Consider the following 274,022-nt stretch of genomic DNA (forward strand, 5'->3'; position numbering starts at 1 on the left):
CCCTCGCCTAAACAGTCTAGGCACATCGTTTCACCCAGACTCTTATCGCTGTTCCACCTACCCCTGACTCTACATCCCCGGGCAGAGCAGCTCCAAGCCAAACACACCCATGCGCAGAACCTCGCCACGTGGAACGCTACCAACGAGGCGATTCAAAGAGAGAAAAAACTCTCAGCAAAAAGAATGACCCCCGGACGGGAGGTGCCGTCGGGCAAGACGACCTACGGGGCCGCCACCGTGAGGCCAGGAGGCTCTACGGCAGATCCCCAGGAGAGGAGTCGAACGTAACACCCCATTACAAGATGGCACTGTCAAAACCCAGATGACGGATGTGCCAGAAGCCTGGCGTCAAGACCTAAGGACGTCAGGATGCGGGGAAGAAGTCCCAGTCCGAGAAAATGGACGGCTAGAGAGCGGGGCTGCCGACGCAGCCCGGAAGAACGCCGCAAAAGAGGACCGACCGGAACCCGCCGAGACCAATCCACGCTTTAGAGCTCCGAACGCAAGAAAAGAAGCACCCGATTAGCACCGGGCCGATGAGTACGGGCATTCGAGACCCTAGGGACGGCGACCGAAGCGCATGCCACGCTCCTCCGGCGCAAAGCGCGACGAGGACATCGAGACCTGAGGAAGGTCAAAGGCACAGAAGACAGACTACGCAAACTACACACCACTGCAGATACAGGCTGGACCTGCCCTGCCCGGCACACGCAGGTCTCGCGCTGAAAAGCAACCCGCTCCCTTTGCCTGCCTAAAGGGGACTGCTTTGGGACAGCCCTCTCTCCTGCTCTAACTTTAAAACCCCTCCCTGCAATTCCCAGCTTCGTCCCTTCCTCCCAGCCTCTCCCCAGCCCTGGTCCCTCAACGTAGCTTTCAGAGGGCCGAGGGGCTGAGTCCATCCTCCACAAAAACCACACAGGCTAACTGGGATGTTCCTCAAGGTAACGCATTGGTCTTCAACATCTGCAATAGAACAAGCACAGAAAAAAAATAAACCAGAAAAGGGAGTAAGCATCCCGCCAGCCAATGCCAACTACTTCCCCAACTCCCCCCTCCTCACAAGCGCCACCGTGTTCACTTCCCCGCTCATTCCAGAATCAGACCCTGCAGCCATCGTCACTCGTGGTACCTAAGGTACCAAGACACACCAAATTAGCATGGCACTCGTGAGAAGTCATCGGCCCCACGCTCCTCCTCGCTAATCCACAGCTCTCCTCAAACGCTCATCCAATTCAAAGATAGCCCACACAGCGCCTCCAAAACAGAAGGTAAATGCTTAACCGAGCAGCCACATAATACTTTGCTGTTCAACACTGACCCGACCGACAACTGCCTCACCTTCTCGGACCGCTCACTGGCATGCAGCTTTGCAGGAGACCTTATAGCAGACTTCGTGGTATGTAAAGGGTGCCTCTAAGAAACCTGCAGAGGCTCTTTTTACAAGGGTGTACAGCAATAGGACAAGGTGGTAACAACTTTAGTCCTAAAGAGGGTACATTTAGTTTAGGTGTTAGGAAGAAGTTTCTCACTATGGGTGGCGAGGCACTGGAACGGGTTGCCCAGAGAACCTGCGGATGCACCCTCCCTGGAAGCATTCGAGACCAGGTCAGATGGGGCTTTGAGCAACCTGGTCTTGCAGAAGGTGTCCCTACCCATTGCTGGGGGGGTTGGAACCAGAGGATCTTTATGGTCCCTTCCAACCCAAACCATTCTATGACATCCAAATTCAACTGCAAAACTCATCTGAGAAAGGCTGGTGAACCCTCCTCCCTTTCCCCATCAGTCCCAAAACTTTAGAAACCCCTTTTCTTCTTCTCAACTGTCAGGAAAGCAACCCCACTGCTTCCTGACACCTCCTGCCCTCCATTTGCACCCCTGAACCCCCTTCAGTGGCTGCTCCTCAGGAGCCGCTCTTCTGAGCCACATCCCAAATTCTGGGGGCACCTCCTAACCTAGAACTTCCCAGAGACTCTGAGCTCTGCCACACGTCCACAAAATAAAGTTAAGTCCTAAGGCTTATAATCCACGAGGGGCCTGCCACAAGCTGCAAAGGTTCTAGGGACAACATGGCATTCTGTGGGCAATGAGGAAAGGCGACGAGGCATCCCAGGGCCTGAAAGGCACTGTGCCTCCTGGCCCTTCTGCTTTCTTCAGAAATACTAAAACTCCATATACAGATGCATATAAGATGTTCACTCTAACCCCTGCTAAACAACGTCATCATCGGTCCCGTTAAGAGAGATATCAGCAACTTACACAGCATACAGCAGAACTGGTGAAAAAAACAAGGTTCCGTTTTCAATAAAGTTGGGAATTCCAGGAAAACACAATGCATGAAGAATTAAAAAAAAAAAAAAGCATACTATTAAACCCTCTTTCTACCCCTGAACACTCAAAACAAAATTACTGACCTGAAAAAAAGAGAGGAAAAAAAAAAGCTGCATACAAGTGTTACTTTCTACTACACATGCTGCTGAACCTTGACTGGTCCTGAAGCTCTTACCTCAGGCAGACACCTCTTCCCAAAGGGCTGAGCCAGCTCAAAAGCTGCAAAGGACTCAAGGAAGAGCTGAGCACCAACACCAGAGAAACCCAGGAGCACAATGAACTCCCTCAGCAGAGGCTGTGGCTCAAATACCCTAACCCTCCGCCCACCACCCTTAGCACAATCACCTGGGAAAGGGGAAGGGCAAACCACCAGAGGTTATGAAGTCAGCTGGAGAAGCAGCAGCACTGTTCTCACCTGCCTTAAATTTACAGCAAGCAAAGCCCTGAACAGAGAAAGTAACCCCTGCAGGAAATGACACTACTTGCTCCTGTACTACAGCTACACCTATTGCATCAGCAATGTGACCGGGTAGAGAATTAAACTTAATTTTTCTGGGGTGTAGATAGAAAACAATAGATGTCCTTCTAAATTATGTAAGAAACTAGCTCATTAAATGCAATGACAATGTTGTTATCAAAATTGATGTGCTTTAGTTTCCTATAAAAAAGCCAAAACACTCTGGGGTTATGCTTCATTTCTAGCAAGACTGTGCATACCACCTAACTTCTACCAGAACTACCTTCTGGATAGGGACGAATCAAAAAGCAGAATTAGATCCCTTAAGAATTCCATCTCCAAAATATCTCTGGTTGCAAAATAAATTATTTACTGTGAATAGCCAATGATTCAGAGTCCCCCTGAGCGTGTCTCCAACTGACTCCCTTAACAGAGGTACAAGAGTCCCAAAGCGCAAAAGACACCAAAAAAACATGGAAATACACGGGGGGGACCAGGCAGCAGCCATGCCCCAAAGGGACAGGCTGGGGGGGTGGGGCAACAACGCCCCCTGCAGTCATGCAGCAAAGGGTCGGCAGCAGCCACGCCCCCCGCAGTTTACGTGGGGACAGCAGCCGCAAATGACACCGAGAAAACATGGAACTTCAGGGATACACGGTGGGTGGGGGGAAGGGGGTGACGCCCCCACCAATCGGCATGGGAAAAAACTCGCGTGGAAGGTGGGTTAGATGGATAGTTTGGGGTGGAAAGATATGTGCGCAAGAACATGCACAGGCTGGGGGGGGCATGCATGAGGTTTACCTTCACCAGGGGCTCCACCCACGTAATCCACAGTAGGTAAACTCGTCTGGGATAATCTGCAACAGCAATTCCACTCTGGGTTCTTGACCCAACGCCAGATAATCCACACTGCCTGCCCCATGGAGGGGGTGCTTCCCACAGGATGGGGCATCTGCTGAGCATCACCACACCCTTACGACAACACATCTGAAAAATTAAAATCACAAATTGTATTTCAGCATATTAAAAAAGTAACACCAAATGAGTAGAAGAATTCCAGCAAAGGGAGAGGCTAGCAGGTGCCCTAATTAGGACTCGAGCTAAACAGGTCAGCTCACAATACAACACATCCTTTAGAAGGTAGACTGATGAAAACTGGTTTGCTGCTAGATAACTGTATAAGTGAGATTTGATAAATGATCATATATTAACATTATGGTTGAAACAGTAGACAACGGGTAGCTGGGGACATAATTACAAAAGTGTAGTCAAGTGATTAACTAGTAATTATTCATAAGTTTTGCAGTTCTTTGCTCTTATGACTAGATGGTCCTGTACACTAGATGAGAACAATGCTGAAACTGACCACGTGTGATTGAAACTGCATTAAGCTTCAAGATCAAAGAACAAGGACAAGAATAAAGACTTCAAGGACAGCCAACAGGAACTTCAAATGGGTCGGTGGTCGTAAAAGCAGCCCTTTGCCTCAAATGGATCCTTCATTGCGTATGATAGGATGTAGGCAGTACTAAGATAATCAGTTGCAATCATTTTTATGTATATGTATACTAATCTGATTAATATGCAATTAGTTATTCTATATAACCTGTTTGTGCTAAAGCTGTGGTATGCACACTAGGTAGAAATATCCCCCGTGCATCCAGCGCTGCAATAAAGAATGCCTGCTTTCTAAAACTCCAAAACAAGTCTTAGAGAGTTTCTTTGACCGGCTTTTCAGTATCAGAGAGGTGCAACTGCAACAAAATGAGTCCAAAGGGGGCTTACAGGGCTAAAAGTGTGCTGCAGGGAAAATCTAAGACCTCGGGAGACATTGTGACAGTAGCAGAGGGCTTCTGAGAGGGACAGGCAAAAGAAGGCTCGAGGCCATGATGAAGTCGTCCAGAAGGGATTTGAACAGACTACAGATGTCCTCAGGGGACTAGGGACTGAACAGAGGTATGCTAGCTAGCATAGAGGACAACATGAGCATTCTGGAGATGAAAGATGGCATCAGGAAAGGTTCTCAGGGAGGGAGAAGGGTGCAAAGTGCACAACAGAGCCAAAAGAGGGCTGTGGGGCACAAGGATGGCCTCAGGAGGCATGATGATGGGAGAAGAAGGGTGCTGAGAGTGAAAGACAGAAGGCAGCTCTGGGACACAATGCAAAACTCAAGAAGGTGTCCCAGCAATGTACAGATGTCCTCAGGGGATGAGCGACAGAATGGAGACATCCAAGATGGCAGTGAATAAGGTAAGAGTGCTCTGGGGCACAATGAAAGCCTCGGGAAGAATTGTCTCTGAATACGAAAGAAACAAAGCCTGCTACAGAACTCAAGGATAGCGATGGAACAGAAGGATGCTCGCAGGAAGCATTGTGACAGAAATAGAGGGGTGCTGAGGTAGACAGAGACACAGAAGAAGGCTCGAGGGCACAAAGATACTCGGGAGGAGATCTGAACACGGTACAGGTATCATGAGGGAGACTGACCCACTGGAGGCAAGCGAGATGGAAGAGAGGACAAAAAGACTGCTCTGAGGAAGAGGCAACGTTCTGACAAACCAAGGGGGGTGCAAATTACACCCAGAGATAAAAGCATGCCGAGGAGACCCTCTAAAGACTGAGGATGAACCAAGAAAAGAGCCCCCCAAAAAATAAAAGTAGACATAGAAAGAAAATTTAAAAAAAATAAAAGGGTACAAGGCACAGGAGAAAAATTTAAAAATAGGGACAGAAAACTACATAAAAGTAGACATAGAAAAGAAATTCAAGAAGGCAGGCATTAAAGGAGGAAAAAAATTTAAAAATAGGGACAACAAACTAAGTAAATGGAGACATAAAGAAAATTCTAAAATTGACAACCTACCCAACTGTTGCGGTTTAACCCCAGCCAGCAACTAAGCAGCCGCTCGCTCACTCCCACCACCACCCAGTGGGTTAGGGGAGAGAATCGAGGGGAAAAAAAAAAAAGTAAAACTTGTGGGTTGATATAAAGACAGTTTAATAGGACAGAAATGAAGATAATAAAATAATTGGAGATAATAATATACAAAACATAATACTTGGAGATAATATACAAAACAAGTGATGTGCAATGCAATTGCTCACCGCTCACCTACCGATGCCCAGTTAGTTCCCAAGCAGCGATCTGGGGCCCCTGCTCCCCACCCCCAGCCAACTCCCCCCAGTTTATATACTGTGCATGACATCATAAGGTACGGAATATCCCTTTGGCCAGTTTAGGTCAGCTGTCCTGGCTGTGTCCCCTCCCAACTTCTTGTGCCCCTCCAGCCTTCTTGCTGGCTGGGCATGAGAAGCTGAAAAATACTTGACTTGTTTTAAATACTACTTAGCAACAACTGAAAACACCAGTGTGTTATTGTCGTGGTTTCAGCCCAGCCGGTAACAAAGGACCACGCAGCCGCTCGCTCACTCCTCCCACCCCCTCCGGTGGGATAGGGAGGAGACGGAGGAGAGAAAAGAAAAAAAAACTGGAACCTCGAGGGTTGAGATAAGGGCAGTTTACTGGGACAAACAACAACGGTACTAATGAAAGAATATACAAAAAGCGTGATGCACAGTGCAACTGCTCACCACCCGGAACGCGACGCTCCACCACTTCCCCCACCGAAAGTCCAGAGCGCTCCCCCCGGCCCGCTCCCCATTTATATACCAAGCATGATGTCACATGGTATGGAATAGCTCCTTGGCTAGTTCAGGTCAGCTGCCCCGGCTATGCCCCCCCACCTCCCAGGTTCCTGTAAAAATTAACTCTATCCCAGCTGAATCCAGGACAGTTATCAACATTCTTCTCAAAATAAATCCAAACCATAACACTATACCAGCTACTAGAAAGAAAATTAACTCTGTCCCAGCCAAAATCAGGACACCAACAGACAAGAAAGAATTAAAAAGTAGGGACAGGAGGTAGATAAAAGCAGATGTAGAGAAAAAAAAAATTAAAGCGCAACAAGATTAAGAAAATAAAGGAAAAAAAAAAATGGGAACATCAAACTAAAACAAAATTTTAAAAGTGACAGCATTTTTAAATTACACAGCACAGACTAGAATAAAATATAAAGACAGTGAACTGGATAAAAGTAGATAAAAAAATAAAAGCAACAGGACACAGGAAATAAAAAAATAGGGTTAGACATCTTGATAAAAGTAGACATAGAAAATTTTAAAAGTCATAACACAGAGAACAGATAGGAAAAAAGGAAACAATAGAGACAGAAAAATACATAAAAGTGAACAAAGAAACAAAATTCAAAAGTGAAGGCATTAAGAGAGGAAAAAATTTTAAAATAGCAAAAACCCCTAAATAGACGGTGTGAGAGGCTGAAAGAGTTAATGTCTCAAACATCATGGTGGGGCAAGTTCTGCTTAACAACAAACTCCGCATAACAAGGAACCCTGCATAGCAAGGAACCACAGGTGAAAAGAAGCGGATCAGCACCCATCAGCAACAGAAGGGGAAGGGCATGCCAGAGGGTGCACAGCTCCCTGTTCTGATAATGCTGTTCTGATATGCTGAGCAGGACAGCTCACCATGCATGACAAAAGATCACATCTGCAGGGAAGGGGAAGTTACCCCCCAAACGACCCCCAAGTCCCAAAGGCTCACACACCACTCACTCATGACACCTAATTAACCTAACAAGTTTGAGTGCCTGCCCGAAGGAGGGGCAAGGACAATAAAAGCACACAAACTGAAGCCCCAGGTGTGCAAGTCCAGCAGGACTGGACCCCTCAGTTGACTGAACCAATGCTGCACCCAGGACTGGTGAAATCTTTCTCTTCTCTCTCTCTCTGTCTTGTTTCTCTCTTTCTTTTTCCTTTTCTATAATCCCTACATTTTACCCCTGTAAACATAAACCGTTGACCAAGTCTGGGACTAGGTGTGAATCCAGCTGCCCCAGGCTCCTCTGTGAGAAGGAGTCTAGAAAGCAAAGGGGTCTGCTCTGAACCTCGTGACTCGACCGGAGGGCTCTCCTTCTTGTCTTCCCTGAACTGATCCCAAAATAAGCAAGGCCTGTAGTATATGTTTGGTGATGTAGGGTTAGCACAGGTTACACAGTTTACTGATGTAGTTTCATGCCAATTTTTGTGGTGAGCGAATAAAGTTGAGTTTTGTGAGTTAAAGGATCCCTAGTGTCGTTTCACTTTAATCCTGACCTGGGAATCAGCAAACCCGAGTTGTCATCCTGAGAAAGTGAGATGTGACAGACGAAGGCATAGAAAGAAAATTTTAAAAGCAACTGGGTATGGGACATACTAGAATGGATTAAAAAATAAAGACAGCAAACTGGCTAAAAATAGACGAGGAAAGAAAATTTAAAAGAGATGGGGTACAGGACAGACAGGAAAATTTAAAAAAAGGGAGTGACATCTTGATAAAAGTAGACATAGAACAGAAATTTTAAAAGTGACAAGATACAGTAAACAGGAAAAAATTAAAAATAGGGACAGAAAACAAGATAAAAGTACACCTAGAAAAAAGATTTGAAAAGTAAAAGAATTATGAGAGAAAAAATTGAAAAATAGGGACAGTGAACTACATAAAAGTAGACATAGAAAATTTTAAAAGCAATGCAGTTCATGACAGACAGGAAAGAATTAAAAAATAGAAACAGTTACTGGATAAAAGTAGATAGAAAGACCATTTTAAAAGCACAGCATTAAGGAATTAAAGGGAAAAAATAGGGACAGCGAACTAAAACAGAGACAGGAAATTTTAAAAGCAATGGAGTCTAAGACAAAGGAAAAAATTTTAAAATATTGATAGGCTGAAAAAGAGAGAGATACATAGAAAGTAAATTTTAAAAGTGATGCGGTATAGGACAGACAGGAAAGAATTAAAAACCAGTAATATGCAGCATCATAAAAGTAGACATAGAAGGAAAATTTAAAAAGTGATGGGGTACAGGACAGGAAAGAATTAAAAAATAGGGACAGAACTGGTTAACAGAGATAGAAAATTTTAAAAAGTGATGGGAATAAGGAAAAATGGAAAAGAATGAAAAATAGGGACAGCAAACTAAAGAAATAAAGATGTAGAACCAAAATCTAAAAAGCAACGGGCTACAGGACAGACAAGAAAGTATTAAACAATAGTGACAGCACACTAAATAGAGAAATAGAAAGGAAATGTAAAAGTGATGGAGTGCAAGACAGCGGAAAAATTAAAAAACAAAGTGAACTGGATAAAAGGTGACACAGAAAGAAAATTTTAACAGTGACAGCATTAAAGAAAGGCTAGGAAAAAAAAAAAAATAAGGATAGGGTGAATAATAGAGAGACACAGAGAAAGAAAATGTAAGAAGTGACAGGGTACACGACAGCCAGGAAAGAATCAAAAAGCTGTGATACACTGCTTGATAAAAGTAGACGTAGAAGGAAAATTTAAAAAATTATGGCATACAGGACAGGAAAGATATTTAAAAATAGGGAGAGAAAAATAGATAAATAGAGATATGGAAAGAAAATTTTTAAAACAATGAGGTGCAAGACAGAGATGAAAAAACTAAAAATATATAGACAGTGAACTGTATAAAACTAGCCATAGAAAGAAAATTTAAAAAGCAACTGCTTACAGGACATACAGGAAAGAATTAAAAAATAGGGACAGCAAACAAACAGACACAGAAAGAAAATGTTAAAAGTGAGATGGTACAGGACAGAGGATAAAATTAAAAAACAAAGACAGTGAATAGGTTAAAGTAGGCATAGAGAGCAAATTGGAAAAAAGTGACAGGTGTCATGGTTTAACCCCAGCTGGCAACTAAGCACCACCCAGCCGCTTGCTCGCTGCCCCCCTGCAGTGGGATGGGGGAGAAAAACCAGAAAAAAAGTAAAACTCACAGGTTGAGATAAAGCCAGTTTAATAGGTAAAGCAGAAGCCACGCGCACGAGCAAAGCAAGACAAGGAATTCATTCCTTGAAGCGTCCCGTCAGCAGGCGGGTGTTCAGCCATCTCCAGGAAAGCAGGGCTCCATCATGCGTAACGGTTATGTGGGAAGACAAATGCCATCGCTCTGAATGTCCCCCCTTCCTTCTCCTTCCCCCAGCTTTATATGCTGAGCATGACATCGTATGGTCTGGAACAGCCCTTGGGTCAGTTGGGGTCAGCTGTCCCAGCTGTGTCCCCTCCCAGCTCCTTGTTCAGCCCCAGCCTGCTCACTGGTGGAGCAGGGTGGGAAGCAGAACAGCCCTTGACTCTGTGCAAGCACTGCTCAGCAATAACGAAAACATCCCTGTGTTATCAACACTGTTTTCAGCACAACTCCAAAACGTAGCCCCATACTAGCTACTGGGAGGAAAATCAACTCTATCCCAGCCCAAACCAGCACAACAGGGTACATGACAGAGACAAAAGAATTAAAAAATAGGGACAGCTAACTAAACAAACAGACATAGGAAGAAAATTTAAAAGGTGATGGGCTACATGTCAGACAGGAATAACTTAAAGACAGTGAATAGGTTAAAGTAGACATAGAAAGAAAAAGTAAAAAGCAACAGGGTACACAATAGTGAGGAAAGAATTAAAAAACAGTGATACACAGCTCGATAGAAGTAGACATAGAAGGAAAATTTAAGAAGTGATTGGGTACAGGACAGAAAAAAATTTTAAAAATAGCCACAGTGAACTAAAACTGAGAAATATAAAGGAAATTTAAAAGTATCACAGGGGCACAGGACAGAGAGATAAAAAAATAAAGACAGTAAACTGGATAAAAGTAGACATAGAAAGCAAATTTTCAAAGCAACAGGGTACACAACAGACAGGAAATAATTAAAAAATAGCAATAGGCAGCTTCATAAATGTAGATGTAGCATCGTGGTTTAACCCTGGCTGGCAACTAAGTACCATACAGCTGCTCACTTACTCCCTCCTACAGTGGGATAGGGGAAGAATCAGGAGGGTAAATGTGAGAAACTCATGGGTTGATATAAAAAGTTTAATAATTAAAAAGACTTTTTTTTAAAAGTTGTAACAGAAAAAAAAAACCAGCAAATGAAAACATTTGCTTACCACCAACTGACCGATGCCCAGCCAGTCTCAAGCAACTGGGTACAAGACAAAGAGGGAAGAATTAAAATATAGGGTCAGGGAGACAGAGAGGGGAAAACATAGAAATTAAATTTTAAAAGTAATGGGGTACAAGGCGGTGCAGAAAAAATAAAAAACAGGGAGAAGCAGCTGGTTAGAGAGAGGCATATTAAACATTTAAAAGGCAACAGGGTACTGGGCAGAGTTGACAGAAGAATAACAAGTTTTGAGGAGCCATACACATAGGTGGGCAGGCAGAGAGGGATACGGAGGAAGGGAGGCAGAGGTGGGCCAGGATGTAGAGGAGAGGATGTGCGACTCACCACAGCTCTTGGTGCCGGCAGGAGACCTTCACTGCCCCAACGTTTCTCTCTCTGCCTCTGCCCCTTCCTCCTCCCCAGTGCTGGCTGCCTGACCCTCACCCACTCGGCAGCACGCAGCGGACGCCTCAATGCTCCTCATCCACAAGGCTTCCTTGATACGTGGCAGCTCACGCATGTAGCCAACAGAGACCAGGAACAGCTCAGAGGGATCCTTCCTTGCCACGGGGACTGGCCATTCCTTGGTGCAGGCACCTACCAGCCAGACCCCCTTGCACTCCCTCCTCAGCCAGTTCCCCTGCCCAGGCAGCCCCCTTTACAGCTGGAGCCCCTTCACACAGCAGGGCCAGCCCCATCCTCAACCTCACTGGCCACACCTGGGGCCATCCCAGCCCCAGCTGGAGCCCATCAGGAACAGGGGCCATTGCCAAAGCCCCACAGCATATTATCCCTGCCCCTGCACCTACCCACATCCAGGGACACAGAGGAGGCAGGAAAAATTTATTCATTAATGCATATAAGAAATCCTAGCAATGAGTTGGCTACAAGGCTCAGTGCCCAAAGGCAGCAGGATGGGGTGATAAAAGAGTAAAGCAGGAGGAAGGACAGAGGGACACAGAGGTGCAAGACAGGGAGCCAGAAAATGGGATGCTGGGAACAAGAGAGTGACAAGAAGCAGGAAAACAGTGTAGAGAGAGAAGCGCAGAGAGACTGAGCAAAACAACAGGGATGGAGATGGAGGAATAAATAATAGGAAGTGGGGGAGAGAAGGTGAAGGGACTGGCAGGACAACAAGATAAAGACAGGACAAGGGACAGGGAAACATTCTCAAGTGATACAGAAGAAACAGCAAGAACTAGAAAACAGAAACAGGGAGCCAGGTAGAGAGAAAATTTTCAAAAAGCAACAGCATACGAGAAACATAGGCAAGAACTAACAAATAGGCACAGGGAGATAGAAAGAGGGAGACGTAGAAAGAAAATCTAAGAAGTGACAGGGTACAGGACAGAGAAGGAAGAGTTAAGAACTAGAGACAGGGAGATGGATAGAAGGAAACATAGAAAATTTTGAAACCAACAGGGTACAAGAATCAAAAAGTAGGTACATGGAGCTGCATAGAGGGAGACATAAGAACAAAATTTGAAAAGCAACAGGGTACAAGAAACACAGGTGAGAAATTAAAATAAGGTCAGGGAGACAAAGAGAAGGAAAAGTAGCAAGAAAATTTAAAAAGCAACTGGGTTTAAGAAACATGCAAGAATTTAAATAAGGATGGAGAGGTAGAAAGTTTCAAAAGTGACAAAATACAAGAAACATAGGCCAGATTTTAAAAATAGGGACAGGGAGCCTGAGAGAAGGAAACTGTGGTGGGTTGACCTTGACTGGCTGACGAGCGTCCACCAAGCCACTCTACCATTCCCCCTCCTCAACAAGACCGGAGGGTAGAAAATACAACAAAAAAGCTTGTGGGTCAAGATAAGGACAGAGCAATCACTCACCAATTACTGTCACAGGCAAAACAGACTCGACTTGGGGAAATTAATTTATTGTCAGTCAAAATCAGAGTACAATAATGAGAAATACGAACAAATCTGAAAAACACCTTCCCCCCACCCCTCTCTCTCTTTTTCCTGGGCTCATCTTCACTCCTGACTTCTCTACCTCCTACCGAGCAGCACAGGGGGAGAAGGAGCAGGGGGTTGCAGTCAGTTCATCACAAGTTGTCTCTGCTGCTCCTTCCTTCTTTGTGCTCTTCTTCTGTTCCAGTGTGGTGTCACTCCCATGGGGCTGCAGGTCCTGCCAGAAAACCTGCTCCAGTGTGGGCTCCTCTCCACAGCGTCACAGCCTCCTTCGGGTGAATCTGCCTGCTCTGGCGAGGGGTCCTCCATCGGCTGCAGGGTGCATATCTGCTCCGCCATGGACCTCCGTGGGCTGCAGGGGGACAGCCTGTGTCACCATGGTCTTCACTGCAGGCTGCAGGGGAATCTCTGCTTTAGGACCTGGATCACCACCTCCTTTTTCTTCTTCACTGACCTTGGTGTCTGCAGGACTGACAGCTTCTGCACAGCTTTTTTTTAGCCCTTCTTAAATATCACAGAGGTGCTACCAGCGTTGCTGGTTGGCTCAGCTTTGACCAGTAGCAGCTCCATCTTGGAGCTGGAACTGGCTGTGCCCAACATGGGGGCAAGTCCTGGTGTCTTCTCACAGAACCCACCCCTGCAGCCCCTATCCACTCCCCTGCCCCAGATTGCCACACAAACTCACTACAACAGTGATCGGCTACAGGGCAGAGAGGGGGAATTGAAAAGTAAGGAAAGGGAGACAGAGAGAGACAGGGTGGGGAAATAGCAATGGGCTACAGGACAGAGAGGAGGAACTAATAAAAAAGAAGAGGGTACCAGACAGAGAGATGGATAAAAACAAATATTAGTGATGAGCCACAGGGCAAAATGAAGAATTAAAAAACGGGACAGTGAGGTAGATGAGAGAGACTGAGAAATATCAAAAACACTGATGATCTAAAGGGGAGAGAGAGGGGAAATAAAGAATAGGGACAGGGAACAAGACAGAGAGAGAATAATAAAGACAAAAATGGGCTATGGGACAGTGAGGGAAGAAGTTAAAACATAGGGACAGGGACCTGGAACAAGAGAATCTAAGAAAGTAAAAGTGTATCCAGAATACAGGGCAGAGAAAGGAATTTAAAAATAGAGACACAGCATCAGACAGGTGAGAGCGGTGGGAATTGTGAAGGGCTAAAGGGCAGACAGGGAGGAATTAACAAGATTGGGATAAGACGACAGACGGATAGATGGAGAAAGACAAAGTAGTGATGAGCTGCAAGGCAGAGACAGAGGATAAAAAAAAGAGGGATGGGACAGGTCAGAAGTGCAGAGAGAAAAAGAAAACAGAGGCAGAACAACAGAGAAAGAGGGGGACTCAGAGAACAAGAAAGGGAGAGGTACAGAAAAAAAAAAAAACAAAAAAATTAAAGCAGTGAGAGAAAGAGAAGGTGGGGGCAGGGAGGGACTGGGATGCAGAAGAGGGGTGACACAGCCCCAGGGGTCCAGGACTCACTGTACCTCCCGCTGTTGGAGCTGCTGGGAGAATTTGACAGTTCAGACATGTCTGTCTCTCTCTCCCTCTCCCTTCCTCCTCTGTAGCTGCACTCACTTGACTGTCATCCACCTAAGAGAATAGATTGGTGTCTTCCAGCTCTTACAATATGAGGCTTCCTAGAAACACAGCCTCACATGCACACACACTACATGCCTGTACTGTGGTTTCGGTTACGCATACAGACCCTGCTGTGCACACTGGTGATAGGACCTGCTGAGGACTACACTAGGAAGGATCCATCCTCACCTGGAGAGGCAGGCTATCTCCTGTCTGCAGCTGGTGGCTGGATCCTCTTTATTTTATTCTTCAGCAGCTTTACCATTCTGTGGCCTCTCCAGCTTCCGCAGCTCCTGCCCACAGCCAGTAAGCGCTCCGCCTGTCCCTCTGCGCTCCCGCGCCGCGAGGAGAGGGAGGCCAGGCAGAGACAGCCCACGCAAGCCTGAGGCTGCTGCAGTCAACGGCATCCCCAGGGGACGAACGGACAACCGCACCCACAGCGTGGCCTCTGGGAGAGGGAAAGAGGCAGCAGTGACCGTTATTACCGCAGCTCGACCCTGGCCGGAGCCCCTCCTTCCGCAGGGGCTTCCGCAGACGCCGCTCGTTCCCCGCGCCGCTGTTAACGGCACCCCTGTTAAGGGAGACTCGAGACCACCGCAGGGCCAGCTTGCTGCCCTCGCGACAGGGCTCGGGGGCTGCCTGTGGCTACAGCGCAGGCTTCAGGGGAGGGGCTGGAGCTGGGGGCAGCCGCACGGGCCGAGCGGGGCCGGGGGAGCTCTGGCGACTCGGGCAGGCGCCCGCTGGCCGCGCCTGGGGGTGCCCGCCTCCGTCCCCTCTTCCCTTCTACCGGCTCTCTCTCGGGGAACTCCCCGGCGCTGCCCTGGCCCGGCTCGCCTCCGGCGGACCGGCAGCCTGCCGCGGCGGCCGCTTCGCAGCTTCCCGTCCTGCCAGCCCCGGGCGGCCAGCGGGCAGGAGGCACCCCTCGCCCTCGCCCCCGCCCCCGCCGGAGGGGATCGCTCGCCTCACCCGCGGTCCCGGCGCTCGCCCGCGGTCCCGGCGCTCGCCCGCTGCCGCCGAGACCCGCGCGCCGCCACGCTGCTCCCGGGGACCGCGCATGCGCCGGAGGGGCCGGAGCCGGCGCGCGAACGCCGGGCTGCCCCACGCGCAGGACGGCGCATGCGCCCGGGAGGGCTGGTCGGGGAGCGGGCGCAGCGGGAAGGCCGCGGAAAACCACGCGAAACCGGCAGCGCTCCTGAGTCTGACCTGGTCGCACTCCGGGGGCCGCGGCGGCGGCAGCAGCGAGGACTACGCCGCGCCCGAGAGCCACGCGGCTGCCCGGCCGCCGAGTCCGCGGAAACTACAGCTCCCGGCATGCCCCGAGGGGACGCCGCTTCCGTTTCCGCCCACCCCCACGCCGGCGCAGCCGCAGTCCCCGCCGAGCCCCCAGCGCCGCTCCGGGCAGCTCCGGCGCGCTCCCGCCGCCGGCTCCAGACGGTCCCCGCCGCCGGCTCCGGCACGGCGCGGCACCCCCGCCCGGCTCCGGCTCCGGTCAGTCCCCGCCGCCGCCGCTCCGGCACGGCGCGGCACCCCCCGCCCGGCTCCGGGCAGCGCCCGCCGCCGCCGCTCCGGCACGACGCGGCACCCCCCGCCCGGCTCCGGGCAGCGCCCGCCGCCGCCGCTCCGGCACGACGCGGCACCCCCCGCCCGGCTCCGGGCAGCGCCCGCCGCCGCCGCTCCGGCACGGCGCGGCACCCCCCGCCCGGCTCCGGGCAGCGCCCGCCGCCGCCGCTCCGGCACGGCACGGCGCGGCACCCCCCGCCCGGCTCCGGGCAGCGCCCGCCGCCGCCGCTCCGGCACGGCACGGCGCGGCACCCCCCGCCCGGCTCCGGGCAGCGCCCGCCGCCGCCGCTCCGGCACGGCGCGGCCCCGCCCCGCTGCCGCTCCGCGCGTCCGGCACGGACCCCGCCGTCCTCCTCGGGGCTTTCCCCGGGACCCGCCGGGCGATTGCGCAAGCCCCGCCACGGGGCCCGGGCCCACCCCGGCCCACGTGCTCCCGGCCCCCCGCGAGCCCCCAGGGCCGCGAGCCCCCAGGGCCCCGGCCCCCCCCCCCGGCCTCGGCACAGGCGGCCCCCACCTCCCCCGGGCCACCCCCGCCTGGGACGTTCGCGGTCCGAGGGGCACCCGGCCCCGCTCACCTTCTCCCGAGGGGCAGCTGCAGCCCGGCCACCGCTCTGCTCTGCTCCGCTCCTGCCTGGGCTCCCACCGGCCCCGCCGCGGCCCCTCCCCCGGCAGCCCCCCCTTTCCAGGGAGGGGCCGTCGCTATCAGCCTCACTGCCCGCACCTGGGGCTCCTCCAGCCCCGGCCCGCAGCTGTGGTACCGAAATCCGGAATAAAACTCCACAACACCCATGGGAAGTTCAGAAGCAGGCGCTTCGTTTATGGAATGAAAGATGTCAAAGTAAGATGACTCTTGACGAGCTGTTCACTGGGGTAAAAATACAGATTTTAATACCCATCTTATTTTAGTTCTAAGACTTGGCAATTGCCAGGTATCATCCTTTCGATTTACCCAGGTCCACCGTCGAGGCCACAAGGGAGATTTCTTCCAGAGAGAGGATAGAGTTATTAAGTCTAAAGTCCATTATTTGCTTTTGTCCTTCAGGAAGAGGTGAGTGGATCGTGTATCATCACTAGTCACCCAAACAGTTAACCCTAAACTTTTCACCTGTCCTTTAATACAGTCAATTCCAAGCTAATTTTTTTCCATTATTAAGAGGGGACCCAGGATCATTTAAAATATTATTCTACTTTCTACAAATACATGCCCCATCTTAGAGCTTTAGCTACTAGAGAAAGTCTTTGGATTTTGGGGTCAGAGGAGTTGCAAATCTAAACTTTCATACCCTTCTCTTTAGGGTGTGTGATTTTTCTCTCTTTGTCTAAACCAATCTAAATTTCCATAGATGGTCCTGACTCTGGGTGGATCTAACAAGGATCCTGGAACTCCAGTAAATTCCAAACATCGTTTTATATTTTAAATAGGATCCCAAGTTCCTTTTCGCACTTGTGTCTACGGTTTTGGCAGCTGACAGCCCCAAGGGGTGTGTGTACAAGTCTCTCCCGAAGGGCGATAAATTAATTCTTTTGTCCGTGAGGTGGATGCTTTGGTAATGTTATAATTCAAAATGCTATAATTCCTTCTTTCAAATTTAAAAAAATAATTGCCTTTTAAATCCATCCAATTTAATTTGCTAAAATGATTCTCATTGTTCTACGTCTTTTCTCAAGTTTTGGTTAAATTCAATGTCAGGATTCTCCACGGAACTAGATTTTCATCTGACTTTGGAATCGGAAGGCAGGCTGTTATCGAGGTTAAATTTTGTGTCTTTACAAAACTTTGAATCAATTCCAAAACTAGAATTTTTTTTTTTTTAATCAAAATTACAGAAACAGTTAACGTCAAGATTAATAGCTCAAACAATAATTGTTTCATTTTGTTTATCTTGTGTTTAGAACCCCTCAAAAAAAATACTTAAACCCTATAACACACAAAAAGATTACTGCCCTTGACAATATTCCTAATAGCAACCCCAATATTATAAACTTTACACAATTGTTTTCCCAAATAGATAACGTGAAACTTACAGGTTTTCAGTTTCAAAGGGCCAGTTTCTTTAGACTTCCAATTTCCTGTTGGTGCTTTCTTTAGTCTTGAATAATGAAGCCAAGGTTCTTCTCCCAGACCTTTACTGCTGTAAGTGTTGTTAAAATGACTCGATACGGTCCTTTCCACTTCTCAGTGATTTTATATATATTCAATCTCCTGGTCGGAAGGGATGCGCTGCTACGTCCAATTCTAAGGGTCCAGCTGCGGAGACATACTGACAAAGTTCTTGAAAAGAATTTCTTAAAGAAATCATAACACCTTTTAAAAACATATCTCCAAAGCCACTCAAGATACTCAGAACATAGGTCTCTTGATACGGTCTTTCATATAACATTGCATAATGGCTTAAATTTTCTTTCTCTTCTGGCTATACTCTGATCCTTAATAGAGCCATGGGTAAGGCTTTAACCCATGTGAGTGAGGTTTCCTGACAAATTTTACTCAACCGTTGCTTAAGGGTATACTTCATTCTCTTTCTTCCCCCCCCCCTTGCTTGTGGTCTATATGGGGTGTGATAGTCTCAATCTATAGATAATACTTTGCTCAACTTGTCTCATCATCTTTGCTATAAAATGAGGGCCATTGTCAGATGACATTCTTACAGGCACCCCATATTTTGGTATTATCTCTTTGAGCAAGACTTTAACTACTTCTTTTGCTTTGTTGGTGCGACAAGGGAAAGCCTCGGGCCACCCAGTAAAGATATCAACTAAAACTAGGATAGATCCTTCTTTTCAAGGCAATTCTATAAAATCAATTTGCTAGTATTCCCCTAAAAAATTTCCTTATTTAATAATTCCAAAGATAATCTTATTACTGATTTGGGGATCATTTTACGTATAAATTTCACATCCGCTTATAAATGTTTAAACAATCTTTGTCATATTTTACTTTCTGTTCCCCGATAGCCTTTGTTATGCTCAGCTCGGGCAGTTTCTCTTATTATTGTGGGCGGGACTATTATTTGACCTGTCGGTGTTACAGCCTGTCCTGTTTCATTTTGTTAGCCTGCAATCTAACAATTAATTCTTCCATCTTTTTCATTATAATTTGGAGTTTCTTTAGGCAATTTTATACTTTTCTCTGGAACTAGCGCTAGGATGCCTTTTTCTGCAGCCTCTTTAGCAGCTTTATCAGCCAGTCGGTTACCTGCGTTAGGAACAGTCTTACCTAACTGATGCGCTTTACAGCGCGTTATCGTGACTGCTGTTGGTTTTTGAACGGTTTCTAACAATTTCGGTATTTGTTCTGCATGCTGAATGGTGGTTCCTTGTGCAGATAACAGTCCTCTCTCTCTCCATATCGCTCCACGCGCACGTACTACTCCAAAAGCGTACTTTGAGTCTGTCCAAATGTTGACTCGCTTTCCTTGACTTAGTTCCAGAGCTCGAATAAGAGCTCTCAATTCAGCCTTTTGGGCAGATATCATCGAAGGCAAAGTTCGCAAAGCAATTATCTCCTCGGTTGTTATTGTCTATCTCGATAAACGTTTTCCTTCACAGATGAAACCGCTTCCGTCGGTATACAGTTCCCAGTCTGCTGCTTCTAGCGGCACATCTCAGAGATCCAGTCAGCTGGGGTAAACTCTTTCGATTGTCTGTGAGCAGTCACGTTCCAGTTCTCCTTTAACTTGATCAGTTGTTGAAAACGCAACAGGGTTAACGGTGGTAGTAGTTCTTAAGTAAACATCATCTTGTTCCAGCAACACCACTCGGTATTTCAGCATTCTGCTAGGGGATAACCAATGCCCCCCTTTCTGTTTTAGCGCAACAGTTATCATATGGGAAACGTACAGCAATCCTTTGTCCTCAGGTGAACTTACGAGCTTCCTGGATCAGTAGCGCAGTTGCAGCGACGGCTCTCAGACGACCAGAGCATCCCAGACTCACCTGATCTAATCGCTTCGAGAAGTAGGCCACAGCTCGCCCACTTGGCCCTAAATATTGGGCCAGGATGCCCAGAGCTATACCTCTTCTTTCGCGAGTGAAAAGTTCAAATGTCTTTGTGAGATCTGGCAGGCCTAGGGCTGGCACCCCTATTACAGCCTGTTTCAATTCTTTGAAAGTAGCTTTCTCGGCATCAGTGACGTGCGGAAAACAGACTCCACAGTCAGTGAGATTGTAAAGTAGGTATGTTCATTCAGCGCTGGGCAGCACGGGGGGTAGTCCCACCAAAGTCGTGCGCACCCGACTCGGCAGTTTGTCTCAAGTTTATACAGTCAAGTGTTACATATTCACAATACGCCTATACATATGCATGACCTATCCCCGCTTCATATGAAAATTAGCTCCGAGAGGTCATTTCCATAGTCTCCTCTCAACTGCGCTTGCGCAGTGCCTCTTTATGGTGGTCATCTGGTGGTCGCAGAGATGAAGAGAGATGACTCCTCTTCGTCACCGCTAGTAACCTTTTTTCTTGCGCAGGCTCAGTGATTTCTTGGTATTCACCCAAGCCGCAAGACCGGTCTTAGCTGGCTCTTGGGGCCTGCTCCTGCTTCTTATCAGGAGCTGTCTCTACCTCATTGGCTGGTCCTTGGGACCAGCTCTTCTTATCAAAGACTGTCTTTGCCTCAGCTAATTTCAACAATGTAAGCGCTAAACATCATCTCTCATCCCCCTTTATTATGTCTACTGAGATTCTTTTGACTCCCCTTGTCTTATCAGTCCAATCCATTGTTTGAGGTTTTGAGCTGCTCCTATAAAGGTCGGACCAGCAAGCCACAACTGATAATCTACAGGTGACACCACGCAACCATTCCCGGAAATGCTCGTCATTACTTTGTTATTCTTAGGTTCGGGGAGACGACAAATTGCCTCTTTGCTCTCAGTTCCTAATTGTCTCTGTCCTTTTAGGATTTTAAAACTCAAATAAGTTTCTTCTTTCTGGGTTATTTGGGTTTTTTCTTTTGACACTCGCTATCCACTGATTCCCAAAGAGTTCAAAAAGTTAATAGTTAACTTTGTGCATTGTTCTTCCATCTCAGCTACAATTAACAGATCATCCATACATTTCAACAAGATTTCTTGATTATTTTCTTTCTTCCAAATCTCTAATTCTCGTGCCAATGGATTTCCAAAAATGGTAAGACTATTCTTAAAGCCTTGAGGCAAGACTGTCCGTGTATATTGTCTTTTTCTCCCAGTCTCAGGATTTTCCCATTCAAAAGCAAAAAGCTCTTGACTGTTGGGATCCAAGGGAATACAGAAAAAGGCATCTTTTCAGTCTAACACTGTGAACCGTTCTCGTTTCTCTGTTAGGGTTGTTAACAAAGTATAAGGATTTGCTACTACCGGATGAATATCTTGTACTATTTGATTTATTGCTCTGAGGTGTTGAACTAATCTATAATCTTTTTCATTAGCCTTTTAACAGGCAAGGTCGGGGTGTTATATTTGGATTCACATTCTGTTAACAATTTATATCTTAAAAATTTTTGTATTATCAATACTAACCCTTTCCGGCTTTCCAGTTTTAGGGGGTATGGCTTAATTCTTAGCGGATTCGATCCTGGCTTTACATCCAGTCTCACAGGTTCTGCTTTTTGGATTTACCGGGAACTTCCCAGTCCAGACGATTGGAATTACAGCATTATACTTTGACTGGTATGATCTTCTGCTTTCGGTAACCATCCTGTAACAACAAAGCCACTGCTTCCATACGTTTAGTTTCTGGAATTAAAATTTTAATCTCTCCATTTTTTAATTTAATTTCTGCCTCTAAGTTCTCCAGTAGATCTCCCCTTAACAGGAGTTTAGGAGAATTTGGCACATACAAAAACTGCTGAGTGACCCTTTGCTTTCCTAATTTCATTGTTAAAGATTTAAAGAAGGGTCTAGTTTCTCGTTCACTTGTTGCACCAACACCACCAATTTCTTCAAAACTTAACTCTCCCTCTAAGGTATTTAAAACTGAAAAGGTGACTCTAGCGTCAATTCATATTCAATTTTCTGTTCTCCCAGTTTAGCTGTAACCAGAGCTTCTGCTGGGAGACTCCCCTCCGGTCCCCGTCAGCTACGTTCACTTAAAAAGAACAAATCTACCTATGGCACTTCATTCCATTTACTCTCTCTCCTACAAAACAACAGTAATTGCAATATAGTATTATAACTCAAAGTTCTGTTTGTTTCCCATTTTTCCTGCAATTCACCCCAGTGTGCCAATAAACATCCCAACGGTGATGTTTTTGGTATCTTTTCATCAGCAGTTCTATTTCCTGCACTCTTATTGTTAAACAATTTTGCTAATGCCATTATACTTACATACATTCAAATCCCAAATACCAAACAAACGCAAATGACAGTTGTCCCAAATAATACACAAAGTCCAACCCAGCAATAGCTTTCGCTTACGACTTAGGGGCAGACGCCTAGGCTTCCACTGCAAACGGGTACCCTCCAAGCCCCAACCCTGCGAAGCTTTCGCCGCGCCTCACGGGCAGGCTTTCCAAACAAATTCCAAAGCAGCAGCGCCTTACCTTTTTTCCAGGGAACGCCGCGAGGAGCTTTGTGAGTCGAGGGCGATGGTTCTCCCCGAGAATACCTCGGCGCCGGCCGGAGTTTGATCGACACTCGATCTCGTCCGGTCTCACTCGCAAGGTCCCGTCTGGGTCGCCAAAACCGTTACCGAAATCCGGAATCGAACTCCTTAACACCAACGTGAAGTTAAGAAGCGGGCACTTCGTTTATCGCAGCGCTGGGGACACGGGGGATCGCTCCTCCAAAGGCGTGTCCCACTTAGTATCAAAATCCGTCAGTTTTTACAGACTTTTTCTGTCAGGTCATTGTTACGTAAGCTCTTTCCATAAAAAGGCATACTATGCTCGTTCTTAAATTTAACCTTTCTAAGGATTGGTCCTTTGATTATATAACCTTATCAATATTCTTATTTAAAAACAATCATTGGTCAGTTACACTTAGCTCTACTGACTGGAATCTTCGATACTCAAATCAAGATGGGAAGGGTAAGGGGGTTTCCAAGCAGCAAACTGGCGTCCACGACGGTTTCCTTCGTTTCTTGAAACGGAACATAGAAAAACCTGTAACTTCCTGGTGAGGTTTCTAGGGTTAGCTATTTCCAACCTTAACAATATTAAGGTTCCGATAGTCACACGTAACGCAGTTCCTAAAGTTTCTATGGCTACGTTTCAAACGTAACAATCCTATACGTTACGCTTCACAATTTTACTTCTTAATCAAACCTAACTCTTCTATGTGATTAAATTTTGATTTCTTTACCAGAATATTTGCAACAGCTGGAGCCCAGCAGGAACAGGGGGGGCATGGCCCGACCCCCCCCAGCGCCTCACCTCCTCCTCCCCTGGGCTCCCTCACGGCCCCTCGCCCCGTGCAAAGGGAGCGCAAACACAGCCCGGAGGGCAACGGGGCCGGCCGGCCGGCGTCCGTTCGGTCAGTCGCGCGCCTAACGAGTCCTGCCAGCGAGTCCGCTCCGGGGCTCGGGGCCCCCCCGACGCTCCCCCTGCCCCTGGGACACCTCTGATAGCATATTTCCATACATTCTGTATGGCACGTCTAAATATTTTTGGATGGTTTTAATATTTTGTACCAGCCGTGGAAACTGGTTTGCTGCTGGGTGACTGTAAAAGTGAGATTTAGTAAATAATTATTAGAAATCTTACACTAACACGATGATTGAAACAATAGACAAAAGTATAGCCAAGCAATTAACTAGCAGAGGTAGGTACTCCTAAGTTTTGCAGTTCTTTGCTCTTATGACTAGATGAGAACAATGCTGAAACTGACCGCATGCGATTGAAACTGCGTTAAGCTTCAAGATCAAAGAACCAAGGACAAGAATAAAGACTTCAAGGACAGCCAGCAAGAACTTCAAATGGGCCGGTGGTCGCAAAAGCAGCCCTTCGTCTCAAATGGATCCTTCATTGCGCGTGATCGGATGTAGGCAGTGCTATGATAATCAGTTGCCATCATTTTTATGTATACATATACTAATCTGATTCATATGCAATTAGTTAGTCTATATGACCTGTTTGTGCTAAAGCTGTGGCACGCACGCTAGGTGGAACTATCCCCCGTGCATCCAGCGCTGCAATGAAGAATGCCTGCTTTCTAAAACTCCAAAACGAGCCTTCGAGAGTTTCTTGGACCGGCTTTTCAGTATCAGAGGTACAAGGGAGGAAAGGAAAAAGAAAAAAAAGCAGCGGTGTGGGAAAGAGAGGGGGCCAGGGGAGGGGCAGGGAGGGACCAGAACGCAGAAGAGGGGAGAGAGAGACAGGGCCCCGAGGGCCCGGGGCTCACCACAGCTCTGTTTCTTGGCGCTGCCAGCAGACTTTGCCAGTTCAGACGCTTCTTTCGGCTCCTCTCCCGCTCCCCTCCTCTTCCGTAACTCCGGCTGCACAGCCGTCCTCCCCCGAGAACACGCGTCTCACAGGTCTTGCAACACGAGGCTTCCTAGGCACGGAGCCTCGCTCGCCCGCACGCCACGCGGCCGTACCGCACCGTTGGTGCTGCACACGGACCCTGCGGTGCACCCTGGCGGTCTGACCTGCTGTGGACTACGAAGAGGGATCCTTCCAGACGCGGAGAGGCAGGCTCTCTCTTGCCTGCAGCGGGAGGCAGCTGCCGGCCGGGCGGCTGGCCAGCCTTCCATTTCTTCTTCTCTACCTTTCTCTGGCCTCTCCAGCTTCAGCCGCAGCAGCTCCTGCCCACAGCCGGTAAGTGCCCTGCCTGTCCCTTTGTGCTCCCACGCCACGCCGCGCGGAGAGGGAGGCCAGGCAGAGACAGCCCATGCAAGCTTTCCTTCCCGGCGGCGTTTCCTTACCGGGAGGAAGCAACGAGCGCGGCGGCACCTCCCGCCGGCGCCGCATTGCCGGTACCGTCGGACGGCACGTGCGGGACGGGGGCAGCCCCGCGCACTCGCAGCCTCCGAGCTGCAGTACCGAACATTGGTCGCAGGGTGGCAGCGGCGAGCGCTTGGCACGAGGCGCCAGCGCGGCTCCCCAGCGGCAGTACCGAACATTGGTCACGAGGTGGCGGAAGAGAGCGGCGGCGAAAGGCGCCGCCAGCGCGCATGCGCGGATCCCGAGCTCTTGTGCCGCGTTCTGGTTGCCAGGCAACAGCAGGAGGGCGGCAAAACGCGCCACCGCGCATGCGCGGCTCCCGAACGCCAGGACCGCCTTCTGGTTGCTAGGCAACAGCAGGAGCGCCGTAAACCGCCCCACCGCGCATGCGCGGTTGCAGAGGCGTCGTGTCGCGCTACGGTTGCTAGGCAACAGCGGCGAGCGCCGTAAAAGGCGCACCGCGCATGCGCGCCTCCGAGCTGCCGTACAGCGTCTCGGTTGCTAGGCAACAGCACGAGCACCGTAAACCGCGCCACGGCGCATGCGCGGTTGCAGAGGCGTCGTGTCGCGCCACGGTTGCTAGGCAACAGCGGCGAGCGCTGTAAAAGGCGCGTGCGCGCCTCCCCAGCTGCCGTACAGCGTCTCGGTTGCTAGGCAACAGCACGAGCGCCGTAAACCGCGCCATCGCGCATGCGCGGTTGCCGAGGCGTCGTGTCGCGCTACGGTTGCTAGGCAACAGCGGCGAGCGCCGTAAAAGGCGCACCGCGCATGCGCGCCTCCGAGCTGCCGTACAGCGTCTCGGTTGCTAGGCAACAGCACGAGCGCCGTAAACCGCGCCACCGCGCATGCGCGGTTGCAGAGGCGTCGTGTCGCGCTACGGTTGCTAGGCAACAGCGGCGAGCGCCGTAAAAGGCGCACCGCGCATGCGCGCCTCCGAGCTGCCGTACAGCGTCTCGGTTGCTAGGCAACAGCACGAGCGCCGTAAACCGCGCCACCGCGCATGCGCGGTTGCAGAGGCGTCGTGTCGCTCCACGGTTGCTAGGCAACAGCGGCGAGCGCCGTAAAAGGCGCACCGCGCATGCGCGCCTCCGAACTGCCATACAGCGTCTCGGTTGCTAGGCAACAGCACGAGCGCCGTAAACCGCGCCACCGCGCATGCGCGGTTGCCGAGGCGTCGTGTCGCTCCACGGTTGCTAGGCAACAGCGGCGAGCGCCGTAAAAGGCGCACCGCGCATGCGCGCCTCCGAGCTGCCGTACAGCGTCTCGATTGCTAGGCAACAGCACGAGCGCCGTAAACCGCGCCATCGCGCATGCGCGGTTGCAGAGGCGTCGTGTCCCGCTACGGTTGCTAGGCAACAGAGGCGAGCGCTGTAAAAGGCGCGTGCGCGCCTCCCCAGCTGCCGTAAAGCGTCTCCGTTGCTAGGCAACAGCACGAGCGCCGTAAACCGCGCCATCGCGCATGCGCGGTTGCAGAGGCGTCGAGTCGCGCTACGGTTGCTAGGCAACAGCGGCGAGCGCCGTAAAAGGCGCACCGCGCATGCGCGCCTCCGAGCTGCCGTACAGCGTCTCGGTTGCTAGGCAACAGCACGAGCGCCGTAAACCGCGCCACCGCGCATGCGCGGTTGCAGAGGCGTCGTGTCGCGCTACGGTTGCTAGGCAACAGCGGCGAGCGCCGTAAAAGGCGCACCGCGCATGCGCGCCTCCGAGCTGCCGTACAGCGTCTCGGTTGCTAGGCAACAGCACGAGCGCCGTAAACCGCGCCACCGCGCATGCGCGGTTGCAGAGGCGTCGTGTCGCGCTACGGTTGCTAGGCAACAGAGGCGAGCGCTGTAAAAGGCGCGTGCGCGCCTCCCCAGCTGCCGTAAAGCGTCTCCGTTGCTAGGCAACAGCACGAGCGCCGTAAACCGCGCCATCGCGCATGCGCGGTTGCAGAGGCGTCGAGTCGCGCTACGGTTGCTAGGCAACAGCGGCGAGCGCCGTAAAAGGCGCACCGCGCATGCGCGCCTCCGAGCTGCCGTACAGCGTCTCGGTTGCTAGGCAACAGCACGAGCGCCGTAAACCGCGCCACGGCGCATGCGCGGCTGCCGAGGCGTCGTGTCGCGCTACGGTTGCTAGGCAGCAGCGGCGAGCGCCGTAAAAGGCGCAGCGCGCACGCGCGCCTCCCCAGCTGCCGTACAGCCTCTCCGTTACCAGGCAACAGCGGGGGCCCCAGCCACACGCGCCACCGCGCATGCGCACCTCCCGAACGCCAGTTCCCACCTTCGCTCGCCGGGCAGCAGCACCTCCGCAACGATCCTCTTCTGAGCATCAGCTGGATGAGACACCACTGACAGCTCAGCCCAGTAGAGACCAGCCACAACTACTTACTGGGGGCACAGGGCTTACGTTTCCCTGCCCTTTCCCCACTCGCAGCCCGGGCAGTCCTCTTCATTGCCTCCGTTCCAAAAAGCACCCGAGTGGCTGGAGCCTTTACAGCAGTCAAGCGCAAACAACAGACAATGCGGGCGGTCGCTTCTGTCCCTGCCCCCCCCCCCATTATCTACAGAGGAGAAGCAGCACAGGGAACCTGCAAACGGCAGGGGGCAGGGGGGGTTGCCCTGGACCAAGCCCCAGGGACTGCTGTATCCGTCTGCACGTGGCATCTGGGTTGTGGGAGGGACAGCAGCCAGTCAACAGATGCTGGCGAGAGATTTAAAAAAAAAAAAACAAACACGCCTGGTTCAGGTGACAGCCTGAAGGCAGGCCACGAGAGACCCAAAGCTGCTTCGTGCCAGAGCGGCAGCTCTGTTCAGCAGGAAACGGCGCGTCCCAGCGGACCAGATGCGAGCGGCCGACCTGCAAGTGAGCGATACCCTGGCGATCCTGGGGCTCTGTTGGGGTGGGCGCACCTTTCCTCACCTCTGTGCTATCACAACTCTGCTCTCCTAATCCTGCACGCACGCAAGGCTTCTTGTGCGGGGCTCGTCTCTTATCGAAGAGACGCTGCACGGTGTTACTTACCGCCCTGCCCTCCGGCGTGCAAAGTAATTAGACGGGAAGCAGGGAAAGCAAAAGAGGTGCGTCGGGATATTAGATGTCCTCAGCAGATGACCGTAGAGCCCTCGAGGTTCCATCTTTGCTCCCTACTGGAGCGTGGCTCCGCACTCCTTGCCGCTCCCGCCAGCAAGCGTCACAATTGCCCTTTGCTGCCTGCAACGCGCAGTACCTGCACGGCCCGAGTACTGCTGCTTACAGAGCAAGAGGCGCTCGCTATAAAGCGGCAATGAAGAACAAGGACGGCCCGTCAAGACGGCAGGAGGAACACAGAGAGCCTCCAGCATTAGCCAGGCAGGGCTTCCAACTCACCTCGTGTCGTGGTTTAACGCCAGCCAGCAACGAAGCCCCACGCGACCGCTCGCTCGCTCCCCCGCCCCCAGTGGGACGGGGAGACAATCGGAAGGGCGGAAGTGGGAAAACTCGTGGCTTGAAACAAAAACAGTTGAATCATTAAAAAGAAACAACAACAACAACTTGTAAGGAAAAGAAGAAAAAAAATGACAGAGAATGGGGTGCAGGCAGCATGCCAGGGGTCTGAAGCCTGACGGATGATGGGGGGGGGGGGGGGGGTGTGGAATACGGAGGAGGGAAGGGGGGGGGGGGGCCAGGAGATAGGAGAGCAGGGGATGCGGGGGGAAACAACTCGCATGGGTTAAAAACTCGCGTGGGTGAAGGGGGCGGGCCGGAGCAACAGGGGGGCATATGGGGGAGAAACACACACAGCGGGAGGGTAGGGGAGGGTACAAAGGTGCACGGGGGGGGGGGATGACCTACCCCAGGGAGTCCACCCGGGATGATCCACAGCAGGTAACTCACCTGGGATAACCCGCAACAGAGAATCCACACCGGGAGGACCCCCAGCAATGCCCCTCAAACTGCCTGTGCTTCACCCCCAATCTTCCCCAAACTGGGGAGTTTTCTGCTTTTTCAAAATACTCAGTTTGGGGTGTGTTTCAGTGCTTTTCCACAACATAAAAAGGGGAGATCTTTTGGTTGTGGTTTTGTGCATGAAAATGGGGTGGGTTTTTTTGCTTTCCAGCTGCACAAATCCAGGCGGATTTGGCTTTCCCAGGAGTCCCAAATTCGTTCGGTTTTTTCCGTTGCAGACCCAGAATCAGGGGCTTTGGGGTTGTCCTGGTTTCACCTGGAATAAAGTTAATTTTCTTCTGAGTAGCTGGTACGGGGCCATTTTGGATTTAGGATGAGAATAATGTTGACAACACACCGACGCTTTAGTTGTTGCTAAGCAGTGTTTATACTAAGTCAAGGACCTTCCAGCTTCTCATACCGCCCTGCCAGCGGAGGCTGGGGGTGCACAAGAAGAGTCGCTGAGCTAAAGGAGGATTCCAGGTAAACAGGTCAGCTCGAAATACAACACCTCCTTTAAAAGTTAAGAGCGATTTGAACGCTTAAAATCAGCATTTAGGCTAATCGATACCATTTTGAACACCTTCTTAGCATACAAGTAAACACTCTTGCCGGTGTTGGAAAACGTCTCCTCCCTTCCTTACAGCACTGCTGCAGGGAGATAACCCTGGGAGGCTGCGGGACGAGGTCGTACACAATCAGAATCTACGCTTACGGATCCACCGCAACAGCTACAGCCCTTGCGCTGCTGCTGCTGCTTTGCATCTGGCTTGGTTGGTGAATAAAGCTGAAAGTGAAGTGGAAAGCTTCGAAGAGTAAAATGAAAAATAAAGAATGAATCTCAATAATTCACTTTACACTAAAAAGGTGTGCCCACGTTTATATACATCCAATAAAAATACTTATACTATAAAAGTATTTGATTTTCCTTTTGCATTACCTTAACTTGCACAGCTGTGAATTCATACCATTAAATTATCTATCTCCAAAGTACACAGTTATAATTTGACTAGGGTTTTTGTGTGTGTTACGTAATGAGGAGGGACACCTGGCCAGCTGCGCTGCCCAAGAGAGGTGTTACTGAACTGCCAGGGAAACACACCATTGAAAGCCAGACAGAAAGAAAGTACTTCAGAGCACTCCGCCAAAACATCAGGAAAAAAAACCCCATAACATTCAGTTGCCTCTCTTTTTAAACATTTAGAAAAATACCTAACTGCTTACATACACCTAATAAATTATATACTACAGCTATTTGGCAGTTACAGTTTAAACAATGCAAGTCAATTTGTAAAATCCCCAGTGCTGCAATACCTCAGACTACCAAAAAGGACCGGCAGATTTCCTAATGCTTTTGGCTATACTGAAGCATGCAGAGCAACACATTTTCATGTTATCTCGACAGTTACAACTGAGAAACCAAAGACCAGCGATGCCATCAACTTTAGGAAGATGGGCTGTGCTTGGGTCTTTGGAAGGAAATTGACTTTTTTTTTTTTCTTTTTTTAAAGAGAGTGAAAAGTCTTGTTACTGATGACTTCTACTGTCAAGTCGATCACCTCTGAAGATCCACTCTGATGGGAAGTTCATAAAACAAAACTTCTTTTGAGTGAGAAAGACTTCCATTTTGGAAAATCTCTTTCCAACTGAAGTCAAAATGACACACTGTAGGTTAAAGGAAAAAATACATTACTGAAGCAGTAACTCATCAAAAACACTCAGGACTCACTGTCACTAGTTACAAGGTTGCTAGTGCTTCCTGGGAAAGCCTGGAAAACACACAGATGCCGCCAATTTGTCCTGTTTTGCCCACATCTCTTCTTTGACCTTGATTGCTTTTAGCACAGATGCTAATTATCTCAGTAAGGTTTTTGAGTACTCCTATAAGATATTTTCAAAAACTCATTGACTGCAAAAGCATAAAGCTTTTATCATGCAAAGTCTGTTTCTTCTGAACAGCTGAACTCTTATGAACAGTTTCTTCCCTCTTTTAGTAAAAAACTGTTTTCACTGTATCATTTACTAGCAAGTGCACAGAAACAGAAGATTATGCTTTCAGGAAGAGAAAATAAACGGGGGGAAGTAAACTTTGCATAGGTGTAACATGCTCCAGAACACAACTTATTTTTAGTATTTGTGTTAAAATATTTCATGTAAAAAAAAATGTAGAAGGAGAGTTCGCACACTCTTAATGTTCAAGTCCATACTGCAAGTACCTTTGGAAAAATGCAGACACACATCGTAGGTGTACCTTGTACTTGCAGACCACTACGGAATCTTTCCATCTGTCTCCTACCGTCATGGCAGAAGAAAGGGCAACCACGGCGAAATGGTGCCAGCTGACATCCAGCTGAGAGAAGAAAAAAAACCATTAGCACAAAGCTGGGTAGGAATCCAAAGCTGCCTTTTTTTGTGAAGGTTTGTGAAGACAGTACGACTGAGCAGAGCAAAAAGTATTTTTGCATCATCTTCGGTACAGCTGTTGACACAGGCCACTAAAGCTTTTGCATTTTTCAGACAACCATGCCCTTTTTTTTTTTTTTTTTTTTTTGACTCATTGGTAACTTTAGTTTCACTAGAACTCACTTTCCTAGATACACGCAGGTGACAGACAGAGACCTACATACATTTTCTCAAGCCTTAGTATAGCCAAGACTTCATCACCCTATACGTCCCAAGTTGAGTATTTTTGCTAAAGAGCACAGCAACACATCTGTCCTTGCGAACTACCTCGTTGCAAAAAAAGGAATGATTTTTTCCAGGCCGTTGCTCCAAACGGTCAAGATCTTTTAAAACCGCAGTTGTGCCACCAAACCCGCTCAGGGTCCCTCCTAGCTTTTGACTGCCCTGAGATTTAACAGGCACACGCTCCATTCCATCTTCCAACAGCAAAAATACGTTAACGCTCTCGGACCCAGAGCGCAACCCTACGGATGTCCACACACACACCCCTTGCCGTTTTGATGAGGAGCCACCGAGCATCCCTGCGAGCACAGCTGCACGCGCCAGATCGGTTTCACCTACGCCGCCAGTTACCGGTTTCGGTGAATGTAGTTTCTGACGCTTTAAACCGAAAACCGTATCTCGATGCTTCGCCACAGTAGAAACGACCCATCGCTAGAATGCTACAAAAACGCAGTAACACAAATTGCAAACCCACAGCAGCAACAGCTCCAGAAATATTTAGACCAGGAACAAGGGAGAAAAATAAAACAGCTTCATCTCACGCACAGGGGAGCGGCAGGCAGAGAAAAGGGTCGGCATTCTGAGCCCTTACAGAAAACGGGCATTCTCCTTCCATTCCTCAGCCCGTCCGTTAAGGTCTCAATACCGCAACGCTACTACGGCAACGTCGAGAGTAGGGAACAACAGCCCTGCCGCTGGACTTGCCATTGACCCATGCTATTTACGTAGCAGGATGCGTATGCAGAGGGACGCGTTTTGCCACACACAACCCTGAACTTCCTGAAAATTTACGTTTACCAAAAAGCAGCCATTTGGAACATATTGCCAAACAACGTTTGGCAATAAAGCTTTGATGCGTTTGACACACGCAAATTTTTGGTCACTTGCTATTTGCTTCCTGTTGCTGCTGCTGTTCTTCCTTCAGAAATTCTACTTGTAGCCAAGTTATTCACTACTGGTTCAAGCATTTGCCTTCCTGGTGTTACCAGCACATTCACAGAGGCAAGGAACTTAATTGCTCTTCTACAATTATCCACATGACAATTACAGCCATGAAAGAGAAGGAGAGGTCAGGCAGCAGAAGAGCTCTGCAGGCTGGCACCAGTCAATAATGCACTCTTTAAAAACAAACAACAACAAAATAAAACTGTGACCCTGTATCCTTTTTTTTTTTTTTTCTTTCAGAGCTCATCCCTGCCTCAGCATTTTGTCCCGTCAGAGCATGAAGCGCAGGTGACCCGTACCCTGACGACTTTTGCGTGTGATGAATGCCTGTTCAGAAATAGTCCAGATCTGCAGGACTGGTGTCATTTTTATGGTTTTAATCATCATAACTCAGATTTTATTTACTCACGCATTTGTGAGGAAACTAACTAACTTTTAGACACTGCCTCTCCTTTTTTTTGGGGGGGGGGGGGGGGGGGGGGGTGGAAATGTGTTAGAGACTGAAAAAAATTACGATTCAGAGCTCCCAACCATGACAGAGCGGTGGAGAAAGCAATGAAAGCAAAGACCAACAGCAGCAACATTAACTGAAAGTTGGCTTTAATTCCGATCACGTACTTAAGCGACTCTCCAAGTCTACGCCTCGGTCCGATGAACGACTAGTCCTTTTTTGGAAGGACAAACTTTTTTACTTAAAAGGCCTAGACTGAAGACTCCGCTGAACGGAATGGGGATTGTGCCACGGGACAACATGCCATCAACACTCTTAATGGGGAAGGGGAAAAAAAAAAAATCAAATAAAATTCAAGTTTAAGTACCAGTTTCCATCATGTTTCACCCATTACATTTCTACTGGCATCTAGGTGCTCAAAAGTGAACTACAGGGACACCACATATTCCTAAAAATTCAGTTATACATAAAAAAATAAAAGGCTATCTCCAACTTGCCCATAAAATCCATATGAACAGAGAGAAGAGAAACACTCGACCCTAAAGAAGCTAACAGGCAGCTCTGAATTTACCAGACATGAAATTTCGTTCTTTCACCTGAAACACAAACATATCAAGGGACCAGTTCAGGAACAGGGCACGATCTGTTAACAGCAATTTTTCCATCAGCTCTTCTGCACTAGCAGCAAATTTGCCTTTTCTGTGGGTTTAACGTGGAGCATCTGTAGTGCCCTCGAACTCGCAAGTGTTTTTCTCCGCTCCCCCAGCCCGATACGTGCGATTACCTGAGCAGCAAGCGGAATTAACCACGCAGGATTTTCTTCGTGTGACGCGGAAGGTGACACTGGGAAAAGAGGAGACAAAGAAATGAACCTGCTTGTCACACCCAGCCAACGGTGAAAAGACAGGGGAGGATTCTGCTGGAAGGGCTCTGCACCCCAGGAGCTCCCGCCGGCCGGTTTCTCTCCCCTTTGCCCGGTACCGAGGGGACGACGACACCTCGCCCGTGCCCCCTCGCAGGGGGGGGCTGCCCCAGGAGAGCCGGGGGACCCCCACCTCGCTTCTGCCCGCGGGAACGGACCGGGCGAGACCCTCCACGCAGAGAGAGGAGCGTGGCGTGGATCACATCCCCGAGGGAAGAGGCCAGGCTCCCCGCTGGCAGAAGGACAACTCACCTCCCTGCTGCTCGGAGCTGCTCGCTGCGGACAGCCCTGCCTGCGCCCGGCCGCTCTTCGGCCGTGCCGGGAGCGCGGTCCGGCCGACGGATGCTCCAGCGAAAAGACGCTCCAGCTCATCGCGGCTCCTGCTCGTTACAGCCGCAGGTACTTTTGCCTCTGGCTAACGCACGCTCCAGACAGCAGACACCCTGCCTCGTTCCAGCTCCCGCTTGCTACAGTTCTGGCTCACTGAAGCCCCAGCTCCGCACTGAAGCTCCGGCTGATTTCAGCTGCTTCTCCTTACAAGCTCCAGCTATGTGCAACGGCCTGGGCTTTCCCAACTGCTGTCAAAACCGGAGCATTAGGATTAAAGATCGGAGTTACACGCCGTATAAATATTCGTTAGTTTGGGCGATTAATTACTGAACAACTATTCTGAGCAGCGCAGAAAGAAGAGCTGCACTCAAAGAGGGCACGTGGGGTCTGAAAAGCGCCTTTCCCCCCACAGACCATCGCAGATGTTGAGTTCGGCCTGCTGCGTGCTGGCCTCCCAAACTTCGGCGTCTGACACAACCAGACCCCCGCCTCCGGCGAGGGTCCACGCACCCTGCCCACCCCCTGCTTCCCCCCACAGCTCCCCACACCCTCCCATCCGCCTGCCAAACCAGCCAAGCCGGCTCCCGCTTTTGGCCCCCACGCCGGCTGACTCGGGGCCCACTTGGGAGCCAAAAAACCCGGCTGCCGAGCCTGTTCTCAAGGCCCAAAAACGCAGGGCCGGACCTCTGTTTCTGGGCCCAAAGCCGCGCAGCAGCTCGGTCTGTTTCCGAGCCCCAAAATCAGCCAGGCGAGCCTGTTGTCAAGCCCCAGGAACAGAAAACTTGTTCTCCATTTCTGACCCTGCAGCGCCCACGGGCGACGCCGAGCGTAGCCACCCCACAGCCCTGCACCCCCGGGGCCCCACGCGCAGTTTTGGGGAGTGCTCGGGACCAGCGGAGGGCCTGGCCCCACGCCTCTGCGGGGCAGCCCCAGCACAGGCAGGCCGTCGCTTCACGATTGTCGTTTCAGGCTTTATTTCCCCGCCATGGCCGGCACGGCCAGGCCCCCACCCCAAACCCCCGAGCCGAAGCACCCCCGCGGGTAGCCGGGCCCAGCCACCCGGAAAACAAGAAAACCAAAGAGGGAACAAGACAGAGAACGTGGGGAAAGGCAAGGAGAAGGACACAGAAACAGAGAGAGCATGAGAGGGATAGGGAGCAGGACAGAGAGATGGAGCAAGAAAGGAAAAAGGGACAGGAGGCAGAACCAAGGGAAAGAGACACAAGGACGGGGAGCAGAACAAAGGGACGGAAGAGAAAAAAAAAACAGCGACGGGCTGCAGGACAGAGATGAAGGGATTAAATAGACACAGGGAGCACGACAGGAGGACAGAGAGAGACAAAAGGGACAAAGAGCAGGCCAGCATCGGAGGGGAAAAAACCAACTGCGATGGGCAGTGGGAGAGAGATACAGAAAAAGAAAAAAATACTGAGGAACAGAAAAAAGAAAGAAGAGACAGCTAGCTGCACAGGGGGACACAGTTAGAAAGGACGGGAGAGGGAACGGGGCAGAGAGAGACAGACAGAAAAGGTAGCGAAAGAAAGCAAGGCAGAGGGACAGCAAGGCGGGGCGGGGGGGAAGGGACAGGGGTCTGGACAGAGATGGAGAAATAAGCAGCAGGGACAGAGGAAAAGAGACAGAAAGAGGGACAGGGAACATGGCAGAGAAGGACAAATCAGGACAGCGGCAGGACGGAGATAAAAAACTGGGACGGTCCTCAGGACAGAGAGGAATACAATTACGAGCAGGGAGCAGGACAAAGGGATACAGCGAGAAACGACGGGACAGGAAGCAAGACAGAGCGACAGACAAGAACAATGACAACGAGGGAGGGAGAGAGAGAGAGAGAAAGAAAGACAGAGACCGTGAGAAGCACAGGGGGTTGGGGAATTTAGAAAGAGAAGTATCAGGAGCCCTGCAGAGAGAGGGAGGGTGAATAAAAAAGGGGCAGGAAGCAGCACAAAGGGTCAGAGAGAGTAAGAGATGAACAGGAAGGAGGACGGGGACAGTGAGATCCAGAATGACAAAAATAAACAGCAACAGCAAGCAAGACAAAGGGATAGAGAGAGAAAGAGAAAGTAGGAAGAAGAGAGATAGGAAGGCAGGGACACAGAGCGGCACGTACAGGCGCAGAGAGGAAAAGAACACCAGGGAACAGGCCAGAGACATTGGGAGGCGGGGAAAGAGGTGGATGCAGATCAGGACAAGGAGATGCAAAAGGAAAAAACAGCGACTGGCTACAGGACAAAGACGGGGGGCGGCGGGGGGGGGGGAAGAGGGAGAGGGAGCAGGACAAGAACGCAGAGAGAAAAAGGAAGGGGGGCAGTCGAACAAGAGAGAGAAAGGGGGAGAGGAAGAGGGAGCAGGACAAGAGAATAGACAGAAGAGGAGAGGTACAGGGAAGAAAAAAAAAAAAAAAACCACAAACACCACCCAAAAAACCCCAAACGTCACAGCAGCATGGGAAAGCGAGGGGGCCAGGAGAGGGGGAGGGAGGGACCAGGACGCACAAGAGGAGCGACAGGGCCTCGAGGGCCCAGGACTCACCACAGCTCTCGCTCTTGGAGCTGCCAGGAGACCTTGCCAGCTCAGACGCTTCTTTCTCCTTCTCTCCTCCCTTCCTCTTCTGGAACTCCCGTCGCTTGGCTGTCCTCCACATAACGGAACACGCGAGCGTCTCACAGCTCTTACGAGATGAGGCCTCCTAGACACGTAGCCTCGCTCGCTACGTGGCCGTACCCCGCTGCTGGTCGTGCGTACAGACCCTGGCGGTCTGACCTGCTGCGGACTACGAGGAGGGATGCTCCCACACCCAGAGAGGCAGGCTCTCTCTTGCCTGCAGCGGGAGGCAGCTGCCAGCCAGACGGCCTTCCGCTTCTTCTTCTTTACCTTTCTGTGGCCTCTCCAGCTTCCGCAGCTCCTGCCCACAGCCAGTAAGCGCTCCGCCTGTCCCTCTGCGCTCCCGCGCCGCGAGGAGAGGGAGGCCAGGCAGAGACAGCCCACGCAAGCCTGAGGCTGCTGCAGTCAACGGCATCCCCAGGGGACGAACGGACAACCGCACCCACAGCGTGGCCTCTGGGAGAGGGAAAGAGGCAGCAGTGACCGTTATTACCGCAGCTCGACCCTGGCCGGAGCCCCTCCTTCCGCAGGGGCTTCCGCAGACGCCGCTCGTTCCCCGCGCCGCTGTTAACGGCACCCCTGTTAAGGGAGACTCGAGACCACCGCAGGGCCAGCTTGCTGCCCTCGCGACAGGGCTCGGGGGCTGCCTGCGGCTACAGCGCAGGCTTCAGGGGAGGGGCTGGAGCTGGGGGCAGCCGCACGGGCCGAGCGGGGCCGGGGGAGCTCTGGCGACTCGGGCAGGCGCCCGCTGGCCGCGCCTGGGGGTGCCCGCCTCCGTCCCCTCTTCCCTTCTACCGGCTCTCTCTCGGGGAACTCCCCGGCGCTGCCCTGGCCCGGCTCGCCTCCGGCGGACCGGCAGCCTGCCGCGGCGGCCGCTTCGCAGCTTCCCGTCCTGCCAGCCCCGGGCGGCCAGCGGGCAGGAGGCACCCCTCGCCCTCGCCCCCGCCCCCGCCCCCGCCGGAGGGGATCGCTCGCCTCACCCGCGGTCCCGGCGCTCGCCCGCGGTCCCGGCGCTCGCCCGCTGCCGCCGAGACCCGCGCGCCGCCACGCTGCTCCCGGGGACCGCGCATGCGCCGGAGGGGCCGGAGCCGGCGCGCGAACGCCGGGCTGCCCCACGCGCAGGACGGCGCATGCGCCCGGGAGGGCTGCTCGGGGAGCGGGCGCAGCGGGAAGGCCGCGGAAAACCACGCGAAACCGGCAACGCTCCTGAGTCTGATCTGGTCGCACTCCGGGGGCCGCGGCGGCGGCAGCAGCGAGGACTACGCCGCGCCCGAGAGCCACGCGGCTGCCCGGCCGCCGAGTCCGCGGAAACTACAGCTCCCGGCATGCCCCGAGGGGACGCCGCTTCCGTTTCCGCCCACCCCCACGCCGGCGCAGCCGCAGTCCCCAGCGCCGCTCCGGGCAGCTCCGGCGCGGCACCCCCCGCCCGGCTCCGGGCAGCGCCCGCCGCCGCCGCCCCGGCACGGCGCGGCCCCGCCCCGCGCGTCCGACACGGACCCCGCCGTCCTCTTCGGGGCTTTCCCCGGGACCCGCCGGGCGATTGCGCAGCTCCGCCACGGGGCCCGGGCCCCCCCCGGCCCACGTGCTCCCAGCCCCCCTGTGAGCCCCCAGGGCCTCCCCCCCGGCCTCGGCACAGGCGGCCCCCACCTCCCCCGGGCCACCCCCGCCTGGGACGTTCGCGGTCCGAGGGGCGCCCGGCCCCGCTCACCTTCTCCCGAGGGGCAGCCGCAGCCCGGCCACCGCTCCGCTCCTGCCTGGGCTCCCACCGGCCCCGCCGCGGCCCCTCCCCCGGCAGCCCCCCCTTTACAGGGAGGGGCGGTCTCCATCAGCCTCACTGCCCGCACCCGGGCTCCTCCAGCCCCGGTCCTCAGCTGGAGCCCAGCAGGAACAGGGGGGGCATGGCCCGACCCCCCCAGCGCCTCACCTCCTCCCCTGGGCTCCCTCACGGCCCCTCGCCCCGTGCAAAGGGAGCGCAAACGCAGCCCGGAGGGCAAAGGGGACGGACGGCGAGTGTTTATTCAGCCGAGCGCCTACCGAGTCCTGGAGTCCTGCGAGAGAGTCTGCTCCGGGGCTCGAGGACCCCCCGACGCTCCCCCTGCCCCTGGGACACCTCGGCAGTCGGTCCCAGAGCCACGCTTGTCGGTCCGTCAGGGAACGCACGGTCGGTCGGCTGGCTCCTGGAGCGATGGGCTGCTGGGCAGGGGCGAAGGCTGCCAAAACTGAGGAGCAGAGAAGAGAGGAGAAAAGCCACAGCTGGCTGGACAGCAGGGGTGTAGCAAGAAAGCACGAGGCAGGGAACGGGACCCAGAGAGAAGGACGGGGACAGGGAGCCCAACAGGGAGGGAGAAAGAGAGGCAGCACAAAGAGGCAGGGGGAGCAGGATGGAGATGCAGGAAAAAACTGGGATGGGCAGCATGACAGAGAGGGAGGACAGAACAGGGGCAGGGAGCCAGAGCAAGCGAGATGGAGAAAGAAAAAATAGCAGCAGGTTATTGGGCAGAGGAAAGTTTAAGGGGGAGGAACGAAGAAAGATGGACAGGGAGCCAGACAAACAGAGACGGGGAAAGAAAAAAAAAATAGCGATGGGCTACAGGGCAGAGAGGGAAGACCTAAAAAAACAGGGACAAGGAGCAAGACAGAATGAGATGGAGAAAGGAAAAAAATAGCAACAGGTGACAGGACAGAGAGGGAGAAATTTGAAATGAGGGACAGGGAGCAGGATAAAGAGAGACAGAGCAAAAAATAGACTTGCAACCTGCAAAACAAAGCACTTCTGTTTCCTTTGCAGTACACCCAGCATGGTGGAGGACCGGGCCCTGCTGCTCCACCGTACCTTGGACCCCTCTGCACAGTGCCCTGGGTGCACATTCCCATCCCAAAGCAGCAGGGCTGAGCACCCGGCAGGGTTTGCCACAAGCAACATGATTTACCACACCCTTAGCTCCAGCAGTGGGTCCAGACCCACCAGGAATCCCCATCCTTTGGCCATACCCATCATTGCAGCTCCCACCCCAGGTAGCCCCAGCTCTCCCCTGAGGGGCTGCAGGACACCCAATGCTGCCACTGTCCCCCTCCCATCTGCCCAAGCCCTTCCTCGGTGGAGCAGGGACACTGCCGCCATGCATGGCCCCACTCCACTCCTCTAACGCAGGTGGGATGAGGCAGGATGTTGGGGCGTGACAGCACAGTGTCCCCCAGCTGTACCCACAGGGCTGCTGTCCTCAGGCACACAGCTGCTGGCCATGAGGGACTGCATCGACACACTGCACCCTGCCTTCAGCACAGGGAGGGGGATGTGGCCCCCCAGGAGAGGATGGGTCCCTCCTTCTCCTTCTGGGGTGTCCCCATGGTCATGATGCAGCAGCATCACCCCAAGTGTCCCCGATAGTCCCCATCGTGGTGGCATCAGTGGTCCCCCTGTCCCTGGTGGTCACTGTGACCCTGGTGCAGGGTGGGGAGGTCACCCTGCCCCACCACCACCCAGACACCTCCGTTCCTTAGGGCAGCACTGCACCTGCAGTTCCCCACCCCCGGGGGGTGGGGGGGAGTTTTAGAGTGCTGGGGAGGAATGAGGACCCTGGGAAAGGGGGTGACTGGGGGGGGGTTGGTGGCCCTAAGGGGGAACAGTCCCCTTGCCCCCCCTTCCCAGACACGTCGGTCCCCTAGGACAACTGTGAGTGCTGCTCCCCATCCCAGGGGGTATTTGGGGTGCTGGGTGGGCAGAAACTGGGGTCCTGGGGTGGTCCCCAGAGAGGGGTTTGGAGTCCTGGGGGGGGGATCCCCATGGGGGATTTTGGGTCCTGGGAGGTGCTTGAGGTCCCTGGCTGCACTCACAGGAGGCTTTTGGGGTACTTGTGGGGGGTGGGGTTCCCTATAGTGCCTTGGGAAGGGGCATGGGGTCCCTGGGGGCTCCCTATAGGGATTTGGGGTACCTAGGGGGGTTCCCCAAATCCAGGAAGGGCCACAACAGCCTCACCCAACCCCTAAATCTAGGGGTGATGGGGGGACCTGGGGGGTGCATGGGTGTGGGGGTCCCCCCAGACACCTGGGTTCCCCCAGATACCTGGCTGCCTCCTACATGGCCTCCCTGGTGCCGGTCTTCTCGAGTCATGCAAGAAGAATCATTCTGGCAAATCCTGAGTTGCCTGGGACTGGGATTACGGAGGATCCAGCTCTGACTCCAGCAGACTTTGGGGGTGGCATTACCCCTTTTACATGCCCCAGGGGTTTTCCAGTACAGCTTCGGCCTCCTGCCCATCTGCTGGCCCATCCACACGCCCGGGCTGTGTGCAGCAGGGAGATGGCTGGTGCTCTCCGTGTCATCCCACTGACATCTCCTCCCTCCCTCACCCATACGCTTGCTCTCCCCATGCAGGCGGCCTCCGAGCACAGAGGCGACGCGCAGCAATCCTCCGGCCCCAGCGACGTGCCCGAGGATGACTCAGGTACGTTCCCGAGTCGAGTGCCGCCCCAGCCGACGGCAGCACTACGCACACGGGGGCTGGCCGTGCCCCGGCCACCCCTCCCTGCGGAAAGCCCTCGGTGGCAGGGGGCAGGCAGGAGCTTCCCCGTCAGCCACCCAGCCTCTCGCCTACAGTTCTCCTTTCCTTTCCCCGCAGGCATCGCCACCCTCCCGCACGCCCCAGCTCGACGGCGATGGCCCTCCCTCTTCAGGAGGGTGCTGAGGGCTCTGCGCAGGGCGTTCCACTCTGCCTGCGTGGCGGGACAGCAAAAGCAGTAGTGTCCCGCTGCCAGTGCCAGGCAGGTCCCCAGAGAAGGCAGCTGGCCCTGAGCCTGCATAGCGTCCAGAGGGAGTGGCACGGGGAGGCTCGCAAGGGATGGGGGTGTGGACGGCACCCCAGGCGGCACAGAGAAACCCCTTCCCTGCGGTGCCCCCTGTGCCTCTCCTGGCACAGCCCCGGCTTTGGGACTGTCCTTGCTGCCCAGGCTCACTGCCCACGCAACCCCTGCCCACCTTGGCCTCCACGGCTACTGCTGCTCTCCAGCCACCCAGCCCCGGCCCTGGCACAACCTCCTGTGGGGCATCAGTCCGTCCCCGGACCAGTGCTTGGCACTTGCCTTTGCCAGACTCCCTGGGGACCCCAGCACCCCAATTCCTCTGCTCCAGCCAAGTCCCTCCCAAGAGAGCTGCCCAGCCTCCAGCACTGCCACTGCCACCCCCACTGTTGCAGTCTCCCCCATCCTGGCTGTCAGTGTGATCCCTCACACACTCCACCTCTGCGGGGAAGGCACTGAGGAAGAGCAGCCTGTGAGGGACCTCCTCAGCAAGCAGCCGGGCTCAGGGATGCCGAGCGCCACCCGCCTCGGAGCCCAGCCGACCGGCCAATGCACCCCCCACCCCTGGCGCTGGCCACCGAAGTCTCCCCTCTCTGCTCAGTCCCACGGTCAGGGGCATTCCCGGAGGGCCTTAAGCCTGTCTGGCACCACTGTCCCTGGGGAGAGCCCAGATGGCTCTTCCCACTCCCCTGCTCCTCCAGCATGTTACTGGGAATGACGTCCAGGAGCGCGTGTGCCAACACTTTCTTGGGGATGGAGCAGCCTGGAGGTTCTCCCCACTGTTCCTCCTTGCCTTTCTGGGAGATGGCTCTGGCAGTTGCTCAGCTCCCTCATCAGCAGGCCCTTCTGGAGAGCAGAGCATGCCTTCGCACTGGTACAGCACAGCTCCCTCCAGCCCTGGGATGCTTCCCAGCCAGTCACACAGCCATTTGGGAAACGGTTTAATTAATAGACTGAAAGGACCACTGCCGGCCCGAGCCGGAGTTCACCCGCTGCTCTGCTTGGCTGCCAGTCTCTTGTCTCTCTCTTCAGCAATGGTCAGGCGGATGCCCTTTCCACGGGGCAGGGAGATCCACGGCTTGTTACCCTGCAGCAAAGGAGAAGCAGCTACCTCGCATCAGGAAATCTGGACAGGGGCAGAGCTCTCCCTCATGGGGGGAAAAGCAGCAGAAGCCAGCCCCTACCCAGCGCTGGGCCATGTACACAGGGTTGCGGCAGCACTGGCCCAGCAGAAGCCCCTTAGGAAGGCGCCAAAGGTGTACCAGCCCTACAGCTGCCTCTTTCGGTCACGTCCATGAAGAATGCACTTCAGCCAAAACACCACCCCTTTCCAACTTGGACAAAAGAGCCCATTGGGGATGGCGAGACAGCAGAGGCATTGGGCGGGGAGGGCACTCTCAGTCAGAGCAGCTGCCCAGGGCACATCAAGACCTGAGCACGGCTCAGCTCCCAACTCTCAGGTTTAGAAAACCACAGGGCTGCTTCTCGAAAATGTCGCCATTGCTAAATTTACGGTTGCTTCCCCTTCCCCAGTCAGCCCATAGCAGACAGAACCACAGGGAGCAGAGCCAGAACTGATGCTGGCACTGGAGCTTCACCGTGTGGGAAGGCAGCTGCCTACAGAAGACACCAACGCCTCTTTGCTTCAGCCAGCAGTGCCCAACAACATGGGGGAACCCACCCGCCTCGTGTCCGCGCAGGCTTACTTTGCCAATAACAAAGATGTTGGAGAGCCTGGTGGCAAAGCTATTGCCATTGGCGTCCTTCACGTGAACCACGTCAAACGAGCCAGGGTGTCTCTCCCGGTTGGTGATCACCCCAATACGACCCAAGTTGGCACCGCCGGTCACCATGCACAGGTTACCTGGGGTGAAGGAAGACAGGTGTGACAAGAGCTGGCACCAGGTGCCGTGGTGAAGCCCACCCTTCCGCTTGGGCTCTCTGAGGAGCACTGCTGAAGAAGGGAAGGGACAGAGCCGCAACGGCCCACAGAGCAGCCACCGGACCACCTGGTGACACCTACATCCCACAGGAACCCTGGCACACTTTGAGGAGCCAAACAGCTCTCTGGCCCCCAAGGCCCATACCTTTCCCATACCCCATTCCCCACCACCTTCTCAGTTGTGTCAGCACCCAGGAGGCATTCCTGTACCACTTGTCCTGGCACTCACTGCTCATGGCTCTGCAACTGAAATCTTCTCCCACAGCAGACAGCCAGCAACCTCCCTACAGCTGCCCAGAGCTTTCTGCTCACACCTCTGTGAGAGCCAGGCTCAAACAGCCACTCCATCAGCTCGCTGCTTCTACCTGGTGCCTGCTTGCTCTCCGAATTGTTCCAAGACCCTACGCCAAACGCCTTCCACTGCCAGCACATGGGAGGAATCCCTGCTCTGGCTCCAGGTGGAGATGCCCCAGGGAAACAACCCCTTTCCCAAGGCTACCACCACTGCCTCTCTACTTTAGAGCAAAGATGTCTGACATTTGTATTTAACTTCCACACTGCTCTCCACAGTGGGGAAGAGTACAGTGTTTACACGGGATGCAAGACCTACCTGTGTCAAACTTGATGAAATCTGTGATCTTGCCTGTCTCCAGGTCAATTTGGACCGTATCATTCACCTTGATGAGGGGGTCTGGATAGCGGATGGTACGAGCATCGTGGGTGACCAGATGAGGGATTCCTTTGGTGCCCACAAAGATCTTCCTCACCTTGCACAGCTTGTACTGCAAACAAAACCCAACACTGCTTAGCTGAGGCAGTGAGTGGCGCCATGGACCACGGGACTCGGTCCCCAGAGAGCCCTCAGACCCCAAGCAAAACACCCAGACACTCCAGGGCTCGCTACAGGAGCCTGGGCAGTGACTTGCCCAGCTCACTGCCCCAGCAATGCCTCTCGCAGGGCTGCCATGCAGCTGTGCTACAGCCCCACCAGAAAACACCTGCGCTTCGGGAACAGCTGGCCACCCTGGGCTTTGGCCTTGCCACAAACACTGGCTGCGTCTTCCTAGGAAAGCCTGTGCCAGGGTAGTTTCCTCATTTTGCCCTGAAGCCCGTGGTCACACAGTGGAGGCACAGGCTGCCTTTCTTCAGGACCCAAGAGAGATCTGTATCCCTCCTGCCTTTCACTCCTGACTCCTTCACAGCCACTCTGAGACTCACAGGTCAATACAGAGTGGTAGCCAGAGGTAAAAGCCAAACACGGGGGAGCAGAGAGGCCCCAAACGCCCACCACAGCTGGCTGTGGCACAGCCATCTCTCCCCTCAGCATCACTGCATGCCTGCACAGCCTGCCCTTAGTAAGAACATGCGAAGTAGCCCGCAGACCTGCAGCTCAGGCATGCCATCATGCTTGGGTTAAAAAAACACGTGCAGGAGTCACTCCCCGACACCTAGGGCCAGAGGGCAGTTTTGTAAACACTTCCATAACAGACCCGGGAAGGAGTTCAAAGCTTTTGCACCGCAAGCAGTACCATGTTTCTGATCACTGTTAGCTTGTGGAGCCCTACGCTAAGGCTCACCACACCACAGCAGAGCCATCCCCACCCCAAAGCTCCCTGTGAAGGTAACCCAGCCCATGCCAACAGTGGTCATTTCAAGCACCAGACAATGCACCTACAGTCATCTAGGAGCTGCTCTCATGTCACCACAAGACTTCCCCCCTGCTAAAGGCTTCGCACCCCAACACTGAAGGCCCTGATGGCCAAGGGCGGCATGGACTCAGCTCTCAGGGAAGAGAGCCAGCAGCTCCTGTTCAGGAGATGCCAAAGAGGAAACACCACCCCGACCAAACCCAACTGGTCCCACGCTTAACCCACGTTGAAGCCCTCACCTTGGCCTCTTCAGCTGTGATGCGGTGAACAGCAAACCGGCCCTTGGTATCGTACACCAAGCGGAAATGCTCACCTGTCTTCTCGATGCTGATGACATCTGATTTCAGAGAGGGGAAATGAAACAGCAGCTGTTATCAGCTACATTACCCAACATTGTAACTCAGCACAAAGCTCAGGTTTAAAAAGAACTAGTGACTGCGGAACACTTCAGGCATGAATGATGGGGTGGGTATCTCCTCTTGACCACAGACTCACGTCTTTTACTGCAATACAGTGCAAATTAGCAAAAACTGCAAAAGGCTGAAGTCTGAACAGCAATTTACGCATATGCAAGCAGGCAGTTATAGGCTACAGATATCTGGCTTTGGTATTCATTGCAGTGCACAACTCCAAACTAAATAACAACTGCTTATACTTATCTTTTCTTCAACCCCACCAGGAAAGCATCTTTCCCCCCAAATCGTGCCAGCCTCACAAAACATCCCCCCATCAGTGCAGCAGAGCTGCCTGAGGTACCTGCCCCAGCCCTCCGTGCTCACCCATGAAGCCTGCAGGGTAGGTGATGTCTGTACGGACTTTGCCATCTATCTTGATGAACCTCTGCATGCAGATCTTCTTGACCTCATCTCCTGTCAGGGCATACTTCAGCCTGTTCCGCAGGAAGATGATGAGCGGAAGGCATTCCCTCAGTTTGTGAGGGCCTGTCGATGGACGGGGTGCCTGCAAACACAAGCTTTCTGCTGGGTGCTCAAGCACAACATCAGCATTGACTGTCCCCAGAGGATGAATGCTACCAGCCCGGCAGCTCTCACAGCAGCACCCAAGGACAGCTGTGTGGAGCCTAACTGCTAAGGAGGCAGTGATAGGCTGCAGATATCTTTTCCTGGTATTCACAGCACCCTTCCCCCAAGCCTTGCCAGCCTCACAGAACACTGCCCCCAACACCATGCAACGATCTACTCACCCACCCCAGTGAAGGAAAAACACAACAAGCAGGTTCAAAGAGAGCAGCCAACTACCCCACTGGCAAATGGGGGAAACAGAAAAGCTGCTTGCAAAGACCCTAACAGGAAGCACCCCTTCTCCCGGGCGCTGCCCAACGGCCCCAGCTCACCACCAGCGCCTGAACAGTGCACCTGAGCACCCCCTTGGTGAGACTGCGAAGCCGCCTGGGCCCGCAGAGAGCGGGGACGGCCGCTGTCGCGGGCGGCCCGGGCCCGGCCCCATCCCCAACCCCATCCCGCACTCACGAAGACGCCCGTCAGTTTGTCCAGCATCCAGTGCTTGGGCGCAGCCACGCGCTTCAGGTGCTTCTTGGGGCCACGGGCCTACGGGACGGGATGGGACGGGACGCGTTACGGGCCGCCGCCAGGCTCAGCCCCCCCCCAGCCGTCCCTCCCCGGCCCCCCCGGGCTCCCGCCCCACCCCGGCCCTGGCGGCGGGCTCCCTCCCACGCCCCGCGACGCGGCGGGGGGGGCGGCAGCCCCCATCGAGCAGTGGATGGCAGCGGATGGCAGCAGGCAGCAGCCGCGCCGCGCTCTCACCATGGCTGCGCTCCGCCGGGAAAGGGCTGCCGCTTCCGGTCTGCGGTTGATACCCAGGGGCGCGGCGGCCGCGCGGCGGAGCGCCCCCTGCTGGCCCGGAGGTCCAGCGCCGCCCGGTGCCAGGGCAGCCGGGGTGCGTGTTCCGCCCCCCGCGGGACAGGCTCGGCCCTCCCCGCGGTGACCTGCTGACGTGCTGCCCACGGGAGGTGAGGGAGGAGGGGTCTGGGCAGCCCCCACCAGCGAGGTGGGGTGCCCCGTCCCCTCCCCGCTGCAAGCGGCCTTGACGGGGGCACCCCGCTCCCGGCAGCGGGCGGCTGAGTCCGTGCCGGGGGGGCACGGGGGGAAGTCGTCGGAGGGTGACCGGATCCCTCCCGGCTCTTGCCGGTGCCGTGGGACGGCCCCCCACGTTGTGCCCCTGCGGCTCGGGAGAGGGTGTGCGGGTTTCGGGGGTGGTACAGCCCCCCTCTCCCCCCCACCTCCGGGACGGGGCGCTCGGAGACTCCGGGTACCCCGGCTGCCCCGGGAGCCGAGCCGGGAGGAACACGCGTGCCGGGCCACCGCCCTCCCCTCGCCCACGGCCCCTGCCGGGTTGGAGCTGGGACCCCACGCAGCCCTCCGGGCCTGAGTGCCCGTTCCCGAAAGCAGCTCGGGGGCCAGCGGTCCCCAGCTGGGCCCCCCGGGATACCCCCAGGCCCCCGCGCCCCGCCAGGCAGCCGAGCGGAGCGGCCCCGCACCGGGCGGCCCCCGGCGGGTCCCCGCAGCATCGCTCCCACAGCGGGGCGCGGGCGGGACAGAGGTCCCGTCCTCGGGGGTGACACGATGGGGACACCGCGCAGGTGGCACCCCTGGCGCCACCGTAAAGCCGGGAGGAGGCTCGGGAGCTGCGGGGGGCACACCCTCCTCCCACCCCGGGCCGCTTCCTACGGGGTCCCCCGCGGAGACGGACCTCCTTGTCGTCCCCCCCAGCCCCAGCGCTGAGCTGGACAGGGAAAGGGGCACAGCCGGGGGGATAAGGGTCCTTCCAGATTTTATTAGACAGCACCTTGAGACCTCCGCCTCCCTGGCCCAGCGAGGCGACTCCGCGTTGGGGGCGGGCAGCGCGGCCCCACCCCTCCTCCAGCCCCGAGGGCGGCCCCTTCCCACCCTCGGCCGGGCTCCGAGCGCTCCCTGCGCCCCCACCCCGCCCGCAGCGCCGGCCCTCGCCCCCCCGTGGGGCAGCCGGGGCGCTCTCCGCGCTCAGCGGCACCGGACGGCGGGTCCCCAGTGGGGCGACGCGGGAAGCCCCGGCCCCAGCCGCCCTCCAGCCTCAGCAGCCGGCCGGCAGGTCCGCGGGGAAGTCGAACTCGTGGTGGCCGAGCCAGAGCTCCGGCAGCTCGTCCGCCCTGTCGAGGCCAAGCTCCAGCACCAGCGCCCTGAGCACCTCCTCGTCCACCGGGTCCGAGTCGATGATGCCGGGGCCGGCGGCCGGGGGGGAGCGGCTGCCCGCGCCCCGCGTCCCCAAGCCCCAGCCGGGCGGCGAGCGGGGCTCCTGGGAGCGCCGGACTCCCCCCGCGGTGCGGTGCTGGCTGTTGAGCTTCTGGAGGTGCATGCTGGCCAGGAGGTGGGGAGCCGTCTGCAGGGCCAAAGGGGCGGCGGGGGGCGGCGGAGCGCCCCCCGCGGCGGCCGGCAGCTCCCCGGCCCCGGTGCCGGAGCGGCAGCGCAGGGTCGCCGCCACCTCGCGGTCCTTCGTGCCCCGGGAGGGGCACCGTAGAGAGCTCATCTCCTCCGGCGCCTGCGGGGACACGGCAGCGCTCAGCGAGGCGCGGGCTGCCCGCCCCCGCCGCCCCGGGCAGATGGGGTCCGGCGGGGTACCCAGCCGGGGGAGGGGGGGCGGGGAGCGGCGCCCGGCTCCCCCCGCGCTTACCTGGGCGGCCCTGCTCCCCGCTCGGCTCCGCTCCCTGCACAGCCCGGGCAGCCGCCGCCGCCGCCGCCGGATTTATAGCGGCCCCGGCGCGGCCGGGCCGCGGGGAAAGTCGAAGCGGAGCGGGGCCGGCGGGCGGAGGAGGCTGGGAGGGACGGGGCAGGACGGCCCCCGGGGGCGGTGCCGGCACCTCCGGCCCCCGGCCGGCCCCCGTGCCCCCCCCCCCCCCCCCAGGCTGGGCCCCTCCGTGTCCTCCCCGTTCAGGCTGGGACCCGCCATGTCACCCCATCCAGGCTGGTGCCTCCCACACTTTCCCACCCAGCCTGGACACACCCAACCACCCCCTGTTCTCCCACCTGCCTCACAACCTCTTGGGTGGGAACCCCCATGCCTCCCCCCATCCAGGCTGGGACACCCTTGTAACACCTATCCAGGGTGGGGGGCAAGAAGGGGGCTCAGTTGGTGCCAGGGCTGGCGAGGTTGATGTGGGCTGGTGCCCTCAGCTGGCTGGAGGGGGATTTGGGTGTGAGGGGGTCATCTGAGGGGGCACTGGGGGTACCCCTGAGCCTTTGTCCCTCCTTTTGCACTTTTCTTGCTTTGCACCAAGCTAAGCTCCAGTTGTCTCTCCGCATTTAGGGCTGTGGACAGAGATGGCGGAGGAGGTGCTTTACCCTGTGCTTCAGTCTCCCCAGCTGTCTGTGGGTGGGCGACCTGCCTGGTTTAGGGTGCCATATCCCTACAGTCCCATCACCGGGTGCAGCTCTCCCTGCACCTCACCTAAACCCCATTTAGTGCCACAACGTTTGATACTTGGGGGCGTTCCTATTGTTTGTTTTCCCAGTGGTGTTCCTGAAGCAGGTCCCACGGCTTGCAGGGCTGTCTGTGCCTGGTGCGGGGTCAGAGCACATGGGGGCCCCAATGTGGGTCGGAGGGGGCAGCCAGCCAGCTTCTCTGCTCTCTCATATCTCACTCTTCTGGCTGAACGATCCCCAGGGCTGACATCTCCCCTGGGCACTGAGAGCCTTTGCTGTGCCAGTGGCAGTGCCAGCCTTCTGCCAGTGGTCACCACGCAACGCCGGTCTCCCCCCACCCCACTGCAGCAGGCGCCAGGGGGACACGGCGGGAAGCAGGGAGGGGGTCAGGAGTCACTCCGGGGGACATGGGAGCCATGTCCAGCTGAACTCCCTCCACACTGGATTTCCTGTTGTTTGGATCGGCAGTGAAAAACAAGAGATCACAACAAAGCCAGGCCAGGCTGGGAGTCCCTTCGTCTTGCTATTTATTCCAGCATAATCTAATTAAAGCAACAGGAAATATGCTTTCCCACAGCAACTGGACATCTTTAAAAAGAAACAGCACAAATAAAAGCTCCGTGGGCCAGGTGAAGGAGCGGACAAGGGCAGCAGGGGCCAGGCTCCACAGCCCGAGGCACCAGGATGGATCTGCCCCAGATACCTGTGTACCTGTCCCCTTGCTGAGATGCCTCGCTGAGATGCTGAGTGGCAGCTTTTATAGGGCGCTAGGGCATCTGGAGGTTCATCTGAGATCTTTCAGGTCAGGAGTAGCCACCCTGCCCTGCATCTCCCTCAACACTCTGGAGAGCATCCCCAGGGTCTGGCCCCTCAGCACAGGATTTCAGGAGCCCACCCATTGCTCTGGGGGGGGAGGTATCTGTGCTGCCTTACGTGATGGGGCTGGAAGGGACACTCACAAATACAACTGCAGATCTTTGCTTTCCAGTGCTGGCGGGACCTCTGCTGAACATGTGAAGTGCTGTGGAAAAGAGCACTGGCAAGGCAGGGTGGGCGCAGGAAGAAAGGCAAGGGCTGGAGGAGTATTTCAAATACTTTATTTAAAAAAAATTCCCCGTTAAAAAAACAACAGCTGTGCCTTTCTGTGGGTAAGAGGCACAGCCCGTGGCCCAGGCTGTCGCTGGCCCTCGGTACCACTCCCCGGGTGGGCAGATCAGAGGCCGTGCTCCTGCCAGCTGGGGAGGGTTCACAGGTCTGAGGAGCCCCTCTCTTACAAAACATTTAAAACCAGTTGTGAGAATAAACTCCGTGGTGTTAAAACAGGAAAGAGAAAGGAGCAAGGGAGGCTCTGCCAGCACTGGAAGGCTGTGGCTGGAGGGCCCACACTCCTGCCTGGGGACAGCCACAGTGCTCATGGTGTGCAGCAGCTTTTCTTCTTTAAAGAGAAAAAAATCAACCAACCAACAGTAATTTCTTCCAAATTTCCCCCACAGCCACAAATTTCACCAGCTGCTCACATAAACACGCCGTCTTCCCCACGGGAAATGCTCTTGTGGAAACTTGAGCCTTCCTTCTCCGCTAAACAACATGCTTCAGATTCCCTGCAAATAAAAGGAGGCAGAAAAGGGTATTTCCACTGATATTTCAGCCTGATAGAGTGGCCTGGCCAGGGGCAGGGGTGCCACCCCTACACCTGACAGACTGGGCAGTGATACAGGAAACCCAGGCTCAGCGCAGACCCCGGTCCCTGCTGGCCTCTCACTCCCTTCACAGAGGCTGCTGCCCTCCTTCGAGCCAGACTTCGGGAACTACCAAAGATCCTGCCACTGCTTCTGCTATGAGTTTCTCCTGCAGGCTGATCGCTGGTTCAGGATTCATGGGCCAGCACCAGAGGGGCACATGCTCACTCCCTGCTGCCTTGTCCTTGCTCCAGGCTGGATGCATTGCCAAGAGTGCGCAGCATAGATCCCTCCCTTCCAGCTCTGAAGCAATGCTGTTCCTCCTTCCCTCCTGGACAGGTCAGAGGGGATATCCCCTCCCTAGGATTGGCCTGTGCTTGGGAATGGACACCCCAGGGCATCCATGGCCATTGCATCTCCCACCCACCTCCTCCTACTCTGCTTCTAACACCAACACATCACAACATGCACAGAGAGTGAAAAGGACTTACAAGCCCTGTCTTGCTGCCCCCAGCTTCTCCTGGGGACAGGGACAAGACAGATGGGCAAGGGCATTGAACAAGGCTGGCAGGAGCTGGCAGGACCCAGCCACCTGCCCTGGACTCCAACAGCTTTCAGTCTCCTGCCTGGCTAGAGGACTGTCCCAGCTCCTGAGGAAATGCATGGAGATCAGGTGGGGAACCACCTTCCTTTGCCCTCAGGCAAGGCCCAGCCCTGCAGGCAGCTCTGAGAAGAGCACAGCAGCTCTGGCTCAGCCCCAAGGGCCAATGGAGGGAGGCCAGTGCTGCGGGAGATAGTCCCAAGGACAGTACACATGCTCCTGCCAAAGGCAGACCAGGGTCTCTCGTTAGGCCTGAAATAAAAAGAGTAGCTGGGGCTTTGTGGGACCCTGGGCAAAGCAGTTGGCAGCCGACCCTCAATTCTGGAGCAGTTAAGTGTGCTAAAGAGAGCCTGCAGGCTGGGCTGGCAGTCCCTGTCCTCTCCCTGCCACTTCCTCACCCACAATTTCCATTTAGACATGGTGGTTCACATCCCAAGCAGATGATAAAGACTTTTCCTGCGTGCCGGGGGACTGGACGCTCTGCACTCACACTAACTGCTCTGCATGGTAGCTGGGGCCACAGTTGCTGGAGCAGGAGGGGATGGAAAGCCCAGCAGCTGCCAGCACAGCCAAGCAGGCAGCAAAGCAATGCTGGGAGGCAACAGTTAGGACCAGGAGCCGTGGCTCTACTGCTGTCAGTCCATCCAGCACCCAGCCCTGCGCCCAGCAGGCCCATTCCCCCAGGGCTGGCAGTGCCACATCCCCCTGTACAGCCTGGAGTAGGGGCTACAGTTCTGCCTTGCTCTATCCATCACTGTTTCACTGCCGAGGGGAATGGACCCTCCTTACCCCACTCGCTCCTGCTTCCTCTGGTACTGCCACTATAAGTGCAGTGGAAAACTCACCGCAGGGAAAACCAGTCCTGGAAAGCACTGGGCTCTTGGACCAGCCTCTCTGTGATGGCTGGGGAGGGAGGAACGGGGTTTCTCCACTCTCCCGTCTGCCACAGGCAGAGTTTTCCTCTCAGCGGGTGGAATGACAGAGGGAATCCCACTATCCAGTACCCAAGCTTTCTGCCCCATTTCAGCCACATGTGACGCTGGCTGGGAAGCCTTTGGGTGCTCACCCACAGGTCTGGATCTACATGGGAGGCAACCTGGCCACCGCAGGGGAAAACGCAGCATGGCCTGGAACTAGTTGAGCACTGAGCGCAGGGCTGACCAAGCTTGAGGTCTCAGACCCCTTCCCAAACAGATGAGCAGCCCGTCTGGGGCACAGACCATGCTCGTGCCAGCTGGTCCCCAAGCACATATCTGGCTCCTTTGAGAGGTACTATCAGGGATGACAAAAATGTCTGGGATCCACCTTTCTCCCTCCCCTACAAATCCACGGCTACTAAATCCCATTTCCTTCCACAAGCACAGAAGCCTTCATAGGCACAAAACACACATTCCCATCAGATCCAGTGCTTGCAGTGGCCGTGGCATTGCAGCTCCTTCAGGAATGCGCTCAGTTCCCAGGGGAAGTGGCTGTGAGCTGAGCTGGAAGTGTCACTCGAGGGTGAGGAGGTGCCATCCAGGCAGAGCACAGCCTGCAGTGCCCTGCTCACTCTCTCCTCCCTGCTCCCAGTGCTTGGGGGCCCTGGTCCTTCTCCTAGGTCTGCTGTTGAAGAAGGGACACCGAGGAGGGCATGAATTTCCAAGCCTTCCTGCTCCTGAGAGTCTGACGAGGTCTGACAGCAGAAGAGAGGGGTTCTAGTTAAGCTGCAACTGCCTTGGGAGCCCATAAGTCAAGTATCTGTTGGGAACAGGGTTTGTAACTGCCTCATGCCCCAGACAGCACTTTGACAGATGACAATAAAGAGAAAGACTGCTATTTTGCAACACGACAAAAAAGAAAACAAAAATCATCATGCATAGGAGAGAAAAGGAGTGGGGGAGCTGTATGTAACAAAGCACAAGCAGTTGTGATCAGGTGGTGGACCAAACGTTCCCAAAGAAGTGTTTCAACAGACCCGCACTGAAGTCGCCCATCTCCAAAGGATGGGCACAGACCAGTCCTGCAGGTTTCCACCTCCTCCCAGGCAGCGGTCCCTCACACAGGCTTGGGGACAACTGCCTGAACGTGATCCAGGTGAGGTGGTAGTGTGCCATGTTACAAGCCCACTTCAGCAAGCGTAGAGTCTTGCCTTTTATTCATCTCTCTGTAAGACACTAGAAGACATGGCTGTTTTCTGAGTTACTTCCACCAAATCGGAGCACTCCTGCTGTCTTGGGAGCAAAGGATGGGAACTTTGCTCCAGGGCAAAGCACTGCCTCAGAGAAAAGACTTGTGCCAGGGCCATTTTTGTGTTGCAGGGTTCACTCTCTAACTGACAAGCTCCAACCAAACTTGCATGCAGGATGAGGACCTGAGCTCACAGCATAAAAATACAGAACTTGGGCTTTTGATGCAACAAATGGTGATTTAAACCACAGAGGCAGAAGAAGGTAAAATACCCTATGTCAGTCTTGTAACTCAGGTGATGAGTGTACACGTGGGAAGTGGTAGTTCACCAAGCTGTGATAACGGGACTGTCAGCAACTGGGAAGGAAGTCTAGGAGTCAAAACTGGGCTGGGGACTGGAGAGGCTGGGGAAAAACTAGGCTGGGGAACTGAAAAGCTAGCCATGGTGCAGGGGAAGGGCTAAATATGCGAGCTCTCCTCTCTCGAATTCAGACACTGTGGTACGAAGGGGAATGAAAACCATGTATCAGAAGCAGCTGGAACATATCCTCTTTGAAAGCATCTGCTTCTCATTCAGCCCTACATAGCCTCCAGGTTGTCCTACATCCAAACATTAACCCCCAGCTCCAGGCAGTCCACTACGGGGTTTCTCTCTTACTGACAGGGTAATCCCAGCCATGGTACCTTCCTTGCATCCAGGCTGAGACCTGGGCTCACAGCCCTAGCTTTTTCTGTCTAGCTGTAATTAGCTGCCCTCTTCTGTAGGAAGCCTCTGTAGGCACATATGTCTGAGGTTGATGACACCCACAACCACATCCAGCAAGTGTTTAATCTCATCGAATGAATCATAGCATCACAGAAGGTGCTCCAGCCCTCTGATCATCTTCATGACCCTCCTCTGGACTTGCTCCAACATGTCCATGTCCTTCTTTTATGTTGGGGGCCACAGAGCTGAATGTAGTACTCCGGAGGGGGGTCTCATGAGAGCGGAGTAGAGAGGGAGAATCACCTCCCTCGACCTGCTGGTCATGCTGCTTTTGATGCAGCCCAGAATACAGTTGGCTTTCTGGGCTGCAAACTCACATTGCTGGGTCATGTTGAGCTTCTTGTCAACCAACAACCCCAAATTCTTCTCCTCAGGGCTGCTCTCAATCCACTCATCGCCCAGCCTGTATTTGCGCTTGGGATTGTCCCGACCCATGTGCAAGACCTTGCACTTGGTCTTGTTGAACTTCATGAGGTTCACACGAGCCCACCTCTCAAGCCTGCCAAGGTCCCTCTGAGTGGCAAAACATCAAGTTAACACAAGAAGAATGGGTTCTTCAGATATGTGAGCAGTAAGCAGAAGCCCAGGGAAGACATAGGCCCATTGCTAACAAGGGCAGAGAAACCAATTACTAATAATGTTGACATGACAGAGGTTCTCAATACCTTCTCTACCTCTGTCTTTACCTGCATAGCTGGACAATGCAAGTGTCCACCCACCAGCAGGGATGGGTGGTCTGTGACCTATTGCAAAAGGTTCCAGCCACATAAATCTATGTTAAGAGAAGTGGCTGACATTCTTGCAAGGCCACTGTCTATAATATTTGAAAAGTAATGGAGATCAGGGGATACCCCTGATTACTGGCAGAGGGCAACTGTCACACCCATCTACAAGGAGGGCCCAAAAAAGGACCCAGAAAACTGCAGGCACATTAGTCATACTTCAATCCCTGGGAAAGTCATGGAACGAGTTCTCTTAGAAACTATTACAAACCAAATTAAGCAGGTGACTGGGAAAAGCCAGCATGGATTTACCAAGGACAAATCATGCCAGGCTGATCTGGTCATCTTCTACATCAAAATACCATCTTCTGTCAACGTGGGGAGAGCAATGGATGTTGTTTACTTGGATTTCAGCAAAGTGTTTGACACTGTTTCCCACAGCCTCCTCCTGGACAAACTGGCGAGACACAGATTGGATGGGCGGTGTCTGCAAAGCAGGTAGGGAGGGAATTGGCTCACAGGCAGCACGCAGAAGGTGGTGATCAATGGTTTTTACTCAGGCCGGCAGCCTGTCACAAGTGGGGTCCCCCAGGGATTGATACTGGGCCCCACACTGTTCAACATCTTCATAAATGATCTGGATAATGGGATTGAAAGCAACCTCACCAAGTCTGCTGATGACACCAAACTGGGTGCTGAGGTGGACACATCAGAAGGGAGAGCCATCTTACAGAGACCTGGACAAGCCGGAAGAGTGGGCTAACAAGAACAGCATGAAGTTTAACAATGACACGGGCAAGGTCCTGCACCTGGGACAGAATAACCAAAGATCCCAGTTCAGGCTAGGGTCTGTGTGGCTGGGGAGCAGCCTTGCTGAAAGGAACCTGGGGGTCCTGGGGGAAAGCAAGCTGAACATGATCCAGCAGTGTGCCGCTGCAGCAACGAAGGCAAACTGGATGCCGGGCAGCATCTGCAGGGGCGTTACTAGCAGAGATACAGATGGGATCATCCCACTCTACTCAGCGCTTGTTAGCTGTACCTGGAGTACTATGTCCAGTTCTGGTCCCCACAAATCAAAAAAGACATGGACAGACTGCAGACAGTCCAAAGGAGGGCCATGAAGATGATCAAACGGATGGAGAACCTGCCCTATGAGGAAAGGCTGAGGGAGTTGTGTCTCTTCTCCCTGGAGAAGAGAAGGCTTGGTATCCAGTATTCCCATACTTGAAGGGCAGCTACAGAGAGGACAGAGGCTCTCTCTTCACAAGGAGCCACATGGAGAGGACAAGGGGCAACAGGTATGAGCTGCACCAGGAGAGGTTTCACCTCGTTACAAGAAAGAAATTTCTTACAGTGAGAACAATCAGTCACTGGAACAACCTCCCCAGGGACGTGGTAGAGTCCCCATTGCTAGAGTTTTTCAAGATGCAACTGGACAGGGTGCTAGATAATCTCATCTAGGCTCCCTTTCCCAATAAAGGTTGGACCAGATGATCTTTGAGGTCCCTTACAACCTGGGCTGTTCTATGATTCTAATAAGGATGAGGCCCCATGCTCCTCTGCCCAGCCAGAGGAAAGGTAATGGCAACTTTCGCTAACAGGGACCCGCAGCTCTGAGCTGATGTGCTACTAAGACTGAGAATCCCAAGTGAAGCAGGAGACAAATGACATTGTACACAATGAGCAGTCAAGTGAATGTGGTTCATCTTTCTAGTCAGTGAGAAAGACTCCAATGAGCTTTCCTGAAGTCCTCTCTAAAAAGACCTGTAAGCCTGAAGCAGGAGTGCTGGCTTGGACAACTCACCTTTGATAGAGTTAAGAATTTCTTGAATTCTCTGTGGCTCATTGCGGTCTGGTCTGCAGCTCGGTGTGATCTCCAGCACGTAATCAGGACCGTACTCTGTGAAGAACTGCAGGGAAGAGGAGAGAAGAGTCAGAAGAGAGGTCTCTGGCTGGCTGAGGCTGGAGGGAGGGCATCCCACGGGTACCTGTTTGTAAAAAGGCAAAAACATTTTCTCCATCTGAGGGCACATGTAGCTTAACTACATTAAAGAGGTGCTTCTGCAGTGTCTGTGTCCACCTGAAGTATGCAACCACTACCAATTTAAGGGCTTGGGAAGCAGAGCTCAGTTGTGCAGCCAAAAGCAGTCAAATGTCTATCCCAATGCTTTATTTGAGAAAGCTGTTGACACTCATTTTACACATGGTTACCTTCAAACCTGATTTTTTTATGAACAAAATTCAAGTGCTGCCTATCAGGTATCCTTCCTCTCAGCTCCCTGCCCCACCTTGCAGAGTGCTGCATTGACATGACTGTGAGACACCCAGAAGGAGAAAAATCAGTGTGTTTCAAGGTTAATAATGTGTCTTTCCTGGCTGAGTACTACAATAGCGTGCAGCCAAGCCTGAATGGGAATATCTGCAGCATGTGGGCTCTTCACAATAATGTAGAATCACAAATTATTGCCAGCAGTTTTATTTCACAAGCACGCAGCACTGACAAAAGAAGTAGACACACCAGGATTAAAAATTCAGCAGTGAAGGTGCGATTGGTCCTGTTGCTAGCCCTGGAGAGCTTTACTCCATGGAGAGTCCAGACTTTGTAACAAAGATAGGGAAATTCACAGCATTATAGTCTCCCCAGTGATTAATAATGCACAGGGCTGGGGTTTTCTTTAAGGGTGAGATTGGAGGTGGCAGATCTGGCAACCCAAGACCGACATCTCTGCACTAGCAGGGGCAATGAGGGCTTCTCCAAGCAGACCTCAACATGCCAGTACTGACGAGGAAAATGAAGTGTCTCCTGAATGCTGCAGGTTACAGTTCAGCATTTGAAAGCAAACCTGAAATCATGCTGGGCTTACTAGCCTGTGAATCGCAGTGTTAAGGAGCTGCCTGCTCTGTAAGTACATGAGCAATTCACACAGAATGGACAAGGCAGCTGGGTCAGGGCAGGCAACATGCTGCCTCCCCAACTTTTTTGTGGGCCAACACAATATTCCACTGTAAAGGGAGTAAAAGGCAGATTTTGACAGCTGCACCAGCTCATTTGTGCAGTGCTTGGTCACTGCAGACCCAGCCAGCTGATTGAAAAATCTTTCCTTTTTAGTCAGGGTTTTGATCTATGCTTTCAATGCTGTGCAAATGAGATCCCATCTGTCCCCCAAACCACCGCGGGGCAGCAGGAAACTGCAGTACATTGTGGCTGCTCTTAGCTCATTAAAACATTACCATGACTGTTCAGATCAGAGATGGACCCAGGGCTAGCCTGAATGGGACCCTTCCCAGCTGTATCGTGCAGCATGGGAGCACATGCTTAGCTAACTAGCAGGCTAGCCCTCCTTCTTCCAAGCTTCTCCATGGTCAGCCCAAGGACCGATGTATATTTTTCAAGCAGACTATTTTCACAGTTTTCTTAAGTAATCTCCTTTATAGCTAAACATTTTCCTTTCTTCACCTCTGCCCAGAGATCGTTTTGGAAAGCCCCTGCTGAAATACTGACACAAGAGGAGAACACTGACATTTCTCCTGCTTAGAAAGACTGAAAATAGCTACGGCAGAAGAAGCCAACATGTTTTGCGAAGTCCTCACTGACAACTGGTGTCTCTAGTCTGGTTTGAGTTTGCTCTTGTAGTCTGAACAGGAGACAGCTACTCCCAGAGCACACAGGCTCCACTGGCAAGGCCCACTGACTCCACAAATCAAGTAAGCTGGCTCATTTGCAGGAAAAAAGGAAATACACAGAAAATCTTGACTGCAGCATCCATGGAAGAGCACATGGAAAATGCACACCTCTCAGTAACTGGTCTTGGCTGCACAACCTGATGGTTACACAGGCAGTGGCACAGCAGACTTTGTACTGGGCCTAGCACATCCAACCCGGGACACAAGGCACAGTTAATCCTGATGAAGGCATGATTTTGCACTTCCTCATGTTCTCATTTCTGTGGCATCAAGTGAAACAGCACACCAATACAGTTTCATGCAACTGCTTTTCAAAGTCTACATTAAAGGGCAAAAATACCTCAACTTTTGCACTGATATGGTTTATGGCAGTTGAGAAGCTTTTGGTATTAACTAACTAATAACCTGTAGAGCAGCTCCATGTGCTGAGCCACTCAGTATGGGTTGCAGAGTGCAGCCACGCAGAAGAGCTTGGGGCCAGCTGTGTTTTACACCATCCACCAGAAAGCAGGTCAGCAGGGCAAGCCTGGTAAATCTTGAACTGGCTTATCCAAGAGTTCTGATGCAGGTGCTCTGAAGCAAACAGCCGCAGCTGTTCAAAACATTCCTACCCCTCTACCGCAGGTTCCTGTGCAGGTGGCAGAAGAAAATACATGTCCAGTCACCCCAGGTCACAGACTGAGACAGAAGGGCTGAGACACAAACCGGCATGGCACAGGGGCAGTGGCAGGAGCCCCTGCCCACTTCTGCTGCCTTGCACTGGCAGCAGGACAGCCAGGCAGGTAAGGACGGGACCACCTCTCATTGCTGCAGCTACAGGTGCTTCTTGTCTCTGAGGAAACACTAACAAAAGAAATTCTTTCAACCACTCATCAGTTGACAAAAACAACAAGCAGCACCTGAGAATCCACTGAGGTTTGACCACTGCAGGGACCCAGAGAGGCAAATCCACCAAAACAAACCAGTAACTTCCATTTTCTCTTTGAGGTGAGAGGCTTAAACCCTAATATTTCCAAAGATAGTACAAAAGAACCATTTGTACAAGCACCTTGTATCCGCTCTCTTGCAGTCTGGAGGGGATTCAAGAGGAGGTTTTCAGTGCTGCAGAAAAGACTCATTCTGTTTCCTCACCTCAGAACAAGAAGGATGTTGCAAGCAAGCAAGCTCATGCTTCAGCAACAACAAAATGCCTGCACTACTCACTCATCCATTTTTTTGTAGCAGGGGAAAATATATCTTTTTTATCTCTGAAAAAAACCTGTCATTTTCAGGGATGAAAAAAATCGTGTTCAGAACCAAGACTCACAAGGAAAGCTAAAAATCCTCCCCTTAATCAGCAGCTCACCCAGAAACTCACAACTGCTCCCTTTTAAAACTCAGGCATGCCAAAACTGAGAATCACAAATGTCCGATGTACAATGCTAAAGCCCTGAGCAGGCCAAAAGGAGCTGAAGTTTAAACCAGAGGGAGGCATACCTGGGACTGCTAATGTCTGCCCTCCCATCAGTGGGGTGTCCCAGAGAAAGGAGCAGTGCCAAGTGTAGTAGCATGACTGCCGAGTGTTTTGGTGGTCTGAAAGAGGGTGGGAGTAATGGTTCAGGAGATGGGAATGTGGAATGACTACAGGGAAAGAAGTGTTGGAGGAAGAAAAGAGTAGGCATGGAGGCCAGGAAAAAGGATGAGAAATAGAGAAAGAAAAAGGCAGAGGAGAGGAAAAAAAAGGCTAAAACAATAATGTTCTTAAAGGGGAAGGATATTTTCTACTGAATAATGCCGGATCTGACAAGTACTACACCAACACCAAAAAAATTAGGCATCTTATAAAAGTCTAAATTCTGTCCCTGACTTTAGTAGAAACAGTTCATTGGTGGACACTGCTGCAGGGGGACCATGACCCACTGCACCATCAGCACTGGATGTTCAAAGAAATTCTATGTTGGTCCTTCCAGACATCCTAAGACTATTTAAACACCATTACACTGCTGCTCAGTCAAATGCTTTTTGGATCTCAAGACCATAGCTGTCTTGTTTTCAAGTCCTTCTCTACAAACTCTAGAACAAAAAAAAACAACCAAAAGACCTCCATGTTTCTGAATACTGACTTTCTTTCACAGTAACTTGATTCCAAGACCTGGAGATGTAAAGAACATTCCCAAACCCCTCAATGCTGGAAGAGAAGCAAAATGCTGAATATAACTGGGTAGAATTTGGCCCGTCATCACTGAAAAAGCATGCCAAACCTGGCTGATGGAGAGAAATACATCCAGAGCAGCACAACCTAGCCACTTCACAGCAAGGTGCTTCAGCAGTGATCTGCCCTGGGTCACGCACTGTCACGAGTTTCCTTCAGGAGGCGTGCAGAGCCCTGGGGTTGTACAGCAGGAAAACAGTGCCTGGACTGCCTTCAAGCTGCTCACAGTCAGGAATTCTGCACTGATCTCAAAAAGCTGACTGGTCTGACAGCTCAGTTTCCAGGTTTCATGTTAATCAGAATGGGAATTCCTATTTAAAGCAAAGAAAACACAAAATCAGGAAGTACCAACCTTTGTTTCTGTGTACAGGCGCTGATAAGCTATTAAACCATTAGTGGTTCTTTGCCAGAAGCAGCAGAAAAAACCCTGGGAATCTGACAAAAAGACAACAGCCCTGTGTGTGCACAAATACATACGTACACATACACAGAAAGCACATGCTGTTTCCCCTTCAGATTATCTCATAGCTGTGTAAATATTTCATACTCACTAGCCTCCAAACCAATTCTCCTCCTTCATGACTTTTCCCCCCGCCAAATCTGCTTCCACCAGTTTACCTTAAATACGCCAACCCATCCCAACAGCACAACGCAGACAGCCTGGAGCATCTCATAGAATCATAGAATCATAGAATCATTTCGGTTGGAAAAGACCTTCAAGATCATCAAGTCCAACCATTAACCATGCCCCCTAAACCATGCCCTGGAGTACCCTGTCCACTCGCTTTTTGAATACCTCCAGGGATGGTGACTCAACCACTTCCCTGGGCAGCCCATTCCAATGTTTGACAACCCTCTCAGTAAAAAAATTTTTCCTAATATCTAACCTAAATCTCCCTTGCCTCAACTTGAGGCCATTTCCTCTTGTCCTATCTCCAGACACCTGACAGAAGAGACCAACACCCACCTCACTACAACCCCCTTTCAGGTAGTTGTAGAGAGCGATAAGGTCTCCCCTCAGCCTGCTCTTTTCTAGACTGAACAACCCCAGATCCCTCAGCCGCTCCTCATAAGACTTGTGCTCAAGGTCCCTCACCAACTTGGTTGCCTTCTCGTGGGAAGATTATAGAGGGTAAAATACACTGATGAGAAGGACTCTAAAAATACGCAAAACCAGTCAGCTGTAGCTTCTCTGGGAGTTTCTGTTAGGAATCTCTGCAGGATTAATGCAAGATGAGGACATCTCATTCTTAATCACAGAGAAACAGGCTGCCCCACAAAGTGGGGGAACTTGCAAGCCTGGAACTTGCACTAGCAGCAAGGTGAGGAACTTTGTTACCTTCCACTAGTTCCATCTAAGGGGAAAAAAAAAGCCTTCTCTAAATGCAATGACTCACGGAGTGAGAAAAGGGAATAGAAGAATTCCCATGAAAGTGAAGTGTCACATATTGAATACACAGTAAGGCACTCCTTTCTCTGAAAATCTGAGGTCCATAAGGTTTAAACTAACTTGTCAAGTCAAAAATCCAGGTGCGAACGTCACATGGGAATGTACCTTGTCCAGGCTCTGGAATAAGGCAATGGCAAATCACTGCCTGGCATCTGACTGCTCTCTGTCATGGTCTGATGCAAGATGAGCCTGCTAGAAAAGATAGAAAGTGTATTTTAAGTTCAGTAAATGGCAGAGCAAGTTGGGCTATGTCTCCCAGGAATGGTATACAAGTATTATTCCAAACCGTGTCCTCCAAAAGCTGTATTTGCCATCAACTATCTTACTGTCTTCTGCTCTGACAACTGTCACCAGCAAAGACTTGTCTCCCAGATAGCTTCGTTGCAAAGCAGAGCCATGAAGAGAAGCCAGAGAGCAAAAGGCCCTCAATGACTTTGGATGTCAACTCCCAGGCTGGCTCATACCTTCTACAGGCAGCTTGCAAAGAGCTGTTTGACTTAACAGACTCAGGTCCCCTCACAGAAAGCACAGGAGTGCAAGAGCAGCAAGTAGCTTCCCAGAGCGCTCAGTGGGCCAGCATGTGCCTTCACATCTGTACCTAAGGCAGGTGGTAGAGACACTGCACTGAACTGCACACCCTGCCTGCATCCCTCAGCAAACCTGTCCAGTGGCTGGGAACCTTTTCCCTTGGCAAAGGTGGAGAATGGAAGCGTTATCCTAACTGTGTCCAAGCCCACCACAAGGCAACAGCCCATCTTATGGATGCAGAGTGGGATAAAGCTTGCTTTTGTTAACACAAGGCTTTCCTGGTTCACTCTGTGGCTTTTAAACAGAGCGAAGTCTTGACATGCCCCTCTCCATGCTTCAGAGGAAGCCAGAGGACACGCCACCATCCCCACATCCAAGCTGAAACGCAGCTGGGCAGGAGGAGGGCCCCAGGCACACTGCACAACACATGGACACCCTTGAGGGAAGGCAGAGGACACCTGCATGCCGGGCACTGAATTGCTTGATGGAGTCTGCCTTCTCCGCATAGCCACCCACCAAACACCTGGACAAGCACTCCCGTGGCATCTCAGAGTTAAGAGCCCCAAACCAAACCTCCACCATTCTTACCTGGACGTTAAGTGTGTGGCGCCATGTGCTGCCACGCTCATATGCAGCTCTTCATCGTAAAGGGGCTAGCGAGTGGTGGTGCAAGAAGCCAGGTTTTTATGCCCTTAAACAGCATAGAGGCCTCAAGAAGCCAGGCCTGAGATTTTTCTCCCCATCAGCATCTGCACAGGGAGCTGCATCAGCACGGTCTCGCTGTGCTCTCTGCAGTGACCTCTCTCCAGACCTCAAGCACCAGCATTTCTTGTAGCTGCCTTATTAGAGAGGCATCTGCCTCTGCTAAGGACCTATGTGCACCTGCCGTTGGACACGGATATTTCGGACTGTTCTGTGTCCCAAAGGCAGGGTTCAGCAGCAGCAGGCTTCCAGGAGAGACTGGTACCTGTACGTACCTTGCAGCTTTAATCAGAACAGTGCTCCTGAGAAGCAGGAGGTTCCCAGCCCTGGAGGAACACTCTTTCCTGGGGGAGGAGCACAACATGATCCAGTACAAGCTGCCACACGCTGGCCTTAAGACAGGGCTTGCACATCCACTCAAGGGTGAGAGGCTAGTAGATCTCAAACTCCTGCTCTTGTGCATGACAAAGCCCATGCCATCCCTCACCGGAAGACAGAGCAATGTGCTGAACAGCTGAACCACAGGAAGCCCCAACATGGGGGCTACACAGGCACCTGGCAGGGACTCTCCCTTAAGTTTTGTCAACCAACTGGGATTCCCATGTCAAGGGGAATAGATTCACCAGGCATAGATTAATACACACAAAGGCTGAGACATAACAGAGGTGGAGACTGGAGTTGCTTAGACAAGAGTTGGGAAGAAGACACACACTTTGCTCTCACATGCTCAGGTTGCACAAGCCCTCTGCAAAGGAGCAAGTAACAGCGTTTTCCCAGCTGGACCCTCCTGGTCCCAAGCTCTAACCGTCACATCCAACACAAAGACCAGCCTCTTCACAGCTTCACTGGTTTATCAGCCCTGGCTATTAATTTCCCCCAACAAGGAAACAGATCCATCTGGCAATGTTTTCAGTTGACTGTTCTTACTCCATGAGCAACAAGACCTTGGAGGACCATGGACACAAGGAAGAGTTATTGGTTTGAGTAAAGCAGCCACCAGGCTGCAGCCTCAGTTGAAAGCCCACAAGAGCAGGATCAGGCAATTTGGTCAGCGTGGAGAGGAGCCAGCCTGGGGACAGCATCCAGATTAAAAGGCAACGTTAGCTGCAGTGAAGACAAGCCTACAACTGCTCAGGATCTGCCATGGCTTCTGATCTCATGGAAAACAGGACAAACAATAAGAAGGGTGTCAGCTTCACTGCAGATAGCCTGCAGCTGTCCGACTGCAGCAAGGTTCCTGCCTCCTGCCCATGGCAGTGTTGCCATGTTAAAAGGAACTGCATTTACTTAAGTACCCAAACCTAGACTGGATCAAGAGGGAATTTTGTAGCTGGGCTTCAACAGAGCTTTCCACTCTGGGAAAACGATTTTTCTCCTCTCCAAGCCAGAGTGGTCTTTAGAAACCATGTCAAAGAAGGTGTTTATTGCTGCTGTTATCTTATTACAGAGCCATTCTGTCAGACACCCTCAGCCAAACATGGGACCAAGTAACCATAAATTGTTGCATTTGTCTCTACCTCGGAGACAGCATAACAGCAACCCCAAACCCAACTTTCTTCTTTTCTGAGAGACATTCAGACAGTGACCCAAACCACTGTCAAGCAACCAAGTACAAATCAGCTGGAGAAATCACTCCTAGGTTTGCTGCACATCTGCAGTGCTGTCGTGGTTTCAGCCCAGCCGGTAACAAAGGACCACGGCAGCCGCTCGCTCACTCCTCCCGCCCCCCTCCGGTGGGATAGGGAGGAGACGGAGGAGAGAAAAGAAAAAAACCTGGAACCTCGAGGGTTGAGACAAGGGCAGTTTACTGGGACAACACAAAAAAAAAAGTTACAACAACAACAATGGTACTAATGAAAGAATATACAAAAAAAAAAAAAGTGATGCACAGTGCAACTGCTCACCACCCGGAACCCGACGCTCCGCCACCGAAAATCGAGAGAGACCTCCCCCCGACCCGCTCCCCATTTATATACTGAGCATGATGTCCCATGGTATGGAATAGCTCCTTGGCTAGTTCAGGTCGGCTGCCCCGGCTATGCCCCCCCCCCCCACCTCCCAGGTTCCTGTAAAAATTAACTCTATCCCAGCTGAACCCAGGACATTATCCACCCCTTATTCTATACCATCTACATCATGCCCAGATCTTACATTTTCCAATCAACTACTACCACTTTCCTTGTCATATATATATATATGTATATGGACATCCCACACACACACACACAAATAGTATTCCCTTAGTCGATTGGCTATCCCTCCAATGTGTCCATCAGTTTTATTTAGTCCATGACTTTGGGGCTCCATCTGTTGTAACAGTTCTTCAGGATAAGAGAGATGGTGTGAGGTGTTAGGTTGTTGTATGCTGCCTCTGGAACTTGTGGCTGGTACGTTTGGTGCAACCCACACCCTTGGCCTGCAGGTCGAAGAGGCTGATCTTGAGGAAATTGCTGGGCACCAGTTCAAGTTCTATCACTGTTGTACTTGGCTCAGTTTCAAAGTCCATCCTTCAGCCATTTGGGTAATTCTTACAGTAATACCCTTGATATGGCATATAGACACTATAGATACAATGATATACACTGGCAGGTTATTTAGCAGTTAAATATCATACAGCCTAATTCACTGGCTATTCTCTCCCAAAATCAAATCTCCCTGAGGTACACATCGAACTTCCCCACCCTTCTGCATCACCCACCAGGTGTACCCAGGTCCCTGAGCAAAAACAACCCCTTGGATGGGTTTGTCTCTGCTTGAGGGGGGACTAACCCAGACTGTCTTTCCTAACATACTTCTCATGCGCACTACAGGGACTTTATCCCCTTCTACAGTATGTGGAAGTCTTGGTTGGGCAGGGCCAGCCCGATTGGCGGATCCTCTAGTATTAACTAACCAGGTGGCTTTTGTTAAATGTGTATCCCAATGTTTGAAAGTTCCACCCCCCATTGCTCTCAATGTAGTTTTCAGCAGTCCATTGTATCGTTCGATTTTTCCGGAGGCTGGTGCGTGATAAGGGATGTGATATACCCACTCAATGCCATGTTCTTTGGCCCAGGTGTCTATGAGGTTGTTTCGGAAGTGAGTCCCGTTGTCGGACTCGATTCCTTCTGGGGTGCCGTGTCGCCATAAAACTTTCTCTTCAAGGCCCAGGATAGTGTTCTGGGCAGTGGCATGGGACACAGGATATGTTTCCGGCCATCCAGTGGTTGCTTCCACCATTGTAAGCACATGGCACTTGCCTTGGCGGGTTCGTGGGAGTGTGATATAGTCAATCTGCCAGGCCTCCCACTGTTTATATTTCAGCCATCGCCCTCCATGCGACAGGGGTTTTAGCCGCTTGGCTTGCTTAATTGCAGCACATGTTTCACATTCATGGATAACCTGTGCGATAGTGTCCATGGTCAAGTCCACCCCTCGATCACGAGCCCATCTATATGTTGCATCTCTTCCCTGATGGCCCGAGGTATCATGGGCCCACTGAGCCATAAATAGCTCACCCCTACGTTGCCAGTCCAGGTCCACCTGAGACACTTCAATCTTGGCGGCCTGATCTGCCTGCTGGTTGTTTTGATGTTCTTCAGTGGCCCGACTCTTGGGTACATGAGCATCTACGTGACATACTTTTACCACTAGCTTCTCTATCCGAACAGCAATATCTTCCCACAGTGCGGCCGCCCAGATGGGTTTACCTCTGCGCTGCCAGTTGCTCTTCTTCCATTGCTGTAGCCACCCCCAAAGGGCATTTGCCACCATCCATGAGTCAGTATAGAGATAGAGCACTGGCCACTTCTCTCTTTCAGCAATGTCTAACGCTAGCTGGATGGCTTTCACTTCTGCAAACTGACTCGATTCACCTTCTCCTTCAGCAGTTTCTGCGACTAGTCGTGTAGGATTCCATACAGCAGCCTTCCACCTCCAATGTTTTCCCACAATGCGGCAGGACCCATCAGTGAACAGGGCATATTGCCTCTCATTTTCTGGCAGTTTATTATACAGCGGGGCCTCTTCAGCCCGTGTCACCTCCTCCTCTGGCGACATTCCAAAATCTTTGCCTTCTGGCCAGTCCGTGATCACTTCCACAATTCCTGGACGACTGGGGTTTCCTATGCGAGCTCGTTGTGTGATCAGTGTGGCCCACTTACTCCACGTGGCATCAGTTGCATGATGTGTAGAGGAGACTTTCCCTTTGAACATCCAGCCCAGCACTGGCAGTCGGGGTGCTAAGAGGAGCTGTGCTTCAGTACCAATCACTTCTGAAGCGGCTCGAACTCCTTCGTATGCTGCCAATATCTCTTTTTCAGTTGGAGTATAGCAAGCCTCGGATCCTCTGTATCTCCGACTCCAAAACCCCAGGGGTCGGCCTCGGGTCTCCCCACGTGCTTTCTGCCAGAGGCTCCAGGTAGGGCCATTCTCCCCAGCTGCAGTATAGAGCACATTTTTAACATCTTGTCCTGTCCAGACCAGCCCAAGAGCTACTGCATGAACAATCTCCCGCTTAATTTGTTCAAAGGCTTGTCGTTGCTCAGGCCCCCATTTAAAATCATTCTTCTTCCGGGTAACTTGGTAGAGAGGACTTAGAATTTGACTGTAATTTGGAATATGCATTCTCCAAAAGCCCACAACACCTAAGAAAGCCGGTGTTTCCTTTTTATTAGTCGGTGGGGACATAGCTGCTATTTTGTTGATCACATCCATAGGGATGTGACGACGCCCATCTTGCCATTTTACTCCTAAGAACTGGATCTCCTGTGCAGGTCCCTTGAGCTTACTTTCTTTTATGGCAAAACCAGCCTTCAAAAGGATTTGGATTATTTTCTTCCCTTTCTCAAAAACTTCTTCTGCCGTGTTGCCCCATACAATGATGTCATCAATGTATTGCAGGTGTTCTGGAGCTTCACCTTTTTCCAGTGCAGCCTGGATCAGTACATGGCAAATAGTGGGGCTGTGTTTCCACCCATGGGGCAGTCGATTCCAGGTGTACTGGACGCCCCTCCAAGTGAAAGCAAACTGTGGCCTGCACTCCGCTGCCAAAGGAATGGAGAAAAATGCATTAGAAATGTCAATTGTGGCATACCACTTAGCTGCCTTTGATTCCAGTTCATATTGAAGCTCTAACATATCTGGCACAGCAGCGCTCAGCGGTGGCATGACTTCATTCAGCCCACGATAATCTACTGTTAGTCTCCATTCCCCATTAGATTTCCGCACGGGCCATATGGGACTATTAAAGGGTGAGTGAGTCTTGCTGATCACTCCTTGGCTCTCCAATTGGCAAATCAGCTTATGGATGGGGATCAGGGAGTCTCGGTTGGTGCGATATTGCCGCCGGTGCACCGTAGTGGTAGCAATTGGCACGTGTTGTTCTTCAACCTTCAGCAACCCCACAACCGAAGGGTCTTGAGAGAGACCAGGCAGGGTAGACAGCTGTTCAATCTCCTCCGTCTCCAATGCAGCTATACCAAAGGCCCACCGGTACCCTTTTGGGTCCTTGAAATACCCCCTCCTGAGATAATCTATACCAAGAATGCACGGGGCCTCTGGGCCAGTTGCAATGGGGTGTTTATGCCACTCATTCCTGGTTAGACTCATTTCAGCTTCCAATACGGTTAGCTCTTGGGATCCCCCTGTCACACCAGAGATACAGATGGGTTCTGCCCCCTTATAACTTGATGGCATTAGGGTGCGTTGTGCACCAGTGTCTACTAGAGCCTTATATTCCTGTGGGTCTGACATGCCAGGCCATCGAATCCACACTGTCCAGTAGACTCGGTTGTCCCTCTCCTCCACCTGGCTGGAGGCAGGGCCCCTCTAATCCTGGTTAGAATATCCGTTACTCACTTTTCGCACACGTGAATCAGAAGTCCCTTCAAGAGCATCAGAAATGGGATCAGCCCATCTACTGCGTCTGGGGGACTGCTCACGGGAAGCTGGAGCAGCAGCTTTCCAAGAAGAATCCTCTTTTCTGGTTGCTTTTTCTCGCAACTCCTGTACCCGTGCATCCAGGACTGAGGTAGGTTTTCCATCCCACTTCCTCATGTCCTCTCCATGGTCACGCAGGTAAAACCACAGGTTAGCCCGTCGTGTGTACTTTCTCTCTCCTCTCTCTTGGGCAGAGGAGTGCTTACTCCCAATAGCTGCGATGCGGGCCTGTACAGGTGGGGAGGAGGACATATCCACTTTGAATTGCTGGAACTCTCGGGACAATTCCTCTACAGCCGAGACACAGGCCCGTAGGGAGGAAGAGAGACTTCCTTTGTATTGCCGGAGTTGGACAGCCAATTCATCCACCGTTTGTCCATTGCCTTCTTTCCAGGACATTACTGCCAATGAGTTGGCGTAGGTTGGTGGTGCACTTCGTAGAAACTTCCGCCACATGGGTTGTGTGCATTGGACTTCATCTGGATCTGTGGGTGACTGCGCATTTTCTGGATCATTATAAATCACCTCCAGCACGGCTAATTCCCTCAGGTACTGGATACCTCTCTCCATGGTGGTCCGCTTGCCTTGGTGACATGTAACTTCATCCTTGAAGGGGTATCTTTCCTTTACACCTAACAGAAGTCGCCTCCAGAGGCTGAGGACTTGTGTTTTTCTCCCAATTGCCTTGTCGATGCCCCCTTCCCTAGACAGAGATCCCAACTGCTTGGCTTCCTTACCCTCTAATTCCACACTACTAGCCCCATTATCCCAGCATCGGAGCAGCCAGGTAACAATGTGCTCACCTGGGTGGCGGCTAAAATCTTTTCGCATGTCACGCAACTCACTCAGGGATAGAGATCGGGTAATTATTTCAGGTTCTGCCTCTTCCTCCTGTTCTCGCGATGACCCTGGTTCATCTTCATCTCTCACTAAGCGAACTGATTTCTTTGTGTGTTTCTTTTTCTGTACAGGGGCGACTGATACTGGCACAGGTTGGTTCTCTGGTTTAGCTGCAGTATCTGTCTCTGGGGTTGGGGTAGCCACGGTGCCTGTTGTTGGGGTTTGGGTAGCCACGGTGCCTGTTGTCGGGGTTTGGGTAGCCACGGTGCCTGTTGTCGGGGTTTGGGTTGCCACGGTGCCTGTTGTCCTGTTTTCCATCTTTTCCCCCTTTTGCCCCTGAGGGTGCTGCCTAATATCAAGTAGTGTTTGGTAGATACTGGCCAGGGCCCAGCACAGTGCAGTGACTTGTACGTCTTTGGAATAGCCGCAGCACTTTTCTTTCAAATATTCTACCACTTCATGAGGGTTCTGTAGTTGTTCGGGAGTGAACTTCAAAGCCACTGGAGGTGAGAAGTTCTCTAGATACCTGCCCATATCCTCCCACATGCCGTGCCACCCATGAATATCCAGCTTTGGGGCAGATCTCTGGGTGGTACTCTTAAAGAGCCTTTTTGTAGCCCTAAACAAGACCTGAAACATATTCAGGAGGCATAGCACTAACAGCACACTGGCTTGTGCATCCCAAGGATATTCAAAATTCTCAAAGGCTGTTGTAATTAGTCGGAAGGAGAGAAGGGAGGCAAACGGACGGGGGGAAGCATCCCCCCCTAACTTCCCCATGGACTGAGTGTAATTACCAATAAAATCCGATAGAAGGTGCCCGAAGTATGGAAATGATATCACTGCCTCATACAGATACCAGCTTAACCTCATGACCAGTGATGTAATCATTTCACAAGTCAACATTGCCCAGTACAGCAAAATGATAATCCCAATCACTCTCCCAGAGGTGAGAAACGTAACTACAGGCAATACATAGAGCACATAAGAACTTACAAAACGCCACCATGTAAACAAATGAATCAACATTGTGACTAACATCTATTTATCTAATATAAGAAATGCGTATAACAAATTTGTTTCAACACGCTCTGGCCAGATCTGTCGTTATCTCAACCCTTCCTGCCCCACGTTGGGCGCCAAAAAGGACTGTCGTGGTTTCAGCCCAGCCGGTAACAAAGGACCACGCAGCCGCTCGCTCACTCCTCCCGCCCCCCTCCGGTGGGATAGGGAGGAGACGGAGGAGAGAAAAGAAAAAAAAACCTGGAACCTCGAGGGCTGAGACAAGGGCAGTTTACTGGGACAACACAAAAAAAGGTTACAACAACAACAACGGTACTAATGAAAGAATATACAAAAAAAAAAAAAGTGATGCACAGTGCAACTGCTCACCACCCGGAACCCGACGCTCCGCCACCGAAAATCGAGAGAGACCTCCCCCCGACCCGCTCCCCATTTATATACTGAGCATGATGTCCCATGGTATGGAATAGCTCCTTGGCTAGTTCAGGTCGGCTGCCCCGGCTATGCCCCCCCCCCACCTCCCAGGTTCCTGTAGAAATTAACTCTATCCCAGCTGAACCCAGGACAACTGCTTCCCATTTTATTTCAAAGTGTGAAAAAGACTTAAACTTTAAATCCAAAGATGCAGATTCCAATGAGAATGAAAGTCAGCCTGAAAGGCTTTACCAAGGAAGAAAGGATGGGAAGAACCAAATTTTACACTGCAAGAGGAGCTGCTGGAGTCTCCAGCTGGGAGGTCTAAGCCCTGAGAGCTGGGTAAGAGCAGCCTGGTGGCACTGGGGATACTGGGAAAAAACCAAACTGAGGGAACCAACTAGAAAATCTGAGTATTTCCTGCGATGGAAATCTTTTTGAAAGTGGAAATTTTCCTAAAGGAAGTGGTGGAAACCCAACTGCTTCCATTATCTCAAACCAGATAAAGCCCTTGAACATAAACAAAAGGGAACATTCCTGTACTGGGTGCCAGTTTACTTTGAAAGGGGGATTTTGATATCTAAAAGTAATTATTTTTTTCCATGTCCAGTTTTCATGAGCCAGGCAATTTTCTAATTAATTTATTTTTTAAAATAAAAGTCCTGGTAACTGTTACTAGCCCAGCATACCTGCTCATAGGTATCTTTTAGTGTCCTCTCACACAGAAAAACCCCACCACATTTTCTCCACGCAGTAAGACTTACACACTATAATACACAGGCTAGGGGGGCAACAGGCAGGGATAACCTACCCATGACTCCCTGACTGTTGAAGAGTATCCAGAAGACAGAAAACTCAGACGATGCAAACGGAGACTGCTGCACGCACGTGAATTCTATCCATTACAGGGATACAGACCTTTGCATCACCTGAAACCCTGGTGCTACAGACACTGGACCTGTCATCCTCATTCAACGAGGTGGATGAACTTGCTCCAGGTAACTTAAGCCGAGGCGGCAGAGCGGGCTCTCAGGTGTAATGCCCCTGCCTCACTTATGGTAGGCAGGATTTTAATGAAGAACAGTGAGATTAAAGCCCCTATCTTTAGTGTTACCCCATGGAAGGTGCATATTGGATCACATTTTGGCATGAAACCAGAGGCTCAGCCAATTCAGCCCTGTCAAGTACCAGATGGAGAGCAAGGAATTACAGAAACCAAAAGGATGGCCCCAAACGCGTCACCCTGGAGAAGCAGCTACCCCCTTTCCTGCATGCACTCAGCAAGTCCCGTAAAGCATGCTGTGCACAGCCAGTCGTTAGCCTTGCACTCTTCTTTTTGCCCAGGGTCTCGCTTGACTAGGACAGGTTTGGAGCAGTGCTGAACACCCACAGCTGCCCCCAGGACCAGCTTAAACATGTAAGTATCATAATAATGCTGAATCTTCTCACAAACCAAGCCTTACATGTTACCAACAGAACAAATACAGAGACCACAGGATACTTCTTGGCCGTACATCACAGAAAACTGGAAGAGCACCCTGAGAAACTCTGTGTTCACACTGTTCTTTATACTCGTCCCCCTGCATCTGCTATCGGCTACAGTGGCAGAGAGGAGAGGAGACAGACAGATTGACAGCTTCCTGGACAATACTGCTCACTTGACATGGTGAAGGAAGTACCATCCTCCAGACTGCACATTCCCATGCTATTTAAGACCATCACAACACATCACGGGAGCAAAGCCCAGTGTCCAGGCCAAGGGAGAAAGAGAAACACTTGCAGTGGACTTAACCATGAGACAACTGTTTCTTGCAGTGCGTGGGAAAAAAATTTCAGATGCACAGTTTGGGAAGAAAGCTCTTGTGGGCTGGGAAGGGGAAACAGCTTTTGCTACAGAGGGCTCAACTCCACTTCCAATTCTCTTCAGCTCTGCAGAATAGCTCCTGCCTTTTGGGAACCATCACCTGCCGGGCCAGGAACCCAGCTCAACACCAGTTGGGCGGCCAGCAGACACTGGAACGTGCCCCAGTGCACAGGCAAGAAACAACAGAGCTTAATTTATAATCAAGGCTTTGTGACAGCTTTTCCCTGCTGCCCGCCCCCCCCCCCCCCAAAGGAAAAACTGTCCCATTCCCTGCCCCAATCACATAGAGACAGTATCTCCCTAGCTGGGTGCAAAACAGAGCAACATTTATCTCCTCCCCAGTAAATAACCTTCAGGAGAGCAGTGGGTGGCAGCCAGAAGGCCAGGGCTGAGAGCACACTGCTCTGCCTGATGAGCCAGGGCCCGTCAGGCCACCTTGCTCACACTGCACACAAGGATGCTCTGCTCCCTTGGCCTTCCTAATTTTGTAAATCCCACAAAAATCACACCTTACAAAAGGTCTCAACATCGTTTATGAGCCTGCCGTAATAATTCTCCTATAGGTGCCCAAGTGGGAACAGCAGCACTTGGTGACTGCGTCATCCAAGGCAGCCCACGTTTCTCCTCCTGCTCCAGCTGATTCCTCTTCAAGTGCTGCCCCACCGCTCCAAGAGACAGGCTGGGCTGATCTCCAGGAACAGGTTCCTCCAGGGTGAACCCTGAGCAGCTCCTCTCATCGCCGGAAACAAAACCACAAGCACCGTTTCACTGCAAGGGGAACCCAAACAGGCTGGCCACCGGCAGCACCACAACTCACAGCCAGCTCAGCCCTGCAGCCCAAGCACTGGCCAGCCCAGGATGGGATACAAATTCCTTTGAGAAGGAGTAGCCAGAGCACACAGGGCCCCACTGTGCACCTTGTGACATCCTGCGATCAACTCATTCCCACACTGCTCTTACCCTTCAGGGCACTCGGTGCAGGAATCATTAACACAACAAATAAACTATTCAGAGCAACAACAAACAGGCAAAACCTAACCACCTGCAGCAGTTAATTTCTACACAGGGACTCACCCTTTTCACTTCCCGCATATATGAAAGATTAAAACCTGCTTCTGCAGAAACCTGGTTAAAGGATCATATTTAAGCATGACACCCCTCAAAAAGCATCTTGTATCTGTAATCACCAGTTTCTATAATGATGAATTTCCAGTTTCAATACACGCAAACACTACTTCCTCGTGCATACTGGTCCGTGCGATCCTTAGACAAAGGCAAAACTGTAATTCTCCTCTGTGGTCACTCGGCTTGAACTGCTTTGCCCATGGAGTTTTGTTTCTGTAGGGTCAATAACACTGATCTGCAGTTTGAGACCTATTATGAACCTATAGTTATTCCACCCAAATTCAGTCTAGACTGTGTCCCTCCAACTAGCTGTCCAGCCCTGCTGAAGACTTTAAAAGCACCAGCACTGGAACTGAGAGCTCATACGCGATCATGAACAGCACCTCGCCTCACGGCCCACTGCAAGACTGCTGGTCAGAAAAGCTTCAAAGTTGCACCTGGTATTTTCTGTAAGTCAACGAAAGCAGGGCTAAAATTTAAAGCCTTGAGAAAGGCCTGGTTCTTTCCTGGCAAAAGTGTGCACACATCCTAAAGAGCTCTTTGAGCAAACAGGTGACTCCCCCTCCCCATCCTCTCTGTAATTATCTGAGACTGGAGCCTATTGGTGCCTGAGATCCCTTGCAAAAAGATGCGGACAGCCTCAGGTTTTGGGAACAAACACCCACTATGCTGCTAGGACAGTGCGTTATTGTTACAGGAGTGTATCAACAAAACAGTACTGAGCAGCAAGGATGCCGTTTGGATTAGGTAGAACGACTCAGCTCTCGTGCCAGGAGAAGGGAGGGTTTGTCAAAGCTTTACCTCGTGATCGGGGATCTCGGAGCACAGCGTTCTCCCAAGGATGACCCCAGTCAAGTATGTCCAGCAGCGAGCTGTGTTGGCAAGGTTGTAGCCTCCTGTCTCCAGCAAGAATTGTTATTTTGGAGGGGGAAGAGTGGGGAAAGGGAAGACAGAGGGAGAGATTTTAGTGGAAGGAACAGATCACAGAGGCAACACGCACAGTTTACATGAATTCAGCTTACTTCATCCATTCAAGCTGTGCCCCAAAACCACATTTTGCACCTGCTGGCTACACGAGGCTAGGTCCAAATGACACTGTATGCAAGGGCAGACCTCCCAAACTGAACCCCAGTTACACCCAGCGTGGCACAGGCCAGGCTCCTCCAGCCACCATCTCAGACCCAGCATAAGCCCCCAGCCCCATGCACTGGGCTCTCTCCTGGCAACAAGGAGGCCTGTTCAGAGGTAACAGAGAGAGAAGCGCAAGGGCAGCAGCAGAGACGGGGGATTCCTGATTTTTAATGCCAGCCTTCGACCCATAAAGCGTAATACACATGCTCAGCCATTCGCTGGTGAGCTCTTCAGCACTGTCATGTTTGAGAGGACAAATATGAAGCTCATTAGTACAACTTGCGACTGCTTTAGAAGTAAATGAGGTTTCACAGTCAGTATGGTAATGGTCACCTCTGTGGTAACAGTACATGAGCCCACAAGGAGAAACCTTAGCTGAAAGCAATCCTGCAAGAAACTCAGAAGACTTTTTTTCCAGCAAAGATGACTAAAATAGTAAGAGAGAAAACCACTTTAAAAAGAGAGAGAGAGACCATATTCTTCAATGTTCCCTTCTCTTTGTGTTGGTGGTTGTTTTTTTGTTGGTTTGGGTTTTCCCTCCCCGCCCCAAGTATTGACTCGTCCCCCAATTTCCACTTCAAATGCTTCCACAAGCTGCAGTGGTACAACACTCCTTTGGTAGTTTCACAAGTGACAAATAGTTGTCCCTCATTTTTTGACAGAAATTTTGGGGTTTCTTTTTGCCTGAAAGCTGCCATCCCCAGCGTACCCAGACATGCCACAGCAGGACTGAACACTCATAACCCTTCCAAATCAAAGTGCATTAGGCACATCAAATTTTAGGCTTAACATGCTATACCTGATCTCCCCCATCTCAAAAAGGACAACAGCTAGAGCTGATATGGCTCCAGGCACAGAGCTGGGGGGCTCCCCTTGGCACATAGTGGCTTTTATTGTTCTGAAATGCTCTGTTGCGTAAAGCCTGTCCTGTGTTCTCCCTACTAGACAAGTGGCTGGTTATGCAGCATGGCAGAGCTAAGTCAACCTTAGCTTTCGCTGGGTATCAGAGCCCTGTTGTACCGTGGAGGCAGCCAGTCCTTTTCCCAAGCCCCTGCTTGAACCCACACAAAATCATTCATTGCCAGATGCCCAAGGTAGGTTTGGGAACACAGCGCTCACTTTTAAAGAGAAGCGCTAAAGGGTTGATCAGCGGAGATGAGAATCAGAGGTGCCATTGAGAAGCCAGGGTCAGTTCATAGGGGTTGACAGCCTCTGCTCTTCTCCAGAGGAGCCAAGTTGCCGTTAACTCAAGATCTTAGGGTCAGGATTGAGACTTGCACCTGTCGGTATCAAGGATTTCAGTTCTATGTGAAAACAGTACTGCACCACAGAGTGCCCTCCTGACACTGCCCAGCAGTCACTCTGCTAAACTCCAGCCAGTGCTGAGCCCAAGGGCACACACTCATGGAAGGGTTGCAGGAGGACAAATCTGTTTCCTTGTGAACAGCAGGACATGAGTGCACTCACCTCCTCCCAGGATGAGAGTTGCTAGCTGCCACTGCAGGACATACTTCAGGCACTTGCCCACTCCATCAGGTGTCATGTTGAAAGAGCACATGGGATCTCCAGCGATGGTGTCTGCCCCCAGCTGCAGCACAACCGCATCTGGGTTGAAGGCGGCGTACACCTCCTTCAGCACGCTGTGGAGAGAAGCAGCGGTGGGGGTTACTGCAAATGCAGCTCAGAGGGATGCTGGTGGCATGGTCCTGGTCCCTCAGATCCACCGATGCCTCTCAAGGTTCCTGTGTTCTCTGTTCCCACCCCCTTCATACCAGTTACGCTCCCTCTGCTCCCAGTTAGCCTTCTGCCTCCGCTACTCTCCTGCAGTAAGTTTAGCTCTCAAAGTGCTCATCACAAGGCTGATAAAGGTAAAAGCATCACAGAACCCAGGGGAGGGGGATCTAGTCCTGATCAGCTTAGTGGTAGCATCAAACCACACGTTTCCACTGGCCGCCCTGAACGGAAGGCTGCAAGCCAAATCCAGCGGCTTTTCTCCCCTGTAAAAGTCAGAGTGAAGAGCAGGGTCTGGCAAAACAACAATCCTAAACTCTCAGACACCTCTCACCAGGACAGGACAGGATGAACAGAGGAAGGCTCTGTCTAGGTTCTTACTCTCCTCTCTCCCATATGGCTCTTGAGGCAGAAATACATTTCCCCTGGCTCTAGCGGATGCTGGGGTGCAGCAGGGCCAGTGTCCTGGAGATAGTTTATTAGAAGTATTGTCTCTTGCAGAAGGCAATTGGGCATGTCAGACATTTGGCTTTGCTCCAGATTTTTAGTATTACAAACACCACAAAGGGAATAATCCTGTTCCCAGCACTATGCTCCAAAGCCCCAAATACAAGGCAAATAATGGAGAAAACCATGTTCCTTTCACAACAGTGTTTTTATTTTGCTGAAGTAGAAACAGATGTGATCCCTGGAATAAATGCTTTTGCCTTGGTTAAGAGAACCTAAGAATCACCAGTTCTTATTTGATATGCAATTAGAAACCACTGCGGTGCCAAGCAAGAGAGCTACTTCCCCGTGACAAAGAGCTTGCATTTACCAACACTCACCCCAAGAAACTTAGCCAGTCACTGCACCCAGACAAGGAAACCCACTGAGCTCGGTGGGGTCTGCCAAGGCAGATGCCTGCAGAGCTGAGGCCATCAGCTCTACAAGCACCACAAATTCACTACTGGATTATAGGCACCACTGGGAAAAAACTCGACCGGTGATGAAAAAAACTCTGGGAAAAAACTCACCACCCCACCCCCCGAGACCAAATATGTGAGGATTGCCATTCAATATGCGTATTCACCGCGGGTATGGCAGCACAGCCTGAATGTGCCGAGAGCCTGGTCCCAGCACCCCAGGTGCCCAACAGGGCCAGGTAGCCAACAGCTACTCACACCACCGTCCTGGTTTCAGCTGGGATAGTTAATTGTCTTCCTAGTAGCTGGTATAGTGCTATGTTTTGAGTTCAGTATGAGAAGAATGTTGATAACACACTGGTGTTTTCAGTTGTTGCTAAGTAATGTTTAGTCTAAAGTCAAGGATGTTTCAGCTTCTCATGCCCAGCCAGCAAGAAGGCTGGAGGGGCACAAGAAGTTGGGAGGGGACACAGCCAGGACAGCTGACCCAAACTGGCCAAAGGGATATCCCATACCATGTGATGTCACGCCCAGTATATAAACTGGGGGGAGTGGGGCTGGGGGGATTCGCTGCTCCAGAACAAACTGGGCATGGGTCAGCAGGTGGTGAGCAAGTGCATTGTGCATCACTTGTTTTGTATATTCCAATCCTTTTATTATTACTATTGTCATTTTATTATTGTTATTATTATTAGTTTCTTCTTTTCTGTTCTGTTAAACTGTTCTTACCTCAACCCACAAGTTTTATTTTTTCTTTTTCCAATTCTCTCCCGCATCCCACTGGGGGCGGGGGGAGTGAGCAGCTGCATGGTGCTTAGTTGCTGGCTGGGGTTAAACCACAACACCACTCATGTTTTGACAGCTACCAGGCCATGTTGTCCACACAGTCCCACCAAGCTAAGCAAACTGAGGCAGATGATGAAAATCACAGCGCCAAGGAAAGAGCAGTCAAATTGGCATAAGCTTCCTTCCTGAAGTGGACCCAAAGTCAGCCTCTTTTCTGCAGATGTCAAGGACAGGATGGATAAGAGGGGCTTCCACCTCCACCCAAGGCCCACGTTGTACTACCCTTCCTTGGAATAAGGAGGACTAAACTGTCTTTCTTCCAACACTGTAGGGCTTCTTGACACTGCTGCTGGTGAGGGCTTTGTTTGCCTGCACTCAGACCTCTGAAAGCACATCTAGCTCCTGTGAGCTGTCTCTGGGTCCCTCTTCCCCCATCTCCCTCAGACATGGTCCTCTACTTTTGCTAGACAAGCAGCTGACACTGGCCAGTTCAAACAGCTCACTTTTTCCCTAGCAAGCTTTACATTCCTCATGGATCCACCAGAAACAGGCAGATGCATGTGAAATAACATCAACAGAGGACGGTTTACCTCTCGCTAGCAAAGACTGGGGGTCCCCTGCCCTCTCACCAATCTCACTGTGCAAGGACAGCCACTTCCATCAAAATGCAATCACTATCACGAGTCCTTCTACTATTTCCCCACTGAAACTTACTTCAGGCCAAGGCTTCCTACTACTTCTCAGCAAGGTCTCCCAGCGAGGATGGAGAAAAGTCTTTCAGCCCATCCCTGCAGGTTTTTGCTGGCTGCATGAGGAGTTTTAAACAAAGTTCACTCTCTCCCAGGGCTTTTAATTTTCAAAGCACATTGCAGACATTACCTAAATGATAAACATCTCCTTAACATGACAGCATTTGTCTGTAGCTGCTGGGATCTCTGTTAAGGCATAAGGGTAGCTTAGCCCCCTTCTTGCCCCATGCTGTGCTCAGGAACAGAGTAATTCTTTCTGCTGTTTTAGGAAATCAGCAGAAGGACTGCTCTGCAGTCTCAGCCCTGTCCACATGTTGACAGATCCTCACACGCATGCAGGCTACAAGCTTGAGCTGACGATAAAGCCAAACTGACCATACAGTAGTCCCATCCATCCATCCTTCCCAGCCCTTTCCTTTTGCTTATGATGGAGCTCCTCTGATCCCACAGTGTGCAGTTTCAGAGAGCTGAACTAGCAAAAAGTTGCTTAGCAGGGTTAGTTTTCTGCTAGGTTAACTCCCTGAACTGGTTCATGGCAAGGAAAAGAGGGGAAAGGAGTGGGCAGCCAAGGATAAGGCAGTGGGAACAGGACTTTTCTCCCCTTCTGGCAGCATCCCTCAGAGAGACCAGCTCAGTCACACCATGTTGTGGTTTAACCCCAGCTGGTAACCAAGCACCACACAGCCTCTCACTCACTCACTCCCCCCACCCAGTGGGATGGGGGAGAGAATCGGAAAAAAAAAGTAAAACTCCTGGGTTGAGGTAAGAACAGTTTAATAGAACAGAAAGGAAGAAAATAATAATGATAATAATAACAATAATAAAATGACAATAGTAATAATAAAAGGATTGGAATATACAAAACAAGTGATGCACAATGCACTTGCTCACCACCTGCTGACCCATGCCCAATTTGTTCTGGAGCAGCGAATCCCCCCAGCCCCACTCCCCCCAGTTTATATACTGGGCGTGACATCACATGGTATGGGATATCCCTTTGGCCAGTTTGGGTCAGCTGTCCTGGCTGTGTCCCCTCCCAACTTCTTGTGCCCCTCCAGCCTTCTTGCTGGCTGGGCATGAGAAGCTGAAACATCCTTGACTTTAGACTAAACATTACTTAGCAGCAACTGAAAACACCAGTGTGTTATCAACATTCTTCTCATACGGAACTCAAAACATAACACTACTCCAGCTACTACAAAGAAAACTAACTCTATCCCAGCTGAAACCAGAACACACTGTCAGAGCTGCAAGCCTGTCTGGGAACTCCTGATACACCTCCCTGCCAATGGCAAACTAATCCCAGCTAGAAAACTGACTTTGCATTGAGATGCATCATGAGCATGGCAAAGATCTCTCACTGCCTCACAGCTGCAGGTGCAGGAACCTCTGACCTGTGGCAGCTGGCTCCAGTGGGATGGTACCCCCATCACTGCAGCCAGGGCACAGCTCAGCCAGCAAGGACCATGCAATCTGGGCTGTGCACTCACTTGGCAGATGTGCAAAGGGATGTTCTGCCCCCTTTCTGTTCCTGAACTAACCAACAAGTTCAGGGAAGTCTCGGTGAGCGACGTAGGGCCACGAAGACAAGGTGACCCCAGTGGTTCTTTTCTGGCCCTGGCAGAGCAGCATGCCAAGGCAGGGCTGCACTGCCTGCCCTTGTGGCAGAGATGAACAGATGTTGCCCGTTTTCACACTTCTCCAAGCTCTTTCTTTCAGCAGTATCCAATTCACTGCCCCCCCTGCCAGCCCCCGAAGGAAGCAGCTGACAGAGAAGTCGCCTTTTGTTACCCCCAGAGAGGTCAGAACAGCTAAAGCAGTCAGCGGCTGACAGGGAGGATGGAAGAGAACAGACTTCTGCAACTGCTCAAGGAAACCCAGAAGAGCAGTCAAAATTTCACAGCCCCAGCAAGATTGCCACTGGAAGAGGACCAGTACCACATGATGTTTCCTCCCATTGGTGTCAGGAGATGGCCAGCGGCATGGGAAGGAGCTCCCCAAATTAGAGGGCTTTCCTTTACCTGGATATACAGGCAAGATTGTGACTTACACCACCGACCTCCAAAAAGCTGTATCCAAAACTCACAAATCAAGTTACATCCACTGTCACCTTAGCAGCAACACATGGGCCTACCTGCTCTTCCTTCTGCCCACGCTGCAGGCAGACAAGACCCAGTGCTGCCCAGGGCCCTGCTGCTCTCAGAGCCAGCAAATGCTCCCCGTGCCAGCTTGCCTCCTGGCTTCCATGAGCCTGCCACCCTGCTGCTGACTGCGCCACTCTGTACACGTCCCGGTGAGACCCACGAAATGCCAAGGTGACAGCTGCACCAGCAAACACCACAAGCCCTGTCCGTAAGCTGAGGAAAGCAGCCAGACTAATTTTGTCAGCTGGAAAGTAGGTTTGAGCTGGGGGTTGTGCCCAAACACAGTGTGCACATAATGCCTGCCAGCACAGGCACTCAGAAAGCTCCGTGATCCACCGGGTTAAATTGGGCCTTTTCCCCACGTTAAAACTTGGGACCCTCCAAAAGAAAGCAGGGGTCTAGAATTCCAGCCCAAGTTTCAAAATTTCATTCCAAACCATGAAAAACTCAGAACATGAGATTTCTGCAAAGTTTGTGGAACTATGGACATTTTTTAAACTTTTAGAGTCTGGAGGAACATTTAGGATTTGTGCTCTGCTGCATGACGAAAAGCAACCAATGAAGTCCAGATGGTGGGCTAGGTCTCGCATTCACCACATGCCCCGTGCTGTATTCAACCCTTACAGCAACAGGAAGTGGAAGACCAATCCCTTCCAAGCAGATTCCAAATCCAGCTGTCAGTCACATCCCTAATCTCCAGAGTCTCCCAAAAGCATGGTCACTCTGGGGTCAGTACTGTTCAGTGCCTACACCCAAGGACTAGATTCAGAACTGGCCTCGTATTATTGCAGGATTTCCAGGCCACATGGTGCTTTTCATGCCATGCGCACCCGCTCCCCAAGAGTCTCCATTTATACCTGCACAACATGAAAAAGCCCTGCTAGACGCTGACAGTCATGTAGGAATTGCTTTTTATCATGCACTCCAATTTTGACTTCATTTTCCCCCACTGCTGTCTGCTTTAGAATGGCACTCCTCTAGGAAGAGGCCACTCACCTCTCTGCCAGCCTCCTCCCCAACACTGAAATAGGGAGGAAGGATGCATCAGTAGATACCCTCGACCCATCATAGCCAGGAAGAGGCACAGCTGGATGCAATGTGAAAGCAATACTGCAGCCTCCCAAGAAACGTCAGTCTCTGCTTTTAGCCTTATTCTTGCAAGTGGGAAACTTTTGCTTCAAAAGACAAAAAAAAAACCCAAAAAATAGTCTAGTCTGGGTTTTCCCATCTGGGCCTTGTCTAAGGACTTCACAAGAGGCACCAAAAGAAAGACAGCCAACCATCAGGAGGCTGAAATTGGATCTACAGAGAGCCAGGCTGCCACCTGGGACGCTGTAGGTGCCCACATATTGACAGAGGCTGAAAGCCCTTGCTTAGAAGGATTAAAAAAAGAGTATTATTTTTCATCTTGTCAAAAGCCTGCAGAATAGGAAAAAGCAGATTAGATCAGAAAAGGGGGAACTGGCCTTGCTGCTCCTATATCGTGCCCCAGAAACTATCAGCCTCACTCTGTCTGTGCCACTGTGGGCAGCAGGATGGGACCCCAGCCTGTGGTCCCAGCACCAGGCAGTACCACACAAGGTACACCACCTATGGTGGCTGAGTCCAAAGGAACCGAGACAGCTGACTGCTGGGATGCAACACATTCACCACAGCAATCCTGTTCTCCTTTACTAAGACACTGTTAACAGAGAAATAGTATTTTCTTTCTAGATAGCAGGCAAGCCTTTGGTGCTGCAAAGGTCCCGTATGCTTTCCTTGTAAGCGACCCATGTTACTAACAGGTTTCTCCACCGGCATAATGGACACATCACAACTTCCGCATGAGCAGATCTTTGTCACACAGTCCAGCCTGCACCGGCTAAAGCAGAATTTCACTAGATCCATCCCTACACACCGCTAACACAGCTCCCCTGCATCACGTATAACGACAGGCCAAACAGCATTCAGATTTTGGGGTGGATTGGTTTGGTTTTTTAATTATTGTTTTTTTACATTCTGGACAATACTAGAGGACAAATAGCTGATTAGTTATCTCTTTCAGCTATAATTAATTTCGAGTTTATCAAGCAAACTACTGCAGCCATTTAAAATAACTCAGATTTCTCTTTGTCTTTGGAGCAAAGATAATGCTTTTGAATGTCTCTGCATTATTTCTAAGTTACTTTTCTGCACTTGCAATGTTTCTCACACATTGTATTTTTTGTAGTCTTCAAAAGGTTAATATTTAAACTCCGGATAAAGTTACTGACATCTTTTCAGAACTAATTTCATTCATTCATTTGGGCAGTTTTGGAAGACGATCAAGCAAATCAGCTATTCTGGATGCTTACAGTTAGCCAGACCCATCATAACTTTCTCTTTTGATGGTGAGACTATGTGAGCAGGTAGGGTCCCAGAGGGTTCTTAGTGCGAACATGTCTTAGACACATGTCTGCACGAGCAGAGCATACCACAGAAACTCAGCATCCAGCTCTTGGTGCTGTCACTCTCATGGCAGCTCTGAAACTTTTCATCCCTGGATGCCTTTGTCTTCAAAATTTTAAAGACATCAGACTTTCCAGAAAATAAATAAATAAATAAATAGTGTCACACTTTGGTCCCCTTTCCGTGCAACAGCTATTTGTAACAATGTACTTTAATCAGAGCCCTTGTTATTCAACTTCCAGAAACAATATGCAATTATCCGTGTGCCACACCACCTCCAAAGCAGGATAGGAATTTATCTACTAGAACAAAAGCTATCAAACACAAGCACTGTTAATTTATAGAGAGGCAAGTTCAAAGTGCACACGGTCTGAGACACCAAAGGCAAACTTCCTCCCCATTTATTTATATTGCTGTGCTGCAGCAGGCCAGCCTCCACTGAGACCGGGGAGGCAGCTGTCCCTGGCACCAAGAGAGGTGAGACTGTTTTGCACAGCGTCTCCCTGGCTTTTTGCTCTGGGGATGCCTGATCTGGCAGCACCTCAGCAAGGAGCAGAGGGCTGCCAAGGAGCAGGTCTCCTCTCACCAGCAGGAGACACAGGAGAAGAATACAACAAAATGCTCTGTGCAGGGTGTAGTCAGCCTGCAAAAACCTATGTTGGAGGGAGTCACATGCTCCAATCCCACCACGGGTTTGGGAGGCACAAGCAATCATCCTCAGACATCAGCTGGATGAGACACCCACAGTCATGCACGTGACTGTCTCCTGGCCAGGACAGAACTCTTTGTCTTTGCCCATGAGATCTCAAAATTTCTTTGTAGATACTTTGGTTATATGCAGCTTGGAACCTATGGTAGGTTTTGATGTCCTTCAACTGGGAACGTATGCAATGGGCTAGTCCTGACTGGGCTCCTAACCCCTACTCAGCCCCTAAAGCTGCCCTGCTCTTTGGAAACATGTCCCCTGGCAGGAAGAGGGCTGCTCTACCACCAGCAGCGACGAGCACCAAGAAGCTAGCAGGAGGCATGGCCACAGCATGACTGCCCTAACAGGCTAAAAGTACAGAGCAGTTTCAGCCCTCAAGTGTTAGAGATGAGAGGTGGATGTGCTACCATGTCCTGCAGCCCCACACTGAGGCTTCTCTCCCCTTGAAAAGAACAAGCCCTGCAGCCCAGTTCTGACATGGGCAATGGCTTGTGAGGTCCATCACCAACTGAGTGACAGAGGAGCCTGCTGGGAGGCAGCTCAATCACTGGCAGACGTTCAACCTTCAGCCTTTCATTATTCCAGCAGACAAAAGGTGTTTGGAAAACACTTTTAGCTCAGCCCCAAGCACATCTCCCATAGATGATCAGGGATCAGAGCATTTATTTGAAGAAAAAGCATCTAGCCCTAAGTCCACAGATAAAAAGTACTTGTGCCTTCTCAGTCTCTCCCTAAACACACAAGGCTGATGTGTGGCAGAGACCCTCCAGCCACCCACAAATGCCTCTGTATATTCAATTTGCCTAAGGATTCGGACAAGACCTCTGAGACCTCTTAAGATCTGTGTTTGTTGTAATCAAAAACTGTAACAGAGGAAGGGGCAAGCCTTAAGGAAGGACTGTAATTAAAAATAGTAAATAAACAAAATCTGTGCAGTCTCTGTTCTGTAAAATCCCATCCAAGCAAACCATACCAGAGCAAGAGGGCTTACGTTTCACAGATCTGGTAATACTTCTCATCCTGAATGCCATCTTGAATAGGTACATTCACGCTGTAATAGCGACCTTTCCCTAGGCCAACATCTGTCACATCACCAGTGCCTGAAAAACAGAAACACCCCATGGTTAATTACAAGGGAAAAGAGGTCAGCAGCAAGAGAAATGTGTGGGATGTCTCAGATGAAAGCACAGAGCCAGAACCTTTGGCACAGTTATGGAGAAGTCCACTTGTCACCACCAATAAATGAGGAGTTGGATGAACCTGGTTCTCGCCCTCTGCCCAATTCTGTCATGCAGCTTTCAAGGGCTGCGGGTGGCCGCCCAGCAGTATCTCTGCCCAGAGCTTAGCCACAACCAGAAAGGGGGAAATGCCAAGCATGTAGTTCCCCCTTCTTTCCTTCTCCTGGGTCAACAGGAGAGGCAGTGAGATACCTCTGCTGGACAGAAGGGATGGGACTTGCCTTTGCTGGGGCCTCATCAGTGATGCGTGAACCAAATTAGCACAAACCTCACAAGTTCGACTTGCCTGGGAAAAATCCTGGTGAAAACTTGTGCAGAGAAACAGTCATGACTTTCGAGGTGAAACTAAAGGCATCTTCAACTCCTATCAGAAAAGAGAAGAGAAAAAAGCTTTCATGCATCATTCACATAAATGACAGAGTCTAAACATGCAAATGAGCCACTTGATAAACATAGGACAGCAAGCAGAGCAGGAACAGAATGAACAAAGCAGAAAACCAGATGTGACTGAATAAATCCATCCTTAATCAACGGAGACCCGAATTCAACTGCAGCAAAGGTCACAACTGACATGAATTTGGCAGGTCTCATGCTAATCAGTACTGAAGGGATCTCAATACCTCAGGTCAGTGCCCACATTAGCAGCACTCGCCTGCACTGCTTGGCCTGCAAGGCTGGGGGAGGGAGCAGAGCAGGAATGCCTTGGCCAGAGCTTGGCTCTGATTAGAACCAGAGCTACTGGGCTCTCTTGCTTTTTCTCAGCACTGCTGCAGTTCAACAGACCTTTCCTTTTCCTTAAAGACATATTAAAACAGTGGGGGTGGGGAGGGAAAAAGAAGTAACAGGAAACTTAACAGAAACCAAGTGTGGAGGGAAAACGGAGCAAAATGAAACACACCATAAAATTTAGGAGAGCAGGAAATGTTAAATGGTGTTGAAATAATGTCCCTGAAGGAGAGAGCAGTTTCAGCAAGGCCAGCCCTGGCTTTAGTTTTATAGCATCAAGCCTTCTTTTAAAAGCACTGTTTACTACTGACTGCTTCCCCCTTGCACTGGTGGCATTAAACAATTAAACACTGTCAGCAGCTGTTCTGCCCAGATGGGAGACAAGGGACCAGAGGAAGTCCTTGCTGGAGAGCCACTGGCAGAGGGGATTACTGGAATGGGAACACGCCATTTGTTGCTTTAGGTATGGTACAAGACTGCCACCCAGACCCTCACAAGAGGTCTGACGAGCAGCACAGGGCAAATCCATAAAGCAGGACAAGGCAGAAATGGATTGAGGGAACTTGACTGCACTGAAAGGAGGCAAAGCCACGGCTGTTGCAGCAGGTAAAGCCCTACTGCCCTGACAGGCCTTGACTTCTCCCACTCCTCCCCCTGAGTCTGTGTGGCTGTGCTGTTTGCAGCCTGCACTGGGCCTTACCATCACCATGATGCAAATCCAAATCGATATAAAGGACACGGTCAAATTTCTGTCGCAGCCGCAGGATCCCCAAGACAGCATCATTCAGGTAACAGAAGCCAGAAGCTTCATCTCTGTGAAAACAATGTCCATGAGGTTGAACATCGCCTACCCTGCAGCATCCCAGACCACCTCACTGGGGAGACTGGGAAGGCTCCTTTGGGATTGGTAAGTACTAAATACCTTTTTTAAACAGACTGTTTGCTTCCCAGGACAGTGCTAATAGCACAGCTCAGTGGCAGCAACACTGCTAAGACTTCTTCTGTTACAGGCATTTTATAAACCATGCAATCAAGATAAAAGGGAACAGAAGATTTTTTTAAAAGCCATCCTGCCTGCAAAGAGCAAGAAGGCTCAGCTCAGCCAAGCTAATCTCTCTCCTTTCTCAGCAAGCCATAGCGGGACCCATATTCAGCAAAATGCTGACCAGGGAAAGGGTCCTGATGAGACATTGCCATTGCTGGCATTTTCACACCACTGTTACACCTCCAGTTTCTCTGCCAGGTCAGAAAAGTCACTGGAGCAAGAAGACAAACCCGCACACTCATGTACAAGTTGTTAGGGTAAGACACGTGGTTCATGCTAATTTCTGGGGCTCCTCAGGGAAACAGAACAGCACTGCAAAGGCCAGTTAGCTGGGGACAGGAAGAGTGCCGTCTTGTCTGCATTTGCAGACAGGCCTCATGTTTTGGGAGATGGGGGGCACAAGTTAAACATACTTCCATGGACAATGAGGAAGCCATGGAAACAAATTATTTTACCACTTCAGAATCACAGGATTCAGGGATGAAATTTTTACTTCCTCTCCTGTTGTTCTGGAATATTATTGACGTTACAGCTCAGAGCAAACAGCCACCCACAGAACATGGGGAAAACCAGAGGTCAGACCTGCACTGTTTCAAACCTCTTATTAAGATACCAAAAAAGACACAAAACAATTTGGACAATGTGTTGCCAGGTTCCCATTCTCTTCCAAATTGGGAGTGACACCAATCATTTGTCTCTCCACAGCCCTTCTCTATGGACTTTGCAAAACCAACTCTCACTTGAACTGCCAGAGATAACCAAGTATTAATGGATGGCAGGACACCTCTGAATATATCTGCCCCAGACCTGCACTGCAGTCCATGACAGCACCAGGACTGGGCAGTAACCAGCCTACTCTCAGGCCTCTGCCCCACTCTGCATCTTTCCTGTCTACCTCCTGCCTTCCCTCACCCCTCTCACACCTTGCTCTCTCTTCCTGCTGGATCGCTGCACCCTGAGGGTTTGCAGGCAAGCTGGGAGCTAGGAGGCAGGGTTCAGACACCAGGTGAGAAAACACAAGGGAAGAGATTGTTTCCTTACTTCTTTGCATGATGCCACCCTCCAGGCCAGTTAATCGCTACCTTGCACTTGCCGTCCAGCAGGCACTGGGCTGCAGTGATGGTGGCTCCTCCCACAGCTGCTGCATACTCAAAGATCCCTTCTGTAGCTGGACAGTCATAACCTGCGGGTAAGAGTCCGTGTGTCAGACACAACAGGCCTTTTCCTCTGGGGGAAGCATATTCTCTTTGTTTTGAGCTATCTCTCTTTAACCACTGCTCTAACTTTCTATTCAGGGCACAATGAAAAAGCCATGGCAAAAAACCCTCACAACAGGTACCAGATTTGGACTCACACAGCAGATTTAGGGGGCATAAGTAGGAAAAAAATTGTATTGGGTTTGCAGGGCAAGGTTTTCATAGCCAGGGGGCTACAGGGGTGGCTTCTGTGAGAAGACACCGGGAGCTGTACCCATGCCAGACAGAGATGGCTCCAAGACGGACCCCAATGCTGGCCAAGGCTGAGTCCATCAGCGACGGTGGTAGTACCTCTGGGGTAACATAGTTAAGAAGGGGGAAAAGTTGCTGCGCAACAGCAACTGCAGCTGGAGAGAGGAGTGAGAATATGGGAGAGAAACAACTCTGCAGACACCAAGGTCATTGAAGAAAGAGGGGGAAGAGGCGCTCCAGGTGCCAGAGCAGAGATTCCCCTGCAGCCCATGGTGAAGACCATGGTGAGGCAGGCTGTCCCTCTGCAGCCCACGGAGGTCCACGGTGGAGCAGATAGCCTCCTGCAGCCCGTGGAGAACCCCACGCTGGAGCAGGCGGATGCCCGAAGGAGGCTGTGACCCTGTGGGAAGCCTGTGCTGGAGCAGGCTCCCAGCAGGACCTGCGGATCCATGGGGAGAGAAGCCCATGGTGGAGCAGGTTTGCTGGCAGGACTTGTGACCCTGCAGGGGATCCACACTGGAGCAGTGTGCTCCTGAATGACTGCAACCCGTGGAAGGGACGCACACTGGAGCAGTTCGTGAAGAACTGCAGCCCATGGGATGGACCCACATTGGAGAAGTTCATGGAGGACTGTCTCCCGTGGGAGGGACCCCACACTGGAGCAGGAGAAGAGGCTGAGGAGGAATGAGCAGCAGAGACAACGTGCGATGAACTGGCTGCAACTCCCACTCTCCATCCCCCTGCACCACTCAGGGGGAACAGAGGTAGAATTGCTGGGAGTTAAGTTGAGCCTGGGAAGAAGGGTGGATGAGGGGGAAGGTGATTTTAGTTTTGTTTTCAATTCCCACTCTCCTAGTCTGTTATTAATTGGCAATAAATTTAATTAATTTCCCTAAGTCAAATCTGTTTTGTCCATGATGGCAAATGGTGAGTGATCTCCCTGACCTTATCTTGACCCACAATCTTTTCCACTGTATTTTGTCCCCTACCCTATTGAGGAAGGGAAGAGAGACAGCACATCTTGGTGGGCACCTGGAGGCCAGCCAAGGTTAACCCACCACATAAATCAACAATCAAAATGTTTCCTTGCACTCAGAGCATTCACAGATGGGTCTTGAACCAACTTCTGATCCGTGTGCCTGGCTAGCCCGACCTACTGGTCCCTCATAGGAATCTTGCAAAAACACTCTCAGTTCTCTGGCTACTCTATCAGGAAAGCCCTGACACGGTCACTAAAGTATCTCCCCCCAAAAACAGACAAACACAAAGGAGACAGGCCTAGGTACGCTGTAGGTCTATAGCTAGAACATGATCTTCACCTATTCCTACAGCAGTCTCCCCAGAGCCGCTCCCCAGCAAGGCACGACCTCAGGGCTGCTCCTCTGCCGGCAGACAGATTAGCTTCAGAAATGTAAAGGGCAGATCTAGGGGAGACTCACGAGATCAGCGCAGAATCTGGACCACTGCCTCAGTGCTGGATCACTCCTCCTGTTCCTGAGACTAAGACAGTACCCACAGCCACCTCGCCTGCTTTAATTACTGCATTGCTCAGGCTATCTTAAGTCCAGGCAGGCAAGAGCCCTCTGCTCAAGACGTAAGCAAGTCACCAGGCAAACAGGAGCCACTCTGGTCCCTGGCTGTAGCTTCAGGCCGTTGTTCACGTGTGCCCTGCACCACAGCAGGCCTGCAGCTGCCAGTCTCAGCTCTGTTCCAAGGGCAGGACGTCAGAGCTTTCTGTCCTGCCGGAGATCCTCAAAGCAGTAGCAAAAGGCACTGGCTCCCAGTATGCAAGGGACAGGCTGAGCTGCACGGAGCAGCAGTGTGAGGCTGACAGTACCCTCTGCTGGCAACAGTGAAAATGCCAGCCTGACAGGTGACCGCTGGCTAACAGGGTTCAGCAACACCCCATCAAAGAGTGTTTCCCTCCACAAACAGCCCCGCAGCCCACCTGAGCTTACCCCTCTGTCTAACCTCAGCTCCAGCAAAAAGCATCCTGGACCTGATACTCAGTTAATCTCTCGCTGAAGATACATGTCCTTACCCAGTCCATACTCCACGGACTCCGGATGGTCATCATCCCCCTCTTCACTGACCTTCTGCAGGTGCTGCAGGTAGGCATCCGTGTGGAAGCTTGCCATCTCCTCCATGGAGGCCACTTTTGGCTTGACTATCCTAGGCAGAGAGGAGGAAGGGAGCGCATCAGGACAAAGACTCCAGGGTTCGGCTGGAACACCCAGCTTTAACCTCCTCAGACTAGGAGCCTTCTTTTGGCTGTTACTGTTGAAAAAGCAAAAAAAAAACCCCTCCTCCTCTCGCACCAGACTGTCACTTTGAGTGAGAAAGCTGCTCAGCTGAGCTGGAGTAGGCCTTTCCCCCAGCTTGGCACTGTCTGCTGTGCCCACCCCAACGAGGAACACATGCAGATGCTGCCAGCATTAACCTTTCCACTTTGCTTCAAGTTTTTTTTCCCTTTTCTGCATGTTCTCCCAGTTTGAGCAATCCCCAGCAAATCCAACATTCTGGTTACACACAAAGGAAATAACAGTGAAAACGTCCAGGCCCAGCCCAGTGCTGCACCAGGACACCAGCCTGCTGGGTCAAGAGCTGAGCAGCACCTCTTACATGCTCTTACTTCTGCCTGCATTCAAATCAGAGACCGCCTCTGTCCTCAGCAACTCGCACATGACCTTTCCCAGGTCTGGGCACTTTGCAATCTGCCTAAATAAATCTTGCGACATGCTGAAGCCCTCTCCAAACCTCAGACTCTGGGGGCGCACGCAGGCAACGCAGCACAGCTCCATTGCTACTGGAGGAATGCAAGAAGCCCCCATCTCTAGGCTAGCCCAGGTGCTGGGCACTTCTCACCCCACGTCAAGGCAAACAGCCCTTTGGGTCTGCTTCTCTAATGGTACCGGCAGCCATTTCCCAAGCACATTCTACCAAAATGATCAGAAAGAAGAAAATCCTTTAAAAAAAAAGTCCCAATAGGACTTTCTGGCCCCGCTGAACTGGAGCGTGGGATTTTTTTTAAGAGTTTATAAGATGCTACATAAGAGAAGCTGAGCTAAGCCCTTTTTTTTTCTTCCACTTCATATCCCCCAGTGTCAAAAGCCTAATGGGGCAGGAAGCTCTCACTCTTCTGCCTCAGACCTCATCTTGTCTTCTCTCCTGAACAGCACCAAGACCTCACAAAAAGTCTCCTAAATCAATCTCAACACAGCAAAACAACATGGTCCCTCTCAGCATCAGCACTGGCCAGTGGATTTGGAGAAGCGCCAACAAGGATGGTTGTATTGGGTTTGTGTGGCAAGGTTTTGGTAGTGGGGGGGTTACAGGGATGGCTTCTGTGAGAAGCTGCTAGAAGCTTCCCCTATGTCCGACAGAGCCAATACCAGCCAGCTCTAGGACGGACCCGCTGCCGGCCAAGGCCGAGCCAATCAGCAACAGTGGTAGCGCCTCTGTGGTAACATATTTAAGACGGGAAAAAAAGTTGCAGCAGGCACAGAAACAGCAGCTGGAGAGAGGAGTGAGAACATGTAAGAGAAACAACCCTGCAGACACCAAGGTCATTGAAGAAGGAGGGGGATGAGGTGCTCCAGGCGCTGGAGCAGAGATTCCCCTGCAGCCCGTGGTGAAGACCATGGTGAGGCAGGCTGTCCCTCTGCAGCCCATGGAGGTCCATGGTGGAGCAGATAGCCTCCTGCAGCCCGTGGAGAACCCCACGCTGGAGCAGGCGGATGCCCGAAGGAGGCTGTGACCCTGTGGGAAGCCTGTACTGGAGCAGGCTCCCAGCAGGACCTGCGGATCCATGGGGAGAGAAGCCCATGGTGGAGCGGGTTTGCTGGCAGGACCTGTGACCCCGCGGGGGACCCACACTGGAGCAGTGTGCTCCTGAAGGACTGCAACCCATGGAAGGGACCTACACTGGAGCAGTTCATTGAGAACTGCAGCCCATGGGAAGGACCCACATTGGTGAAGTTTGTGGAGGACTGTCCCACATTGGTGAAGTTCGTGGAGGACTGTCTCCCGTGGCAGGGACCCCACGCTGGAGCAGGGGAAGAGTGTGATGAGTCCTGCCCCTGAAGAGGATGAAGCGGCAAAGACGTGTGATGAACTGACCGTAACCCCCATTCCCTATCCCCCTGCGCCGCTGCTGGGGGAAGGTAGAGAATCCAGGAGTGAAGCTGTGCCCAGGAAGAAGGGAGGGGTGGAGGGAAGGTGTTTTGAGATTTGGTTTTATTTCTCATTACCCTACTCTGGTTGATTGGCAATAAATCAGGTTAATTTTCCCCAAGTTCAGTCTGTTTTGCCCCTGACGGTAATTGGTTGAGTGATCTCTCCTTGTCCTTATCTTGACCCACGAGCCCTTTGTTATATTTTCTCTCCCCTGTCCAGCTGAGGTGGGGGGGGAGTGATAGAACAGCAAGACAAGGACAGTTTAATAAAGTGAAAGCAAAGGTTGCGCATGCGAAAGCAAAGGAAAACAAATGATGTTATTCTCTACTTCCCATCAGCAGGCAATGTCTGGCCACTTCCTGGAAAGCAGGGCTGCAGTATGCGTAGTGGTTGCTCCAGAAGACGAAAATGCCCCTCCTTCCATCTCCCTTTACTTAACTTTCATAGCTGAGCTGATGTCATACGGTATGGAATATCTGTTCGGTTAGTTTGGGTCAGCTGTCCTTGCTATGTCCCCTCCCAAGATCTTTGCCACCAAAACCTTGCCACACAAACCCAATACAATGGTTTCTACGCCATCACTTCTGCTCAGAGCCATGAGAGCAGTGGGCAACAGCGTGCTCTACGGAGAAAGCACCAGGCAATTTGCAGTCCATCAGACCAGAAAGGGTAATCATAAATTACACCTGCCACAATTAGCATAATCTTGTCCATTTAGCAAAACAAGCTAACCTTCCTTAGATCCTAGAAATACACACTGCGTGGGCTCCTATAATCACGCTACCAGCAGAGACAGTGTAAGACCTGCAGTTACTCAGTATCTTCCAAACCTTAGCAGAGAAGAAAATATTCTCTTCACAGAAAACAGGAGCACTTACGTCATCTGGTCAAGTAAGGAATATGCTTCGATCAACGAATGTACCATACTGGCCTAAAAAAAGAAGATTAAGACCATGAGAGCAGCTCTAGTGTAGGAGACGAGCACAGCAACCAGGGGCTACGTGATTTGCAGCGAAGGTGTAACTGTAACTTCTCCCAGCAGCACAGCTAAACTGGCACCAGCCTGAGCTGGGTCCCTGGAGAGGGTCTCCCCCACGGAGGGTGTGCAGCACAGTGGGGCCGGGGGCGAAGACTTCGTGGTGTGTCAAGAAAAGGCACAGCAGCACACAGCTTCTCAGGGCGGGGGGCCTGGGAAGTGCCACTTCTGCGTCCCAGGCACCCGCTCCCGCCCCAGGCGGTGGGAAGGGAGAGACAGCCTCTACCTCTGCCTCTGCCCCCGCACTCCTCCTGCCCCGGGCCGGCGTGCCTCCCCCCCCCCCCGCTGCCCCTTCCCCCAAGCTCCCTGCACCCTCCCGCCGTCCCAGCTGCCGGCAGCCTCCCCAAAGCCCCCGGACCTCCCAGCAGCCTCCCCGGGATCCCCTCCGTCCGCAGGCCTCACCACTGCGCTCCCAACGCCCCCACGCCGGGATCCCACAGGGCCCGTTAACCACACGCACGCACGCACACCCCCGCCCCCCCGCCCCGGCGCGGCGCTGACCCGCTTGGGCACTTTGCAGAGGGAGTCGCAGAGGGCCACGTACTCCGGGCTGTACACGTAGACCGGCGGCGCCGCCGCCATCAGAGCCGCCACGCCGGGAGGCCCGGCGCTACCGCCCCCCCGGGACGGGCAGTTCCGGCCCCGGGGCACGCCGGGAGCAGCCGCTCCGCCCCACGGCACGCCGGGAGCCGTAGTCCCCGCCCTCAGCGGCGCCGGCCGGGCAGGCCGTGCTGCCTGCAGGCCGTGCCCGGGACCCTCCCGCCCTGCCCAGCCCGACCGGGCGAGGAGAACAGCCGCAAGCTGCGTTAGAGACATTTTATTGGGGGCCCCCACCCCACGCAGCTCGGGGAGGGGGGGTGGTGATTTTTCTTTAAAAACGTAGTAACTGTCATGGAAAAAGGCCCGAGGCCTGCATGCACCCACCCGCCTGGCCGGCCCCAGCCCCGCGAGGGGAGGCCTCCTGCCAGAGAGGATGCAGCCCGGCAGCCCGCTCCCTAGAGGAGCCCCGGAAGGTGCCCAGCGCTTTCTGCTGGGGCTCCCTGTGCTCGGCCGGGGCCCTGCTGACCCCCAAACAGCAGCTTCCTCGTGATTTTCTCAGGACGGAGAGAGAAGTCAGGCTGGGGCTTACAGTCTCTCCAAGCCTCCTCTGCCTGGGTCAGGGTTTACCAAGTGTGCAACAACTACAGAATAGCTGCTACCATGAGGAAGCGGCCCTGAGAGACAACCCAGGAACTGCTCTCAAGCCCAGCTTTAAGGCCAAGCAAACCTGGACATCAGAAAACACACAGGAGAACCTCAGTTGCTGAGGGGAGCTGCTCCAGAGCCAGTCAGATCTGTAGCGGAGCGACAGATCTTTGCACACAGGGCCACGGCCACCCCCGCGCCTACGAAAATTAGCCTGGGGAGCGCTAGTGACTGGGAACGCTGCAGACAGAGCGGGCAAACAGAGCGTGGCGCTGCAGTTGGCACAGAAGGGCGCGGGGGAACAGCATCGTCACCCTGCCAGCTCAAGAGATAAGCTCATCAGCTGGTGGTCATCACCCTCTCAGAAGGAGCTTAGCGATGGCATCCACCCGGCAGAAAGCCACGTCCTTGGCACTCGCCAGAACAGATGTGGCAACCCAGATGGAGCTCCCACAAAAACACGCAGCCATCCAGGCCTCAGCGCGTGGCAGAGCCTTGCGCTGGTAAGGGACGGGAGTAGCGAGAACAGCCATGTGAGGTGTGACCAGGTGGACGATCTGCTCAGCCTCGTGGCAGAGCTACAGGAGGAAGCAGGAAGGTGAGAGTCTGAGAAAGACTGAGGGACTGAAAGACTCAGGGAGTCTGAGAAAGAGATAGACTGGTGGAACCATGCTCTGCCCTCCCTGAGACGGAAACAGGGACAGCTACCAGAAAAACCCCAAGATCAAGGGGATCCTGTATCTTCCCCCCCACCAGGCTGAAGGCAGTAGCTTAAAGGAAAGGAATGAATGGAGGCAAGTTCACACTTGGGGTGGCAGGCAAACCTCCTCCTTGCCCACCTCGCCTTCCCAGGTGCCTCAGTACAACAAGTATGAGGGTCTGGATGTGGAAGGCGAGTCAATGGATGATGGTCCATCTACACCAGAGGTGTTGCCAAGGTCAGAAAGGCCTACCCCACTGTATCACGAGCATTTCCGTGAGGAAGATAAGACGGGTTATAGTGGTAGATGACTCCCTTCTGAGGGGAACAGAGGGTCCGATATACTGGACAGACTCTCCTCTTAGGGAAGCCTGCTGCCTCCCTGGGGCCGGGTTAAAGACATAACTAGGAAACTTCCTAGCCTGGTACGGCCCTCGGACTATTACCCGTTCCATGTCGGTGGCGATGAAGCTGCAATGCGTAGTCCAAGGGCAATCAAAAGAGACTTCAGGACCCTGGCATGGTTGGTAAGGGAATCTGGAGCACAGGTTACTTTTTCCTCTCTCCTTCCAGTTGTGGGCAGCAACATTGGAAGAAATAGACAGACCCAGTCTATGAATACACGGCTCCATGGCTGGTGTCACCGCCACAGTTTTGAGTTTTTCAATAATGGGATGGCCTACATGGCACCAGGCCTGCTGGCATCCGATGGGATTCACCTTTCTCAAAGGGAGAAGAGGGTCTTTGCTCACGAGCTAGCAGGGCTCATTGACAGAGCTTCAAACTAGACTTGAAGGGGGAGGGGGATAATATCAGGCTTGCCTGTGACAAGCTGTGAGATGACACGTCAGAGGGATGGGGTGGTAGCAAAGGCCCTCAGCCTGTTGCTCTGAGACATGCTGGATGCACTGGAGCACACTTGGAAGTCTTATGGAGATGAGCCAGGGGCTCCTGAGCTAATAGGAGCCAAGAGGAAAACACCAGTGAAATACCTCAAAGGAACTAAGGTGTGTTCCTCTAAGAAGGTGACACAGCCAACAGCCCAGCTGAAGCACCTCTACACCAATGCATGCAGCATGGGCAACAAACAAGAGGAGCTGGAAGCCACCGTGCTGCTAGAAAGCTATGACCTAGTTGCCATTACTGAAACTTGGTGGGACGAGTCCCGTGGCTGGAGTGTGGCTATCGATGGCTATAGGCTGTTCAGAAGGGACAGGTGAGGAAGGAAGGGCAGAGGGGTTGCCCTCTATGTCAAGAAATGGATAGATTCAGAAGAGCTGTCCGAAAAATAGCCACGAGCAGGTTGAAAGCTTATGGGTAAGAATCAGAGACCAAGGCAACAAATGGAAACTTGTGGTTGGTGTCTACTACAGGCAGCCCTATCAAGGGGAGCCTATTGACAAAGCCTTCTTACTCCAGCTACAGGAGGCATTGCACTTGCAGGCTCTCATTCTGCTGGGGGATTTCAACCACCCTGACATCTGCTGGAAAAGTAGCATGGCAACCTGTAGGCAATTGTATTGGGTTTGCATGGCAAGGTTTTGGTAGCCAGGGGGCTACAGGGGTGGCTTCTGTGAGAAGCTGCTAGAAACCTCCCACATGTCCAATAGAGCCAGTGCCAGCCAGCTCCAAGATGGACCCCAACACTAGCCAAGGCTGAGCCCATCAGCGACGGTGGTAGTGCCTCTGGGGTAACATATTTAAGAAGGGGAAAAGCTGCTGCACAACAGCAACTGCAGCGGGAGAGAGGAGTGAGAATATGGGAGAGAAACAACTCTGCAGACACCAAGGTCAGTGAAGAAGGAGGGGGACGAGGTGCTCCAGGTGCCGGAGCAGAGATTCCCCTGCGGCCCATGGTGAAGACCATGGTGAGGCAGGCTGTCCCTCTGCAGCCCATGGAGGTCTACAGTGGAGCAGATATCCACCTGCAGCCCATTGGAGGACCCCACACCAAAGCAGGCGGATGCCTGAAGGAGGCTGTGACCCTGTGGGAAGCCCATGCTGGAGCAGAGTCCCAGCAGGACCTGCGGACCCATGGAGAGAGAAGCCCACGCTGGAGCAGGTTTGCTGGCAGGACTTGTGACCCTGCAGGGGACCCACACTGGAGCAGTGTGCTCCTGAAGGACTGCACCCCGTGGAAGGGACGCACGCTGGAGCAGTTCATTAAGAACTGCAGCCCATGGGATGGACCCACATTGAAGAAGTTCATGGAGGACTGTCTCCTGTGGGAGGGACCCAATGCTGGAGCAGGGGAAGAGTGAGGAGTCCTGCCCTTGAGGAGGAAGGAGCGTCAGAGACAACATGTGATGAACTGACCCCAACACCCATTCCCCATTCTCCTGCACCACTGGCAAGGAGTAGATAGAGAAAATTGGGACTGGAGTTGAGCCTGGGAAGGAGGGAGGGATGGGGGGAAGGGGTTTTAAGATTTGGTTTTATTTCTCATTATCCTACTCTGATGTGATTGGTAATAAATTAAACTAATTTTCCCCAAGTTGAGTCTGTTTTGTCCATGATGGTAACTGGTGAGTGATCTCCCTGTCCTTATCTTGACCATGAGCCTTCCGTTGTGTTTTCTCTCCCCTGTCCAGTTGAGGAGGGCAGTGATGGAGCGGCTTTAGCAGGCACCTGGCATCCAGCCAGGGTCAAACTGCCACAGCAATCCAGGAGACTCCCGGAATGCACTGAGGATAACTTCTTAAGCCAGGTAATAGATAGCCCTACCAGAGGGGATGCGATACTGGATCTGATGGTCACCAACACAAGCAAGCTAATTGGTGAGGTCAAGATTGGAGGCAGCCTGGGCTGCAGTAATCATGCACTGGTGGAGTTTGCAGTCCTGAGGGATATGGGTCAGGTGAAGAGTAAAGTCAGGACCCTGTATTTTAGGAAAGCAAACTTGCAGTTGTCTAAGTAGTTAGTCAACAGGACCCTTTAGGAAACTGTCCTCAGGGACAAGGGAGCAGAACAGAGCTGTCAGATCTTTAAGGATGCTTTCCATAGAGTGCAAGAGCTCTCAATACCCAGGTGTAAGAAATCAGGAAATGAAAGTGAGAGACTGCATGGATGAGTTGAGACCTGCTGATCAAACTAAAGGGCAAGAAGGAAATGCACAGGCAGTGGAAGTAGGGACAGGTATCCTGGGAAGAGTATAGGGATGCTGCCTAGTTGTGTAGGGATGGCGTCAGGAAGGCCAAGGTGCGGCTAGAGCTGAACTTGGCAAGGGATGCAAAGAATAATAAGAAGGGCTTCTATAGGTATGTCATCCAGAAAAGGAAGGTCAAAGAAAGCATACCCCCCTGATGAATGTGACTGGCAAACTGGTAAAAACACGAGCAGAAGGCTGAGGTACTCAACAACTCTTTTGCCTCTGTCTTCACTGGTAACCTCTCTTCCCACACCTCTTCAGTGGATGGACCACAAGAAGGGGACTAGGGAAGCAAAATCCATCCCACTGTAAGAGAAGATCAGGTTCATGACCACCTGAGGAACCTGAACATACATAAGTCTACAAGTCCTGAGGGAATTGGCTGATGTAGTTGCCAAGCCACTCTCCATGATATTTGAAGAGTCATGGCAGTCAGGTGAAGTCCCTGATGACTGGAAAAAGGGAAACATTACACCCATTTTTAAAAAGGGTAGAAAGGAGGACCCTGGGAACTACTGACCTGTCAGCCTCACCTCTATGCCTGTGAAGATCATGGAACAGATCCTCCTAGAAGCTATGCCAAGGCACATGGAGGACAGGGAGGTGATTCAAGACAGTATGGCTTCACCAAAGGCAAGTCTTGCCTGACCAACCTAGTGGCTTTCTAGGACAGAGTGACTACATCAGTGGACAAGGGAAGAGCTACGGATGTCATCTATCTGGACTTCTGTAAGGCCTTTCACACGGTCCCGCACAACATCCTTCTCTCTAAATTGGGGAGAGACTGATGTGATGGGCAGACTATTCAGTGGATGAGGAATTGGCTGGATTGTCACATCCAGAGGGTAGCAGTCAACAGCTAAATGTCCAGATGGAGATCGGTGACAAGTAGTGTCCCTCAGGGGTACATGCTGGGACCAGTACTGTTTAATATCTTAATCAATGACATAGACAGTGAGATTGAGTGCACCCTCAGAAAGTTTGCAGATAACACCAAGCTGAGTGGTGCAGTTGACACACCTGAGAGAAGGGATGCCATCCAGAGGGACCAGGACAAGCTCAAGAAGCAGGCCCATATGAACCTCATGAGGTTCAACAAGGCTAAGTGCAAGGTCCCACACCTGGATCAGGGCAAACCCCAGTATCAATACAGGCTGGGGGATGAAGGAATTGAGAGCAGCCCTGCAGAGAAGGACTTGGAGGGACTGGTGGATGAAAAGCTGGACACGAGCCAGCAACGTGCACTCGCAGCCCAGAAAGCCAACTGTATCCTGGGCTGCATCAAAAGAAGCGTGGCCAGCAAGTCAAGGGAGGTGATTCTCCCCCTCTACTCCACTCTGGTGAGACCCCCATCTGGAGTACTGTGTCCAGCTCTGGGGTCCCCAGTACAAGACAGACATGGACCTGTTGGATCGGGTCCAGAGGAGGGCCACAAATATGATCAGAGGGCTGGAACACCTCTCCTGTGAGGAAAGGCTGAGAGAGTTGGGGTTGTTCAGCCTGAAGAGAAGGCTGCACAGGGAGACCTTATTGCAGCCTTTCAATACTTAAAGGGGGCTTATAGGAAAGATGGGGACAAACTTTTTAGCAGGGCCTGTTGTGATAGGACAAGGGGTAATGGTTTTAAACTAGAAGAGGGTAGATTCAGACTAGACCTAAGGAAGAAATTTTTTACAATGAGGGTGGTGAAACACTGGCACAGATTGCCCAGAGAGGTGGTAGATGCCCCAATCCCTGGAAACATTCAAGGTCAGGCTGGACAGGGCTCTGAACAACCTGATCTAGTTGAAGCTGTCCCTGCTCATTGCAGAGGGGTTGGACTAGATGACCTTTAAAGGTCTCTTCCAACCCAAATTATTCTATGATTCTATGACTTTATAGCCCCACTCACCCCACCACTTTGTGGGGTGTGTATGCCTGACCCCCATCAGTCCAACTGCTCTGGGGTTTGACGTGCAGGATAGAGCAGAGCTGGGACCAAGTCTAAAGTCACCACCCCTCTCCTGTGCAAGGCTGTGGGAGCTGGGGCAGAGGCCAGAGCTGCGCATTAAGAAGACATCTGTGATGGCACAGCTAATGCTGAGCCAAGCAGGCAGCTCAGAGCTGCTTCACAGGGCATATATGAACTTGGGAACCTGAGACTTAGCCATTAGCAACACTGCCAGGGACAGAGCAGACGGCATGGAGGGGCTGCCACCAGCATCCCCCAGCCAGCCAGAAGCCCTGTCCTCACAGCTTGGTGGTAACAGGGATCTGTTACCACCTTGGGATGCTCCTGGCTCCCACAGCCTACCCAGCTCCACACACTTGAGGGGGGCATGATGGGCCACCTACCTCCAAGCAGCACAGCTGTGGCTAGGTTGGACTGTTTTGATTTTGAGTGTGCTGGGAGAGAGGCTCAGGCAGCATCCCCTATTCCTCTAAGGCTTTTCCATCAGCAGCAGGAAGAGCAAGAATGCCAGCCTACACTAGTATAAATCCTGCAAATTTGGAATGAAAAGCAGCACAGAACAGGTTAAAACCCTTGAATCTGCTGGAGGCAGGGAGAGCGTGAGCTCCCAGGGAACGCTGCAGTGCTGAGCACACGCACTTGGTGAGGGGGGGCCCTTTCCATTTCCCTCAAACACAGGCCCCTCCAGGGGTGATGGCCCAGGAGGAGCTGTGCAGGCAGACACTTCTAACAAAAGCAGGCTTCAAAGCTCAGCCTTCCCCTGCCAGCCCTTGCTCCACAGTCTGCACGCAGGCACAGGTCAGCTTAGCGTGTGCCTCCTGCACAGCTCCTCAGGAGAGCTGCTCACCCACTGAGAGGCCAGGACTGGGAGGAGAGATGGCCATGCAGGCTGCCTGCAAACTAGCCTAATGCCCATCTTTAAAAGCTGTATGAAACAACCCTCCTGTGGCATCTGCAGCCTAGGGAGAGGAGCTGCGAGAGCTACTGCATGGAGCAGCCGTCAGTAGGCAGGAAGTCGTACACGTACATGGCCGCCGACTTGGACAGGTAGGTCATGGTGCCAAACCGACCACTTGGTGCGCTGTCATACAGCAGGCTGCAGATCCCTGTCGTGGGATCCCTCTCCAGCATGTGGTCATCAGCACCCAGGGCTTTCTGGATTTTGGACAGCAAAGGAGAAAGGCAGCATTAGGAACAAGGGCAGCCCCCTCACCAGCTTCCATCCCAAGCATCTTCCTTTGCACTCACAGCATGACACATCGATGGTGAGCAGTGGGAAGAGGACACTACATCTTTGCTGCGCCCCATGAACACAATGGGGACAACAGGCAGGACCCTCCAGCTGGGTGAACCCCGTGTAGCTTTGGGGAACGCAGCCAGCAGCCCTGGGTGCAGGCTGTGGCCCCTGCATGAGGCCTGGCCCCTACCTGTTCCTCATAGAAGAGGTCGTTGGCTGTGTGCAAGATCTTTTCCACAGCTATGATGCCGCCAATGGTGTGCACCTCCATGTCCACCAGCATGGTGAGCACTAAGATAGCCTCTACCAGCAGCTGCCTGTACTCTGGCTGGGGCACACGGTTGAGGACCGACTCCACATGCACAGCAAACTTAATTTCCCCTGGGGTCATCTGTGAGGAGGGAAAAAGAAATGCACTTAGAGCGCCATATCGCCAGCACAAGTCCTGAGCTATGCTGGGCACTCGGCCAGGGCAACCCAGCATCCAGCCCCAACCCACCTGCCCTGTTTCCCCTTCACATAAACCTCCTACCTCTCTGGTTGTTGAAGAGGGGAGAACAAAGCCCTCCACAGAGAGGCCATGGCACTGCAGAACAAGAAGGACAGACCATGGTTATGACCTGGAGAAGCACTGTGCTAAGACATGTAGGTCCAGCCCACCTACTCGCTCCCACTTGAGCATTGGTACGTGCTGCCCATGCAACCCAGCTCCACCTCCTGACGCTTTGCACAGCATCACTCTGCATCAGCCAGAGCCTTCCTGCACACAGCACAAGGCTCTGCTCTCTGGCTTACCATGCTGAGGACGAGCTATGCCTGGAGCTGCTTCAGCTGTGGCTCCAGCCTGCCCCTGCCTGGCTAACGTATAAAGCACCTCAGCAGACCTAGCCCCGCTCTGCAAGGGTCAGCACAGTATGAGGTAGGTCCTGCATGCCTACAAGGAAGCTCCAGGTCTTCCCCAGCTTTCCACGGCCAGCTGCAGGCCTTGTCCATGAAACACATATCTACACAAGATGGGAGACCAGCCCCGGGTGCCTAAGTCCCCCTGGCAAGGCTGGTGCCTGGGACCACAGGCTCACATGCATGGAGAAAAGCCAGCCAGAAGTCCAGCTCACCTTCTGTAGGACCTTCCAGACATTCTGGTAGAAGCCCACAGGGACACGGTTGAGGGCCCCATCCAGCCGCCGTCTCCGCTGCCACTGGCCCTGTCGGCTGTCCTTACTGCCCTGGTCTTCCAGCATTCTTGAAAAGGAGCCCTTGCCCAGCAGCTCTGCGTGCCCAGCGGACTGGGCAGACAAAACAAGGACCACAGAGACTGCTGCAAAGTTAAATACCCCACAAGAATGTAGCCCACTGCTGCCCAAGAGTTTGTGCTCACGCAGCCTGGTTCCCAGGGCAGAGCTGCCACCCCCTACCCCTGGCAAAGCCCACCCTGCAGCCCCGGCTCCCTGCAGCACCCCCCAGAGCACAGGTCCTTTCTGCAGCCACAAACAGGACAGACCCCATGCATGCAGCCAACAAACGCAGGTTACCAGAGAGGACTTCAAGTCAGTGTCTCCAGACTGCAAACTGAGGGGCTGAAGGAGAAAGGTAGAGACAAAAATCAGACTGTGCCAGAGCAGGGCAGCCATCACGGCAAGCAGAGCAGCAGCAGCATGGACCAAGCTTAGGTCACAGGGCAGTTATCCCAGGGGCTGTGGTTAGCTGGAGACTGAGAGGTAGTTTTGAAAGGCGAGCTGCAGAAACTCTCACATTAGCACCAGAGGGGAAGGACTGTGCCAGGGCACGGAGCAGCTGCAGGGCCCCAAATACTGGTACTGCAGCAGCAGCGGGCTTGTGCAGGCTGGCACGCAGCAGCAGGGCTGCTACCGCTCTGTTGGCTGCTAGCACAGGCAGGGATTTAGTCTCAGGCAGACTGGAGGGCCAGCAGCAAGGTCACTGCCCATGGACAACCCTCCTCGCCACATACGTGGTCTCTCTGCGATGCCAGTTTTACACTGCAGCAGGCTGGCCATAAACCTGCTGCATCAGCCTGGTCCCTGCATGTCCTGTCTCTGAGGACGGGACCTCTCCTAGAGCTCAGGACTCCTCCTAGACACGTGCCAGGCACCAGAGGAGGTCCTTGTCATCTGTAGCTGGGCAGGAGCCTCTTCCCCCAGAGAAGAAACAGCTGGGGAGGCTACACACAGGATCTAGTGATCACCAGCAAACTGCCTGGCAGGGCCGCTGCTGGTCGTGGCACTGGAAACATCATGCCATCCTGCTCAGCCAGTTTTTGTGGGTATAATGGAATCTATTCAGCCATAGCAGCTACAGAGCACAGCTCCCAGCTGGCCGTAATGCTAATACACCCATGGCTTAGAGAAGCCCTCCTCCCTGCCAGTCCAAACACAGCAGGTCCCACTCAAAGGAAAGCTCCCTGAAGGCTGTAGGGCAGTGCCAGCCCTGGGCCCCCATGTTAAGCCATGCCAACCTCTTCCCAAGGAGCCAGCCTCCTTTTCCCATCCTGAACAGAGCAACCCTGAGCGTGCCGAGAGGGGAAGCCAGCTCAGTGCTGCAGCAGCTCACTCAGCAGGTCTGTTTAGGAAAGCTCATGAACTCATGCATGCTTGGAAGCTGCCCTGGTGCATGGCGTGAGGGATAAAAGCTGAGGCTGCAGGAGGACCAGGGTGGCTTCACCTTACTCCCAGTCAGAGACTGCCTACGTTTATCCAATTGCTGCAAGAGAAGAAGGAAATGAAGTTTCTGCTGCTGCAGGAGGCCCACCAGGACACCAGCCATGCCTGGGACACCGTGTGGTCCTCCCCGCCACTATACCTTCTCAAGCACCCCTGTGCTCCCCCCCGTACTGCACTGTCAGAGCAACCCCCACCCCCACTAACAGATTTACCCCAATTCTCCCCCCAGGACAGGACTGGAGCCAAAAGGAGCTCCTGGAAGCAGCTGTAAGCTCTCTGCAGCTCCAGAGTGAGCGAGCTCCTGCTCTCCTGTCAATCCTACCTGTCCTGTAGCTGCTTGTCACCCACAAAACCTGGCAGAGGCAGCCTGCACCACCTGCCCTTACCTGTTTGATCTCACTTTTCAGCCTGACGATGCCAGCACGCTCAGGCTTGGTAGCCCCAACAGCCCCCACCTCACAGATGGAGATAGTGGTGACCGACGAGTCGACTGATCGCACTGGAAGGGAATAGAGGTCTAGAGTGGGTACCATGGCTCAGGGCACAGATGCCTCATTGCTGCTCAGGTGCTGGTACCTCTGCACACCCCTGCCCTCTATCCCAACCAGCACCAGAGATCCATGAGCACAGCACAGGACTGCTTCAATTCAGGCCTGACTGGGTCAAGTGCTGAACTAAGCAAAGGCCCAATAGCCCCAGGACTCGGGCTTGATCTCCAGAAATCAGCTCAGCACCACCCTGAAGAGCATGGCTTCTCACTGGACCACTGCAGTGCAGACGCAGCTGTGCTGAACATGCAGGAGGACAGCGACATCCCCCACAGGTGGGAACACCTGGAGCTGGCCACGCTCTGCACCAGGACCCAGCTTTGCCCAGAGATTCTCTCACAGCCCTGCTGAGAGACTCACCGCTCCTTTCCACCCCAAACTCCTTGCCAGAGAGGATGTGGTAGAGGAGGTTCTTCATGTCTGACGGGCTGAGATTCATCAGGTTCTCAGTGGCTTCTCCAGCTGGAGAGAACAGAGTGGGATCTTGTACCCCGCTTCACAGCTCCCCTGGGACATTTCTACCCTGCACCCCATACTGTTAGCAGGGGAAGCACTGGTACGGGAGCTCATCCTCCAAAGACGTACACTAACTCCCGGTGTTGCCTACAACAGAGACTTCCCCATGCCAGCCCAACACATGCCTGAAGAGAGACTGCAGTGAAATCACCCGCTTGTGCTGCCCGAGAACAGTCCAGCTGCAGACCCCGGCACTTTCATGCAGGGTCTTGTCCTGGCGCTGAGCTGCCTGTTTTTAACAGTGCTTCTCCTTCCTGGCTGACAGTGCCCCAAGCACCACAACATCCACCCCAGCCAGGGTGCCGTCCCCACCGCACGTACCCGAGCAGCGCAGGGAGTGCGCCAGCTCCGTTGCCATCACCTGGATGATGAGCCCGATGCGGATGCGGAACATCTCAGCAAAGAGTGTGGGCTGTGTGCGCATGCACATGGCCAAGTACACCATGATCTCCTGGAGGGGAAGAGGCAGATCACCCCACTGTCACTCACCAGGGCAGACACCCAGCTGTGGGGTCCCCTGCTGCCCTGGCCCCTCACCTGGGTGAGGATGGACACACTGAGGTTCTTCTCACTGGCTTCATCAATGAGGCAAACAAGCTCCTCGTAGGGGATCGGGCTGGGGAGGGAACAAATGACAGAGCAGGTGAGAGGCAGCAGAGTGAGCCCTGCATATCTCCTGGTCTGTACAGCCCAGAGAAGAGAGATGCGGGCTGGACACAGCCACCCAGAGCTGTTCCTGCCCATGGACTCCAGAGCAGCAGGCTCACATCCAGCCCCAGCCCAGCACGCATGGGGAGGGAGAGGTGCCACACTCACGCAGAGATCGTCTTCTCACGTGGCTCCGGGGGCAGCCCAACTGTCAAGTGCTTCTGGTGCGACAGAAGGTCAGTGCAGGCCTGGGGACAGAAAGAGTCACCCCAGGCATCAGCAGCAGCTCAGGGTTTGGGACCTCAGCATGAGGCAGACAGAGCTGATGCAGCCACAGTTCACCTGCCCGCTCTTGCTGCCTCTTCCCCGACGGACCTCAGCCTGCTGAAGGCCGACTGCCCGGTTATTACCTCGTCCAGAGCTTCCACCTTCTTTTTGAGGATCCCAGAGATGTAGCGGATCAGGGCCCACTGGCGTGTGTCCCCCACCCGCACGTACAGCTCAGTGAGGAGCTCCTTGACGGTTGGGCCAGGCTCGCTATCAAGCCCCGTGTGCCACTCGGGCCCCCTGCAGGAGATGCCAGGTTATAGCCAGCAATTTGCCCTGCGGCAGCTCCGTGGCAGCCCCCAGGCTTTGTGGGTCAGGACATCTGCATGGCTGCGCCATCTCTCTCTGCTCAGTGAGCAAGCAGGACTTGGAACTCATCGTACTTGAGGATGTGGAGCATGTAGAGGATGTCCGCTTGCTCCTGCAGCGTGGGGCAGATGCGCAGCTGGTCCACCAGTGCCTTGCAGTCCACATTGCCATCCTCATCACGGGGCAGGTTCATCTCTGCATGGAGTGCATGGCTCTGGGGGAAGGGAGACCCATGCTCCTGGTTAGCACCGCTAGCACCCCACACCAAGTGTGGTCTGGTTACAGAGCCAAGGCCATTCACCCATAGATATTGCCCCTTGCCAAACACCAATCCTTCCCCATGCAGCCCCACAAGGACACTCTGGCTCCGGCTGAAAGGATGGCACTGCTCAGCCAGTCCGGGAGGGACAGGGCTCACCTTGCCATCCACGTCATGCTGGTGGGGTGAACTCAGCAGCTTGACTGACTGCTGGGATGCCTGGAAGATCTTGCTGGGGACATACATCCCAACATCTAAAAGAAAGCCAAGGTTGGTGCGGACACTTCTCAACCCCAGCTACCACTGCTGTGCCCCAAACCACCTCACATCTAACACTCTGCTCCCCCAGCAGCCCCTGCAGAGAAGTCAGCTGTGGGAGAAGCAGTCCCTGCCCACCCAGTTAGAGGAACACCATGGGGAGCTGCCAACCCTTATCGTTCAGCAGTTTCCACGAGGACTGCACAGGCACCAATTCCAAGATACTCCATGGCCAACAGGATAGACATAATGTGCCTTTGTCCAGGCACATTATGGGTTGCTCTGCAGTCCATGGAGGCCCCAGCATTGCACAGCTGGGAAAGCTCCCAAAGCACCTCAGCCTCACCCCTGGGCTTGAGTGAAGGTGCTGAGGGTGCTGGAGTTACTCACTCTGGACATGAAGGTCCTTGGCCTTGGATGCCAGGGACATGAGGTCACGGGTGGTGTGGACAGCAGCCCGGAAGCGGCTCAGCCCTCCCCGCTGGGCGGTGGGAGGAAGGTTCGACTGGGGAACTGTGCGCTGCAGCAGGTGGTCCAAATACTGAGCAACCTCGTCATACGTGTCCGCTGGAAGGCAAGGCAGAAGAGGGAGGGTTCAGCTGCTTTGCGCCGGGGCACTCCCAGGCCCCAGAGAGCTCCCCAGCTGTGCCTCAGCCAGGGCAAAGCTTTGCTGGCTGCACAAAGTGACAACATGAGGCTAGTGCCAGCAGCCAGGCTCACAAAGCACGGCAGCTGTGGCACCCCTGTTCCTGCACTACTCTGCTGCATGGGACACTGGCTGCCAGCTGGGGCCAAAGTGAGGCCCCTCTGAGTCCCACCTGGACTAAGGAAGCAATGGGGCTGTAGTGTGTGTCTGGTTCAAGCCTGTGCAAGGACAGCAGAGTCTGCTCAAACCCCATGGTGAAACCCTCATGCTCTTTCCCTCCAGGGAAGTAAGAGGCACAGCCAGGGACAGCCTGTCCAAGCAGAGACTGCTTAAGAGCACCCCAGCACAGCAAGGGCCTCATCCAAGCAGGAGTCCAGCATGGGAGCAAGGCAGGGTGGGTTTTGCAACAGTAATTTCTAATTAAAAAATTACCAATTATTTCTAATTAGGAGTTGGAGGAGCTACAGCTCCTGCCTTAATCTTTGCCCAGCCTCCAGCAGGAGGGGGAATGCCCTGGGGGGAGAGATGCCCCATGCCAAGGCAATGCAATACAACACAGAGCTGTCGATGCACTTCCAGCCAGTGGGCCAGGGCAAAGCCTTGCCACTCTCCAGCTGGCAGACAAGCTCTGTGGTATGTTCCCCAGGAGGTGAGCTGCAGACTGTATCCGAGGCCGACAGTATGGCATCCCTTTTCCACTCCTGCTGCGGATGCCTTGTGCCAGCGCCTGAAGGCTCAGCTGGAGGAGTCCCCCAGACATCAGGCTTGAGAACATCATCCTGCCTGGCTGCAGCACCTGACCACAGGAAAAACTTAAAATTGAGCATCTTCTAGCTGCTGTAGAGAGGCCAGGCAGGCCCTGTCTCCCATTGGGGCTGGAGGGAAGCAGACACCTTGGAGAAGCCCCAGTGCAGCCTGCAAGGAGACTGCAGGCAAAGTGAGAGGAGGGCAAGAGAAACAAGTATTTGGAGTCACAGCAGCGCAAACATTGGCTACAGGAGCAGCAGAGGCAGAGCAGACTGATGGGAAGGCTGGGAAGATGACCAACACTAGGTCACACAGGAGGAGGACGTACCCAGGCCTGCTTGCAAGGGGAGCAGCAAAACTTGCACCCCACCATGGTCTCAGGACAAGGTGGGTCCATCACACTGTGACAGGCCAAGGCCCTCTAGGGCATCCTATCCACAGCAGCAAGGCCTCAATTTGGCAGCCACTGGAGCAGCTCTGCCCAATGAGGATCAAAGGCTTCAGGAAAACAACAGAGATTGCCTGGGGACGTGGTGGCTCTGCCCCACTGTCTCGGGCACTGTATCATCACTTTCTGCACCAACACTTGTGCACCAAAGATTCTCAGCCAAATCTCCCGAGCAGAGGCAGGTTGCGGACCCTTCATCTCTTCCCCATGCAACAGCCTACAAAGGTTGCAGCAGCTCGTTCCAGAGCATCCTCCATGCTCTTCATGTCCACTTCCACCAGCCTCAGCCCTGCCTGGCTGTGAAACCCCTCTCGTGAGGGGGCTACAACAGCTGCATCAATTCACCCAGTCCCACCCCACTGATGTCACCATGAGCATCACCCAGACAAGGTTAATTGATGGAGGGTCAGATGGCAACAGACACACAGTGAAAACCCAAGTGTATGATGAACACAGTGGCGGATGCTGGCAGAGAGGTTGAGTGTTACGGGTTTACAGGTGAGTTTCGCATTTGCCACGCCACAGCAGCGACTGGCCTGTTCCCCCTTACCATCCTCTGCTATCTGCAAGCCATGCAGCCACTCCTCGGCATCTAGCTCCTCAAAGCTGTCAATGCTGAGCTCATAACTCTTGGCAAAGACCTTACCCTCTGGCCCAGGGTCCATAAAGCTGAGATGCGTTCGGCACGACGTTGTCAGGAACTCCGACAACTTACCCGTCTGGATCCTGGGCGAGAGGAGGGGAGGTCACACAGAGAGGAAGGTGGAGACAATACCCTTGGCTTTGCCTCCTGAATCCAGGGCAGGCCCTTTGGCAGGGAGACACACTTGCCCAGGAGCGTACACATGCCCCAGTGCCTGCTTTAGCTGCCTGCAACTCCTCCAGCCACAGGTGGGCATGGAAGGGCTGCCCCAAAGCTATTAGAGGGATCCTGCAGCAATGGGTTTAATGGCATGAAGAGATATCTCCTCTCTTGCATCTGCTCTGTTGGGACTGTAGCCCCAGGGTGCACTTACAGTCTAGCACACCCCAATGTATCCTCCACAGCTTGTTCCCCAACACCCAGTGCTCAGGCCTAGCAGGTACCCTCATAACCAGGCTCTTGGAGGCCACCAGCCCTCTCCCCTCCTGCACCCCAGGAAGCTGTGCTCACCTTGCGCCACCAAAATACCCGTCCTGCAGCTTCCGCAGCATTGCCAGCACCGTGGGGTGCACGCTGCTGCCCGTTTCATCTGTTGGGGACCAAGATACAGGCAGTCAGGCTCTCCCGCTCAAACAGGCTCCCAGAAGGTAACACAGGGTCAGGTGGGCATTCAAACATATAAAGCACCATGGCATCAGCCAGACCCTTTCTTTGGCATGCACAGCCAGGCTGTTGTACCAAAAGCACCACCCAAAAAGGGAAATTCAGGACTGTCCAGGCTGGATTCCATGAAAGCCAGCCCAAGACACACTTCAGGCTCCTGGGATTTCACCTTGGACTGAAGCTGACAGTACCAGACAGCAGCACCCAAACAGCCCCCTGCTCTGTCCCTGCCTTTCACACAAGGCATTGGAGGGGGTGCTGCTGTCAGGGGCAGAAGACACCACAGCAAAGGGCATGCTCAAAACACTAAGGGGATTTCAAGTACCAAGGAGAGCCAAAAAGGCCTGAAAGCAGAACAGAGTCCCTTCCCTGCACCAAGCTCACAGGGAAGCTGTGAGCTGCTCCAGAGAAGCCAGTTTTGCTCTGTGCCATTGGACAGCTCTTTGCTCCTTCTGGTTTGCTGTTTTCCCCTCCCTGTTGTCTAGGAAAGCCTTTAGTAGGTGGTTACTCTTGGCAAAGAGTCAAGATGCAGGAAAAGCCCCAAAAACACTTTTACAGGGGGATTGGTTTTTTTGGTCTTGCTCCCAAAAGGCCTCCCAACAAGCCTGGCTGCCCAGCGACTGAATACCTCCATGCCAGCAAACATCCCTTGAGCTGCAGGCACTAGTGCTTGGTAGGCAGCCCAGCTAGCTGCCAGAACAGCTGCCAACTCAGTGTGGCTCCTTTGAGCAGTAAGCTCTTTACAGGACGCTGTTGGCTATTCCAGCCTCACACTGTCCCCATTACTGAGACAGTCCCACATCTGCCCACCCCCTTCTTCCCACAGAGGCTGCTTCCCAGGGCTGCTCTAGCCAAACGCCTTGTGAGGCCAGAGGATCTATACCGAGCATGGTATGGGAGATGGGGAAGGTGATGGTCGGCCGCCCAGTCATCCTCCAGCGGCTGCAGAGGTACGAGAGGTCTGTCCTCAGCATCTCCACAATCATCTTGTTGTCGAGAGCCAGGTAGAACTGCTGCTGGTCTATGAACTGCAGGGACAGCGGAAGATGTGAGTGGCCCTTCCTGCAGCTGCCAGGTCCCTTGGTGCCACCCACATCTTCCCACAGGTGCTCAGCCAGGCCAGCCTCACAGTGCACCCAGGGGAGATGCTCCTTTGCACCGACAGCTCATCCCACCTTACCTGGTAGGTGCCAGTACAGTCTAGCAAGGGACCCTCAAGCACCAGGGCAGCTACTGGCCACTAACTATGAGGAGGTAACACCACAGCTCAGCAGCAGCATCACCCAGGCCTCATACAGATGGTCTGTGCTGTGCCTACCCCAAGTGAATATGCACTTTCCACAGTGCCAGGCTTGCAACGCTGCTTGTCCCTGCACTATGCTGGACATGGAACAGAGGGATCCCTGTCCTGCCATCAGCCTCCTCCTGGTGTCCTTGTCAGGGTGAGCAAAGAGATTTTCACCCAACACTGATCATCAGAAGGCTGAAACCATCTCCTCCTAGCACGCACACAGCCAGGACCACCAACTCTGCTGCTTCCCTCCACGGAGCTGGGGCTGCTCCACTCTCCCAGGCTGTTCAGAGGGTGTTAGGCCACCCCTGAGAACAACTCGAGTGCTCAGCCAGTGGAGAAACCTCCTGCCCAGTTCCAGATCGCATGACAGCTGGGAACGAGCCCATGCAATGCCACCTACCTGCGGGGTAAAGGTAAAGATGTTCTTCCTGATGTTGTAGAGCTTGGAGGTCCCAAGGACACCCATGTGCCGATAGGGCCGTCCTGTCAGGCACATCTGCTTGTTGCGGCCTAGCGGGGGGGCAGGAGGAGGACTTTTTAGTGCAAGTCTTCTCACAAAAGCGGATGCAGCAGCAGAGACAGGCGTCTGTGCTACCAGCCAGCAGGAAAAGGCTGGTTTGTGGTTGGGGTGCCCCAGGACCCTGTGTTGAGCTGGCACAGCTCTAAGGGATGGTGATGCTCTGTCCCCCAGCCCTGCCCATGTGGCTAGAGACACCCAGGCCATCCCCAGGGACTCTTGCTGAAACAGGGACATACAGCCTGTCCTGACCTCTGCAACAAAGACCTCCATGTCTTTGGGGATGTCAGAAGCTGGGGCAGGGCCAGGGGTACCCACCTGCACAGGGCTGGCCCCCAAAGCTGACAGCTCTATCAGCATTCTCATTGCTCCTGGATTACTCCCAGAGCCCAGGATGGTACAGCAGCAGCATCACCCCTTGGTCATGTCAGCCCTGGCAGCTGCCAGGCTGCTCCCCTGTCCCCTTTGCCCATGTCACACTTGGCCTTTTGGTGGCTTAAATTAGCCAGTGCACGCAGCCTACAGGGGATCAGGTTTCCCCTTTGGCCCAGGCTGGGTCTCCAGCTCCCGCACAAGCCCCATGCCCGAGGGGCTGCAGCATGCAGAGCTCTGAGCACACCCTCCCTTCACTCAGCCCTGACAACCCTCCAACAACAGTCATCCCACCTGAGCTACAGGCTCCCTCAGCCAAGGACTGCCAGGGGACCCTTCTCTGGGATCCAGCTTGCCACCCCAATTGACATCTGGGTAGAGGAACGAAAGCTGGCTCCTGCCCACACCAAGTCCATCCTGTATAGATCAGAGCCTCTGCCTGTCCCTGGAGTGACTGTGCAACTGCAATGCCAAAACTTTATCCCTTTCAGAATCACCCTGAATAGCACTGCCTGCCACCCCAGTTCCCCTTGGGCAGGAGTAGCTTTACCAGGCCCCGGAATGGGTGGCAGAGCCCTCATCAGCCAGGCAGAGAGCAGCAGGGCAGGACATCAGCACCTATGAGCAGGAGTGCCAGGGGATGGGATAGACCCTTCTGCACCCCCTTTGCTGCAGCAGCCGGGAGCCCAGCTCACCCAGCCGGGCGTAGATGTGGCTGAGGATGCGAGCAGGCTGCACTCTGATGGGATAGACATCTGCCACAGTCTCCACGTCGATGTCCTCCTTCCTCAGGGCTGCCTTGATCCCCTCCGTCTCTGCCAGGATGCACACTGCAGAGGAAGGACAGGCTCAGTGCGGCAGGGGCACGGGGGCGTGACAGGACTGCGCCTGGCCTTTGGGGACACATACAAGGTGCCACGACACGTAGAGGCAGCTGTCTGGGGTCCCTCTGTGAACAAGTTCCCACTGCAGAGGTCTGCCTTGCTCCTCCTAACACTCTCTACACCCAAGCCTTCCCTGCTGAGTGGCAGGAGGACAAGATAGTTTTCAACCTCTGCAGAGGAGTCTGTAGCAGGTGATATTTCCCTGGGGCAATGCAGGTGGAGTAGAAGGACTTGCAGCCCATCTTATACCCACTTTGCCCAGGCTGAGATATGGCTGCACCAGCAGCCACCCAGCAAGCAGTGCCACCCGCGTGAATTCTGCATGGGCAAAGTCCCCACGCCTGCCAGGCACAGGGGTGGGACCAGTCTCTTTCCCTCACCTTGGACCACCACATCGGGCTTGGGGACAGTCGCAAACCGGCGGTTGAGGGGATCTATTTCACCGGGAGCTAGAAACCCCTGAGGAGAAAGAGGTATGAGGAAATGAACATTTAACGGGCAGGGCAGAATGGGTGATGCCTATTGACAACCCACCTTTAAGAAGTCCTGGGGGATAGAGGTGACAACTTCCCCATGGTAGCTGGCTCAGGGTGGCAGCATTTGCCCTTTCAGAGCTCAGAGCCTGGTCCCACAGCCCTCCCCAGCACGGTGGGTGACCATACCTCGGCCATCAGGCAGCCCAGGATGTAGAGGGACTGCCCCCACATGAGCGGCAGCTTGCCCATGGGTATCCTGTCCACAGTGTGGGGGTTCCTGTACTCCTCATCCACCTGGAAGACAAGCCAGGAGGTCAGGTAGGGATCCCCAGACATGGGATGCTGAAGGAAGCATCATCATTGCATTTTGAAGTCCAGCAGTTTAAGGCTTAAAAAAAAAACCTACGAAAGCATTTGCCACAGAGGGTCCAAAACATCCTGGCTACATTCCTCCCCTCTTCTCATGATTGCCCCAGGCATCAGACAACAGATCAGCTGCTCAGACCGTGTTTGGGTTCCCAACACAGGCCATCCCACAGGAATGACTGACATGCCCCAGGAGCACCAGGGCAACACTCTCGGATGCTGGTGAAGAGAGCATCTCTCCTGTACCACCTGGGCACCAGGAGGCTGTTGCTCTCAGCTCAGGCCCACACAAACACCCTCGCCACTGAATGGGAGCTCAGCACAACCTCCTCCGCCCAGGTCTGTGTGTCCTGAGCTCTCAGAGGACTCAGACTCCAGGCTAGCAGCCTGTCAGCAAAGCACCCTTGTGTATGGGGCAAGAAACGCTTGGGGGGAAAAAAAGCAGTTTATTTATCCAACATGGTTTTATAACAGCTCCAAGCCACACTTTTTTTTACATGGGGTTTCCATGCACTACATGTGCTGCTTTACTAACAGTTTGGGTTAATAAGCAGTTAAAACCTAATTGTCTGGTAATGAGACATTCCTGCTCCCACTGTAGCTCAGGACTGCTCACCTTATCCGGTGGGACGCTGTACAGCTCTGGCACCAGGCGCAACCCATTCTTCCCCTTGATGAGAACCCCCTCAAGGGCTTCCCGGTACTCCTGCACCTGAGAAGAGAGGACAGGGGATCTGCCCCTGGCCATGGCTCCCTGCATCCTTCCCCCACACGTGTTCCTTGCTAAGGACTTCCTTCTAGCCCAGCAGGTCCTGCCTCCCTTACCTGCTCCATGTTTCCGCTGAAAATCCCATCAATGATCAAGTATGCCCAGAAGAGAGGCCACTCACACTCGATGTTCTCAAACAGCTTCAGCTCAGCAGGTTCATAGTAGAGGCGGTTAGGGTCCTGCAGGGAGGGCATGACAGCAAGGCAGGTGGTGGGTGGCAGGGTCCCCTCAAACTGACAGGGGTCCTACTCCCCCCGAGACCCCAGCTTCAAATGCCCTCCCAGTTCTCCTCTGCAGATGATGACCGAGACAGAGCTGAAAAGCAGTTTCTTCTCCAAGATGTGTCCTTCCCATCAGACAACCTCTCCCAAGCCCCTTGCACTGATGCCAAAGGGACTGAAGCCTTCCTGGGCAAAGGGAGCCTACCCAGTCCCCAGGAGAGCACCCCAGAGCCTTGTACAACAGCATAACAGCCCCCTTGCTGCTCCCAAACTCCCATTTGACTCCAGCCAGCTGCAGTGCCACTGCAGGCAACGCTGCCCTTCCCATGCCTCGCAGCTCCCCAGAAGTAATCTGTGGCTTTGCACATTGGCAAAGCTCATGAGCACTGGGAAAGTTAGACTGGAGATGCTGCTGCTCTTCTCTGGCTCTGGAGAGATGCAGCCACACATGCTGCCTATTACAGCCAGGTCTGAAGAGGCACAGCAGAGGAGGAGCATTTAGAGGCACTCTGCCCAAAGGAGCCCCACCAGCTGGTGATGATTGAAGAGCCTCCAAGTACCATTTCCTGGTTCTGTGGTTATCAAATGTGACTGTTGCTTATAAAATTTTCCTGGTTTTCCTCCCCAGAGCAGCAGAAGAAAGTCTCTACTCGCTCCGCTGAGAGCCAAGTGTGGCAGCACACAAGCTGCCTGCTGTCCCGGCAGAGGCAGAAGCAGCTTTGTGACCTCCAGTGCTATCGCAGAGCTGAGGCCATCAGGGAGGAGCACTGCATGGTCGTCTCCACAGGCCTCTGGCCCTCACTCAGGGCTTGTGCAGCCCTGGGACAGCTGGGGAAAGAGCCCACCTTGGCAGGACTCCCACACAGGGCATTGGTCCCGTCTTTCCCCAGCCTAAGAGATACACACCACCACCAGGTCCCAAGATGCAAGCAGAGCCAGCTTCTGTCCATCTGCTATGGGCATGGGTGGGATGTACCACCTCTGCAACAGGCTGTGGCATTTTGGGAAGCCTTGCCCAGACCCATAACACTGCCTGGGGCTACTCAGGGCTCTCATCTTCCCAGTGCTCCTCACCACAGCCTTTGTGCTGCAGCCAGGGGGGCTGCAAACACAGCCCAAGGTAGCTGCTGCTTGGCAGTCAAGTTCTGGCAGGTGGCAGGGCCGGGGACACTTACTTCTTTGGGGGTTCTGTATCCATCCCGGAGGAAGCGGCAGCAGCCGTAGCGCCCCTGGAAGGCAGGGAAAGAGGTGCTGAGTAGGGGGCACAGCATGAAATGCCTTCAACCTTCAATGCAGAAGCATGGCAGGGGGTTTCTTCCAGCCAAATACCCTCTCACTCACTCACCTAGTGCTCAGGCACCATGATCACAGCCTAGGGCCACAGTACACAGGACTGTTTCTTTGCACACCTCTGCCACAGGTCACAGAGACTGGGAGAAGGCATGCCCCAGTACCCCCTCCCAAAGCACATTTTTGGAGAGAAAAGGGCTACAACACTTTGGACTGCAGCTGTCTCCTGAGAAGGGCAAGACAAGGGCAGAGCCGCTTACCTGCAGCTTTGTGATGATCTCTTGCTTGGTGATTTCCACCAGCTCGCTGTCCTCCACAGCGAATGCTGGGTAGGAAATGACAGAGAGCACACTGGCGTCCACCTCCTTGGATGTGGAGGCCCTGGGCAGCATCGAGTGGAGGATGGACTAGGCGAAGGGGAAGGAGGGGTGGTTAGGTTGCCAGGCCGGGCATTGCTCACACCGCAACCCAGCAGGTCACAGTTCACCCTGCCGTGGTGTAACACCCGTGTGGGTCTCACCTGGCAGTGCTGCACCTCGTCCGACAGCACCCGTATCACCGACTGCGGGCCTCCCTTTGCTCCAAAGAGATCCAGCTCATCCAGTGCCTCCAGGGCAGCCTGCAAGCAGGGCAAGACCCAAAGCAGCAAGTCCTCCACCACGCTGCTCATCTGTAAGAGCTCTTACCCTATGCCAGCCCCTCTGTGTAACACACTGCCCAAATTTAAACAAACTTAAACCCTTCTGTGGCTGCAGAGCACCCCTGGGCAGAACATGACCACATCTCCAAAGCCAAAGGTAGCCAGACATCAGCAGGGCCCTGGACATTTCTGCCACACACTCCAATTAATTTCTCACTCCCAGTTCAGACAAAACTCAGGCAAGAGGGGCACAGTTTTATCCCAGCACACGGGGAGAAGGGTCTTCCTCCCCAGGAACCTATCACTGCATGGGCCATGGGGCATTGAGCCTCAACAGTTCAAGATGCCCAGCCTTCCCTGTAAAAAAGCAGCACGGGGCCACTGGTGCTCCCCGGCACCCACCCAGCACCTCTCCCCGGCTCACCTTGGCCATGCCGACGGAGCTAGCATTCAACTCGGTGATGCCCTGGTTCGTCTTGTCCCCGCGCTCCCATATCCCAAAGTCCTGCACAGAGGCAGCAGCACATTGGAGCAGGCAGCATTTCACTGCACACCCAGAAAGCCTTCAAATCCCACCCATTGGTGGTGCTCCCAGCAGGCTCTGTGGGACTCTGCCCGCTGCAGCTCAGGAGGGACCCACAGCTGCCCCCATACACCATCCCACCACCTGCACCCCCAGGACACGCTCCCCTTCCCCAGCACGGGCTACCCACCGCAGTTTTGTAGGCTGCTTCAATGTAGAACACAAGATTCTGGATAAAGTTGACTTCATCCAGGCTGTGAATTATGTGGAGGCCTGAAACAGGGGCAGGAATTCACATTAATCACTCCAAGCCCACAGGCTGCAGTCACCCAGGCCAGACCCCTCCTCCTCAGTGCACGTCTGCCCCACAGGAGCCACGTCCTGGCTGGCTCCCATCCCCACTCCCACCCCACTATGGCAGCTCTGGGTCTTCAGGCAAACAGGGGCTCTTAGAGAGACAACACTGAGGGGCCCAAATCCACCTCAGGTGCTGTGAGAGTGAGAAAACAGTGAGGTCGGGGAGGCCATTGCAGCAGCTTGGCACTCAGGAAGCTGTACCCAAACTGAGAACATGGAGAGCCCTGGAGATCAGCATGCTCAAAGCTGCAATAGCATCTCCCAACAGCATCACCTGAGGCCGTCATTTGTGCCAGCATGAGCAGGTAGAGCGAGGTGGCATCCATCTGTAGGTGACCCCACTCGTGGTCCCCCACCACGGTGGCACAGGTGTGGGTGTTGTACTTAGCATGCAGGCAGTCCCTGGTGCTCTGGCTGTACTTGAACGCCTCCACCTTGTCCACCTTGAGAAGGGCAAGGAGATGCAGAGGTTCATCAAACTCTCTCTCCAGAGAGGTCTGGCAGGCCCAGAGCCAAGGGCTGCCCCATGCTGTCAGGCCAGCATGTGGAGCTGTGCCCGGCAGGGCAGAAATCCTACAGCCCCTGGTCCAAGCCCTTCCACGCACCAAGGCAGTGAGTGCAGGCTCACATGCCACCCCACTGCGGGGCTGCAGCCACGGAGGGCCCACAGCCACAGTTGCACCATGTGGAGAGAAAAGGGTCCCCCCAAATGCCCTCAGGGAGAAGAGCTGTGGAGTCCCAGTGCCAGCCAGGCCACAAGACAGGGAGCAGCTGGCAAAGGCTCCACTGGCCACCAGCCCACAGCACTGGGACTTCCATCACACCGGGGACAGATGCCAAGTCAGAGCTTATTTCAAGACTTGCTGGAAGGGGACCTTCCCTCTGCTTGTCAGGGAAGGCTGGCAAGACCCAGCACAGCTGGGACTGACAGTCTTTGTGGCAGAGCTAGGCTTTGAGGAGACCACCCGACTCTCGGAGGTGCTCCCCAGCCCCTACCTGTCTCATCATGCACTGGAGCAGCCCCCGCATCAGCTTCACCACGCTCTGCAGGAACAAGGAAAACAGCCTCGTTAATCCCCATGCAGCCAGGAGAAACCCTGACTCAGGATCAGCTGGCTGCTGACCTTTGCAGGGCTCCAGTGTCTGTAACCAGAGCCCCTGGTCACATTTCCATGCCCCCTTCTCCCTAGGCAACAGCAGAAGGAAGCAAGGTTTCTTGGCCTGCCAGCAAGGCCAAGCTGCTCTGCTGTGCTGTGCAGGGGGAGGGAGGGCACGGCTGCAGGACGCAGCTCCCCAGCCCCTGGGAGAAGGGCTGCGTCTCCAGATCACTCCGGAGCCAGAGAGCTGGACCCTCCGGCTGGGCTCCAGTGTGCTCTGGGAGGAGCGGGCTCTGACATCCCTTCCTACTGCCCCCCACGCCCAGGGACAGCCCTGTCCCCATTCTCACTGCACAGCCTCCGGTGGCCTTTTGGCCCCAGAGCTGGGCCGTGCCAAAAGCAAACCAGCCAGGAGGTGACGGCCAGCTCCCGGGTACCACTGGCCAGGCCCCCCTGCCGCCGGCTCCCTCCTACCTGCTCCAGCTCGTAGGCCTTGGCCTTGTCCTCGTCGCGGTCGGCATTCTTGCGGTAGGCCAAGCCCAGCCCCCAGACGGCCAGGATGCCGTAGACGTTGTCCCGGACCCAGGCATCCCGGTGGTCGGCGCTGGCGGGGAGCAGGCCCGTCACCGCGTCCTGCGGAGGGGGGATACACCGAGGGGCCGCGGCCCCCTTTCCCAGTTAACTCCGCCTGGCCCGGCCCGCAGGGTCCGGCGACGGCTCCCCAGGCCCAGGGGCCGGCGGGACGCACCGGGATCCCGCGGCGAGGCGGATTCCGGTCCCTCCCTCTCCCCGCCACTCCGGCAGGCCCCGCACCTGGTGCCGGAGGATGGTCTGCTGCACCAGACGCCCGTAGCCGTCCAGCCGCACGCCCGAGTTGCTCCGGCTGCGCATTGCGGCGGGCACCGGCAATGAGCGGAGCGGCTCGGCTCGGCTCGGCTCGGCTCGCCCCGCCCCGCCCCGCCCCGGGTCCCGGCAGCGCCCTCGTCCCGCCCCGCCCCGCCCCGCCCCGCCCCGCGGCGCCGCCCGCTCCCTGCCGCCTGCAGCGCTGCCCCGAGCACCGCGGCGGCTCCGGATCAGCATCCACGCCGCGGTGCCCCGCGCTCTCTGGCGGCGGCGGCGGCGGCGGCAGTCCCGCCGCGCCGGGCGCTCAACACCGAGCGGGCAGGACGCACCGCCATGGCGGCCCCGTGAGGGGTCGGGGGTGAGGACGACGGGCCGCGCCCCCTGCCGGCCGGAGGCCGCGCAGAGCTGCGGGCGGACACAGGATCACGTGCGCGGGTGTACATGGGGACACGGGTACCGGCGTGCACCGATGGACAGACACACGGGCACACGGAGACGGGTACCGGCGTGCACCCATGGACAGACACACGGGCACACGGACACGGGTATTGGCATGCACCTAGGTACAGACACACGGACACGGGTAGCGGCATGCACCCATGGACAGACACACAGACACACAGACACGGGTACCAGCGTGCACCGATGGACCCACACACGGACACACGGACACGGGTACCGGCGTGCACCCATGGACAGACACACGGACACACGGACACGGGTACCAGCGTGCACCAATGGACAGACACACGGACACACGGACACAGGTACCGGCGTGCACCTAGGGACAGACACACGGGCACACGGACACGGGTACCGGCGTGCACCCATGGACAGACACACGGGCACACGGACACAGGTACCGGCGTGCACCTAGGGGCAGACACACGGACACACAGACATGGGTATCAGCATGCACCCATGGACAGACACATGGACACACGGACACACGGACACGGGTACTGGCTTGCACCTAGGGACAGACACACGGACACACAGACATGGGTATCAGCATGCACCCATGGACAGACACATGGACACACAGACACACGGACACGGGTACTGGCTTGCACCTATGGACAGACACACGGACACACAGACACGGGTATTGGCATGCACCTAGGTACAGACACACGGACACACGGACACGGGTAGCGGCATGCACCCATGGACAGACACACAGACACACGGACACGGGTACCAGCATGCACCGATGGACAGACACACGGACACACGGACACACGGACACGGGTACCGGCGTGCACCCATGGACAGACACACGGACACACGGACACGGGTACCAGCGTGCACCGATGGACAGACACACGGACACACGGACATGGGTACCGGCGTGCACCTAGGGACAGACACACGGACACACAGACATGGGTATCGGCATGCACCTATGTACAGACACATGGACACACAGACACGGGTACTGGCGTGCAACCATGGACAGACACATGGACACACGGACATGGGTACCGGCATGCACCCATGGACAGACACACAGACACATGGACACACGGACATAGGTACCGGCATGCACCCATGGACAGACACATGGACACACGGACACGGGTACCAGCATGCACCTATGGACAGACACACAGACACAGGTACTGGCTTGCACCTATGGACAGACACACAAACACACGGACACACAGACACAGGTACTGGCATGCACCCATGGACAGACACATGGACACAGGGACACATGGAGACAGGTACCAGCGTGCACCTATGGACAGACACACAGACACGGGTACTGGCGTGCAACCATGGACAGACACGGACACAGGTACCAGCATGCACCCATGTACAGACACACGGACACACAGACACAGGTACTGGCTTGCACCTATGGACAGACACACGGACACATGGACACAGAGACATGGGTACTGGCGTGCACCTAGGGACAGACACACGGACACACGGACACACAGACACAGGTACCAGCATGCACCCATTGACAGACACACGGACACATGGACACACTGACACAGATACTGGCTTGCACCTATGGATAGACACACGGACACATGGACACACAGACACGGGTACCGGCATGGACCCATGGACAGACACACGGACACACAGACACAGGTACTGGCTTGCACCTATGGACAGACACACAGACACATGGACACATGGACACAGATACTGGCGTGCACCTTTGGACAGACACATGGACACATGGACACAGGTACTGGCGTGCACATATCGACAGACACATGGACACATGGACAGAGGTACTGGCATGCAACTATGGACGGACAGGTGAACACATGGACACAGGTACCAGCATGCACCTATGGACAGACACATGGACACACAGACATGGGTACTGGTGTGCACCTATGGACAGACATACGGACACACGGACAGAGGTACTGATGTGCTCCTTATGGACGGACACACAGACACAGGTACCAGCATGCACCTTTGGATGGACACACGGACACATGGACAGATGTACTGGTGTGGGATTGTACAGACAGATACATGGACACGTGTGCCAGTGTGGGTGCCTGGACAGACACACAGACATGCATATGGCCATAGACATGGACACGTGCGTAGCTGTGGACATATGCAGACAGAGGCATGGACATACACACACTTGCACACGTACAGGTATGCCTGCATGCACACATGCACACACCTATCTGCGCGTGCACTGCACTCACATCCACGTATGCGCGCACACACATACACATACAGAGACAGGAATACATGCATATGCACACATAGGTACATCCACATGTGTACACACATTATACATACCCACATATAAACACACACACACATCTATACATGCATAGATGTACATACACACAAGCACAAACATATACTTCCCCATGCACATACATAATCATACACACACACGGGCACAGGCGCATATATATATACCTACATGCGGAGGCACAGGTAGACACGTGTGCATGCACACAAACACTCACACGCACGCAGGTGTACCAGCAGCATGCAGGTGCGGTGGGCTCCTGGGGACCCCAGCACCCCTCGCCCCAGGGACCTGTGTGGGCAGGTGGGGGCCATTGGTGAGAGGCAGGAGCCTACAGATGCCATGTGCCACCCCGGGGCGCACGTGGCCCCGGCGCCTGTGCAACCTGTCTTCACACAGGCGGTCAGGGGAAGGAAGCTGCTGGACGCAAGCAAGGGGGCAGCAAGTTTATTGCCTGCACAGAGCATCTGGGGCAGCTGAGCCACAGCGTTGCCCCCGGGGAGCTCGGGGGCACAGTCCTTCCCCAGCCCAGCTCCGCGGGGCATGCGGCTGCCAAGCAGTCCTGCCTTAGCAGTGAGCACATGGCGCACCCTGGTCTCCGGTGGTCCCAGTGCAGGGTGGACTTTCCTGGGGTTGCCGGTGGCTGTCAGCACTCATACTGTGGTGGGGCACAGCGCCCGGCCCTGTGGGGCAGAGCAGCCATGAATGCTGTGCCAGAGTCCCATCGCTGGGGTGGGAGCACCCGGGGTGGGGGGCAAAGCTGGGCTTTTCTGGGGCTTGGTCACGGGGGGGTGCCCAGGCTGGGGGCACTGAGACTGGGGGACACTAGGACTGAGGTGCACGGGAGGTCCCTGGGCTGAGGGCAGCGGGGAGTGGCGTAGGGGTGGGGGGGGGTCCCAGAGTGGAGAACTCCCAAAGCTGAGGACGCTGGTGGCGTTGGGGTACTTGTGGGGCCCCACAGCAGGGGGCATGGGGGTACATGGGGGGGTCCCAGGGCTGGAGACAGTGTGGGGATGGAGATACATGCAGTGTCCCAGGGACACAGGCTAGGCTGGGCAGGGGGTGATGCAGGGGATGGGCAGGGGTCCCTGCTCACCTGCAGGCCCTGGTGACGCACTCGAGGCTGTGCCGGCAGTGGGCGCCCAGGGGTCTACTGCCCACCATCCTCCAGAACGGCGTCATGCGGGGCAGGCGGGGGGCCGCGTGCCCCCGTGACCCCCAGGGCTCCTGCAGCACCCAGAGGGGTGGATGGGGCAGGGGGGCAGGTGCCCAGCCCCCCGGCCCCCAGCGCCCGCCCCCTGTGCCCGGACCCACCTGGAGGGAGCTGGGGAGAAGCAAGAGGAGGGAGAGGAGCAGCACCAGGCCGGTGGCAGTGCTCAGGGGGGCATGGGGGGCCCCGCTGGCCCTGCCACCTCGGCCGGTGCCCGGTGCGACTGGGGCTGAGGCTGAGGCTGAGGCTGCCATGGTGCCGTCGACTCTGCCGTCTGGTGCCTCCACTGGGCACTGCTCCTCCCCGGTCATGGCCCTGCACAAATATTTGAGTGGCCCCAGGTGGCGGGACAGCCCCTTGTCACCCCCTGCGCCCCCCTCCCCCCCCCAGCTGGGGGCTGCCAGCGCCTCTGTGGAGCATCCATGGGGCACCCACGAGGTACCTGGTGCCTGGGCATCACTGTCTGCCTCCAGCTACAGCCCCCAGCAGGGTGCCCGGGGGGCAGCTGCGCTCCGCAGCTGAGTGAACTCCACACCCGGTGCCCCAGTGCCATGCCTGGCCCAGATTTGCCCCAACACTGCTAGGGCATGTGGGGCAGGTCACCCCCTCCCTGCCCGGTGTCACCCCAGAGGATGGCGTGTGCGAGGTGGCAGTGCCCACTTGGGATGGGCAGCAGGAGGGGTAGTGAATGGGGACCCGGTAGAGACAGAGCAAAGCCCCAGTGGAGGGTTTGGGGCAGGAGAAGGGGCTGGGGGTGGTGCAGGAAGGGGCAGGGATGTGCTGGCTGGCCTGGGGGAGAGCAGGGGGCCAGTGCAGCCCCCAGCGTGGCCAGCAGCCCCGCAGGCAAGACCCCTGCCAGAGCACAGGGTGGGGGCATGTCCCCAAAGCCAGGGCTCCTGGTGCTCCCCGCAGGGCTGGTGCCAATGGGGTGCCAGGCTGTGCCCGAGGGGCTCACATGGCTGTGGGACCTGCAGGAAAAGTCGCCCCCTGAGGTGCACCATGGCACTGGGCTGGGGGCCCTGCACCCTCCACCCAGCTCTGCCCTGGCAGCCCCGGCACTGACACAGGCACAGTGCCAGGGTCAGCTGGGGACAGCAGCTCTTTCCCTGAACTGCTGCTCCTCCGTCCCTTTGGCAGCGCCTGCCCTGCCACCACTGCAGAGGAGATTACACTGCTTGGGCAGCCCCTCAGTGCTTGGGGGTGCCCTGGGAAGCGGTCCAGCCCAACAGGCACAAGAGCCCACCGGCACAGTGCGCATGAGGACACAGGGCTGGGACAGACAAACCTCAGTGGCCACCTGCCTCCAGGCACCTAGCAGGTCCGAGGGGTGCCCACAGCAGGCTGGGGCGTGGGTCCCTGCCAGGTGCAGCACCGGGCGCTGGCATCCAGTGGTGCCCAGGGCTGAGTGTGCCCAGCTCCCATACCTTTCATCATCGCTCGCCTGGATGAGTCAACACCGCACGCTTAATGATTGACAAGGGAAAAATCTTCCTGCGGGGTCAAGTCTGCGAGCTTCCAAAAAAGCAGAAGACATTCCCCTCCCCACAGCCTCCTGGCTGGAGATGGCCAGGATGCAGCCAACTGGGGACAAGGGGCAGGAGAGGAGCCTGGGGCTCTGCAGCTTCTCACTCTGCCAGGATAGGGGAGAAACTTTGGGGCTGGTGGGTAGGGGAGGGACGGGGGCTGGCAACACCCTGCCCCCACAGCAAACACCCACAAGACAGAAGGAATGCTGAAACATCCCCATGGAGCTCAGACCAGCAATAACAGATGCAGCTGGAGGCAAAAGCAAGAGATGAGACCCTAGCAAGAGCCATGAGCTGCAGAGGCAGTACCCAGCTGGCAGGTGGCAGTGCCACCAAGCATTGGGGACAAGGATTACAACTGCCACCCATGCCTCGCTGCTCAAAGAAGGGGAACTTTGCCCCAGCTTTGCAAACACAGGGCATCGTGCCCAGGAACAGGCAGGTTTGCCTGCAGACACCTTCCCAAAATAACCCTGGCAGCTGAATGCTTTGGCCATGGTGACAGACAGCCCAGGGTCCCCATGGTCCCCCAGGAGCTGCCCCATATAGAGGGATGTGGCGTATCTCTTGTCCCCAGCCCCACTGAGGCAGCTGCCTGCAGCCACATCTGGTCCCCCCTGCACCAGGGCAGGTCTACACTCCAGGGGAGCCTCTTTTCCCAGCTCCTGCTTCAACCAGCTGGGATTTACGCCCTGCACACTGCAGGGAGCAGCACCCATCCCCTCCAGTGCAGGCACAAGGGTGGCTGCACAGTGACACAGTCTATGCTAGCCTGTCTGAGGGGGCACCCATTGCACCCCAGGGACAGAGCAAGAACAGGCCCAGATGGTCTTTAGCAAAATCCATCAATTTATTTATTTACACAGCAGCAATAAATAGAGGAAAGACAGGTGGCAGGGGTGCCAGGAGTGGGACCAACCCCTCCAGGAACAGGGACAGGCCGAAAGCCCAGCAGAGCCCAAGCCCTATGGGACAGCAAAGGTGCAAGAAGGCAGAGGGACACCGCAACAGGGGTCCAACCCCTGGGATAGGATGAGACCCAAGCCCTGCTTGAGGGCAAGCCAAGGAGGTGAAGGACAGGGGTGGCAGAGGAAGCAGCAGGCAGAGCCCAGCGCAGGCAGCTGCCTGGCCCCCACTACTGGGAGCAGAGCTGGCAGCTCAGGTCCCTCCAGTTTTCACAGCCCCCCAGAGCAGAACTGCAGGGGAGGAGAGGGGCTTTTCCCCCCGCAGCCCAATTCCCAGCCGGGTGAGATGCCACTACAGCTGGGACTAGACAGGATGGGGTGCATGTGAGCTGGGAAGGAATCCCACAGGCAGGGTTGCACCAGATACTGATGGCACCAGCTTGGTGCCAAGCATGGGGACACCTGGACCACTTGCCCTTCCTGCCCTGGCTCCATCAGGAGACCCCCAGCCACCTATTAAGAGCTTCGTGCTCCAGTCCAGGGACCTAGCTCTTTTCTGGGAGCATCAGGCGAAGCCCCCCTGCCCCCCAAAAACAGGCAGCGGCCATGGGGCTGCAGGAAGGACAGATGCCACAGGGCAACTGCCCCAGCACAGGCTCCTGCCTTTAAAAACCTACAATTTACATAAAACTGCCATTGTAAAACCTTCCCACAGAGCAGCGCCATGCGAGGAGGGGGGATGAACCCACCCCAGGCAGAGCAAGACAAACCCTAAAGTCCAGATCCAGCAGGGACAGGCAGAGCCTGGGGGTGATGTGCCAGGGCAGCAGGCATTACCGGCAGGTACAGGACTCAGCGATCATGTTCTCATACTCCTTGTAGAGGATGCCGCCGTCACGCTCGATCATGAGGACACTGATGGGGCTGTAGCGGTAGGGGACACAGGAGGGCCGGGGCACATTGGCATCCACCAGCTGATGAACGAAGCTCTGCACCACGGCGTGGTTGGGCGCATGGTAGTCATAGCGGAGCAGGCGGGGACAGGCGCCCTTGCAGTAACGCGGGTTGTAGCGGTGGGGAGCAATGATCCAGTGGTCCCAGCCCAGCTGGGCAAAGCTGACAGGGAAGGGGCGCAGGGAACAGTCGCTCTTCTCCCCTCCCTGCTCCCGCAGGTAGCTGGGCAGGTCATGGGCCAGCGTCCCTGTGTCACGCCGGTGCCGGTGGGGCTCTGCCGCTGGAGGTGCCAGGCCAGCCTGGGTGTCGTTGAGGTAGAGGAGGAGGAAGGGGTGGCTGGGGGCCACTGGGGCATCACGGCCCCCTGCCCGACCGGCACGCACACAGACATGCTGCAGCACCAGGCTCGCCGCACTGCCATTCCCTGGCACCAGGTAAGGGGTGACATCCACTTCGGCCCAGCCGTGGTGGGGACGGGCAGCAGGGCTGAGCAGAGCCCCAGGTGCCTCACTGGTGGCCAGCAGCTCCAGGGCACAGAGGAGGCGACCATGGGCCAGTGGCAGGCTGGGCATGTAGACCACGGTGGCTCGGAGGAGGTGCTCGGCATCAGGCTGGCCCTCCAGGCGGTAGGTGAGGGGCTGCACGTACCAGCGACCTGCAGGGAAGCAGCAGTCAGTGCCCCCCTAGTATGGCACAGCAGGCACCATGCCAGCACAGCCTTCTCCCACGGTGCTGCTGCAGCCCCCGCACAGCGCAGCAGAGCCTGTAGCATCACCACCCCCAAAGCCCACGACAGCCAGGTGCCCCAGCGCAAGGCAGGAGCCTCGGCAAGCAGCAGCCACGTGCTGCAGCTCACCGGCAGGGTAAAGGGCAAAGAGCAGCTGGGACAATTCCCATCCTCTGCACCAACACCACTGGCCTGGCACAGCATCAGTCAGGATGAGAAGGGGAGAGGGGCATGGGGGGCTAGCGATGCCCTTGCCCATCTCACCCCTGCAGCAGGGAGAGCCCGAGCCCCCTGCCAAGGGGGATCCCATGGCCAAGGGCAGCCCTGCAGGGCACAGGACATGCCAGCCCTGGCTGTGACACTGGAAAGAGGGGGAAGGAGGAAGGCAGGGCTCAAGCCCACCCCACTGGCTCTGCTAAGTCCCCGTACTGCCCTTGGTGCCCACCTGCTCCTTACCTGCCCAGGGCTGACCCCCATGGGAACTGGCCTGGACCAGGCGGACTGTGTTGGTGCCCAGGCTGCGGCCACGGCGGGGTCGCCCTTCACGGTCAGCAGCATGCCGGTACAGGTTCAGCATGTAGCGCAGGGGCTGCCCGCTTGCTGGCCCCGCTCGCCAGCCCCAGCTGCCTGGTGCCTGCATTTGCAGGGCCTGCAGAAGGGGCAGGGGGGGGACGGCGGGCAGGGAGCCGGGGGGCAGCAGAGACCGGTTTGCAGCCCGGGAAAGGGGCACAGCGAGGAGGAGGAGGAGGCTGGTGAAGGGATGGAGCAAAGCCATGATAGATGGGGGGGGGGGGGGGGCGGTGAGCAGGGCAAGGCAGGGCTGGCAGCAGGATTAGGGGGAGCCTGCAGTCATGCTTCTTCCCCCTGGAAAGACAGGGCTGGTCTCAGGCACCAGCAAAAGGAGACCCCAGGGTGCTGCCAGCTGCTATCAAGCCAGGACAACCATGCCAGCTGCTTCAGCTTAGCACAGGAACAGAAAAGTGAGGGGTGGGGGGGGCTCTATGCAAAAAGAGGTGCAAATTCCAGACTACAACCCAGACCAGGGGCAAAGCCAGCCAGCCAGGAGCCTGGCTACAGGGGCAGTAAAGGTGCCAGGACAGGGGAGTGGGGAAGGGGAGTGAAGTGGGGTGGGTGCAGAGGACCAGCTCGCTCAGCCCACCTGCTCCTGGCCAGCCTCCTCCTGCAGGGTAAGAGGTCCTGGCCCCCGGGGCCCATTTTAAAGGCATGGCCCCAATCAGGGTTTAAAGGGCCAGGAACTCCCTGGGTCCCAGGGGAGGGGGGCTAGAGCCCGGCGGCATGCTCTGCTGCTGTGAGAGCCCCTCCAGCTCCCGCCCACCCCATGCCAACTCTCTGGCAGTGGGCTCGGCATCTTCGTGCCCATTGCTTCAAGCCGGTATGCGCTGCCCAGAGCAAGCTCGGAGCCTGGGGGACTGCCCCCAGACTGGCCCCATGGCACAGCCAGGCTGCCCAGTGCCTCACTTTCCCTGGCTGAGAGATGGGCATCAAGCCCAGGGACCGCGGCACTGGGGCACACAGCTGGGCAGAGCAACCCAGAACCCAGCGGCACTGAGTGTGGCCGGGTCAGCTGGTGGTACCCACACTGCGGGCATCACCATGCCTGCAACTTCACTGGGCTTGGCAGTCCCAGCTCAGAGGTCTTTCTGCCAGCACCTGCCCAAGGCTGAGGAGTTGCAACGGTGATGCCCACCCTCTTGCTGGCACGGGTCATTTGAGGCATTGCCCTCCCAGGGGACATTGCCCCCCAGCGCCAGTGCTGCTCAGTGGCTCCGTGGTGCTTGCCCGAGGCAGACTCCGGGGGTGCACCACAGAGCAGGGTGCAGGCAGCCGCAGCCCATCTCCCCGGCAGAGCAACTGGCGCGGTGCCCAGCCTGATAGGTCACTGCTGCTCTACTGCTGGGCTGGAGGGGGTGCACACTCTGGTTGGGAACCACTGGTGCAGGCACAGGGACACGGGGGGAGCTGAGGGTTTGTTGGTGCCTGCCTTGCCCTGGGTGCTGCCCACCCTTCCCAGTGCCAGCAGGGCACAGCAGTAAGGGCTGGGAGGGCCATATGGGGGGGTGCCAGGGTGGCAGGGGGGAATGCGGTGCTTAATAGGGTGTGGGGCCACGTGACGAGCCAGGGTGCAGAGCCCTCACGCCTGGCCAGGCAGCCCTGGTTACTCATTTGGGAAAGGGCACAGGGGCAGCCGAGCCTGGTGGAAGCTGGGAAAAGTCCAGGCATGGCAGGAACCAGCCATGAGCTGGGGGCACGGTGAGGGGGGCGGCAAGGCCACGGGGGAGAGCAGGAGAGTTGGGCCAGGGGTGGACATGTCGAGGCTGTGCAAAGGAGGCTGTGCATTGCTGCTGGGTAGGCTCCAGCTCCACAAACAGCCCAGGGACTGCCCCATCCCCATGCCCTGGGACCCCCGGTGCAGGGACAGGGCACATGTACTGGGCTGCCTGCAGCTGGGCTGGGCAAGGCGCAGGTAGAGTTCAAGGCAGGCGCTCGTGGACTGGCGGCTGCCAAGAAAAACTCACGGGACCCTGTGCAGGGGCTGAGCAACCCCGGGTGTAGCTCGCCAGCCTGGTACAGCAAGCCCACCCTCCCGGGCCGTGGCGCTGCACCGCCCAGCCTGCAGGCAGCCAGGGGGCCGCAGGCGTTGCTGGCAGGGCAGAGCTTTCCGGGCCGGCTGTGCTGTCTGGGAAGGAGATGAGTAAGAGCCGGGGCCCCGGGCGGGAAGGGGAGGAGCGGGACTCCCGGGCTCCCCGGGGAACCAGTGCTGATCCACTCCCACCACCCCCAGCTGCCGCCTGCTGCCTCCTTCCCCTGCCTCAGTTTCCCCAAAGGGGCACAGCAGCCCCTCCTGGACCCAGTGGGGGAAAGGTGGAGGTGAAGCACAGCCATACTGCCATGTGTGCGCCACAGTGCCCAGCAGGACAGGGTGGGGGCCAGAACGGGCAGGCCAGACAGGAGCCAGCAGCGTGTGCTCGCCCGCAGGCAGCGGGGCTCAGGCCGCCAGCGTGATTGCTGGGGTGGGGTGCTGCAAGGAGCCTCCTGCCCTGGGGAGCTGTGGCAGGTGCTGCATCACCCCACTGCCACCTGAGCAGGCACCCCCTCGCACTCATGTGAGCACTGGCAAACTACCGGCCACACCGCACTGCCATGCTGGGCTGAGCTGTCCTAAGCTGAGCTGTGCCTGGCTGAGCTGTGCTGAGCTGGCCCTAATGGTGCTGGTCCCTGGCGGCACCATATTGTGCTGGGCCAAACTGGGTTGTACAGTGCTGAACAGTGCCAGGCCAAGCTAAGCCAGGCCAGGCCATGCTGTACCGAACTGAACCGTGCCAGCCCCGTGTTGTGCCATGCTGAGTTGGGCCAAGCCAGAACGTGCCAACCCAGCTATGCTGCACTGAACCATGCTGCGCCAAGCCATGCTGGGCCAGCCAACCAATGCTGGCCCCATTGCCATCCTATGCTGAGCTGAGCCAAATTGTGCTGGGCTGAGCTGTGCTGTGCCGAGCCGAGCTGTGCTGTGCCGAGCTGTGCTGTGCCGTGCTGAACTGAACTGTGCCAGCCCTCCATGTCATGCCATGCTGGGCTGAGCTGCACTGAGTCGAACCATGCTGGCTGGGCCATGCCAAGCTGAGCCAAGCAGCGCCAAGCAGTGCAGTGTACGTCCCTGGGCCGAGCCATGCCGTGCCAAGCCAAGCTGAGCTGAGTAGCGTGGTGCTGTGCTGTGCCATTGTGTGCCGAGCCATGCCATGAGCTGAGCCATGCCAAGCTGTGCCATGAGCTGTGCTGAGCCGTGGCATGCCGAGCTGCGCCGAGCCGTGTCCTGCCCTGCCGAGCCGTGCCGAGCCGATCGCCGCCGTCCCCCCGCGCCTCATTGGCAGCGGCGGAGCAGCCCCGGTGCCGGGCCGGCCCCGCCCCGCCCCGCCGCTGGGCTCCGCGCCGCTCAGCCCGGGCGGGCGGGGGTGTCATTTCCTCCGCCGTGCGGGGCCGGGCCGGGCCGGGCCGGGATGGGGGGGTAGCAGCAGCGATAGCGGCCATGGAGCGGGCCGAGGGCCGGCCCGGCGCCCCCCAGTACGTGCATGTGCAGCTGCAGGGGGGCGCGCCCTGGGGCTTCACGCTGCGCGGCGGGCTGGAGCACGGCGAGCCCCTCATCGTCTCCAAGGTAGGCGCCGCCGGGCGCGGTCCCGCGTGGGCTCCGCGGCGTTCCCCCGCGAGGGGCCTCCGACCCGTAGCGGGGCGCGGGACGGGGGGGACACTCGGTGCGCGGCGGCGCGGGGAGTCCTGGCCGTGGGGTCGCGTGTCCCGGCGCGGCGGGGCGGGGTCGGGGCCGTCACCCGCATCCACGTCCCCCCGCGACCCACCACCCCGAGCCGCGAGGGAGAGTGGGAGCGGGGGCCGAGGGGGCCGAGGGGGCGGAGGGACAGCCCAGGCCCGGCGGCAGGAAGAAATTCCTCCGGCACATCCGTTGGGCTGGCGGCGGGGGCGGCCCCCACGTCCCCCCCGGTCCCGTCCCCCCGCGGCGCAGCCGGGCAGCCCCCCTTTGTGTGCCCACCCGCGGGTGCCGCGCCCACGGGCACCCCCGGGACCGGGCTCTGCGGGGACGTTGGGGGCCACGGCGGGTGGGACCGGAGTCCGCCTCGTCCCGTCCCGGCGTCCCCGAAACGCTTGGGCAGGGCCATGCCCGGGACGGGGGGGCTGGTGTCGGGGTGCGGTGCCGAGCGGGGCAGGCGCAGGGCCCGGCCGCCCGCGTCCCTTCCGCAGCCGGGAGCGGGGAGCGCGCGGGTGGGGCCCCACGGCCGCGACGTCCCGCCGCGGAGGGGGTCGCCGGTTCCCGTGGCCCCGCTGGGGCATCGCCCTCCCGGGAAGCGCGCTGGAAGCCGGGCAGCAGCCGGGGGTGCCCCAGCGCCCCGTCCCCCCGCCGTGCCCGGCCCAGCCCCTGTCACCGGGCGGTTTGGCCGCCTGCCCGCCCGGTGCCACCGTCCTGCCGGGGCCACGGTGCTGGCGGGCCGGGCTACGCCGCGGCCCCAGGGCTGCCTCACTGTCCCGAGCCGGGCTGCCTGCCCCCCCCCCGGGGCCCTCCACGCCCCGCGCCGGGACGCGGGCAGCGTGGTCTGGCTGGGGGAGCTGGAAGAGTGGCTCCGGTCCCTGCCCTGCGCCCTGGGGTGGCACCACCGGCGGGTGGGAGCCGGGGCCCTGCCGGGGGGGGGCCGCCGCCCACCCCCCGACCTGCTGCAGGGCCTCGGGGCGGTGGGTCCCGGTGGGTCCGCCGGCTCCTGGAGGAGGGGATGGGGGGGGCAGCAGGGGATAGTCCCCACCGCTGCTGAGAATGGGGGGGGGGGGAGGGTGTCCTTGTGGGCCGGGGGGTGCCGGCCCCCCCACCCCCCCGGCCGTGCCGCTGCCGCCGCGTGTGCTCTGCAGACAAAGGGGGCTTGTTCCAGCGCTCTGTGCATTCAGGGGAGGGTCCCCCGGGGCGCCCGCTCCGCCGCCGCTGCGGCCGGGCCGAGGTGTGTGCGTCCCGGCCCGTGTAGGGAGGGGGCAGCCCCCGCCTGCAGCGCGGGGGGCCCTGGGCCCCGCGCCGGAAAGGGGAAGGGGGTCTCGGCACTCGGTGACACAGTTTGGCCTCTGAGCCCACTCCAGGCGGGATCCCTTCCTGTGACAGAGTCCCACGGTGGGGCTGGTGTGGGCTCCAGGCCCTCCATGGGGCTGCTGAGGGCCCCCTGGCACAGGGCCCCCTGGGTACATCAGGGGCAAGGAGGGAGGTCTGCGTGGGGCAGGGTGGGCACAGCTCAGGCACTGCTGTTGCTGTGACTGCTTCTAAGACAAGTCTCTCCTGGGGCAGGCAGATATTCGTGTGAGCCAGCTGGTGCCCACCATTAGGGCCCAGAGTGAACACCAGGGGTGGTGTTGGGGAAGTGCCCGGGGCTGGCCTGGCCAGGCAGGGCAGCAGGCAGCGAGGTTTGGCTGCCAGTGCTGACTTCAGTGGTGGCGAAGGCAGAACAAGGGGCTGTTTGTGCCAAATTTAGCTCCTGGTGAGTGATGCCAGGGCTAAGCTGTGTCCATCCCGGCGCGTGTGGTGGCCCATACGTGGGTGCAGCCCTGGTGGTGTCCTGCACCGGGGGAGGACGTGTCACCACTGACTCAGCCCCGTGGCTGTGGCAGGCAGGACAGGGTGGGCACGTGGCTGGGCAGAAGACTGGGGTGAAGGTGCAGCCTGCCCTGCCTGCCTGCTCTGCCAGAGCTGCCCGGTGGTGGGCAGCAGCGTGGCAGGGGTTAAACCCGGGTGCTCCAGCAAGTGCATGGTGGGACTGGGAGCCCTTGCAGGCAGCTGGGGGCCAGTGCCAGGAAGGCAGCCCCACAGCCAACTCCTGGGTGGAAGGGCAGCCTGCCTGCACAGGCAGGCGCATTGGGCTGTGCCCAGCCTGGGCATGGCATTGCAATCCCCAGGTCCCCCAAAAAATGGGAGAGCTGTGGGGTGCTGGGCACAACTGAGCCATGGGGCAGTGCCGGGCTGGGCAGGAGGCCTGGCTGTCCCTGCCTGGCTCCCCCAGGTGCTGTGTCGCCCATGGGCAGCAGGATGCCCCCTGAGCCCTGCCTGGCATGTGCGTGGTGGCCAGCCTGCTGGGGAGCCGTGGCACTGGGGCCTGGCCGCCACCCAGGCTGTGCTGCGGAGCTCGCGTTGCGGGCACTGTGGGCAGAGCTCGCGTTGCGGGCACTGCGGGCAGAGCTCATTTTTCCGTCAGGCCAGGAATGGCAGGGCGGGGTGAGGAGCCCACAGGCAGGGTGGGCGCAGGAGCCCCGGCACGGGGCCAGGCCAGCTTGGCCCGTCACCCTAAGGTTGGCTGTAGGGTTTGGCCAGGTCTGGCTCCACATCCACACTGGGCATGGGGCACCCCAGGTCCTGCCCCACACACCTGCATGCCCTGTGCCACTGCCACCACGCAGCCCAGCAGCCGGGCTCACTTGCCAGCCCTGCGGTGTGAGGTGCTGGGCATGGCAATCCCCGGCCATCAGGAGCAGCAGGATGGGCAGACATCAGTGCCAGCACCAGGCGCTTTGCCTGCCCCGGCTGGGCACTGCTCATCCCAGGGCTGCCCGTGCTGTACCTACCTGCTGGGGCAGAGGGGACGGGCTGGGGCCCCTCCGTGCTGGCAGCACCATGGCCCTGTGTCCTCCAAGCTGTGGTGGTATGGGGTACTAGGCTCATTTCGGCCATGGGTGCCAGGATGGGGTAGGCATGTGCCAGGGCCAGGCACACCTCAGTGGTTCCCTTGCTGTTGGCTCCCCTGGGCGCACATGGCACGATGGCATCCTTCAGGCATCGAAATAACCGCGGATGCCCGGGCAGGGCCGATGTGGGGCTGGGACCAGTGGCGGGGGGCTGGCATCCGCGCTGGACAAAGGGCCCTTGTGCTGCCCGCGCCTGCGGGGGAATCTGCTGGGACGGGACATTTTTCTTCTCCCCCCCCCCCGATGCCCTTTCCTCGCTCAGAAATTCATGTGACCAGGACAGGGGGGGAGCCCGGCGCCGCAGATTCCTCCGTGGTGCCCAGGGCGCAGGCAGCCCCTTTCCGAAGCCTCTTTCTCCCCTGGCACCTGGCGGCAGCAGCACACCCCCCGGGGTGTTCTGGCGGGCCGTGCTCCCCCCTGACGCCCCTCTTTGTTGCCCAGGTGGAGGACGGGGGCAAGGCCGCGCTGTCCCGCCGGCTGCAGCCGGGCGATGAGCTGGTGAACATCAGCGGGACGCCGCTGTATGGGTCCCGCCAGGAGGCCCTGATCCTCATCAAGGGCTCCTACCGTACCCTGAAGATGATCGTCCGCAGGTTGGCAGCACTGCGGGTGGGGGGCGCAGAGGGGGTGGTGGTGTCAAGGGCGGGGAGGCTTCACCTGCTCGGGGGACTGGCTGGAGCCTGGTGGTGTCCCTGTCTCCAGCCCAGCCTGGAGGTGCCCTGTGCTGGGACGGGTTGGGGGCAGCCCCACCATGGCTGCCAGCACCCCATGGTGAGTGGGGGTTCCCCAACCCGGTGTGCCACCAGCAGAGCTGGGGTAGTGTGGCGGGCTCGCCACCCCCTTGCTGGGCGGTATCCTCGAGTGTGGCCGCTCCTCTCCCTTCCTGCCTGCCTGCGTGCTGCGGGCCTGGGAAAGGAAGGAGAGGCAGGGCTGGGCCCTGCAGTCGTGTCCATCACCCCCCCCCGCCCCGACCTGCATCCACTCCCTGGCTGCATCCCGACCGGGCTCCAGCTCCAGCAGCACCCAGGGGCTGGAGCAGCGCAGGGCACAGGGTGCCACGGGGCTGTGCTGGGGCTCAGCATCATCCATGGTGAGTTTGAGGGCTCGGGGGGGGGGGAGGGACCCCTGTGCTGACCCCACAGCTCATCCCTGCCACCCGCCCTGCCCACCCGGTGGATGCTGGGGCAGCACCGGATACTTGGGGGTTACAGGAGGTGGCATCTGCCCGTATGTCTGTGTGGTGGCACTGGATATCGCTGCCTGCGTGTGCGATGGCATGGGGACTGGCTGCCTGGCATGGGGAGTGGGACAGGGCCTGGCACAGGACCGCTCCCTGGGGATGCGATGTGGCCGGCGCTTGCTGCAGATGCTGAGGGACCAAGGAACAAGGGGGGAAGGTCAGGCTTGCAGTGGGGACACGGATGTGGCCCTAGGGTCCCTTGGCATGCCCACAGAGCTGGTCCAGTCCCAGCAGAGACCCTTGCCTTGCCAGGGCATTGCCCGTGGGGCTGCGCTGGGGCCATGTCCTTGGTCCCTTGTTGATGCTGGCAGCAGGGATGCCACAGACAGGGGAGCCCTGGCACCGGGGGGGAACTGTGGGATCCCCCTGCCCGGTGCCGGGTGCTGGCAGGGCTGGACCCTCCTCGCCGTCGTCCCCCTCAGGCGAGCACTGGCCTGGGGGGGACAGGAAGCCCCGTAGGAAGTGACTTCAGCCCCGGTTCCTCGGCCCGGCTTCCTCCCCATTCTTGTCCTCTCCCGCTGTTGCTCTTGGCAGGAGGAGCGTGCCCGTCCTCCGGCCCCATTCCTGGCACGTGGCCAAGCTCGCCGAAAGCCGCCCCGACGCCCCTGCCATGCACTGCCCCGCTGACGCCTTCAGCCTCTCCTGGCCCTCAGGGTGTGATGTCAGGTGAGACCCCCGACCCACCCCCGGGGGCACCCATGGGACCGAGCAAGGGGAGGGGGCGGATGGGGCACCCTCTTGGGTCAGGGAGGGGAGGGTGCAAGCTCGCTCGCTTGCCCCATGCCGCTGTCGGGCATCCCCCCGCGTCCTGCTGCCGCGCTGCCCTTTCCCCTGCCTGTTTACTAGCCGGTTCCCGGCAGGAAGGGGCGGTGGCTCCGCTGGAGCCGGCCAGGAGCTGCCGAGTCCCAGTGCCCCCCCCCCACCGCCAGAGCGGGCAGGTCCCGAGTGGCTGGAGCCACGCACGCCCTGTGTCCCTGTGCTTGCTCCTGCTGCCAGTGCCGGGGCAGCCTTCGTGCTGCCCCCAGACCCACGGCTGAAGGGCGGGTTGGGGCTGTGCCGGCCTGTGCCCCCCTGTCCCGGGGGGGGGTGTGTGTGTGGTGGTGGGGTGTTGGCTCCCCAGGATCTCACGCCCATCGGAGGGGCTGGCAGGGAGCTGGGCAGGGGGCGGCAGGCGCCCCTAACGCCGGCGTGGGGCCGGGCGGCAGCGAGCTGTCCCTGCAGTGGAACCCGCTGTCCCGGCACTGCAGCACCGACCGGAGCAGCTCCATCGGGAGCATGGAGAGCCTGGACCAGCCCGGCCAGGCCTACTATGAAGGGGACCCCTCACCCGTTGACCAGGGCATGTACCACAGCAAGCGGGACTCAGCGTACAGCTCCTTCTCTGCCAGCTCCATCGCCTCTGACTGCGCCCTCTCCCTCCGCCCCGAGGAGGCCACCTCTGTCGACTCTGCCCTCCCAGGCCCCTGCAAGCCCCCTGACGGGCGCTACCTGACCACTGGCACTGAGCCACCCGCCAGCCGGCATCCCGACGCCTGGCGAGCGCCTGTGCCCCCCCAGCCCCCTGTCAGGAGGGACAGCCTGCGGGCAGCCCCGGCTGGCGGAGGGGATAGGCGCCGGGCGTCAGCGTCGGCGGACATGCTGCATGCCAAGGGCCGGTGGATCTCCGACACCTTCCTCTGCCAGCGGGATGGGGAGATGGAGGCGGTGGGCAGGAGGACGCCGGCACCGCACCCCATGAAGGACCGTCTCTCTGCCGACCAGTATTACATGCTGAGCTCCCACCCGGACCGGTGCCCGGCCGAGCCACTCCTGGGGGAAAGCACAGAGCCTGGCGATCGGCTGTACCCGGAAGGTGGTGTGCACAGAGTGCCGGATGCCGTGGCAGCAGGTGACGACCCGTTGCTGTCCCCTCTCAAGGGCCACGCACCGCACCGGCACAGTGCTCCCGAGCAGCTGCTGGCCTCCCAGCTCCGCTCCCTCCAGGTGGGCACTGGTAGTGGGCGAGCCTCGCCGGCCCCCGATGGGCACCGCTGGACCCTCTCCCCGCTGCACCCTGAGGACAGCCGGCCGGGGGCTGCAGGGGCCACCCAGGACCCCCCCCTCTGCCCAGAGCCATGCTGCCGCCTGCTGCCTTGCCGCTGCTGCCCCGACCTGCAGCGAGCCTGTGGGCCAGACAGGCAGGGGGCCAGCCCAGCGCGCAGCACCGAGGGGCCGGTGCAGGAGGAGAGCCGGGCGGGGGGTCGGCGGGCTGGGGGTCCTCCCCACCGCTCCGCTCAGATGCGCCGCCGCAGCGACCGCTTCGCCACCAGCCTGCGCAATGAGATCCAGCGACGCAAGGCCCAGCTGCAGAAGAGCAGGGGTCCCGGCGCCCCGCCGCCTGGTGAGGAGCCGGTGGAGGAGGCGGAGGAGTCCCCCGAGGGCAGCGTGCCGGCAGAGGGACCCCGTGCCCCCGCTGAGCGTCTCAGCCCCACGCCAAGCGAGGATGGCAGGAACCCCGGCCGCTCAGGGGACCGGGGCATCCCCACCCCTGACCCGCTGCCAGTCCCCAAAGGGCCCCCATCCCCCGAGCAGGTGATGCCAACAGGCCGGGGCCGCTGGCGCTGGTCCCCGGAGCGCAAGCTGCAGCCGCAGCGTTCGCCCAGCCCCCGTGAGCTGGAGGGCTATGGCCAGGGGCCGGTGGACCCCAGCTCTCCGCCACAGGGCAGCGATGAGGCTGTCCTCCTGCCCTTCGCCGACCGCCGCCGGTTCTTCGAGGAGAGCAGCCGGCCAGCACCGCCCCGGCATGGCAAGCCCCCGGTGGGTGATCCTGGTGCTTTCCAGCCCCCCGGCCCTGAGCGCCGGGACGCTCGCCGCCTCTCCGTGGACCAGCCGTACGGCCCGCCCTCGCCTGGCCGCCCTGGCTCTGCTGGCCCCTACGCCGAGTGCTGCCGGGAGCAGCCCCCCTGCTACAAGCCGCTGGGGAGGCCAGGGGAGCTGGAGTACCTGCGGGGCTTGTCCTACCCTTACGGGGTTCCCCTGCGCCCTGAGCCCTGCCGCTACTGTGGGGGGGACCTGTGCCCCCTGCCGCTGCCCCGTGGCCACGCCTGCCGCTGCCACCCCCAGCCCTGGGCGCGCTGCCCTGACTGCTGCTGCCCGGCCCCCCGCCCTGGGCGGGAGGAGAGCGACGCCTGGCCCCCCCGGAGAGCTTTTGCCCCGGTGAGTGACCCCCTGAGACTGTGCTGGCGAGCAGCACAGGCACCACCCCGCACCCCTGGAGCATGACCCTGGGTTGGGGTGGGGGGGTACTGTGCCCACCAGGGGCCCTGCCAACCCCCTGCATGCCTGCTGCACCTGGATGGGGATGGGTCGGGTGGTGCTGGGGAGGGGGACGCTTGGCCCTGCTTTCACACTCCTCCTCCTTCCCCCACGCAGGAATTTCCTCTGGATGAGTGGGAACCACCTGCGATAACGAGGAAAGCCAGCCAGTCCATCAGGTGAGCCCACGCCAGGTGCCGGGATGTGCATGCCCCTCGGTGGGGACCTCTGCCAGTGAGGTGTGGGGACTGCTGTGGTTTTGGTTGGTGATGTACAACGTGCCTCCCTTAACGCCCCGGCCACAGCTGTGCTGTGCCCTGCGAAGTGGGGGTGCCTGCCACCTTGGGCAAGTGGGGCCTGGGGGTGTGAGGAGGTGCCCATGGTGGGGTGGGGTCCCTCCTTACCCATCCCTGGAGGGCTGGGGGCATCTGCAGGGGGCTGTGCCCAGTGCGGAGGCACCAGGAGAGCCCGGGCTTTCCCCACCAGTGGGGGTGGGTGAGTCCAGCTGGGGAAACTGAGGCAGGGGTGGACGTGAGCTGCTGGGGGGGTGACTGGGGGGGACGGGTGCCCCCTTCTCTCCCCAGCGAGCTCTCCCGCTATCAACCGGGCTTCCCAAGGCTCGGCCCCTTCCACCCCTGCTTTGAGACCGCCGAGCCGGAGTGGCCGTCCTGCTACCGGGCCACATCCACGCACGATCTCTCGTGGGATGGCGACCGCCTGGCCCGCTCCCCCGAGAGCCCCCCGGACCCCCTGCACCGCCCGCTGCGGGGCAGGGCCTTCTCCGAGAGCCACCTCAACCTGGAGCCTGTCAGCCCCCGGGGCCGCAACCAGAGGGACCTTGACCGGAGGGACCTTCTCCGTGCCAAGCTGGATCCCCCTGGCGTTCCCAAAAAGAAGGGCCCTCCACCTCCCCGCCCACCTCCCCCCAACTGGGAGAAGTACAGGCAGCGCCGCACATCCCAGCACCTACGGAATGGTTCCGGGCACGGCTCTGCCTTCACCACCGCCCCCGTGCCGACCCGCAGCATTGCTGAGGCTGTGCGCGAGCGGTCACAGAGCCTCACTGGCGAGCAGGGGGGCCGGTCCCGGGGGCATGCTGCTCGCCCCCCCGCCCCACTGGGTGCTTGGCCCCGATCCGACCCCTCCGGATCACTCCGCAGGACGTCCGAGCCTGATCCTGGCACTGCTGATATTTGCAGGCAAGTGCTGCTGCGGCATGGGGGTGGGTGGGAGCAAGGCTGTGGGCACAGCCTGGGCACGGGGTGGCTTTTGGGGCCATGTGGCCCTTTGAACCCTGCGTCGGAGCATCCTAATCCACCACTTGGGACAGGCTGTGGGGTTTTCTCGGGGTGGGGGATGTCCCTGACCTCTTTCCCTGGGGCGGGCATGGCCCTGCGTGTCCCCATCCCCCACGGGCGGGCAAGGGAGCTGACGTGGGTGCCCCTGGCTGGGTGTCAGCAGGGCAGTGGGGGCCGGGGAGGAGCGGCCGAAGGTGAAGCACCCCTGGGAGATGGAGGAGCAGCCCCAAAGGCTCGGTCGGAACCAGGAGCGGGGCTGGGCCGGCCCCCGCGGGGTGGGTGAGTGCTCCCTGCCCCTGCATGGTGGCCCTGGCCCCGCCACCCCGGAGGCACCCAAGCCCAGCCCCGGAGCAGCGGAGGGGGCAAGCTGCCAGGGGGGTCAGCCCCAGCCCTGCCGCGTGGACTCGGAGGAGCTGCTGTGGGACGTGGCGGGCAGGGACCGCTCCCTGGCCAGCATCCTGGCCCCCTTGGCCCCCTTCGGCACCACCACCGAGCTGATGGGTGAGCTGCTGGTGGTGGGGGAGCGGCAGGCCTGGCAGGAGCGTTTCCAGCAGGACTGGCGCCTGGAGGCCCTGGCGCAGGACAGGTAGGGCTGGCGCGGCACCGGGCACTGTGCCGAGGACAGGCTGCACCCCGCCGCCCCCGGCACTGAGCCCCTGTCCCCACAGGCAGGGCTTCGAGCCCATCTCGCCGCCCCCCGGGAGCACTGCCAGCTCCACCTCCTACCCAGCATATTATGGCGTGGCAGCGGGCAAAGCTGAGCCGCTTGGCAAGGTGAAGGAGCTGCCAGAGGTGGTGGAGGGGAGCTCGGAGGATGAGGAGGAGGAGGTGGACCACGAGCTGGTGGAAAAGAAGGTAAAGTGGGCGCTGCTGGGGATGATGCCCTTGGGGTTCCCCACTGCCATCGCCAGGTGCTCGCGGGGACCGGGGGCTTTGCCAGATGCCCACAGGGACTGGGGCATCATTGGTTGCTTATGGGCACCAGGGACATTGCCGGATGCTCACGGGCACCAGGGACATCGCTGGGTGCTTGCAGGGACCAAGGGCATTGCTGGATTCTCACAGGGGCTGGGACGTTGCCAGATGCCTGCAAGGAGCAGGGGCATTGTTGGGTGCTTGAGGGGCCTGGGAGTGTCGCCGGATGCTTGTGGGAACCAGGAGCGTTGCCAGATGCTCACAGGGACCAGGGGCATCACTGGGTGTCATGGGAACTGGGGGCCTTGCGGTATGCTCACAGTGTCTGAGACATTGCTAGATGCTCGCAGGGAGCGGGGGCGTTGCTGGTAGCTCATGGGAACCAGGGGCGTTGCCAGATGGTCATGGTCTGTGGGGCCCAGTGCAGCGTGGCACCCCTGCACCCATGTGCCAGTCCCCCAGTCCCAACAAGGGGTGGCCCGAGTTGCCCCTGACCCTTCCCTCCGGCAGCTGCAGCTGATCGAGAGCCTGAGCCGCAAGCTGGCGGTGCTGCGGGAGGCACAGCGGGGGCTGCAGGAGGACATCAGTGCCAACGGGGCGCTGGGTGAGGATGTGGCTGCCCGTCTGCAAGCCCTCTGCACCCCGGGGGAGTTCGACAAGTACCGCCTCTTTGTGGGTGACCTGGACAAGGTGGTCAACCTCCTGCTCTCCCTCTCGGGGCGCCTGGCCAGGGTGGAGACCGCCCTGGGCAGCCTGGGGCCGCACGCCCCCACCGAGGACAAGGTGGGCCCAGGTCAGGGGAGCACCCGCGGGCCGTCGGGGCACGGGACTCCCCACCAACACTGCCAGTCTCGCCCACAGGTGGCCCTGCGGGAGAAGCAGCGGCTGCTGGTGGCGCAGCTGGAGGACGCCAAGGAGCTGAAGGAGCACGTGGGGCGGCGGGAGGAGGCGGTGGGCGCCATGGTGGCGCGGTACCTGCCCGCCGAGCACCTCCAGGACTACCAGCACTTCGTCAAGATGAAGTCAGCCCTCATCGCTGAGCAGCGGGAGCTGGAGGAGAAGATCAAGCTGGGCCAGGAGCAGCTCCGGTGTCTGCGTGAGAGCCTTGGCCAGGTCCCCAAAGGCTGCTAGCCCCCTGCCCGGCCTCCCCTCGGGACCCTGGCCGTGGCCCAGCTTGCTGCCAAAGCGGATCCAGCCCCCTGGGGGCTCTCCCTGCGTCTGTCTGTCTGTCCAGCCCCTGCCTTTTATTTATTTTTCTGGTTTACCGAGCAGGGGAGGGGGTGCCAGCCCAGGCGCTGGCAGCAGGGGTCATGCCACAGAGCTGCGCTGGGCTCTACAGCCACCCAGCATCCAGTGGCCAAGCAGGACCAGATGGACAGATCCTGCCAGCCCCTCCCAGCCCCGGGTCTTTCTGTGCCTGTGGGAGTCCTTCCACCTTGTCCTGCACACCAGTGCCTGTCCCGCAGCTGGTGCTGCAGTGCATGCCTTAAACACCCTCCAGGGTGCCCTGAGGCATCCCTATGCAGTGCCTGGAAGGGTTAAACCATCGTTGTCCTCCATCATGTCTATTTGTCCAGCTCTGTCCATCTGTCCGGTGGGAGCTGGAGGAATTTCGGCCCCAGCATCCTCTTCCTCTGTATTGTGTCCAAAACAATGGCCCTGGCCAGCAGGTCCTTAACCCCCTCCCTGCCGGCCCAAGGCACCGAGGGGGGCCAAGACAGGTGCTGTGGACCCCTCTCCCGGGGGACACTGCAGTGGGTGCCCCGGTATAGTGCCCTGCCAGGGGATGGGGTGCTGGGAGCAGTAGACCAGGGTCTGTGGGTACCCCTTGCCACCAGCGCTGTGGGCATGGGGACCACCCAGCCTCATCCAGCCCTCGCCTCCAGCCTCTTCATCAGCACCAGGAGGGATTAATAGAGGAAAAACCACACTAAGGACAAAACGGAGTACCTGTTCCCCTCCTCTGTGCTGCAGCAGCCCTAGCTAGCACTTCAGCCTCACGCTGGGTCACCCTCCTGCTGTCTGTCTGTCCCCACGGGGTGGGCAGGCGCCTTGATGCTGATTTTGCACAGGGGTTTCATGCAACCAGCAGCAGCTTGGGGTGGGGCAGGGGGGAAGCATTTTGGGGAAGCAGGATGGTCCCCAGCACCTTTGGGGGTGGCCACAGCTAGGCAGCCCAGCCCCAGGGTGCTGGCAGCGCCCATACCTGCCCGCTTGTCACTGCAGCATCCTCCCTGCGTGACTGCTCCCAACATGGACCCTCCCAGCCTCTTGAACACTCCACTCCCCACACATACCTGGCCCTACCGTGGGATGGTGCCTGGCAGGACTGGGGTGCCCTGCATGCCCCCCCATCTCAGCCACCCCCCTGTGCCTGCCCAGGGACACTGCTAGGACCAAAGACTGCACCCTTTGGGAGCTGGGGGACATGCTGCTCTCGGGGGGGGGGCCGGCAGCCCTCAGCAGGTCACCGTGCCAGGGGAGTGTGCTGGTGCCAGTGCCTGTGCCTTGTTGCATGCCATTGTGCCTCTCTCACAGTAAAGAAGCAGCGGCAGCTGCACGACTGTCTGAGTTGTGTCTCGTGGTTTGTCCCTGCATCTCCAGCCAGTGGCATCAGAGCTGGTGGGTACCTGCTGTGGGGGAGATGCTCCAGCTGAGGTGAGCCAAACCCTGGCAAGCTCTTGGGACCCAAATGCCCCTGTGGCACTGCAGGCACCTGGAATGCAGCCGTGGGCGGGGGGGGGGGTTGTCTTCTACACCCACTGCTACCAGGCTGGGTCAGGGCTGAGGGCAGTGCCTGCACCCTTCCCCAGGGGGCACATGGAGGGGGCACAATGCCTGGGTGACGGTTGTAGCGTTGTCCCTGGCACTCACAGCCATGACATTGCTGCTGGAACTTTTGGGGTGGCACCGGGGAGGGGGCGGCCCAGTTGGGGTGGCAGTGCCCAGGGGGTTGGTGCAGTGCTGCTGCTGCCGAGCTGGCTCTGCATTGCCTGGTTCACCCCAGCACGGCAGGGTGGTGCGGGTGGGCATGGCCACCATCCCCTTGCTGGCCAAATGCCTGCCCCAGGGCCTCCGCGTGCCAGCCGGGCACCACGGAGCAGGGCCTGGCACCCTCTCCCCGTGCCAGGGCAGCGCAGGCCCCCTGTGCACCCCTGGCAGCCCCACGACCCCGGGCAGGGCTGGGAGAGCCGCGGTGCAAGGGCAGCGCCGGCCGCTGGGTGGCACAAGCACACGCGTGAGAGCACACGCAGACGGGGGTGGACGCGTGCGCACGCCTGCCCGTGGGTGCATGAGTGCAGGTATGTGTGAGCACACGCACGTGTGGGTGGGCATGGGCACGCATCGGCGGGTGCATGCACATGTGTGGGAGCATATGCACGCGCACATTGGCGCGGAAACACGGGAGGATGCTTGCAGGTGAGCCCATGCGCGTGCAGGTGAGCACATGTGCACAGGGGTGGTGTGTGTGAATGTATGTGAGCACACACCGGACTAAACACATGAGCACAGATGGGAGCATGTAGGTGCATGGCTGAAAGCATGCTGAGTGTGAGCACACAGCTGCGTGGGGGAATACAGGCACACACACATCAGTGCACACAGGTGAACAGATGCACGCACATGGGTGAATGCATCCACATGCATGTGAGTGCACATGCACAGGAAGGAGCACAGCCCCATGCCGGGGAGCACAAGCACCAGTGTGAGTGACCGCACATGCAAGTGAACACACACGTGGGTGAATGTGTCCATGCACGTGATGTGCACGTGTGAATGTATGCACACATGTGCGCACACACAGGTGAGCAAACGCACAGACAGGTAAGCACACATGGGTGAATGCGTGAGTGTGTGTGTGGGCAGGGCCACTTGTGCAAGCCCATGTGTACAGATAACCACAGGCGCACTGGGGAGGGGGACTCATGCATGCAGGTGGCTGTGCCCCATGGCCCCTTTGAGACCCACTTGTCTCTCCATGCAGCTCCCACTGCTGCCAGGCAGGACCATGGACCCAGGGCATGGGGGCACGCCCAGGCTGCTGGGTACCGGGGACCTCAGTGCCTGGTGCTGGATGCGGCCGTGGGGTGGGGCATCCTGGGGATCCCTGCATGGGACCCCAGGGGAGCTGCAGACCAGCAGGCTCGTTGTAGCTTGCGGGGCTCCTTGGTCTCCTGGAGGTGCAGACAGGACCCACACACACTGGGGTAGCCTCTGGCCCTGTTGTCTGTCTCCCCATCACTATAATCTCACCATTTTACAGATCCCTGGTCTGTCCCCCCGTATCCCACACCCCTGGTCCTGAGGGACCAGGAGCTGGGGGAGGATGAGGACGCGGGGGGTAGTGATGGTTCACTGAGAGCCAAGCCCACCGCCCCGGCCCCCTGCCCCACGTGGGAAATGGAGAGTCCCAAAATGTGGAGGTCCAAATCCCACAGCAGGTCCCCCTGCCCCCCCTACTTACTACAGCCCAAAGGGCAAAGCCCTGCACAAGGCAGGGGACAAGGGACCCCCAGGCCCCCTGCCCCTGGGCATGGCCCATCAGTGACGGGGTGAGCTGCAGTCTGGGGGGGATGTGGGACTCTTGTCTGGGCCTGGCTGGCTGCCAGCATGGGGGTCCCAGAGCAGCAGTGGGTGAGGGCTGGGCACTGGGGGCCGTGGCACCCCACACTGCAGGGCTGGGGCCACGTGCACATTGCAGGGTGGAAAGTGGGACCAGACCCTCTCTCCTGCCCAGGGAGGTGTGTTTGGGGGCACAGCCCCATGTGTGCACACATGCATGTGAGTCCCATATGCACACTCCAGAGCATACAAATACACCTTTGTGGGGGTGTGTGCACCACAGAATCACAGAAGGTTTTGGGTGGGGAGGGACCTTCAAAGACCACCTGGTCCACCCCCCGCCGTGGGCAGGGACATCTTTCACTAGATGAGATTGCTCAACCTCAACCTGGTCTTGAACACTTCCAGGGATGGGGCATCCACAGCTTCTCTGGGAAACCTGATCCAGTAGTAAAAACTCTCTCTCCGTCTTTCTCAGAAGCCCCCTTTACCTATTGAAATGCCACAATAAGGTCTCCCTGCGGAGCCTTCTCTTCTCCAGGCTGAACAACCCCAACTCTCTCAGCCTTTCTTCTAGCAGAGGGGTTCCATCCCTCAGACCATTTCTGTGGCCTCCTCAGGTCCCACTCCAACAGGTCCACGTCCTCCTTGTGCTGGGGATCCCAGCGCCAGATGCAGAGCTCCAGGGGGGTCTCACCAGAGCGGAGTAGAGGGGGAGAATCCCCCCCCCGTCGACCTGCTGGCCACACTTCTGGTGATGCACCCAGGACACGGTTGGCTTTCTGTGCCGCGAGTGCACGTTGCCGGCTCATACAGTTTGCATGCATGTGCGAGCGTGTGTACAAGTAGGTGTGTGGAGGTGTCAGTGCGTGTGCTCGCCCATGCATGTGTGGCCATATGCACATATGTGAATGGATGTGGTGCATGTGCTTTCCCATGCCTGGGATGTGCATGCTTGTGCATGTGTGCCTGTGTTCACACATATGGCCATGGCAGCTGTGCCCGTGCTTGCCCATGCCCATGCATGTGCCTGTCTGTGTTCATGTGGGAGGTGCACACGTGTGCTCATCCACGTCTGTACGTGTGCCTGTGTGAGCGGTAAACCTGTATGTGCATGGTGGCGGTGCCTGTGCGTGCCCGTGTGTGCCTGTACGCGCGTGGGAGCGTGCACACGTATGTGCATGGTGGCGGTGCCTGTGCGCGCCCATGCCGGGGCCGTGCGTGCCTGTATGCGCGTGGGAGCGTGCACACGTATGTGCGCGGCGGCGGTGCATGTGCTCTCCCATTCCACCGCATGTGCCCGCCGTGCCCGCGTGGGCGGTGCACACGCATGTGCGCGGCGGCGGTGCGGGTGCCCGCCCGTGCCCGCGTGCTCGGGGCCGTGCGTGGGCCGCCGGTGCCGCCGCGCGCGGTGCGCAGCAGCGCCCGCCGCGCCGGAGCAGGCCGGGGCTTGCGGCGCAGGGGCAGGGCCGGGGCTGCCTGCAGAGGCACATCCCGGCGGGGCCGCGCTGCGGGGCCGGGGGGGGCTGCGGGGCGGCGGGCGGGGGCCGGAGGAAGAGCGACCTTGCACAAGCGGCGGCGGCGGCTCGGGGTGTGCAAGGTGTGTGCGCGGAGGGGGGCGGGGGGGGGCGCGCCGCTCCGCCTCCCCCCTCCCGGGCGTGCTGCGGGATGCTCGGCGGAGACCCGGCAGCCCCGAGGTCGGAGGGGGGGGTGCGAGGCCCGCAGCGGGGGGGGGGGGGGCTGCGCCCAGGAGCGGGGGGGACGGCCGGCAGCGCTGCGGTGCCCTCGCTTCCCCCCCCCCCCCCTCCGAAACGCTTGTTGCTGCGCGGGGAGTCGGCACCACGTTTGCCGGCAGCCGCGGGGGGGGCGGCGGCGGACCCGGCCCGCGGGAGCCGCGTGGGGCCGGGCAGGGCGCCGTGGGGTGCCGCCCGCCACCCCCGGCCCGGGCACGGCAGCCCTGCAGCCGGCCAGGCTCGCTCGCCCAGGTAGGTGTCCCCCTTGCCCGCCCGCAGCCCCCGGGGCGGGCAGGGATGCCGTGGGGAGATGGCTTCCCCCACATGCAGGGAACCCCGCGCCCCTGCCTCCATCCCACCCGGCCCGCAGCCACCTGCTTGGGACTGGCGACCCACCGGCACGGGGTCGGGGGATGCTCCCAGCCCTTGCCGGCTACCGGCTACCGGAGCGAGGCGGATGGCGGGAGGCAGCTGCTGCTTTTCATGGAGACCCCCCACTACTCATGCCCCCCCCCTCCCTGCCCTGGCCACTGAGGGCAGCCCAGCACCCTGGGGATGGGCACCGGAGGGGGGGCTGGCGCAGGCTGCGGCAAGGGAGGTGTTCCCCAATGCCAGGGCGTGGGGTGGCCGCAGTCTCCCACAGAGGAACGAGGGACAGTGTTGGGATGCCAGGCAGGGTGAGGAAGAGTTGGGACACCGAAAAAAGGCAAGGAAGGAAAACTTTGCCTGCAAGGAAGTCACCCTGAGCGGCATTCCTGGGTGAGGAAGCACTGTCTCCCCTGATTTCCAGGATTGCACCTCCTGGCTGGCCAAGCCATAGAGGGTGAGGGGCCATGCACCCCCTTTCAGGGCTCTTCCTCCACTCCTGTGTGTCCTTGTCCTCCCAGGGCTGTCACAGGAGGCAGCGGAGCCCTGAACCAAGCCGGGGGGGGGAAGATGGCCGAGAAGCTGGTGCCTGGGGACCTGTTCCTGAGGAAGACCCGGGAATCGGTGTCATCCCTGGACTCGGACAAGCTGGCACCCATCTCACCCGAGGCGGGTGGCGAGGAGTCGTCTGACAGCGAGGGCGAGCAGGAGGACAGTTCCCACAAGCTCATCCGGAAGGTGTCCACCTCGGGGCAGATGAGGAGCAAGGTCAGGGGCACGGGGGCCTGGGGCGAGGGGCTCACTGCAGCGCGGGGTCCCTGCTGAGAATTGGGGGGGGGGGTGGTTGCCTGCTGTGGGGTGTAAATCAGTGCCAGGCACTTGCTGCTTACAGACCCAACCCAGCCAGTGCCCAGGGCAGTGCCAGGAGGGGTCTGGCCCCCTGTGGCCTGGGGAAGGGCACATGGAAAAGGTGCAAACCCTATGGTGGCAGAGTCAGCATTGGTCCCATGGGGCTGTGGAGCACGGATTTTACTCCACCGTTTGGAGACAGGGTCTTTCCCATACCTGGACCACCCCTTGCAAATGCCTTCATCCCATGTTTGTATCCCCTGGGTTACCCCCACCAGCCCCCGGGGGAAACGGGGCTCTTTTGGGAAGGCTCTGCGCCATGGACGCTCTGGGGGTGAGATTTAGGGTCATCGTGGTGCCGTAGGCTCCTGGGATCCCACACCCTGCTGTAGGCACCGTGCATGCAGGGCCTGGTGGGTGGCAAAATGGAGTCAGCATCTTTCCCGGTGCCCCAGATTAATTCGGCTGTGCCAGCTCCCCTGCGGGCCCCATTCCCGCAGCCTTCCCTAGATCCAGTCCCCCGTGGTGGTTTGCTGGGTGGATGGGGACACCTCTGAGGTTGATAGTGACACTCCTTTGCCTCCCAGCCATTGGCATGAGGGCAGCTTGCGTGTGTGTGCGCAGCTTGCTCAGAGGAAGCTATTTTGGTAGGACCTACAAAAATAGGGGGTGCAGCGCCTTCTGGCCAAACAGGAGTGGGTGGCTGTAGGTGTCCGAGGTGGGGATGGTCAAATGGCCAGGCACCTCCTGCCTGAAGTGCAGGGAGAAATAACCTGGGCTGAACGGCCAGGTGGGAAGTGGGGAGACGAGGTTTGGGGAGGGCGTTTTGGGGAGGGGGGATGTGGGCACGACATGGGGAGGATGCTCTAGGTGACGTGCCAGGTGAGCGGTCTCTTTGCATCCACCTCCTGGCTGCGGGAAGGAGGCGGTGGTGTGAGTCAAGGCGGTGCCTGCAGTGCCAGCGGGCACGCGGGGGCTGCTGCGCTGCAGGGGGGACCCTCGCCCTGGGGCTGTGCCAGAAATTCCCCCCCGCAGCCGGCTTCCGGCCCCAGCCACCCCTCGGTGGGATTTGGTGGCCGTGCAGCCCTGCAGAGGGGGAACAGCTGAGAAAACACTGCGGGGGGATGCAGTTGTAGAGCAGGGCGATGCCCCCAGGCTCTGGTGTTGGGTGCCGCAGGCACAGAGGGAGGCAGTGGTGATGGGGTGGTGTGCTGGGTCTGGGGGCAGCTCGGGGCTGCTTGGGACTGGGGCAAGTTCCCTTCCCGCTGGCCCAGGCCTGGCTGTTGTGCTAAGCCTGGCACACTGGCATGAGAGGGGCAAAGGGCATCTGCCCAGGGGTGCGGAAGTCGCACTCTCCCAACCCAGGACCGTGGGGTTTTCCCACTTGGCAGGAGACGTTTCCGGGGCAGGTGGTGCTGGGGGGGCTCTTGCTGAGTCCCTCTGGCTGCTCAAGGAGCGTGCCTCAGTTTCCCCTTCTTTGGAGCAGGCTGGCGCCTTCTCTGCCCACTCCAACCTGTCTGCCAGGTGGGTGCGTGGGCTGTGCCGGGGTGCAGGGTGCTGCACGGGAGCACGGTGGGAGGCCAGGCTGGTGGGCAGGGTCCTGGGGATGCTTAGTGCTGTGTGCGAGCCCTCAGCACCCTCCCGGAGGGGCGGCAGCAGCCACTGGAGTTTGCCACGTGGCATTTGCCACGCTGGAGGGGTTTGCTGTGCTGTGGAGCACAGGGGATATCGCAGGGAGTCGTCAATGCCAGGAAACCCAAGAGAAAAGGGCACATGGCCAGACTGTGCCCATGTCCTGCAGCAGCAGCACAGGGACACGAGTGTGCCCTGAGCCCCCAGCCCAGGCGCCAAAGCCCTTCTGTGCCATCAGCAGGTCTGGCCTCGCCAGCTGACAGGCTACGTGTGGGGAAAGGCTGAGCTGCTGGCTCCCTGCCTGCCGCGGCCGCTGCCCGCATCCTGCCCGGTGTCGGCAATTAGCCATGCAGGAGGTGATGCCGCGCAGCGTGCCGGGGGAGGCAGGCGGCATGATGGATGGGCAGACGGAAAGGACATGGCTGGGTTAATGGCCTGCAGAGCTGGGAGAGGGGAGGAGAGAGGGGTGAGAGCAGGGCAGGGCTGGTGCTGGAGGGGCCTGAGAGCAAGCTGTGCGTTTATCTCCCCCCCCCAGTCTCAGTGTTTTCAGTGTTGGGGTTCAGGTTTTTCCCCAAGGATCCCTTTGCCTTGGTCTGGATCGGCAGGACCATGCTTGCCAGCCTGGCTCCTCGCTGGATGTGGTCCTTCCTTCCCTATGGAGGTGAGGATTTTGGGATGTGATTGCTGCTGCCACTCAGGTTGGGCTGTCCCTAGCTCATAGCTGTGCCGTGGCACACATGCTGCCCATCCCTCTGGCCATGGCTACAGCTACACGGGCAGCACGTGTGCCATGACAGGCACCTTTCCGAGCTGCTTCGACATCCCTGTGCACCCATGCGGGTTTGTGGGGGGGGAGGGGGAACCATTGCCTGCACCCCAGAGACTGGGGCAGGTACCTAATTAGCACAGTTAATGAGGGAGGGAGTCTAGTGCCAGGGCTGCAGCTCCCAGAGATAACCAGGTTAGCAGCATGGGGGCAGGCTGGCCTATTTTTTGGCCATCAGTGGCGGTTGGGGTGCTCGAGGGGTTCTATAGGAGCCTGCCATGTTGGGGGGCTGGGAAGGGTTGGGACCCCTACCCCACTGCCCACCCACACTGACTGGGGGGACCCTGGTGATGGGAGCGAGCAGCTTCCCCCATGTCAGGGTGTTGTCCAGCCCCATGGGGACAGGGATGGGTGAGGATCGTTTTGGGATCTGCTGAATCCTTCCTGATCTCTGCTCCTCATTCCCAGTGCGCCCCCCCAAAATGCCTGTTCCCGCGTCTCCTCCTCAAACCTCCCCATCAATCATGTCTCCCCGCTCCACACCCCCAGCTTGGCTTTCTCTGGGCTGTAATTGCCAGGGCACCCCGCAGGGCGCTTTGTGCTGGTGTTGGCATGGAGGCGGCGAGGCCATTGTGCTCAGCGACAATGACAGCTGCCAGGCGCAGGTGCCCCTGCCAGGCTGAATGGCCCCAGGACCGATGGGGTCTTGCTGCCACCCCCTCCTTCTCCTCCTCGCCGCTGCCGGGGGCTGCCAGTTGCCTGCACCAGGTTTTGGTAGTGCAATGGCAGAGCAGGAGGGGGATGCCATGCTGCACCCCAGAGCTGGTCCCCTTAGGGCTGGGCATGAAGGGAAGAGGTGATGGCAAAGGAGGGGGCACTGGCTCTGGGGCACACCAAGACATTTGAGGTGCTGGCAAACAGGGGTGGGGGGACAGATCCTGCCCGGGTGGGCCAGGCGCTGGGCTCCCAGCACTGCCTCGGCACGGGCTCTCCCAGCAGCTGAGTGGAGGCGGGGAGTGATCCAGCAGCTCTGCTTGGTTCAGCTCCGGCTGCAAGGAGCTGCAGCAAGAGACTGGTCCTGGGGTGCTTGCACCAGAGCCGGGGGGCTGCAGGCACCAGGGGGGGACGGGGGGGGTGCATGCCAGGAACAGGAGCATTGCCGACGGGGTGGACACAATGTGCATGACCATGGGGGGCAGGGGCATGGCTTGTCTGCCATTTAGAAAGGGGGATCATGTTCTCGATTTCCTGATGCTGGGGTACGTCACAGCCACTCGGTGGGGCTGGGAGAGATCAGTGGCATTATTGGTTCCTTGAGCGCTCCTGGTCCTTGCTGGAGGCACTGGGCACCCTACAGGCTCACGGTGCCCCAGGGATGGGGCAAGCGGTGCCTGTGGAGGTAGGGGTGTTTGGCCAGTTGTGGGGGGCCTGGTAGGGCGATGCTGCAGAGACAGGCTGTGAGGATGGCTGCCCGCCGAGAGCCAGATCCTGGCCAAAAGACAAGGAAAGCAAGGTAGAACCCCTGGGGCCAGGCCTGGAAACCTCCTTCCTGCATCGGGAGGGTGGCATGTGTCTCCGGGGCAGTGCATCCTCCTGGCTTGACAGTGGTGAGGGACTGGAGCATCTCTCCTACGGGGAGAGCTGGGACTGTTCAGCCTGGAGGGGAGGCTGAGGCTGGGGGGTCCTCGGTGATGTGGATACATATTTGAAGGGCAGGGTGCAGTAAAGAGGGAACCGAGCTCTTTTCAGTGGTGTCTGCCAATGGGACAACAGGCACAGATGGAAAAATAGGAAACTGCATCTGAACACAAGAAAACACTTTTTCTACTGTGAGATTGGTCAAATGCTGGCACAGGCTGCCCAGAGAGGCTGTGGAGTCTCCATCTGTGGAGATACTCAGAACCCATGGGTTGAGTATCTCCATGATCCTGGGCAGCTCCAGGTGACCCCCCCCCCACCAGGGCTCCATCTCCAGAGCTGCCCACCAGCCACAGCCACATCGTGGCCAGCCAGTGCCAAAGCCCATCTCCACCCCAGCTGTACCCTGCATTGCTCCCAGCCTGGTGGCACACGGCCTGCCAGAGGCTAGCAAGGGGACCGGCCGGTCACTGGGTCACCCCCCGCAGTGGGACCGTACTGCAGGGCACAGTGACACTGCCTGGGACCATCCCCACTGAGGAGGCTGCAGCAGTGCAGGGGAGGCTGGGCTTGCTTTCGTTAATCAGGGCTCAGCGAGCCTGTGACTGGGGTGTAAAGATAGCCCCAGTGTCGCCAGCCGGATGTTTGTGAGGTTTCTCAGACGTGCTGCCCTCTCCCCGCTCACATTTTCCATTATGCAAGCGCTGCTCTCACCCGTCAGCAGCTGGGCAGGGTACCCGCCGGTACCGGGGCACGAGGGGTGGGGGGGGCCGGCACAGGGCAGGCTGGTGCGGGATGCCTGCCAGTGGGATGCTCGGGGACCGATGTGGCTGTAGATAGGGAAGAACAAGATCATTTCTAAAAAGCAGCTGTAGGTTGTGACTGCTGGAAGATGAGGTGTAGGGGGGATCACCCTTCTGGGGGCTTCTTCTCTCATTTCTCTCCTCCACGTTAATCCTCTGTCCCCTTTTGATGGCCTGAGTGGAGCCTCATGGCACCACATAATGGCATGTCAGGACTGGTACCGAAATCTCCTTTCAAGGATCCCCCCAGCACTGGGAAGGGGGATTTAGGATCCTGCAGTGGCAGCAGGCTACATCCTCAGGGAGTACGGATGCAGTTGAGCCTGTGGCACCCCGCAGGCACCGAGCCCCGAGCCCCCCGGCTGCCCAGTCCCGGAAGAGCTCTGCCATATCGCAAAGCCTGATAAGGTTTCCAACTGACTCCAGCCCACGGGGTGCTCAGCAGATGCTGGTGGCCCCATGGCCAGGCTGTTTGCGGGGCTGCTGCCTCTCCCCTGCTGTCCTGGCACCCGCCGGCTCGGGGTGGGGGATGAGCTCTGACCCGACCAGACCCTGGCACATGCCCAGCGGGCTGCTGTGTTTGCAGGAGGGTGGCTGCCCGGGATGATGCTGGTGCAATGCAGGTCAGTGCGTTGGCGGGTGTTCGGTCCCCTCTCCTCCTCCCTGGGGAGGCATCGCATCGCCACGGGGCCAAGCAGATCCCATCAGGAGCGGTGTAGGGCTGCAAGCCAGGTGGGCAGCCAGTGTGGTGCCCACCAGCCATATGTGCCAGCATTCCCGAGTAACAGCCTTCCTGGCTCTTCTCCAGCAGCTCCTTCGCTGTCCAAGCTGATCCCAGCAGGAACCCCCCCCCCGCCCCAGCTGTGGTCAAACCTGGCTGCACTACGGGCTCTTCCCAGGGATGGCTGTGGCAGAGCTGGGAGAGCGGGGTGGGCGTTCAAAGCAGCATCCCAGGGCTCTGCCTTAGGCCGAGGGAAGAGCTGACATTTTGGGGTGCACCCTGGCCTGGAAGAAGCCCTGCTGGAGTGTGGTCCTGGAGGGAGTCAAGCTCCCCCGGACTGCACAGCAAGCCCCCTTGCCCGTGCCAAGCAGACAGCTAGCCCATGGCACGATGGCCCCTGGGGACTAGCCCAGTCCTGGTGGGGCACATTGCCAGTGACTGGCCATACTCCCAGGGCTAATTTTAGCTGCGTCCCCTCTGAGGCCCCGGTGCTGCTTGCCCTCCACCAGCTGTGGCTGAGCCGGAGATGGCAGTTTCTCCGCAGACCCCGAGTGGTTTCGTTCTTGCCTTTGCCTCTCCACTCTGCATCTCTGGGACACACACCCCCGCGGTGGCAGGCACATACCAGCTGGTGCTGAGCCCCCCGGGCTGCAGAGAGCCAGGAGGGTCCTCGAGATGGGGCAGAGGAGGGCTGGGGCAGAGCCCCGCAGAGGCAAGCTGGCCTCGGGCTGGTGGCCAGGTAGTTTGCACATTGCTCTGGGTATCGGCATGCTGTGTCGCCGCTTCTATTGCTGGGACGGAGCCAGCGTTGGCTTCGCTGTGGCTCCCTGCAGCGCTGGCTGGGGCTCACCGGCCAGAAAAGCTGTGGTTGGGCTGAGTGGAGAGGCTAGGGCTCGGTTCGGGGTGCAGGTGGCATGCCATGCTCAGGGCTGTGCAGTGGCCAGCGAAGAGCTCCCACCCCAGTGGCCAGGGGATGTCAGTGTCCCCAAAAACTCTCTGGGAGGAAGAGGCAGCCCCTACTCTGTGCTGCAGGTGCACGGCTCCGGCTCTTGGGAGGTATAGGGTACCTAATAGCCACTTGCTATAGGGGATCGTATTATTGTGGTGACCCTGGAGCCCTGGTTGGGGTTGCAGGGAAGCCAGCACGGCGGGGACAATGCCACCCTGGCACATCCCGCCTGCCACTCACCCGAATGCTGGCCTTTGCCTTCCCCACCCCTTTCTTGTTTGTGAAGGGGAAACGACGGGCTCGCTCAACGCTGCCCGCTGCAGCATGGCTTTTCCCACCGTGTGGCCAGGTCTGCTAGTGGCCTTGGCCATCAGATGCCTCCCAGGTCTCCTCCTGTCCCTAGTGCCAAAAGCAGGGCTCCGAAACTGCTGAGCTGCTCCTGGCACAGGGCAGCACCAGGTGCTCCTGGCTGAGACCCACAGACAAAAAAAATCAGGTGTGGGTGGGTGGTTCACCCTAGTGAGACCCTGAAACAGCCCTCCAGCACCCCAGGAAGAGTAACTTGTGCACCTGCCCAGGCAGAGTGGCATGGCTGGGCTCTATGGCTCGTTTCGGACAGGGGACCTGCCTCATTTTCCCCAGGGAGGGGGGCTCGCTGGCTGGCCCCATGCTGGCAATACTGGTACCGACTGAACCTGTGCCCCATTGTGTCAGCGCTGGGGTTGAAGAAGCCTGCATGGGCAGCCGCAGGCATGTTTTGGGAAGCACCCAAGGGTGGATGTGGGGAGAGGTGCCCCCCAAGCTTCTCTGCACCAGCTTTCCCACTCCATGCTGGGATGCTGGTGATTACTTAGTCTGTATTGGGGGGGGAACTGAGGCACACTCCCCCATAGCTATGGCATTTTGGGTGTCATAAAACTCTAATGCGTGTCGTGGTGGAGGTGGTGTGTGCTTTGCCTTTTGGGCTCTGCCTTAGCCTGGCACTGGCGCGGTGCTGGCAGCCATGTCGCCGTCCCCAGAATGGCCAGGACTATGACATCCTGGGGCTGGGTGATGCCTTGTTGCTGCTGGCTGCCAGGAGAAATTGCTGCAGCGGCCGCAGCAGCGTGGCTGGGGGCATTTCAGCTCTGGCCCCCTCAAAGGAGGGGATGCCATCCCCCCGGGCAGCCTTCCTGGCTGTATCCTGCCACCCACGTGGCCCTGGAACCAGGCAGAGCTTGAGCACCCGCGCTCCGCTGCAGCGCTGGCTCCTGCCCCTGCTGTGATAGCCCTGAGCCACCTTCACAGACCTGCCTCTTCTTTCTTCTCCTTGTCATCACGTTCTCCTGCTCCTCACCATCACGGGCTCCCCCCCCGCCGCTCCTCGTCATCACATGCTGCCTGTCCTTCGCAGCAAAAGCAATGATTGCAGCAAATGCAGAGCCTGTGCCTGTGTCCGCTGCATGCAAACAGGTGTGGTGGAAGTGGCATTTGTTTCTGGATCTGACCTGGCCATGGCAGGACGCTGCCCTGTCCCCTCCTGACATGGGCAGGGAGTGCTAGGGTGCATGGTTTGTATGTGGATTTGGGGGTCGCAGCTGGACTCCCCTGAAAGGCCATGCTCCCCTTGCTGGCTGTGTCGCAGCCTAGGCTCAGGGCAGCTCTGGGCTCACCATCTCCTCTGTGTGCTCTCGCAGCTGAGAGGCTGGGGAGGGGACGCGGTGGGTCCTTGGGTGCTGGCACTGGGGACACCAGTGCTATTTGAACCTGCACCGACACTTGCAGGCAGCATGGGGACCAACCACAGCCAAACCCTGCACCAGTTCCAGGAGGGGCAAAGAGTTGATAGGGAGCGATAAAGGCTTAAAACGTCCCTCTCCAAACTCAGGGCTGCAAGCTGGAAGAGCCAGGGACATCCCGGTGCATGCCCTGGCGGGGCTTGGGGAAGGGTCAGGCATTTGGGGGAGTTGAAGCTCAGGGAGCACCCCAGGTGGGGGTTTTGGCTTCTTTGTGACCTTGGAGGCTCCTGCTACTCCTGGTGTCCTGGCCATCTCGTTTGGAGCCGTGGGGCAGTGGGTTAACACCAAGGCCAGGGGCCAGTGTGTTTTCAGGCTGTCGGGCGCCTGGGTGCCACCTCTTGCAGCACAGGGGCTGAGCACAGGAGTGCAGGGCATGGGGCTGCGGCTCTCTCGTGATGCCCTCTGCGACCAGTGCTAATTCACCGTTAAATGTGCCTTGTCGTCGTGTGCTGGGATCTGATACAACTGCTGTTGTGGCTAATTGCAGAGGAGCAGCTGAATGGGGCTGCGGGCGGTGTTTAAAGAAGATACAATCAAAGATTAGGCAGTGCCAGAGCATCTCTGCCACCCCGCTCGGCACAGGCTCGTAGCCGCGTTGCAAACACTAATTAATTGAGCCTTGTAAACACCACTGCAAGGAGGGTAAATATTGGCAGGTGCTGTGGATCAGGGAGGGCAGAGGATGATGGGTGGCCAGGCTGCAGGGATGTGCTGTGCTGCAAGGGGACCCTCTGCCTGCTGTGGGCTGCCCTCAGCTCAGGTTGTCCCCTCCGGGGGCTGGGGGGGCCGGGCAGGGCTGGCCACATCCCGTCCATCTGCTCCCCAACCCAGCAAAGAGGCTGGGGCTGCAGTGCCTGGGTAGTGCCACCTCCAAGGCGCAGTCCTGGTGGCTCTGGGGCATCCGTGTCCCCAAGGGAGCTCTCCTCGCCCCAGCTCTGCCCCCTTGGGTTCTGGGGAGCTGCAGCAGGTCAAGGCTCTCCCTGGTGCTGCTCTGGGGATGGGGAGGAAGCGACCGGCAGCGGTGGCTCTGTGCTGCTAGAGACCTCCAACTGCCAGCACTGCCGCGCCCAGTGGCACCCTCCCGAATCACATAAAGTGCCTAATGCCCAGAGTATGGTGGGCGATGGACATCATTTACTCTGCTGCATCCAGCATGGTGTGAACCTCAGAATGTCCCATCTGTGCTCTGGGCACCGCCTAGCTCCTGGGGCCCAGGGACTGGTGTCACTGGAGAGGAGGGGTGGCTTTTGGGGGTCCTGGGGACTGCGGGAACTCATGACCCTGTGGTCTCTGCAGAAGAGCGTGAAGGAGGGGCTGTTGCTGAAGCAGACGAGCTCCTTCCAGAGGTGGAAGAGGCGATACTTCAAGCTGCGGGGCAGGACGCTCTATTACGCCAAGGATGCCAAGGTAGGCTGGCGGGGGCTTCCAGCACACTCAGCTGGGGGGGCTTGAGCCTGCAAGCTCAGGGAGGAGCCCAAAATCCCTGCCGTGGTGGACTGGGACTCCTGTTTCTCCTCCGCAGTCACTGATCTTCGACGAGGTGGACCTGTCCGATGCCAGCGTGGCCGAGACCAGCACCAAGAACATCAACAACAGTTTCACGATGTTCTTGGTGCTGGTCTCGGCCACGCTGCATCGGACAGGTCCACCTCGTCGAAGATCAGTGACTGCGGAGGAGAAACAGGAGTCCCAGTCCACCACGGCAGGGAATTTTGGGCTCCTCCTGAGCTTGCAGGCTCAAGCCCCCCCAGCTGAGTGTGCTGGAAGCCCCCGCCAGCCTACCTTGGCATCCTTGGCGTAATAGAGCGTCCTGCCCCGCAGCTTGAAGTATCGCCTCTTCCACCTCTGGAAGGAGCTCGTCTGCTTCAGCAACAGCCCCCTCCTTCACGCTCTTCTGCAGAGACCACAGGGTCATGAGTTCCCGCAGTCCCCAGGACCCCCAAAAGCCACCCCTCCTCTCCAGTGACACCAGTCCCTGGGCCCCAGGAGCTAGGGGTGCCTTTGGCTGCTGCACAGGAGCTGCTGCCCTTGGCGCAGCCCTTCAGGGAGGATGGGAACCAGGAGTGGGTCTGGGGGGACTCAGGGGGACTAGGAGGGAGGGAGTGCCAGCTGGGGGTCCCAGGGGACTGACGGGACAGGGCTGTGCCTTCCAGCAGGCCACGCAGTTCAACATGGAGCACTTCTCCGGCATGCACAACTGGTACGCCTGTTCCCATGCCCGCCCCACCTTCTGCAACGTGTGCCGTGAAGCCCTGCCGGGTGTCACCTCCCATGGCCTCTCCTGCGAAGGTCAGTGCCAGGGTCCTGCTGGGGGGTGGGCTGGGGTTGGGACTGGGGTGGGTGACCCTCTCCGAGGCTGGCCTGGAGCAGGAGAGGTGCGGGGTGATGCCCACTGGCTGCCGTCACCAGCTGTGGAGGGGTTGGGGACCAGAGCTGCACATCCCGTGGGGACCATCCCTGCTCCTCACCTGCTCCCCACCATGCAGTCTGCAAGTTCAAGGCACACAAGCGCTGCGCTGTCAGAGCCACCAACAACTGCAAGTGGACGACCCTGGCCTCCATCGGCACTGAAATCATCGAGGATGAGGATGGGGTAAGCAGGGGAGTCCCCATGGGGGACCTTGGCAGAACAGAGCCACCAGCAGAGCTGGCCTTGCTATGCCGAAATCAGAGCAGGGGAGACCCTGGCACCTAGGTGTCCCCTGCACTGTGTGGCCTCTGGGCTTGGCTCTGCAGGGACATGGCCTGGGGACACCTCCTCTGCTATCCAGCATCAGGATCCCTTATTGCTCTCCAAGTGGGGCCATCCCCAGACTTTTGCTGGGGACATCTCTGCCCTGCCCCATGCGCTAGTGGCTGCAAGGGGCCAGGCAGGCAGGGATGAGAGGGCATGGGAAGGGCCCCAGGGCTGCCTTACCCTGCTGTGGGACATCATCCCCTGCCCACCTCTTCTGTGGTGCCTGGGGAAGGGGGTGGCCCGTGTCACTGTCTCTCAAGCACATGGGGGGGGTGGCAGGAGTGGTGTGCTATTGGTGACTGCCCCTCTCCGCAGGTGGCCATGCCCCACCAGTGGCTGGAGGGGAACCTGCCTGTCAGCGCACGCTGTGCCGTCTGCGACCGGACCTGCGGCAGCGTCCGGAGGCTGCAGGACTGGCGGTGTCTCTGGTGCAAGGCCATTGTAAGGATGTGTCTGTCCCTGTCCCCCCCCGCCCATGGCACAGACGGCACTGCCCCTCCTGGGTTCATCGCTGGGGAAACTGAGGCTGGGGGTTTGGTGCTGCGTCCCCTAGCTTTGCTTATGCACATGTCCCTGTGTCCCCAGGTTCACAGTGCCTGCAAGGAGCTCTTCGGCAAGAGGTGCCCCCTGGGCCAGTACAAAGTGTCCATCATCCCACCAACTGCCTTGAACAGCATCGATTCGGATGGTGAGTCAGGGAGGGACAGGGCTGGGCTACGGGTGGGTGGGACAGGCTGTTTGGGACAGGGCTCTCTGAGCTCCTCTGCAGGCTTTGACTTGTGGCACTGTGCCCTCTTTCCTGTGGGGCACCAGGAACATCACCTTCAGTAGGCTCCAGAGTCAACGCTCCTCCCTGCCACATCCTTGGTTGAAGGCTGCTTGTTGCCTTGAGCTCTGCTGCGGTGGTGCCATGCTTTGGGGTAGCACTTCTTCTCCGTGTGTGGCTTCAGTTGCTCCTGCCAGGCTGCCTCTTGCAGTGACCCTGGTCATTCACCCTCTGTGGTGGGGTCAGCAGCACCAGCCCTGAGCCCCTGATGTGAGGTGCCCTCCATTGCACCCCAATGGTTCAGCACCTTGCAGGGCAGGATGAGGCCCTTGCTTGGGTTACTTCTCAGTGTCTGAACCTCAGCTGTTTTTTTGGTAGTGCAGAGCACATCTTCCCCCAGCACAGGTGGCTGCGGGGTGCTGTGGGGAGAAGCAATGTGCGGCCCAGGGGGACCCCTCCGCCATCTCTCTTGCCCTCTCCGGAGGGGCCCAGCTGGCCTCTGCTGAGCAAAATCTGTTCTTTTCCTCCGGATATTTCTTTCCTCATTCTTTAATGATTTTCACCGCTCAGCTCAGCCGGTGGCTCATCTGCTTCTTGTTACTCATCGGGATGCTGTCAGGGTAACCATCACGCGGCTTCTCCTCCAGCTTCAGAGCTGCGGCTGCTCGTGGCTGGCTCCCCGGTAGCATCTCTGCCCTGTCCCTCTCGCGGCAGCCCAGTCAACCAAGGCCGGCACAGCTGCGGGGCCGGTGGCTGTGACTGCTGCCAAGCCCGACTGGGCTCTGCTACTGTGGGAAGCAGCCCAGTGAGGCCTCAGCCCCCCTCCTCCTGCCGTGCTGTCCCCCCCCCCCAGTGTGTGGGTGCTGCTGGCAGTGGGCTCCTCTGCGGCAGCCCACGCTCTGACTCAGCAGCCCCCAGTGTTTTGCTTTGCTGATCCGCTCCACTCAGCCAGGTTGGGAGCAGAGATCGAGCGATGCCGGGGCTGGGTGGCGGTGGGCTGTGGGGATGCTACTCCCCGTGTGGTGGAAGCACTGGGGCTCCCAGTCACACCCCATGGGGGTCTGAGTGCAATGGCTGTGGGGCCAGTGCCAGCAGCAGCGAGGGTTGATGCTTTCCCTGCCGCAGCATCGTCGGGTCTGCCAAGGGAAAGAGCCAGCGGGCACCGGCCCATGGCCTGGGGACTGGGATGGCCAAGATGTGCCTGAGGCGGGTGCGGGCTGCAGGCCAGCTATCGATCCTTCTCTGCCTCGGGCACATTTCATTTCCAATCTCATTTCTTTAAAAGCATGGTGCTGGCTGCCAAGCCTCCCGAGGCTTCTGCGTCATTTGCACCCACCCCGCTGGAGCCCTGGTAGGAGCAGGTGGCAGAGCTGGGGCTGACAGCTGGGGGTGGTCGTGCCGACTGCCAGTGCCACCCCTGGGAGCACCCCCAGGTGGGAGTGTGCCCCATTCCCATGTGGTTTTGCTGGGTCAGTCCCAGCTGGGCTGTTGGCACAGTGAGGAACTGACCCTCCTGTGCACCCACCACCGCTGCCCCTTCTGGAGTGGTGGGCCAGGGACACAAGTCAGCTTGGTGACACAATGTGCCTGCAGGGACAGTGATGGAGCAGGAGTTTAACTTGGATCTGCCCCAGTGCTAGCCTTGCCCATCCCTATCCCAATCCCACCCCACCCCATCCCCATTGCCAAGTCTTATTCTTCCTCCCACCCCTCAGCATCGCCTGGGCACCCTGATCACTGTCCCTCCTGCCTGGCCCCAGCACCCTGCGGATCGGGCACAGCAGTCAGGGTGTCCACGTGGCCTCTGCTCTCCTAAGATGTCTCCATCAGTGTCCTTGGTGGGTGGGAGCCGGGGCTGGGGGCTCACGTGCTTCGGCTCGTCGCAGGTTTCTGGAAGGCCACCTGCCCCTCGACCTGCTCCAGCCCTCTCCTGGCCTTCGTCAACTCCAAGAGTGGGGACAACCAGGGCGTCAAGTTTCTGCGCAAGTTCAAGCAGTTCCTCAACCCGGCCCAAGTCTTTGACCTCATGAACGGGGGCCCGCACCTGGGGTAAGCGCCGGCCTGGGTGCCCCAGGGTGGCCCCGGCGGGGTCGCAGTGGGTGCCTGGCACAGCCCCCAGCCCCTCTATCCTGTCCCCCCCAGACTGCGCCTCTTCCAGAAGTTCTCCACCTTCCGGATCCTGGTGTGCGGGGGGGATGGCAGCGTGGGCTGGGTGCTCTCCGAGATCGACGCCCTTGGCCTCCACAAGCAAGTGAGCGGGAGTGCCTGGCATCGCTGGCACGGGCTGGCACTGTCCCCAGCACCTGCCGCAGCTGGGAGCCTCCCTGTGCCCCGGGGTGCTGTGAGCGATGGGCATGGCGGGGTTGGGGGTGTCGCAGGTGCCCTTAGGGACTGCTCTGAGCCCCCCCTGCCCCATCCCTCTCCCACAGTGCCAGCTGGGTGTCCTGCCCCTGGGGACTGGCAATGACCTGGCACGGGTGCTGGGCTGGGGCAGCCTGTGCGATGATGACACTCAGCTGCTGCAGATCCTGGAGAAGCTGGAAAGGGCCACCACCAAGATGCTGGACCGGTGAGCATGGCGCGCCTCTCTGCTCCCCCCCCAGCCTCGGCACCTCTCAGGCAGCCCATCCTCGTCCCCTGCCCACGTGTCCCTGTGCCGGGGTGCCAGGAAGCGGCAGGCAGCCGTGGACTCTGCTTGGCAGGTGGAGTGTGCTGACCTACGAGGCCCCCAAGCAGTCCCCCCCAGCCCTGAAGGAGGAGGAGAACGGGGACTCCAACATCCAGGTGGGCACCACTGGGGACGGAGGGCTTGAGATGGGGTAGGGCCAGCTGGGGGGCAGGTTCCCATTCACCCCATCGGCTGATTTGGGGGCACGCAGGGTGGGATTGCACAGGGAGAGGTTATGCTGGAGGTCCCTGGGAACTGGGGCTGTGAGGAGGCTGGCAGCCGGCTGCATGTGATGAAATGAGTCTGGCAGGTCTCAGCCTGGCACTTGCACTTGGGAGCAGGCAGCAGGATGAGGTAGAGCTGGCCTTCTACTGGCAGGCTATTTTGGACTCTTCTGTGTGCTCCCCCTCAACTCCTTGCCTCAGTTTCCCTCCTGCTGTGGCTGAGCATCCCCTCTGCCCAGCAGCGTGGGCATGGCTGCCCTTGGGGCTGGGGCAGCAGGCTGAGGAGGGCTGTTCATCCCTGGTCCAGGCTGGCCGGGCAAGGCTGCATCCTGGAGCAGGGCACCTGGCAGGGTGTCATGGCTCCAGCTGTCCTCCCCTGTACCCCCCAGGCCCAGATCTCCCACTACGCTGACTCTGTTGCCTTCCACCTGGCCAAGATCCTGGAGTCGGACAAGCACTCGGTGGTGATCTCCTCTGCAAAGTAAGGAGGGGGCTGGTGATGGGGGTGCCAGACCCCCCCTGCTGGGCTGGGGGCATGTCCCCAGGGGTGCTGAGTTCCCCCCAGGCCAGGCTGTCTCCTCTCTGGCCACCAGCGGCTGCTGGCTGTGCTGATGCCCAGCAGATAACCCCGGCACTGACCCGCCGGTGCATGGGGGCATTATCCCAGCAGCCCCCCTGGCTGGCGTCTGTGCCCAGCTGGCCGTGCCGTGCCCCTCTCTACCCACCTGCTGCTTCCCTCGGCAGGTTCCTCTGTGGCACTGTCAATGACTTTGTGGCTGAAGTCGGTCGGGCTTACAAGAGGGCAACAGAGAACAAGCAGGAGGCTGAGCTGATGGCACGGAAGGTGGGTTGCAGGGGAGCTGGAGGGCTGGGGCATGCTGGGTGGCACAGCCCCCGGGCAGTGGAGGGGCTGCCGGGGTCTGCTCCAGCGGCCCATGCCCTTGCTGTGCATGCATCAGGGTGTGCTGTGCCTGAGGTGCCCAGACACTTGGGGTGCCGAGGCCAGCATGGAGTGTCTAGGCATACAGGGTTCCCCAACACTTAGAGTGCCCAGGGAAGCATGGGGTGCCCAGGCACTCAGGGTCCCCAGTCAAGCATGGAGTGCCTAGACAAAGATGGGGTGCCCTCACGCTTGGGATGCCCAGGTGCTATGGGTGCCCAGGCAAGCACAAGGTGCCCAGGCAAGCACAAGGTGCCCAGGGAAGCACCCAGTACTGGTCAGGGGCAGCAGCTTGTGCCAGGGTGCTGAGCATGGTGGGCGTCCCGCAGTGCGCCATGCTGAATGAGAAGCTGGACTCGCTGGTGCGGGAGCTGAACGAGGAGGCTCAGGCCATTGTGGTCCCCGAAGGAATGGCGCAGGCCACCCCTGCTGACACCAGGGACCAGGAGAAAGGTGGCAGCTTCAACCCCAGCCCCGTGCCTCGCATCTTCAAATCCAAGGAGCAGCTCATGCTGCGGGCAAACAGCCTGAAGAAAGCCCTGCGGCAAATCATTGAGCAGGCAGAGAAAGGTGAGGGGGTGGCGGGGGCTGGCAGCTCGCGTGGCACTGCAGCAGCCTGGCACGGGCTGCAGAGCCACCACAGGTTGGTGCTGGACCTGTGCCTTGGTTTCCCCGTCTGAATCCTTGGGCTGGCAGCAGTGCTGTGCAGTCCAAGGGCATCAGCCCTTCTCTGATGCTTGGCGTGGCTGAGGGAGGTCCCCAATGCAGGGCAGAGGTGCCACCCTGGGCCCTGCCTGGCATGAGCCCACAAGGCTGACCCGGGGAGAGGGCACAGGGCCATGGGGCTGCCGAGACTCACTGCCGTGCCCCTCTTTGCATCCAGCTGTGGATGAGCAGAACAAGCAGACCCAAGCCTACCGGGGCAGCGCAGGCCCCAGCAAGAAGGACAGCTCAGAGGAGCTCAACAAGGAGGAGGAGAGGCTCAGTAAGATGCCAAGGGGGCATGTGGCTTTTTGGGGGGGCATGGGGGTGAGCCGTGGGATGGGGTCAGGGTAAGAGCCAGTTCAGCAGCTGCGTCCTTTTCCCCCCCGGCCAGGCTCCCGGCGGGAGACAGTGACCTCCGCGTCTTCCTCCATCATCCTGGACCGGCCAGACACATTCGGCAGCTTGCAGTTTCCGGAAGACCCCAGCACCCTGTGAGTCTGCAGTCCTGCCCGCCCCAGGGACCCTGGCCCACCCTTGCTGCCCATCACAGAGTGGGAGCAGAGCTGGGACCACGCTGCCTCTTGGAGATGGCTGCTGGGGCATCCCTGGTGCTCAGCCCTCCCTGGCCCAGCAGTGCCCATGCTGGGGAAGACTGCATATGCCCAGTGCAGGATCTCTTGCTGCCAGCCCCTTGACCAGCACCATGCTCTTGCTGGGAGCTCAGGGCTCCCCGCAACCCCCCCCCCCCCCCCCCCCCCCCCGTGCAGGCAGGTCCTGGGTGTACCACAGGTGTCCCACCATGGGGAATGAGGGGGGGTCCACCCATCCCTGCTGGCTTGGGTCAGGCTTCCCAGTGCCAACCCCTCCAGGAGCTCACACCGCAGCTCCGGTGGGTTTTATACCTCATGCCCCAGTGTGCCAGCCCAGCGGTTGCCTGTGTGCAGCTGCCTCCCAACCCGCCTGCCCCATCTGCTGCTTTCAGCCACTTCTCGGAGAAATGTGTCATGAATAACTACTTTGGCATCGGCCTGGATGCAAAGATCTCCCTGGAGTTCAACAACAAACGGGATGAGCACCCCAAGAAGTGCAGGTTGGCTGAAACCCCCCAGATTCCCCTGGGACAAACATGTACACCCCCCCCCTCCCTGCCCCAGCTCTCCAGTGCCTGCACCAGGAGGGACCGTCAGGATGCCAGGAGCCATGGGATTGGCTTGGGGCTGCTGTGCCTGGCTGGGGACCCCTTCCTGTGGCAGGTTTTCCATTTGCACCCAATGCTGTAGTGCTGGGTTGAGCACCCCTGGGTGGGTGGCAGATTGCAAACCCCCACCCTGGGAAGGGGGAGGGCTGCCGTGAGGCTCTGGCTGCTGGTGGCCCCCCAGGTGTGTGAATGGGCACAGGAGGACTTGGTGGGATTTACACACTCTACACCTGGATAGAGGAGACATTGCCCTGCTGGTATGGAAGGGTGCACGTCTGGGTACCACATGTTGCAGCCTGCATCTCCCGGGAGGCAATGGGCAGACCCCCTGTTCTGGGAATGGGGAAACTGAGGCAGGCGCAGGGCCAGCAGTCCAGGCTGGCTGGTTCAGCCCAGTGCCCCGTGGAGGGTGCAGCCCCTCTCACCTGTCCCACTTCACCCTGCAGCAGCCGCACCAAGAACATGATGTGGTATGGGGTGCTGGGCACGAAGGAGCTCCTGCAGCGCACCTACAAGAACCTGGAGCAGCGGGTGCAGCTGGAGGTACGGGGCAACAGTGGGAACAGGGATAGGCTGGGGGGGGCGGCGCAGCGGCCCCCAGGCTCAGCCCTCTCTTGCAGTGCGATGGGGTGCCCATCTCGCTGCCCAGCCTGCAGGGCATCGCTGTCCTCAACATCCCCAGCTACGCTGGAGGCATCAACTTCTGGGGAGGCACCAAGGAGGACAATGTGAGTGCCAGCACTGCAGGGTGGGGAAGGGGGGGGGCACGATGTCCTTCCCATGGTCCCAGGGAACCTGGGAGCCCTTGGCAGGGGTCTGGCATGTCCCTGCCTTGGGCACACATGGGGGGAAAAGCTGGGTCCCAAAATGAGCCTGGTTTGGGAGTCTCACTTGTACTGATCCTCTACAGAACTTCGGGGCTCCATCCTTTGATGACAAGAAGCTGGAGGTGGTAGCCGTCTTTGGCAGCATCCAGATGGCTGTGTCACGGGTCATCAACCTCCAGCACCATCGCATCGCGCAGGTAGGGACAAGGGACCCTGTGTGGTGCCGTAAAGCTTTTGGGGCACCAGCAGAACCTGGGGCGGTGTGGCTGAGCTGAGCGCCTGGCTGGCACTGGCACAGCACTGGGAGGCTTTTCAGCCCCAGCACGGCAGCTGAAGCCAGTGGCACAGTGCCAGCCGTGATGCCAACCCTGGGCTGTCTGCCCCACAGTGCCGCGTGGTGAAGATCACCATCCGGGGGGATGAGGGCGTCCCTGTGCAGGTGGATGGAGAAGCCTGGATCCAGCCACCCGGTATCATCAAGATCCAGCACAAGAACCGAGCCCAGATGCTGACGAGGGACCGGGTGAGCTCAGGGTTGCACAGCGGGCCCGGGCTGGGGCACGGGGAGGTGTGAGAGATTGAAGGGGGCCATCTCCGTGTCCCCTGCAGGCATTCGAAAGCACCCTCAAGTCCTGGGAGGACAAGCAGAAGGGGGAGAGCTACCGAGCGACTGCCCGGCCACGGCTCAGCTCCCAGCAGTCCATGGAGTACCTGACCGAGGAGGAGAGCAGCCTCTTGCAGCAGGTCTCACGGGTTGCTGAGACCCTCATCACCAGGTCAGGGTGCAGGATGGGGATGTGGTGGGCATGGGCGGGGGGGGACTTTGCTATGGCCACCCAGAACTACAGGGGTCTCCTAGTCCCATGCTGCCCATCCAGCCCTGGCAGCTCCAGTCCCTCTCTCCTGCAGGATCCATGAGGCAGCCAAGGCTCACAAAGCCGTGGAACAGGAGCTGGCACACGCTGTCAACACCAGCTCCCTGGCACTGAGCGAAGCCCTCTCCAACAAAGCCGCTGGCACCTCGGAGGTGAGCTAGGGCTGGGGGTGCAAGGCAACCTTCACCTGGCCGCCTCAGGGCCCTGCTGCTCAAGGGGTCACCTCTCCATGCCCCCCCAGTTTCTCAGCAGGAATGCAGCTGTGGAGGTGGTGTTGAGCATCAAGGAGCTGTATGCCGAGACCAGGGCGTTCCTGGAAGGGAAGGCGGTGAGTGGGGGGCCAGGGAGCACCCCAAGCCCCCCAACGGAGGGGCCCGTGCCCTTGGCTGGCACCTCTGGGGGTGGCAGCAGGGCTGGGGATGGTCCCTGTCCCCCACAGCTGGACTCGCCGCAGGAGGAGGAGGCACTGCACGGCCCCCTGAGTGTGCTGGGCCAGGAGCTGCAGAGGCTGCTAGACATCCACTGGCTGGGGCCCATCGCCCACCCCGCTGAGGAGGTGGGTGCACAGGGACTGGGCAGGAGGGGGGAAGAACTTAGCCCACTGGGTGGCCCCATGGGGGCTGCAGCATTCGGCTCAGCCTGGCTTCTCACAGGAAAGCACCGGCAGCGCCAACAAGGGCAGCTTCAAGCTTCGCCTCAACATCCCCAAGCCCAGGAAGGAGAAGGACAAGGTGCAAAGGCTGAAGACAAACAGCGCGCTCCCAGGTAAAGCAGACAGCACACCAGGGAGGGAGACAGGCGCAGCCCACGCTAGTAGGGACCCCCACGTGCTGACCTATCTGTCGGCCTCCTGTCCTGGGCATGCTCTGGAGGGACCCTCTGGGAGGGGGACAGGGCCTATTCTGGCTGCCTGGGGATGTCACCTTTGTCACCAACAGCTCCTTAGAGCTTAATTTTTCTGCTAACGGGCATGCGGAGCTCCCCGCCCCTGTCACTCCACTACCACTGCAAGGGGAGAAGGGGGCTATGGTACAGCTCAGCCCTTCAGGTAAGTCCCTGCCCCAGGGCTGGGGGGGGTCTTGTCGATGGAAAGAGGCTCGGATGCTCCGTAAGTAAGCTGAGGAGAAACCTCTCCAGCCTGAGCCTGCTGTGGCCTCTGGCCCTGCCAGAGCTGGGGGTGGGGGATGCTGGCTGCAGCCTGCCACCACCACTGCCTGCTGCCTGCCCTGCTGCGTCTGGCTGCCTTCGCAGGGGCCCAGTCCACCTCTGTGGTTTTCCTCCCTGCTAGCAGACAAGTGGGGCTCCGAGGAGGTGGCAGCTTGGCTGGAAGCACTCGGTTTAGGGGAGTACAGAGACATTTTTGTCCGGCATGACATCCAGGGCTCTGAGTTGATCCTGCTGGAGAGGAGAGACCTGAAGGTACAACCCCCCTTGTGCCCCCTGAGGGACCCCCAGCCCTGGGGAGCACAGTGTCCTCCATCGCTCCTCTCCCCCTCCCTCAGGGCAGGGGGAAAGGCAGGTGCTGACCCTGCACCCAGCCCCAGCCCTGCAGGGCTGAGCTTGCACTGCTTGCTTAGCTTGCACACAGGGGCTGGAAGCAGGGGAGGGGGTTGGCCCTGGCCCTCCAGCTTGCAAGGCTCTGTACACCTGCCCAAAGCAGGATCAACAGCACCATGCCCTCTCCAGCACCCAGGCATGGGGACATGCTTGCAAGCAGACAGAGGGCTCCTAGCAAGGACCATGCTCTGGCAGGGAGAGCATGGGGAGCTGGGCTTTGCAGCCTCATCCTCCACCCTGCAGCTTCCCTGGCAGCGAGAACTGAGGGCTGGCTCCCCGCAAGCATGTCAGCCCCCCTCTGTCCTTCCTGCAGGACCTGGGGATCACCAAAGTGGGCCACATGAAGAGAATCCTCCAGGCCATTAAGGAGCTCAGCAACCCACCCTAGGCTGGCGGTAGGGCAGCAGTCCAGCCCATATGCTGGGTGCTGCCCCTAGGGACCAGGGATCAGGCAGGGGGGCTCCAGGTCCCTGCTGTGCCCCATGTGTGTGGAGCCCCCCTGCTTGCCTTGCTTTGTCTGTTTGTCCCTTGGTGTCTCTGGAGCCACTGCTTCTCCCTGAGCCTGTGGGGCTGGAAACACTAAAGCAGAGGTCTAGCCCCGTAGGCAACGTGGTGTGACCTCTAGTCCAGCCCACGGCAGGGTCACTACAGGAGCCTGGGCTGCCACATGTGTGCCCAAGCTGGGGCCAAAGCAAAGATCCCCCTTCCCCACATGGGTATTTAAGCTGTGTAAATATTTGGAGAAAAGATACTCATTGCTGCTGCTTGTGTAGTGCCATTATTTAGGGGAAGGCAAGGGGGGGGGGGGGGTGAGTGGGACCTGGCCCCTTCCAGCCTTCACCCCTCAGGTTCCTGCTCTCAATCATGCAAATGGCCCCTGCTCTCACCCTTTGCTCCAACACAGTAGGGGAACCACAGCTCAGGGGTTCAGCATAACCTCCACCACCATCCCCTACCCCTGTCCCAGCAGCCACCACCAGCATGTAAGACAAAGCATTTTATTGACAGCTACACGTGACTTTTTTTTTCCCCCCCCTCCCCTTCACTTAAAATTGCTATTATTTATGTACATAGTGCTCCCCTGCCAGAGAGCACCCAACTATTTACAGGCTATTTACAGATACAGGGCTAGCAGCTCTTCAGTATCTCCTCCAGCTTGAGCATGTCCATGGGGGTGACTTTAGCAACCTCAAAGAAGACCCTGAAAGGAACCGCATTGGCTTAGAGCTCAGCCACGGCCCTGACACCCATCCACCAGGGCCCCCAGCTCTCTGCAGCACCCAAGGGTATGTGCTGGTAGTGCCACCCTCCATGGAGGGGGCAGGCATGAGGCAGAGCCCCGTGATGCTCACCTGTGCGAGTACTTGGTGCGCACAGCCTTCAGCTTGTCATGGGGCTGGTATGTGAGCAGGAAATTCAGCCTCTTCACCAGGGGATGCAGGTCCTGGGAGCGGTACCCACTGTAGTACTCCAGTGTGGGGGTCTGCAAAGGGACAACAGTGCTGAGCTGGGCCCTCTCAGTGATGGTACAGCCATCGTCTTCCCTCTCCAGCCCCCCAAATCTGAGCATAGCCTCAGCGCATCACCACCGCACACCAGCTGATCCACTCCTGCACCCCCATGGTGCCTCCCAGGGTACCTCAGCAGGGACAGCAGGTTGGGCAGGTGCTTACCCAGCCACCAAGGTTCTTCATGGTGAGTGCCAGCAGCAGGCAGCTGGCAGCCAGCTTCGAGGGGCTCTCCCGGGCGTAGTCATACTCCTGCAGGGTCATCTCACAGAGGAAGCGGGCGAGCGTCAGTGTCTCCATGGTGGCACGGGCACACTACAGCCAGGCAGGCAGGGAAAGGCTTAGCCTTTTGAGAAACACTGCTCCCCTCCAACCTTTTTGGTATCTAGAGTGCTGCCCCTGGGGCACAAGACACAGATCCCACAGCCCCAGCCTGTCACAGACCAGCATCCTCACCCCTTAACCCTGTTGGGGGGGTCCTGGCTAAGCCCTCCTTGCTGCCAGCTGGGAGTCCAGGGCCCTGGGGATTCACATCGCCGCCCCAGGGAGCCAACACAAGGGCTGCTTGGAGGTACCTTGACACCAGCCCACCCTCCTGCTGCACCCACCTTGGCAAAGCGTCGCAGGAACCGGTAGGGGATGGGAATATTGATGTCAAACTTGAGGGTGCTGAGGATGCTCATCTCCATAGCAATGAGCTCTTCCCGCTTGTAGGCGTCATCGCAGATGTAGAGGAAGTCATCCACACACGGTGGGCACCGCTCCTGCCAGGGCACAACTGCTCAGCACCCTAACAGGGGCTCATCCTGGCAACACTCAGGAAATCCTATCAGTCTGCGGGCCCTGTAAGGGCTCATGCCCTACCAGACCTTGAAAGGACTGTTACAATATCCAGTGGGGCTTGTGTGTTGTCTATACTGCCCCAGCCCTTAGCTCTAATTCCAAGCCTTGCTTGCATGAGGTGAACTCAGCTGTCCTGGTGGTGTCTGCAGACCAGTGAGGAGCCAGGTCTTCAGCGACACCAGGAGACAGGATCCAGCCCGCCAGGACTGCATTCGCAGCCCTTTGGATAAGGAGTAACACAAGGACAGACAGACATGCCACCCCAGCAGCTCTCAGGGCAGTGGTCTGGCACCGTGTGGACCTGGCCTTCTCCAATAACCCACGGGGACCAGAGAGGCACAGCCCCCTCTGCCTCAGTACCCCAAGATGACATGTAAGGAGTCACCTCAAATTTGGAGGCAATGAGGATGGCAGTGGAGCCGATGAGCTGCAGCTTGTCCCTCATGCTCACCACCTCCACCAGGTAGTGGTCCACCAGCTTCACAGCCAGGTACAGCGTCTCATGGTTCAGCTCAAAGTTCTCCTGCAAGGATGTGGGCAGGGGGACAGGAGGGGGTGTCAGGCAGAAGCTCTTTCTGCCTAGCCACCCCAGGTTCCCTCACAGGGGCCAGAGGTGCCCATGGGTCCAGGTTCGGAGGGAGGGATGCAGGCTCATCCCCAGCCTGGGAAGGGGGAAGTTCAGCTCTGCACTGGGGACACTCACAGGAGCCTCTACCGGTTGAGGTCCCACACACCAAAGGCAGAGTGGGGGCTGCTCTGCAGAAGGCCATGCCCCCTTCCCCATCCCCACGTACCTGTACCTCCACCATCCAGTCCACCAGGATGGCACGCATGTCCCCACTGATGTCTGGCTGCTTTGCCATGTAGTCAGGGAGCATGAATTTCTCCTGCCAAGGTACCAGCTGTCAGGGACTCGCCAGACACTACCACCCTCAAACAAGCCCCCTCCTGCCCCATAGCAGGCCCCTGCCAGGAGCTCAGAACCTCTGGGCAAGCAGGTGGCCCTGTCCACACAGTCACCCCTTCCCCAGACAGGGCTGCCACCCCCTGGCCAGGCATCACCCACCTCTCTTTCCCTCATGTATTCAAAGATCTCCTTGGCATACTCCGCATTGGCATAGGGGTCACCCAGCTGCTCCTTGTCTATGTCCTCCACAGCTGGCAGCTGGTGGGATGAAGGAGGCAGCTGTAAGGGGGAGGCTCTGATTTCTGTGGGTGCTGGTCACCCCTTCAGGGCAAGGCTGCTGCACCTCTGTACCCCCTTCCCCATCTGCCCCCATCACCATGCAGCCCCCACCCCCACTCTTGCCCATGGGAGATCTTTTGAAGGAAGAAAGTGGGAGGGGTTTACCCCCCTCCCCAGCTTCCCATCACACTGGCCCAAGTATCTCTGAGGTCCAAAGCACTGCCTGGTGCTCCGGTATCACCAGCAGCAGCCATAGACCATGAGGATGAGACTGGGGGCCAGGCTGCAGTCCAGGGTCCCTGTCCGCTCCTCAGAGGGCTCAGTACCTGTGCAGGCACCAGCTCCTCTGGCACAGGATCCTCCTTGGGCTCTGTAGGAGCCTCTGTCGTGGGAGTTTTCTTCATTGACCTGGACAGGACAAGAGTGTAAATCATTGCTGGGAGGAGGCCACATCTGGCTGAAAGGGGTTCTCCAGAGCCCCTTGCTGCTTCAGGAAGGGCTAAACGACCCCTAAAATATCCCCATAGAGACTCTCAGAATCATTTAGGTTGGAAAAGACCTTTAAGATCATCGAGTCCAACCATAAACCTAACACTGCCAACCAAGTCCACCACTAAACCATGTCCCTAAGCACCCTGTCTACACGTCTTCTAAATACCTCCAGGGATGGTGACTCAACCACTTCCCTGGGCAGCCTTTGACAACCCTTTCAGTGAACATATTTTTCCTAATATCCAATCCAAACCTCCCATGGCGCAACCTGGGGCCATTTTATCTACTGTCTGCCCTCCCCATCTGGTTCCATTGGCCAAAGGAAGCCCCCACCACTGCTTGTTCTTCCCCATGGGACAGGTTTGCAGGTGCTGGCCCTGCAGCATCCCCCCTGCCCCCAGCACCTGTCCCCATCTCCATCTCCCCTGGCTACTCACTTTTTCAGGTTGATCTCGTTGTTCTTGGCAACCCCCCAGGGCAGCATGGGCCCTCTGTGCCTTGTGTGGTGCCACTTTCACAGCCTCCTTCTTCCCTGCCACCACCTGGTTCTTGTGAGCCTGTTTGGGTGAGAATGGGGATATACAGAGGGGTACACAGAGGGAAGCAAGGTGTACCCTGCAGGGAGACCTGTCATCCTGCTGACAGGGCATGGGACACCCCCCACTCCGTGTGCTGGAGGGGATACCCAGCCCCACTCCCATGGGGGGCTCACAGGGGGCACCAAAGCCCCTGCACCCCACAGCAGCACTTACATTGGTAATGTCGCCAAATGCCGACCTCTTCTTGGGCCCACCCTGGGGTGAGGATGGAGATCTCTTGGCCTGACAGCTCTCCTCCTGCAATAGAGGCTGTTTGAAGATGGGGGGCCAGCTGCCTCACAGGAGCCCCCCACACCCCTTGCCTGGCTTGGGACTCACCTTCTCAGGGTTGGGATTTGCTGCAGCAGGGCCCACCTTGCCCGTTCGGGACTGCTTGGTGCTCAGCATCTTGGTGTTGCGTGGCAACGGCATCTTCTCCCTCTGCCTCTATGAGCAAGCTGGGAGCAGAGCAGGGCTTGATGCAGGCAGCTGCCCTGCCCCCAGAGACACCCTCAAGGGCTAGGGGCAGAACCATGGGGCACTCATCCCTCCTGGGGGGTAGTGCAGCAGGGACGGACTCCAAGCCCCTCCCTGAGCACGGCAGGCGCATGGTGGCCTGAGTCAACGCCAGGGAGGGTGCAGGGTCTGGCTAGGGGCGTGGGGAAGGGCTGGTGTGCTCTTCCCAGGGGAGAGGGGGGACATGGAGCCCCCACGATCCCCACCAAAAGGGCCCTGCTGGGAGCAGGGGCGGGGGAGGGGGGAGAGGGGCAGTTTCCAGCTCCCTGCATCCCAGAGAAGGATGTAAGGGCCTCCCACTCCCTTACTCCTCCCCCACCGCCACAACACCCGGGGGTAGAAAGTAGGCTCAGGGGTACCTCGGCACCCCAGGGGAGCGGGGACCCCCCGCGACAGGGGTCTCCACCCCTGCCAGCCCCCGGGGCACTGGGGAACGGGCATATGGGTGGGGAGCGGGGAATCGTCACCCTCGGGGGAGGGAAGGGCAAAGCCTTCAGGAGGCCCCCACTCAGCAGCCACCCCCCAAGTGCGAGCCCCGGAGGAGCCGGAGCCCCTCACTCACCTGCGCCGCCGCCCCGCAGCCGGCCCCGGCTCTTTTGAAAGTCAGCAGTTCGCCAGCGGCCGGCCAGCACTGGCCGAGCGTCGCCCAATCAGAGCGAGGGGCGGTGCCAGGCGGCGGCCAATCGGCGAGCGGGTAGGGATGCCGTTGCTAAGGGGCAGGGCGGCAAGGTTTAAAATTCAGCCCGGCGACCAATAGAAGAGCGAACTTGCAGCGGGGGCGGGGCGGGCCGGCCGGCCGAGGCGGGTGGTAATTGGTGTGACGGGTTGCCGTTTAAATCCGTCCTCGCGGGGACCGCTGGGGAGGGGTGTCATGGCAGCCAGCAGGCGAGGCATGGTGCCGGTAGGGGAGCGGCCGCTCCTCCGCCACCCCCTACCATGGCCTGGTGGGACCTGGAGCTCCGGGGGAGCAGCCCCGGCTCTCCCGCCCTTCATGGGGGGGATGGAGCGACCTCCACAGGCCTCTGGGCCTAGCGCCCCCGCAGGGGCCTTGGCCCTGGCCTGCTGCCTGCTTCCTCTGCCTGCAGCCAGGGCTGTGGGTCACCCCCTGTGGCCCCCCCCCCCCCCCCGGACACTGGGGCTGCCCTTTCTCACCGGGTTGGGGGTTCTCTGGTTTGGGGGCCGGGTGTACCATGGGCTGGCCATGCAGCTCCTGTGACCTGGTGTCACGAATGGGAGATTTAGATTGCTTAAAGGGGTTTTAACATGATGTCATAAAAGCACAATTTAACAAAGTTTGATGGCAAGGTTCGCTCTATTGCTGTGCTGCGCAGTTATTTGAACAATGATTCAAAAGGACCAAGGCAGAGTCAAAAGTTACCAAGGCACAAATCAGAGTTACCATACGACAAGGTTATGTGTGATGTTGGTCGCTCACCAAAGATTTGCCATTGGTAAAAGGTCTCTCTGCCTCGAGGAGCAACCTTGAGAGGCGTCCCAGCTCAAGGGGAGATCACCAGCCATGCTGCCTAGCAGGGAGAGCTCAAAGGAGGCTCACTCAGGCTGCCATATTTATGGGATAAAGTGGTTGGCTCATAGTCAAGTTACATGCAATGGGAAAGGTATGCACAAGACTCCTTGTACCCACAACTAACTTTGCTCCTTGATAAATGGGGTCTTGGAAAAGCCACACACTATTTATGTGTTAATTGCATGATCGGTGTTCCAAGCTCATAGGCTTTGATGCTCATTGTGTCACCCTGCTCCTTTGTGGGTTTTCAGGGAACTGATTGAAACTAGAGGAGTTGTTGACCTGGCTATGGCTCAGGCCTTTACCTCCTTTGGAGCCTGAACCAAACTACCGCGAGTGTGGTTAAGGGGTCGAGCAAATCCTTCACGCCCAGCCAGGCAGGGATGGCACCAGCAGCCACCAGTTCATCCCTGTTGGTTGAGCTCTGAGGGCTACAACCTGCTGCTGCAGACACAGCCTCAAACGGGGCATGAGTGGGTGCTGTTTAATATGGTGGCCAGGGAGAAAGCCTCTTGCCCCAAAAAGCCCCTGCATCATGGCTGGGGGAAGGGGGGTCTGTCCCTCTTGCCTCCTCCCCTGCCCTCTGCTCCTGCCTGCTGGGCTTGGGGGACCCCAGGAGGGTCCATCCTGGCCTCTTCCACTGGCTCAGTTGCTCTCAGAGGATCTGTCCGCTTTTCATTCCCAGCCGAGATCAGAAAGAGGTGGGGTTGACCTCTGCAGTGAGGAGCCCGCAGCCAGTCACCCCCTCCAGTGTCTTGTTTTCTGGAAGGAGGATGGAGGCGTTGAGTAACATCCATGTCAGCTGGCCATGACAAGTGCTGGGGGAGCAGGGGTGGCAGTGGCTGCCGGGGGGGCAGAGCTAACCCCTGCCTGCAGCCCCAGGGTGGGAGGCACCCAACCCATGCCCGTCGCCTGAACTCAACTGGGGGATGCTGAGCTGGGCTGGTGGGGAGCAAAAGGTGGCTCCAAGGGCAGGAGCTGCCCTGCTTGTACGGGGTGGTTGTTACCAGGCCCACACACCATCTGAGTTGCTCCTGTCATCCCAGAGGCTTTGGGGATGCTCTGAACTGATCCCCATTCCCTTGGGGACTGGGATGGCAGGTGGCACATGTGCAGAGGTCCCTTCCCCTCTCCAGCTCTTGGGGGCTTTTAGCACTGCACCAAGCTTCAGGCTTAAAGGACTGGGCCCCCCCCCAGTCAAGGTAAGCTCGGCAGAGCTCAGCGCTGCAGCAGAAGAGAGCTTCCCCCAGCTGGCACATTCCCAGCAAAACCTTCCGGATCCCTAAGTTTAACCCAAGGAAATCCTTTGGGATAATCCCACACCCATGTGCCACTGTTGCCAGTGGAGCTGATGAATCCCCTTGCTAGGGAAACATCCTGGTGCCAGCATCTGAGGGGACTTAAACCTGCTGCCCAGGGGCCATGCGGGCAGGATCAGTCCTTTCTCCTTGCTGACAGGTGGGGCAGCTTGGGCCATGTACAGGCAGCTCTGCCACATCTCTAGCAGAAAGAGCTGGGGCCGTTGACAGCCAGGAGCAGCAGAACAGCTTTGGGGTGTGGCATGGGTGAGGGGTGCTTGCAGGGCTGGCAGGGGTTTAAACCTGGGGTCCCACAGATCTCAGGTACCTTCAGGCCCCAAAACCAGTCAGGGCTGCTGCAGCTCCAGCCCATCTTGTTTCTTCCTTGGCCACTTGTCCTCTCCAGCCCCAGCTCTCCCAGTGCCACCGCTGCCATCCATGGCCTGGGAGCTCCCTGAGGTTCACTCACCATCAGTGTGGAATCCAGGTGTCTGCTTCTCCTTGTGCATGTTGGGGCAGCACATACTCCAGCCAAAAATACAAGTTGGGTGCATACTCACCAGGCAGAGCTGGGGCACATCCCACTGCCGATGGAAACATGGTGCATCAGCCTGTGGGATAAGATCCTCAGCCAAAAACCCCCATCCAAGTCTGCCTGTGGCTCTGCGGGGGCTTGGGCAAGCTGCCCGCTTTGGGATGGGTCTGCATCTGCCCATCCTGCCCAGGCTTGGCAGGGGGAAGCCGGCTTTTCCAGTCCCTGCAGCGCTGCCGTGCTGGTGCTCCTCGGGAGGCTTTTGGGAAGCCTGGCCCCACTGCAGGGGCTGGCGGCTTGCACCACACATGCCGAAATCCCACCTGGCCATCGGGGGGTACTGGAGGAAAGATGGAGCGAACAAGAAGTGGACCCTGCAAGGTGAATGCTGTGGGTCTGCAGCAGGAGCTGTGTCAGCTGTCCAAGCATGGAGGCAAGTCGGTGGTCTCAGTCCTGCCTGGCATCTAAGGATGCTGGGGGGCCGGTTTGAGGTGAGACCCCTCCCAAACTTTCCTTGGGCTCTGGCATCCCTCAGCAACCCCCCAAATCAGGCAGGATGCCAGTCCTTGGCCCCCCCTAATTGGAGCAGGAGTGCAAGGCTGCTGCATTGCCATGACACTCAGCTCTGCACCAGGAGAGCATCCACCACAGGACCACAGATATAGGGCTGGTGCCTCCCTGGCCCCTGGCAGACCACCAATGCCAGCAGCTGGGTTAAGGGGAGCACTGATGTCCCCCACAGCCCACTCTGGCTGCACCCAGCCTAGGCACTTCTTACACTGTGGTGGATAGAAAAATAGACCCCACTACTTGCTAGCTCAAGAGCATTGGTGCCTGGAGCGTCCCTATCGTGAGAAAAGCTGAGTCACTGCTTCCATCCAGCCCCTTCCCACAGCACTACAGAGCACACACTGCCTTTTGCAGCTGGAGCAGCCGCCAGACCCTGCCTGGCACCGTGGGGCTGCCAGGAAGCCCCTCTGCATGGCATCTGGGGACGTTCACTCCAGGATTGCTTACCAGACAGAGAGCCTCAGGCTCAAGAGAAGGAGCAAGGGCAGGGAAGAGTCGTTCATGGGATCCACATGGACTGCTTTGCCCCCCTTTCCCTTCCCCAGGCTAAACCTTATCCTTTCCCATGCTAAAACAGGCCCAACTTGTTGCTCCCCATGGCCCAGCGCCAGAAACACCAGCAAGAGGCAAGGAGCTGATCTGCACAGGGAGGGCTGAGCTTTGCCGCTTCCTTTTTCCTCCCTTCTCACTATTAATGGCAGAGGTCAGGGAGGGACATTGCATCTATGAGCTGTTGCATTTATTTACTGGAAAAAGCCCCAGCAAGTTAACCCCGGGGCTCTCTTGCCAGGGGGGGAAGCATGAAGGAAAGCACAGAGCAATGCAGGGTGACAGAGCTCCTGAATGCCCACAGGGAGGGTGAGAGCCAGCACTGTGCCAAGCTGCCAGCTGCCCCAAACCCGGGGTGCAGCTCCCCTTGGGGATACCAGGGCTGCAAGGCACGCAGCATGGTAGGGCTGTGCGGGGTGGTGCTCTCCCACCCACTCTGCCTGCATCCTCCCCGCATCCTGGCCATTTCTGCATCTCTGCCACTGGCATGCTGCTTGAGTGCTGGGGGGGTGTTGCAGCACCAGTGGTGGAAGCCAACATCCAAGAAGAAACAGGCGCAAACAGCCTGGGAAGGCTCAGGGTGGGCTCGGTGTGGCTGAGCAGGGTTAAGTACTAGAGCCAGCCAATGCGAGCCGAGAATGGGGAGGTTAGCTTAGGGTTAGTGGCGTGTTTGTGGCAAAGGAGCCAGCGGCCCCATGAGCCACCCTGCAGCCCCTCATCACACCCAGGGACCACATCTTACCCCCAGGGTTAGAGGTTTCCAGGCTGGTGGAGCGGTGGGTTGATGGCCACACTGGGGCTGCCATGGCGCTGCTGCCACTCAGGATGCCCACTCGCCCCAAGGAGCCCAAACTCTTGTGTCTCTCCAATGTCAGATTCCACTTAGCCTCTGCTCCCTGCTGCTTTCTGGCCATTTTCTTCCAGTTCTTACTTGGTGGCTGATTTGATCTTGTGGATGGCATACGGGCTTGACTCCTTGGGCATCCAGATCTCCTCCCCGACACGGCCCTGGTGCTCCACTGCTCCCTCCATGGCCGCCGTCAGCTCAGGGCTGAAGATGCTGTCGGTGGCCCGGTAGGTGCGGGTGAGGCGGCGGAAGGAGGAGTCCGAGGAGCTGTCATCAGGAAGGTCTTCGTCCTGCTCATCCCGCAGCTTGGTCCTGCTCAGCTCCGAGCTGCTCCCCAACTCTGGGTCTTTGAGAGCCTCCCCTACCTCCTGGAGGAAGGTTGTTTTGGGGCTGATGATGCACAGCAGAACCATGAGGCCTCCTGAGACCCCACAAAGAAAGTAGAGGCCAACTTTCTCTGGGACACCTGGGGGCGAGGAGCAAAGAGACACCAGGGTACAAACCGCCTCTGCAGCCTGCAGGGTAGCAGTGCCTGGAAAACCCCCTCTGCCAGGCATAAGGGAGGAAGGAGAGGGTAGCAGGGATGCCCTCAGCACCTAGGACAGACCCTGCCCCAGTGTTCGTGGGACTGTCACCCAGAGCCTCATCAGCACCCACCAGTGTCCCGAAATGCCCCTTTCCCCATAGGAAATCCCCACTGGAATGTGGGGTAGGCAGCACAGGGGGAGGAATCATCTCGCCAGGGATTTAAACGAGTAATTTCCTCTGGCAAGGGAAATTTTTGCCTGCAGAGAGGTGCTCTCCATTAGTGCCCCTGCAGACAGGGCAGGAAGGAAGGAGACCCAGTGGGTAATGCAGCCAGTTGGAGAAGAAAGATCCGTGAGCAGGACTGCAGCAGCACCACAACTGCTGATGCTGTGGGACGTCAGGGCTTTTTCAACCTCCAAGCTCCCACCCTATGTGGCCCCCCTCAAACCCAGCATGGGCACTTGGCGCCCTCCTCCTCTGTGGGCCTGCTGACTGTTCCAGAGAGGTCTGGGGTCTGGCTGCCTCTAAGCCGAGCCCCGGCCTGAGCAGGGGCCATCATGGGACCTGAGCCACCCTCCCAAGCCCGTCCCACTCCCTGGGGTGCTGCGTGAGAGCCGGGGAGGGCACATACCCCAAAGGTGGGCAAAAGCTGCCAGAGAGCTAGTAAAAATCATCCGGTCTTCCCGGAGCCTGGAGAACCTGGGCCCTTTGTACCAGCCACCTGCAGCAAACAAGGGGACGTGGGCTGAGACACAAGGTGCTCCCCAGTGCTCTGCTGCCCAACTGCCTGCCTCCTTCCCCACAACACACTCCTTCCTTCCTGCACAAGCGCTTCTCTGCCCGTGGGGATGCTCCCCTGCTCCCAGCGGACGACATCTCCAGCCCCTCAGTCATGGGCACTGACCAATGGGTGGCTTCAGCCATGGGACAGTGATGCTGGGATGGAGCTGCAGGGCTCATGCCAGCAGTGGGTACCACGGATGCAGACAGGCCATGGAAGGGGTGGTTCACCCAGGCACAGACATGATGCCGCATCGCTTTTGGCGCAGCCTCCCCACCACATTACCGTGCATGTAGTCCGAGAGCAGGAAGGGGTCCGAGGTGTCAGGGCCTACCTCCTCCAGCAGCTGCTTGGGTACTGCAAGGAGAGTACACACTGAGCATCACCACTCTGCTCATCCTCAGCAGCCCCCGCCTCCCCAGGAAGCCCTGCACCCCTGCCTGCATAGCACGGGGTGGGCATAGCAGAGGCTCAGCCAGTGGCACCCATGCCCCCAGCCCCGTGGGTGGCTCTCACCGCAGGTGTAGGAGACTCGCAGCTGTTTCTTTGTGCCAGGGAGGCACGGGTCCCCGAAGGTGGCCCGGTCAGCAGCCACAGTGCAGTTCCCCTTGCGGTGGCACTTCTTGGAGACCCTCCGCAGGGCATCTGGAGCCAAGCACTCTGCAAAGACATGGGGCATGGACCCACAGGCAGACCTGCCTGCCCTGCTCACTGGGCACCAGCCAGCTGGGGCCAAGGGGCACAGGTACAGCCCGATGTCATACTTGTGCCATGCTCTCTGCATGGCTTCTGGCCCCATTTCTGGCTTGAACCTTTCTGATGTACCTATATGGGGTCCCCCAGTGTTCAGGGCATCACACTCTGGTTTGCCCCGCAGAAATCGTCCGTAATTTGCAGAATAAATGGCCAGGATGGATTTTGGTCGGCACTGCAGTCTCAGCTTGTCATTCTCGCACACTGTCTTGACCCGATGGTTCCCTGGGGAGTGACACCGCAGAGGTCCCAACGCATCCCGACTCACCCGCAGCCCCCTCCTCCCTTAGCCCAGCTGAGGGTCTGAGAGCTGCCAAAGGCTGTGAGATACAGGAGCAGCTCGGCTCCCCTCTCTGCCCCCTTCTGAGCAGCCGAGGTCAGGGAAGAGCCCATGCAGTGTTGCCCAGACCCTGCTCCACCTCACCTGGCCGGCACTTGTAGGAAGCAATGAGGTACTTGTGTGTCCCGGGGCACGGGTCCGGCCCAAAGACTTGGCTGTGCACCAAGAACTGGCACCACTGCTGGTCCTGGCACTCAGCCAGCAGCTTCTGGAGAGCAAAGCGGGACAGATGTGAAGATGGGTGAGGAGTCCTGGGGCTGTTCTCATCTCCTTTCCCTCGGTGCCATCACCAGGCCCAGGGAAATGGCCTCTCACCCTGCAGAAGTGTCCTATGGCTGCTCATGCCCCCTGCCCCCCCACCACAGTCACCCTGCTTCATGTGTCGGTTCCTGAATCAGTTCCTGCCCTGCACCCACAGAGAGCTGTGTGCCAGCACACATCTGCCAGTACCTGTGCCGGCACGCGTGCCAGCACGGCACCACACCACGTGTGTGCAACACCTGTGCAGGCGTGCACGCTAACCCAGCCTCCTGCAACACCTGTGCAGGCGTGCACAGCGACGCGGCTCCGTGCAACACCCGTGCGGGCGTGCACACCGACGCGGCTCCGTGCACTCACGCCCACGCCAGCAGGGCTCCCTGCAATGCACAAGCGCGGCCACAAGATGGGGACGAGGGTTCACACCACCGGGCTGCTCGGGCAGCGTCCCCGCTGGGGACCGGGCTGGCCTCTGCCGCTGCCCGCTCTCCCTGCCAGCCCACGGCGGCCCGGAGCGACGCTGCCGAACCCCCGGGCGGCCGAGCCGGGCCCGCGGCTCCGGCTGAGATCTCCCGGACGGCCCGGGCTTGGGCTGGCCGTGGGGCTGCGGCTCCCGGCCCCCAGCATCCCCCTGGGACGCTGGGCATGCTGCAAGCCCCAGCAGCAGCAAGCCCACAGCCTGAGCAGAGGCTGCTGCTGGCGGGGGGGGGGGCCACAGCTTGTTTCCGACCCTCGCTGCCGCCCTTCTGGGAAATCGCCCTGCGACTCGGGCCCTGGGATCCCAGCTCCTGAGGGGGTGGAGCCCTTTTTCATCTCTCCTTCCCCTCCGCTGTCCCTGTCCCCTCCAGCCCAGCACAGGACTGAGCCTCCTCCTGGTCTTCACTGGCTGCCAGAAGTGCAATTTGAGGAGGAAATGCAATTAATGTCTCTGCTCGGGTTTTGCCTAAACAGAGCTGAACGTCAGCAGCAGCCTTGCTCTCTGCTCCCCAGACGTCCCTTCTCCTCCAACAGCAGCCTCCAGGCAGCAGGGAACCCAGCCCGTGCGATCATGGTCCCCCGGGGTGGAGTGCCTTCATCTTGCTGCAAACCTGAGCCGCACAGATCCTGCTCACAGACTTGCCCTTTGGTCTCCAAACGTCTGTGCTGTATCCTCCATCCTGCGCTTGACACACAAGCTCTGGGGACCCCGACCTGTGTTTGCAGGCTGGTTTGCGGGGCTAGCTTGGTGCCATGGCAGCATGGTCTGGCTCGGCGCTTGCAGAGCTCCTGGGACATGCGGGATGCCGGGAGGGGATCTGCGGCTGGAGCAGGACTGAGCAGCAAAGCCTCACGAGCTCCCAGAGCAGGGAACTGGCCCCTCAGCTCTTGTTCCTCTTCTCCAGCTCCATGTTCCCCTTCCCCACAGGCAGCTGCACGCAGCTGGGTTTGCTGCGGTTTTGCCCCAGCCCTAGCAAGGAGCTGGAACAGGAATAGAAGAGTAGCATGTGAAACCCTGTCCCCATTGAGGGACCCTCCTGCCAGCCCCCCACCATGCGTCGTCCCAGCTGCCCTGGGTTTGTCAGAGCCCTGTGACCAGGAGGTAGAAGTGGGTACGGTTCAGGCGTGCTATGTCCAGCACTGCATGGCACATGGCCCATCTCACCCACTCTCCTGCAGCAGCCGGTGAGTGCGGCATCTCCCCAGCCATGGGTAGAGCTGAGTAGCTGTATCAGGGCTTTGCAGCTGGGGCCAAGGAGCATTGCCCGGCTGAGCAGGAGTCCGGAAAAGGCAGCGACCAGGCTCCTGTGAGTACAAGGCCAGCTCCAGCCCCAGGCGCTCCTGCAGGAGGAGGGGGTCACAGGTGAGCACAGCCCCTGGGAGACGGGGCTCCAGCGTTCAGCAAGGTTGAAGTTGCTGAGAACTGGAGGAATTTGGCGGACAAAGGACATGTGCTTGAGGCTTTGCAGAATGAGCATCATTGCTCTTCTTGCTCCCTCCAAGGTGACTGCTATGATGCCTGGACTAGGCTGCTGCCAGCTGCAACAGCCAATCTGGTCCAAGGCATCCCAAGGCCATGGATGCTGAGGCCAGCCGTGCCAGCGTGGAGAGCCAGAAATCAGGGTAAAGCTGCAGGATGCCAGGGGACGACATCCCTCCCAGCTCCTCTCTGCCCCATTCCTCAAGCTGCTCATGATGTCTCATTTGTGGGGCCAGTGGAGGGCTGATGTCCTCACCGGGCAGAGGGTTTTCCCCCAAACACAAAGAGGAATAGAGCACAGCCGCAGCACAGAGCAGGCTGTGGGGCTTTTGGAGCAGCCTGGCAAGCACTTCCTCCAGCCAGGCATCAGCTTTGGAGAGGTCTCTTCCCTTCTGCCAGCCCCTGCCTTCCTCCCATCTCCCTGTGCTGGGTACTGTGATCAACAGACCCTCCTTTGGGCCTGCTTCATTAATCTGCTCCTTAGGAGCTGCGAGCACAGACGGGTGCTTCTTCTGGCTGGGGAAGAGCCACGCTCTGTGCTAACCCCAGGGGATGCACCCGTAGAGCTGAGCACAGCATTCCTCGTGGGCCCCTGTCCCGCTTCCCCAGCCTGGCACCCTGGCTGCTGCACCCAGCTGCTGGAGCTTTCTCCGCAGAGCCTGCTGTGTCCTGCGGGATTACTCCACAAGCCAGCTCAGGACGCAGCAGTGCCTCCTGCCAGGCTCCTCTGGCAGGGCTGCCCCATCCTGGGACCCACTGCAGAAGGTCTTGTCCACCCTTATCTCCCAAAAATGCTCTGGGAAAAGGACCCCAAGAGTGAATCCCCATGCCGATAGCAGCAGCCTCCCTCGGGGCACAGGGAGGCTGCGCTGCCTGCAGCCACCCAGGCCAAGCAGCCAGCCCAGCGACCTGGGGAAGGAGGGATGTGCAGCCTGGTCCCTTGGGACCCCCTGCCCTTACCAGGTGGGCGGTGGTGGACGTGCACTCGGTGCTCTCCTGGGAGGCATTGCCAGGGCTGGGGCAGAGGTTGGGACTGGGTACACGACGTCCATAGAAGGCGCCGAGGATGCTGATGGTGGTCTTGCGAGGGCAGACGATGAGGAGCTGCTCCCCGTCACAGGTGTGGGTGGTGTGGTTCCTCAGCACCTTGCGCAGGTACCCTGGAAGGGGAGAACATGGGCGGTGTTGGCTGGAGGAGACAACGGGGCCTTGGCAGTAGCAGCGCTTCAGCTCCTGACAGCCGGTGGCAGTGAGGACGTCCTGGGCTGGGGCACTTATGGGGCAAACAGGACCAGAGTGGGGCTGCGGCAGAGAAAGTGGGCTTGCAGCGAATCTTATATGCAGCATTGCAGCCAGGAGGCTGGAAAGCAGCATGGAGTAGCCAAGCTGGTTAGCAAAGGGAAGTGAAAGCTGGAGGCAGGACAACAGGTCAGAAAAAACATGTACAGAAGAATCCCATGAGGAGTAGTAAAGGGTTCAGAGAAAATCAGGCATGTTATGGAGACATGGGGAGGAGAGAGTAAGGATGAGCCAGAGATGATCACTGGAATCAGGGAGAAGAGGATGCTTTCTGTCACATGATGCTGAGCCATGAGCTGGAGGAGAGAAGGGTCCAGCGGCTGCTGCGAGCTCCTGCAGTTAGCTGGGTTGGTATGGACGGGCGTGAGCCACAAAGTCATCACTGAGCCCAGCTGACCCCGGGTCTCTCTGCTGTTCCAACAGGCACTGACTTGTCTCTCCCTGAATTCCTGGCATGGGGCATTTCTGTCTTTTAATCCTGCCTAGTTTGTGTCCCAAACTACTTACCCTGTTGTTTTCCCTGCAAGGAACAGTAAGGTGGGGCTGTCCTGCCCAGCCTTTAAGAGGGTTTAACAGGCAGCTATCAGCTCTGGCTGGTATCAGCTGTGCTGGGTGAGAGAGGAAGCTGTTTTAATAAAAGCTTTGCAAGCTGCCAGGGGTGCTCTGAGCAGGCACCAGTTGCTGGAGGAGGCTGAGGAAACCGGAAAAGCTGACAAAAAATGATGCGTAGGGCCCCAGACAGAGCAGTTTGCATCAGGCTTTCGAATAAAACAAAAGCAAGGGGGAAGCATCATTTTGAGGCTGGGAGGTGGGGACAGGGCAACCCAGTACCTGCCAGGCAGGACCCTGGGCTGCTGGGTGGGTCATGGACCCCGTGCCCAGCTGTGGGATCCTTGGAGGGACTTGCACTCCAGCCCCAGCCCACTGCTGGGGTCCAGGGCAGGACATGCACCCTGTCCCCCAGTCTGCAGCCTGTCAAACTCCTCCAAACCAATACAAGAAGGTGGGAATGCTGGCTCCCAGCCCTGTGCTTCTGCCCCTGTCCCTCTGCAAACTGGTGCCAGGCTCAGCTGCACAAAGGGCCCCTTTCACCTTCCCTCCTGCCACTAGCCCTTTGGCATCCGTGGCCAGCATCCCTCCCCAGGAGATGTCAGCAGACACGGCTGGGAGCTGCTCCCGCTTGGAGTTAATCTTCCCCTTGGACACAGGCAGCTGCTGGCATTTCTCCTTGCAAGGATGAGCGAGTGGGAGGGCCAAAGCCTTGTGCAAGTGAGACCTTGCTCACTCCTCTGCGTGCTGGAGGAGAGAGGAAAGGAGAGGCATAGGAGGGTGGACGGGAGCAGGCAAGCTGTTTTAGCCAGATTGGAGATGCAAAGATGCTCCTTGCAGGGCACAGAGCTGGATCAGCCCCTTGGGGTGCGGTGCCAACAAAGAGGGGGGGGGGCAGGACAAGCCCCATCTTGCCCCTCTCCTCTGGTTGCCCCATATCACCGGACGCTGGGGACCGTGAGGGGCATGGGACCCTGCCCGGGCTACAGGCCCCCATCTCCTCCCTCTGCATCCCCTGCAGCAGCTCCATGCCTGTGGCACCAGCCAGGCTCTTGTGCAGGCTCCAGAGCTGCCCGGCGCTTGACTTCTGCCTAGCACCACCTCCAAACCTGCCTGCCCATCCCTGAGAAGGCTGGTGGTGGGGCTGCCCAAAACCCCTGCTGCCAGGCCAGCCCTGGACACAGAGGGCTGAGCCAAATCCTGGGGATGGTGGGAGATGAGGGGGAGGAATAGGGGGAGAAATGGGTTTCCCCAAATCCAGCCTGCCTTGTAGCCAGCACCCTCCACTGCTGCCGTGCTGGCTGGCGGTACTGGCAGTTTGTATTTTAAAACCGAGGCTCAAACAGTGCCACAGGGACAGAAGTTTCTCTATCACACCATTTTGGGGCAGTGAGCAATTGTGAAAATGGGGGGGGGGGGGGTTGGGTGAAACCATGGCAAGAAGGCTGCAGGCAGATTTTGTGAGTGATTCCGGTTGCCTGCCGGTGCCGCTGACTCAGTCCCTGATCGTGTGGTTGTGCAGTTAGCTCTGCCCAGATGAAATCACATCCTCTCTGCCGCATCCCGCCCTGCTGTGCTCGGTGGCATTGTGCTGCGCTCTCGCGCTGCCTGGGCCCGGCAGAGCAGAGTGGAAGGTGTGTGTGGCTGTTTCTAGAAGATTCCTCAGAGGAATGGCGGCACCCAGCCTGCCTGCACCCATCCTGACTGTCCCAAGTGCTGGGGCACAAGGGATGCCAAATTTCTGCCTCGCTACATCTATAAGGCTTACTGGCGCTGCCCCCGGCGAGAGGATCTGGCCCTTGCTGTACCTTGTGGCAGTGCACCCTGCAGCCCCCCCCTACTCATGGGTGGCTCTGGCTGGGGTCTGGGTAAAGCTTCAGCCCTTCTCTTGCCTCACCTTCTCAGAGCAGCAAAGGCTTGCAGGGGAGCCCTGGGTGCTCCAGGAGCCTTCAGCTCCACACACCACTCAGCACCGAGGGCATGAGCACCATGGCCAGGGGGGATCTCAGGAAAGCTTGGGGACTGTCTTAAGATTTGGGTTTTTGCATTTCTGCCTCCAAACTGTCCAAGGGAGCGCAGCAGCAGTGGGGGGAGCAGCTCCCTCGTGGGGTGTTTGCAGATCCCAGCCCTGCCATAGGGATAAAAAAACCCCAGGGTTTTTGGCAAACTCCCTCTGGCCTGCACTGGTTTGTGCCTTACTTGTCCCTACCCCGCCAGCCCAGTTGTCGCTTCGCCCTCCCATCACACTGGCACAGTCCCCAGCAACCCTCATCGCCCTGCCTGCGCCCCGACTCACCGGAGAGCTCCGGGCTGGCCTCCAGCCTCATGGCCAGGCAGAGGAAGACCAGGGCTGCTGCTGGCCCCACCAGCCCAGCCATAGCACAACCGCTGCTGGCTCTGCTGCGTCCCACCAGGCAGCCTCCGCTGGTCTGGTCCTCGGTGGCAGCTGGCGCCGGGGCTGGCAGTGCGCGGGGACAATGGCTCGCTTCTCTGCACTGCCAAAGCACTGGGGCCGGGCGGGTGCCTGTGTACCCGCTCTTTGTCTGCTGCCCAGGGCGAGGGGCTGCTCTGGACAGCTGGGACACTCTCAGCACAGGGACACCTCCCACGGGGAGGGAGGGACATGTTTTCAAAGGCACTCCATGGCGGGTGAGCGGGTGCCGTGCCTTGGCATCGCTGTCGCTGGCGGAGAAACCGGCAGCCCCTTCCCTCCCACCTCCATTCCCCCCGAACAGAGGGACAGGGCTTGGCAAGGTTTCCAACATGCCCCCTGCTTTCTCACAGACACGGTGAGGCAGAAATCCGGATACACGTGTGCTGTAATCTTCGTCTCGGCAAATGTCCGGCCATTCACCATTTGAGGAGGAACGGAAGGGCTGCCTGCGCTGCCTCCCAAGGCGGCTGTTCCTGCAGAAAAGGCAAACGCCCTCCCTGCATTAAACACCGCGGGCAGGGACCTCTTTGCTGCCGCCCTTCTGCCCCCACAGCCTCCGCAGGGCCAGATATTGGGCGCTGCGACATCTTGCGAGGAGGACACCATGCCATCCCCATGCCCTCCGCCACGCAGGAGTTAAATCCCTGCCCGCTGCTTCAGCTGGCAGCTCGGAGGGAAAGGCAATGGGCAGGAGCTGCTCGCTCTGTCCCCAGGCTGAGGTCAGCACAGAAGGCAGCAGCCGGCAGTGCCAGGAGCCGGCGCAGCACCCTGCGGGCTCAGCATCATTCAGGCAGGGGCGGCAATGAGGGGGCCGGGGCGGCAGCAGGGACCGGCACACATCACCCAGGGGTCTGCAGTGGGAGCTGGGTGGGGGGAGCAAGATGGGCACCAAGCTCGTGGTGAGGTTGCTGCCGAGGCCTCGCTTGGCACTCGTGATGCCATTAATTCATCCCTTTTGCTTATGAGAACGTCAGGCAGAGGTTCTTGTCCCATCAGGCGGAGTTTCAAGTTGTCTAAAAGCTTTGGTGGGGCAGAAAGAAAAAAAATGCCCCCCCCCAGCCCCTCCCATGCAGCTGCTAGTGTGAGCACCGCTCTGGGCTGTGCAGCAGGACCCAGGAGAAACATCTGCCTTGGCAAGACTCCTCCGGGAGCCTGCAAAATCATTTCTCAGCCTAATTGTCTTGGGGTGGATGCTTTCTTATCAGGGTTTGATTATTTTTAGGAAAGTCTGAGCTTACCCAAGCTGGGGGCGGGGCTGAGTCAAGCAATCAGGATCCCCATTTTGTGCAAAGCTCGGTACCAGCTATGGGGTCCCAAGGTGTGAGATGGGACTTGCCCAAGCGAGGAGTTAAGCCCGTGGGTGCTGGGAAGCCGTCTCCACTGGGACGGCAGCCAGGACGATCTGACGGCGAATGTTTCCCTCCCATCCTGGGGAGGAAAGCAAGCTGGTCATCCTTCCGGCGAAACAGCCCAAATTCCAGGAACGGGGCCCTGCCGGAGGTCAGCCCTGGAGACATCCCTTCCCATCACCCCGCCACACACTGCCCTGGCTGGGCTGCTGCCAGTGGCGCTCTGGGGTTCCCCGCTGCACCCCGACACGCTCCACCTGCTTTGCTTTCCCTCCTTGGCTGTTTTGCAATCCTTCCTGCCCAAGATCTGCACCCTGGCAGTGCTCGGCCCGCTGCAAAGAGCTGGTGGCAGGCGACCAGGCTGCCCCATTCAGCTTCCTGCAGCCTTGCCCTGCTCAGCCCCCGCTCCTTGCAGAGAGGGGTGCTCAGATGAGCCCACCCGGGGGGACCCCCGGGGCTGGTGGGCAGGGAGAGGAGCTGTAGCCTCCCTCCTGGCAGCTGTCCGTCGTAATGCAGCAGCAGGAGGGGGGAAGGCAGCGGGGACGTCAGCTCGGTTCACCCCAAAAAGGTAAAGAAATGGCAAGCCATGGGGCACCGGTGTCTGGGCGCAAGGGCGGGAGGATGGTGAAGGGGCAAGACCAGACCGGAGCAGCACGAGCAGCGGCAGGCAAGATGCTTCCTTTGCAAATCCCCTGCTCCCAGCTGGGAGGTGACAGCAGCGGTGCCGGGGCTGCCCGGGCCGCCAGCCCGCTGCTTGGAGGCACTGGAGCAGTGCCTGGGCGGGCGCGATAGACTGGAAGGGGACTCGTGAACATGTCCAGATAGACCCGTGCTGAGTCACGGCTAGGAGGCCCTGCAGCTCTCTCCTCCCCGCGGGCAGGTCCCGGTGCACACCCCATCGCACACCCCGTTGCTCCTCCCCCCCTCAAAAGGAAGGAAAGGGCGAGCCCCGGTCCTCCGCGGGGCCCGAGCATAGCCGAGGTGCTCGAGCCGCCAGCCCGCCAAAAGCCGGAGCGCCGCAAAGGACGGACCAACTCACCACAGCAGTGAGCGGCCAGCAGTCCCTCCCCACGCCGCCGAGATGGAGAGTCGGCAGCACAACGCCACCAAGGAGCCCGAGATCGAGCTGTTCGTGAAGGTGGGTCTCGGGAGGGACGGTTGCGCTTTGGCGGTTCACCACAGGCTCGTCCTCCCCAGGCTCCAGCTGGGTGTAGGCAGTGGAAATTCGTGGGTGTCGTCACGTTTCGGGAGGCTGGAGATGGGTACCAAGTTTGAGATCGCTCGCCATGAAGGCTGGCTAAGCGGGTGCCCACAGGAGAGGAGCAGGCACGTGGTGGTGCGGGGACCGGTGGGGTGTCATGCCCAACGTCCTAGAAGATGCCCTGGTCTCGTGGTGGTTGCGTACCCCGGGGGAACGGCGCTGCTGGCAGCTGGTGTAAGGAAGGAGCGGGCACACATGCGTCTCAAAACCCAGATAAGACAAGCCCCAGCCTGGGAACAGCAAGCGGGAGGGCTGAGACCAGTCACTTCAGCTTCTTCTGCGAGCCAGGGTTGCGAAACAGTACTGAGGGCTTGGGGAGTCGGCGCGAGTGCCCACATGTGGGTGGGATGGGGCGGCTTCACAGAGCAGCCCAGGGGGATTATTAGCTGGAAATGTTTTGTTTTTTTTTTCCCTGTTAAGCAATTTTCCGAACACTTCCCCTGGAACATTTTAACACTCAAGTTCAAAATATTTGCAGCGGACATGCAGGGTATAGAAAGAGAGGAGCCGAAGCTGGCAGCTGATAACTGCGTGTGCCAGCAGCGATGCCAGCGGGGCCCTGGGACACACTGTCAAGTGACAGTGGCCAGGGGGAGCGATGCCTCCCTGTGCCACTACATTGAGGTTTTAAGGGCAGTTTCCCTGCAGCCACTCAGCTCCATGGGCTTTGCTCCTCTCCTCCTAGGGCAGCTTGGTGCCCGAAAGGACCATGGTGCCCGGCCGGAGGCACCGGCTTCCCTGGTGCAGGCACTCGGCAGTGCTGGGCACCGTGCGATGCCTTGCTTGAGTTGTAGTTGAAAATACGTACGTGTTGGAAAGGATTATCTGAGCCGTCGTGGGCAGGATCTCCCCTGTCCCCTTGCCAAAACTGTCGCCACAGCGGTGCTTGCCAGGCACCGAGCTCAGCTGAGCCAAATCCAGACAAGTGTATTTTCTTGGCGAAAGTAATCTGTGTCTTGAATTCCCTTCTTAGCACCACTTTTTCCCTGGGATGGCTGGGGAGAAGAGGAAAACGATACATGAGATGACTGCAATGGCAGCAGCATGTTCAAGGGGGTTTTCAGAGGGAAGGGAAACAGAAAGCAAAGCAGCAGCGTTGTCAGGACTTCCCCTATGCCTTAATTTAGCACGAAAAAACCCTTCTGGCTTGTCTGTTAACAGACAAATTGATGCTGTGCCTCCTTCTCTTACCATTCAGGACCCAGTTTTACTAAAGTCACAGCAGCTCCTGGCTGCAAACAGGCACCCTCCCGTGCCATTAGCACCTCGCACCTCTCCTGGGCCGGGGTCCGCCCTGAGACACAGCTGCCAGTGTAACCCACGATAGCTGTAAATCACGGGGAGCCGATGCTCCCGCAAGCGCCTACCGGCACGCTGGCCCTGCCCAGCTTTCACTTTGGCAAATGCCAAAGTTAACTTGGCAACAACGGGGAGGGTGCAAAGCAGCTCCTGCATCACCTTCGGGTTGGGGTAGGTGGTCCCCAAAGGGCTGGCAATTTCTCACCCTGCCGTGGTCCTGGTGAGAGCATTGTCCTGCTGGTTGGGGGGCTCTCCCTGCCTGGGAGGAGGCTCTGCCCCTCAGCCCCGTGAGGCATTTAGCTGCCCCAAGGCTGCTTCCCGGCTTTCAGGGTGGCTGTAGGAACCGTGGGCAGGTCCCGGTGGGTGTTGAGCACTTAGCAGTGCCCCAAATGCTCAGAGCTGCTCCCTCCTCCCGCCATGTTTCATGCTTTCACTGAGGGGGAAACCACAGCAACAGCTAAGTAACTTCAGGGTTTTAATGCCTCCTGCAGCCTCGTGAGGCCTCAGAGCGTTGGCGCTAAAAACCTGCACCTCCCTGGAGATACTGTGCTCGCCCATGCTGGGTTTATCCATCATCCAGAGGGGAAAAGAGTGAGGAAAGTCAGTCTAGGGGGGCTGCAGGGTCTGCACCCCTGCCCCGGTCCCTGCTGCAGCCTGGGGAGAGCAGGGGAAGAGGGTTTCTCCAGAGAAGGAAGTGAAGAGCAATGACTTCCCCGCTGTGCTGCTTGGCTTTTGCTGCGGAGGGAGAGCATGTGGCTACAAGTCTCCCCAAACCCCTTTCCCCTGAGCTCCCCTGGCTCCTGGAGGGGTCTCCCCACAGCCATGTGGGTGCCAGCAGGGCCATACCAAAGCCCGGTGTTCCCCCCCAGCAGCACCCAAGTTCTGGTGGAGCTGCCCTCCACTTCCTCCAGATAAAGATTTGGCTCTGAGCATCCTAGGATGGGCCTGGCTTAGTTTTTTTCCCCTGCAGAGGCTGTCCTGATTTTCCTTTCACTCCAGTCCAAAATTCTCCACCTCTCTATTTTTAAAAGACAAGGGGGAAAACCAGCCTGAGCTGCTCAGAGGCTGGAGCTACAAGACAAGCACAGAGAACCCTGAAGCAGGCAAGCACAGCCTGAGCCTGGAGCAGCCCCAGTGAGGGACATCCCACACACCCAACTGTCCCCTCCAGCACCACCACTGCCCCTTGTGCGACTCCACCAGAGCCACTCGCTGCCTTGGCTCTGCACAACAGCTCCCGTGGGGCCAATAAGATAAATTGCAATTAAGCCCCCTTGCTCCCAGCCTTGTGCTGAGCGAGGAAAGCAAAGGGGAGTGCAGCTGGCTGGCTGCCCTCTCCTCTGCCACCAGCAAGGCCCATCTCAGGAGAGCAGGGAGGAAAGCTTCAGTCCTCCTGCTGGGCAGCCACAAAAGCACCTTCTGAGCTGTTGGTGTTGGAGATGTTCCAAAGGATGGCATTAGTTTTGGTTTGTAGGTGCCAGCAATGATGGAGAGGGGAAGGGGAGCAGAGATGCCCTGCTCTCATGCCAGCGGGGTAGCCCTCATGGCTGTTTTCTGACTCTCCCCTCCAGCTCCCTCACAGGACATCTGATACACAATTTTATCCATTACCAAAGAAGCCTTATTTGTTATAAACTGACACGGGATGCTCCTGAGTGGCAGCTACCCAGGAGCATTTCTTATTAATAGCCAGCAAAAAGCCTTATGTGTGAATTCAGCTTCACTTCTGGGTATATCCCAGAGAATCAATACATTTCTCAGTTCCCATTTCTTTTCTCAGGAGCATCATTTCATGACAGCTGAGCATGGGAAATACAGGTTAGAAGTAATTTTCATTCCTCTGGAAGGACTAAAAAGTGTTGGCATAGTGGAAAAGCAGACCATCACCTCCAGCTGACCACTCAAGAGTGTCAGAGTTTTGTTTTGATCAGTTTACCATCTCCCTTAGGGTGAGTTTGAGGCTGGTGTATCTCTCCTGGAGAAGCTGAGCACTCCGGAGTCCACACATTTCTGGGCACCTGTAGATACAGACAGGTGACTTGTAGCACTTACCTCCAGCCCGGGAGAGCCAGGCACAGGTCTCTGCATCTTCTGTTAATGAAGCATTCTCAGTCATCCTGTCTTTGGGGCCACAGTGGGGTGCGAGCTCTGGAGCCACCTCCAGCTGCCCACTCTGGATATTATTGCTGCTACTTGATTTCTGCACCACCAGATCCTCCCAAATCTCATCATCCTCCTGCTTAGCCTCTGGACTTAAGTTCACCAGCTGATATCAAAGCTTAGCCATCCCACTGGGGCTCATGTGCTGACACAAGCTGCTCTGTGGGAGCAGCATCCCTCTGTGAAGGAGCTGGCATGAGCTGTGCTCTCCTTCCTGCTGTGGCAGGACTGCCACATGCGCCAGAGGACCATGGTTCACGTGCAGCTGAGGAACCAGTTAACTCTCTTAAAGAAGTCGAGTTTCCTGTGAGCCATTTTACCTCTCACACCATGGCGCAACTTCCCTCTCTGAGCAGCATCTGTGCCATTTTTCATGCACTGGGGGGAACCTGCCCTGTTCCTCTTGATCAAACTCATCATAAGGAGTTTCAGTCATTTTTGCAAAGGATATTTTCAGCTGCTACATAGCAAGGAAGTGGGCTTCACTCCACCTGCTGCTGCTTTCCTTTGGGACTGCTGAATGGGCATCATCTGGGTGAGACTCTGATGAAGGAGCCCTGGTGGGACTCAGGCAGGTTGTCCAAGCTTCTCACTTTTCTGTGTCCCCGCTGCTGTTTGATCCCATCCTGGTCACAGAGCAGCCCCTGAGTGCTGAGATGCTGTGGCTGTGTCCATGCAGAGGGGTTGAAAGGGACTGTCTGCATGTGACTGAAGCTTTAGGTGCTGACATGCGGCTCTGTTCCCCACCGATGCTGGGTGGGATGCCAGTGCGAATCATCTACCTCTGCACAGCCCCACTACTCCCAGCCCCTTCTCCTCCCCGAGTCCGATGAGGCTGCTTGGGTGGTTCTTGGCCACCATCAGCCCAGGGAAGTCATGCCTGGGTTCGTTAAATGCACACAAAACTGGAGGCAGACACTAACAGAACATGAAAACAAACCACTCTTTTCCTGGCAAACATGAGCAGATTTCCCTTCTCACCGCCCTCTCCAGCCTGGCCTCCTAGCCAAGCGGACCCTCCCTTCCTCCCCATCCATCAGCAATCACCCGCCACCTCCTTCCCCTGCCTCCTTCTCCTTTTCCTCCTGGCTTTATCTCGCATTTCTGGGAAGGATCCGACCCCAGGCATCCTGAGGATGCTCTCTGATGCTTTCCAGTGGCAGCAGGGCCACAGCTCAGGCAGGGACTCCCTGCAGCATGCAATGCTGGGATGTCGGGCCAAGCCCTCCGTGTGCGTTCCTCCCGAGACTGGCTCCAGTGGCTCGCCACCTCCAGGCATCCCATCTGGGCTGGGTGAGCCCAGCCGATGGGTTAAATCCTTGTTTTTCTGCTTTCCCGGCAGGCTGGTCTGGATGGAGAAAACATTGGAAACTGCCCCTTCTGCCAGCGCCTCTTCATGGTGCTGTGGCTCAAAGGGGTCAAGTTCAATGTCACCACGGTGGACATGACCAGGTGAGACAGCACCATGGCCCAGCCCTGTGCCAGCAGCGGGGTGAGACCCCCTGGCTCAGCTCCCCCCATCAGCACTTTCCTCCCTCCCATCTGCACTGCAGCCAGTATGCCACCGTGAGAGGGACAGGGGTGACAGCCCCTGCCGCACGCTGCCCGTCACACCATGGGGTGCAGGGGGTGGGCCAGCACGGAACTGCATGCCATGGGGACCCCCCTGTCCTGCTGGATGTGGGTACAAGTCCAAGACACCACAGGGCAGACCGAGAGGCTGGGGGGCACTTCTCAGCCCCCCAAACCCAGAAGAGCATGCAAGTGGGGATGCTCCCAGTCCTGTGCCCCCTCCCACACACCCACCTCAGCCTTGTCTGTTCACCCTGGGGAGGCTGGCGGGTGCAGACAAGCTGCAGGCTCTGAGCCCACTTATTTTCTCCGCTCCAGGAAACCTGAAGAGTTGAAAGATTTAGCGCCGGGCACCAACCCACCCTTCTTGCTGTTCAACAAGGAGCTGAAAACAGACTTCATTAAGATCGAGGAGTTCCTGGAGCAGACCCTGGGTCCACCCACGTAATTGCAAGCTCACTCCTTCCCCCTTTTGTGGCCCGGCGGGCACGCCACAGCATTGCGTAGTGCTCGGCAGATTGGGAAACCGAGGCAGGGTGCTAGGAGGTGCCTGAGAGCAGCTTGGGGAGGGGGCTGGCTCCCCACCCAGCACCCTGAGCCATGTTCTGCAGGGCCAGGGGTTGCCATGCTGAGGGGCTGCGTTCCCAGGGGAAGGTGGTGGGTCGGGCTGCGAGGGGACTGGGACGGACTAGGATGGAAAACAATGGGAGGAAATGCACCGGTCCCTTGGCACAAGCAGGGCTGGCGGGAAGAGGCAGAGCGTGGGGAGGGTCCCTGCAGGCACGGGGACCCCCTGGGAATTGGTGGTTTTGCAGCTGGCTGTGGCACTTGGTGTCGAGGCAGAGGGGGAACGTGAGACCCCCTTTGCCCGCTTATATTCGGTTTGCTCAGCTGAGCGAAAGCAAATGCCCGCGCTTGAATGCAGCAGCGCAGCTGGCCCAAAGGGCTGCCAGGGAGGGGGTGTCGCCCCCGCCCCCCCTGCCCCGAGCTCATGCAGGGCACTGCCCGCAGCCCGCCGAGCCAGCCCACCCCATGTCCTGCACGGCTGCAGGCCCTCCCGCTGCATGCAAAAGAGGAAGCTTGAAATGCACTCATCAACCGCCTCCTCGGATGTGTCTGCCCTTGCAGTGCGCCCTGGGATGCACCAGCAAACAAAAGACTGTTCCTGAGGAAGTCATGGGAGCTTCTGGCTTCCCCAGGCCCCTCCTGTGCCAACATGCATCCTCCAGGCTGGGCCAGAGCTGCCTGCAGGCAGAGATTTGCTCCGGGGCTCTGCGGCTGCCAGCGTCCCCAAACCGTGGCATTTCTATCCTGTGATTTTCCCCTAGCAAACACCCAAGATAATACAGCTGCCAGGGTGGCAGCTGCAGTAATGTAAAGCATCACCATTCTCCCACAACCAGCTGAATATCACCTGCATCCTCCAGTACCAGCCCTGGGCACTGTGGCCCAGGAGATAACATGGCTGAGGACCACGCAGCTCAATCTCTGCCTCCATCCTTGCCTGCACTGACATGAGTGTCTCTTTAAAGGTACCCGCACCTGAGCCCCAAGTACAAGGAGTCCTTTGATGTGGGGAGCGACATCTTTGCCAAGTTCTCGGCGTACATCAAGAACCCGCGCAAGGAAGCAAATATCAGTAAGAACTGCGGGTGGGGGCTGCAGGGCTGTGATCTGCCACGGTGGGAGTGGGGAGAGATGCTTTTGTCTGTGGGCCAATCCTGCCACCAGGTTAGGGTTTCTGCTGCCTTCCCCACCAAAGCCTCCTTGGCAAGTGGAGGAGCAGGCAGGAAGGGCGAAGGCAGTCCTGTGCTCCAAGGGGCTACGGCCCCTGGTGCAGGCGCTGGGGAGAGCAGGTCCTGGAGGGGAGCGGAGGGTGGTGCTACTGGGATCCCCTGGGAGCAGAGACTATAGCCAGGGTCCAGTGCTGTGCACTACCGGTGTCGCCCTGAGGGCTTTGTCCCCGTACGCAAAGCCTGGGAGAGGCTCAGCCACCCTGGCATAGTGCTGGGCTGTGCTGGGAGCCCAGGCCACCAGGCTAACTGCACTTGTTTCCCTGCCCACCCAGATTTTGAGAAGGCCCTGCTGCGGGAGTTTCAGCGGCTGGATGTCTACCTAAACACTCCTCTCCCTGAGGAGATTGACCAGGACAGTGTGGAGGACATCACCATCTCCAAGAGGAAATTCCTGGATGGAGACCACCTGACGTTGGCTGATTGCAACCTCCTGCCCAAACTGCATATCATCAAGGTAATGGCACCAGCTCCCAGGGCCGAGGTGGGGGCAGCCACTGCAAGAGGGGGTGACAGGGTGGGGTGATGCAAACAGGGGGCTGGGAGTCCCATATTTGTCCCCCCTTAAGCCAGACAGCGAATCTTCCCCAGGTCTGGGAAGTCTCAGCCTCCCCCTCCTCCTCTCTCCTCTAGATCGCAGCCAAAAAGTACCGTGACTTCGAGATCCCAGCGGACATGACAGGCGTCTGGCGCTACCTCAACAACGCCTACGCCTGCGATGAGTTCAGCCACACGTGTCCCGCGGACGAGGAGATAGAGCACACCTACGCCAGCGTTGCCAGGAAGATGACCTAACCCCACTGCAGAGCGCCGGCAGCACTGCCCCTGGCTGAGCCCTCCACCTCTGCAGTCCTGACACAACCAAACCCCGGCTGAGGGACGGACCGGAGGGGGTTCACAGCATTGCTACCCACCGCCTTTCAGAAATAGCGCCTTGCTTCACAGCCCCCCGCCGCTCCCTCCTCCTCTGCCGCCAGCTGGCTGCAGCCCCCATGCACCGTCAGTGCTGACCGCGTGTACAGACCGGTCCCTGCGTGGCTGCAGTGGCAGCTGCATCCCTACTCCCTGAAAATGGGTCTCACGGCCTGTGACTATGTGTCATGGGAAAAGCCAAGTGCTAGCCTTTTGCAGTTGGCACTTTGGCAGAAGAGATGAGACCCCCCCCCAGACGGCTTGGGCCAGCCCTCCCTCCCCTTCCGCTGCTGGAGCTGCTGTGCTCTGCCAGCCCTGTGCGGCCCCAGCCATCCCGTATGCTCGGGAAGAGGCATCCTGAGATCCCAGTGCATCACCTGGCCTGGAGCTGTTTGAATTCGCCCGGTTGCCCTTCTGCACAGCACCACCCAGCCTGCATTTGGGCAAGCTCTCTCATCCACCAAGGCATCCAGGCTCCGTCTGAAGGCACCGAAAGGCTCTGCCCCCAGTAGTTTATTGCAGTGACAAATTGTTCTCACTGCTAGAGAGTTGTAACCTGCGTCTTAACTCTCCATTAGGACATGGGAGCAGGAAGATGCTGGGGCTGATGCCTGGCGCAAAAGTGCCAGGACCTGCTCTGGGAGGGAAGGAGGGGTGCAGGGACCCACGAAGGGCTGAGGATGGAGGGCAGAGGATCAGGACATCCCTCCCATGTGTGCCAGCACTCAGGGCCACATGCTGCTGGCTGCAAGGTCCTGCCTGGCTCCTGTGAGCTAAGAAACCTTGCCCTGCCTTGCAGAACACTGCAGGAGATGCAGCCATGTGCAATTCCAGCTCTACCACCCCCTCCCCAGTCCCCACCAACACTTCACATGCCTGACTGGGAAACGGAGGCATGGGGTAGGGCATCCATCTGGTTTCCACATCCACAGTACTGGACAGCCTAAGAGAGCGGGCAAAAGCTGCTTCGCAAAGCACTGTGTCTGTAGGATATATGTGGGCAGGTTTGGTGCTTCCTGGCTCAGCGTTGTGCCTTCCTGTCCAGCATTGCTGATGCAAGAGGAGTCAAAGCTGCTCTGCACAGCCATGACATGACATCCCATCCGATACCTTCAGCTCCCCCAAGGGCTCCTGCCAGTGCTTGTGAATTCAGCCAGCCCTCCCCAGCCAGCCCCATGGGCAAAAAAATACTGTACAGTGAGTGTGGTGGGTCCTGCGGGGACATGGCAACAGCAGACCCCCCCCTCCAGCCCTCACTGCCACTTCGCTCTTTGCACTAAAAGGTGTGTCCTCGCAAGCCTGCCTCTGATAGCACTGGGTTTGGGGACTGGTTTTTTTATTAATGGGTTTGGGTTTTTTAAACTAAGAACAGCAATAAACTATATTTTACTATGCCTTGCTTGTGTACTGTCAGTGCAGGGGCCAAGGCCACCGGGCACGGAGGGTGCCACAGGGGGTGGAGGGGGCTGCCCCAAGGTGGAAACCCTTTTTAGATTTAGCATAACTGAAGCTGTAGCCCCCAGTCTCTTCTGCCCTGGATCACTGGGATGCATGTGGCAGCTTCTGCCTTTCCCACAGGAGAGATGTCCCCTCCCTGGCACACATGCACTGCGATCTGCCCATGCCATGCACACAGTGGTGGGAGGGCGCGGGACTCTGCACAATGTGGGGATGGAGTAACCACAGGACGCTGCTCCGTTGCGATGGGTTTATTCAGCTCCTGCTGGCAGCCAGCATGTCCCTGCCAGGCCACGGTGGCAGCTCTGCCTTGCTATGGGCCCTGGAGTTCCGCTGGTATGGGAGAAACACTGTCCTGCACCCCAGATCCTCATGGATCCTCCCCCTAACCCATGACACCCCTCCTCTGCTGCAGACCCTCTCCTTTTTTTCCCCACAAGGGACCAGAGACCTTTCCAAGCTCTGTGCAAACCAGCCAGTGAGGTGTGGGGCCACACGTGGATGGGCCCACTGGAAGGCACTGGGATAGCGGTGGCAGTGAGCGGGCTGGCTGGCAGGCAGGCGGCAGGCAGGGCTCCTCCTGTACCCCTCATTTGGTGACACAGTATTTCCAGAAGCAAGCTGGGAGAAAAAGGAAAAGACACAAGGGGCTGCAGCAGTGCTTGGCTACAGCCGGAAAGTTTAAAGGAAGGGAGATGTCCATCTCTTCTCCCAGGCTCTCCTTTGGCTTTGAAGTCAGTTCTAGGAGCACAGCCTGGGAGCTGAATGCCTTAGTCCACACCATGGGCACCCTCTACCCCAAACCATGGGTACCCTCCACCTCAAGTCATGAGCATCCTCCACCCCAACCACGAGAACCCTCCACCTTAAGTCATGAGCATCCTCCACCCCAAGCCCGGCCCCTGCTTGCCCTGGCCTCTTTGCAGGTCAGTGGTGGGTCAGGTCCCAGGACTCATTGGGAGCTGGGTACTCACCTCTCCTGATGGGTTGCTGAAAAGCCTGGTTTGTCTGCATAAATCCCTGGCTCTGGAGCTCACCCACTCCCATCATCTTCCATAGGATTGCATCAATGTCCTCCACCTGCCGTGGCACAGCAGCCCCATCGCGTGTGTGTGGTGCCCATCTGGCAAAACCAGCCCCCAAACCCCCTTCCTCTCACTGCTGGACCAGGGAGGGAAACAGGGTGGGCACCCGGGCAGGACTGTCTTGGTCCCTATTTATTGAACAACAGGGATGGGGTTTGCTGGGACCTCATGGGGAGCTGGCCCATGGGAGTCCCCTGCACAGTGGCATCTCCCTGGGCTGCCCTCCCCTAGGCCTGAGAGGCACCCCCACTCACCAAGCGGTCGGGGACATCCTCCTGGAGAGTGCTTTTATTTCCTGAAAAAACAAACAAAACCGAAGAAATGCCATGAGCATGCAGGGGCTATGGGTCCAGTGTGGGGGCAGGAGAAGGAGAGGGGACACAGCACCATTGCCTGCTTCTCTCAATGCTCCCCTGGGGGCACCTAACCTGCAGCACTCCTTCATCCTGGATGCAACCCTTCACCTCTTCAAGAGCATCCTAGTCCCTACCTCCCTCCATGTGTGCCCCCACACCAGCCCCATCCTTGGGTCCAGTGCACCTTGAGCTCTGGGACTCACCCTTGATACGAGCTTCTTTCTGGTTGTGGCTTGCTCCTTCCCCTGGTGCAGACAGAGCCTGGTTCAGGTTCCTGGATGGCTGGAGTCCTGCTGGAGGCTTGCTATCAGCCACAGAGCCAACTGCACCATCAGACAGGTTAAAATCCGTTGGGGTAAGGTCTGGGTTGAATGGGGAAACAGTGACAAGGACAAAGCAGCTCATTCAAGGTGTGCTTGTTCCTCAGGCAGTGGGATGGAGAGCCTGAGCATGGTCTACAGAGCCTGAGAATGACAGGCATGTTGTTTGAGGGGGACTAGGGCTCGTCTCCTCGTCTGGCCATCCGTGCCAGCCCAGGCTAGGAGTCAAAATGCTGGCCATGGCACTGCAGGTGTGGCCTCAGTAGTGCTGAGCAGAGGGGACGGATCCCCTCCCTCGACCCGCAGTGACGCTCCTCCTAGTGCAGCCCAGGACAGCCCTGGCTTGTCCTGGTGCCTGAGCCAGGCTGCTGCACCAGTGGGAGCTGTGAAGGGTTAAGTCCAGACCCCCTTTATCCCAGGTAACACCTCAGGTAAGTGCAAACAGAAATCTTGCCTGGGGAAGTCTGTCCCATTGCCTGTTTGCATTGCTTTGAGGAAAGGGATAGTCTAAGGTCACCACAAAAACAAACATTAGGCACATGGCTACGACTAAGGCAATGAGTCCTTTGCTGTCTGACTGTGTTTAACTGGAAACCAGCTGGTGTGTCAGGGGCTTTCCAGCATCTCACCCTTCAACCCATCCCTCCTCCAGTGCCTGCCTGTGCACAGCCCCCAGGAAGCTCCCACCAAGCTCTGGGAGCTGAGCAATCCCAAACACTTGGCCTTGTATTTCCTTTGCCTCAGACACATGGTCAAGCTACTAAAGGTCTGGAAGTCCCCAGGAGTCAGCCAAGTGACAAGAGGAGTCTCCGTGCCTGCTCATTTCCCAGAAGCACCAGGCAGTGTGCCGTGCTGGGGCCGCTTGCAGAGGCTACACAAGCGGATCACAGGGCTGGGTCACGCTCTCCTTCAGGGCTCAAGTTCTGCCCAAGTGACTTTTTCTCCAGCATCAGGAAGCCCAGAGTGCCTAAACTAGTCCTTACGCAGCTGGTTGGTAGGAGCATGTATGGAGCAGGACCACAGGGTGGATGCGAATGGGTGTCATCAGCCCCAAGCCCAGGAGATGCCGGCTCTGCTGCTTGCAGTCCCCTGGGGCACTGACCTGCACGCAGTGACGCACGGCAGAGCACCATGCTGCAGAAAAGCACCCGGCAGACGGTGCAGCTGGCCGGTGTCGCAGCGCCGGATCTCGTGGCTGTTGGGGAGGCTCGTACCAGCCCTGTGACCGTGAGCAGAGCTCACCCCATACCAGGCCTCCCAGCGTGCACCACCCGCTCCGCATGTGAGCTGCAATTCCCTCATCTCCACATAGGGTGTCAGAAGAATATGGAGTCTAGAAGCATGCTTTGTTTGTATGCCCCAGGCTGGCTGATTCCCAGGGCAACATTGTCTGTCATCCCAGAGTACCTGGACACATCACCCAAACTTTGCTGTCTGCAGATCACAACGGCCAAAGCAGTCCCTCGGGTACAGGATGGTCTTCTCTTGTCCAATCTGCTCACACTAGGAATGGGTTTAACCCTGCTGGACATACACTACTTCTAACGATACTGGGGACAACCCTCCCCAGGCCAGAAGGTCTTTCTGTCCAAAGAGAGATAGGGGAAGCTGCGCCACTATGCATGTCTGCAGCAGCCAAGCCCGCAAGAAACACCAGATACGAGCCACATGGGTTGAGCCAGCATTCAGTACCAGCCATAAAGTGGTGCACAGGGACAAACCCCACCTGGCTTTCAAGCACAAACACCCAAGTCAGTTATCCTTACCTTGGGCACTGTTGCTTTCAGGGTAGACAGGATAAGTGCTGATGCAGTAAGACCCCAACAGTAGCACCAAGGTGACGACCATCCTCTGGAAAAGCATCTTCTCTCCTTCTCCAAGCCTTCTCCTAGGAGCCTGTGAGTGAGGGAGTGTGAGGCCGTTCTCTTTTATGTCCTCCAGCTCTCTGTGATCAATATGCTCTCATCAGATGGGTTGTCTTTTCTGCTGGGTTGGCCATCCATCCTGATGACAGGAGGCGACTGGCCTTGCTCTCCCCCCAGTTCAGTCTCTGTCACTCTTGAATGAGGATGCTTGATAAATGCTTGGCTGGGTTTTCAGAAGCTCCTCTGTTTACTGTGTCTTTCTGTGCTGTGCTGGGGGAGGAAGCGTTGCAGAAGGCTGGACAGGTTGACCGTGCCTCTGGTGGGGTCTGGAGGAGGATCAGAAGAGAACTTGGGGCCAACATTTGGACAAAACTTGTAGATCCATGCTTCCTTTTTGCATGATCTTCCTCCCCAAGGGTACCACGTCTTCTGCTCCTTTCACATCTCATGGCAACACGAGGGCAGGGCAAAGCCTTTGGCCACCTGGGCGTCCGGAGTTGATTCTCAGTGGGTGCCCCAGTCCCTAGTGACAGGACTCAGCAAGTAACAAGGCTTATCCTCTGCAGATAGCAGCAGCCAAAGCTTCCTTGTGGGAATAACATTGGACCTTGCTGGCATTCAGAGGATGTTATCCCAGAAGCTGGCAGTGCAATTCCCCCTTATAGAGAATGTGTCTGTGAGCTCCAGATGACCGATGTAGTCCCAACCCCGCTCGGCTGTGGACATCCAGGCCAGTAAATCACTGCAGACTGAAGGGACTCAGGCTGGGCTTCACAGCAACATGAATGTGGTGCAATTCAGAGGCAGCTCTGGAGTCTGGGTAGTTTTGGATTAGAGTTAAATACCCATTTTTTCTCTCTGGAAAAAGTTAGCCAGTGATGGAGGCCTTGCAGCCAGTGTCCCAAAGTAACATCCATCAGACAGGATCATGAAAAATGGCTTTCCTGAGAGAATAATACAGCTGTGGCGCACACTCTTCTCAAAAGCTGCAGGTACAGAGGCAGACCCCAGCCATTCAGTGTGTCAGCAGGGACCTGGCCCAGCTTTCCCATGTCCAGGTTTCTCCAGTTCCCATTTGAGACCCCATCTTATTCACAAACTTCACTTTCAAATTACTGTAGTATCAGCCAACTTCAGCCAATGGAATTGCTTCTAATTAAATCTCTTTTCTTGGAAGGCTTAATTCAGAGAAACACAGCTGAAACTGGTCCCTTTGGTGACCTCAGCCAGGCCATGTTTACTGTGACAGCAGCTTGCACTGTTGTTCATATAGTGCCATGCTTCCTGAGAGCGGCGAGGAAGAGTTTGACAGACATAAGAAGATTTTAAGCTCTCAGGAGCTGCAAATCAACCTTGGGTGTTATTCGTGGTGGAGAGGAGACAGAAAGGTTTGTTTGGCACCCTTTCCTACCCCTACCAGTGCTGGGGCTCAGCCAGGTTGAGCAGTACCTGCTTCAACAGCGCCATGAGGAAAGTCCCTTTGAAATCTTGGTGGGAGATCCATATTTCTCAATCTCTTGTGTCCTCTCGTCTTGTGGGGTGGGACATCATGGAGCCTTTCCTGAGGAAGATTGGACAGGATGCTTGGGAGCCTGGCATCTGTTTTTTAACCAAGAAGCTGACCACGACCCTGCTGACCACAAAACAGGGAGACAACAGTGTTTGCACGCCCAGGTACAGGCTCTCATTTTTCATAAAATTGTTGAAGGTGCATTGACAAGAGATCATTACTTCTGTCTGCAAATTCCTGTCTGTCAGGCACGGATCAGACTGGGAGACAGATGAGGTGAAATGTTCATCCATCCCGACCAGGCACGCCACTCAGCTGGGAACTTTCTCCTAACAAAAAGCCATATCTAGCCTGTTTTCCAGCTGCTCCCATCCCCTGGATTTCATGCCATATAATGAAAAATCCTGGAGGCAGGCTCATCGCTTCTGCTGTCAGGGCATGGGCAGGAAGCACAGCCCAGAGAGGGTCGCCACAGGGAGAAAGCATGGAAACCCCCTCCAAACTCATGTGTGCATCGCATGAGACGACGTGCATCCAGCTCAGGGCAGCTCTGCCTGTGCCATGTATCACCGGGGGCACGAGCAGTCTTTGTGGGCAGAGAGCTACCGATCGGTGTGCCTGGAGCAGTGCAAGGGGAGCAGGAAGGCATCGAGCTGAGCCACCCAGTCCATTTCTTGTCCAAAGACCAGAAACCCCCTGACCTGTGCATCAGGAGGATGGGGAGTGCAAGGACCGGCCGTATCTCACAGACCCTGTCTGAGCCCGCAGCTGGGAAGAGCAGGCGCGGGCCGTCAGGCTCCTCCATCCCACACAGAGGAGTTCATCCTGCGGAGCAAGGGGACCTGGCGACAGACCTGGGTGACACACGGCTCTGTCAGTTCGGCTTCAGCCGGGCGCCCGCGGCACCTCCTGAGCGCAGTCACTTGCCACGCGTCCCCAGACGAGGGCACTCCCAGACCAGCACACAGAGTGGGAACAGTTTCTCTCTGCAGCCTCCCAGCCCTGGAGCTTGGCCCTGGGGTGACCCGGGCACCCCCAGCGCCCACCGACGCTCAGCACTTGGGTCCCGGCCCACGGAGCTACGGGAAAGCTCCTGCCTGGGGAGAAATCACACGGGTCTGAACCAACAAGCTTACACCTCTATTAGCCCTGCAGCCCTCCCCATGCACATGCTCTAAACATATTACGCTTAGTCTCCAGCTTTTGGGGCTTCCACAGTCCCCACTCACATCCCAGTGGGCTTCCCAGCCAAGCCAAGCAGCTAAGACCACCCATCTCCTGACCCGCTGGCCCAGCACTGTGGGGAGAGATGCAGCAGGAACTGGTGGCCTAGGTCACATCAGCAGCTCAGACCTGTCAAACCATGAAGCCTTTTTGAGCTGAAGGATGGGGTCTGGCACAACAGCTCTGATGCTGCTGCTCCATGCTGCTCTGGGGACCCACCTGGAGCTACAGAGCCATCACAAAGGTACCTTGCACAGGGGTGGCTGGATAGAAGGGCCTCGCTCAGCGAGCCTAGGGGCCCACAGTCCCAGGTTCCTTGCCAGATACCCAGGCACATGCCCGACAGTGCTTGGGATGGCTGCAAGGGTTTGGGGTGGTTCTGGGCTGTCCCAGAGCACTGGCAGGGCAGCTGCAGTGACGGGCAGGATGGAGAGCAGGTAGAGCAGGGTGGGCACAGGGCCACGGCAGGTCCAGGGGCTGCAGCCCGAGACGCTGCTCTCTGCATCTCTGCCTTGCATGACTTTCAAAGGCAAATAGGGATTTTCCTTCATTCTGTCAGCCTGCAAAATATTAGTGCTTAATTTTCCCCCATCATTTCAGGAGCTGCTGTCTCCCTTGTGTTTGTTAGGTGCTACGTCTCCTGTGTGGCAGCTGCAAAAGTCCCATTAGCCCCCGCATAGCAATTTTCCACTCTCCAATACTTTTATAGGCTGGCAGCTCAGCTCTCTGAGAATTAGTAATAAGAAATACCCTCTTGCATAGTCCTAAACCTGCTGTTTCTAATAAAGAGCTGTTTTCAGCTGCATTCCTCTCATTGCTTTGATCTGGTACTGGCAGAAGCTGCAAACACCGCCAACAGCATGGAGAGCAGCCAGGAATGAGCCTATTGATCATGGTGAGTCAGAGCTTTCACAAACCTCCGCACCAAATATCTCCAGGCACGGCGTTGTGGCCATGAGAAACAGCGGCTGACCTCTAAGATGATGGGCACTGTGGGGCTGGGCTGGATGTCTGAGGACCCATCACTAGTTCACCCATCTCCATGCTGCGGAGGGACCATGGGATGCCTGCAAGCACAAGGTGGGAGCCAGGTGTGCACGCACACCTGAGCACTGCAGCAGTGATGGAGGGACCCAGCCATGTGTCCTGCTGCACGGTCTTGGCAGGGGCCGGGGACCTGCCCCTGGACCCAGCTCCATTCTCCAGCACAACTCCATACTGCTCAATCCATAACGCCTGGCCAGGCAGACCAGAGCAGGCCGTAATCCAGACACACTCTACCCAGACCCTGAGCTGTGCACGGTGGCGGCAGGTCTCTGTTGGGTCATGCCAGGACCTCAACCCCACAGCGAGGATCGCACCTTCTTGCTGTGGCTCTGCAGAGCCCCACATGCTGTTTGCACCTCCAAGGTGAATCAAAAAACCCCCTTTCACATCCACTCGGAAACTTCAGCTGCTAAAATGCCATCTTGAAATGTCACGAGCCTTTTGCCTTTTTCCACTCTGCATGAACATCTCTGTTTCATACAGAACAGGGACCTCTCAGCTGCTTCAACCACCCCCTGGGCCGAGGTGAGTCCCCGCTGCCAGTGAGTAACTCGCCTGAATCACCCATGGGGATCACAGCATGGTTGCCCTGCCAAAAACTCAGAAAAGAGCTGTTTTTCTTTTGATCTTTAAAGACCTGTCAGGCTGTTATAAAAGCACTGGCTGTGTCCCGGCCCGAGCCAAGCTTCCAACAAGGCGGCTGTGGGAGCCAGTTTAGTCCCACCATGCTGGGCCAGTGCCCCCCAGCAAACAGCCTAGGTCTCAGCTGGTGCATCACGGGCTGGACTGGGACGATGCACGCTCTTTGCTTGGCCTGGAGGACCTCAAGCTCAGGCTGCGGCTCCTTCCCAGAGTCTAACAGCACGTGCAACAGGGCAGTTTTGACCAATGCTCCCGTTGAATGGTTTCTTGCAAATGCCCTGCCACCACACAATGACCTTCAGGAACAGTGGTGAGGCTGGAGGCCCCATCGGCCCTGCCAGGGATGAGGCGGTCAGTCAAAGAGGGCTCCACATGTGTAGGGTTTTGACTGTGACCTTGAGACACATCGGAGACTATGAAGCACAAAGGGGATGGTGACCGGACACCACAATGAACAATGGGAAGAGAGCAAGCCCGTAGCATGTCATCTCTTTTCCCTCCTGAACAACAACCCCAACCTCCTTGTCTTGCTGGCCAAACACTCCCATCACCAAGGGCAGTCCAGGACTGCTGTGGGATGCTCAGAGTTCTGTGGTCTCCACCTTCAGAAGTTTTCAAGGCCAGACTAGAAAAGATCTGATCAACCTGGTCTGGCCTCAGGTTGCTGACCTTACTCTGAGCAGGAGGGGGTACTAGGTTGCTCCCAAGGCTTCCTTCCAACCTGAACTGTCCCATGACCTGCTGCATGGGGACACGGCACCGCTCTGCACTGAGCTCGCTGCCTGCAGCCAGTGTCCTGGCAGTAAGAACATGCCTGCCTTTCTGCACAGCCACAGCACCGCCCTGCTCCAAGCCTCAGCTCACAGTGCAAAGCCTGTGTCTACTGAACACTACCCATGAGGAGACAGCTTGGCATTACTTATCTCCGGGTGAACAATGCACAGATGCGTGCTCTCTGGCGCAGACGTAAAGTGGTTTTTAGGGCTCATCCCAGGCTGCAGCTGTGATACTGGCCAGGTGCAAATGCCCATGTTGCTGAGACTGTTGCATGGGCACAAGTGTGGCCAAAGGAAACACAGTGATCCAGCTCTGAAAGAGCTCAGCACTCCAATACAGGGCATAACGAACACAGTTTATGAGACCAGACCAACAGGATCAAGAGGTTAGGCTAGAAGAGAGACCAAAGGAAGATGCAGAGAGTCGTGGGGAGAAAGGGAATAAGCTGTTCCCTGGGGAACAGGACAAGAAACCACAACACGGAAAAGTGCGATGAGTCCTTGGGGAAAACGTTAGTGGAGAAAATGACGATTTGCGGGGAAAGAGGAGAGTGTCCACTCCCAGAAGTCTTGAAACAGAAGCAGGACACACATCTTGGGCACTTGTCAAGGAGATCAGTCACCGTGAGGTTCCTGTTCACCAGCTAGAAGGATGGCATGGCCGTGGGGCTGCAGAGGAGGAAAAGCAGACACATGGTTTTGACTCCATGAGCTTTGGCAGAGTAGTCACAACTATAGATCAAATGCCTCAAAAAGCTTCAAGTTAAAAAAAATAAGAATTGGGATGGCGTGATGGAAGATCAGTGTGGAACATTTTGCTTGAGGATTGACAGATTGCAATGTTTCAGCTCCTGTGTTTGCCTCAAAACCTCAACTCCTCTGAAGTCTGCCTGGTTTTAGCATTGGGGAATTCTTCCAGCTTGGCTTTTGGTTTGCTTTCTAAAAAACTGAAAATTAAAAAGGCCATTTCACGTGACCCAAAACAACGGCAGATACCTGGGCCCTAATTTTCATCTTGTCAAAAAGAGAAAATGAAACAAATTAAGGAAAATCAGACTATTGTTTCAGCTGAGCCTGAGAGGAACTTTGTTGGCAGCAAACAGCGTGTAGGTAACACGTGTGTTCCTTCGAGCAACTCCTGGGACCATCGCTCTCATTTTTTTTTAAATTCAGTGCAATCCATTTAATACACCACATGTCCTCACATCATCTGTGGCAGGTTGGCCGTGGCTGGATGCCAGGTGCCCACCAAAGCTGCTCCATCACTGCCCTTCTCAGCTGGACAGGGGAGAGAAAATATAACAGAAGGCTCATGGGTTGAGATAAGGACAGCGAGACATCACCCACCAATTACCATCATGGGCAAAACAGACTTGACTTGGGGAAATTAGTTTAACTTATTACCGATCGAATCAGAGTAGGATAATGAGAAAATAAAACCTAAATCTTAGAACACCTTCCCCCACCCCTACCTCCTTCCTGGCTCAACTCTGCTCCCGATTTTCTCTATCTGCTCCCCCCGAGTGGCACAGGGGGATGGGGAATGGGGGTTAGGGTCAGTTCATCCCACCTTGTCTCTGCCACTCCTTCCTCCTCAGGGGCAGGATTCCTCACTCTTCCCTGCTCCAGCAAGGGGTCCCTCCCAGGGAGACAGTTCTCCACAAACTTCTCCAACGTGAGTCCTTCCCACAGGCTGCAGTTCTTCACAAACTGCTCCAGCATGGGTCCCTTCCATGGGCTGCAGTCCTTCACAAACTGCTCCAGCATGGGTCCCTTCCATGGGCTGCAGTCCTTCAAGCACAGACTGCTCTGGTGTGGGGTCCTCCCCGGGCTGCAGGTAGCTATCTTCACCGTGGACCTCCATGGGCTGCAGGGGGACAGCCTGCCTCACCGTGGTCTTCACCACAGACTGCAGGGGAATCTCTGCTCCAGTGCCTGGAGCACCTCATCCCCCTCCTTCTTCACTGACTTTGGTGTCTGCAGAGTTGTTTCTCTCCCATATTCTCACTCCTGTCTCTGGCTGAAGTTTGTTGTGCAGGTTTTTTTTCCCTTCTTAAATATGTTATCCCAGAGGCGCTACCACTGTCACTGATGGGCTCAGCTTTGGCCGGTGGTGGGTCCATCCTGGAGCCGGCTGGCGCTGGCTCTGTCGGACATGGGGGAAGTTTCTAGCAGCTTCTCACAGAAGCCATCCCTGTAGCCCCCCGGCTACCAAAACCTTGCCATGCAAACCCAATACATCATCACTAAGAGAGATTATGCTAACAAGATGAACAAAGCACAGCAGCCTGCTTTGAAGCAGAGACAAAGCTGTCCCAGCAGCATCGCTGCCTGGGGAGAGGATGCCTCTGCCCTGGTTCAGGAGCACTCAAACGGGGCTGCCCCACGGCCCCACTCAGCTGCCAGAAAACCGCAGCCGGTGTTGCTGCAGGTCTCCGTCTGAGTCAGCCGTGGTGGCAGGGGAAGAGGAAGGCTGACAGCCTGGCAGAGGGAGGGCACAGCCACCCCCGGGATGTTGCACAGCCAGGGTGTCAGGGATGACTCACAGGATTGGAAAGTGGCCCCGTGCAGCCCTGCTTTGCCCAAAAGGCCCCCCAAGGCTGGCAGCGCTGTCCTCTCCCCTCCACCAGATAACTGGATGCTGGACACCAATTTCTCACCTGGTCCCAAATCTGGCTTAAATCTCGTGAGTCCAGGAGCTGGATTTGTCCCCCAGCACTGGAATCCACCAATCCCAGCCGCTGCAAAGCACAATGCTGCCCGACACTGGGCCAGACAATTTCCCCTTGCCTCCGTGGCTGCAGGCACAGCCTCACAAACACATCCCAGAGAGACGACTGCAGGGCAGGGCTCCCCAGAAGTAAATTGGCCCAGTGCTGGTAGAAGGAATAATAAAACTATCTAGTGGTTGCTCAAGAACCAGCCTTTTCCCACACGACAGCAACATGCAGACCAGCTGTGGGCGCAATTTTCTTCCAGGGAAACACCACGTTTTCCTAGTGCCTTTCCCAGATGCTGCTCAGGCAGGGCAGCGCTGGTTCTGTAACACAGAAAGAATAAGCACAGAAGCCAGTTTTCTGTAATAAATTAGTGTTTTTTAAAAAACAGCTCCAGTCACAATCAGTATTTCCAGACAAGTAAAAAAAAAAAAAAAACCTCCTCTTTCATTCAAGAGGTTTATATATATATATTTGAGTATAAACATAAATTTGCATTAGTATATATACTTTACATGCACACATATACACACATATAGATGGATAAATAGATAAAAGTTTTGGGGCTTCGACTTTGGTATGTATTCCTTATGCTTTGGTTCAAGAGCACCAAAACCAGAGGGAAGCTCTGAAGATACTGATCTCACCCATCCATGGCAGCTGTACCTGGAGCATGCCTGTGCCTGCCCGCACTGGAGCCTGCCCCAGTCCTGTCCCCAGCAAGGCACAGGCAGGTCTGAGCAGGCAGCCATCGTGGCCAGGGCAGCTCCAGGCAGCACCTCGAGCTCTGCTTGGTGCTGTGATCTGGGTGCCAGGAGCTCCTGGTGTGCCCCCGCCTGCTTGCTATGGCTCGCTGTCAGCTGGGGGACGCAGCTCATAGCCAGAGAAGGCAGCTGCCCGTCGGACATCAGGGGGCAATTGGGGCAGCTGGCAAGGGCTGGGGACACCCAGTGCTGCCTGCTCCGAGTCACCCTGCTGCACGGTGCTGTCACCTGGCTGTGGCTCAGTCCCAAGGCCATGCAGGGGCTGGACAGCATGGATGAGCTGCCCTCCATCCTCCTCCTCACTGGCCGGCAGCTTCACAGAGCTGAGCGGTACCCAGTGCCTTGCCATGCCAAGGCTCTCCCGCAAGTCCTCCTGGCTGAAGCTCCTGCCCGGTGTGGGCAGAGGTAGCCAACTGCCCGCTCCCAGGGCTGGGCACTGGCATTTAGAATGAAGCTGGAGATGCAGGGGGAGCCACATCTCTGATGTCTGGTAGTCCCTGTCACCTGTGTAGCTGTCTCTGGTCAGTCCCACCAGCACCGGCTGCTCCAGCACATCATCCCCATCACACACTTCCCCATCCTCCTCCAGCCGCAATGAGACCTGGGAGCCCAAGGCATGCCCCAGCTGGCTGTGGGTGCAGGACGGGTCCCTTCCCTCGTGGCAGTCTGGCCCAAACCCGTTGGCACAGTAGCCACTCATGTCCTGGGAAAGGCTTTCTCTGACAAGCAGCTGGACTGTGGGTGTTGTCTGCTCACCTGCAGGCAACTGGCAGGAGGGTAGCACAGTTGGCAGGAGCAGGGTGAGCGAGTCCTCCTTGAGCTCAAGGGTGGGCTCCCTGACGGTCACGCTCGGGTCCCTGTTCAGGAGAGCCTGCTGAGAAACAAGCAGCAAAGCAGTCAGCCTCAGCTTGCTGAAACCCCCACCAGCCTGGGGGTGATGAACCACAGAGTCCGGGGCAGGGAATGGTCCCGGACAGCCCCTCTGCCGTGCTCACACCTGGGAGAAACGCAGGCAGGGCTCTGCTCATTATGGCACAGGGGCTGTGGTGCTGGGGTATGGTCACAGAAGCTTTCACGCTGCTGCTTTTCAAGCTACGCCCCAGCTGTCAGAAGCTCTCACCTGCTCAGAGACCCAAGCAATCCCCATGCAGAAGCCAAGAATAGGAAAGCAAAGGATGCTGGCCCTGAGGTGGGCCAGGGCAAGTGGAGCAGCCTGCCACCTTCTCTCCACACTGGCAGAGGGGACTTCTTTAGCTTAGCAAGTTGGTTTTGTCCCCAGAATGCTCAAAGGGCTGCTCATCCCAGGCTGCTGCCACCCCCAGCATGGGGGAACTGGGACTCAGGGAGAAAGGCTGTCCTGGTGACTGTTTCACAGGGCTCAGTCCTGCTGATCCAGAACAAGTTTTGGATCAGCTCAGCAGGGCTGTAGCCCTGGGAGCCTCTCCGAGCCTTGGGGCCGCATTTATCCCAAGGGCAGAGCAGTGAGGGGCTGCATCTCACTCAGGCCAGACTGTCCCAGGACAGCAGCCCCACTGTTTGTTTCTCTTCCCCTCTTTCTGCCCTTCAAGCTGTTGTAGATGGACATGCAGCCAAGCAAAAGCCAACTGCCTAAAGCAGGAGGCTTCTAACACCGAGGGCCGTGCTCACAGGCTACGTGCTGCCCGAGACACCCTCCCCCAGTGTGACCCATGGCTGGTTAATGCATCTCACCAGTATCTTCTCCCACACAGCAAGGCCTGGGGGTACAGTGGGTCAGACAGCAGGGGAGGCACCTGGGCACCAAGGCAGGTTTAGTGGTGCAAGAGGTGGAGGGAAGGAGGTGCTGAGCCCCCTGCAAATGCATAGGACCCCAGCTTGGGTGCGGTACACACAGGGTGGAGGCTGGAGGAGGACTGTGCACTCACAAGTGTTTTCGGGAGGAGCGTCTCCGAGGGGCTGGGGAAGATGTGCAGCTGGACGAAGCAGAGCCCGGCCATGCTCAGCAGCAGGAAGATGCCACTCAGCACGGCAAGGAGGACCCAGGGAAAGCCTGCCAGGAAGTCACAACAGGCTGAGGGGTGGAAGGACCCCAGCCAGCATCCCCCCCCCCAGCCCACCCTACGCCAGCGCTTCCCCAAAGCCCCTGCAGCAGGCTGGGATGTTCACGGGGAAGATGCGGGGCAAGCCCAAGGTGGATAGCGAGAGAGCATCTCCCCAGGAAAGCACCTCACAGGGTGTTACTGGGCCACCAACCCTGACCAGAATGGCTGGGGGGGGTGAGTGACCCACACCTCCACATATGTCCATGCTGCAAGCAGGACCTGAGATGCAACCGCAGTGGCTGAGCCAGCGAGAGAGCTCCCACCTGCGTGGCCTGCCGGAGTCACCATGCACTGCTCGGCCTCCTGGCTCTGCTCCCCAACCATGCCCGCGGCTGCCGTCCGGACACAGTACTGCGTGCTGGGCTTCAGGTATCTGAAAGTACATGGGGCTTCCTCCCTGCTCCATTTGCAGGGCACCTGGAAGCAGAGGGGATGTGTGGCCAAGGCGGCTGGAGGTGGGGTCTGTGCACTGCTCCTCTCCCCAGTGCAGCCTCGACACCCCACTCACCCCACGGTGTGGGGCGCAGACCCTCCCTCCCTGCTCCCCAGCAACTCCAGCACTTGTTTCTTCACCCCAGAAGGTGTTCAGGTCCCAGAGCATCTTGTTAAATGCCTACTGCATGCATTCATCTGAACAGAAATCGTTACAGGTTTTTCTTATTCATGCAATCTAGAAGAGGAAAGGGATCTCCTGCCACCCCCAGGCTGTGAGCCCCGAACTGGCAGTGCAAAACATCTCACGCCTGCTTGCACTGCTGGGTGTGGGCAGGGCTAGGGCAACTCTATGGGAACAGGCACTACCACACCAATGCAACCGGACACGGGCATCTTTGCTGCACCAGGAAAGCTTTTGCAAGTCCCGTGCACTCTGAGCCTTGCCTGCCCCGCCACGTACTTGCTGGACAAGCACATCCCCTTCGTACAGATTCAGCCAGTACCACAGCTTCAGCAGCACTTGGTCGACTGGCTTGTAAGAGCCGTTTGTGTTTCGGTAGGGAGTGAGTGGCATGATGATATTTACGTTGAGGGTGTGACCTTGGAGCAGCCAAGACAACTTGGGGGGGCCCACAATTGCTGTAGGGAGGGGAAAAAAAAAAAAAAAAAGGGAAAATTAAGCCCTTCAAAACAGAAGGCAGGCATCTCATTTCTCTAGAAATGATGTTTTTCTGTTGGACATCCCACTCCCAGTGCACAGAAAGTTTCTTAGGTGTAGCCTGATGGCACTTTGTGCTGTGAAACCAGCTCTAGAATCGGCAGCCACCATGTCTTTGTGACAGCCAGCGCCGCTTCTGCCTCCTCCGGTCACGCCAGCACAGGCCAGGACAGACCTGCTAGCACCTCTGGCTCCCTGCTGCTGAGCACTTAATCTCTGAGCCATCAGATGATGGTCTAGAGACTCTCTGTGGAGTGTGGCAATTGCTGTTTTAGCTAAGCACATCTATTTCCATGCCAGCTGGATGCAGAGGGAATGAAAAAGGGAACTCCAAAAAGCTGAAGTACATCCCATTTTAGCTGCTGGCACATTCAATTCAAAGCAACAACCCCCATGATATGGGTTAGGCGAAGGTCCTGGAGTTTTTCCTTCCTCCAAAAGACAGCTAGGCTTTTTGGACAGGACAGGCAGTCTGACTGAGAAGAGGCACATACCCACATCTCGCCAACACGGCAGCCAGGGCAAAGGCAGTGCTGCAGGGACTACTCCTGCCTTCACCAGCCCGTGCCAGCTTTACCATGCTGGAACAAAAATGCCCTCACCCAGCATCTCCCAGGCCCATCGCAGGGACAAACAGGGGATGCTTTTAAAAGGCAAGCCTGGAAGGGTATCCTCTTTCCTACACCATCTCTCCGCGTTCTCCAGAGACCCGAATTCTCACAGCGCCTCGGTGGCCTGGGGCCTCCCACCCGTGGTCCTCACCCCACTGTCTCCTCCTCTGTCCCCTTGCTCTTCACCCAGCCCTTCTCCAGCAGCTCTGCTGCCATTCCTTTCCTCTGGTCGGGGCTCTTGGCACTTCTCCCACCAGTATCATGTGATTTCCCACCGTATCCCGGCAGACCTCTCCAAGGACCCCTCTTCCCATTGGCCCCCCAGGAAGAGCAGGAGCCCAGCTGAAGGAGCTCCCTGGTCCTTACTGTCTCTGTACAGCTGCAGCTCGCTGGAATAGGCCCACTCGGACAGCTTGTCTCCGGCCACCGCTCTCACCCTTGCCCAGTAGATATCGTGGATCTTGTCAAAATACAGCTCGCATGCCCAGGAGGAGCTGGTGCTGTTCCCCCAGCAGGTATCCACCTTGGTCCAGCGAGAGGTTCTGCCCATGGAGAAAATGCAGGGATTTCTCCTTTTCAGCACCTTCCTAGCTAAAAAGGAAAGCTGCCTAGCCATCACCATCCTGTCCGAGTGGAAAGCACGGGAGGGCACAGACACTGGCCAATAGCATTCTGGGTTGCATTAGGAAGAACACTGCCAGCAAGTCAAGTCCCCTCTGATTGGCACTGGTGGGATGGCACCTGGAGTGCTGCGTCCCGACCTGTGCTCTCCGCTACAAGAAAAATCATGTCCACACCAGAGAGAGCCCACTGAAGGGCCAAAAAGATGGCCAAGGGGTTGAGGCATCTGTGGTGTGAGGGAAGCTGAGCAAGCAGGGACTGCTTAGCCTCAGAAGAAGGTGTCTTAGGATGGGGAGTCTTATCAGCATGATGGAGTAAAGAAGATGGAGACTTCTTCTCAGTGGTGCCCTACGAAAGGACAAGAGGCAGCAGGCACAGGTTGAAATACAGGAAATTCCGCTTAAGCATAAGGGAAAAAAAACCCCAAACCTGAGAGCAACCCCTTTTGTTTTCTACTGGAAGGGTGACCAGCAAAGGGAACAGGTTGCCCAGGCAGGTTGTGGAGGCTCCATCCCTGAAGGTGGTCAAAGCCCAGAGGGACACAGTCCTGAGCTGACCCTGCCTGAGCAGGGGTTGGATGAGCTGGTCTCTGGAGTTCCCTGCCAGCTCTGCTATTCTGTTACTCTATGATATTTACTGCCAGATAATAATCCTCTGGCTACCAGGAGTCCCCGACAGCCCTCTGCCAGGGTGCAGGGGGGACGAGCCACCTCCACCCCTTCTCCCCGCCACCCCACCTACCGTCTCCTCCACTCCACCTGGTACGAGGCACCGCTGGGTGAGCCAGGGTCCGGCTCCCACCGCAGGCAGACGTGGAAGTTTTGTGCCTCCAGCCTCACGTCTCGTGGAGGCAATGGCATGCCTGGGGAGAGGGAAGCAGAGGGGCGTCAGGCAGCATCGATCTGCTCTGCAGGGGCCCCCTTCTTGGTTGGTCACTGCTTGGCCATGCTGCACGGGTCTCCCTGCTTTAAAAAGATGTTCCCCACCACCCTACAACCCCCAGTTTCAGTCCTGTGTAGGCAAACACTGACTCCCTGCCAGGCACAGGCAAGGGCTGGCTGCCAACGCAGCACTCAGCATCCACATCCCGTGAACCTCTCGCACACCCTGGTGCATCCTATCTGAGGTCCCGTGAAAGGCACCGACACCCTGACGTGGTTGCTGGTGACCCTGGGGTTTTCTTTCCCGTCACATCTTGAAGACCACTTGGTTCCCTCCTTCCTGCAGGTACCTTCTGTAGGTCTGAGAGTTGTCCCTGTGCTTCTCCCCCTGCTGCAGCCAGGGCCACCCCCCAGTCTGCAGCAGCAGCTCCGGAGCTGGACTTACCACGGAGCAGGGTGCAGCTGGCCAGTGACAGAAGCAGGGTCAGGGCAGGGCTCATCCCGCTGCACCCCGTCCATCTGCCCCCAGCTCTACGCTGCCATGCTGGGTGCAGTGGCGAGAGGACAGGCGTGCTGGAGCTGTTCTGCCACTTGCAAACACGACGGGCAGCTGGAACCTGGGATTAGAGAAAATATTTTTCTTTCCCAAAGCTGTGGCCAGTGACACCTGCCGCAGGCATCCCTTGTATGCAGAGGTTGCATGCCCAGCCGTGGCACGGAGGTGCCCGCTGCAGAGTGGCGGGGGACCCCCTGCCATCCCCGGGATGGGGTGAAGCAGCAGGTGCCCTCAGGGGCTGCGGTGGCAAGCAGGCCTGCGGGGACAGCAGGCAGCTGCCACACTGCCACGGCACCGTGCACGTGCCACAGGGACCTTGTGCTGCACCCACCTCTAGCTAGTCCCCGGTGGTGTTTGGTCGGTCCCTCCCTAAAGGCAGCGAGAAGTCACGCTGCCGGCGTCACCGGGATGTGGGTCTGAGAAAGCTCTCGGCCTGATGCTCACACCGCTCTGGCGGTGACTCAGCCCTGCGCTGGGCATGACTCACACTGGCACAACCGGTGGTACCACTGCCGCCCCAACACCCCCAGTCCTCCCGCAGCCTCCATGGGATGGGGAGGGTACCATGCATGCTAGCACCCGGCCAGGCGAAACAGGGCACCCCGAGGCACCCCCGTGGGGTGCTCTGCCCCGAGTAGAGACCTCGGTCGCGTGAGCCACAGCAGTGGCCGGTCCTGCTGGGCACCTGCGCCACAGCCCTGCGCAGTCCCGGGGGGACGCTGGCGCAGCGCTGCAGCATGCAGCATGTTACGACCCACTTCCTCCTCCCTCCCTCTGAAACCTGGCCAGTAGCTCCTTACATTGGCCTTGCCCCACCACTCGGTTACATGGGAATTTTTTCCCTGCTGTTGCCAGCTATGGAGGGAACCTTGCTCTCTGGGGAGAGACATGCAAAAGGCTTTGAGGCCACCAATGCCAACCTCCTGGTCCTGGGGACATGTCCCCTGCTGAAGGCGGGGAGCCCGGGGCCACCTCTGGAGGCAGACGGTTGGGAGCAACTCCCTGGCCAGACTGGACATCCGTAGGGCTGGCTTACTCCCACACATTGCCTCTTGCTCTTCCCATTTTGTACTGACTCTGCATTAACATTATAAGCACGACCACCTTGGCAGGTGCATATAAAATGCTTTCACCATGTTTTCTGTTCCTTGCAAGTGTTCAGAGCTGGAAACAAGGAGGAGCAGCCAGCAAGCAGGGATGGGCAGCTGCAAGCCCTGAGGCGAGGCCTCCAAAATGCTAAAGCCAATATGGGCAGTGGGTTTACAGCTTCCCCCTGCCCCGGTGCTAGCACAAGCCCTCCAGGCTTTGCAGCAGGCCCCCGGCAAAGGCAGCAGGCGTTTCTCCCCGTAGGGAGAAGGGGCCCCCAGGCCTGTTCCTGGGACTCACAGAGGTGCAGAGCAGCAAGTCAGCTCCCTGGGGAGACCCCAGGACCTGACTGCCTGTGTGGACAGGGATAGGGCTGCTCCTGCCGCAGGAGAAGGCAGCACGCCACGCAGGGGGCCAGCGCTTTCGCAGCAGCGAGGGGGGCCGCAGGATGGTCCCTGCCAGCCCCAGCACACCTGGTCCCCGTCCGCCTTGGTCAGAGGGAAAAACCCAGCACTCCTCCCCATGTTGTGGTTTCTGTAAAAATACGGCTTACCGGCTACCCCGCCAGGTGAGACTGCGGAGGTGAAACCCTCTCCCCTCCGCTCATCCCTTCACCTGCATCCCCCATCGCCCCGCCGCCCCAAAGCGCCAGCGGTCCCCCCTACCTTGGGCCACGTAGCTGCTCATCTGGCCCCTGCTGTAACAGGAATCTGCTAGAGCAAACACGGGGCTGCAGTCTGCGCCCACCACGCTGTTTAAACACAATCGCCTTCAGCTCAGCAATCCCACGTTAGGCTCAGAGAGCGTTCACTGGAAGCATCATCAGGGTCTGCCCAGCTCCCAGGCTCCCTCCAGCTGGGGGACAGGCCCGTGTCCCCGGTGCCACCACGCTGGGCGGCTGTGGGAGACGCCTCACGACACGTGGTTTGGCTTCGGTGGTTCGTGCCCTTTTCCCTGGGTCGGGTTTTTTTTTTTTTTTGTTGATTTTTTTTCTTTCTTCCTTCCTTGTTGACGATGTCTCATCTGGCTGCAGGTTCCCTGGGCCCGCAGCCCTCAGCCGGCTCAGCAGTGCCCTCTGCGAGCGAGTGGCAAGATGCAGCCTGCGCCCAGCAACCTGGCTGCACCCAGCACCCACGTCCCGCCTTGCAGGGACCATTAGTGGCTCAGGGACAGAAGACAACAGCCCAGGGATCGGGCCAGCACCAGGGGTGACACGTGGCAGGACAGAGATAAGCCAGGATGTCCCCGCAAAGCCAACACCGGGAAGAGGTTTAATCCTTGCCAACATCAGCACCACAGGGTGGGCACGCAGACCTGGGACCCCACACCCTGCTCTGCCCTAAAGACCCCAAGGAACCCACGCATGGCTCAGCATCGCCCTACGAGCCCCAAGCCTTCAGCAGCCCATCGGGGAGAAAAAGCAGCAGGGTTTACGCTTTCCAAGAGCATTAACGCTGTGCAAGCACTACAAGACAGAGCCATCGACCGCGGCACCGCCGGAGCTCACCGGCACCCTTCAGCTCTGCCAGGAGCTGAGCAGACACCACCATTCCATGCATTTTAAAGCGAGAGCCCAGCAGCGGCCAAGTGCCACCCTTGGAGTGGACGTCAACACCTTCACTGCTGTCCTTCCACTGCGCCCACAGCCGGCAGCATTCGGCAGCCCCGGCCCATCCCACGGCACAGGTGGAGACAGGGCTGGGATCCAGGGGGACGGCAGCCCCACAGCTGGCAGGGCAACAGCCGTCGGGAACAAGGACACACAGCCGGCAGCAAACTGGACAGGCTCTTTAATAGCACCCTCATCGAGAACATCTCAGGCTTGTTGCCCACCCCAGGAACAGCCAGCTGCCCACCATTTCTGCCTGCGTCCACTCGTGGGGGCAGAGGCCGGGCAGCACGGGAGGGTGGGTGGCAAGGGACGCCAGTCAGGCTGGGTGATCCCCCAGGACAGAAGGGCAAGACACTGGCAGGAGATGCTTTAGTTGTCTCAGCACACAGAGAAGAGCATTTAAAGAACCCTTCCAGTGCTGTCAAAAGCTCACAAAAGCAAAAGCTCCTTCTCCCTTGCCTGCCAGCTCCACACCGGGCAGAGCCCAGCACCATTCACCCCACAAAGCACCACCGGTGTGATGAGCATATGGCTGCCTCCAGCACCCTCAGCCCCTCTCTCTTTTCGGCTAGAGGGTGGGGGAAACCCCATGGCAGCTCAGGGAGGCTGCAGGGGCCAGCAAGCCTGCAGTGCACCAGTGTAGTCCCAGCCCCGTGGGCAGGGTAAGGCCAAGGAGGATGGCTGCATGCAGGAGGCCCCGAAGGTGGTGCTGGGCAGTTGTCCCCGAGCAGGCTGGCAGCACCTCCTCTCCCCAGCCTTCACTCAGCGTCTTCAAAGCAGCAAGCCTTACAGAGACAGCCATCTCCACGCCCAGAAGATAGGTGCCCACTGCAGGCAGGATGCGGGCAGCCTGCCGCCAGCCTGCATCACCGGGGCTCCCGAGGGGCCACGGGGAGGGCAGGTCTCTCCCCTGGCAGAGGGTGCTGCAGGGAGGAGACCACTCTAGCAGCAACAGTCCGGCTTCCCTGGGCGCTGGAGGCAGTGCCAGTGCTCCCAGGAGAGTGCAAGGTGGGGTGCGGAGGGAGCAGGTAGTGCCATGACAGGATCAGGCATCAGCGCCTGCCGCTGCCTCACTGGGCAGCCACTGTCTCTGTCCCTGCTTCCCCGCAGTGCCAACGGCCCAGGCTAAACATTCCCAGGTGAAACCCATCCTCCGAAGGCCTTCTCCAGATACCGGGCTACCGCCAGCGTCAGGTGGTCATTGTAGGAAGCTGCCACCAGCTGGATGCCCAGCGGCAGGCCCTCGCTGCTCAGGCCCAGCGGGCACTGCGTCACCGGCAAGCCCAGGACGTTGAAGATAGCTGGAAGAGAGAAGGTTGCATCAGAGCAAGCACAGCAACTAGGATAAATCACTGCCTGGCTCTCCCACCCCAGGTAGGCAGCTGCTGCCATGGACAGCACCAGGCTCCTGGGAGCTGGTCCTTGCTGGAGCGGTGCAGTCAAGGCGGGTGGTGCAGAGACACGATGACACGGGGACATCGCTGGCTAGAGGTTCCCAGCGCCCACATCACATATGCAAACTGCACCCATAAGTGGACACACTTATGTGGCACTTGCTGTGGCATGCCGAGATCTGCTCTGGGACGTTCCTGCCCCGGGCACCATCCCTCCATTACTTCAAAGCCAGACAGCATTGCAACACCGTGCTGGCATCAAGGAGCTCAAGCTGCAAGAAAGCCACATAGAGAGCCCCAAACTGTACCCCAAGAGATGCAGCAGCTCTTGGGTGCCTGCTAAACCACAGCACCAGCTGTAACAGCGTCAGCTAACAGCGTCAGAGCACCGCTCTGGGGCAGGGTACCACCCCCCGCCCGCCCCAAGATCAAACCTGCCTTGCTGCAGACAGCGGGTACTGCTGCCACAGTTTTAAAGCATGACCATAATCGTCACCCCATGTTCTGGAGCAGCAAGACACCCCTCTGCACTGCAAAGCCCACTGTCAGTGATGGAAATACTCTGAGTAAAATACTCTGGCTAGCAGCCTGCACTGCTGCAGCCTGTGAAGGCATGCCCACGACTCCTGCCTGCACCCCAGCAGAGCAGTCAGAGCAGCTCACCTGTGTAGGCAAAGTTGAAGGGCATGCATATGGGGGAGTGGTGCCTGGGAGCTATGGTGGGGTGGGAGGGGTAGAGGAGCACCCCGTCGGGCCCCAGCAGGGCCTCCATCTCCTCCTGCAGGCTCTTCCCCATGCTCACCAGCTTGGCATTCCCACCAGGATTGAGTTTCATCAGCTTCTCCGTCAGCCCCAGGGCTGCAGGGCAAGGACACAAACAGGAAGAGAGAGAGAGCGCAAGGACCATGGGCTAAGCAGGCTAGAAAGCGCATTGCCCGGCCACAGGCAGCACCCCCCAGCTCCCAGTGGGGCCCCCCGCAAGTCCCCCTCCCTGCTGGCTCCTGGAGCAGATTGCCCCGGACACAGCTCTGCAGGCAGCGTCTCCCCAGCTTTGCCAAGGAAAAGGCTTTCAGCCTGCCCACTGCTCCAAGTTTTTCCAGCCACTGGGATTGAGCAGAGCTGGCGGAACAACCTCAGCGCTCATTAGACAGCAGCATGACAGCACTAATTAGGGTTCTCTGGTATCTGCTGCTAAGAAACGAGATTGGTGCAGACCCCTGACTGGCTCCCTCTAAGCCCCAGCAGTTCTGGCAGGGCTCACAGCAGGAACAAACCCTGCCTGCAGCGCTGTTGTCCTCACTTCTCCTTCTCCCAGGATATCCGAACCCATTTATCAAAGATTCAGACAACTCCCCTTCGAGCAGGTGTTTCACTTGAAGACACTGAGTGTCGTTACAAAAAAAACAGTCTGAAGCTGCTCAGTGCAAACTCTGGAGTCCCTTTGTGGGGCACTGGAAGGGCACTATTTTCATTTAATGACTTGCCCGCCCCACCACCGCCTCCGCACACGCCAGGGCTCCTCCTGGCTTTACCGATCGCTGGGAGAGTGTGGGAAGACATCCCCACGAGCCACTTCATCAGCTCCCACAGCGGCCACACTGGCTTGCCATGATCCCCGAGCAGGTCTGTGAATAGCTGTGCCTCCTGTAACACACACACACACACTCCCTCCATCAGCACCGTCAGCTAGCACACGATGGGGAAGACCAGGCTGACAAACGACAGCAAAATCTCCAGCTGTCCAATTATCCCGACGCAAGCTGTTGCAATCTTCAGACAAGAGATGCCCCTCAGGAGCGTTACACAGCTCTAGCACTAATCCAGAGCAGCAGCAGGAGCATCTCTCCCTGCCAGAGACAGCAAGAAGGGGACCTCGCTCTGCACATGGAGACCCCCCCAAAGCAGCACCTTTTAGTACCCCTCCTCTGACATGATACAAGGGATGATGCTCTGGATAATGTCTCCTGGAGGCATTTACTGCTGTTATATGGCTGTGGGATCAGGAAAAAGGAGACAGAGGGGGCTAGGTGTGCCCTCCTTAGCAAGATGGTGTTGGTTTATTTTTCACCACTGCCTGCATGGCAGAATGCATGAGCTGTAATACTCCCAAGAGTTTATTTTTGCTACAAAATACTTCCATGCATGCACAGAGCATGGCACAGTGGCTACAATTCCAAGGAAAAAATAACACATGCAGACCCGCTGCTGAAAAGCTGCTAATCTACTACCTCAGTCCTGGCATCCTAATGGGTATTAATCCCAACCTACCATGTCAGGCGAAACACAGCACAGAGGTAAAAGCGAGGCAGGACGCTACCTGCTTGGCTGACTTACCAACTCGCACAGAAAATGTCAACATGCTAAAATGGCCTCTCCCTCTCTAAACCATGTCACTCCTCTGCTGGGAGCCATATCATCACGTCATGGGAAAGCAAGGGAGAAGCAGTTGCGTAGCTTTGGAAAGAGATGGAAGGAAGACTGGGGGGACAAACGGAGCAGAGAAAGCCCCTAGCCAGGTCTGGGAAGCCTACAGGTCTCCATGGCTGGCCCCAAACAGCCGATTCTTCCCTGCTGCCACTGAATTTGTGCCTTTGCCAGCCCGGTCTGACCCACCTGCCCATCGCTGCCCTTGGACGACATCATGGCTGACCAGATCTGGAAAGAATACTTCATCTTGTGGATCGCCACATGCCGAACTTGGACACCCAGCTCGCTTTCGAGGTGCTCCACCACCTAAGGGGAAGAGAGGGAAGGGTTTGTTTCTGCAAGGATGTGATGCACTGTGGTCAGTCCATGGAAACTAGGGACAGGAGAAAGCCCAGGAGCAGCTTCTCTTTACTGCCACGCAGGGGATCCTGCAGCTCCTGCCCGCTCCCTTCCGCCCTGAGCAGCGGGACCTCCTCCATATACAACCTCCTCCTATAACAACCTTGGAGCTCCCCATACAGCCTTCCATGACACCCCCAGTGATGCTCCAGAAGAGCACCAAGAACAGCACAGAAGATTTTGCTGAAAAACAAAAGAGTTCCTTTGCATGACTAAACGCCAGGCAGCAGCCCTGGGAAGACTACAAACACAGCCATCCCTTCGCCGTGTGATGTGGCCCCAGAAGGTCTCCATAACGTAGAAAAGAGAAGTTAAGAAAGTGAAATACAGCTATTGCAATGGAAATTGGTCCAAAAACTTTGGACACCCCAGTGCACTTCAACAGATGGGTGCTGCTGGCAAGGGGATCTGCAGCCGCTCACAAGATTTTCCCCTTGTTTCTTCTTTAACACAGAAGAAGAAAAAGATCTTTCTGCTTTTTTTCTACTGGAGGCTGCTTCTGCAGCCCTCCATCCTGCCAGTCCCTGCAGGAGCTGCGCACAGAGCAGCTCACTGCACCTCCAAGGGACTCCTGGGACTGGTCTCCCCATGTTTCATCTCCAGGCTCACCCCAGTGAGAGCCAACCTCCGTTCCTTCCTACCTTCTTCTGGGCCTGCAAGATCTCCTTGTCCACAGGTGACACAAAAATTGACCCGCCGTCATGATCCATGCAGTGAAATTTTATTTTCTCCAGCAACACTTTTTCATTCAGCTTCAGCCTGGGAAAGGAACACCACTTTGCTTGCAAATCCATCCCTGGCTCCTCCCCAGCTGCCAGAGCTGCTCACACACTTGTTAATGTGTCCTCAGGACACCCTGCTCTACCCGTCAGGGTGGGAAGGAGAGTCCCTGAAGACACACAGACACCTGCTGCTCACAATCCATCCAGCTGCTTGCCTGCCCCATCAGTCCCAGCTAGTTCTGCATGTTTGTTGCTGTTAGGAAAATCCTCATCTCTCAAGATGCACCTTGTAATTACAGACCCTGGCCACGGCCAAGATTGGGACTGCACCACAAGAGCCATGGAGAAACCAAAGTGGTAACGGAAGAAGCAACCGCATGCAGGCTGCGGCAAGAAGCAGGACCTGCCCGGTCCACCCCATCCCTGCTCCGCTCCTTACTGGTAGGTGCACATAAAAGGCTGCTTGGTTGCAGGGACCTATGAAGAGACCAAATGGGGCCATGGTGTGGGATGGAAAACTCATTATTCAGCAACAGGAAAAAGAACACCTAAAACCCAAAAGAAAGGCCAGCCCCAAGAGGGAAGGGCCGTGCTGGGTGGCCCTGGCTGGAGCAGCTCACTGGTGAAGTCTTCCTGTGAGGAGGACCCAGCTGACCATGGCTGCCTGTTCCCCAGAGCACGTGGGTGGTGGGAAGGACAGCCATGGCTGCAAGGGTCCTGCTGAAGCCAGGGGCAGAGGAAGGAAACTAGTAACAAGCAATCTGGGTAGTGCAGACCTCTCTTGTACACCAAACAGGACTGACCCACTGCACTGGCCAAAGTAGCCAAGACCAATTCAGCAGCTTGAAGCAGTAGGAGCAGCTCACCTGCTGACTCCAGGACCAGCCATGACCCTCAGCATAAGCTCCAGGTCCTCCGCATAGCGGCACATGGGCCCCGTGCACAGGAAGCTGGTCCGCACCCCTCGAGCGTTTGGGAACTGGCCATCGTTGGGCACCACCCCTGCGGGCACAACAGGAGACGTTGGGCACCACCCTGCCAGCATCGCTTCCAGCCAGGGCAAGCCATGCCGGTGGAAGTTGTTGCCCAGGGATTGCACACATCAGCAGTGCTTGCAAGCTGACGGCAAGGTGCACGGGGTGGGGAAAGGAGGAAAACAGCCAGCCGGGTCACCAGCGGCCAGGGAAACACCCCAGATCCTGACCTTGGGAAAACATCCCACGCTGAGGATACAATACCAGGAGTGAAACACCTCCCACGGGGCTTGGCGTTCTGCCACCAAATGGCTTCCCACTGCCAAAGCCAGGTTGTACTCGTGCAGCAGGCTTGTCCCATGGCAAGAACCTGCCTGCCCCCTTACAGCAATCTCACCAGAGACAAGCAGAGGAGTGTCCCTAACGGGTTCCTCCCACAGCCCGCATTCCACCTCCTGGCATCTCTGCTGGGGAGGAGAGGAGACCCCCATGCCCGCTTTACCTGTCGTGGGCTTATGGCCGAAGACTCCGTTGAAGAAGGCAGGCATGCGGATGCTACCACCGATGTCAGAGCCCACACCTATGACTGAGCAGGCAGCTGCCAGGACACCGCCCTCCCCACCTGCATGGGAGAAAATACAGCAAAAAACCCACAGGCTTATCGTGCAAATCACCCAGCAAAGCAGGAGCACCTCATGGTGGCCGCTTCCCTTTGCGCACAGATGGGGTGGGAGCCGCTCGGGCTTTAGCGATGTCTGAGGGCCAGCTGGGGAATGTGGGCCGAAGGGACTTCCCTGCCGAAATGCCACACCAGCACTGCTGTTTGCAGGTAGAGTGAGACTGAGTGAGCCACAACGATACCGGGTGTAACATCCAGGAGGTGCAAAGCAGTTGGACCTCCAAATGGCCTACTGCACTGCCCAGGAAAGAGGCCTGTGAGCTCTGCAGGAGCCCAGCGACAAGTTAAAGCAGCATGCAGAGGCCTTGGGAACTCTTTCCTTGCTGCATTTTAATCTGCTGCTCGTGCAGGACTGTGCTGAGCTGCCGGGGCTCACCTGAACTGCCGCCCACAATCCTCTGCAGGTCATAGGGATTGTTGGTCCGGCCATAGACCCTGTTGCTGGACTCGTACCACATGCACAGCTCACTGCAGTTGGTCACGCCCAGCGGGATGGCACCAGCCTGCTTCAGCCGGGACACCACCGTGGCATCCGAGGTAGCAATCACGTTGCGGCGGTTGACCAAGCCAGATGTGTTGGGCATCCCTGCAGTGCCAGGGTTGACAGATGGAAGGAGGTGTCAGGGCCAGCTCCCCCGAGATCACCCTGGGGGCAGCAGGCTGCAAGGCCGGTCACAGGGACCATGTCTGTGAGAAGCAGGTCCCCAGCGAGGGCTGCTCCACAACCCCTGCAGCGTCTGGGTGCTAAAAGTGAACGCAGACACACAAGCCCAGGCAGAGTGGGGGTGCAGACCAGGGAAAGGGAAGCTGCTTCCCTCCAAGTGCCCTGCCACAGCCACCCACCACCCTGGGGAGCATGTGGCCGAGAAGGAGTGAGTCACAACCAGTGAAGCTGGAGAGAAGCAAGGGCAAACCCACCGTGCAGAGAAAAGGCCTCCTTGACGGTGATGGGAACCCCTAACAAGGGGAACTTCTCCTCCAGGTAGTCATCGCCAGGGCCCTCCGAAAGCAGCTTATCTACCTGCCGGGCTTCCTGCAGGGCCTCCTCAAACCTGCAAAGAAACAACCAGCGGGGATGCTCTGGCGCTGCTCTCCAGCCCCGAGGGACTGGCAAGGAGCAGGCATCTCCGCAGGGTGGGCAGATGCTAAGCGTGTGGTGGGAGCTGCTGATGGAAGACGAGACTTCCCCAGCTCTTCTTCACGGCCCTCGCAGGAACTGCTCGCTTCGCACCCGGCCAAACCAGGGCCAGCAGCGCCGGCAGGAGCACTCGGCCCCGCCATGCTGCAGCCCGCTGGCCCGGCGGGAAGGCCGCGGCGGCGGTGAGCCAACCGCCCCCTCTCCTCCCGGGCTTACCGGTCCTTAACGACGGCGTTGATGAGGGGATTGACCTCCTTGATCCTCTCCACGTAGGCCTCAACCACCTCGACGCACGTCACCTGAAACACCGAATAAAGCAGAAACCGCGGTGAGACGGGGCGGGGGAGCGACGCCGGGCACCGCCGGTACCCCCACGCCGGCACGCCCTCCGCCACGGCGGAGACCTTCCGCGGGCGCAGCGGCCCCTGCCCGTGTGCGGTCCCGGTCCCGGTCCCGGCCCCGGTCACCTGCCGCGCACGGAGTCGCGCCGCCAGCTGGCGGGCGGGCAGCAGCAGGAGCGGGCGGCGCGGCGGCGGGACGGCGCGCGGCGGCGCGGGGCGGGCGCGCGGCGGCGCGGGGGCCACGAGCCCCAGCAGCGCCAGGCAGGCGCGCGACAGCAGCCGCAGCAGCAGCGCCAGGCAGCGCTCCGCGCGCGACAGCGCCATGGCCGCCCGCTGCCCCGCCCCAAGACACACCCCCTCCGGGGGGGCGGAGCGCCGCTGCCGCGGAAGTGACGCCAGAGCGCCGCGCCGCCCGCGTTGCCGTAGCAACCGCCTTCCCGCGCTCCGCCGGCCTGTTCCCCGGCGGCGGCCGAGGCCTACCTTCGGCCTCGCTGCGCGGCAGCAAGGCCGACTCGCCGCCCGCCGGGGCTGCGAACGGCGGCTGCGGTGGTGTGGCCCGTGGAGAGTCGCCTCTTCCCGCTCTGGGGGCAAAGGCAGCAGGTCCGGGCCAAACGCAGCGGCTCAGCCGCTGGTTGGCTAGAGATTACGAACGGGCTGGTGAGGGCAGGCAGCGCTGCTAATGTGTGTCTGGGGCAGCGTGATCCGTCTCTGTGGAAAAGCCTTCACCGAGAAGCTGCCTTGGGCAAGGTGCAGGAGGAGCCTGAGGGGCTGGGGCTGAACTGCAACATCCCTGAGCACAGCCACAACGCCTCCGGGTTGCTTGCGGGAGTGTCCCCTGCTGGGGGTGAGGAGGAGATGCTTCTGTTTTCTCCGGAGCTTGCCCGTCCGTGTCCAAAAGCCTGTCCCCGAGGCCTAGCTCTGAACGCGAACACTCTTGTCTGTAGGGTGTTACCAACCCACAGGACCTTAACACTGATCAGCGTAAAGTTGCCATCTAATTATACCGTTCCTTTGCCTTTTGAATACTGAGCTTCATTCTCAAGCTTTTCCCCTCATAAAAGACAACTGTTAACATACTCATTTTCAAACAAGCACCAGGATTTTTCCGTCGCTCGATTACAGGAACTGGAAGAGCACTGAATAATCCTCAACCCTCAAGATGAAAGTTAAAAGAATCAGTAATGCCGTGGAAAAAAATCATGTCTTTTAAAGCAAGTATTTAAGCAGCATCTGAGCAGGCCTTACTAGATCTCTTTCCTTCCACATAGTTGGCAATTAAATTATCAGTGAAAAGCAAGGGAGATGAGGGGATACGTTTCTTGTGAAAATCTTTTATGACCGCAAAGTCAACAAGTTTGCATTTATAAAAATAACCTGCAGCGTACACACCCTGGGAGGATATTGGGTTGACCTCTGTCCTGTAAAAACCTGCACTTGAACATAAAAGGAAAGTCATCTTGATAATAGTTCTTTTTTTACTATCTCTTATCAGAGACCTTTTTTCCCTGCCTAATGCAAATGGAGGAGAGGAGAGAAGGAAAGGGAAAGCTGCTTTCCCTGCTTGGAGTTAGTTTCCTTTGCCCCAGGAAAGCACAGAAAGCGTCTCCATCCACTAGTGTGTTTAGTCACTGGGTACCTGCGAGGAGCTCGGAAAGGCCCCTCCAGCTGTAAAAGGTGGGGGAGTCCTATACTCCCTCAAGGGCAAGGGAACCATTTGTCCCCTGCTGATTTTAGCCACCCAGTTCCTCCTTTTTCCTTGGCAGGTCTGCCCTGACTGCTGCACTCGGTGCTTCCTCAGGCAGGCCAGCCTGTGTATGGCTGACAGCACAAAGGTGGGTTCAAAGCTGCTTTTTCCATTTCCCTGACATTGCTGGAACACCTGTGGCCTTATTTGGATCCTTATGTAGCCTTTGCCTTTCCCCCCACAACATCTAAGCGCTTGGGCACACTCAGGTTACAGCAGGTGCAGGCTGGAAAGTTCTGTGTGTGTGCCCTAACCTTTCCCTGCACCTGTATCTCTGTGCAATTGCGGCTGGACAGAGCCCCAAAGTCACCTGCTTATAAGAAACTGTAAGTCGGGACTTCTTAAAACCTGGCTTGTGAAATCTTCTGGCAACATTGGCCATCGCATCTTCAGTTTGCCAGATCTGGAACTAGGGATGACAAGGTTTCCCCAGAGCTTAGGAGTGGCCTGGGTAAATCAGCTGTCCCGCAGGTTTCTTCCAGAGCTAGAACGGTAAAACATGTCCTCTGAGAGGCAGCAGGGAGAGAATGTCCCTCCTAAATGTAATCCCAGCTGCTTTTGTCTGCTTTTGTCATTTTTTTCCTCAATCTCTTGGTGGATTTGCCATTTTTTCCCCCTCAGGTCCTGCCCAAATGTTGGCAGAGAGGGGCATGAGCAAAACCACTTCTGTCCTGGGTCTCTGTTTCCTTTGCTGCTCAGGAGGTTTAGCAGAGATCTTCCCTAAGCAGCCCAGCTTTGGCGTCTTGTTTGCCATGGAAAGTGTCTCCCTTAATCTTTGTCTTTCAACTTTCAAGAACAGAGCTTTGAAATTCATACCAGATCAGCTGCCACGTACTTGGCATGAGCTCCCCGCATCCCCGCTAATCACACTGTATACCAGCACTGCCCCAGATAGCAGCTTGTGCTGTTTCTCATTAGGTCAAGCTGGTGAGCTTTCTGGGAGTTGAGCCAAAAGAACAGCTACCATAGTTCATGGTAGCTCAGTGGAGCTTCATTTCCATGAAAAATGGAAAAAATGGGATAGAAGGTGCTCTAGAAATAAAGCACTAAGATCTGGAAGCCTAAGCTCAAAATGCTTAAGACTGCTTTTCAATTACCAGAACCAACCAAATAAGCAAACAACACCCCATACCCACACTAAGAAGCCAGTTAATTCCCATCTGATTAAAAAACAAGCAGCCAAGAGCAAGGAGTTTGGAAATATGCAATGAAGCTCACACATCCAAACCCGTCTCACCGCTTTATCCTAAGGCACACCAGCTGGTTAGAAGAAAAACATGATTCAGGGTCTTGCGCTCCTGGAATTTATGCCTGTCATTATCCTCAGTCATTTCATTATTACCAAAGGCTTAAAAAACCACAAGAGATTAGCAGGGATGTATGGAAAGTTGGAGCGGTTCTGCTTGCTGTATGTATGCGTGTTGTAACCACTAATTGGCCAGGAAACTATGGAACAGGCTCAGCAGCAGAGCTCGAGGCTGGTGGGAAGCAAAGAGGTGTATGCTGACCGACGATACCATGTTCTGGTTGCCTTCAGTGAGCTCACCAAAGCTGTTCTGGATCTTTTCCCCAATGCAGAAGAAACACCTTTCAGGAAATTAAAAGGAGAAAAAGAGCCTGACAGCACAATTCTTTCCTTTGCAAAATGAGTCATTTAAAACTTACCCTTAAAATAAAGCTTCAGAAGAAAACTGGATTTTGTGTAGAATAATGCTGGGGCGGTGGAAGAGGAAAGGGACATTTAAAGGTTCAGATTTAAACACAACAACTCAGATGCTTAATTCCCAGCTGATCCCAGAAAAAAACCCCAAGTTTAAAGGCTCTGAGCCTGCTCTTAACCAGATCCACCACTGAGGGATGCTGTGCTCTGCATTTCCATGAACTGTCTTCTTGCGAGCTTGCCAGGGGCCAGGCCAGTGTTAATGTGGCTGCTGAGTACCGGTGTTGTGACACCTAGGGTTTGGAGAGAAAGGTCTCTGGTGTTGCCTTGCCTTGCTCTCAAGCAGCAATCACAGGCCCTGGCATTGCACAGGAAGGCACTCGAGGTCCCAGGTGCACACCGAACGGCACCCGGAGAGCCCTGGGCTGCACAGAATGGCACTCGGAGGCTCCTTGGATGCATAGAGGGGCACCCGCAGGCCCCTGGGCACTTCACCAGTTTCTGCAGCCCCCAGTGAAAGCAGGATCTGTCCAGCTGCTCGTGCTGCAGCTGCACATCCTCCTCTGGCTGGACTGGGGTGTCTGGGGCTGCGTTGGGCGGGATGGAGGGCTCCAAGGAAGGGGTTGGGTTTTCCTTCTTCTTGCAAAACAAGGTCTAAAGTGAAGCAGCAGAGACTGACAGGGGCACGTGAGGCATTTATTGCTCTGTGTGATGAGAGCACCCGCTTCCTTCAAATGACCCTGACTTCCCTTGGGAAATGGGAGTGAGGGCACCCTGCTCCTTTTGGGAATCTTTGGTAAAGACCCTTCTGTGCCCAGGGTGAGGAATGAGCCTCCTGAGGAAGCAGGCAAGTGTTGGGATGGTGCTGGGAGACTGTTCCTGCTTGCCGGGTTGGATTTGTAACGCCCTCCTGAGATGTAGGATAGGTACATGCACCATGCACCTTCAGAGCAGTGAAATACCCTTCCTGGAACTGTGGCCACATTTGGGGAAAACAACTGAAAAAGCCTGTTTAGAAGCCCTGCAGGCAGAAATGTTGCCTGGAGCCTCCTTGGGCAGATCCACCTGGCCAGGGCCAGTAGTGAGGGCAGGAGATGTGGGGCAGAGGAGAGAGGCAGCTGCCTGCCCTCTCCGGGGAGCATGGAGAAGACTTTGTGAAGTTTATTCAGGTGCTTTGCAAGCAAACGTGTTTGATTAGTACTTTTGACACTGAGCTGAGTAGGCGCAGAGGGAAGCTGAGTTGTTTTCTCTGCTTGCATTGCAGCCTCTCGTGGGGATGGAGTTGCTGGCAGTGTTTGGAAAAAGCCTTCCTGCATTTCCGGTGCTCTGCACCCTTGCCGGCGGCTTCCCAGCCAAGCTCCCCCACATTTAGCAACTTGTGCATGTGGAGCAGGAACCACCGTGTCCCCAGAGGGGTTACTGGGAATGAAGTCTGTGGAAAGGTCAGTCCAGACCTGTTTCTTGTGCCTGAGCTCAAATCCCTCTGTTGAGCAGCTGCTGGAGGAGACTGGGACTCCCAGTTGTGGCAGTGGAGAGCATGCGTACTTGAAGAAGTATATCAGGCAACAAACTTTCACCTGAAAGTTAGAAATCTCTTTGCAAATTGGGTGTGTTTGCCTACACATATAAATATTTGTAGGTATTTAAAAATATGTCTCCACTGCCCCAGTGAGCAGGGCCAAGCATCACCCGGATGGGACGTACAGCTCATCAAACCCAGTGCTGGGAGCGCTGCGCTTGTGGTGGGTCAAAGCCGCAGTGGGCAGTGTGGCCGCAGCAAGGGCTTTGCCATGAAGTGCCTGGGATCCCATGTCCCAGCCTGGAGCATGTCCTGTGGTCAGGGTTTGTTGCTTACTGGTGCAGGGTTGCCAATGTCAGTCCAGCCTTGCTAGAGAAATGCCAGCTCCCTTCCAGGTGGGTTTTCTGTACCAGCTCCCTCCCTTGGGCTGCTCCCTGAAGCGCTGTCTGTGGCTTTAGAATTAAGGAAGAGGCAGATGTTTGCTTTGCGATCGGCTGTTTTATTCATGCTCTTTCATGCCATCATCTCTGCCATGCAGGGGAGGGTATCACTAGATCTGGGACAGCACTACCCTGCAAACTGGCCAATATTGATAGATGAAATGCTGGCTCAGTCTCTTCAATCAGACCTGGGGAGCCCAGCTGGGCACAGGGGGAGAACAGTCCCTGGGAAGAGGGCCTGAAGCAGTTGTATTGCCTGGCCGGTGGGGATGGCGGGGATGGGGGCCAGGCTGGGTGAGCTCCGCAGCCTGGCTTGTCCCTCTGTCCTGGCTGCCTCAGGCTGCAGAGGAGCCTCCTGAGGAGGCATCGGGGCCACTGCAGCTCCCTGGCATGCGGGCGCAGAGGCATTTCATCCTGCACTGTGCCCTGGGGTGGCCGGGGAGCAGGGCTGGTGCTCACTGCAGAGGTCTGGCTTTGGGTGCTCTGCTATCAACAGTAAAGTTCTCGAGGACTTGGTTATTGCTTCTGGGGTGAGCCGGGGGGCATGATGGCTCCATGGCCACCTGTGTCCCGCTGCTGACCCTCTTCCCTGTGTGACTGGCCTTGCGTGGGGCCTGAGCATCCCATTCCTAGAGGGGCAGGAGGACCTGGAGGGAATCCCATGCTGCCTGTCTGGGAACACGGCGATCCCGGGAGTGTCTGGAAGGACCCCATCACTGACACATTTGGTGGAGGGCTGTTTTCGGGGCCATGCAATGGGTGCAGGGTGCTGCTCTGCAGAGGCAGTGGCTGGAGTGCTTTCTCCTCACAGGAACGGCCACCTGGCTTGGACTTTATCTGTGCGCTTGGACTTGATCTGTGCAGGAGCACAGATAAACCTGAGCTCCAGCATGGGGCAGCCCTCAGGGACATCTCATTTGCTCCTTGAGATGGTCTGGGAACCTGTGCCCCTTTGCTAAAGCTGTGGGCGTGAGCGGGTGCCGGTGCTTGCCCTGCAGTCCCCACGAGGTGGAGAAGTTTTGCCATCAACACCTTGTGCTTTAAGGCGATGTTGGGAGCTTTCAGCAGGCCTGGCTGTCACTGAACCGCTGTCAGGTCCCGGTGGGGACAGTGCTGCCCCCAGTTAGCCATGGCCCTGCTATCAGTGCGAGGAGGGAAGCCCTGGGCTTGGCTGGCATTGGGCTCTGGGGGTGCTGGAGTTGTGGGCACAGGGACACCATTTCCAATTCCAGTTAGAGATACAGAGAGTGGCTTTTTGAGCCCTGAGACCCCGTCTGAAGGATCTGACAGAGCAGGGGCTGGGTTTCAGCTTTGTCTCCCCCCAGGGGCAGCCGCAGAAGCGGGGGCCTGCGTCTGCTGGCTAGCTCAGCTCCCCGCAGCCCTCACCGGGAGCTGTGCCCAGGAGGAGCAGAGCGGCAACCAGGCATGGCAGCACGCAACGGGCTGCTTTTCTTCTTGGAAATAAAAACTGGAGCAAGCCACAACTGAGACAAGGCGATATTTGATTTATTCACTGCATTGTTTATTTAACTGCTGCTAACAGCTCTCAGAAAGAGCCATCTTCCCCTTTGCTCCCCAAGTCCTTGTCTTCTCCTGCAGCGAGGTCTTGCTAGCTACCAGGCTGTCAGGTTATCCAGCTCGCCCCTCCAACGGGCCCCAACAGGTCCCCCAGATGGGTGTCGATGATGTGATTCCTGCAGGAAAACCCCATGATGACCCACCAGGCCCGAGCAGTGGGGTCCCAGCTGCCTGGCATGGCTGGCACCTCCTCCTCACAATCTGGTCGAGGCTCAGGATGGGTGCAGGTCTGCCCAGTTATGGGGCAGGCTGTTGCTATGAGGCACGGTGTTGGCGACTGGCATTCCCCCGCCTGTTGTGGGAGTCCTCTTTGCAGAGGTGCTCCCCTGGGACTGAGCTGGCGCTGCAGAGTTCTGGGTAAAATGCTGCTATGGGGCGACCCCCCGCAAACCCACTGGCAGAACAGCCGTGGGTTTTGCAGCCAAAGCTTTCCCAGCCCAACCTCTGTCCCAGAAGGGCTGGACCAAACCAAGTCTTGCACAGCATGGCTGCCAGCATGATTGTCCTTCTGGATGCGACCGGAGCCACTGGCAGCTGGGGAGCAACTTCCCTCCGGAGCAGAGCAGTGGGATGGGGAAGGCACGTGCTTTCGGGCTCCCTGTGCCTGCTGCCATCACAGCAATGGTGCTGAGCACCCCGGGGCCGGGGCAGTGCCACGGGAGGTCGCTCCGCCACCGCTGTTTGGCGTCCCCGGCCCCTGCCCCGCAGGGCTCCAGCTGTTCCCGCTGCACGGAGCCAGAGTACACTGTGTTCGCCCAGAGTCCTTGATTAAACAAAATGTTTATGCATGCCTCTCCTCCGACGAACATCTTGGCTGGCTTGCACGAAGCCTGCTCTCTGCTGCAGCTCCGGCTGCGCTGGGGCACAAGCCCCAGCTGCTGGAAGGTTTGGGGAAGGGTCTGTATGATGTTAACTTCAGGAGCCTGCTGGCCTCCAGATGGTCCCCACTCCAGGACCCCCCTCCTCGGTCCCTGTGCCCCCAGCTCTTCTATGAGGGGCTTTGGCTGCCGGGGGAGGTGGCTGCCCTGCAACCCCGTGGTGCCAAAGGGAGCTGCTGGCCCCTTTGAGGGGCTGCAGCGGGGGGGGGGGCATGTTTGCTTCTTTAGCCCGGGGGGGGTTGACACCCATCCGATGAACGCGCTAACCCTTTCTCACTTGAGCAGAGCTTAGGGGTGCATCTTGAGATTTCAGGAACAGCTAAGAAATTTCCTGGGCTCCAGGGTGTCTCCAGCAGTGCAGAACACCATTCCTGACACTGTGCCTTCTCAACACCCTCCTGGTGACCACCATGATCATGACCGTGTAGAACACCATGGGCTAGGGTGGGCCATTTCTAGCACCAGCCAGGGCAATGGCAGGGCTAACTCTGGTTTCCAGGGCTGGCCTGCTTGCAGCTCTGTGTCCCTTGTCCTGCCCAGCCAGCATCGTCCAGGATGTGCCCGCTTCCTTCCCTGCCCGAGGGGACTGTTTGTGCCAGTTCTGCACATCTGAAGTTAACTGGGGACAGGCTGGCCCTGCTGGCCTGTGTCATCTCTCGAGCAGCATGCAACCATCTGGTCCATGCCCCTGCACGCCAGCCCTCAGCCAGGTGTGCCATCATCATATTCATGCTGTTGCTCCTGCTGATACCTCCAAACCCCTCGGAGGGAGTGGGGTTACTCCCTCCCAAGCCATTTCCCCTAGGGGGAAGGAGCAGCACACCTTGGGCAAGGGGGGACCAGTGTATTCAGGTAATTTACAACCCTACCAGGTGAAACCAAAGACAAGGAGAGGTGTTTGGACGTTTACAGGGGGCTCTGGATGCAGATGTGACTCAGGGATGGATCCTGGAGCTGGGATCTGGTCTGTGGACCTGAACTGAACAGTGCCTTGGAGACTGGCACTATCCCGTGTTTGTGTACATGCTAAGGGTGTGCTGGGAGAGTTGCATGAGATGGAGCATCCCAGTGAGCAGAGTTTAACAGCCTAATAACACAGCTAGGGATGGGCAGGCAAGGAGGCTGGAAGAAACTGGTGCTAAACTCTCAATCTTTTGACAGGTAGCTGGATGATGGGTACCTAGCAAGAGAGACCAGCCCTGTGTGTTAGCCAGCCCTGTGAGGAGTGTGGAGGAGGGGTCTGCAGGGCTGAGATAGGGCCAACAGCAAAGATCAGAGCTCAGTACCTTGAATTCAAGAGACCAGAAAAAAGAAAATGCCGACAGCTATCAGGTGCCGATGGCCACTTAGATGATGAAGGCCCTGCACTGGACTCCCAGCCATGACTCGCTGCCCTGGGCAGGCTGCAGGACTGTTTTCCAAGAGCACTGGCTTTCAGCAGAGCTGGTTGCCCAAGCGGCTTGCATGCCCCTGCCAAGCCATGTGCCATGGCCCTTGCGAAACGGTGTTGATAAACACTCTGCGGCATGCCAAGTCCTGCGAGACGACAGCTGATGTGCTCGGGCTTCAGGGAGTGTCCGCATGGTGAGAGGAATTTTCCACTCTTCTCTGGTAAGCATGTCTGACCCCACGGAGGGACTGTCCCCAGCAAGGCAAAAACTTATTTGCTGATGGCCCAGCTGCCCCTGTCTGGCCCTATAAACCCTGCCATGCAAGGGCTGTCCTAGGCACAAGTCAAGGCAAGGAGTAGTTGGGTAGCCTGGGGCATGGTGGCACCCTGCAGGGCTGGGCTGGGGTGCTGCCATCCCCAAGGCAACCCAACCAGCCCCATCTCACCATGAGGCTGTTCTTGTGTCCTGGCAATGAACTACCCATTAGCTTTCCCTTTCCAAGCACGTGGGCCAAGTTGGGGTGAGCCCTGTGCTGGTCCGGTCCCTGTCCCAAGGACTTGCCTTTGCAGCAATGTTGGTCATGTTTGCATGTGTCCTGGGGGGCACTGGGTGACCCTTGCCAGGGCCCTCCAGGCTCTTGGGTCAGCTCTGCCCTGCTGTGTCTTCTGGCATATTGGAAAAGTCTCAAAGACCAGCAGGTTTGTAGCATGAAAAGGGCGTGCTCCGTCACATGCTGGCTGATGTATGGTAATTAGCATGCTAAAACCCGGTTTAATTTGACCAGCTAAAGTCCTGGAGCTGCAGCTCGCTTCATCTGCCCTGCAGTCCCACTGTGCTCTCAACAGACACACATAAAGCTCTCAAAAAATGAAGGCTGAGCTTTCTCCAGGGTCTAGTCCGGTACTGGGGAGGGTTGTGCCAGGTGGTGCAGATTTGGCTGGTGTGCCCGTGCGCAGTGCCATGCGTGTCCCTGGGCAACTCCTCTCCCCCATCACAGCCTGGCACGTGCTGCACCCCACAGCCCCGGCACCTGCATGGGATGGGTATTTCAAACCCTGGCATCACACATGGCTTTCCACGAAGTGTCCCCAAGGGGCCAGGACCTTGCTGATGAAGGAGGAGTGTAAAGGGCATTTGGAAAGCCTGCGTGTCCCTGCGGATAGCCGCGAGCAAGCATGGCATCCACAGCTGCCTGGGCAACAGGAAAATCCAGTTATTTGGGGCAACATTTGTAAATCATCAGCAGCTGATCTCTGGCACAACACGACCCTTTCCAAAGGCCTTCTTCCCCACACCGTCCTGTGGAAAGCCACCAGCATGAGGATGCACATGAACCCAGGACAGCTGGGGTGCCCTGTGCTCCCAGTAGCAGCAAGGCCTGGAGCAGCGTGGGGCTCTCCTCCCTGTGTATCCCAGGCCGCTTTTGGGACACTGCTGCAATATATTTTCCAGTGCTTTGGCCAGCTTGATTTAAAGTGACCAAAGTGACAGAGATCCTAGCCATTCCCTTGAAGTATTTCAGAGCCTGATGTGAAGCCCTTGTGTTTGCTGCTGGGCTCTGTCGGCACTGCTTGGTTTGCTGCAGATGCGGCACAGGGAATTAACACTTGGGTGATTGATATGTGTGGGTGATTGGTATTTGTTGCTACATGAAACTGTCCCATGGAGGCATTTCTGTTTTCTCTCAGGTACCGGGGTGGGGGATGCGCTCCCATTCAGCAGGCTGCAGGATGACCTTGTGCTTCTGGGTTGCAGCGACAGCCTCGCAGGAGCTGTAGATCTGCTTGGTCAGGGCCGGAGGTTTCCTCAGAGACTCATTGCTGCAGCTGACACCTGCCTGGGAAAGGCATAGCTTGAGTTCCTCCATCAGCCGGCAAAGGACCCAAACATCAGCGAGTGCCTGGAGAGAGAAGACATGGGGGGAATCACAGGTCTCCTGTCGTGGACAGGACACTGGGGGTGAGGGCTCTGGGAGGACTCTGCTTCCTCCCTTTTTTCCTTCCCTTCCTCCTTCCTTCCCCCCTTCCTTCCCTCCCTCCCTCTCTCCTTCCTTCCTTCTGCTCTCCCTCTCACTTTCACTCTCTCCTTCTCTTTCATTTCCTCTTTCTGTTTCTTTTTCTGTTTCCTCCCTTTCTTCCTCTCTTTTGCTGCCTCCTGGACATGCCCCTACTACCACCCTGGTGCCCCTGTGCCCATCCCTCTGGCATTTGGGCTGGCAGTGGCAGAGCTGCAGAGATGGCGTGACACCCGTGCCTGTGGGGAGTCCTCCAGCAAAGCCCTAGCGCATGAAAGGGACCCGTGCCCAGGGCAAACACCATCACCCCATTGGCTGGGGTGGCCATTCTCCCCGTGTCCCCTGTCATCGGGGCTGAGGTCCCTGCATGTGGTGGACAAGGTGGGCAGGGAGCAGATGTGCTTTGCTGGGAAGGCACCACTAATATGTCATCTATATATAACTGTATGCACCACGTGTTGTGGCTGTGCTGACCTAAGGACACAGGCAGATCATGGTTTTAATGTAGAGTAATTGCTGTTATTACCGAGGTGGTATTATGGGGGAACAAGTCAAGCTTTGGGCACACTACTTCCTCTCCTGTATTGTGCCTACGGGATGTCCTGTGGCCCATGTGCAGTGGAGGTGGGACAGCATGGCAAGTCCCTGCTGGCAAAGGCAGGCATGGAGGCAGACCTGGCTTCCATCAAGGGTGTCTGGCAGGGCAGGAGGAGCCTTTTGTGCTCCCTTGCTCCCTGTCTTAGCTCGGCCCATCTGCTCTCCCTGCAAGCTAGAGCCACCCTGGGGCTGCTCCCCTCTGCGTTACCCATGGCAGTGTTGGCAGAGCTGAGACGGTATCTTCGCTGTGTCCTCAGGAGGTGGTGGAGGAGGAAGGAAGATTTCCTTCGCTTCTGTGCAAAAAAGACTGGCAATCCCCCAAAGCCAGATTTTCCCACCAGGTAGAAACAATTCCCAATTCACAGGTTTCCCCCAGGGCTCCCTTGTGCTCAGGTGCCATCACCTAGAACTGCCTTGGCAGGGCACACACCTATTGCTTGCTCCGTGTCTCACCCACAGGATGAATGAAAATGTTTAACTGGGGTTTTACTGCACGGTCAAGTGACTGCTGTAGTTACAGGACCCAGCCAGTGTCACCGCTGCTCACAGCCCAGGGTTGCTTATATTGTTTTGCACCTGGTTGTTCCCTCCGCACCACATGCAATGGCTGTGCCAGCCCAGCCGGGCACTGCTATGACAGAGCAGCACCGCTGCTTATGCTGACACTGGTGGCAGGTCAGGCTTCCCCATCCCTTCCCAAGTCCCTGCAGGCTCAAGGCTGGTGGGTGCTGGATCAGGGCACGGTGGGAGTCAGACCCTTGCCAAGACAGCAGCGGGGTGATGGGATGCACTCCCCGGGAAGGGGCACGTGCTGGGGCCTGATGCTGTGTGGGGAACCCGGTCTTTGGATGGAGATGGGGGCAAGAGAAAAGGGGAACGTGTGGTTTGCTCATGGCAGCAGATAGCTGGGAACAGAGGAGAGGCTACTTTCTCCTCTCAGCCCTGGTCTCTGGCGTTGTGGCTTGCGCACGCAGGCAGAGGCAAGGGCAGGCAGCGGGGCACTCAGTCCTTGCACGTTCTCCACTGGGGAGAGACAGAGCTTGGGCAAAAGGCATCAGAAGAGGCAGCGAGCCCCGTCCTGCCCCCGGATGCTTGGGACATGGTGTTCTCTCCGAGCAATGATAAGGACAATCAATAATAAAAACAGGCAGCTGGGACGCAAGCCCGGCCTCCAGCCAGCGACCTTCAGGAGCTGGGTTACTGGAGCAAGCGCAGGCGTTCTTGGCAGTGGTGAGAGCAGCGCCTCGTCGGGAGCAAGCGGAGGGTAAACACCGCTGCTGGACGCGCGCGGTGGAGCGTGCGGTGAGCGCTGCCCGAGCGTGCGGCTGGCAGCCCCACGGCACACGCCCCCCCCCAGGGGCGCAGCCCTTCACACCTTCGGGTAACTGCCCCTGCGCAGGCGCCGCGGCAGCGGCTCACGCACATGCACGCACACCCTGTGCACCTCGATAAAGAGCTGGGACAGTAGCGAAGCTCCCACGGGCGCAGAGGGATGCGTGAGCTCTTTACCCCGCTAACAGCGCCGGCAAGGAGGCAGGCAGCGCCCCGTGCACATGCGCACGGGGGGGAGGCAGGGCCAGCCAAGCCTCTGGAGTAACCCTGAGCACTTACATAACAACCTGCATTTACAAACCGCTGCACAAACATGACCCACTCGCTGAGATCACAGCCGATCTCAGCAAGATCCTGATAAAGCAAAAAAAAAAAAAAAAACAAACCCCAACCCAGCTCCTGGACGCAGCTGGTCGGGACTGTTTGGGTCTTGTGACGTGGGGAGGTTCGCAACGCCCTTGCTGAGCAGTGGTGGTGGGGCTTCAGCTCTGCGTAAGAGCCTGGAAGGTTCGAGCTGGCCGAAGGCCGATGTGGGCGTCTGTCCTGCAGCAGGTTCTGGCTCTTTCTGAGCTTCTCGGAGCTGCAACAAAGCTCAGGGTTTTGCAGTTTTCTAGGGGAAAAAGGACTGTGGGGCCACACACTGTACCACTTCCTCCTCCTGCCTCAGGAGGAGAGAGTCCTGACCCAGCCCCACTGTGATGAAATGGTCTTTTTTGGGGGGTTGCAATCAGAGGACCCCCGCCTCAGGCCGGACTCTCACTGCCTGATGAAGATAGCGGCTGTTTCTTTCTTTGCCACCCAAAGAGCGCTTCCTTCTCCTGAACACAGCAAGGGGTTCGGGATGTGCTATTTCACGTTGCGTCCTCTGTTTTGGGGACAGGACAGCATCACCCCTGCCAGTGGAGAGGCTCCAGCCATGGTATTGGTACACCACAGCGCTGGTGGGCACCATGTCCCTCACACTCTTCTGTCCCACTTAGGGTGCCATGGGGCTGGTCCTTATCCCAAGCCTGAATATGACACTGGATGACCCCAGCTCTGCCGGACCCATCTGGGGGTTCCTGTGCTGCCACAATGTTTGGCCCTCTCTGGGCATCCTAAGCACTGTACATCTCCCCAGGTCCTGTCCCATCAGCTTCCCTCAAGCAGAAGTCCCTCCCTGTGCCTCTGCACCCCCACCTTGCCCTGGGCTGCAGCAGGACCTCCAGCTCTGCTGGCACCACATGGAGGGTCTCCCTTGGTTGGGCTTTGAAGAGGCGAAAGCTGTTGCTGGCACAGCTGGGAAGATGTGGGCATCACGGCTCCCTCGGGGGAAGGCCGACTCTTGCATGCCACGGCTGCGTGTGAGAAGAGGAGCTTGCTCTTGCATGCAGCAAGGGCAGCTGGTGCTCCAAGGCACGTGCTTTCCCCATCCGGTTCGGGAAGCCCTTCTCCTTCCCAGCACCTCCCGCCCTGCGCATCTCTGCTCTTCCTCTGGGCACGCGAAGCAAGCCACCTGCTCCTGCCCTTTGAAAGTGTCTGCGGCAAAGACCCACCGAGAAAAGCCTAAAAATATCCTAGGAATAGCGGAGGAGAAAAAAATAAAAGGGCTCTTCATCGCTCAGCAAACAGCAGAACCAGTCGCTGCCCGGCAGAAATGAGAGAGGAACTGGGAGTTAAAAATAACATCCGCTCGCAGGGAGCCAGCCCAGGCCACTGAGTTCCCAGCTCTTCTCCAGGCAGCCTGCCTACGCGGGCAGACTGCGTTCGTGAGAACCGCGCTCCTGCACTGTGTCCGAACACTGCGCCCCGCTGAGCTCCCATCTGGGGGAGCGCGGGGACCTGTCCCAGTGTCAGCTGGATGCTCTCCATCGCTCCGAGGACAGCTGCCCGTGCCCCCGGGGAGCCATTCCCCTGCGGAGAGCAGTGGGATGGACTTAGTCCCAATACACCAGGTACACCCGGTACCGCTGAACGCGCGCTTGGGCTGCTGGGTTTCCAGCTGGCACGGAGAGCAGGGACGTGGCTGGGGATGCCTGGGAGAAGCCATCAGAGTGAGGGGAGCCAGGCTGTGCATGTCCCCTTCCAGGGCCTGTCCCAGCCGCCGGACAGCTTGCAGGATCCTTGTGTAGCAATAACGGGAACAGCCTGTTCACCGCTACAGCACCCTGAGTCTAACCTAGAGGATCTGGTGCTGCCTTGCAAGGTTTTGTTGCAGGAATGGGAAGCTTTTCACAGCAACTGGGGGAACCAGCCCCTTGCAGCCCGTTCATAGCCAGCAGGTGTGCAGGCTTTTTGGATGCCTGTGGCTGGAGGTGCTGGACGCAATCAGAAAGCAGAGTTATATAAAAGCTCATTTACAGAGTCCGGTCAAGTGGATCCAGCAAATGCCCAGCACATCCTGACCCTCCTGCGGCGTGCAAAGGCCAGCTCCCTGGAGTAGGGAGCAGCCTGCTTAAGGTGGCCAAGAGCTTTGCTGGGCCCTCCCCACCATGGAGAGCAGCGATGCCAAGTGCTCCTGATCTCAGGAGTCTCTCCTCTGCTTGATCTCAAATGCACCTGCAGGCTGGGAGCAGCAGAGGAGGCTCCCGGCAAGCCCAGCTGCAGCAATGATGCGTTATCTCGCCGTCCATGCCATTGCTTTGCTCCTCGCAGGGAGCAACACAGCATGCAAAGTGGTGAATAAATACCCTGGGCTCTGTTCCTCATCTCTCGACACGACAGCAACTGCATCCCTCAGGGGGACCACTGTTTCTGATGTCCACACTGAGGATGTCCTGCCTATGGGAGGCTCTTCCCGAGCCTGCAGGCAGCAGTCTGGGCAGCTCTGCCTTCCCACAGCCATGACAGCCCAAAGGACTGTGCATTTCGGCTTCCTCTTCTGAGGAGCCTCGTAGCTGGGAGCAAGGGGACTTGAGGCTGAAGAAACGGACTCCACAGGAGACTAACCTCACCGCTTTTAAATCCTGCAGGCTAGGTTTTTATTCCTGCCTTATGCTAGTTCAGCATCTGGCCCGTTCCTCTTGTCTCCCTGCCAGGGTCTCCTGAGGAGCTGGTGGAAGTCACGAGCGAGCAGATAGCATCACGCGGTTTCTGCCGCGCTGGGCCAGGAGCATGCAAGAGCGGACGCAGGGTGTGCTGCTGGCACAGGGGAATGCAAAGCAGAGCTGGAGCCTGAGTTTGTCTACAGAGCTGAAGCCTGAACCTGCCCTTGTCTCAGGCAGGTTGAAAACAAGTCTGCCCTGAGACCACATGAAAGCACACGAGCCTGTAGCTTTCTTGCCGTCTCTGATCTTGCCTGTTCCCCAACATGCTTGGTGCAGAGCTGTTGAGGTTGCGCAGTTCCCCAGGACACCCTGTCCTAGGTGAAGGCAAACCACACCAGCTGCCACAGAGCCTGCCCTCACCTTTAAAACCCTGCCGGGACATGTCCCACCCCATTCCCTCCATTGCCTGAGCTATCCATGGGGCTTTCTTTGTCATCCCCCCTGGGCTCTCCCCAGGCCCTGCCCGTGGCGAGGTTGGTGGGCAGCAGGAGAGGTGCGTTGCTGGAACATGGTGGCTCCCACATTGGATGCTGAGAATGGGTGTTGTGCCAGCCCTGGGACGGTTTTTAGGACCACAGTTTCCCAGGTTGGTGGGCACCAGAGGGAGGAAGAGGACTTGCAAAACCGAATCATTTTCCCAGGACTCACAGGGCTGCCTCTGGCCAGGCCACAAGCTCCCCATGCAGCTGGCCAAGCGCCACGGGGCAAGCATGCTGCCTGCCCTGTGTGCCCCCTGCCTGGGCCACTGTCCCCTCCCTGCTCTGCCTCATGCACGGTGACTGCGGCCTGAGTCAAGGCATGATGCCCGGTCATGCTGCGGCAACCCCCCAGCCTCCCGGCTCTCCGGCCACCATGGCACACAGCGTCACCAAAGCAGGCGAAGCTCAGGAGGGCTGTGGGTGGGTGGTCAGCCTTGCTTGTGTCCTCAGCTGGGCGAGCCCCAGCCTGAACAAGTCTACAGCATCCTCATCTCCGCGTCCACTTGGCTTCTGCTCCATCCCTGCTTGTCCTCTCTCCTGCTCAGCTTTGCTGGCCTCCCTCTCCTTCCAGAGCAGCCATGTCACTGCTTTCCTTCCCCGCCTCACCCATGCCAGCTCCCGGCTGGGGCTGCAGCACACCCTGCTCCTCACCTGCTACTCAGTCCCAGCCTGGGGGTATTTCATCCCCAGTGGCCCGGTACTGGGAGAGGGGTCTTGGCAGACTCCAGGGTGATGTGCCTGGCTCCTGGGCATCAGACACAGGATCAGGCCCTCACCACAACCCTTTGGACAGAGGCAAAGCCTGAGCTAGCGATTTGGCCTCAGCCCAACCTTGCCTTTGTCCCTATTGAGGTTGCTTGGAAGGTCCTAGTTGCTGCTGGAACTAGGACCCTATGTCACTGGTTGTGATGCTCTGACAGCGGAAAGGAGACGTGATGCAGCCCAGTAAGGGATGTTGGTACCCAGCTGTGGAAAAACACCCTTCCCTTTGATCAAGTAGGAATGTTCCCCTTTGTGGGGTGGGCTTTGTGCCACCTGAGGGGATGTTGGAGCTGTGGGTTCCAGTCCCGGTTCAGAGCCGGGTGCCCAGCCTGTATGGCTGGGCAGCTCTGGTCCCAGTGCTACCATTGCCATCACTTCAGCCGGGTGCAAGGGAGCAGAGCAGCCTTGGATGGTCTCCCAGCATTGCTTATTTTCCCATCGTGGCAGAGACTTCTACATGCCTCATGCCCTCACCTCCTGGTGGCTGGGAAACTGAGGCACAGCACCATGCCGTGCTGGGGAGTGACGCCCTCTTCAGGCTCAGGTGCTCTGTGGACCCTCCTGGTCCCCGAGCGGGTGACACCTGAGCACCGCAGCCCCAGCAGTCCCTCCTTGCCTGGGAAAATGAGGCTGCCTCTCCCTGGGAAAGGCACGGGCTGCCCAAAGGTAACCCAAACCCACTTCCCATTGCTGCCCTTGGGCAAAGCCGTGCTGGCACGCTTCCCAGTGCGCGGCTCGCCATGGCCTTGCTGTCCTCCGTTGTTCTCTGCCCCAGTTCACGGCAGCTACATGTAGGGCAGATAAGGGCTGTGCAGGGGGAGGACGTGCTGCCGGGCTGCCCAGCCGTGTTTAACCCTTGCTCCTTCCCCTGCGCAGCCGGCGATGCTGGGTGCAGGCTATAGCCCAGGGGCAGCCCTGCCGCCCTGGCCCATAGGGGTGCCTGGGCAGCACCCCTGAGCCCGCCGCTGGGCCCGGAGCATGGCCAGGAGGTGGCAGCAGCCCCTCACCGTGGTGCCAGGCCTGGGGTGCAGGGCTGAGACCCCTGCAAAGAAGCAGTCCCACTGCTCTGGTCCCTGCTCTGCCAGCAAGGAGGGCAGAGGGAGAAGAAAGCAGAGCTCCGCGCAGGGCTGCGAAGGCAGACAAGCTGGAGGGGGCTTCAGTGGCATGTTGTGGGATGAGGACCAGGGGACACAGTGGCTCTCTGCATGGCATCTCTGAGCGGGCACAGCTGGGCTGCGGTTTAAGCATCTTGCCGCTGGGCCCTGTGAGGCGTTGTGGTTTGAGGCAGCAGCATGTGGAAGTCGGAAAGAACAAACTGTTCAGCCGCCAGCCCTTCCAGCTTCTGCTTTCGAAGTTATCTAACAGCCCAAACAAACACGGAAAGCACTGGCTCAGCCACAGCTGGCTGGCCCAGGCCGGCAGCACAGGGCAGGCACAGCCTGTCCTGTTCCCATTCCTGCAGCCCAGCAAGCCGTGCTGGGTCGCTGCTTGCTTCTGCTCTCTGCAGGGTGGGCAAGGGGCTCCGCTCCCCCATTCCCTACCGTGGCTATGCACCCCCTTCCAACACCACCGCAAATGCCACCTGGCACAGGGCAGCTTGCTGGGCATCCCTCTCCAATGATGGCTGGCAGTCACTTGTCCCTGCAGAGATGGGCAACCTCCGTGGCTTGGGAGAGGTTCCCTTGCACCCTGCTCAGTCCTGCTTGGCCACCGGCAAATGGCACGGGATTGCTGTGCTGATGCCATGTGTTGGGATGCAAGGGCTGGAAGGACTGACACAGAGGTGCTGTGGCCAACCTGCATGAAGAAAGAGTGCGCTGACCTACTACCCTCCGGGTGCTTCCGTGCAACCCGTGGCTCTGGAGATGGGCACAGGCTGTTGGAGCCCGCAGCCGGGAGAGGACCCACGTGGTTCAGCCATGCATGGGGACAGGGATAAGCCTCCATGTCCCCAGACAAGATCTGGGACCAAGAAGCTGCCAGCTTGAGGGATGCAGGAGGTGACTGCAAACGGTGCAGAGAGGGGGCAGCCATGCCTGGAGCTGGGCAGCAGCAGAGAGCCTGGAGCAGGGTCCCACCAGCCTGTGGCAGAAAGGGGAAACTGTGGGCTGTAACCAGCTCTGAAAAACAAGGCTGTGTTGTGGTGTCTTGTCACAAGTGCCGAATTCACACGCGGGGGTGCAGGTGGGAGGGGGAAGTGGGAAAGGGGTGGGGAGCCCTGTTACGTAGAGCGAGTCCTCCAGTCTTCCTTCCTGTGGCCGCAGGCTGACGGTATATAAACAGCTGAGCTATAATTATCTGGGGCTGGTGAGCAGCGAGCCCGAGCTCCCGGCTGCCACGGGCACGGCTGTGGGGCCGGCAGGCTCACAGCTCCCCAGGGCTGGCACCCACGGCCCAGGCACGCTGCGCTGCGCTGCTGGAGAGGAAGGTATGGCCCCTGGCTTGCTGCCTCTGCAACGGGAGTGAGGGGCTGTGGAGACCCCAAAGAGGGCACAGAGGCTGCGTGGAAGGAAAAGTCCCCATGTAGGGGCCTGGAGGCTGCTGGATGATTCTCCATGGGGCAGGAGGGCCCATCAGTTTACACCAGCCTGGGCCAGGACCAGTCCTCACCACTGTGTTTCCCATCCAAAATTACCACCATTTGTGAAAGGCTGGTACGGGGAGAAGGCACCTGCGTCTGCAGTCCTTTCTGTTTGCATTTTGACCATTTTGATCTGTCTTGCAAATGCTGCTCCTCTTCACAGGGAAGCCCCTTGTTCCTAACGCTCCTGGCAGGTACCTGCTGGGGAAATGGGGGAAGCACCAAAGATCCCATCCCTCTCCCCAGCGAGCAAAAGAGTGTTCTTCTCCAGACCTCAGGTGGAACATCAAGAGGTCCCTCAGGCAGCTTGAATGAAAGCAGAAAATCATGTTTGGTTGGTTAAAAAGAGCCTGGTGAGGGGAACGCACCAGGGGCATGAGAGGAAGACCCCAGGGAGACGGGGTGCACCCTGCACCCCGGCCTGCTCAGATGCCACAAATGAACCTCTGGTTCAGACTGCACGGCCAGGCAGCTCCACCTGCTGCCATCTGCACCCATCCCACCTCCTCCAGGAGTTTTTTGTTGTAGGGCAGTTGTTCTCTCCATTGCACTAAGGGAATCCAGGATGCTCGGTGTTTCAATGGACAAAATGGACACCTGAGAGTTTTACTGGACCTTGATCTTTATAAAATTTGGGCCAGAGGCACTCCAGGATGCATTCTGAAGGCACTAATGTCCATGAAAGTGCCCGGCATTTCTGGGTGCAGGCAGATGTTTCCCTGACCACCTCAGCACATGTTCACCAAGGGTGAAAGGAGAGGAGAAGCAGCAGATAATGGTCAGGGCAAGGCTAGGAACTGTTGGGGGGATTGGGAAGGGTGAGAGGGTGTTTTGGCTGGCCCTTCTGTTGGAGAAGTGCTAGTACGGTAGCAAGATAGGGCAGAGAGGGAAAGACCAGAATGAGTTTGGAGATTGTCCCCTGGAGCAGACAGAGGTGCATGGTCCAGGGTGGATGGTGGCTGCGTCACTCTGGGGACACACCTCGGCTTTCTGTGCCCACGTGTGGGTCACATTGGGCCAGGCCAGGCTGAGATAGCTCTAGTTTGGGCTGGGATTTCTGCAGCTAATGGGAAACAGTGAGCTGGGAATGAGGAACTAAGACATGGCATGAAGACACCCGGTCATTGCAAAACACTTAGCCAAGGGCTGGCTCTAAGATGTGGTAAGTGCTTGGGGTTAGTTTGTGCTTAAAATTTCCAGCTCCTCCAGCCTCCTCGCTCTCAGATGAGCACAGTGTTTGCTTTCACTTCCCTGCCTAGTCTCCAAGACAGACAAACGCTGGGAACTTTCCACATCCAAAACAACAAAAACAAAAGACACGCAAGAGAAAACAACATTCAGATTTGGAAGTAAAGAAGGAATTCATCATTTCCTATCCAAAACCAATCCACACTTGGCAGGCAGCAGGGTAGGGAATGGAAACAGCCACCTGAAAAGGCTGAACTGGTCACAAAACAGGTCCTGGTGGCCCAGCTGGGCTGCCCAGCTTGGGGCAGTTGATCGCTCTGGCCACCCCATGAAGCCCAAAGGCTGGGCTGCCGACCACAGGGACATGTTCTGGGGTATTTTAGAGCACTTTGGAGCAGGCCGTTAGCTCTTGAAGAGCTCAACGTTTGGTGAGCACAGGGCTGGAGGTTGTGGGTGAGGAGGTGTCAGGTTGTGGCTCCAGTGTTGGCGGTTGCTTGTCACAAGGAGGCAAGCTGGGTCAGGCATGGGCACAGCTCCGCACCGGGTACGAGGATGTGCTTCATGCCATAGCCTGGGGTGGTTTGATCTGGTTCTGGCCACCCTTGAGTCAGATCCTCTGTCCTCTGGCTAGGGATTCCTGGCCTCCAGTGCTGGCTTGAGGCATTTGCATCTCACGGAAGTTTTTCAGCCTGAGCCCGGTGCTGCTGCACAGGAGTTCCTTGCTGTCTTCCAGGAGCTCAGGAGGGTTGGCAGGTCTCAGCGCCCCTGTCCTCATGCCACTTCCCACCCTGCTGAGCACTGGCTGAGAACAGCCTTCAGCCAGGGACAGCAAACCGGGGGTCCTAAGTGCTTTATCAGAGATATCAAATGGTGATGGCAGGGACACGTTTGATGACAGGACTCCAGCGGTTTGGCAGAGACCCCTTCCCCTTGCAAGAGAGAAGGGAACAAACCACTATGTGCAGGCTCCAGTCTTAGTGGCTGCAGGCACAGGCATGGTCTGTGCAGACGATTTGCAGCAGGTTCAGAGCAAGGAAGAGCTCCTGCCCCAGCGTGGTGGCCGAGTGCCTGGGAGGGCAGCGCAAGCTCCTGCTGAGCAGTTCGGGAAGCAAGCCAGCGCCTGCAGCCCCATCTCACCTGCCCCACTCCTCCTCTCCTGCGGGGAAGGGCAAACCCGGGATTAGCTGTTCCCAGCACATTCCAGGTATTTACCTCGTGGGACTCCTGCTCCAAAGACCTTTGCTGATGAAAGACACAGACCTGGAACCGGCGTTTGGCTGACGAAAGATGCAGTGGAAGTTGCCAGCAGAGCAAGTTCCCTGTGCACTTGCATCAGGCTCCCAGGTTTCACTGGGGTGAGAGGCACAGTCAGCACCCTGTGCCCTGCAAAGCTCTTGTTTGTCTCATGGACGTCCTGTCCCAAAAAGAGATGAGGGAGCTGCCACTGCTGTCTGGTCCTGCTGGGGAGACCAGCAGGGGAGCATGGCTACATCTGCATGGGTACCCTAGACACAGCTTGTTTTCTTTGGTCCTCTTCCCCACTCGGCTGCCCTGGTGACAGCCAGAGCAGGGACGGGTTTTGGCCCAGGTCTGATGCAGGACCTGTGGCTGGAGGGTAAGGGGTGAGCAAGAGGGGAGGATGCTGAAACCGGTACGGGAGGTGGTGTGGCTCTGCAGGTCTGAGGGGTACCATGCTGCAGGCAGAGGCAACACCCTGCAGCACCAGCACTAGTTCACGTGTCCAGGTGGACACCTACCTACACAGGTTGACCAAGGACTTCTCTTCCATGGGCACAAACAGAGGGTGAAACTCTCCCACTGCAGTGGTGTAATCCTGAAATCACACCTGAAGACGTTTGTCCAGACTCAACTTTGCAATCTGACTCACGGTTTGGGGGATAAAATTGCTTTAATTTTGGAACACACCATGCCCACAGGGTGCTTTTCTCAAGCAGCTCAGGTGGTGAGCGTTCCTTGTCAACAAGCCTTGCAGTTATAAAACATCCCCAAAAGAGCAGCAGAGCCTGCTGGGTGTTTGCCGAGCGGCCGGGAGTGCATTGGGTGTGCAGGCAGTTGTGCTGGGCTCTGCGTGCCTGTGACCCTGTGGCCCTGCAGTCCGTGTCCCCCCCCCACCTGCTCCCAGCACGACGTGCTGACCTCAGCCTTACATAAATCTCCTTGTGGGGCAACAGGGAAAAAGGAGAAATAGCAAAAAATGTGGACACTGGGCAAATTTTTTTACAGCATCTCCATCCAGCTTGGACCATGCAAGGAGACTGGAGGGGTCATTGCTTTGCCAGGCACCAGGCTGAGTAGCAAGGCTGATCCCGAGCCAGGACCATGCGTGGTGGGGTATTTTACGTAATCCAGAGCTGCAATGAAGCATTTGTCCTCTCCCCTGTCCTGCGGAGAGGACAGGTTCCCAGGGCAGAGGTGATCTCCTGTTTGTGTGGGCAGTGCTGGCTCTGGAGCATGGCACTGGGGCTGGGGACAGAGTGGGGGCCCATAGGTGGTTTTGGCAGAGGGAATCCCGGTGGGTGTTTTACGGTCGTCATGCGACTGCCTTGGCTTTGGCTTAAGGGTGAGTTGTCTGCAACCTGGTAAGAAGAGCTTCCCCGATGAGACATCATCTCCTCCTCAAGAGCCTCCCTGTCCTGGTGCTGCAGGACCTGCCCATTTCATCCTCAACCAAAGCCCATTGCAGAGGGGCTGGGCATGGGGTGAGCTGCCCCCAAAACCCAGCCCGCCTGGGTACGAAACCCAGCTCCATGCCTTTCCTTCACTCACGGGTTATTTTCTCCCAGCACAAATACATCTGGACTGGCTCACGGGCTCTGTTTTCATCTTTGGGCAGAGAGTTGTGCCAACAAAGCAAAGCTTCTTCCTTATCCCTCCCCTTTCTAATTGTTTCCGTATGGATCTAATTTCACGACGTCCTGGAGCAGGGTTGGGTTCCCTGCTTACACAAAGTTGAAAACAAGGGGTGAGGCACTGGCTGTTGGCAGGAGAGCATGTCCACCCTGCAATGTCCTCGGAGCATAGAATAGCTTTGAGGCTTGGCTTTTCCAGGTGCCTGAGACCTGTGGTCCTTCCTCAGGGAATGAAAGACCGGGGAACGCTCCTGTTGGTGCAGCAGGGACCCAAGCAGGGCTAGAAAGCCATGGCTGGGCTATGTGCTCTGCCAGCCTCTGGCTCAGGCTAAGCCCTGGGCTGGCCAACTGTGGACACCACGCTGCAGACGCTTCTCCTACCCCCTTCCCTTGGGCTCTGGGTTGCTTCTCCTGCGGCAGCCCCTTGCTTGGAGGTCTCTGGTGCCACAAGTGCCCACATCCTTCCTGCTCAGGTCAGACCCTGCAGTGGATTACTGGGGTGAGGGCCAGCTATGGGGGTCAGGTAAAGGGTGGCACTGGGGTGCACTTTCCAATGGCATTCCTGCAGTGCCACATCCCCCCACTGCAAGCCCTGGGTCTCCCCTCTACCCGCTTGGCTCTGCAGTGCCTCTTCTCTGTGCACTGCAGTTGGATAGGATGATGGGAGGAGACACCATGGACCTAGGATGGCCTGGCCATGCCAATGGCCCTGGCAGCTAGCCATGTCCCAAAGGAGAAACAGCAAGCCTGTTTCAAAAAGGCTTGAAGCTTTTTGTGTCTGGTTTCTCTTCTGTCTTGACCATCTCCTGCCATATGCTGGGCCATAGTGTGAGTCCTCTCAGAGGAGCAGTGTCACCTGGCTGGTGGGAATCGAGCAGCAGCAACGGGGCTGTGGCACACATGGCAGATCAAGGAGTAGGGGATGCAGTAGCCCCCGGCTGTGCGTGGGGACCTTGGAGGGAGACACGCTTCCGCTGCAGCCAGCAGCCACCCGAGTGCATGTGCTGGCTGTGCTGGAGGAGTTGTCAGCCTGCTCATCTCTCCAGCAATGCTGTGGGCAAAGGCAGGTACTTTCCCGTGCTTCCCACTCCTCTGACACCAACAGCCACATCTTTGGGGGTAGCTCCCCCCCAGCTCTCCGAGGAGCCAGGGCTGAAGATAGCTGCAGTACTGAGTGAGAACCCAAGGCTCTGGAGGACTGCGTAGGCAGGATCTGCCCTAGAGTTGGGGGAGTTTATGCCCAGGGCAAGAGGATAGCCCTAGGACATGCACCAGGGGTGCTCCCAAAGATAGAGTGCCTTAAACCCTAACAAGCACCTTTGGCTAGAGGCTGCCACCGAGACGTCCCAGCCAAACTCAGTCATGTCCTGGGGGGTTATATGGAGGGTGGTGGGTGAACCACCACCCACTCCCACCTGCTCAGGGACCTGCATGGGGACCTAACCAGTCTGGACGAAGCTGGTGTTGTGCAGCTCAGGTCAAACAGGGCTGGTTCAAGCCCAGTTCAGTGCCCTCCAAGCTGGGGGCTGGAGTCTGCAGTTTCCTCCAGAAGCTGCAGCACCAGCTCTTTCCTGGGCCAGTCTGGCAATGTCAGTGGGCAAAGGTGGTCGTCCCCAGCCATGGTGATGCTCACTCTTCTGTTGGAAGGAGCCAGCTGAGACTCACAGTGGTGGTGAGGATGCTCTGCTAGCTCTGTACTGGCAGGCAGTGCCAGTACTCCTGGAGGCGGCCAATACTGTATTGGGGACCTGGCAGCCCAATCCTGCAAACTCTTTCCTTGGGTTGCAACTCCAGGCGTCAGCCTGCCCAGAGGGACAGGGCTCTGGCTTCACTTGCAGACAGGGCTGGCTCAGCTAACTATAGCTGCAGTGTTGCACATGGCCCCAGGCATGCACTGTACTGTTTGCAAACAGGAGCTTTGCTGACACACCGGCTGCTGCTTCCTCCCGCTGCACTGGCCTGGCCTGGGGAAGAGCGAGTCAAGGCTGCCTACCTGCTGCCTGCAGCTGGCAGCCTGAGGGCAGCCCTCTGCCATAGAGTGCTTAGACCTGGCAAAAGGCTGGCTCTGGGAGCTGGCATGGCATATGCCAGTTATTAAGTTCAGCGGTGTCCGGCAAGGCTGCTGCATGAGCCTGCTTGCTCCTTGCTATCCCAGCACACACAGAGAGGAGAACTTGTCCTTCCCCAGGTCACGATCTGGCAGCATCCACTTGTGTTTACTTGAATTTACAGAAGCACTGTGGTCTTCATAGAAATCCTGTCTCCAGAAAGAGGGATCATTGCAGAAGGCATTGCACTGCTCAGAGCCTGGGTGCAGGTGACTCACTTGGGATGGGTTTTGATCTCAGTGAGCAGCTCTGTTGAGGGTCTGGAGCTGTCAGGTGTCCTGCATGAGTCCCCACCATCCCTATATGACACCTCTCTCCATGAACTTGGCACTCGTATGCACCTCCCCCTTGGCAGATGGATTGTGTTTTGAGGAAACCTCAGTCCTCCTATTGCTCTGCAGGGGATGGGGATGGGAGAGGAGCTACCCCAGAGCAGTAGGCTGGAAGGGCACGGGGGCTGATATTAGGTTCAGCCAGGCCTGCAAAGGTCTTGTGAGACACAGGTCAGAGACTACTAATAGACACCTTGCAATTGTCACAGCAGTTTCCAGTTTTCTTCAGGGAAGGTCAGGGAGCTTCTTCCCATAGCTGGTGAGGGTGAGCCTCTGGAAGCTTTCTTATGCCAGCTCTAGCATTTAACTCCTGTTGGCTGTTTGTAGCTTAGTGACTACTGACATCTATTGTCCCAGCTGCTTGGGGTGCTTGGGGAGCAGTAGCTGAATTGGGGGCAGGACTGCAGCTAAGATGCTGCAGAGATGCAGGAGTTGTCAGCACCCCAGGGGTGCCAAGGGTCTCAGAAACCCTGCTCAGGACTGTGCAGCAATGGTGTTGACTTGTTGTGGGGCATAATCTCTGGTGCCAGCTGAATTCGTTGCCCCAGCACATCAGAGTCTCAGCACAGTTGGTGTGGCAGAAAGGATGTGGCTATGCAGGTGCAGAGCTGCAGCCATGTCTGATGCCTCTCCCTAGGCTGATGGAAGGTGATGGCCTCACCAGTGGGAGGTCTTCTCTGGTTGAGGTGTTAGTAAGTGAAGAAGCTGTGAGAGGAGTTGAGCAGACTGTACACCATTGATGGAGACTCCAGTGATGCAGGAGGTTGGAAACCAGTGACCTCTGGCAGCTCCTTCTACACAGTGACTGTGGTGACAGAACCGATATAGTGCCCTGGTGAGGCAGATGACCTCCCATCAAGAACAGTATCGGAGCCAGATGAACTTGACCCATGTGTCCTTGCCAAGAGGAGGTGGTGGGTGGCAGTTGTTTGAAACTCTGGGGATGGAGGCACCAACCTGCTGTCTCAGGAGGTTTGCTGCATCTCTCACATCCAGGGTGTTGTGATCTGCTGCGACCTGGGAGGAGGGAAAAAGCTGCTCTTTAGCAGGACTAGCTCTTCTTTAGGACTCTTCTCTGGAATGTGCAAGGGTCTCTGCACATGTGTGCATGCATCTGGGCTCTCTGGCGTGTGTAGCATCCTTGCAATCCATCGTAAACTCACAGAGGTGTATGTGACCACCAGGAGGTACAAGAAGGGGTGGGAACTCAGCCTTTCATTTTTACAGAAAGCGTGACATGTGGCTGGTGCCACAGGGCTCCCACCCCAGAGCCTGCATGGGTCTACGTGGTGCCACCGCTCCTAAGGCAACAGCTCATGAGTGCCAGAGCTGGCAGGGCTGCAAAGTCCCCCAGGTCTCCCCACCCCCTTTGGCCCTTCAGCAGACATTGCTGCTGCCAGACCAGGCGGGAGCCAGTTTGGCTGGGCCACGTGGTACCAGGACCGCAGTGGCAAATCTGCATGGAGAAATGCTGCTGTGCCGGCCCTCCTGCACCACAAGTCTGGATCAACGGCGTGAGCAAGCCCCCGCCTCCTGCTTGTTGGTCGCCTCGTGCCCTGCTTGCCCGTCGTCTCGTGCCCTGCTTGCCCACCTCCCATCGTGACCGACCAACTGTGGAGGAGTGATGGCTGGTGGGTGGCAGCGTGGAGAAACCCCATGTGCCACCTCCCAGCGGCAAGTGAGACCCCAGCAGTGCTCCCAGCCTGGGGGTCCGCACCATGGGGAGCCGAGCAGGTCTGGGTCTGCCTGCCGGGGTGGGGAGGCGGGTGCTGCCGGCAGCCGGCGTGACTCAGTGGGTGCTGCTTCTCCCTGCTATAACACAGTGCTCAGAGGCGCCAGGCTGGCTGTGGGGTGGCGAGGCCCTTCCTATGTGCAGCTCATGTGGCCACGAGGCATGAGTCACACCGATGGGGAGACAGGGCGGAGCAGGGCTTTTGGGATGGAGCAGGGATTTGGGGATCCAGCAGAGCTGCAGAAAGCAGCTGTCTCCCAACACCTCAGCCTCCTGGGTGCCATCCAGCCTCACCAGAGGTGAGCCAGTGCTCCCAGCACTTCCCACGCACTGGGCTGTCCATGCAGACCGTGTCTGGGGTGGGTCTGGGGTGACCTGGCTCCAGGGGAGCCCAGCCCCGTGGCCTGGGCTCTGCTTGGGGACCCATGGTGGTCAGAGCTGGAGATGCTCAGTGGCTCACAAAGACCTTTCTGTCTGCGGAGAACTCGCACCGCTATTGTCCCCTGTCCTAGTTTCAGTGCCGGCTGCTCACACTGCTCATCTTTCTAGGTCAGTGAAGAGGGCCTTTGTGTGCCAACAAAAGTGGTTCTCTCCCCACGCAGGGTCTTTCCCTTGCTCCTCAGATCACACTGCTTTGTTTGCACTGGTTTTGACCGGAGCATGAAGTACCTTCTCACGTGCATCCATCCTCCCGCCAGAGCTGCCAGGCCTGGCACTGCCAGGCAGAGAAAGATGCTCTCTGGCTGGTTGGCTCTGCCTGGCAGTGCCTCTGCCTGCGTCCCCGCAGCAGTGGTGGGGCAGTGCACACTGGCTGCGTTGCTCAGAGTTGCAGCCTTCAGGATGCTCTGGGCAGCTCAGGTGTCTCTTGAGGACAGTGGCATGGTGGGAAGGGCAGGAGCAGGGCAGTGTGAACTTTGCCTCTGCCACTTGGGCTTCCTGGGCACAGGGGGACTGGCAGGACTCAGCCATCCAGTGCCCTAGGATAGGGCTGTGGGGATGAGGAAAGCTCCATCAGCCCAGAGCTGAGATGGAGCAGGGGCCATGGGTGGTGGTCGTCTCAGACCCCTGGCTGCCTGGAGACCACCTACGGGACTTTGCTGGGGAGTCCAGAGAGCATCAGCCCTGGGTGTGTTTGAAGTCAGACCTTGGCTTTCCCAAGGGCAGATTTGCCCCGAACCAGGGGACGCAGAACTACCCACTGCCCCAGCAGCATCTCAGGGACTGGGATTAGCTCCGGTGTCTCAGTGGGATGTGTGGAAAAGCAAGAAAGCAAGACCAGATGCAATCAGAGATGATGGCAAGGGAGGGCAGGGGCATAAGGCAAAGACAGAAGGGCAGGTTTGGGCGGAGGCCAAGAGACAGATTTTTGCTAGCAGCAGGCTGAGGGCTGTGAGCAAGGAAATCTGCTCTTTTATCACCTGGTTCATTCTTGCTGGGTTCAGGGACAATGACCCGAGGACTCCCCTGGAGCACGATAACTGGCTCCATGGCATGGTGCTTTTCCCAGGAGCAAAGCCCTGCAGGGCTGGGGGCAGAGAGGGACCCACAGCGGGTGTGAGGCTGGGCCTGGGGACCCCGAACCCACACAGGCGTCTGTTCACACACATGTGCTGCCTGTAGCTGGATGCCAGGGGATCCACACACCCATGTGAGAGTGTGCGTACGCATGTGTGTGCATACATGCCCTGTGTATGTAGCTGGATCCCACAGGATCTGAATACCAGTGTGAGAGTGGGTGGGGGTGTTTGTGCAGGCATGCTCTCTGTACACAGCTCAGCCCCAGCGCAGCCGGCAGTGACGGCTGCAAGGCTATTTTCTCTTCTATTATTCCTTGACTTTGTTTTCTCCTCAAAACCCAGCATTTAATCATTGCACACCCCAGGAACATCACTGCTTTCTCTCAGCAGCTAAACTGATGCCCTGTGTGGGATGGGGGATGCGAGGAGCTGCAGGCAAGTGCTCTCTTCCTTGTCGGGCCGTTTCCCCTTGCTGTATGCTTCCCGTTGCTGTGGCAATGTGACACATCGAAATGCCCATCTGATGGAGATGCATGCTGAGAGCTGAGAGCCCCGGTGGGCCCTGCACAGCCCAGCATCTCCCATCCCCCTTTGGCCAGGCGCAAGGGACACTGCTGGCAGGCACTGTGACTTTGTTGTAGCTGGTGATGGAGCATGGAGCCCTGAATACGTCATCCCTGCTCATTCTGGGCCCCGGGCAGAGCGGGAGGAAGGTGGGTACACTGTGGAGAGGGAGCTGGCATGCCTGCCCCGCCTTGGACGGTTGCACCAAAGACGAGAAAAGGCCCTTTCCCAACATCAGGTGCATGCTGTTGCTTTTCAGCGCAGCCTTTGGGAGAGAAATCCTCTCTGCTGCATACATGTGTGCAGGCACGCACCCGCGGTCCAGCTCGCCCTGTGCTCCAGGATCCTCCTATGTCCCCGGGCTGCAGCAGCACCTTGCATGTCCTCACAGGTCACCCCAGCCGCTGGGACGTGTCCAGCTGCAGTTCTGCGGCCGGTGAGGGCACAAACACGCATCCTGCTCATCCCCATGGGCCCCTCTCTGGGGCCACCCTGCCACCTCCGCAGCATGCATTTTCTCTCTCCCCTTCCACCTGTTTCTTATGGTTTTGCCCTTATTTCAGCAGGCAAAAGCAACCACCTTCCTTGCACCTCCCCTCCCTCTCCGGATCCCAGCTGTTCTTCCTCTTGTTTTCAGCCAGCTACTATCCTAGAGCTAAAAATAACAAGGAATTTACAGCCCTCGACCTTGAACTCGGCCAAGCGCAGTGCTCCAGCTTTGTGCTGTGTCAGCAAAGTGCTCAATGGCTCATCCTGGGTTTTCCTTGCATCTCTGCAAGTCCTTTCCCCTGGGGGCACAGCACTGGGATGCTGGCTTGACTGGCATCAGCTGCGAGAGATGCTGTGAGCTGGTCACGTTAAGAGAGGTGAGACGTGCCCTGTGGGCATGGGGGAGTGGGGTGGTGTGTGATCCCAGGAGTTCAGGTCCCCAAGACGTCATGGGATTTTGGTTTTTTTGTCCTTTCAAGTCATGTATTTTCACCGTCTCTCTAGTGACATTTCCTTTGTGACCATTTTTAGCATATATTTAGAAAAGTTTCCAAGTTTTCCCCACCATAATTGGGAATGCAGGAAACTCACTATTTCTGTGTCATTGTCTTTAAAAGGAAAACTGAGATTGTCACATAATCACGGGACTCCTGCAGCCAGAGCCTTCAAGAAAGACACCCCACCCAGCTCTGTCAGGCTTGCAGTGCTCATTGCTATTTCAGCAGCATAAAAAGTCTCCACATCCATCTGATGTCAAAAAGGAGTTGGAGCCTGCTTCCCCCTGCAATAAGGAGAATCAAACCTCACCGATCATTTGGGATCTGCCACGGGTCTGCGCTGAACAAGGGCAATGTCTAACTCTGCCATGGCTGTGCTAATTGTGGCGGCTGCTCAGATGCCGGGCTGTTTCAGGGCTCCAGGATAACTGTGGTCACCAAAACTTCCCTTCCCTCTGTCTCCTCCTCTGTGTCCCCATATGTCCAACCCATGGGCCATCCCTGTGGTCAGAGTCAGCAGAAATCAGGTAGTTAAGGGTGAATTTAAAGAAAAGCACAACAGTGCTGGAGCTGCACTTTTGAGAAGTCACTTGAGTGTGTAGGAGCCTCTGTCTCACTGACAGCAAGGGAAATCACGTATTGAAACCATGGCCCTTCACGTGCCTGTTATGTGGGGCAGACCTGCTCTGACTCAGGCAGGACTCTGTCAGGTCGGGGGGTGTGATGGAGATGGGGAGGTGCCACAGCTCCACCAGCCACCCGTGGGACACGGATGCACACACCGACACACCAGCGTGGTGTGTGGCATCCAGCCCCTTGCTCTGCCCTTCTTCCCCCACAGAGAGGTAACTGGCCGCGGGCTGCGTGCCCACCCCTGGGAGGGGATGGAAAGGACCAACCCTGGACTTGTCTGTGTCAATGTGGGCTCTGAGCAAGCGCAGAGGGTGCAGCAGTGCTGCTGTGTGAATGAGGCCAGCCTCTGGGGAGCAGCCAGCCTCTCACTCGGAATGGGGCAGAGACCATCAGACTGAACAGGAACGTCCCGCTGTGCTCCTGGCTGCTTTTGAAGACCATAACATTGAACTAGATGAATATGTTCGTCCATCCAGATGGATATGCTGTAGTGTGACCCAGCCATCCCCTTCCCATGTGTCCTGGTTTTGGCTGGGATAGAGTTAATTTTCTTCCTAGTAGCTGGTATAGTGTTATGTTTTGGATTCAGTATGAGAAGAATGTTGATAACACACTGATGTTTTCAGTTGTTGCTAAGTAGTGTTTAGACTAAGTCAAGTCTTTTTTCAGCTTCTCATGCCCAGCCAGCAAGAAGGCTGGAGGGGCACAAGAAGTTGGGAGGGGACACAGCCAGGGCAGCTGACCCAAACCGGCCAAAGGGATATTCCATACCATGTGATGTCACGCCCAGTATAAAAACTGGGGGGAGTTGGCTGGGAGGGATCGCTGCTTGGGAACTAACTGGGCATCGGTCAGCAAGTGGTGAGCAATTGCATTGTGCATCACGTGTGTTGTATATTCCAAACCTATTATTATTATTATTGTCATTTTATTATTATTATTATCATTATTATTTTCTTCCTTTCTGTCCTATTAAACTCTTCTTATCTCAATCCATGAGTTTTGCCTTTTCTTTCCCCAATTCTCTCCCCCATCCCACTGGGTGGGGGGGAAGTGAGTGAGCAGCTGCATGGTGCTTAGTTGCTGGCTGGGCTTAAACCACGACACCACGGTAACCCTGTTCCTGCTGAGGCATCCTGCCAGGTCCCCCAGAATCCGGTCCCCGGTGTGGGACAGGACTGGTTCCTACACCTGTGTACCCAGTGACAGCACAGCATGAGGCTTTGCCGTCCTCTCCCTGCGCCAAATTAGCACACAGCCTGCTTAATTGCTTCCTTGTGGGATGAGTTTGGAGAGTGTTAATCATCCGGAGAGGGAACATGCTGACTTTATTGTGGGTCGATGGCACAACCCTTGCTGCAAAAGTGAAGCCAGGAGCCCCTCTGGCAGCTCGGTGCTGGGCTGGGCTAGTAGCAGCCTGCCTTGCTCTGCTTGGCTATGCTTCCCACCTTCCTGATGGGAGCAAAACCACGGCTGGCTGTCCTCTCCCAGCTATGGCCAGAGTGCTTGCGAGTAGCCCGAGGCACGGTGGAGTGATGCATCACATCCTCACAGTGATGCAGGGCCCCATTCCCAGCCTCCCTGCTGCAGTCACCCCTCTGTCCCTGTTTGGAAGTGAGTCAGGCGGGTGGGGAGGGAGGCGAGCGGTGGGGTGCTGGCAGGGGTCCCCAGCTAGCACCCATCTGGAGGAGCATTCCTGAGGCAGCCTGTCCCAGGGCTGCTGCTCAGCTGTAAGTCAGTGGGACGTGGGCATGGAGCAGCCCGGACAGAGATCCCTGCTTGCCAGCACAAACCCTGTGGTGCCTGGTGGCTCTGCCCACAGCCAGGGATTATTTAGGAGGTGGTGGCTGTGGCAGCAGGGTGACAGTGGCCAGGCGTCACGACCGAGAAATGTCCTCCCCCATCCCTGGAGGAGCAGCCAGGAGAGAGGAGCCTCTCACCTCTTCTTTCCTCAGCTTCCCCACCATGGGCATGGGGGTGCGACTGGGACAGCAGCAGCGGGAGGCATGCAGCAGCCCAGCCCACCGGTCAGGATATAGCCCGATATCCAGCCTGGGACAGTGGTGCCAGCACATGCCCATGTCTGTGGGTACCTGTGCGTGGGGCCAGGCCATTCCGGCTGTGGCTCAGCTGGAGCTCTGGCGACTGCCCCAGTGACCCACAGGGACGTCAGCAGCTCTGGCTTTGGGCACGTGGCCAACGGCCCGAGATCAGTGGCTCCTGGCCATGCCAGCAACACCACCAGCACTGTTTGTCACCCCAGGAGAAGGGACGGTCCCTGTGGTACAGGTGGGGGCTGCAACTTGCTCTGTGCCTCCAGGACTGGAGTGGCACTCAGCCAGGGTGCTCTGGGGTGCTGGACAGGGGCTGGCCACCCCTGGGGGATGCAGGGGGAGGGTTGGGACATGAAGGCAGGATGGTGTCCCTGTCCATCAGCCTCATGGCATTTGTCTGGCTTTCTACTCAGCTGTTAGCATTGGCCTTTGCTCCTGTGGTCCATTTCATGCAGAGATGTCCTCACACCCTGCCCATGGTGTCTGGAGATGGGGGACACGAAGCTGTTAGAACCAAGCAGCCTTGTCTCATCTCACCCAGCCCAAATGCCTCTAGCTCCTGAAGACCTTGCTCCAGATTTTGACTGTGTCCAAAAACTGCAGGCAGCCCCAAGAGAGCACACTGAGCATCCAGTTCCCGCTGACGGGCAGCATTCCCACCAGGAGCCCAAGGGCACGAAGCGCTGGCTGCGATCTGCCTGACATGGTGTTTTCTGTTGTGGTTGCTGCAAGTGGCTGCCCCATTGTTCCCTATTTGGCCAATGTCCCTGCTGCTGCTGCCGCCGGTATCAGCCATGCGCTGTTTGCAGCCATCACCGTGGCCTCAGGTGCCCTTAGTTCCCCAGGAAGCTGACCCCACTCTCGCCTGGTTTTAGCCAGCAGCAACTAGCATCCCAAGGGGTGACTGCAAAAGTTGTCTCTGTATTTTTCAGTCATAGCTGCTTCCAGTGCTTGGCCCGGGGGGGGGGGCCAGGAGAGGGGAGCTGGAGGCCCTCCGGCTGCTGTGGTTCTGAAACCCAAGAGTCAGGGAGCCTGGGATTCGGCACTGAAATGCCAAGCAGCTCCCCAGCCCTCTGTGGGGAGGCCGGGTGTGCTGGGAAGGGTGGCAAGTGTGTGGGGAAGGGTGCAGGCAGGCAGTGCTGCTGCTGTTGCTCAAGGGATGCTGCTTCGGTATTTTTTTTGTTTGTGTTTTTTTCCCAGAGCAGGGGCAGTGAGGCTTAGCTCACGGGAAGCGAGCCCACGGGGAGCGGGAATGATTCATCAGCCGTATTAAGCAGATTTATGAGCTTATTTCTCAAACGAAGGCTGAGGGTGTGTGTCATGCCATCCTGGCTTGGGCTGCATCACAGCAGTGCTGCCAGTGGAGAGCCTGCCAAACCTCAGCCCTTCCATGAAAACAACTTCAGTGGGCAATAAAACTAAGATGAACACAGCAGCACCGGCTTTGGAGCAGGTCTGCGCGTGAGGCCATGCATGTGTGCTTCCCAGGGCTGGGTTGTCTGTTATTTGCAATCATTTGCGGTGCCCTGGGTAGAGGGGGAGATGGTAGGGACTTGCCCAGGGTTTGAGGATTTTGAGCTGTGGTTGGGGATTTCTAGCTGGGGAGTAATTTGCTGGGGAAAAGGTGCGATTTCTCCTCTCTCCCTCATCTTGCAATATCCAAGCTGCCTGACTGGGAGCTGGCAGCACACTCACTGTGCGCTGGGGGCCACTGCCCTGCAGAACAGATGTCCCATTGGACATGCCATTGGGGCCACAAATGGTCTATCAAAGATGCACCGCCAGGAGCTGTGGTGGCTGTGAGAAGCTGGAGAGTGATCCGTGGGATTGTGCCAGTCCCTGGGCACCAGCAGGGAGAGTGGGAAGTACCCACGAGGTGCCATGCCTGTTCCCAGGACAGGGAATTGCCCTTGGGTCCAGCTGGGACCCAGTTGCTGGGATTGGGCTTGGGTAGTCCCAAGAGTGTCTGCTTCTGGTTCGTGCCTGAGTGAGGGACGCTGTTGGGGGAATGAGTCAAAGGAAATCCAAGCAGCGGGGCAATATTTCTGCAGTTCATTTCTTCACCAGCACCACCTCTTAGCTGTGAGGGTTAAACTCGGGTGTCCATCTAGCCTCTCCTCAGAGGTGCTGAGACTTTCCCGTCGCCAATGAGCTCCCCCAGAAAACATCACATATCCACTCGGATGAAATCTCCGTGTCCCCCAGCTGTTTCCGTGCGGTGCCCACTGCACCCCTGCATCCACCAAGGCCAGCCCTGCAGCACCTCCTGGCCAGGGACAAGCCTGTGGGCTGTTTTGCTAAACTAGCAGAAAAATGGGTTCTGGCACATTCCTGCCTGGGATTCATTTTAAAGCTACTAAAGAGGTTACAACCTTCCAAGAAATGTGTCTCTGGGAAGCTGCCCAGTGGGAAAGAGGACAGACCCAGAACATCACAGCAATGCGGGAAGATTGAAAACAAGCTAGCAATAAAAAAATGACTATATATATAAACACACTGGGCAGAAAAGCCAGTGCTTCAGCCTGTGTTCTTCATTTGTTGTTGTTGTTTTTAATCTTTGATTTGGAAACTTGCTGCTATTTATAGCCCTCCCCTTTCCCTGCAGTGGTTAGCAGCACTGATCCCTTCCAGATGCTGGTTCCTTGCAAGCCTGCAGCCTGTGCTGTTGGGGCCAGGGGGGCTGCAGGGCTGGCTGGCACCGGGGGGAGTGGGCTGGGATGCAGAGAGGAGCTCCAGCATCTCTGGCCCCCACCGATGGCCAGCCTTAGCAGGGGAAGGAGCCCCCCCGCGATCCCACTGACCTTCGGGGAGCTGGGGATAATTTTGCAGTATTGCAAAATTGGGGGATTTTGCAGCACTGGGGGGGGGGCAAAACACCAGCAATGTGTCTGCATTTGGGTCTGGGGGCTGGCGACTCCTTGGGGAGTCACAAGGGATGCCCAGGGAGTCCAGGCTTGGATTAGCAAGCAACAACATTTCTTGCTACGATGTTTTTTGAGAACTATTTTACCTTTGTCATCTCCCAGTTGGTGGAGACTGAAGATCTCCCTCCATTCCTCCAGCCCTTCCCAGGCAGCCCCAGGTCCTGCCTGCGGTGGGGGCTGTCTGGCAGAGCTGGTCCCTGATGGGGGAGGGAAGGGGGTCAGATGTGGGGCTGGGGGATGCCCACCAGCTCTGCCCCATAGCTGCTGGCCTGACCCAGCCCCTTTGGTCTAAGCACAGCCAGAACCAGGGTCTGAGGCTGTCTGGGTTGCCTGTCCCTGCCTGCTGATGAGAATCCCTCCAGCCCCATGACAGAGCATGGGCACCCCAGCTGCATCTGAGTTTGCCCTCGGTGCCCACAGGTGGCATCTCTGCTCTCCATCCCCATCCTGGGCTGCAATCCCGTTGCAGGCAGGCATGCAGGCAGGAAGGGGTGAGCAGGCTCCACACCCGCTTGCGGCTTCGCTCCCCATGCGTGCTCAGCACGGGGCCGCTGGCTGTCTGTTTGTCTGTCTGGGCAAGAGGAAGGACTGGAGGTGACGCAGTGCCTGCAGGAAGTCTGCTTGCCCCATCGTCTGCCTGGCAGCAGCGAACCCACTCACCTCTTGCATGGCATCAGGGCTCTCATGTAAGCTGGGATCCCATCCATTCCCCTACGTCCCACCCCCAGTGATAAGCTCCCACATGGAGTGGCTTGTGCAGGATTGCCAGGTCACCACTGCTGGGTCCGTGCCTTCCCTGGCTGGTGCCTGTTCCCCATCCAGGCACACCTCCTGCCCTCTCCTCTTTCCAACCCAGGTGGGAGATTTGCAAATGAGCTAAACACGGGAGGGGGTGACGGGAGCCTGAGAGGCAGTGAGTGTGAAGGGATGGGTGTTCAGAGCAGACAGGACCAAGCAGCATCCCCAAAAGGATGAAGGAATCCCCTTCCCCTGCAGCGACTACCCTACATCCCTACGTCACAACCCCCCTCCCTGTATCCTTATCTGCCCTGTAGCTGCTTTCTGGACAATGAAAGCTTTTGCTGCTGTTTGTTTGAGAGCCATCTGGCTCCGCTTGCCCCTCAGGGGGCAGGGATTTGGCCAACTGGCAGCAGACTGGATTTACTATCAGAGTGCAACAGCATGTCAGGATGAGTTGCATCTGCAGAGCCTGCGATCCTGGTTGCCTGTGTGTCCCCAGATTGCTCTCAGGATGGAGAGGCTCTAGGAGGAGCCCAGCTTGGCACAAACCCTGGCTCTCCGAACCGCCTCCTCTGAGCCACTCTTCCCATGGGCAGCCCCAACCACCCAGGGACCAAATGCCTCCTGGGGAAGCTTGGCACGGATGCCTCCTCCCCCATGTAGGCAAATGCAGAGCCTTGCAAACACCACCCTGCCTGACCCTCTGCAGCCCAGGCTGCCCAGCTGTGCTACAGACAGGGGCCGGGGATGCTGGGCTTTGTGCTGAAGACACTTCCCATCTGCTTTCCTGGCTCTGAAGGGCCTGCGGGGCACACCGGGACTGGGTGGAGAGGGCTCGATCCTGTCCCCAGCTGGTTCGGCCAGGCTGCACACACTGCCCCGGTCCCCTCCAGAGAGTTGGGTATGGGGGGTTTGCAGCCAGGACATGGGCTTGGACCCTCACTGGATGGTGCGGTCATCCCAAAGGGGCTTGCACTGTAGCTCTGGCACCGATCAGCCCCGGGGTTGTTGGGACCCATTAGTGCCACACAGCAGAACTGAGCCAAGCCCTGAGCTCATGCTGAGACACAGCAGAGTCGCCTGACAGGTGACGTCTTCCACCTTCCCCAGAAAAAGCTGGTGTAAGGCTGCAGCCACGAAGTGACGGGCGCTGCTCGTAACACCATGGCCTCACTGCCAGCCCCTGTTGCCCAAGCTTTGCCTCGTCTCACTGGCATCTGAGCTCACTTCCCTCAGCTCCCTGCTCTGTAGCCAGACCAGGTCTGCCTGGAAACCCCGTGACTCTGGGGCTGGGCAGGGCATGGAGCTGGCAAGGCACAGTGCTGGCAGGGCACAGTGCTGGCAGGGTCCCCGTGCATGGGACTGGTGGGCACAAGTGCAGGGCAGCACGGGCAAGGACTTAGAGATGAAGATGCAGCTGAACGGGTGATGGAGCAAACCATCCCACAGCCACATTCACGCGTGCACCTAAGCAGCCCATGGCTGCACTGCTCCAAAGGGACCACAATGTTCCTGCAGGGCTTGGACGTGTCCTCGGCTCCTCCCTGTGCAGGCAGTCCTGGTCCCTGGGAGGTCCTTGCTGTCGACATCTCTCCCCATCTCGAAAGGTTGAATGAGTTGTAGGGTTCCCATGGAAAATATGAGTCCGGGCTTCCCTGCCCGCGCAGGGAGGTTTTGTGGTGACTCAGTGGCTGGTAACCAGGGCAGCAGCACACAAACAGGCAGTGCTGAGCACGCCGGAGGCGAGGGGATCCCAGCTGGACTGGGGCCAGGCGAGGAGGGGCCGTGGGGCCCCAGGGGAGCTGGTGGCAGTTCCCGGCCCCTTTGCCAGGGATAAGGAGAGACTTGGGGTGTCTAAGCACCCAGCCTTGGGCTCTGCTCAGTGACGGGGAGGGGGTCCAAAGCCTATTTGAGAGACCCCAGGAAGATACCCTGTGGCTCAGGGGGAGCGAGCCAAAGGCTTTCAGGAGCCTGCTGCTGCTGCCGTGTCCTGGTGTGGGCAGAGGGGAACTCCCTTGGGACAGTCCCTGACTTTTCTGGCTGAGATGCTGCAGCCCTAGGGAGAGGCTGGGGTTCTGGGTGCAGTTTCTCTGCTGTTCCTTTGGTTGGGTGCTTTCAGTGGGTGGCAATGGGGCAGCTGTGACTGTTGGTCCTTTCCCTGCCTTCTCAGGAAAACTGCTCCTAAAAAACATCACACCACAGCCCCTGGCCCTGCCCCCTCCAAGAGTCCTCTGTGCACAAACAGATCAGCTTCTAAAATGCCTTTAGCAAGTTCCCACGCTGGGAACTGTGTGGAGAGGGGTCTCGTGCATGAGTAGTCAGCATGAGCCAAGCGTGGGTTTTTAGGTCTGGTACCCACCGCAGCCTTTCTGCAGACTGCAAGAATAAGATGTCAGACCCCTTGGTGCCCAGGGCTGTGGAGCTGGGGTGAAGGCTCTCGTTGACCATGTCTGAGCCCTCCACTGTACCTTCTGGTCCTGGAGCAGCCTGCAAACATCCAAGGGGAGCCAGTACTGGCTCCATGCCCTGGCTGATAGCACCCACCTGCCTTGTCTTTCCTTAGAGCTGTATCACACTGCAATCCATCATGACAGCCCTGTGGTGGTGATGGGCCGAGAGGGGAGGGGGCAGTGGTATCATTGGTACGGTCCCGTCGGATGAAGGTGATGAGCTGTAAATGTGGGACAGGGACATGGAGCATTATGTCCGTTGGAGGAGGACACGTGCTGGGGACAGGCAGCTCGGAGGGGGTCTGTGTGCCCTGCCAAGTGGAGGGACCCCTGGGGTGCCTGGCTGGGAAGGCCAGGGTGTGGGGGACACCCTCCAGAGACTGCTCACGTGTCTGGTTCTGCAAGGGCGAGGGGCACATCGGGACAGCCCAGCCCCTGAGACCAGCCCAGTGTCAGAGATGGGGAGGTGGGAAGAGGGGTCCTCTGGCAGCGTGGAGTGAGAACCGGAAAAAGAGACTTCTATGTAATCTGAGTTTAACAGAGGGGGATTAGCGTTCACTGGGAGAAGCCATGAGCATGTCAGGATTGCTGATCCCTGGGAGGCTGAGGGCAATTTGCTCTATCTATACCCAGCTTACCCCGATCCTGCTCCCCTGGCTCATGACCCCCTGACAGCCTCCAGCTCGGCATCTCCCCTGGGTGCTTTGAGAGCGGAGTGGGATTAACCTGAGGGCACTGGGAAGCATTTCACTTGCGGAGAGGAGGCTTTGGGGAAGCAGGGTCCCTGCCGGCTGCACCGGCATGCCCAGGATGGAGAGGGAAGTCAGGTGGAGGGAGTCTGGACAGAGGTGGCTCTGCCTGAGTTACCATCACTCGCATAGGAGTGACACGCCGGGGGTGATTTATGGTATTGGCTAATCCAGGGCAGGGCTGGAGGGATGGGGACACTGCATCTCCGAGCCTGAACATGCTGAGCATGACCCAGGCTCCACATCCTGCTACCTGACGGGTGCTTTAGGAAAGCTGGAGATGCCCAGGCACGATGAGAGGGTGACCAGGGAAGTCACGTCCTCATCCTGGCAGGGGGCCAGGTGGGCCCAGGGCCGGTGGCCAACACTGAGTCAAGCCGGGAGAGGCTGGAGCCGCGCTCGTCGGCGGACAGTGGGCTGCTGACGTCGTGCTCACCCCATTTTGCGGGAGGAAGCAGAAAGCACTGAGCCGTTGCCACAGCAACAGCTGTTTTCCTGTGCAGCCAGGGGAAATCATGCTCCCACGGGATGTGCTTTTTTGGGCTGGTCCCTGCGCTTGCCCACCCCTACCCTTGCATGCACTCCTACGTCTTCCTCGGGGTACCGAATGGGCTGAGTGGGCAGTGGCGCGTTATTTTAGGGCTTTTCGAACTATTTTGGGCAGTGGCTGTGAGACACTGTGGGCAGGCAGGAAGGGCCAGGCTTTCGTTGCTGCTCTCAGAGCAACGCTCGGGTTGGGGATGGGCAGGGCAGGGTGGAGGAAAGCCCTGGGATGTCTG

The 274,022-nt window shown here is 57.1% G+C and overlaps 13 protein-coding genes and 3 long non-coding RNA genes across 49 annotated transcripts; 4 read left to right on the plus strand and 12 right to left on the minus strand.

Annotated features, from left to right (window-relative positions):
• Positions 1–12,832: 12,832 nt before the first annotated feature.
• Positions 12,833–14,844, minus strand: LOC128153761 (uncharacterized). 2 transcript variants are annotated; one of them, XR_008239093.1, is made up of 3 exons: positions 14,522–14,844; positions 14,239–14,344; positions 12,833–13,129 (listed from the first exon to the last, which is right to left on the minus strand). It is a non-coding gene; the product is annotated as an uncharacterized LOC128153761 (long non-coding RNA). The 2 variants fall into 2 exon arrangements; XR_008239094.1 differs by having other exon boundaries at positions 12,833–13,215.
• Positions 14,845–16,758: 1,914 nt separating this feature from the next.
• On the minus strand, positions 16,759–18,298 carry LOC128153763 (uncharacterized). The gene is made up of 2 exons (XR_008239096.1): positions 17,914–18,298; positions 16,759–16,874 (listed from the first exon to the last, which is right to left on the minus strand). It is a non-coding gene; the product is annotated as an uncharacterized LOC128153763 (long non-coding RNA).
• On the plus strand, positions 16,866–21,567 carry LOC128153762 (uncharacterized). Its single transcript, XR_008239095.1, has 3 exons — positions 16,866–16,940; positions 17,236–17,280; positions 21,471–21,567. It is a non-coding gene; the product is annotated as an uncharacterized LOC128153762 (long non-coding RNA).
• A 20,762-nt stretch (positions 21,568–42,329) lies between these two features.
• Positions 42,330–47,336, minus strand: RPS4X (ribosomal protein S4 X-linked). The gene is made up of 7 exons (XM_052813871.1): positions 46,781–47,336; positions 46,487–46,564; positions 45,776–45,956; positions 45,236–45,333; positions 43,958–44,129; positions 43,112–43,269; positions 42,330–42,492 (listed from the first exon to the last, which is right to left on the minus strand). The coding sequence occupies exons 1-7, from the start codon at positions 46,781–46,783 to the stop codon at positions 42,391–42,393; spliced, it is 792 nt and encodes a 263-aa protein (XP_052669831.1). The 5' UTR covers positions 46,784–47,336; the 3' UTR covers positions 42,330–42,390.
• Positions 47,337–47,538: 202 nt separating this feature from the next.
• On the minus strand, positions 47,539–48,817 carry CITED1 (Cbp/p300 interacting transactivator with Glu/Asp rich carboxy-terminal domain 1). Its single transcript, XM_052813873.1, has 2 exons — positions 48,684–48,817; positions 47,539–48,551 (listed from the first exon to the last, which is right to left on the minus strand). Exon 2 carries the CDS (start codon positions 48,537–48,539, stop codon positions 48,087–48,089), a length of 453 nt encoding a protein of 150 aa, XP_052669833.1. The 5' UTR covers positions 48,540–48,551; positions 48,684–48,817; the 3' UTR covers positions 47,539–48,086.
• Positions 48,818–49,942: 1,125 nt separating this feature from the next.
• Positions 49,943–103,478, minus strand: HDAC8 (histone deacetylase 8). Of its 18 annotated transcripts, none has more exons than XR_008239151.1 (12): positions 95,856–95,993; positions 95,197–95,249; positions 92,184–92,419; positions 89,736–89,877; positions 88,350–88,462; positions 87,210–87,287; positions 86,677–86,785; positions 77,705–77,877; positions 75,908–76,002; positions 62,752–62,880; positions 61,291–61,552; positions 57,171–57,276 (listed from the first exon to the last, which is right to left on the minus strand). XR_008239151.1 is itself a non-coding variant. In XM_052813865.1 (11 exons), the coding sequence occupies exons 2-11, from the start codon at positions 95,241–95,243 to the stop codon at positions 51,011–51,013; spliced, it is 1,095 nt and encodes a 364-aa protein (XP_052669825.1). In that variant the 5' UTR covers positions 95,244–95,249; positions 103,366–103,478; the 3' UTR covers positions 49,943–51,010. The 18 variants fall into 18 exon arrangements, 14 of the variants coding, with proteins under 14 accessions (XP_052669825.1, XP_052669816.1, XP_052669823.1 ...); XR_008239150.1 differs by having other exon boundaries at positions 62,752–62,883; XM_052813865.1 differs by lacking the exons at positions 61,291–61,552; positions 62,752–62,880; positions 95,856–95,993 and adding exons at positions 49,943–51,033; positions 103,366–103,478 and having other exon boundaries at positions 57,171–57,354; positions 92,184–92,314.
• Positions 101,178–121,972, minus strand: PHKA1 (phosphorylase kinase regulatory subunit alpha 1). 7 transcript variants are annotated; one of them, XM_052813848.1, is made up of 33 exons: positions 121,885–121,972; positions 121,546–121,704; positions 120,971–121,018; positions 120,249–120,417; positions 119,808–119,890; positions 119,519–119,599; positions 118,975–119,073; positions 118,715–118,861; positions 118,340–118,393; positions 117,000–117,122; positions 116,791–116,886; positions 115,995–116,102; positions 115,713–115,791; positions 115,144–115,278; positions 113,960–114,069; positions 113,149–113,293; positions 112,113–112,191; positions 111,606–111,685; positions 109,509–109,685; positions 109,020–109,114; positions 108,676–108,815; positions 108,376–108,532; positions 108,134–108,213; positions 107,855–107,933; positions 107,639–107,768; positions 107,162–107,263; positions 106,640–106,752; positions 106,255–106,293; positions 105,108–105,152; positions 104,691–104,861; positions 104,108–104,161; positions 103,766–103,966; positions 101,178–103,493 (listed from the first exon to the last, which is right to left on the minus strand). In XM_052813848.1, exons 1-33 carry the CDS (start codon positions 121,960–121,962, stop codon positions 103,320–103,322), a joined length of 3,630 nt encoding a protein of 1,209 aa, XP_052669808.1. In that variant the 5' UTR covers positions 121,963–121,972; the 3' UTR covers positions 101,178–103,319. The 7 variants fall into 7 exon arrangements, with proteins under 7 accessions (XP_052669808.1, XP_052669806.1, XP_052669807.1 ...); XM_052813846.1 differs by having other exon boundaries at positions 111,510–111,685; XM_052813847.1 differs by lacking the exon at positions 106,255–106,293 and having other exon boundaries at positions 111,510–111,685.
• A 3,123-nt stretch (positions 121,973–125,095) lies between these two features.
• Positions 125,096–126,172, minus strand: LOC128153966 (liver-expressed antimicrobial peptide 2-like). 2 transcript variants are annotated; one of them, XM_052813962.1, is made up of 3 exons: positions 125,978–126,172; positions 125,760–125,890; positions 125,096–125,346 (listed from the first exon to the last, which is right to left on the minus strand). In XM_052813962.1, exons 1-3 carry the CDS (start codon positions 126,125–126,127, stop codon positions 125,310–125,312), a joined length of 318 nt encoding a protein of 105 aa, XP_052669922.1. In that variant the 5' UTR covers positions 126,128–126,172; the 3' UTR covers positions 125,096–125,309. The 2 variants fall into 2 exon arrangements, with proteins under 2 accessions (XP_052669922.1, XP_052669921.1); XM_052813961.1 differs by having other exon boundaries at positions 125,760–126,172.
• Positions 126,173–128,632: 2,460 nt separating this feature from the next.
• On the minus strand, positions 128,633–130,970 carry BMP15 (bone morphogenetic protein 15). The gene is made up of 2 exons (XM_052813762.1): positions 130,442–130,970; positions 128,633–129,913 (listed from the first exon to the last, which is right to left on the minus strand). Exons 1-2 carry the CDS (start codon positions 130,758–130,760, stop codon positions 129,138–129,140), a joined length of 1,095 nt encoding a protein of 364 aa, XP_052669722.1. The 5' UTR covers positions 130,761–130,970; the 3' UTR covers positions 128,633–129,137.
• Positions 130,971–133,924: 2,954 nt separating this feature from the next.
• SHROOM4 (shroom family member 4) lies at positions 133,925–146,536 on the plus strand. The gene is given in 12 exon segments (XM_052813758.1): positions 133,925–134,156; positions 137,663–137,814; positions 138,137–138,274; positions 138,276–138,311; positions 138,996–139,127; positions 139,709–141,656; positions 141,873–141,934; positions 142,340–142,954; positions 143,217–143,639; positions 143,722–143,908; positions 144,479–144,751; positions 144,830–146,536. Coding segments are annotated over 12 exon segments (4,362 nt in total). The 5' UTR covers positions 133,925–134,030; the 3' UTR covers positions 145,100–146,536.
• Positions 146,537–150,501: 3,965 nt separating this feature from the next.
• LOC128153919 (diacylglycerol kinase delta-like) lies at positions 150,502–173,027 on the plus strand. Of its 6 annotated transcripts, XM_052813881.1 has the most exons (28): positions 150,502–150,516; positions 151,152–151,398; positions 161,063–161,173; positions 161,289–161,501; positions 161,905–162,055; positions 162,253–162,359; positions 162,819–162,944; positions 163,089–163,191; positions 165,156–165,318; positions 165,412–165,520; positions 165,699–165,838; positions 165,972–166,053; positions 166,551–166,642; positions 166,906–167,005; positions 167,431–167,671; positions 167,985–168,086; positions 168,198–168,297; positions 168,789–168,896; positions 169,451–169,547; positions 169,625–169,732; positions 169,915–170,028; positions 170,220–170,354; positions 170,441–170,607; positions 170,741–170,858; positions 170,948–171,262; positions 171,360–171,471; positions 171,995–172,125; positions 172,577–173,027. In XM_052813881.1, exons 2-28 carry the CDS (start codon positions 151,201–151,203, stop codon positions 172,649–172,651), a joined length of 3,618 nt encoding a protein of 1,205 aa, XP_052669841.1. In that variant the 5' UTR covers positions 150,502–150,516; positions 151,152–151,200; the 3' UTR covers positions 172,652–173,027. The 6 variants fall into 6 exon arrangements, with proteins under 6 accessions (XP_052669841.1, XP_052669839.1, XP_052669840.1 ...); XM_052813879.1 differs by lacking the exons at positions 150,502–150,516; positions 151,152–151,398; positions 161,063–161,173; positions 161,289–161,501 and having other exon boundaries at positions 161,921–162,055; positions 162,819–163,191; positions 170,948–171,034; positions 171,146–171,262; positions 171,345–171,471; XM_052813880.1 differs by lacking the exons at positions 150,502–150,516; positions 151,152–151,398; positions 161,063–161,173; positions 161,289–161,501 and having other exon boundaries at positions 161,921–162,055; positions 162,819–163,191; positions 170,948–171,034; positions 171,146–171,262.
• Positions 173,028–173,183: 156 nt separating this feature from the next.
• On the minus strand, positions 173,184–182,683 carry CCNB3 (cyclin B3). Its single transcript, XM_052813362.1, is given in 13 exon segments — positions 173,184–173,464; positions 173,616–173,746; positions 173,937–174,086; positions 174,380–174,535; positions 175,000–175,137; positions 175,409–175,501; positions 175,681–175,779; positions 176,127–176,208; positions 176,730–176,764; positions 176,766–176,849; positions 177,045–177,140; positions 177,210–177,328; positions 182,606–182,683. Coding segments are annotated over 12 exon segments (1,230 nt in total). The 5' UTR covers positions 177,303–177,328; positions 182,606–182,683; the 3' UTR covers positions 173,184–173,391.
• Positions 182,032–193,713, minus strand: LOC128153723 (protein eva-1 homolog C-like). Of its 3 annotated transcripts, XM_052813359.1 has the most exons (9): positions 192,848–193,713; positions 191,472–192,082; positions 188,288–188,487; positions 185,197–185,320; positions 184,845–184,997; positions 184,536–184,679; positions 184,305–184,376; positions 183,870–183,959; positions 182,032–183,176 (listed from the first exon to the last, which is right to left on the minus strand). In XM_052813359.1, the coding sequence occupies exons 2-9, from the start codon at positions 191,938–191,940 to the stop codon at positions 182,791–182,793; spliced, it is 1,638 nt and encodes a 545-aa protein (XP_052669319.1). In that variant the 5' UTR covers positions 191,941–192,082; positions 192,848–193,713; the 3' UTR covers positions 182,032–182,790. The 3 variants fall into 3 exon arrangements, with proteins under 3 accessions (XP_052669319.1, XP_052669320.1, XP_052669321.1); XM_052813360.1 differs by lacking the exon at positions 184,305–184,376; XM_052813361.1 differs by lacking the exon at positions 183,870–183,959.
• Positions 193,714–193,883: 170 nt separating this feature from the next.
• On the plus strand, positions 193,884–203,350 carry LOC128153725 (chloride intracellular channel protein 2-like). Its single transcript, XM_052813363.1, has 6 exons — positions 193,884–194,096; positions 199,021–199,130; positions 199,569–199,694; positions 200,783–200,889; positions 201,319–201,500; positions 201,677–203,350. The coding sequence occupies exons 1-6, from the start codon at positions 194,040–194,042 to the stop codon at positions 201,836–201,838; spliced, it is 744 nt and encodes a 247-aa protein (XP_052669323.1). The 5' UTR covers positions 193,884–194,039; the 3' UTR covers positions 201,839–203,350.
• Positions 203,351–215,336: 11,986 nt separating this feature from the next.
• On the minus strand, positions 215,337–224,307 carry LOC128153775 (uncharacterized). 2 transcript variants are annotated; one of them, XM_052813502.1, is made up of 9 exons: positions 223,374–224,307; positions 221,954–222,089; positions 221,512–221,683; positions 220,927–221,047; positions 219,931–220,106; positions 218,696–218,874; positions 218,064–218,217; positions 217,624–217,748; positions 215,337–216,593 (listed from the first exon to the last, which is right to left on the minus strand). In XM_052813502.1, the coding sequence occupies exons 3-9, from the start codon at positions 221,564–221,566 to the stop codon at positions 215,799–215,801; spliced, it is 1,605 nt and encodes a 534-aa protein (XP_052669462.1). In that variant the 5' UTR covers positions 221,567–221,683; positions 221,954–222,089; positions 223,374–224,307; the 3' UTR covers positions 215,337–215,798. The 2 variants fall into 2 exon arrangements, with proteins under 2 accessions (XP_052669462.1, XP_052669461.1); XM_052813501.1 differs by lacking the exon at positions 221,954–222,089.
• Positions 224,308–224,481: 174 nt separating this feature from the next.
• On the minus strand, positions 224,482–232,745 carry FAAH2 (fatty acid amide hydrolase 2). Its single transcript, XM_052813504.1, has 11 exons — positions 232,521–232,745; positions 232,270–232,352; positions 231,834–231,967; positions 231,292–231,501; positions 230,739–230,858; positions 230,129–230,264; positions 229,182–229,299; positions 228,328–228,447; positions 227,247–227,358; positions 226,378–226,572; positions 224,482–225,621 (listed from the first exon to the last, which is right to left on the minus strand). The coding sequence occupies exons 1-11, from the start codon at positions 232,716–232,718 to the stop codon at positions 225,446–225,448; spliced, it is 1,602 nt and encodes a 533-aa protein (XP_052669464.1). The 5' UTR covers positions 232,719–232,745; the 3' UTR covers positions 224,482–225,445.
• Positions 232,746–274,022: the final 41,277 nt, after the last annotated feature.

Source organism: Harpia harpyja, chromosome 18 (assembly GCF_026419915.1).
Source record: "Harpia harpyja isolate bHarHar1 chromosome 18, bHarHar1 primary haplotype, whole genome shotgun sequence".
NCBI classification, from domain to species: domain Eukaryota; kingdom Metazoa; phylum Chordata; class Aves; order Accipitriformes; family Accipitridae; genus Harpia; species Harpia harpyja.

Excerpts from the sequence above, each read along its gene's own strand:
- HDAC8 (XM_052813853.1), bottom strand. The coding sequence starts at position 95,936 with ATGGCGGCGGCGCCGCCGGTCTACGTGTACAGCCCGGAGTACGTGGCC. Across the intron at positions 95,250-95,855 it reads TCTGCAAAGTGCCCAAGCGG|GCCAGTATGGTACATTCGTT; the intron begins GTCAGCGCCGCG and ends TTCTTTTTTTAG. Across the intron at positions 77,878-86,676 it reads TATTACCAGATCTGTGAAAC|CGTGCTGAAGGAGGTGTACG; the intron begins GTAAGCCCTCTT and ends TTCTCTCCACAG.
- LOC128153919 (XM_052813881.1), top strand. The coding sequence starts at position 151,201 with ATGGCCGAGAAGCTGGTGCCTGGGGACCTGTTCCTGAGGAAGACCCGG. Across the intron at positions 167,006-167,430 it reads CTGAGCTGATGGCACGGAAG|TGCGCCATGCTGAATGAGAA; the intron begins GTGGGTTGCAGG and ends GGCGTCCCGCAG. Across the intron at positions 170,608-170,740 it reads GCTGAGACCCTCATCACCAG|GATCCATGAGGCAGCCAAGG; the intron begins GTCAGGGTGCAG and ends TCTCTCCTGCAG.
- CITED1 (XM_052813873.1), bottom strand. The coding sequence starts at position 48,539 with ATGAGCTCTCTACGGTGCCCCTCCCGGGGCACGAAGGACCGCGAGGTG.
- PHKA1 (XM_052813846.1), bottom strand. The coding sequence starts at position 121,962 with ATGCGCAGCCGGAGCAACTCGGGCGTGCGGCTGGACGGCTACGGGCGT. Across the intron at positions 116,887-116,999 it reads TCAGCGGAAACATGGAGCAG|GTGCAGGAGTACCGGGAAGC; the intron begins GTAAGGGAGGCA and ends CTCTCTTCTCAG. Across the intron at positions 104,162-104,690 it reads TCTGGAAGGTCCTACAGAAG|TGCCATGGCCTCTCTGTGGA; the intron begins GTGAGCTGGACT and ends CTTGTTCTGCAG.
- LOC128153723 (XM_052813359.1), bottom strand. The coding sequence starts at position 191,940 with ATGTTGGAAACCTTGCCAAGCCCTGTCCCTCTGTTCGGGGGGAATGGA. Across the intron at positions 188,488-191,471 it reads GGCCAGCCCGGAGCTCTCCG|GGTACCTGCGCAAGGTGCTG; the intron begins GTGAGTCGGGGC and ends CTCCCCTTCCAG. Across the intron at positions 184,680-184,844 it reads CACTGGGGGACCCCATATAG|AGTGCTTGGCTCCAGATGCC; the intron begins GTACATCAGAAA and ends ATGTCTTTGCAG.
- LOC128153725 (XM_052813363.1), top strand. The coding sequence starts at position 194,040 with ATGGAGAGTCGGCAGCACAACGCCACCAAGGAGCCCGAGATCGAGCTG. Across the intron at positions 194,097-199,020 it reads AGATCGAGCTGTTCGTGAAG|GCTGGTCTGGATGGAGAAAA; the intron begins GTGGGTCTCGGG and ends CTTTCCCGGCAG. Across the intron at positions 199,695-200,782 it reads CAGACCCTGGGTCCACCCAC|GTACCCGCACCTGAGCCCCA; the intron begins GTAATTGCAAGC and ends GTCTCTTTAAAG.
- BMP15 (XM_052813762.1), bottom strand. The coding sequence starts at position 130,760 with ATGGCTTTGCTCCATCCCTTCACCAGCCTCCTCCTCCTCCTCGCTGTG. Across the intron at positions 129,914-130,441 it reads TGGGGGTCAGCCCTGGGCAG|GTCGCTGGTACGTGCAGCCC; the intron begins GTAAGGAGCAGG and ends GCTTCCCTGCAG.
- FAAH2 (XM_052813504.1), bottom strand. The coding sequence starts at position 232,718 with ATGGCGCTGTCGCGCGCGGAGCGCTGCCTGGCGCTGCTGCTGCGGCTG. Across the intron at positions 230,859-231,291 it reads GATTGTGGGCGGCAGTTCAG|GTGGGGAGGGCGGTGTCCTG; the intron begins GTGAGCCCCGGC and ends TCTCCCATGCAG. Across the intron at positions 229,300-230,128 it reads GCTGGTCCTGGAGTCAGCAG|GCTGAAGCTGAATGAAAAAG; the intron begins GTGAGCTGCTCC and ends TTCCTTTCCCAG.
- RPS4X (XM_052813871.1), bottom strand. Across the intron at positions 44,130-45,235 it reads TCACAGCTGAAGAGGCCAAG|TACAAGCTGTGCAAGGTGAG; the intron begins GTGAGGGCTTCA and ends TTTTGTTTGCAG. Across the intron at positions 42,493-43,111 it reads ACATCTTTGTTATTGGCAAA|GGTAACAAGCCGTGGATCTC; the intron begins GTAAGCCTGCGC and ends CCTTTGCTGCAG.
- LOC128153775 (XM_052813501.1), bottom strand. The coding sequence starts at position 221,566 with ATGAGCCCTGCCCTGACCCTGCTTCTGTCACTGGCCAGCTGCACCCTG. Across the intron at positions 220,107-220,926 it reads CAGGTGGAGTGGAGGAGACG|AACCTCTCGCTGGACCAAGG; the intron begins GTAGGTGGGGTG and ends CTCCATGGGCAG. Across the intron at positions 216,594-217,623 it reads CGCTCCTCCCGAAAACACTT|CAGGCTCTCCTGAACAGGGA; the intron begins GTGAGTGCACAG and ends CTTGTTTCTCAG.
- LOC128153966 (XM_052813961.1), bottom strand. The coding sequence starts at position 126,127 with ATGGCAGCCTCAGCCTCAGCCTCAGCCCCAGTCGCACCGGGCACCGGC. Across the intron at positions 125,347-125,759 it reads TGCGTCACCAGGGCCTGCAG|GGCCGGGCGCTGTGCCCCAC; the intron begins GTGAGCAGGGAC and ends TCTGCCCCACAG.